Source organism: Hyperolius riggenbachi, chromosome 3 (assembly GCF_040937935.1).
Source record: "Hyperolius riggenbachi isolate aHypRig1 chromosome 3, aHypRig1.pri, whole genome shotgun sequence".
Taxonomy (NCBI): domain Eukaryota; kingdom Metazoa; phylum Chordata; class Amphibia; order Anura; family Hyperoliidae; genus Hyperolius; species Hyperolius riggenbachi.
The window spans coordinates 138,603,059-138,815,788 of record NC_090648.1 but is presented as its reverse complement, the minus strand read 5'-3'; the positions used below and the strand labels follow the sequence as shown (position 1 = coordinate 138,815,788).

Sequence of the window (212,730 nt, the reverse complement as noted above, 5' to 3'; positions counted from 1 at the left end):
TAAACGCTGGGACAATGGCCTCAATTCTGGTAGCGGTGTGTGAGGTAAATTTTTTTTGTAGGTAAAATACCTCATGAGGTATTTTCTTCTTTAATGTGTAAATCTGGATGGTGACTATTTAGAGAAGACTTAACAACTACAAATCAAAACAAACCTTCTGTCAATTTTTTTTTGAAAAAGTGATCATTAAAAACTTTACGATACTCCTTCGTACTTCATTATAGGTTTCTGCTGATAGTCCTTCACAACACTATTTATTTTTAAATCTTTCGCTAAAGATCAGTTTATTGCTGATACTTACATCTGCGGTTTGGTCATTTTGAGCTGGTTAAGAATATCCTTTTGGACCCGGGGATTTGCAGTGGCTGTAAGCGCCATCATTGGTACGGAAGGAAACTTCTGACGCAGAACATTCAACCGCTTGTAGTCTGGACGGAAGTCATGACCCCACTAGAATGGAGAGATTAGATGCATATGGGAACTCATAAGTGGTAAAGGTACCCTGCACTGACAAAGACCAAGAAAGGAAGTAAAGATTCAAGATTTAGAATTAGGACAAGATTTAATACCTGGCTGACACAGTGAGCCTCATCAATGACAAATCGTGCCAACAGTTTACGTTCATACAGATTTTCTATAGCAGTAATAAGTCTGTTGCTTGCACAAATCTGTAAGAAAATAGAAATCAAAAATGTATAAACCAAAGTAAATAAGAAAGACAACAAAACCTTTTCACTAAAGCAAACCATAGGTAATCGTTCCTTGACTTCTTATATGACAAAATAGGTCTGACCTGTCATAATGGAATCTAAGGGTTGTCTTTTGTATATAACAGAGGTCCCGCTGCAATGAGCCATGTAAAAACATTTATATTAGGAACACTTATGTAAGAAAAGGAGTCAGATGGCTATCCAGCAACTCGCACCATGCTAGAAGACATTGGGATGGTTAATGTTTCCCTTTCATACAAGAAACTTATCTATGCTGGCAGGAGCTTTGCATTTGCAAAGTTTGATAAGGTTTGGGGGACAAGATCTAGGGAGCCCTCTGTAAATATCTGCATAGCCTTATATGTAGTCTGAGCACTGGTTCAAGTCACAGCTAGTCTAATGAGCAAAAATATTAATTCAAATGAAATGAAACTGAAGACAAAAATGTCAGTTGAAGGAAAACTGAATACGTTAGCCCTAAGGGCCTATTTCCACTAGTTCTGCATCAGTTTTCCGGGATCCAGATTTCTGGATGTGGCTATTAGGGTCCTTTTACACGTTCCTTATATACTCGCATATAAGCTGACCCGTGTATAAGCCGAGGCGCCCACTTTTCCCTCAGAAACCAAGAAGAAGTGATTGACTTGTGTATAAGCCCTTTCCCCAGTATAGCCCTCTCCACAGTAGCTAGATGTACCCCCAGGACAAGTCAGCCCCCCTCCCCATAGCCAGATGTGCCAAGGATGATACAGCTGTGTCTCAAGACGCCACTAGATGGTGTCATAGGTATGAGACACAGCAATTGCCACACAGGATGAATCCCTGATCATTGCACTGACACGTTGCTGTCCCACTCCACTCCACAACCCAGGGGACACAGGAAGTCTTGAGCAGAGCACTATGCAGACCATGTTGCAGGGGATGGGAGAATGGGCAGAGCAGACTGCCAGCAGGCAAGAGCAGGATCACTAGTGTGCGATTCTTACACTCCTCTGCCAGTAACAAAACCCACTCCACCATCTGTTCTGCTTCACTGACTCGCATATGAGCCCAAGGGGTAACTTTTCAGCACATTTTTTGTGCTGAAAATTTTGGCTTATATGCGAGTTTATAAGGTAATCAGTTTCTCTCAGTTATAACTGAAAGGACAACTAATTTTCAAATAATGTCCATGTTTTTATTTGGCTCAGTTCCCACTATACGCATTTTAACTGAAAGCCTTTTCACAATGCAATGCTAAGGGAAATGAAAACGCATGTTTTTCAGCGTATCGTGTAAAATAGGCCTAAGGGTCCTTCCACACTGCATGTGCTTTGATCTGATTTTAGAAGCACATGCACTTTCTGGTGCCCTGTACAGTGGTGCAATCCCTTTTTAACTGTGATCTACTGGTAGATCCCACACTGCACAGCTGAGTGTTCTACATGTCGAACGTCTCTTGGATGAGCTTAGTGCAATATGCTGTCCTGTAGTTTTGCACAGCAATGTAGAGGATTTTCTGAGTAGCTTGCAATTTGAAATTTTCTGAGCAGCTTGTAATCTCCATTTAAAAAAATATTTGGGGGCGGCTTTTATTATCACATCGGGTATCGTAATTGCATCCACCATTCACACCCGTCATTGCGACAAAACCTGCACTCAAGAACAAATTAAAATTACAATCTCTGTGCACCGGAATTGCAATTTCCAGTGTGGAAGGATCCTAATAGTTTTGCAAATATAAGCAATAAAATACATCCTCCTAATTTCTACTCAACATGGGAGCAACCGCTGGTTTATTATCTATATATAATAGAGTAAGTGCCTCAACCTTCAAGCAAGAAGAAGAAGTAGCGCCCTGCCCCCAGGGCTGGTCCAAGCAAGAAGAAGAAGTAGTGTCATATCAAACCAAGGGCGAAGAGGGATCATTTGCATATTCAGTAGCAGTGCATTGTGGGTAACCACAAATGTTCACTTATAGCCGAATTATTGCAGATTTGCTTCTGTTTTAAGAAGGAAAATTACACCAAGCTTTGCTTTTTATAGTAGGAGGGCTTTTTGGTCTCTTTTATCCTCCTATACATTCTTAGTAGTTTGGGTCACCCTGAGCTGCTTGGTTACTCTGTTGTACTGGTCCAAGCCCTATCTCATACAACCTTATCAATCTCTGCTATGTACTGATGAGGACCAAAGGTCTGAAATAGGCCGTCACATGTGGGTTTGATATGACTGTGTAAAACTTAAAGCTATAGGCTTGCTTGACTTACCAAGGGTGAAAAGGAATAATTTGCACATTTAGTAGCGGTGCATTGTGGGTAATCACAAATGTTCATTTATAGCTGAATTATTGGATATTTTCTTCTGTTTTAAGAAGGCAAATTACACCAAGCTTTGATTTTTTTAGTAGAAGGTCTTTTTGGTCCCTTTTATCCACCTATACATTCTTAGTAGTTTGGGTCACCCTGAGCTGCTTGGTTACTCTGTTGTACTGGTCCAAGCCCTATCTCATACAGCTATATCAATCCTTGCCATGTACAGATGAGGACCAAAAGTCTGAAACAGGCTGTCGCATGTGGGTTTGATATGGCTGTGTAAAATTTAAAGCTATAGGCTTGCTATACACCAGTGGTTCTGGATGCTTGCTTAGCTTACTAAGGGTGAAAAGGAATTATTTGCATATTTAGTAGCAGTGCATTGTGGGTAACCACAAATGTTCACTTATAGCTGAATTGTTGCATATTTCCTTCTGTTTTAGGAAGGCAAATTACACCAAGCTTTGCTTTTTTTAGTAGGTCTTTTTGGTCCCTTTTATCCCCCTATACATTCCGAGTTTGGGTCACCCTGAGCTGCTTGGTTACTCTGTTGTACTGGTCCAAGCCCTATCTCATACAGCCGTATCAATCCCTGCCATGTACTGATGAGGACCAAAAGTCTGAAACAGGCTGTCTACATGTGAGTTTGATATGACTGTGTAACATTTAAACCTATATGCTTGCTATAGACCAGCGGCTCTGGATGCTTGCTTGGCTTATCAAGGGGGAAAAGGGGTCATTTGCATATTTAGTAGTAGTGCATTGTGGGTAACCACAAATGTTCACTTATAGCTGAATTATTGCAAATTTCCTTCTGTTTTAAAACGGCAAATTACACCAATACAGTGTGCGGCATTGCAGGAAGTGACGACAGTGGAACGCACGATGGAACACGGAAGAGGTGAGTCATCCTCGCCCGCTGCCTCTTACGAATAGTGGCGGCTGCTACAGTGCTTAAGCAGGAGGGGGAGCGCACATGGGGGACCCAGGTGAGGGGGGGGTTCCTGCTGAGCTTAAGCTAGAGGGGGAGTGCACATGGGGGACCCAGGTGAGGGGGGGTTCCTGCTGAGCTTAAGCTGGAGGTAGAGCACACATGGGGGACCCAGTTGAGGGGGGGTCCAACCCCCATCCCGCCGCTGTGCCCAATACCCTCTTCCTGCCCTCTACCCTCTTATTCGGCATATGCTACGCCGCGGGTCGGCTAGTTAATTATATAACTACATAGCCTATATACATTCTCCAGAAAATGGACGTTTAACTCTCACTGCTGTCCTAGGTTCTTTTTGTAAATGCATACCCTAGATTAGCTGTAATGTAGAAAGTCATGATGTTTGTTTCTTGACTGTTCTGTTTTTTCTTCATTTTTTTGTTTAATGTTTTAGTCCTCTATTGGTTTATCACTACTTGTATTCTGTATATAGTCATTTGAGTGGGCACTCCTCGGTCAGTTGGGTGCTTGATAAGGTGGCATAGGCAATGTCACCAAGTATTCAGAGTCCAAGCAGTATCAGCACACCAGTTTAGCAGTTAAAAACAGCACGCTTTATTGTGCTTCCACAGTACACATGGTACAAACCGACAATTGTTTTGGGGGCCAAAATGGCTCCCCCTTTGATGCGTCGCCCCATCAGATGCTGACATCCACGGCAGAGAGGGCGGAGGGGTGAACTACGGAACATTGGCAGGACTCAGGAGCATTCGGCACCGCCTGTAACGGCTAACAGGCGGTGCAGCGATTTGAAACGGCCACGAACAATTACCCGATTTCAGCAATACAGCGTTCAAAGGGGCAGCAGCAGCGGGTAAGAACGATTCCACGCCTAACATGGAAAGCAATGTAGTATGGCTAGCTCTCACACATAACGGTGATGAGCAGTATTAATGAGCTTTATGGTATGTTTACATGTTTATGCTAATCATGATGTTCCTTCTCTGGTCATTGCTGGGGGCGGGGTATTGGTGATTTTTCATTGTATATATGTCTGTTCACTTGATATTACATGCAGCCACACACCTTGATAAAGGGGACCCTGTTTGGCCTCCCCAAAAAATTGTCGGTTTGTATCATGTGTACCGTGGAAGCACAATAAAGCGTGCTGTTTTGAATTGCTAAACTGGTGTGCTGATACTGCTTGGACTGACTGTATTCTGTAGTAAGAATGTTTTGTTTCCCTTTGGGTATGTTACTACAATGTTTGTGATACTTCGACTGTATGACATTATACTTTTGACAAACATCTTTATAAACTAAATAAATACTTCTGATAGAAGACTGAGACCATCGACGTCCTTGTATTAAAAAAACAAAACCTGATCTACCTACTTCTGCAAACACATTTTCTTTTACCTAAACAACAAACGTGTACCTTTTCTGGGGTTACATACAGCAGCTTTATAATGGGATCTTTTTTGGAAAGCTGGAGGTAGATGCTGGAAGCTTCTGCATCAGTTTTATTTCCGGTAAGATAGGTAGCAGGAATCTAAGTAAAGAGAAAGTCAATTGCATGTACAGTACACAATATACCGGTAACAGTCTACATAGGACAATACAGAGAAAGTCTGACGGGGACTTACATCCAAAGACGTCAGCTTTTGCACTTGATCCACTATCAAGGAACGAAGGGGGGAGATAACAATGGTAACTCCTGGAGAGGTGCAGCCTGGGAGCTGGTAACAAAGACTCTTGCCACCGCCTGGGAGAGAACACATGCACACTTTTAGGCTGAGATGGCCATCTCAGAACCAAATGTCGCATCCCTTGTGTTTATGTTCTATCTTAGCACTAGATCAGGGATGCAAATAGCTCTGCTTCATATACAGTTGGCCACTAGGAAGAATCTGCATATGTGTGTGTATGAAATAGTCATCAACACATCACATGGCAAGCCTATTAAAGGGTAAGGCCTCGTTCACATCTGCTGCGCTGAAAAACGTGTGAAAGTGTGTGGTAAAAAAAAGCATGTGCATTTCTGTGCGTTGCACTGCGCTTCTTTAAAACACGTTTTGCTTACTGTAGCAGCAGCAGTCAATAAAACTTTGTTTTTGTATGTAAATTTATTTTTTTCTTCAATTAGGGGTAAAAAACGCATACGCTTCTATGCGCTTGTACGTGCTTCTGTGTGCTAAAAAAGCGCACCCATTCACTTGCATTGATGTGCGCTTTACAGCTCAGCGCACAGAAATGCATGCAACACTACGATTTTGTAATGCTGCTCAGCGCAGCGCATAGATGAGAACCAGCTACATTTAGTTACAGGGGAAAATAATACCTCGCTGATCGCACAGGGCAGTGCGCTGTGAAAAGCGCACAGAAACGGCCCTGATGTGAACAAGGCCTAAATGTTTCAGTGACTCTGTTGTAAATTAAATTACGCAATGTAGTATAAAAAAAAATGTTTGGGTTTTTTTTTTTACTAAATGGTCCCGCATCCATAATAAGAGAATACAAAAGAAGAAGAGTTGGACTTGGGACTTGTAAGGGGAGAAACTATGTGAATGATACATATTTGCAATCTTTTTTTATGTCAATTAAAATTTAGCAGTGGCACCTTTATTTTTGATTCTGGAGAACCCCTTTAACAGATTTAACGTGTTCACGTAAAGATCAGTAGACAAAGAATATGTTGGCTGTTAAGTGGCTGAATGGTATAATGTACTGTTAGGTTGAGATTCTCTCACACAGATAGAGAATGCCTTGCCTGTTGGCATGAGAATAAAGCAGTCTTCCCCACACAGGGAAGCATTGATAGCTTCCAGCTGGTTGGTACGGAAACGATGCAGCCCAAATTTTTTGTGGAAAATCTTCATCATCTCTTTAGAGTAACTGAAGTTGAATCCTCGGAAACGTTCATGAGCAGGGTTGTTTATCGGCTGCTTTAGCAGTGCATCTACAAAAGACACAAAACAAATTCATGAAAAAGCACCTTGCCAAATAGAGGCCGGTTTCACACGTTTGCGGTGCAATCCTCCTTTCATATCAGACAGTGTAGACAGGGTAATATGCATAGGTCCACCCCGCTCAGTGACGTACTCCCTACTCCCTACTGGACAGGAAATACTTCACCGGGATTCCCGTTGGTCCGGGCATGCATGGCATGTCACGCTACGCCGTTTACATTTACTGCGTCACCATAGACTTTCTTGACTGCATAATCCGTGTGGTAGGCAGGGATCATGCAGTAATGTATGGATGACTTTGAGTCGGGATTGAGGCAACTTGACTACTTCCAGCACAGCGCAATGCATTGCATAGTTGCTTTTTCTCCCCCCCTTTTTTAGTAAATATTTCTTTTTTTTAAATGAAATTTGCCTTTGTTTTGTAATTTTGTCCCCCCCCCCCCCCGTCAGCCAATTACAGCGATCAGCTGTGAGCGAATCGCTCCTGTGTCCCCCAGGGGGGCTATCCCCAGTACAGCGCTGGCTCAGATAGCAGCACTGTACAGTGTTATTAGACGGCGGTTTCGCCATCTAAGTCTGCTGTTGGGAGACTGTTGGCGGAGCTCTGTCATCCAAGCAGAGATGCGTGCGCATCGGTGCGATCTCCTGAAAAACACGCCCTAGGACTGCACGCCGATCGGCGTTAGGCAGTCCTGGGGCTGCCGCCACTTCCACTCCAATTGGCGTGGAGCGGTTCTTAAAAGGTTAACCTTCCTGGCGGTAAGCCCGAACTGAGTTCGGGCTATGCCGCCGGAAGGCACCGCTCAGGCCCCGCTGGGCCGATTTGCATAATTTTTTTTTTTGCTGCACGCAGCTAGCACTTTGCTAGCTGCGTGCAGTGCCCGATCGCCGCCGCTACCCGCCGATCCGCCGCAATTCCTCTCGCCGCGGCCGCCCCCCCCCCCCCAGACCCCGTGCGCTGCCTGGCCAATCAGTGCCAGGCAGCGCTATGGGGCAGATCGGAGTCCCCTCTGACGTCACGACGTCGATGACGTCGGTGACGTCATCCCGCCCGTCGCCATGGCGACGGGGGAAGCCCTCCAGGAGATCCCGTTCTTTGAACGGGATCTCCGGATCTCCGATCGCCGGCGGCGATCGGAGGGGCTGGGGGGATGCCGCTGAGCAGCGGCTATCATGTAGCGAGACTTTGGCCTCTTGCACACTGCAAGCAATTCAGATTTAGATTCCGCTTTTTAATCAGTTTTTACCTCCGATTCAGATTCAGATTTGCAGTGTGCAAGGAGCAAACTGCAAATCTGAATCTGAATCGGAAGTAAAAACAGATTAAAAAGCGGAATCTGAATCTGAATTGCTTGCAGTGTGCAAGAGGCCTTTGTCTCGCTACATGAAAAAAAAAAAAAAAATTTAAAAAAAAAGATTTGCTGCCCCCTGGCGATTTTTTTGCAAACCGCCAGGAGGGTTAAAGGACAACTGAAGCGAGAAGAAAATGGAGGCTGCCATGTTTATTTCCTTTAAAAAAATATAGCAAACCTAGTGTTGCGCCAACTAATATAGGCAGCTGAATCTGGATAGGGGGTTCCCAAAATCCCCTAAAAAAACTTCAACTAAACTATATAACAATAATCCAGACAGCGCTCAGATAAAAATCTAAAGTTTTATTAATAATAGTTTGATCAGTATGAATGTCACAAAAATGTATACTCATCTAGTGGGTCACAAATATGGTGCACATATATGTTATTCTACTGCAGTAGAAAATTAGGCCTAATAGAAATCTAAAATTGATTGCGAATTGTGCAAATCTAAAAAATATATAAAAAGACACTTTTTGGGAACTTTTTAGAAAAATTGTCCCGACTTTTTGGGCGTAGTACTGCTTTAGCTTGAAGATTAAGACCTGGTATCAAAGCTGCTCTGGTGAGTATATTATTGCAACTGTCCTTGGGCATACATCCATAAGGGAAAGTGATCCTGACCCTTTTAAAAAAAATACCAGTTGCCTGGCAGCCCTGCTGGTCTATTTGGCTACAGTAGTGTCTATATAGCACCAGAAACAAGCATGCAGCTACCGGTAATTTTGCCAGATTTGACAATGTCAGAAACCTCTAATCTGCATAGGCTTGTTCAGGGTATATGGCTAAAAGTATTAGAGGCAGAGGATCAGTAACTGGTATTGCTTCAAAGGAAATAAATATGTCAGCCTCCATATGCCTCTCGTTTCAGGGGTAACTTAAAGGGCACTTAAAGTTTTGCAGTTTGAGACATTTGTATGTAGAGAAGCAGATTATTTTATACAGATCTCCAGCACAACTTTACAGAGTTAACCTCCCTGGCGGTAAGCCCGAGCTGAGCTCGGGCTATGCCGCGCAGGGGGAGATCTCAGCCCCCGGTGGGGCGATTTTCGTTCTATAAATTGCTGTGCGCGCAGCCAGCACTTTGCTAGCCGCGTGCACAGCTTGATCGCCGCCGCTCTGCGGCGATCGGCCGCACGCAGCGGCTGAAGAGGGCCCCCCCCCCGCCAGAGCCCTGCCCGGATCAATGAGTTCCGGGCAGCGCTATGGGCTGGATCGGGTGTGCCTGACGTCAGGACGTCGGCTGACGTCCATGACGTCATCCCGATCGTCGCCATGGCGACAGGAGAAGCCAAACAGGGGAACGCGTTATATACGCGTTCCCCTGTTTGCTATAGATGCCGGCGACGATCTGACTAGAGGGCCACATGCGCCCTCTAGTGGTGTTTCATGTAGCTACCACTCTGGTAGCTTTACATGAAACATTAAAAAACAAATTAAAAAAAATTGGAATTCTGCAATTTTTGCAGAAAAAATTAACCGCCAAGGAGGTTAAGCCAAAACAGAACAAAACCGCCCATTGTTGTGTAGCTTAACCTTGTGCTGCCAAACACTCTGACCAATTGAGGATTGGCCTCTACAAGGCCTCAGTATCTGGCACTAAAGCCCCATACACACCAGCTTGTACAGCAGCCCCAATCGCTGCCCAGCCAACTCGGCCGAGCTACGGCCTATACCTTTGTCTTCGCACGTACGTCACGTGTGCATTGTTGTTGGCTCATTTAGGTGAAAAAAATGACTATCCAGCGGTTTCTAGCTAGAAACTAGCAGTTGTGTATAAGAATTCTTTAAAGCAAAGTGTGCTAAAAAATAGCTCTGTGATGCCCCCACTTTCAGGTATAACACTAGGCATCTGCCTGGTTTTCCTATGCCTAAAGACAGCTCTGTGGAACCCACACACGCTCAATCAGATTTGAGGTCTGTCTGTGGAATTTGGAGCAAAAGAAAATGATTCATTGACTATGCCACCTCTTCCCATTGCTCTGTTGCAGGCCCATTGTATGCACTTTCAGTGGTGGATAGGGGTCAGCTTAGGAATTCTAACTGGTCTGCAGCCTCATACTGGTCTGCACTGCAATTTCCTGTGTGTTATCAAACCTTTCTTTTAAAACAAGCATTACATGTTTCAGCAATATGTACTTCAGTAGAGCTTCTGTGGAAATTAACCAGACAGACTAATCTTTAGTCCCTACGAACACTAGTGAGCTTTGGGTGCCTATGATCCTGCCTCCGGTTAATTAGTACCATTGCCAGGAAACAAGACATATGGTTCTTGTTCTGAAGATACTCTTGTGTGGCCATCTGTCAGATCCTTATTGCTTGCCCATTTTTTTTTAAAGCATATCACCTTCTAGGACTGACTATTCACTTGCTGCTCAAAGTTCCCCTGGTCTTTAATACTTTTAAAATTGTTTCATCCGACCCCTCCAGCACCCCCTGTGGCCCGGTTCTGGCAACAATTATGAGCAGGGAGAAAGTGCCAATTCTTCCTCCACTCTGCGCGTCCTTAACTCTTCCCCCTCCACTAGCCGCTATAGTTCCGTATTTGTTTCACTGCACACAGCGAGCAAGGTAGCTGCGTTTTGTGTGGGCTTGTGTTGAGGTCGAAAGGATATCCAGCTTTAATTATCGCACCTCCCCTGCGCGCTGTGTGCAGTGCATGACATACGTAACTAAAGCGCCAGGTGGAGAGGGGTGGAATTATTTGACGTTCTGCCTTTGTCAAAATTACAACTGAGAAGAACGGGGTCCACAGGGGGTACTTGAGGGGGGAGGATGGTGTTGTGACCTAGTCATTGCACCAATAGTAAAACATTATTAAAAGTTTAAGGGGAGGGGGAACTGGGTCAGGGGTACTCAAATATATTCCATCCCTTGACAACCACCATGTAACAATATAATCAATGTTCCACCACCTCTGAGAAGCCTAACTACTCACTCCAGGCTACATCCACTGCTTATATTCCTTCAGGGGGTCTCCCTCTTCTCCTTTCATGTTCTAGTGTGAGTGCATACACTTTAGAACACTGCCTAGGAAACAATGGAAATCAGTGTATCTTGGAAAGGGGAGGCAAAGTCACATGGGGTTGGGGTCAAGACCACCACAGCAAATCAGCTTGGCACTGATTGAACTGGACACAGGAGCCAATGGAGAGGAAAAAAATCATTTGTATCAAGCAAGTATGAGGTTATAACCCCACCCCCCCACCACACGCACTTGCAACATACCTATAGGCATCCAATCATTTGCCAACAAAGGCATAATTAGGATGAGTATAGGTACGCTTTAATCTAGTTGTTGGCGATATTTAATTTTCAAAATTTAACAACTTAGTCCAAACTCAGTTACAAGAGGTGCACACTCTGCAACTTAGTCCAAACCAAGATCAATATTCTACAAGAGGTAAACACTTTTCTCAACAATTCCATATACTTTCATTACTGATCTTAGACCAGTCATAAAATTCTATAAAAAAAAATAAATAAATCAAGGCATGAGTGTACACGCTGTGCTCAAAAAAACGACTCAAAATTAGGCTGTTATGCACAATAGTGATTAAAAAATGCACAGTGGTGGTAAGCACTTCAAAATGCACAATTTACAACGGGAACAAAGGGAAGAAAAATTATACCAGTATATGCTGTATTTAGGTTACTATCAGTATAAATACATAATAAAAGCATATACCGTGCATACTAGAGGAGAATGGCCCATAAATTCAATGTAAAATTAGTAGAGCAAATATGCTGCATAATTAATTTGGGCCCCATTTTAAGCAAGAGTAATTATATGTATGCTAACAATGTAAAGGCTGACGAGATTACATAAAAAACAAACAAAAAACCCACCAATGAGTAACCTATCTATGGAAGGCATGGATTTGTCTAAGTGTCACTAATATACTACTGCATAAGCTCTGTCAAAGTGCAGCCAACATTCATTTAAAAGTGTTTTGCAGTACTCACCTGATGACCCTATAGAATGATTTGGGTTGGGAGGGATTTTTGGGGAAACTAAAGTTGAGCTGTTGAAGCTGAACTTTGTAACAGGTGGTGCTTCCCGTATTGTGGAATATGGTGATGGTGAAACCTTAGTAACAGGTGGTGCTTCACGTATTGTAGGATACGGTGATAGAACACTTTTGCCAGCAGGTGGTGCCAAAGGGCTGTCCATACATTGGATATCATCAAAGTCCTCAATATCGAAATTATCTATGTCAAAATCCAGGTCATCATCAACTTCTATTTTTGGGGGAGGAGAAGATGGCCGAACACAGGTACTGGACGTTACTGGCTTCTCATTATGTGGTGTACTGAAACTATTTACAATGAAAACAGAATCCTGGAGGCTTGACGAGTCTTTTAATGTTGAATTAATGGTCAGTGTTGAATTAACTGATGGACAAGAGAAGTTATTTGCAGTAAGTGGCTTAAATTTAAACACACTTCCAGATACTCTATGAGAAGTAGTGTCTGTGACTGGTGTATATCCAGGATGGTGTATGGAATCCACAACAGAAGAAGGTCCTTGTGTAGCTGAAGAATTGCACAACTTGTCTCCTGATAAAAGTTGTTTCCTGAGAAATCAAATAAAATGATGTTGGAGTATAAAGTATGGAACAGCTATATAAAATATCAGACCGCTACACAAAGGCTAACCCCTTAACTAACATGCTGCTCTTAGGCCTCATTCACATTGGGTGCGTTCAGAAACGTATTTAAATGCATGCGCTGATGCAGATTTTATAATATGTTTAAGGCCCCCTGCACACTGCAAATCCAATTTGCGATTCTGATTTTCCCTGGATGCTATCAAAAGAAAACAGCAGAAAAAACGCAGCATGCAGTAACTATTAAATCACATGTAAAATCGCATCAGAATTGCATGTAGTGTGCAAGAGGCCTCAGTGCACTTTTTTTCAGTGGATCCACGCATTTACATGCGCTTGTGTTGCTTATTTGATGTAGCAGTTGTCAAAGATTTGTTTTCATTTGAATTTTTTTTTAAATTAGGGGTAAAAAAAAACCCTGCATCTCCAAACATACTCCATACATTCACTTGCATTACTATGCGTTTCACTGCACAATGCACAGAAATGCCTGCAACACTATGACTGTCAAACGGACAGTAACAAAGCTGTACCTAGCAAAGTGCACAGCAACGTCCCTAGTGTAAACGAGGCCTTAATAGTTTTGACAACTGTAATAAAACCCTTTTGAACCCAGCCGCAACTCGTCACAAGGGGCAATGTAAGTCTATGGAGACTTACTATGGTGACAATGCAATTTTGCTACTTCCGTCACATAATGCGGTGTGACGGAAGTGGCAAAATCAACGTAAGGTTACCGCAAACTCTGCAGTGCATTACCGCATGATCAGTGCCTACCGCATGGATTATGCAGCAATTCAAGTCTATGGCAACGCGGTAAGTGTAAATGCTCAATTGCGAGGAACATTCAGTGATGTACCTCCTGTCCAGCAAGGAGTATGTCATTAAAGTGGGAGGCGGTGCTATGCATATTACCCCGCCTGCATAATCTGCTGCAGGGTAATGTGCACACAGACAAGGTGCAGTGCAACTGTCCTGCCCTGCGCACACCTGACGCAAGACAATCGCATTGCATAATATGTAAAACTAGCCTAAAGGCAACGTTGCAGTTACATTAAAGCTGTTACCACTGCTTCCTGTTCCTGGACTCACTTAGAAGTCTGTGTCCTGCCCTCCCACCTCAAATAGCTGTCACAGCATACATGCAGAAATCTTTGTGTACTGGAATGTGGTTACATTTTTTAAAGGGCAACTAGCATGAGAAATGGAAACATTTAAAATGCTTACTTATAAATGTACATTCCTCGAGAGTAAAATGGTTTAAATTACTTTTTTCCCCCAGGTTTCTGCCGCTTACTGTAGGCAAAGAAAATCGGACAGATCTGTCAAATTTTGGAATGGTCTCTCTCCTCATGGGGGATTCTCATTTATTTCTTTTTATTTTTATTTTACAAAAGCACTCACTAAATTGTCTTGAGGATCCAAAACAAAGTCTCTGAAACGGTGGATTCAGCGCCCGGCTCTCCTATCTGGTTACATTTTAAATGCATTGACTGTTGCTGATGTGCAAGATCCACGACTGAATGATACCGGTGTATGGTTACCAGCAGCATTGTGTGCCGACCACTGACTCTTTGTGTTAACCAATTCTAAAAACCCTGAAATTCAGCCTGTAGCTCTTTCATCCCTCAATAGTATTACTGCCTTATCACCATACTGTTTGGGGGTCACTAGTTAACCCCCTTGGCGTTATGATTCTTTCCAGATTTTAGGGTCTAAAAGCGTTGCAATTTTTTGCACCCTTTGAGACCCTAAATCCTGGAAAAAAAAATCATGCTGCCAGGGAGATCTGCAGCAGTTCCAGAAATCACTCACCTCCCTGGCGCCTGCGCTGCAGTTTTCCCTTCATCCTCCAGGTGGCGCTGCGACTCAAAAGTGAAATTTCCGGCTGTTGTCATGACAACAGTGGGCGATCTCACCAGCAAGAAGTAGAGCACCGAAGGAGAGGAAGAAGAATGCCAGCCGACGTCGGGATCCCCGGGAGGTATGTAGAAACCCTCCCGCTGCACACATTGCTCTGCATACAGCCTCCAGCAGCCACCCCCGAGTAGAGGTCGGGATTACTGCTCTTAGCTGCGGTTTTGTGCCCCGACCCTAGCTCGGGATTACCGCCAAGGAGGTTAATGAACAAATACCATGGCTAGCCATTAAGCACTGTTATATGGGCCTTGACAAACTCACACATTTTCCAAAGCAATCAAAGTATATCCATGTTTGTCATTTGCGGCATATACGATTATCATGCACCATCCATGATCCTATCTCTGATGCCACTCTAAAGATCTAGTGTATAGCTTATCCTTCACAAACCTCAATGACAAAGAGAGAAAAAAGAGACAATTATACAGTAGAATCTCATTATAGAAAACCTCTGGATATAGTGGACTCAGTCCGCAGGTCCCAGCAAATGCATCTGTATAAATATACAATGTATGACCAATTCTGATATAGTATACTAGGAAAGTAGCTTACTGTATCTGGTTTGATACCAAGTCAATTTTGGCAAGGTTGTCCATCTGTATGCCGGGAGACTCTCTCCACCCGGTTGAAAGGGAAGGCCATTTGCTATGGTGGCAAGGGGGATCCGAGGAGACATAAGATCTGAATCCCAAACCTTCAGGTTGTGTGACATAAGTCAGCTAAGATCTTTGAGCGGTTTTGGGAAATTGGCAGACTAGATGGCATCTCTGGGAATAGCCATAGTAAGCCATGAGTGTTACAAGATAAATGGACTAGCTGAGCGATAATGGCTGCTCTGCAGAAGTGTACTACTGAGGATTCTCTAGGCCCCATCAAAAAATGCTGTGCACTCATTCACTTAGTAAAATGTCAGCCCCAATGAATTGAACAAAAATCTAGAATGACAGTAGATACATTGAGAAAAGATATTTATGTTTGCATTTGAATGATAAAAAGGCCATCTGCAAACAAGAGAACTTTGTGGTGGACTCTCAACCCTTTGGAATTAGGGATCATATGGAAGGAAATAGCCATGGAATGGCTGGAATGAATAGTAGTGGGGAGTGGGGGATTTGGAGTCAATCCCAGTACATGACTGTAGAAAAATTAAAACAGGTCAGATGACAGATCTAGATAGTGGAATGTGGCATTGAGATTAGAGTGTAGGGCCTTTATGTAGTGAATACAATTATTCTGTTGCAGTATATGTAGTATGTGAATTATACTGCTAATACTGCCACGAGCCTGTCTACCTGGCACAATGTGGATTTGGGCTCGATGTATAATAGCAGATAGGAGCAAATTCCAAATGTGGTCTTACTTTGATAGCTTTGGTAAAATGGCAAGTGTGCTTTAGGTAAGCGATACATACCTTATATCCCTTTGCTTCAGCAGATCTTTTCCACATGATAGCAGATGCATTTCAGACAAGGGAATCTTATCCACAAGATTACAGATCTCCATCATCACAGACCACAGCTGAGGCGATGCATTACTTTCCACTGTAAAGGAGTAAGAAACAAGATAAGCTTCATCATCTGTTACAGGCTACCGTTCTAAGACCCAGTTCACACTTGTGTTGGAGTGGCAAATGGTGATCACCGATTGATCAAATCCGTTTTCACTCCGTTTCCATTACGCTGCTTCCGTTCCGTTTCCCCAACCCCAAAGTGTATTTTACTATTTAGAGTGGCCGGTTTCCTCACTAGTGTGAAGAAACGTTCCGTTTCCTCATTGCCCCCAATGCAGAGCTTCAGCTTCCGTTTCACTGGGCTCAGCAGTCTGGAAAAATTGGTGCTGCAGGGAACTTGTGATCCGTTCAGAGGAACGCACGCAACGGATCCGTTTAAACGGACGGATGTGAACAGTTCCATAGGTTAACACTGTATCTGTTTGCATCTGTTCTGTTAGTACAGTATCCACTCCGTTCTGCGAACGGACCGTTTTTTAACGCAAGTGTGAACCGGGCCTAACACTGCACTTTTAACTCACCGTATATACCATTACATTCAAAATCACAATACAAATGCTTTTTCTGGAACTTTGGCTCTTATGGAGAGCATCTCATTCCTGGCTTGTAGGACTTGCACCCAACGACAAGGGGCACAGATTAAAGTAGGCATACACTATTACTAATATTCAAATGATTAGATATTAGATTCAATAAAAATATTAAATTCTAACAAATATAAGCAAATCTAAAGCAAAAAAACAAAAGTATTGTTGAAATAAAGAATCTTTTAAAAAAAAAAAAAAAAAAGTATATGATATGATGAAGTGTATGTGTAGTATGGATAATGAATAGTACATTAGTAGAGAAGTAGAGTCTCATATTTTTATTTTCAGTTATACAGTTTTTTCTTTTTGGTCAGGAGGTCCACGCATGCATAGAAGACCATGACTGACACGACTGAGCCAGTTACCGGGCTGATTGTGGCTGAACAGCAGACTGCGGGAGGACGGGGAGGGACTTGTGCTTGTTGGGGCTGGAGGAAGCCCCAGGGTAAGTATCAAATCTTTGGCTTAATCCGTCTCTGGTACACTTTAAGGGGCCAGCGGCTACTGGTACGCATGTGATTAAACAGAAGTGAGGAAAACCGATTACCTAAATCTGCACACAAACTAAAAGTAAGGCTGACAAACATCCTAACCATTCCCCACTTTCTTTTTTAAGCCTTTGAATACAGTAAGTTTTGTGTAGCACTCCATGTTAAAAAAGATCCTTGGCAAGGTAGCGTTTCGATTTCTACCAGCAAATGTCTCCTTGAAATAAGTAATGGCCAGTCTCTTACCCTGTGAAGAGGATGTGCGCTGATCTCGCCGGGGCTCTGCAGCACTCTTCTCTGTCTCAGAGGAAACTTTCCTAAATGAACTAAAAAGAGAGCAATAACAACAACACAAGTCAGAAATCATTATGTATTAGGGGCAACAGTAATTAAACTAATTCTGTGAAAAAGAGCACAGTATGTGTGGTCTCAAAAGTGAAGGTTTCAATGTTTTAATATCCCAGCAAACAGAGAATAAAAGCTAAAACCAGATGGGCAGCATGGTGGCATAGTGGTTAGCGCTCTCGCCTTGCTGGGTTCCCGATTACTCTGTTCAAATCCCAGCCAGGTCAACATCTGCAAGGAGTTTGTATGTTCTCCCCGTGTCTGCGTTGGTTTCCTCCGGACACTCCAATTTCCTCCCACATCCCCAAAAAAACATACCGATAAGTTAATTGGCTTCCCCTAAATTAGCCCTAGACTATGATACACTATACCATACACACAGACGTATGACTATGGTAGGTACTAGATTGTGAGCCCCTCTGAGGGACAGTTAGTGACAAGACTATGGCTTCAATTCATCAAAGGGTGTTCGATAACAAAACCCCAGTCCTTAAAATACCGCATTCGGTATTTTACACTTCACTGTGCTAATTCATCAATATTTTCCCATGTGTGGTAGAGGTTCGTTAAGTTAACGAACTACTAGGCTTCAATTCATCAAAGGCTGTTCGATAACAGCAGAGTGGTGCAGAGCAGCTTGGAATGTCCGTGTGTTGTTACAAGCTGATAACAATAGAAGGCATCCAGACATCCCTTTACATGTAAAGGTGTTATAGTTACTGTTATTTATACTGCCTCTGCTGCTCTGAATCTGTCCATCAGTCTTTCTTAACATTTTATTTATTTGCCACAACGTAGATGAACTTCCTGGAGACATTACAAATGCCATGCTTGGCGATTTCACCACCAGCATCTTTGCATTATCAAACAGGGCCTGAAAGGGTTACACCACCGAAGGGAATCTGGGGATATATTTTGACCCGTTCTCTCTGCTCACTGCTTGGGGGGTCTGAAAGCTTGTGTGGAGAAGCCTGTGTGACCTATCAGCGGCACTTGCAGGAGAACAGGGGCTGTTTCTATTGGCTGCCTGCTCCTGCTAATCATGAAAACATTCACACAGAAGGCTTTCGAAGCCTGTAACGACAGGGGAGAGCTTGAGATAAACACCGAATGTGTTAGCGAATGTGGGAACCTTGATGAATTAACATTTGTTGAGCACATGTCGGTAATTTATCTCATTGCTGTGTCATTTCAGCTTCTCATTCGGTAACAGCTTTGATGAATTAACATTTTCTAAAGTGCTTCGTTAAGTCAGCTGTTTTCAGCATTACCGAATGCGGTAATGCTTGATGAATTGAAGCCTATGTATACTGTGTACAGCGCTGAGTACAGGTAGTCCTCGACTTACGAATGCCCGACTTACGAACGACATGGATTCTCTGTTTCGATGGGGACAAGTCCAAATTTTTTTTTTTTTCCAAATTGGATTTGTAGTTTTTAAGAAAATCGATAAAAAAAAAATCTAAGAAAAAATGGCTTTTAAACTTGTATAAACAGGTACAAAGGGCAAAGGTGACACAGATGGGGACACTGGAGGCACAGGGGGGCACACAGGAGGTACAGGGGACAGAGATGGCACAATATTCCGACTTAAGAACAGATTCAGGTTAAGAACGAAGCTACAGTCCCTATCTCGTTAGTTAACCGGGGACTACCTATAATATGTCAGCGCTATATAAATAAATAATGTTAAAAATATATTAGAAAGGAGAACATTTTGTTTTATCCTCTCCCTTGTCTGAACCTGTATCCAAAGAGAATATCCGCTGCTTACCAAATGCCTCTGAGCACCGGTGGTGAGGACAGGCTACTATCTGTAGGAGATGGGGGTATACAGTCAATGTCACATTCATCGTCTGGATGTATTTCTTCAGGCAAGGTCTCTGACTTGAGGTCTGCACCACACAACACTACACTGGATTGGCTGGAATGTTCTGGAAGAAGCAAAACAAAAGCTAAAAGAGAAACCGTAACCAAGGATTAAACTTCATGCCAATCAGTAGCTGACACCGCCTTTCCCATGAGAAATATTTACAGTTTCTCAAAGGAATCATCAGGGGGCTCACACTGTGGGAGCCTTGTTGCATTGTGGGAAATAAAAGCTGTTTCCAATTGCCAAAAAATGCATCATCTCCTTCCATAGACATCACCTGCCAGCAGTAAAGATGTCATCATGTGATAAAAGTCAGAATGTAAATCAGGGAGAGGAAAGATTTTACAATGGGCAAACATTGACTAAATCATTTATAAATAATTAACCACTTTTTTCATTACGTTATTTTCGCTGCAGTTCCTCTTTAAAGAGAATCTGTATTGTTAAAATCACACAAAAGTAAACATACCAGTGTGTTAGGGGACATCTCCTATTCCCCTCTGTCACAATTTCACCGCTCCCCGCCGCATTAAAAGTGGTTAAAAACAGTTTTAAAAAGTTTGTTTATAAACAAACAAAATGGCCACCAAAACAGGAAGTAGGTTGATGTACAGTATGTCCACACATAGAAAATACATCCATACACAAGCAGGCTGTATACAACCTTCCTTTTGAATCTCAAGAGATCATTTGTGTGTTTCTTTCCCCCTGCATCTCTCATGCACTGAAGTTTCAGGCTGCTCTTTTCTTCCTGCAAACAGCTTTGCCCTTGTCTGTAATTCCTCACTATGTGAAAGCCCAGCCAGCTCAGAGGACGATTTATCCAGCTTGTAAAAGATATGAGAGAAGAGAGAAGCTGCTCTAATCTAAATAACACACAGGCAGTGTGCATAGAGGGGCCTGGAAGGGGGCGTTCAGAGCAGAACCACAACACTGAAGAACTTGGCAGCCTTCCAGACACAGGCTGACAAGTCTGACAAGAGAGAGATAAGTTGATTTATTACAGAGACTGTGATAGTACAAAGTGCTGCAGTAAGCCAGAACACATTAGAATAGCTTTTGGAACTTGTAGGATGATAAAAAACAGGATGCAATTTTTGTTACGGAGTCTCTTTAAAGAGACTGTAACAAACGTGTCAGCCTTATTTCTCCTATCCTATAAGTTCCTATACCTGTTCTATTGTGGTCTGTGTTACTGCAGCCTTTCCTAGTTGCACAGTGGCTGTATTATCTCTGTTATCTAATCTAATCTTCTTTCCTCTGTCAGCTTTGTTGGGCTCAGGCACTCATGCAAGAATGTGCTGCTCTGCTTGTGATAGGCAGAAGCTATACAAACCCTCTCCACGCCCCCTGCAGGCTCCGTATGAGTCACAGACTGAGCATCTCTCAGCCTATCACATGCTGGTTAGCAGCCATGTTTTTTGTTTGTAAACACTGCCTAAAACTGGCAATTACAAGCCAGGATTGCAGCAGGGAGTGACAGAAACAGCACAGAAGGGCCCAGAAGAACATAATGAATAGAATGGAATGCTTTTTATTGTAAGAATTTTAGAGTACAGATTCTCTTTAAAGGGAACCAGAGACGAACGATCTCTGAAAAATGAAAAAAGATGTTATACATACCTGGGGCTTCCTTCAGCCCCATAAGCCTGGATCGTTCCCACGCCACCGTCCTCCGCTGCCTCTATCGCTGGTACCGGGTCCCGTCACTTCCGATGGACGCGACCAGTTGTACGCATGCACAGGGGCTCCCCCCGGCTTTGTACGCATGCGCCTGCGCAGTACGGAGGGAGCGCACTGCACTTGCGTCAACTGGCCGAAAAGACAGGACCCGGTACCGGCGGACAGAGGCAGCGAAGGACGGCGGCGTGTGAGCAATCCAGGCTTATGGAGCTGGAGGAAGCCCCAGGTATGTATAAAACTGGTAAGTGGTTTGTCTCTTGGTCTCTTTAAGTACAGAAAACCTTTTTTTCAGGGATTTGTTTCATATCATTTAAACTGCTGGAGAAAGCATGGAACATAGCAATTCACAGCTATGGAAATAGTTACTGAATATGATCTAATGCAAATATACACAACTTGACTCGTGTTTGATATTCTGGAGTTATGAAATTTTAAATGAGTTATAAAAATCAGATGTACAATGCACTGTAAAGGGAAATGCATGAGCGTGGGTCAAAGAACAGCAAGGTGCAAATAGTCACTGACTGACTTCAAGACATGCAAATGAGCTAAGGCATATCAACCAGATATTACTTACAAGACACCTGAAGTGACAGGGATATGAAGGTTTCAATATTTATATCTTTTTAAACAATGCCAGTGTTCTCCACAGAAACTGGAGCACCCGGCAAAAAGAGCCTGAGGAGATAGAACACTGTAACACTTGACCCTCTATTCTGATAAACCCTACCAACAACTGTACAGAACTGGAGCTAGCCAAGCTGAATATAATGAGATTAGACTGTGTAGGCCTCCTCACTACAAAGAAGTTGGTAAGACTGCCCAGTCAGATCCCAAAGGCAGCCACCATAAAAATCCAAGAAATAGAGTACAGTACTTTTTAAAGCATCATACACATGTTAGAGGACTGATGCCTGACAGAGATCAGTACCTCAATCCCTCTTGCAACAGTGCAGGGCTAAGACTGTACTGATGCATTCTGTTCTGAAGGGGGGGGGGGGGGGGGCACGGACAACAGCCCTGCTGATTTAATTAGCTACAGTAGTATCTGAATAACACCAGAAACATGCATACAGCTAATCTTGTCTGATAAAGACAGCAACACCTGATATGCTGCATGCTTGTTCAGGGTCTATGATTAAAAGTATTAGAGGTAGAGGATCAGCAGGATTGCCAAGTAACTTATTACTTAAAGGAGTTATCAGGGCATAAAGAGTAAAGTGAGTGGTACTTACCGGGGGCTTCCTCCAGCCCCAAGCTCCCAGGACCTCCCTCGCCGCAGCTCTGGCTTCAGCCGTTCACCGGATCTCCGACCCGGTCCCCTGCGATGACGTCAGAGCGACCTGGAGGTCGCTCTGTACTGCGCCATCGGCGCTGTCAATCACCGCCACGTGGGCCGGAGCGGACTGCACAGGCGCAGAACTACTGCGCCTGCGCAGTCCGCTCCGGCCCACGTGGCGGTGATTGACAGCGCCGATCGCGCAGGCTAAGTACAGAGCGACTTCCAGGTTGCTCTGACGTCATCGCCGGGGACTGGGTCGGAGATCCGGCGAACGGCTGAAGCCAGAGCTGCGGCGAGGGAGGTCCTGGGAGCTTGGGGCTGGAGGAAGCCCCCGGTAAGTACCACTCACTTTACTCTTTATGCCCTGATAACTCCTTTAAGAGTAATATACCATATACCACTATCTTCAGTTGTCCTTTAAGTCTGTAATCTGATCCTGAATTTCCTCACTTTTTATGGAACTGACCTGCGTTCATCAAGTCTTTTGTAGAAACTGGACCTAGAAGCATGTCAGACTTTTTTTCGGTTTCCGAGTGATTTGTGACACAGTCCTTTATTTTCTCTTGATCTAGAGACAATACTTCAGGAGTCAAAGGAATTGGAGATGTCCCATTAAGGCTCTTACTGCATTTCTGTGGGGTTTTCCCCAGCTTTTTAATCTGACTCTTAGGAGACATAGATGTGTCAAAATCATCCATATCGTCCCATGCGTCCAGGCTGGGAACAGAACTGACCGAGACATTGCAGTCCCCTTTCTTTGGGAGAGGGTCCTGCTTTTCCTGCTTGGTCTCCACACTTTTGCCAGCAGAACTTTGCTGAACAGTTTTTGCAGAAGACCCGAGACGAAAAGGATTTGTGGGTTTTGAACAAACAGATCTAAACAATGGATTGGTTGTATCATTTTCTTTGGGTTTAACTGGTACTGTGGAGTTCTTTGTTTGGAGCTCCTCATATACAACGTTCACACTTTTATCCTTTAGTGCCACTTGCTGCTTCGCAAAACTAAAGTTTGATACTGCTGAGCCATCTTGAGCGCTTTTCTTTCTGAAGGTGAACACACTGCAAAAAGTGAAAGGAGAACAGAGTATAAGACTGGATAAGCACATAGACAATGCTGAAAAATGATATATGGATACAGCACTAGAAAGTTTAGAAAAAAAAAACATATTTCTAGTAATAAGCCCTCCATGATGGCAGTTCACTGTTCTAAACTAAACATGTTGAAAACTAAATGTACAGTAAGAATTGCAGTGCTGGCCATATAGCAGACAATGGGCAGGCAGCACAGTGTAAGTGGTTCTATTTCCAAATCCTGAAATTATTTGCAAGGAGTTTGCCTGCGTTTTACTAGATTTTCTATGGGAACTTTGGGTTTCTGCTACAGTAAGCTAGAACACTTGGTTCCTTCCCAAAATTTGGTCATGTAAAGTGCCTGTAATCAATAATCACTGTTATCAGTGAGATGACGGTGGTCATTAAAGTGAACCAGAGACGAAGCACCCTTGTGTATTTTACCATAGAAATCAGTGGGAACATTAGAGAAAACATTTACCATGCTCTCTGTTCCATCCTCACTGCTAAAAGTGTCTGTTATCTAGCTGAGATAAGAATCCCGGACTGAGCATTGATTCTGGCTTTGCTATAATGTCTCAGCTATAATGATTCCTGAGCAAAGCCAGCAGGGGGCAGGCTTGAACTTGAAGACAGCAAAGAACACAGTCTCAGCTATAATTATTCTGTAGCAAAGCCAGACCGACTGCTTAGTCGGGATTCTTATCTTAGAGGTGATAACAGGCAAATTAAACAGAGAACAATGTAACAAAGAGCAGATTAGGTGTTTACTGTCATGTTCCCACTGATTTATAAGGTAAAATGCATGAGGTTGCTTCATCTCTGGTTCTCTTTAAAGTGACTCCGAGCCTAGGCTCAGGTTCAAAACAAGATCTTAGGCCCAGTGCACACCGAGCGGTTTTTTTGGAGCGATCCGCCGGCCGCATCCGCCTATAAAAACGCTTGGCTAATGTATTGCAATGGGATGGTGCACACCAGCGGTTTGAGGTTTTTGCCAAGCCGCAAACGCGCCTCCTGCTGCGCGTTTGCGGTTTCCGGAAGCGTTTCGTCCTCAATGTAAAGTATAGGAAAAATGCAAACCTCTCTGAAAAACGCTACTTCAGAGCGGTTTGCCAGGCATTTTTGTTACAGAAGCTGTTCAGTAACAGCTTTTACTGTAACAATATGTGTAATCTGCTACACAAAAACGCACCCAAAACCGCTAGGTATGTTTAGAAAACCTCTCTAAACATACCTAGAATTGCTCTTAAATCAGCTCCCAAAACCGCTAGCGTATTGCGGATCTGCTAGCGGTTTTGGTGTGCACTGGGCCTTACTCTGAAGAAAGTGAAGCCTCGGGATCCTATTGAAGCTTCCTTCACTTGTCTAAAGCGCCCTGGTGCAGAGCGTGGCCCCCCTCCACATCGGGGCAAACACAGCCACGCATTAACAGTAGCATGCGGTTCTGGCTCACTACGCATTCATGGGCGGGCTCGATCAGCTATTGCACGACCATGAATAAGGAAGAGAAGCTGCGTGACCCCGATCTGATTAGTGACAATGGCTTATCGCTAATCTCCCGTGGGGAGGAGGGGGGGCGCTCAGCGACGGGGGACATTACAATACAGAGGGAAGCCTCACAAGGATCTTCAGGCTTCCCTCTCTTTAGTTACATATCTAATTTTGTGTACCCGTACACATACACACAAAGTAAAATTACACCTACATACTTTAAAATACATAAACAAATAAACCCCCCATTACTTAACCCTTACCAATCCTCCCTCCCCATAGTTACCAAAATCAAAAAAATCAAAACACATGTAAAAGGAGAAAAAGGAAAAAAAAAAAGTTACCTTAGGGACTCAACTTTTTAATATGTATGTCATGATTGTATATTAATGTTATTTTTCAAACAAGGGATTGTAATTACTGATAAAGTATAAAGAAACACAAAATGCTAAAATACACCTTTATTTCTAAATAAAATATTGTAATTATACACTGTACTAGGGACATCATTTAAACATTGTAATAACAGAAACAAATGGGCAAATATAATGTGTGGGGTTTAGCAACAGTAGCACATTTTATTTTAAAACTATAATGGATGAAAACTGAGAAATAATTATTTTTTTATTATTCCCATTAAAATGCAAATAAAATAATTCTTAGCAAACAGTACCACCCAAAGAAAGCCCAATGTGTGGCAAAAAAAAAATGTATAGATCATTTAGGTGTAATAAGTAGTGATAAAATTATTGGCAAATGAATGGGCAAGCCACTGAAATGTACAAATTGCTCTGGTCCATAATGGGAACACAACCTTTAGTGGTGAAGCGGTTAAAATTTCCACACAAAATAAGTAACATTTAAACATTCTGCCAACTAAGCAGTGGACGAATATGGAATTCAGGATTCAATTTGTTCAATCCAGGAGCCAATAAGAAATTTAAGAGCCAATGCCATTAAAATTAATGTTACATTTAAGACAAAAGGACACATCTTAAAAGGCTCTAGCTGTCATTTTGAAGGAATCAAATACAATGTTAAGATTTATGCATGGCGATGGGATTTAATATTTTGTACGGTTTGCAGTTTGTGTCGGTATTTAAGGTGCCGATACATCGAGCGATGATGTATGGGCAGATCAACCAAGATAGAGATCTCTCTCTCTGATTGAAGAGAGATCTGCTGGCTGCCCATACACCGCACATTTACATTGGGGGAACAGCGTCCGGGGGTCAATCACGATTGTTGCGATATCACACGCTGTTATCGCCGCACACCAGATTTACCATATTAAATTTTATAGCATGCTCGATTAATATATCATCGACCGGGCATACTTGTTGCTGCCCCGATTTTCATCCAATTTGATATAATTATTGAGGGCCCGTTTCCACTATCGCAAATCTGCATGCGTTTCCTGCATGCAGATTCGCACAGCCAATACAAATGGATGGGCCTGTTTCCACTTGTCAGTTTTGCTGTGCGTTTTTCTGTGCAGGATTTTTCTGCACGGCAGAGCCCTCAGAATTCGCCTGCGTGTGGAATGCAGGCGAATCGCACACAATGTATTTAATAGGGAAATCGCATGCGTTTTCCCCATGCGGTTCTTGCCGCAAATTCGCATAGGTATCAATGTAAATTCACACAGGCAGTGACATGGTTAAAATCGCATATATCCTCACCTATGCGAATTCGCGGCAAAAAATGCATGGGGAAATCGCACCCGCATGCGATTTCATCAGCGGTGGAATCCAGGCGATTCCGCACCGCAATAGTGGAAACGGGCCCGGAATGGGATGGTCGATCAGGCGGCAACATCACTAGATGTATGGCCAGCTTTAGGTTTTCCTGTTTGTTATCTTCCCAACCAACCTGGGCATCCAAAACAAAGAAGAGTACTAATGAGGCTGCTCACTCTCACCTGGGCTTGGACTTTTGAAGAGAAAGCTTATTTGTAACATTCTTTGAAGAAAACAGCTCCAGCTGCTTCTGGAGGTTGTTCTGGGGTAAGGTAGTCATGCTGTGATGGCGAAAAACACAAATTCTGTCAGAAAAAGGGTACAGCTATCTTTAGCTGTGTGGTGCTTTCACAATGATCATGCACAGACAATCTTTAATACAATACTTCCTACACAAGCATCATAACAAATGCTCATATTTAGGAGTACATTTGAATTCGGCGCTGGTAGACTTGGGCGCAGGATCCAGCTGTTATATGGCTGATCCTGCTTCTGCACAAGTCCGGCCCGAATTAATTACTATTCCTCCTCCAGGCCGCCATGGATAGTGGGGGAATGAAATAATTCGGCTTCCAGCTATTGCTGGAAGCCGAATTATTATGATTTTTAAGCAACCTCGGCTCCGTCTTCTGATGGCGCCGACGTTACTCACTGAGCGCCGCTATAGACTGATTCCCATTATAGTCTATGGCGGCGCTGGCTGCGCCCAAATCTAGCAGCGCTGAAAAGCACTGCTCCACATATTTAGTGTCATATAAACAATAAACAGTAACAAATATTGTAAACACACACAATAGTCTTTTTGGGCTCGTTCACACTTGAGCGGAAATTGCACGATTCCCGCTCACCGCTAGCAGTTTTTAAACACCACTAGCCTGTTTTAGCCTATGGCAGTGTTCTCACTGCTGCGATTGCGGGCATTTTGCGGTTAGCGTTAATGGGATTGGCTTACAGTGATGACAGGGTCAGGAGCCAATGAAAACTGCTCCTAACCGGCTCACAGAGCTCTGCGTTCATAGAGACAGCAGAGCAAGTGTATTGCGGCAGGGAGAGAACGGCACGACCGCCGGGGCTGCGTGGCGACAATTATTGAAATCTATGTCCTGTCAGATTCGTACTGCCACATGCAGGGCGTAGATTTCAACTGCGTCCTGTCCAGAAACGGTTAAAGTGTATAAGAGGCGACATGTGACATGAGGAGATAAAAGTGTATGTAAAGTGCAAAACATATTAATAACCAGATTGTTTTATTTGCTTTATTTTGCTGCCTGAAAGAGTTAATTTCTAGGTATGGAAGCAACAGCTTCTGTCTTGTGGCCCCTTGTCGGGAATATAGTAAACATCACATCCTGAAGATAAATATACAGTAGAGAAAATGTTCAATCTGACTGCCATTCAATTCTTTTGCTGCTCCCGCCACCTAACATCTCTATATGCAAAAATGGTCGCTGGAAATTTGAGTGCTGCCATAGGCTGTATTGTGAATTAGGGTGTTCAGTCAGTAATTTGGGTGCCATCAAAAGACAGAGCACAAATTATGATAAAAACAGCGTAACTCAGCCACCAGCAATAGCTGGAAGACAAATTACATCTTTCCCCAGGGTCAATGGTCCCCTAGAGTGGGAATAGTAATTAACGCCGCTGAGAGTTTTGCAGGAGAAGGGTGAGCTGTTTTTTGGCTTTACTCTGCGCCCAAATTAACCCATGCCTTAATTACACGTATGTGTATTCCAGACCTTGGAGAAATGTCACAAGGATTTTTTTTGCTGGGACATTTATCTAACTGTTTTAAGCAGATCTGAACTTAAAATAAACTAGTAAGATCAACAATCATATCTGTAGTTCTACTCATAAACAGCACTTTTCGAAGAATCCCACAGCCTGAATTGTGTTTAAAATCTAAAAATAAAAAAAAACACCTGATAGCATGTCATGCAGCAAGATGTGGAGGTGGCAGAAAGGGATGAAGGAACACCTGATAGCATGTCATGCAGCAAGATGTGGAGGTGGCAGAAAGGGATGAAGGAACACCTGATGGCATGTCAGGCAGCAAGATGTGGAGGTGGCAGACAGGGATGAAGGAACACCTGATGGCATGTCATGCAACAATATGTGGAGGTGGCAGACAGGGACGAAGGAACACCTGATGGCATGTCAGGCAGCAAGATGTGGAGGTGGCAGACAGGGATGAAGGAACACCTGATGGTATGTCAGGCAGCAAGATGTGGAGGTGGCAGACAGGGATGAAGGAACACCTGATGGTATGTCATGCAGAAAGATGTGGAGGTGGCAGAAAGGGATGAAGGAACACCTGATGGCATGTCATCAGGCAGCAAGATGTGGAGGTGGCAGACAGGGATGAAGGAACACCTGATGGCATGTCATGCAACAAGATGTGGAGGTGGCAGACAGGGATGAAGGAACACCTGATGGTATGTCAGGCAGCAAGATGTGGAGGTGGCAGACAGGGATGAAGGAACACCTGATGGTATGTCATGCAGAAAGATGTGGAGGTGGCAGACAGGGATGAAGGAACACCTGATAGCATTTCAGGCAGCAAGATGTGGAGGTGGCAGACAGAGGAGCAGGGACACCTGATGGCATGCCAGGCAAAAATATATGAAGGTGGCAGACCGGGGAGCAGGAACACCTGATGGCATGTCAGCCAGCAATATATGAAAGTGGCAGACGGGAGCAGGAACACCTGATGGCATGCCAGGCAGCAATATATAAAGGTGGCAGACCGGGGAGCAGGAACACCTGATGGCATGCCAGGCAACAATATATGAAGGTGGCAGACAGGGGAGCAGGAACACCTGATGGCATGCCAGGCAGCAATATATGAAGGTGGCAGACAGAAGAGCAGGGACACCTGATGGCATGCCAGGCAGCAATATATGAAGGTGGCAGACAGGGGAGCAGAAACCCCTGATGGCATGTCAGCCAGCAATATATGAAGGTGGCAGACAGTGGAGCAGGAACACCTGATGGCATGCCAGGCAGCAATATATGAAGGTGGCAGACAGAGGAGCAGGGACACCTGATGGCATGCCAGGCAGCAAGATGTGGAGGTGGCAGACAGGGATGAAGGAACACCTGATGGCATGTCAGGCAACAAGATGTGGAGGTGACAGACAGGGATGAAGGAACACCTGATGGCATGCCAGGCAACAATATATGAAGGTGGCAGACAGGGGAGCAGGAACACCTGATGGCATGCCAAGCAGCAATACATGAAGGTGGCAGACAGGGAAGCAGGGACACCTGATGGCATGTCAGGCAACAATATATGAAGGTGGCAGACGGGAGCAGGAACACCTGATGGCATGCCAGGCAGCAATATATGAAGGTAGCAGACAGAAGAGCAGGGACACCTGATGGCATGCCAGGCAGCAATATATGAAGGTGGCAGACAGGGGAGCAGGAACACCTGATGGCATGCCAGGCAGCAATATATGAAGGTGGCAGATGGGAGCAGGAACACCTGATGGCATGTCATGCAACAAGATGTGGAGGTGACAGACAGGGATGAAGGAACACCTGATGGTATGTCAGGCAGCAAGATGTGGAGGTGGCAGACAGGGATGAAGGAACACCTGATGGTATGTCATGCAGAAAGATGTGGAGGTGGCAGACAGGGATGAAGGAACACCTGATCGCATGTCATGCAGCATGATGTAGAGGTGGCAGACATGGATGAAGGAACACCTGATAGCATTTCAGGCAGCAAGATGTGGAGGTGGCAGACAGAGGAGCAGGGACACCTGATGGCATGCCAGGCAAAAATATATGAAGGTGGCAGACAGGGGAGCAGGAACACCTGATGGCATGTCAGCCAGCAATATATGAAAGTGGCAGACGGGAGCAGGAACACCTGATGGCATGCCAGGCAGCAATATATAAAGGTGGCAGACAGAGGAGCAGGGACACCTGATGGCATGCCAGGCAGCAATATATGAAGGTGGCAGACCGGGGAGCAGTAAGGAACACCTGATGGCATGCCAGGCAACAATATATGAAGGTGGCAGACAGGGGAGCAGGAACACCTGATGGCATGCCAGGCAGCAATATATGAAGGTGGCAGACAGAAGAGCAGGGACACCTGATGGCATGCCAGGCAGCAATATATGAAGGTGGCAGACAGGGGAGCAGAAACACCTGATGGCATGTCAGCCAGCAATATATGAAGGTGGCAGACAGTGGAGCAGGAACACCTGATGGCATGCCAGGCAGCAATATATGAAGGTGGCAGACAGAGGAGCAGGGACACCTGATGGCATGCCAGGCAGCAAGATGTGGAGGTGGCAGACAGGGATGAAGGAACACCTGATGGCATGTCAGGCAACAAGATGTGGAGGTGACAGACAGGGATGAAGGAACACCTGATGGCATGTCAGGCAGCAATATATGAAGGTGGCAGACAGGGTAGCAGGAACACCTGATGGCATGCCAGGCAGCAATACATGAAGGTGGCAGACAGGGAAGCAGGGACACCTGATGGCATGTCAGGCAACAATATATGAAGGTGGCAGACGGGAGCAGGAACACCTGATGGCATGCCAGGCAGCAATATATGAAGGTGGCAGACAGAAGAGCAGGGACACCTGATGGCATGCCAGGCAGCAATATATGAAGGTGGCAGACAGGGGAGCAGGAACACCTGATGGCATGCCAGGCAGCAATATATGAAGGTGGCAGACGGGAGCAGGAACACCTGATGGCATGCCAGGCAGCAATATATGAAGGTGGCAGACAGGGGAGCAGGAACACCTGATGGCATGCCAGGCAGCAATATATGAAGGTGGCAGACAGGGGAGCAGGAACACCTGATGGCATGCCAGGCAGCAATATATGAAGGTGGCAGACAGTGGAGGAGGAACACCTGATGGCATGCCAGGCAGCAATATATGAAGGTGGCAGACAGGGAAACAGGAACACCTGATGGCATGCCAGGCAGCAATATATGAAGGTGGCAGACAGTGGAGCAGGAACACCTGATGGCATGCCAGGCAGCAATATATGAAGGTGGCAGACAGGGGAGCAGGAACACCTGATGGCATGTCAGCCAGCAATATATGAAGGTGGCAGACAGTGGAGCAGGAACACCTGATGGCATGTCAGGCAGCAAGATGTGGAGGTGACAGACAGGGAAGTAGGGACACCTGATGGCATGCCAGGCAACAAGATGTGGAGGTGACAGACAGAGGAGCAGTGACACCTGATGGCATGTCAGCCAGCAAGATGTGGAGGTGGCAGACAGAGGAGCAGTGACACCTGATGGCATGTCAGCCAGCAAGATGTGGAGGTGGCAGACAGAGGAGCAGTGACACCTGATGGCATGTCAGGCAGCAATATATGAAGGTAGCAGACAGGGGAGCAGGAACATCTGATGGCATGTCAGCCAGCAATATATGAAGGTGGCAGACAGGGGAGCAGGAACACCTGATGGCATGCCAGGCAACAATATATGAAGGTGGCAGACAGGGGAGCAGGAACACCTGATGGCATGTCAGCCAGCAATATATAAAGGTGACAGACAGGGGAGCAGGAACACCTGATGGCATGTCAGGCAGAAATATATGAAGGTGGCAGACAGTGGAGCAGGAACACCTGATGGCATGCCAGGCAGCAATATATGAAGGTGGCAGACAGGGGAGCAGGAACACCTGATGGCATGTCAGGCAGCAAGATGTGGAGGTGACAGACAGGGAAGTAGGGACACCTGAAGCATGTCAGCCAGCAATATATGGATGTGGCAGACTGGGGAGCAGGGATACCTGGTGGCATGTCAGGCAGCAAGATATGGAAGTTATAAGGAGGTGGCAGACTAAAGAGCAGGGAGACCTGGTGGCATTCCAGGGTACAGTGAAGGCTGAAGCCTAAGCAGCAGAGGCGCAGCAGGGTTATAAGGTGCTACGGCAATGGAGTCCAGGTTTATCATTATCACCCGTCCATTGCTGTTGTGATGGTAATTATACAACTATGGCTGATTTACATAGTAATAGTTAGTAAACTGCTCCCAGCTCAGTCCCCAGGAGCCTCTCAAGCTCCTGCACTAGTGAAAAGTGCTCCATGAAGGGAGGGGGTGTATATATTTTGCACTGGAGCTCAAGGCAGGCTGTAATAAAACAAGGAGACTGCAGTTTGTAAGTGCAGATAGTAGTGCGAGTGTCCTGCCTGTACAATATAACCCTCCGCACTGGTGTATTCGGGATACCTGACTTCTGACGCTCCCCTTCATATCCCGCAGCCACAAATCCTGCACTTCTTCGCGCCGATTCCAGTCACACACCGCATGACGTCATTACAGTGCGACGCAGGCGACTGACAACAGGTCCTGGATACGGCGCCTGTCGATGACGTCATAAGGCGCCAGCTAACAGACAGTACTGTAGTCGAAATGTCTAGTAGGCAATGCAGTTTTCATCATCATGACCGGGTGGGATCCAAAATGAATGCAGACGGTGTCTTGTTATAACACTACTTTTACATTGACATCCCACTCTAGTTAACCAGCGAAATGTTATTGCCTCAGTAGAACGGTTTGAATGTATATATTTGCAGTAGCAATGTGAAAGAATTATTAATATCAGAAATTGTCCTAGAAATGACCCAGCATGCCCTGGTAAATTCTCTGTTGCAAAGGAGCAACTCTTGTCTTCCCATTGGAGGTACAGGACAAGCACTTGCACATTTGGCGGACTACCAGGTTAAATACACCTTATGCTGGGTACACACGTTACGTTTTTTTTGTGCGACTCCGACCCGATAATTTTTGCAGCACGATTCCGCACTCAATTCTGCGCAGGATTCTCTTATCTTCATTCGTTTTTCTTATCTTTTTCCATTCACCGCTATGAGAAATCGAGCGCGGAAAACGGAAAATTGAATACTTACCTACCGGTAATTTTCCTTTCCATATGTGTCAATGGCAGCACAGTAGGGTTTAGCCCCGCCTCCTTAACCCCATTAGGACCTTAACTATAAATCACTCCCTACCACTCCGCCCCCTAGTCTTTTTTTTGTCCTCGCCATTACCTCATCTTAGGACCAAGTGTAATGCTGCACCACTACTCCTACCTATACACCTCTGCCATACAGGTTCAGGCTCTCCTGTATGAAGGCCAATCTGAGCTAAACGTAAGGATTGGCACCCTGCTGGTCACAGGAGAACATATGGCCTTCATCTGAGCAATGCTCATACGTATGCCCTTACCTGCGGGCGCATGGCCAGGATGCCCTGTGTGGCTAAACGCCGCCGAAGACAGCGTCAGGTAGGCACTAATCCTATGTACTCCGGCAACTTCCGGTTTCCGCGTATGGGAGTTTCCTGTGGACGCCTGGTCGGGTCGGCGTGCGCTCCGGAGTGCGTTCCAGCAGGGAGCGCGCGCCGGCCAATGACATCCGACTTTCGGCCGCCTCCTATTGGTTGAAGGGGCGGCTACGTGAGGAAGTGGGTGTCCCCACAAGGAGGAACATTCTTATATATATACTCCATACGAACACACGCAGGGCTGTCACGCGGACACTGCACGGAGACTCCTCACATGTTATACTTACCATGGATGATCGTAAGAGTACTATTCTTTTTATCTATTAATATGTGCTGGTGTATATATTATTGAACTGAAGACACTGTATGGCATCATTTTCTTACAGACTTGGAGTACACAAGCCAGACGCTGGGCAATGACCATATTCCTGTAGAGGATCATGTTCAGGTGGTTAGGTAGGAGTATGTACATAGTATATACAGTCAGGTAAGGGTATTTCTGTTTCAGGAAAAGAGCTAATCTGACTGACATCTGTCTTTCAGATCATGGGAACAAGAGGCAAGATGGTCAAGAGGTCCTAGTGAAGGACCAAGAAGGGGGGAATACTACTATCCCTATAGAAGATATTCACCCCCTAGATACAGCTCACGCCCGAGGGAACGCTCCAGATCCAGGTCTATGTCTAGAAGACGTGAATACAGCAGATCACCTGAGAGACGGCAATCACAACAGCCACACACAACAAGAAAGAAATGCTGGGCATGCGGCAAAAACGTTGCTCCAGGAAAATTAGTTTGCCAGGATTGCTTTATGGAAATGCCAAAACAGACGGACCAACCTAAAGATATTTCAAAAATGATCAAGGAGGCAGTGCAGGAAAGTATGACTGAATATATTGCCAACCTGCCTATGGCAGACACGCCACACAATATAGAGAACCCGGGTGCTGTACAAACATCGGATACGGAACCGGACATGCAGGATGTTGGATTCAATTTTAATCTGGTTCAGCCTTTCATAAGCTCAATAAGAGAAGCATTAGAATGGCAGGAAGATCAGACGCAAGAAGAACCGGGGCCTAGTCAAAGGCAATACTTCACGCATTTAAAAAAGTCAACAAAGCCTTTTCCCCTAATTAAAGCTATAGCGGACTTATTCCCGGAGGAATGGAAAAAAGTAGATAAAAAAGTGTCAGTATCAAATAAATTCAACAAATTGTACCCGATGGAGGAGGGCAGATTAACTTCACTTGACGAATTACCAAAAGTAGATGCCTCGGTGATAGGTTTGGCAAAGCATGTAACATTGCCAAAAGAGGATTCGGTGGGATTTAAAGATCCCCTGGAAAAGAAGATGGATGCCGAGTTAAAGAAAAGTTACCTTTCATCCGGAGCAGCATGTAGACCGGCTGTTGCCCTTACTTCAGTGTCAGAGGCAATGAAGTAATGGATACTTAATGTAGAAGAAGCAGTCAAAGCCAACACAGAAACAGACGCAATAATTGCTGCGCTAGATGACTTAAAACTGACAGCAGACTTTATTGGGGAAGCCTCTGTAGACATAATAAGATGCTCGGCCAGGTCAATGCTTCACTCGGTAGTTACCAAGCGGGCTTTATGGTTAAAGAACTGGTCAGCGGATCCCTCTTCTAAACAACAGTGGTGTCAAATACCATATGACGGCAAAACTTTATTCGGAGAAGAGATGGACACGGCAATCCGCAGAGTGACAGGAGGGAAGTCTGGCATGATCCCGCAGGACCGTAAAAATAAAAAAAAACAAATTTTTTCCAGAGGAGCTCTTTCCAGCAAACCCGCTACAGGGGGGCGGCCTATAGACCCGGCAGAGAATATAGAAAAACGTGGCAAAGCTCTCAGACAACACTTCAGAATTTGAATAGGCAGAGAAAAACCCAACAACCGACCAAAAGCCAGAAGAGTTTTTGATGGTTACTCTGTCCAGACACAACCAGTGGGAGGAAGACTGCAATCCTTCAGCAAAGTCTGGACGGAAGAGATCAACGATCACTGGGTAACACAAACTGTATCAAAAGGTCATCGATGGAAATTTCTCAAGAAACCACCAGGCATTCTCAACGTCACAAAAATACCGAGGTCGCATCAGAAACAGCAAATTCTAATGCAGTACATACAGGAACTGTTAGACAAAAATGCAATCGAAGTAGTACCGGAGGAAGAGAGAGAAAGCGGAGTTTACTCCCCACTATTTTTTGTAAAGAAAAAAACAGGAGATTTACGCCCAGTGATGGATCTCAGGATCCTAAACTCATACATAGACCTAAAACGGTTCAAGATGGAAACATTGCAGACGATTACCCAAGTAGTCATGATACAGGATCAAGCAATTTCAGTAGACCTGCAGGATGCTTACCTGCATATCCTAATACATACAAAATTCAGGAAGTATCTACGGTTTACGGTAGGAAAGAGACACTTTCAGTTCCGATCATTACCCTTCGGAATCTGCACGGCACCTCGCACCTTCACAAAGGTGTTGGTAGCTCTGATAGAACGTCTAAGGCTGAAAGGACTCAGGTTGTACCATTATTTGGACGATCTTTTGCTATTACATCAGGAGAGCGAGTGCATTTTGGCACACAAACAGATACTCCTGGAAGAGCTACAGATCTTTGGATGGAAGGTGAATGTTCCCAAGAGCCAGTTAACTCCATCCAAGCATTTCCTATTTCTAGGGGCAGAATTCCACACGGATCGCAACCAGATAGGGCTCCCAATAGACAAGCAAATCAAGATACAGAGCTTGTCAAGGAACATGATATGTGCAACATCTTTAACAGCGAGACAATGCCTCAGCTTTCTGGGAACTTTGACTTCAACCATCCCAATGGTCAAATGGGCACAGTGGCACTGTCGACAGTGGCAGAAAGGCCTTCTACATCAGTGGAAAAACAAGCGCTTAAACCAGCAAATACTTATTACCCCGACTATGAGAAACAGTGTTTTTTGGTGGACAGACAGGGAAAATCTCAGCAATTCTATGCCTATACAAATCCTGTCACAGATCACGATTACCACAGATGCCAGCCAGAGAGGATGGGGAGCGATGATGAACTCCCAGGCCATTCAAGACAGATGGTCCCCCCAACAGAAACACACATCCTCAAATATAATAGAGATCAGGGCAGCGAAGATGGCATTGGACAGGTTCAAACATCAGTTGAAACACAAAAATGTAGTCTTACGCATGGACAATTCCACGGCAGTGTCTTATATCAGGCGACGGGGGTACGAGATCAACCACACTACTTCAGGAGGTGACACCAATCTTCCAATTAGCAGAACAAACTTTCAACGCACTCACAGCAGTATATGTCCCTGGCCCGGAGAATCTGAAAGCAGACTTTCTCAGCAGACACGACATCAACAACAACGAGTGGTGTCTAAACAAGCAAATCTTTCAACAGATATGCCAACAACTGGGACACCCTCAATTGGATTTAATGGCAACCCCGAGCAATACGCAGTGCAAAAACTTTGTTTCAAGGAGGTACACACCAAAAGCCCTATCAACGGACGCCCTGCTGACAGAATGGACTTTCGACCTGGCATATGCATTCCCACCTACTCCACTAATTCACAAGCTGTTAATGAGGCTAGCCAAAGAGAAAGTAACTATAATAGCCATAATCCCATACTGGCCAAGGAGACCATGGTTTCCGTTGTTATGGCAAATGAAGCTTCATCAACCATTAATACTTCCTACAATTCCGGACCTGCTGACGCAAGGCCCGATTTGTCACCCGAACCCGTCCAGCTTGAAACTAGCGGCCTGGAAATTGAAAGGCGGAAACTGGAACGCTTAGGCTTTTCAGGTGAAGTCATAAATACAATGCTAAAGGCTAGGAGACCATCCACAAACAACCAATATCAAAGAGTTTGGACTAAATTTATGGATTTTTCAAAAGAACACAAATTTAATCCACTAGACCCGGAAATCACGCAACTCTTACAATTCCTACAAACAGGAATGGATAAAGGCTTGGGCTACCATTCCTTAAAGTGTCAAATATCAGCAATATCGGCACTGACAGACAAAAGATGGGCGCTAAATCCAGTTGTGATACAATTCATAAAGGGAGTGATGAAAGAAAGGCCACCACGCAAAACACTTTTTCCCAAATGGGATTTACCGTTGGTGCTAAAGAACCTATCAACTGCACCTTACGCACCGTCTAAAGACTGTTCATTAGTAGACTTGACACATAAAGCAGTATTCTTAGTGGCAATGTCGTCCGCAAGAAGAGTGTCAGAGATACAAGCGCTAGGATACCAAGAACCGTTCTTAACTTTTTTTCCGGATAGAATAGTGCTGAGACCAATCCAGCATTTTGTCCCCAAAGTCTCTTCACTTTTCCACTTTAATCCGGAATGGACATTGCCAACCCTTATGGGGGAACAGGATCTTGTTCCTCATCCCCTAGATGTAGGAGATGTCCTTAAGAACTATTTAATAAAAACGGAAGAGATAAGACAAACGGAGAGACTCTTTGTTGTCCCATCAGGCTACAGAAGGGGGCAGCCTGCCTCCTCAAGGACGATAGCCAACTGGATTGTCACAGTAATTCAGAAAGCCTACAAAGCCAATAAAATGACTCCTCCACAGCAGATCTCAGCACACTCAACAAGGGGTGTGGCGGCATCATGGGCCGCATACAACAAAGTATCAGCAGAAAAGGTGTGCCAGGCGGCCAGTTGGTCGTCTGTCAACACTTTTATGAAGCACTATAAAGTTGACCCTGCGGTGAATTCAACCAGACAGTTTGGTCAAAAAGTTTTGAATATTCATGTAGAGAGTGTATGAATAAATTTTGTTCAGCATTACACCTCATCCCTCCCTGTGTATTATTTGCTAGTTAACTCCCTACTATGCTGCCATTGACACATATGGAAAACGGAAAATTGAATACTTACCTACCGGTAATTTTCCTTTCCAGATGTGTCCATGGCAGCACAACGCTCCCACCCTAGATTCGGTAATGCCGAGTTAAAAGACTAGGGGGCGGAGTGGTAGGGAGTGATTTATAGTTAAGGTCCTAATGGGGTTAAGGAGGCGGGGCTAAACCCTACTGTGCTGCCATGGACACATCTGGAAAGGAAAATTACCGGTAGGTAAGTATTCAATTTTCCGTTTTCCTGATGCATCCATGGCAGCACTTATGCGTAGTTGCCCCGCCCACCTACCCCATTGGACAGGTAACTAGATAAATTCACGTCCCACCCCCATACACCTGTCTAGTATCTTTTCGACCTCACCGAGCAAAGGGGTGGGTCTCCCATGCTGCCATGGATGCATCAGGAAAGGAAAATTACCGGTAGGTAAGTATTCAATTTTCCGATTTCCTTATGCCTCCATGGCAGCACTTATGGGAACTAACTAGAAAATAGAGACATGAAATAAGTACAAGGGGGGGCACTTTGCAGGTGCAGAAAAAACAAATTAAAGTTTAATGAGATCAACATATCTCAACATATGTAAACAAAATCAGATATTCAACTTGAGACCACAGACAATACTGATTTACCAAACTGTACAGTCAGCTGGGTCTACCTTATAATGTTGCATAAACGTATGAATTGTATGCCAATTGGCCGCTTGGCAGATCTTATCCGCCGATACATTGGCATAGGCCGCCCAAGAGGCTGCCACTGACCTTGTGGAGTGCGCCCCCAGCTGGACTGGGGGTACCATGTTAGCCGCCTTATAGGCGGTTTGAATTGTCTTGACTATCCAGCTTGCAATAGTCCTGGAGGAAGCTGACTCTCCCTTCCTATAGCCTGCTGGTACTATAAAGAGCGTGTCAGCCTTCCTGAATGGCTGGGTTATTTCTAAGTATTGTTTTAAAGTTCTTCCGACATCCAAACGTATGTGGTTCATTAGTATCACTCTCCTGGAATGTGGGTAATGCCCAATCCTGGTTAAAGTGGTATACTGACGCTACTTTGGGTATGAAGTGTAGCATTGGTCTAATCACCACTCTGTCCGGAAAAAAAGTCAGAAACGGTTCTTTTGTACCGATTGCCTGGAGTTCCGACACACGCCTTGCCGAAGAGATTGCTGTAAGAAATACGGCCTTCATAGTTAGATTCCAGACTGTACAAGATTGTATAGGTTCAAAGGGGGGCCCTGTAAGGAAATCAAGCACTACTGGCAAATCCCATTTCGGAAATATGTTCTTCCTGGGTGGTCTCATCTTCATTACCCCCTTCAGAAATTGTGTGACTAGTGGGTCCGTAGCCCATCTGATACCTGTCAGTGCAGATAGGGCCGTAACCTGCACCTTCAGTGCAGAATAACTAAGCTGCTTGTCCACTCCAGTTTGTAAGAATTCCAGAATCTGACTCGGAAGGGGTTGTTCAGCATTGACGCCATGTTCAATAGAAAACTGCAGGAATTTTTGCCAAATATTGTGATATGTCCTGTTAGTCGTAGATTTTTAAGTAACGTCTCGATTACTTTCTCCGAGCAACCTGAATTTCTTAACTTCCTCCCTTCAATCGCCAGGCCATCAAATTTAACTTGTGTGGGTTCTGATGTAGGATCGGCCCCTGGGATAGCATATCCGGTGTTATCAGTATTGGCCATGGTGGCTCCATCTTCAGACTCCGAAGGAGAGGGAACCATGGTCTGTGTGGCCAGAATAGTATTATCGCTATTAACGTTACATCCTCCTGTGATAACTTCCTGAGGGTTCTGTTGATCATTGGTGTGGGAGGAAAAACATATCCTAGATGGAAATTCCATGTTGTATTCAGAGCGTCTATTGCCTCCGCTCTCGGGTCCCATAGGTGAGAGTAGAATCTCCCGCACTTCGAATTCTTGTAGGTGGCCATTAGGTCCACTTCTGGTGTGCCCCATTTTTGACAGATAGTCTGGAAGATGCTCATGTGTAGAGACCACTCGTTGTTGGTTACCCTGTTTCGGCTCAAGTAGTCCGCTTTGGTATTCTACAACCCAGGTATGTAAACAGCTCTCAGACTGTGGAAGCTTGTCTCCGCTAGAAGCATAATCTGTGCCGTCTCCTGCAGAAGTCTCCGGCTCCTTGTACCCCCTTGCCTGTTGACGTAAGCCACTGCAGTTTTGTTGTCCATCTTCAGGAGTATCGCACTGCCTTTTAAAAGAGGTAGGAAGTGAGATAGAGCTTGATAGGCTGCCCTCAACTCCAGAATATTGGCCGGTAAGTATGAGGTTGAGTGATTCCAGACCCCCTGAGCAGAATGTTCTAGAAGGTGGGCTCCCCATCCCCACCGACTGGCATCCGTAGTCACTATTAGAGGGGTCCTCTGTTGTATGTCGTGGGGTCTGGATAAGTGGGATCTTACCGTCCACCAGTGTAAACTGTCCTTCATTTGTGTGGTCATCTGAATTATTTGCTGCATACTGACTCTATTCCATTGGGACAAGAATCCCCACTGGAACATCCTGGAATGCCACTGAGACCAGCGTATCATTGGGATAGTTGAGGTTAGGGTTCCCATCAGACTCAGACATTGTCTTGCCTGTAGAGTGTCCCGCTGGATGGTACACTGTACCCTGTCTATTACCACCTGTTTTTTCTCCCCCGGGAGAGTAACAATGTTCTGGGTTGTGAGTAGTCTTGCCCCCAAGAAGACCATATCTTGTACTGGTTGAAGACAACTCTTTCTCCAACTTATCCGCCAGCCGAATTGTTGCAGGGTTGTTAGTAGCGTCTCCCTCTGGGCTAGGATAGTCTCTCTGTCCTGTGCGAGAAGAATTATGTCGTCCAAGTAGTGGTGTAGGCGTAAGCCTTTTAGACGTAGTAGAGCGATAATCTGCACGAGAATCTTGGTAAAAGTTCTTGGTGCGGTGCTGATACCAAAGGGGAGACATCTGAATTGGAGGTGTGCATGCCCGACCGCAAATCTTAGGTATTTTTGGAATTCGGGATGTATCGGTACATGCAAATATGCATCCTCCAGGTCTGCTGATAACATCCAGTCCCCCTGTCTTGTGGCTAGCAGAATGGACTGTAGGGATTCCATTTTGAAGTGGTGTAGATTTATATGCTTGTTTAGGATCCTGAGATCTAACACTGGCCTTAGTTCCCCTGATTTCTTTGTGACAAAGAAGAGTGGGGAATACACTCCTTTGTTCCTCTGTGTCTGTGGAACTGTCACTATCGCTTGTTTTAGCGTTAACTCCTGTATATATTGGTTCAGAATGTCTCTCTTTACATGTGAATTGGGAATTCGTGTAGGAACAAATAAGTTGAGCGGTGGTTGCGCCTTGAAGCTCCAGCGGTGTCCTTCCGTTATTGTCTTCACCACCCAAGGATTTTGAACATGTTCCGCCCAGACGGATCCAAAACTTTGGAGTCTGCAGCCTACCGGACCCCTCTGGACGGATACACCATCAAAATCCCTTACTGGTTGTAGCAGAACTGGAGGCGGTCTTCTGTTTGTTCATCTTCGCCAGGCTGGCCTGGCCTCCCTGCCAATTACGGTGGTAGTCCTTTCCTGGCCTATAGGCTCTGGAATTGCGGAACCTTGTTTGCTGGGAACGTCCCTGCTGACTAAAGGTCCTCTTCTGCCTCCGATCCTGTGGGATTAATCCGGATTTCCCACCTGTGACTCGGGATATTGCGGTGTCTAATTTCTCTCCGAACAGGTTCTTTCCATCAAAGGGGATTTTACACCAGTTGTGTTTTGAATTAGGGTCTGCTGCCCAGGATCTTAACCAAAGGGCTCTCCTGGCCGTTACTGCATGTAGTAGTGTTCTAGCAATGGAGCGGATAATATCAACTGACGCTTCTCCGACGAAGTCAGATGTTAGCTTAAATTCTTGCAGAGATCTAATTAGGGATTCTTTGTCTGTATCAGATGTAATGGCGGTTTCTAGGTTCTCGGCCCAGGCTCGTATCGCCCGACTGACTGAGGTTAGGGCCACTGCAGGTCTCATGGCTCCTCCAATCACGGCATATATCTTCTTTAGATCCGAGTCTATCTTTCTTTCAATTGGTTCCTTGAAGGAGATAGCGTCCTCTATGGGTAGCGTGACGTGCTTTGCTAGTCGCATAACAGCAGCATCCACTGCGGGTACATTATCAAAACTGCTACATTTTTCCTCCGGTAGCGGGTAAAGCTTAGAAAACTTATTATTAAAATTTGACTTCTTCTCCAACCTGCTCCATTCCTCCTGGATGATCTCGGAGATCTCCTCCATAAACGGGAACGTAGCTGACGATTTCTTGAGGTGCTTGAAATAGGTTATCTTTTGCTTCGTGTCCCTCTGTGGTTCCTCCTCTTGGTCGTCCCACTCAATGGCCGGTTTTACTGCGCCAATGTAAGGTTCTACCAGACTGAAGTCGAAGCCCCCCTCTACCTCATCTGTCTCTGGCACTTCCTCCTGTGACGTAGATGGTAAGGGGTCAACCTGTGTTAACTCCGATCTGTTGGCGATATACTCCGCCATTGAGTCTTGTACAGCTTTTCGGATAAGTTTGGACACCTCTACCGGCTGTTGTTGTTCCACCGACATCTGTGAGAAACATGACTGGCATACAAGTTTGTCTGGTAACGGCTTTTTACCACAGGCCCAGCAGGTCTTAGAGGAGTGTCTGTGGTGGCGATGTTCCCTATGATAGTCCTTTGGCGATCTGCTCCTAGACCGGTAGTAGTATCTATGATAATAATCTCTCCTTGGTGAGCGTGATCTCTCAGAATAATGAGGCTGTGGATTTCTATAGTCCTTATATTCATAATAACTTCTATAATCCGTCCGGGCATGATAATCTTTAAAAGGCTGCCCTCCTTCATGATAACTGTGATCCTGTTCAGTGGGCATCACAGGGTCTTCAGGTCTTCCGGGGCTGTCAGGAGACATAGTAGTGTCTCTTTAATGCCTTGCACTCTTTTAAACAGCAATACATAATACTCACCTGGTGCACCATACCTTACACGTTGAAGCTGGTCTATGGGCTGTGCGTCCTGATCCATGCTTTCCCCTTTAAGGAGTTTTTGCTGACAGTGTCTGAGGAGGAAGCTAAAAGAAAACCAAATGTACCCATAGTGAGCAGGGATGAATTGGCCAGAACACTAACGTAGTATATATAACAATCAATCGGCCACCCCCCGAAGTGCCTCCCCTCTGCCCCCACAGCCCACACCTACCAGCGAAACACGGCTGGATAAGATAGAGTCCGACGTCCAGATCCCCACAGAGCGCAGGACCTGCTGCATGGACGCCGAAGAGCCGCGCTTGAAATCGCCGCCGCTAGTATGTGGGCGTGGCGGCAGGGATGACGCTTCCTACTATGACCACTTCCGGTTGCCGGAGCGCAACCGGAAGTGATGACACACCGAGTGCTTTCTAGCCTAACCTCCTCAGCCGGCGCCACCGCGTCAGAAGTCCCCCCGCAACTCCCCCAGGAGCGGCGAGAGAAACATACACCATCTGCCAGGTATGCCTACCGGGCCATAGAAATTTAAGGATCCGCACGTAAGAGGCATTTAGCCATCAGATATATAAGAGGGATATGCCGCACAGGGGATATTTAATCCCCAAAACTGACAGCCCCACAGCATTCCTAACCCCCCCCCCCCAAGACCAGCAGAACGGGGGCTACCACAGGGCTACCTTTAGTAGTCACAGGGTCCGCATCAGGAGAGGCTGAACCTGATGGATAACCACACTTAGTGGCCGGCATATGCACCTGAAGTCTTCCCTGTCCGAGGTGAGGACGAAAAACATAGACAGGTGTATGGGGGTGGGACGTGAATTTATCTAGTTACCTGTCCAATGGGGTAGGTGGGCGGGGCAACTACCCATAAGTGCTGCCATGGAGGCATAAGGAAACAATCGTGAGCAATATCGGACATGATGGATTTTATCTATCTGATCCATCTATCGCACGGAAAAACGTACCGTGTGTATTAGGGATCATATGCAATTCTCGTTTTCTCCTAGGAGATACTTTTTCATCTATTTAAAACAACTTTTCATCCATTTGCAAATAAAAAAGTACCAAAAAGTAGGTGAACAGGTACAATCAAATCTATTTTGAGCTTTTTCTTGCTTTCTGGTGGCATAAAAGGCATTTTATTGATAAGTTTAAAAATATCACCTAGGAGAAAACTCAGGTGAAAAAGTGAACTGCATATGGCCCTAGGGCTGCATAGCCATGATTGAAAATCCTCTGGTACAGGATTCAGGGCTCCTTAAAAATTGCATCTGTCACTGAATAGAAGCAACCAATCACTTTCTGTGACGTGTCCTGCAAAACTTTCTGCTCACACTTGAGCCAATCATAAAGCCACTCTTCAAAATGCAGCAAGTCATGGTAAGCCACTGTATCTTTAATGCGAATGGCTCCAAGGGTGGGGCTTAGCTCTTCACTCTCCTTAGTATTGCAGCGAGTAGGCCTGCTCAGATCTGCACTACAAGTGAAAGTAGTCTGTACTGCGCTCCACACGCTACCAGGAGCTTCATTGCTAATAAGGGAAGAGATACCCGGGAGTGCGTTCAATCCTGCGGGATGACTGTGACAATACCTTTATCGGTGATTGCAAAGTAGAAGTGGTAATGCTGCATCCTCTTTTGTTTACATTCACATTATTCCTCACTTTTCCCAGGCTGCTTATTTGTACAGTACTGTATACAGTGGCGGTGCCATTCTTCTTGTCTTACAAATGTTGTCATGCATTAACACACTTGCAACTAGCCTGAAGTGAGCAGCCGACCATGGGTTTCACATTGACATGATGCATGCATCACCCACTTTTTACTATATCCAGACTCAGCGTTAGGTAGGGGACAACTGGGCTCTCAGTGTCCCTGTCTTTTCTTTCATTAAAAGATTTATTATATCCGGGTTTAGTATACCATGCGTTGCTCCCATAGACTTACACGTTGGTTCTGTCGTGTCCTTTGGAGTGCGGTAAAAGTCCACCACTACCACTTACATGTTTTAAAAATGTTATCACATTTTATTCTTTTGGCACCTCTGTTCACTAGTGTATTGTACAAGTCCACCCCAGGTGGAGATGTAAAAACCCTTTTTCTTCATCCTATCTACAGTGAGCGACTTCTTATACCTGAATGGGAACAGGTCTAATCTTCCCACCTGCATTTACAGTAGTTGCCTGTGCGGTAACCCTGGTTTGTGAGCATTACTATACTTACTCTAACACCCTCCCGACATACCCAATACATACTACACTATTCTGGACTCTAGTTGTCCCTGTCTTTTCTTTCATTAAAAGATTTATTATATCCGGGTTTACTATACCAGGCGTTGCTCCCATAGACTTATAATGGAGATTGTCCGGAACCTAGATAGGTAGTTTACTATAGCTGAATGTCTACTACTGTATACCGAGTTTATTATAACGAGATTATATTGTATCATACTTTTCTGTTTTCTGCTCACCTCATCTTAAGCAAATGTTCATGACCTGCATGTTTGCATGGTGCACCTCTCCAATACATTTTACTATCTGGTCCTATGTGGAATCAGTCGTGAGGAGTTGCACATATATAGGGCGTGCAAGTTGTTAAGAATCACAACTTAGCTTATGCTGAATACAAATTTGCTTTTTAAACCAGAAGATATTTTCAGTTATTCATCTTTACGTGATCAAGAAGGAACACTCATGATGCAGCTCGGAGTGAACTGGAAGACCATTGGAAGCCTCACTGTGGGAGTGTGTTGGTCTCCTCCAGTGGCGGCGCTTGGGGGGTGCTTGGGGGTGCTCAAGCACCCCCTAAATTTGTCCAAGCACCCCCAAAGCACCCCTGGCGTGAACTGACTTCAGGCGTCTAAGAGACGCCGAGTCAGTTCACAGCAGCAGGCAGGGCTACGGTAAGATGGCTGCCCGAAGCCCTGCTCTGCAGACTTGGAGTCTGCAGTGCAGGGCTTCGGGTGGCCATTTTCCCGTAGCCCTGCTCGCCGGATGCAGGCTGCTGCAAGAAGGAAGAGGATCGTGGGAGCTGAGCTGCACGCCACAAGGAGGTCGGAACAGGAGGTCTTCTGACTAGGTGAGTAAATGGGTTTTTCTTTTCTTTTTCAGGTGGTGCTGCTGATTGGGGTCAGATCTGATAAGGATTGTGCATATTGGGGTCAGATCTGATAAGGATTGTGCATATTGGGGTCATATCTGATAACGTGAGTAATTGGGTTTTTCTTTTCTTTTTCAGGTGGTGCTGCTGATTGGGGTCAGATCTGATAAGGATTGTGCATATTGGGGTCAGATCTGATAAGGATTGTGCATATTGGGGTCATATCTGATAACGGTTGTGCATATTGAGGTCAAATCTGATAACGGTTGTGCATATTGGGGTCATATCTGATAACGATTGTGCATATTGGGGTCATATCTGATAACGATTGTGCATATTGGGGTCATATCTGATAACGATTGTGCATATTGGGGTCATTGAACGTGTTTTTTGTTCAAATCTGCTCACATTATGTGTATTTTCTTGAGAAAACCTGCACAATTATGTGAATTTTCTGGGGAAAGGGTCACCAAAACTTGGGCCCTCTGTCTTTGCGTTGCACTTTTAAAGGGAACCCGAATTGAGAATAATATTGAGTCTGCCATATTTATCTCCTTTTAAGTAATACCAGCTGCCTGGCTGCCGTGTTGGTCCTCTGCCTCTAATTCTTTCAACCATAGACCCTGAACAAGCATGCAGCAGGTCAGGGGTTTCTGACAATATTGTCAGAACTGACAAGATTAGCTGCATGCTTGTTTCTGGTGTCATTTCAGTTCACTACTGCAGCCAATAGATCAGCAGGGCTGCCAGGCAACTAGAATTGTTTAAAAGGAAATAAATATGGCAGCCACCATATCACTCTCACCCTGGGTTCACTTTAAATTACAGTTAGCCCTGCCCTCATACGGTCATGGCTCCGCACGCCGCTGGTTGTAGCCACATCCATTTTTTGCCGCGCCGCGCTTCGCACCCCACAGGTCGTCCCCCGGAAATTGGTCAAGCACCTGCATAGCACCCCCTAAAAAAAATTCCTGGAGCCGCCACTGGTCTCCTCCTACAGACACATTTTAATCTATTGGCCAGAATTCTGTTCTAAGCTGAGGATATGACAGAGTATTCAGGGACAGCATCATATACCCCTGACATACTATTATTACATAGTGGATGCACTATTACTTTTTCACCCCAAAAATACACATTGATGCCACTGTGTGGATTTTCTTTAGATCGTCATCTAACAAAAGTTTGACTTTATTGCAAGCAATTTAATTTGAAGAAGTTTAGTAAATATTTTAAAGCAGAACTTAAAACGGGGGAAAAGACAAAAATAGACTTTATTCAGCCAAAGGTAATATAAAAGGTATTTTTCCACTTTCTTTAACCACTTGAGGACCCACCCTTTACCCCCCCTTAAGGACCAGCGCTGTTTGTTTGGATCTGTGCTGGGTGGGCTCTGCAGCCCCCAGCACAGATCCGCGGCCACACAGAGCGATCAGATCGCCCCCTTTTTTCCCCCCTATGGGGATGATGTGCAGGGGGGGTCTGATCGCTCCTACTTGCAGGCATTTTGCGGGGGGGGCACCTCAAAGCCCCCCCCCGCGGCGACATTCTCCCCCCTCCCTCTCCTACCTGCTCCCCCGGGAGATCTGGGCTGCACAGGACGCTATCCGTCCTGTGCAGCCAGTGACAGGCTGTCTTCTGTCACATGGCGGCGATCCCCGGCCGCTGATTGGCCGGGGATCGCCGATCTGCCTTACGGCGCTGCTGCGCAGCAGCGCCGTACAAATGTAAACAAAGCGGATTATTTCCGCTTGTGTTTACATTTAGCTTGCGAGCCGCCATCGGCGGCCCGCAGGCTATTCACGGAGCCCCCCGCCGTGATTTGACAGGAAGCAGCCGCTCGCACGAGCGGCTGCTTCCTGATTAATCAGCCTGCAGCTGGCGACGCAGTACTGCGTCGCTGGTCCTGCAGCTGCCACTTTGCCGACGCACGGTATAAGCGTGCGGTCGGCAAGTGGTTAATACCTGTGTTAAACATGAAAGATTGCAATGTTTTGTGTTGTGTTGTTTCGTTTAGGCCTTGTTCACATCTAAAATCAAAATCACTGACGCCATAATTTTGCAATTTTTTGCGGAATTTTTTCTAGCGCCTCCCAGCGCTTACCTGCAATTTTTTATAAAACACTTTTCTAAGAGCTTTTGCAGAGCGATTCTGTTTTTTCACCTCCTGAAGTCAGTCAGGAAGTGAACTCTTTGACCCGGAAAAGAATAAATACAATGTACTGTATTTATTCTTAAAAGCACTGGGGAAACGCTATACCAAGCGCTTTTTCAAGCGTTTTGCGATTTCCCTATACCTGCCATTATAGGCAAATCGCCCCGAAAATGGCACAGGCAGCGCTTTGGTGAGCGGATCGGAATCAAACCGCTCAGATGTGAACACTCTCATAGGGAATCATTGCACAATCGATTTTAGGGCGATTTTCAAAATCGACAGCGCTTAAAAAAATCCCAAAAACACACTGAGTGTGAACAAGCCCCAAGAGATGATCCAATCTTTGGCTAATAATTACAGCTGCAAGCGGAGCTGCGCCTTCCAGAGGGCTATCCCATTCCATTAAAAGCAGTGATCTGCAAACTTGGCTTACAAGTCCCACAATGCATTTGCCTTTATGAATCATGACTGTGGCCGTCAGCCTCCTGCAATGCATTGTGGGACTTGTAGTTCCTTAACAGCTGGAGAGCAAAGTTTGCAGATCACTGCATTAAAGCAAACTTATAGTCTTCAGTACAGCCTTATCAATTCATACCATGCGAAAAAGAGGAGCAGGAAGTCTGAAACAGGCTGTATGCATGTTGGCTTGGTGTGGCTCTGTAAAATGTATAAGCTATAGGCTTGCTATACCACCAGTGACTCTGGATGTGCAGCCTGACATTCAGGGGCATAAAGAGATGATTTGCATATCAAGAGTGATGCATCATGGGAAACCCCACTCAACTCACTTACAGCTGAATTATTGCAAATACCTTCTGTTTTAAAAAGGCAAATTTATATTCACTTTAATTCCCAATATAAGAACATTCATGGTGTCGCCTGACTGGTTGATCCTGCTCACAAATCAGGATCTAAAGCATGTGGTGAGATGAATACTGCATGAGTGGGCATCAGAATAAAGCTTTGTGTACAACTGCAGATTCAATTTACATTATTACTCAAGTTATGTATGTTTGTAACTAGAATTCTACATTGCGGATCAGTTGAGCCTTCGTTTTTACATTTTTCACATTTTGACATGGCCAGTTATTTCTTACCTTCACTTTGATGTCCTTTGGGAGATGTCTTTTGAATAACTTGAGCCTGGTAGTAAATACATCTTAGGGCTGGTGCACACTACGGCCTCTTGCACACTGCAAGCAAATCAGATTCAGATTCAGATTTTTAATCTGTTTTTACATCCGATTCCGATTCAGATTTTTAATCTTAACTGCATGCTGCGTTTTTTGATCCGTTTTTCTGTTGAATGTATTCAAGGAAAATCGGAAACGGAATCGGAATCGGAAACGGAATCGGAATCGGAAAACGGATTTGCAGTGTGCAGGGAGCCTACAAGAGCTTTTTAAACGCTAGAGATTTTACAAGCTCTTGCTAATGCAATGCTATGGGGGATTTTTACAAAATCACAGCGCTCCAGTGTGAACACACACATATAGAATAACATTAGCAGGAGCTTTTAAAATCACTCAGTGCTTAGAAAAGCTCTTGTAGTGCGAACAAGCCCTTAACCTTTCAGTCAGACAGCTAAGCAGGGCTGGGGAGTCGGTTCAAAAGTTATCCGACTCTAACTTCGATTCCTCAGTTTCTGAAACCACAGACTCCGACTCCAGGTACCCAAAATTGCTCCGACTCGGACTCCACGACTTGGACTCCCCAGTCCTGCATCTAAGATCAGGCAAGTGGACAGGCAAGTACTGTATATGTGAATATTAGCATAGGTTGAACACAATGCACAGGCTTCTGCATTCTGTGTATAATGTGCAATCACTGGAGAATTATTCAACATTTCATCGAATTGGCCATTAAATAAGAATAACATTTTGTATTTCATAGCTACTCATTTTTTTAATCAGAAGCAACACTTTTGAATATTCATTACATTTTTTTTTTTACAATTCAGCATTCTAATGCCTGAGAATCAGCTGGAGAGATAACTAGAGAGCTGGAAGGTTTGACTGACAGATCTAAACATAATAGCTTATTTTTGTCAACAAAGCAGAGATGCCTTCTAGTACAGAGTGATAGCAGAACGCTAAGTTTTAAACTACATGTATTTGTTGGTTAGAAAACCAAACACTTGCCTTCCTGGGAAAGCTTCCTAGATCATCTTCTGTATTTTGCTGGTGTCCTTTTGGATGTATGAGTGTCTGATCCTTGTCCAATGTCATCCACTCCACTGCTATGGGAATGGTATATGGGTAGCAGACCTCTCAATCAAAGCTGCTTCTCTGAATCTTTACTTGGAAGGTGTGTATTTGATTCTCTCCCCACAGACACGTTTATTTTAAGTATAGCTGAGGTGAGGGAGGGGACAAGTGCTATTTTACATACCTGGTGAGTCTTCTAGCCACCCATAGCGTTACAGGCCCCACGGTTTCCTTCCTGTCCACTGTGCCCTTTAGAATAATCGCCAGTAGTGAGCTACTTCACTCCCATGCCAGGAGCATTATGAATGCTCCAGGCTATGGGGGCGCAATCAAGGAGGTGCTTGGCCATGCATTAACAAGGAGGGACCTGTAAGACTACGGGGGGGGGGGGGGGGGGCTGGTAGAAGCATTGCCAGGACAAATTATTCAGGGCCTCACATTCTTAACAACGATCCCCAAATCTATCTGCAGGACTTAAAGAGACACTAAAGTGAAAAAAAATATGATATAATGAATTGGTTGTGTAGTACAACTAAGAAATAAAGCATTAGGAGCAGAGACATAAGTCTAATATTTGTTTCCAGTACAGGAAGAGTTAAGGAATTCCAGTTGTTATCTATGCAAATAGCCATTGAGCTCTGTGACTTTGAAAGTTGCAGAGAGCTCTGATTTCTGATTAGGTTATCTCAGCTGTATGGGCTGGTGCACACCGAGCGGGTTTTTCTGCGTTTTTGCAGCTGCTTGCGGCTACGCTTGGTCAATGTATCTCAATGGGGTGGTTCACACCAGAGCGGGAGGTGTTTTGCTCAAACACATACACCCGGGGTGAGGCATTTTTTGGATTGCGGTGGCGTTTCTGCCTCCAATGTAAAGTATAGGACAAGCGCAAACCGCTCTGAAAAACGCAGTTCAGAGCGGTTTTGCAGGTGTTTTTGTTACAGAAGCTGTTCAGTAACATCTTTACTGTAACAATATCTGAAATCTACTACACCAAAAACGCTTCCCAAAACCGCAAAATGCTAGGTGAAACGCTACAAATAAGAAAAAGCGTTTCAAAATCTGCTAGCATTTTGCGGATCTACTAGCGGGTTTTGGTGTGCACCAGGCCTATGTGTTTTTCTTTTGCAGAGAACAGTTCAGGACAGGTCAAAAGTTCATAGCCTTTTCTGTAAAAACTTTTAGGGCCTGTAGAATGCTGAGTAATGTGTAAACCTCAAACATTAGAGAATGATGCAATGTTATAAGAAAAAAAAAAAAGCTGTATAACTGAAAATAAAAATATGAGAATATTTTTTTTTTTGCTACCAATGTTCTAGTAATTATCCGTTCTACACAACCAATTCATGATATTATAATTTTTTTTTTCGCTTCAGTGTCTTTTTAACAACCCTGCTTATATGTCTCTGCATGCAGAAAGAAGCAGAAATTCTTCTGCATGCAAAGTCTGATCTATGATCACAAGTTTTGGGGATGCAGAATGAGATGTACGGTGTCACATCACCAGACACTGATTATAGGCCAGGCTCAGTGCGTGGACGTGTCATTGCTGCAGATGGGGAGGCTGGAGACTGCAGGATGCACATGAGTTACAAGGGAAGTATGCTGTCTCTTTTTTAGCATGCAGGAACCATTTAACGCCAGTGATTTGCAGGGCACCATTGGAGTACACTTTCTGATTATAATGCCCCCCACCATCATAGTGGCCTGCTATATCCGCAAGATGGAAAAAGACAGTAGTGAACACCTAACTGAGGTTTTCACTACTGTAAGAGGCTTCCCACGTCCTCCTTGAGACCATCAATCCAGTGCTAAGCAGCGATGAGCAACGGATGAAATCCGAATGACTTGTAGTCACGTGATGCGGCTTGGAACGCAGCATGGGAGACGCCAAGGGATGGATGAAAGAAGACGGATGCTGGGTAAGTTTAACCCCCTCGCCCACCCGCTCAGCTGCATTAATTAGGAGGATGAAATCCGAATGAAAGTCATTTAGATTTAATCCGAATTCAATCCGCAGAGCATCACTAGATGAGACCCTCTGGAATTTTGTAGCCATACTTCCATTCGTAAACAAGCATGGCCACACTGTGCAGGATTCTTTGGTCTGTGCAGTAGCATGGAGCTGCTCGGCCTCTGCTTTTTCTGCCGGCAACTGCGCAGGTGCAAAATGTCCTGTGCAGTGCAGCCACACTTGATCATAGATGGGAGAATGGCTGCGAACACTTCTTCAACTGGCCCTTGTTGAGGAGTATTGGGGTTTCCAGAACTGTATCAGCGGAGGTGAGGAGGATGGGGCAATCCTCTGGATTATCAAGAGGCTACCCTCGACTGAGGAAAGTAACTAAATGGGGCACTATTTTTCCTTAAAGAGCAACTAAAGTGAGAGCGGTATGGAGGCTGCCATATTTATTTCCTTTTGAAGACTACCAGTTGCCTGGCAGCCCTGCTATTTGGTTGCAATGGTGCCTGAATAACACCAGAAACGAGCATACAGCTAATCTACTCAGATCTGACAATGTCAGAAACGCCTGATCTGCTACATGCATGTTCAGGGTCTATCCCTAAAAGTATTAGCAGCAGACGATCAGCAGGGTAGCCAGGCAACTGGTATTGCTTATAAGGAAATAAATATGGCAGTCTCCATATAACTCTCATTTCAGTTGTCCTTTAAAAGGTACACTTGTAAGTTTTCATTACTGTGTTTGTCCATCTTTCTGTCTTGGAGAAGGGAGAACTACTGCACTTCTTTTTCTGGTGGTAAGGGCAACATTTTGGAACTCAACACAAATTTATACTCAAAACTAAGACCGGCTTTACACCTGGCCAGTACGTTTGCGGTGCGATCCTCCACCCCTCTTGCATCGTACAAAAGGTCAATCATAGACCATGCGGCAAAGTGCGCCATCAGGGTCATATGCGTAGCGCCGCCCCCCTGCATGCTCCTCGCCCAGTGACGTATTCCCCGCTGGACAGGAAGTACATCACTAGAATTCTATGGTTTTCCTGTCGTATTCCCATCCTTACGTGCATGCGTGCCGCACCTCCGCTGCCAACATGTGTAAAATCTCTGCGTTGCCCATTGACTTTCATTACTTCCGCCTCCAATGTGTCGCTGTAGGAGTCCGACTGTAACGAGCTGTTGGTTTTGCGGTGGCGCAGCAGCCAATAGGGCACTTCCTGGCGCATTGCGACAGGGTAAGTGTGCTGGGTCCCATTACCTTGCATTGCCATTGTGTTACTCTGCGATAAAACAGGGTAACACAATGTGGAATTCCAATGCAAGTGTAAAAGGGGCCTTAAAAATTCAGAGAGAGGAAATGATAAAATATCTCCCCGGCAGAGTCTCGAAGAACACAAACCTGACAGAGGCTCCCCACTCAGTGCAGAAGAAAAGCTTTCTGTCATAGTTTCACTTTAAAGAATCCTCTGCAGTAGGTGAAAGGGCCACGTGAGGCTTTTGGTGCAGTGTTTGAGGAGCACAGAATCAGAAGTCACTCAGATTTGCAGACCTCAGTAGGACATCTGGCTGGGTGCTTTCTATGGTAAAATGAAATTACGCCTTACTGCAAGCTATTATGCAAATAAAGCTATTTCTGTTCCACAATCTGTCTGCTATCTCGGTCTACTATAATTTTTCGGGAATGTTTTGGCTTCTTTCAGTATCATATTCAGATTCACTCTGTACACAATTTCTGCTCTGCTCAGGAAGAGCTGTATTTCATCCGCTTTATCTTATGACAGAACTCTGAGGCCCCTTTCACACTGGTATGTTCTCATTGCATTGTGTTAATCTATTTTACCACAGGGTGACGCTAAAGCAATACAAACTTATGGAACATTTCAAACCTTCCGCAATGCACCGGAAGTGTTGCATTTGACGCAAAAGCAACATCGCGTTACCATCGCGGCGACCGGAATTCATGTAAGTCTATGGCAACGCAGATATTTAAAAAATTTCCACAGTGCGTGGAAGCATATTTTTTCAATACACTTACGTGCAATTTGTTCTTTGGCCACAGGAAGTGAGTAATAGAGAGAGCTTCACTTCTTGCTTGGCTCACAGCCAGAAATGAAATTACCGCGTATTGTGTCTTAACCTTGACAAAGGGATAGCACACCACAATGCACTGTCCTAGCACATCCATCCATTCATTCACCCAGTTTTCCATCCTGACTAACCAAACACTCACAACATTTTACTGTTTACAAAATTCTTCAACATCATTTGTCAACGAATTCATCCCATGAGAAACGATCCAATGAACATTTTTTTCTGTGATAAGTGATGTTTAGCAACCTTAACAATATTTATATGGCACCAAATATTCTTCTTGCAGTAAGTTTCACTTAAAATTCCCATTGTTATGACCTTGTGAATCATTCTACCAGTGTCTCTGTAGAGTATATTAGAAGGAAAGAGGCACCCCCAAAAATAGTTATAGATAGTTAATAAAAAAAAAAAATTACTTACCTAATAATAAACAAGTTTTTATGGAACACTCAACAGAAAACGGGTCACGGGTCTCTGCTCGCTTCCTCAGATCAATCAATACACAGTGTCTTTGAAAAACTGTTCTTAAGCTTGGAGTGCCCGTAGCACACCTTTTTTTAAAAATAAACTATCTACAACCATTTTTTGAGGAGCGCCTCTTCTCTCCCAATATATTCCCCCCCCCCTCCCATTTTCTTGGGAAGGGTTTATGTACTTTCAGTTCTATGGAACTCTTAGTAAGTTTTTGCTGAGCACGACCCTCCTGACTGCAAGAAGACTAAAGAACCTGAGTGAGGATGTGAGGATGTGCTCTTCTCACTTGAATCCATTCTGTGGTTGCTAGTACTGCAACAAACATTTGTGAGTATTACCTCCACCCATTACCTTACTTGGTGTTATTCATTACTACACTATACAAGGCTCCTGGAGGCTCTGTCAGTTACGTGTGGTCCGGTATTAGTTATGGAGAGAATCCAAAGACATAACAACAAAAGTTGTTTAGGTGATACCTTTAATGATTAACTGTACAAGATTCCTTTGCAAGCTTTCGAAACTTTAAGTTTCTTCTTCAGGCATGTTTCAGAACTGGATCAGAACCATCGATTCTATTTCTAATCCATCAGATGGTTCTGATCCAGTTCTGAAACATGCCCGAAGAAGAAACTTAAAGTTTCGAATGCTTGCAAAGGAATCTTGTACAGTTAGTCATTAAAGGTATCACCTAAACAACTTTTGTTGTTATGTCTTTGGAGGCTCTGTGTCTTTCTGTTTCTCTGGAGGGCTCTTCAGAGGGATCTTCAGTCTTCTCCAGATGTCTTCTGGCTCTGTAGAGTGATTTTGTTTCACATTCAAGACTATTTTAGGAACTGTATTGCAGAGATAACATCTGAGTATAAGTTCCTTATCTATCTGATGTTATATACAACTCTGTACAGTAGCAAGTCACTAGCTCCTCCACCAGCCTCTTCCTGCTTCATGGACTTCAAGAGTTGTGGGCTGCAGTCTTCTCAGACAGTCCTGTCTGTGCCCCGCCCTCCTGTAGTCTGAACACCAATGATGAGCCAAGAAGAAGCCACACCACAGAGTATGCAGTTAATGACTTCTGCTAGATTGCTTCAGATCATGTGATTACATTTTTAAAACAGGATTTTTAGCACAATACGGTAACATTGGAACACTCAGTTTACTAAGCAGCTGGATGTTATATTTAGATCTTTGCCTTCGGTTTGGCACTGAAGGACCACTGTTGTCTACTTTATGTGTTTCTGCTAGCATTCACACTAACCATCTGTCCTCTCTTCCTGCCGCCATGTCTTTTGGGTCCCTCTGCTGCTGCTGTCTTCAGCCTCACTCTGGGTCCCACTCTGCATTGCAAATATTCAGCTTCACTGCAGCAAAGTACGGCAGTGGAGAGCAGAATCTAGAGAACCACTGTATAGCAACAGCAGCAGAGAGACCAAGAAGACACAGAGGCAGGAGCTGGAGGGCAAAGGACAAAATAAGCCCAATGGCTTGAACCAGGACACATACAGCAATTCTCCAGATTTAGTGATGCATACTCTGCACTAGAAGGGCCCCAGATATTGCAACCCAGAGGATCCAACCATGTGGACAGAGGAAGATGCCTCTAAATCTGCAGTGCATTACATTGGACAGCAGCAGTTGCAGGGAGGGTGTGTGTGTGCGTGCGTGCGTGCGTGCGAGGTAACTGCCAGGTAACAATGATATGTATGCAATAAATTGCAAAATAAACCATGTTTACATGAGAGCACACATACAAAATCAGTGCAAACTTATGTACATAGCAATTCATAGTTTTTGATTTGATCAACTTTTTGTGCAACATTGAAGAATAGCAAGTTTCTTCAAAGGGTTGTAAGAATATAAGGGCCTGGACACACTACCTGGCTTCTATCTGCTTCCATGGTGATTTCAGCAACACATCCATGTTACAGACTGATACGAATTTCTGAAAAACGCACAGAAGCAAACAGAAGTGAGTGTGCGTTCAGGACCCTTAGGGTGCTTTTCCACTTGGAGGCGCGATCACTAATGTAATGTTTGCAATCACGCAACCTGCTATTTTGTGCAGCCATCGTAATCAACACAATCTCACCAAAAATCATGCAGGCTAGCTATTGCAATTTGGGCAAAAAAAGAATTGTGTTAATGGAAAAGGAGCACCACAATTTACATGTAAAACATGGTGCTTTTGCATCCGCAAAACGCTAACGATCCACTTTTTGAGCGGATCTCAGCAAATGGAAAAAAGCCGTAAGGGGTGAATGCTGACACAAGGTATAAGTAACCCAACTGAGTCCTCTGTGGTGTGTGATTCCTACCATTTTCCCATTCTTTTCCTTGATTTGACAGACACTGCCAACAGGCTTTGTCGGTGGTAACCCTGAGATAAAAGATTTATTAGCGAGAGGTAATCAGGAAACACTTTTTATAGTACAAAAAATAAAGAAACCAAAATGTAGCTGCAAATAATTTTTTTTTAAACCATCTGTGGACTCCTGCATAACGCATTCCTGTGACCAGTCCTGGAATTCTCCTCTAACCAGCTACAGTACCAATATCAAACATGTGCCAATTGCTGCATGTCCCTGACTTGCCACCATACCCGTAATCCTACTAGTCACTCTATGACACCTCTCCAATAAAGCACTGGAAATGTTGCCTGTTATAGCAGCTATGGTAACAGCCCGATACATCAGGCTGCTGGACTTCTTATTTGTGCAATCCTATCTTTGTTTTGTCACTTCCAAGGACACTTACTACTGCTTAACGTTAGCAGGATGAAGCTGGAGTAGTGCCCAGAATTGGCAAACTTGTAGCAATCTGCTGGACCTGTGCCATGCCAGTCTAAGGCAACAGAGACTGGCCATTTTATGGGACTGGTTACTTTCTGAACAGCTTCCCATCATACATCATAAGTGGGCCCTCTTATCTGCTTTCTGCATGACAAATCTGTGACTATTGTGCATCAACCCCTTCTGTTCTCTAGTGCTTTACTAAAACTTCTCTGTAAAAGACACAGAGAAGCATGAACCCCTCCAGTAAAACGTGGTGGTGAGGGGTGACCGCTGGTTTAGTGGTGATCTGCCACACATACACATACTGCATTGATCTCCTTAGATGTACAGTCAATAGGAGGCAGCAGGAATAATGAACGTCTTGCCAGCACAGCCTGTGATGATGCAATAAGAGAGTGCACATATTGAGAGGTATCTCAGTCTCCACCCTGGTCACAACTATAAGGGGGTGCCTTTGGGGACAATTAGGTGTAGGGGCAGTGTGGGACCTTATGGGTGCTTGGGATGGATGGAGACACAGACATCTCTGCCCCTACATAGGGACCCCCTGCATAATGGGATCCGGCGAGAGGCTTGGGGGGCTGTACAATATGATACAGGCAGGAAGAGTGCAACAAAAATTCAGGTGGGAAGTTTGGGTTCCAAGCGGAGTGAAGCTTCATAAAGACCCTCTTCATCCAGCACTCCTGAAGAGTCTAATAGATACTGTGTGACCTGCAAGAGAAGACATTATTTTAATTGTATGTGCGTAGTTACATACTGTATTCTGATTTAAAAAAAATCAAAATTGTATCGAAGCTTGAGATATTTACACACTTTAGATTTTCATCACCCAAAATAACTGTTCGTGACTGTTTCAGGTGGAATTCAAAAATGTGTGCAGTTATCTCCTGATATCATTAACCTCCCATCCAATGATTCAGAAGGATAGATCACTGCTGACTGCAGGGCTGTGGAGTCTTTACAAAAATCATCCAACTCCTCAGTTTATGAAACCTCCTACTCCAGGTACCCACATTTGCTACAACTCTACTCCGACCCCTTAGTATAATACTTACCAGGGCTGTGGAGCTGGTATAAAAATCAGCCGACTCAGACTCCTCAAGTTAATGAAACCTACGACTCCAGGTACCCAAAATTGCTCCAACTCCTCGACTCCACAGCCCTGATTTACTTCCTTCTCCACAGAACAGAACATGCTGCTTAGCTGGGGGCCAAGCTGTGGATCTGTACAGCACTGGATACGATCACTGACAATTGTTTTAGTTGGCAATCATTTAAAGTATGTTTGTTGGTTGTGTGAATGATAACCCTTTGACTGCCACAGATGAGATGAATCTCAAAGTAGTCAAAGGGTTAAAACAAGCCTATAGTGTTATCATTGGTCACAAGCTTGTTTTAAACTTACTCGGCCAGCTTTTTCTATTATGTTTGGCTAAAATCAATGCAGTGTAAATACAGTAGCTATGCTTATGGTAATTGTCATTTTTTTCTCTATCCAAATTCAGATACTGCGACTCTACAAGCCATAAACGTAGATGTGTGTATGATCTGTAAGTAGTTAAATAAAGCCAAGTGTTGCCTTACCTTAGGCTGGTGCTCTATCTTGTAGGATGTCTGCTGAAATTGCCTAATCTCTCGAATTATATGTGAGATCTAAAAAAGGGAATCAAGCAGAAGTGTTATCTTATGGTCAGTATGTTCAGTATATAACATACAAAAGAGGATCTACACCAGGGGTCTCAAACTCAATTTACCTGGGGGCCGCAGGAGGGAAAGTCAGGATGAGGCTGGGCCGCATAAGGAATTTCACAATCGCAGCGCATCGCCGCCTCTGCCCGCCCCCTCACTCTTTCTTCACAGAGTGGGGCGGGGAGAGGCGGCGATCCGTGCGGCGATTGATGTCAGGAGGGGCAGATCTAAAGCTGAAAGATCTGCCCCTTCCAGGAAATGCCGGCGGATTGCCCCCCGGGCGATTTGGGGGCTCTGCAGCCCTCATTTAGCGGCGGGGATGCGGCAGATTACTTGGGAGCACTGAAGCGAACTATAAGGAAGCTTTTGCCAGCGAGGGCCACAAAATATTGTAATGGGCCGCGAGTTTGAGACCCCTGATCTACACACTCTGATATGACTTCTCTGGTGTTTTATTTTCTTGAATGAGTAGCTTCTACTATGATATCACTGAAGGCTTAGGGACCTATCAAGTGTCACAAGAGGCTTGGAAGCCAACAACATGCCATAGGCGGTGATTGTAATGTTAAAAAAAAGGTTGAATGGTTAAAGCAAAGTCACGCAGGAATCTAAGTGGCCACTGCTATGTGGCAAGAGGCTGTGCCACAAAAAGGGTATGTCAGAGAAGCCTGAATTACCAGAACTGCCATGTCTTAAGTGGTTTGGTCACCACCACTGCCATATTATATGAGCCACTGCAGTGTCACAGGAGCCTGCGCAATGTCACAGAAGCCCATAACTGGCTAAGTGTAATAATCTGCTCTGCTGTCTGCACAGGCAGACAGCTTTTTGACCATTTTTTTAGGTCTGAGTGCTGCAGGTCTCTGGAAAAGAGACCTGTCTTCCTTCTGCGAGTTTCAGAGCTGCTGTTCTGGTGAGGAATTTGCATCCACTTGTCATGCAAATTGCTTAGCTGCTTCCTTTGATGGCTTGCAGAATAAATACCATTTACTCTCAGAATTCCCTGCTGGTCATGAAGGTTTGTTCCTGCTAACTTTCCTGGAGTTTCAGCCCCTCTGCTGATTGTTGGCGAAGATTTTAGTGTAGTTAATTATTGGGGAGTGCATCTTGCACTCTCTATAGTGCAGTCATGCTTTGTGTTATTTGTACTGTTTATTCCTGTGCTGTTTTTGTCTGGCCCCTGCGATTGTACTGTCGCCTGCGGCGGTTGGCAGTAAATCGTTTTGTCCCGTTCCTAGATCGCATTCGCCCTGGCGGTAGTGGCGGTGGATCTCCTTTGTCTGTCTTGGAGTACAACCTTAGCTGCGGTTGCTACTGGTTACTCCTTTAGTCTGTTTTGTCCAGCACGAACGCTTGCTGTTGTCCGGTGGGAGGCAACCGATTAGCAAGCGTTCGTGTTGTCTGTCGTCTTTGTTAGGTTCATTTGTTAGTCAGCGTTGGAGTGTTTTGTCTCTGTTGCGCTTCTCGTGCGGAGACCGCGCCATTAATGTGTTTTGTCGCTGTCGAGCTCCTTGTGCGGCGACCGCGTTTAGCTAGTGCGTTTGTTATTTTCCTTGGCGTTCTGATGGTTATGGTTTGCTGTGTTTTTCTTACTACACCTATGCTCTGTCTTTACTCAGTCTTGTGTCGCTATTAGCAATCGCCATTCGTGCGATTGCTTTCCCACTTGGTCTTCGCTGGTGTGTGTTCACCGTCGCCGGGTGGCGACTAGATTGGTGGACATACATACATTCTGTCTCTGTGCTCACTCTCTTACACTAGGGGCTATCTTGCCCTGTATTGCTTCCCCTCGTACAATTCCTATCTGGCATCTGTGGCAGTGCAGAGGGTTTATTCCTCTGCACTCCACAGCTCCATATGCCGGTGGGAATTCCCCTCTACAGGTGCATTGCACTAAAGCTGGGTTCTGTTATTCAGACGTTTATGGATGATTTCCGCAGTGTCAGTGCACATCTTGTGCGCTGACCACGGAGAAAATTCCACAATCGTTACACTAAGTATTTTAAACAAGATAATTTTCTCCTAGGAGAAAAAAAAGCAACCCTTGTTCAATTCATGTTTTCTCCTAGGAGATAATTTTTAATCTTATGTTTAAAATAACTGTTCAGCACTCTGCAGTTAAAAAAAAGTACCAAAAAGTAGGAAAAAAGTACAGCTTTCTGGTAGCTTAAAAGGCATTTTATTGATGAGGTGTGAAAATACCACCTAAGGGAAATCGTAGGAGAAACAGTGAATTGAATAAGAGCGAGGACATTCTAATATCAGGAGGTCTAAAGAATAAAATCCTACTACTGTATTTTCTGAATGTACTTGTAGATCTCACCATTCTCATCTTTGAAAAGTTGACCAGTCCATCCTCTGTGTAATTGGGGGTACCTTCTTCTATAAAGGCCAGATCTGTCAGGTACATGCCCAGGTAAGGAACACAGGGAGGGTCACAGCTGGAGACATAACAGAACAGAAACACATCACATCTCCACAAAGGAGTAATAGTAGTAGCAGTAGAGTGTTGTACTGTGTTAGCCATCAGTAACAGCAATTATTGGTCAACTTAAAAAAATATAAGAGTAAGATTTCAGTTATTCGGCCTTCATCAGACTTGAATCCTGTATGCTGACAAGTTGTTAAAGCACACAGCTATACACATGCAACATCAAAAGGAGATACGTGGATTTTTTTGGGGGGACATAAATACATGTCATTTCAATACCTTAATTGAAACAACACATCCAAATAGGTTCTTAAGAGGATGTTAGCTCTGTGCCAGGCAGAGTGTCAGTTATGTGAGGATTGAGTAAAGGAAGGGTCTTATCTATTTGTTATAAATCAGCTAACATATGTGAAAACCCTATTTGGATATACGGTATGTAACAAAATTGTCCACTGAGGCCTAGTTCCCTAAAACAAAGATCCTGGTTAACTTAATTGCCCAAGTATGGACCTGGGGATGCTACAGTCAGGATATAGTGGCAGGTTGTGGTGGATTAACAATGGAGACTGCAAATGGTTTTAAATTGAAGATTTTGTTATTAGATGATGATGGATTTAATTGAGGGACCTTCATCCTACTATGGGGTACACACAATAGACTGGTTTGACACAGGGGACAATGTCTTTTATTGCTGTTTTGTTTTCATTAGAGGACTTTTTCAAAAAGTTTTATCTTTTGTTTTTCTCTTTTTTTTAATTTCTAATCCCTTGGAGAAGGGGTTCTACTGCACCACTGGACTAATTCTCCTCCGAGGAAGTGGATATCTGGGGGCAACCTTAATAGTAAGGGGTGCTTTGGATTTATCCACACATTTCCCACCATTCTTTTACACCCAACACGTCATGGGTACAGACAATGGAAGAATGAGTGGGGTGGGATTGTCAGCCCCCCATTCCTGCTAGATTCCACCAAACATTAACAATAATGCAGAGGGCCTCTGGGAAAGGATGCAGTCAGACAATAGTCACTGCAGAATGGCAAGGATTAAAGTGTAATTTTATTTTAGAACAAAAGTGTTTATAGCAAGTCTTCACTATGCAAGTCATATGAAACGACACAGTTTATAATGCATATTAGTTAGATTCAATGTTTATATGCTTTTCAGTTTTTTGACTTTCCTCAAACATGAGTAATGTATTATCCTAGAAGCAGAAAAACAACTTACTTCTTCAAGGCCTCTCTTAGGTTCTTAAATCTTCCTTCTGAAGAAACCAACTTCTGAAGCCGATCAATTAAGGCCTTGGTCTAAGAAGAAACAAAGCATTACAGTAGAGCTAAATTGTAAATACAGTAGAATCCCTTTATGGTAAACTCCAAGAGACCTGTCCATGTAGTTTACTACATTTGAAGTTTACTATATTAGAAGTTTACTATATCAGGATTCGTCATACATTGTATATTCATGTATGCGCATAGCTGGGACCTGGTGACTGAGTTTACTATAGTCTGAGGTTTACTATATCAGTTTGCTATAGCGAAATTCTACTGTAATTGTGCAAACAGCATCTCAAAGACAAAAAAAAGCAACAATTTGCCTTCCTAAAGTGTACCAGAGATCAAAAGGACTAAAGAATTGATACTTACCCGGGGCTTCCTCCAGCCCCATAAGCTGGTCTGAGTCCCATGCCGTCCTCCCATGGTCTGTCGTTCAGCCGCGATTAGCCCCGGTAACTGGCTCAGTCAGGTCCAGTCTGGGTCTTCTGCGCATGCATGGACCTCCTGGGGCAATGCTACTTTTGTCCCCACACTGGGTGCCTCCTGCTTATCTACCCCTCTCTACAGAGCAGATTGCTTGGCAGTACATAAGCACAACAATTGGTTCAAACACTTTCACCTCAAATGGAAACGATTAGGAATAATCCAGTTATGTTAGGTGTGTAGGTAGGTTGGGGAACACACCAACAGCATGCAGCCAGTGGAATCTGAACATCTGCATAACCCTGCACACTCGTTCCTCATCATTTATAATTAAATTATAAATAAAGGCAATGAGTTAGAACAGCAGGTAGGCCTGAAGTATTTTAAAAGCTTAACTTTATGTTTAGAAATAAGTATAATCCTCTTCAACCCTTAGAGTGACCATGTATCAACAGGGATTTAGAGGCTGACACATTTATTTCCTTTTAAACTACACCTGAATTGATCGGCTTTGGGAACACACATCCCCATTCGCTGATCACGAACCGGCGGGAAGTCGACAGAGGTGAACAAGTGCACACCCTCGTGTCCAGCGAGGTACATAAACACAGATGCATAGTTAAGCCCTTGGTCCGCAAATGAAGTTTCCGGAGCATAGATATGTGTAGCAAGGGTTTGGAAACGGTTAAGCTATGTACGCACTTTTGATTTTTCCAAGCTGAAACAATGTTATTTGATGGTTTCGGCCAAACACAGTGCTCGGCCAAGAGCCTGTCTGTACAGTGATTGTTCCAAAACTGCTACCCAAAACACCTTTCAAAGATCCTTTCAGAAGACAGCCATTGACAATCTGTATGTAGCTTTAGTTAGTACCTGTTTAGAAACTTTAATCCAGGTCCTCTTGAGCCGAAATATTGCACTGCGATTAAGAGATGATGTGATCTCTAAAACAGCATTGTAATTGTGTAGACAGCGACAGATATCAGCCACCGCCACCCACTTTTCAATGGTACACGCACGCACCGCTGGATCTTCATTGTGCAGGATCTCCGTTGCAATTAGGTTACTCATCTGAAACATACATATGATTAAGAAAACATTAATATCTCAGTGTAAATTGTATTTATTTATATCTATTTCAACCACTACATCATAAGCCTTAACAAGGCAGACAGCACACGTATATTTTATGGCACTGACACAAAGTACATAACAGCTTTGTGCAAACAGTGCAACTCGTGTTATGTACTGTATTTTTCAGACTAAAAGACGCACTACTCCCTCAAAAGTGAGGAGAAAAAGACCCTACATCTTATAGTCCGAATACAGGGAGTCCCCGACTTACGATTACCCGTCGATACGAACCGCCGACCCACTGCAATGTCGGGGACTCCCTGTACTGTCCCCAGTGTCCTGCTCTGCTCCCCATTTGGAATGTAATTAGTGGCGGCAGCTGCAGGTATTACTCACCCCATCTTGGGAGCCCACAGTGATCAGCTGCTGTCTCCCTCCGTGTCCTCCTCCATGTCCCCGTCAGCTGCTGTCCCCCTCCATGTCCTTCACCATGTCTGCCTCAGCTGCTGTCCTCCTCCATGTCCCCGTCAGCTGCTGTCCCCCTCCATGTCCTTCACCATGTCTGCCTCAGCTGCTGTCCCCCCCCATGTCCCCGTCAGCTGCTGTCCCCCTCCATGTCCTTCACCATGTCTGCGTCAGCTGCTGTCCCCCTCCATGTCCCCGTCAGCTGCTGTCCCCCTCCATGTCCCCGTCAGCTGCTGTCCCCATCCGTGTCCCCTTCAGCTGCTGTCTCCCTCAATGTCCTCCTCCATGTCCCTGTCTGCTGCTGTCCCCCTCTGTGTCTTCGTAAGCTGCTGTCCACTCCGTGTCCTCCATGTTCCCATCAGCTGCTGTCCCACTCTGTGTCCTCCTCCATGTCCCCATCAGCTGCTGTCCCCCTCTGTGTCCCCATCAGCTGCTGTCCTCCTTCATGTCCCTGTCAGCTGCTGTCCCCTCCGAGTCCTTCTCCATGTCCTCATATGTGGGGGTCTGTATGTGAGTAGCGGACCCCTTTGGGTGACCTATCGTAATGCCTATATAACAGTATATGTGTAGTAATGTACAGATTTTAATTTAAGTCCCCTCTAGATAAAGAAAATCTAAGGAAGATCTGATATGGCATTTCTACTCTCCACCACAAGATGGCAATAGAATTCTAAGAATCATGATAAGAATATGTGTCCCTAAGGCTTGGGGCTTTGTATTATGATATTGATTTAATGTTGTAATATTCATTATTTGTTTTGTAATATAATAGTGAATTGATAGATTTTTGTATGTATATGTAATATTTGATAAGCACTGATGTATAGACAGGTGTATCAGTATAGAGAAACATGGAGAATGGACCTTTGAAACGCAAGCTGACGTGCTGTGATGCGACTGGAACGCATTGCCCTACGCCATATTGTGACGTAAACTTACGGTCGCATAGTATCATTCATTCATTTGCATGCGTTGTTTTAGTCGCATGCGATGACGCAACCTTAACCAATGACGCGGCAAGTTGGCCGCGTTTCCAGGACGCAACCCCGCCCAGCCCTTCAGCAATAGGACCATACCATCGGCGCAAACAGATGGCGCCGTTTGGTATGAGTCAAGTACGTGCCCACGTACTTTGAATATAGGGTTCCTGCCCATGTCACCTGATCTGTATTTAAACAGCGAGGCTCATAACCTCCATCAGCCTCGATTGAAGCAGACTAGGGTCTGCGACCGCGTAAGGCAACACCCCCCACATCTGGTGTATCTATTCCTCATTAAGTAACTCAGGCAGTTTACTCATGCACTGTATATATATATATATATTTTTTATTTTTTTTTGTTGTAGCACTTATATGCACAGTGGCAGGAGTTCTGATCGCAGGATCCTGTCCACTCACATTGGATGTATATTGTTGAATTGTTGGTGCTGCTGGTGGATTGTGGACTGCAGGGCATACCCTGTCTTTTTGGGGTGTGGACTACATCTCGCGGTCCCCCAGTTGTACATGTGTTTGCACATTTTTGGATTTTACAGGTATTTTTTCATGTGTTTGTGGCAATCCCTATTTTTTTATATATTATTAATTGACTATTTATTAGACACTGTATTTTTAATGTTTTTTTTCAACCACATTTTTTGCACCTTATGTTTATGGATTTATAGGAATCCCTATATATTTTTCAATACATCACTGATTGATTATCAGACACTGAACACTCATAGGGCTTGATTCACAAAGCGGTGCTAACTGTTAGCACACCTGTGAAAACCCCCTTAGCACGTCTAAACCAGCTTTTCGCGCATAAAACTTTACGCGCGCACTGCACAGAGCGCAGGGCGCTCCGTGCGAAGTGCCCATTAAAGCCTATGGGACTTAGCACGCATAAAACTTTGCGCGCGTAAAACTTTGCGAGCGCAAAGTTAGCGCGCGATCTGATTGAGAAATCCGGTGCTAACCTACTTAGCACCCTGGTTAGCACGTCTAAAGACTTTAGACGTGCTAAGTAGGTTAGCACCGCTTTGTGAATCAAGCCCATAGTGGCTTTCAGTCCCACTTTTTTGCACCTTATGTCTATTGCCTGATTTACGGTCAATAATTGTTATTATCAATACATAAGACAGGTGATCCACTTATTGTGAGATATATGGGGGGGGGGGGGGGGGGTTATAATTTTTTATGGTTTTAATTATGTGTAACTTGTTGTTTAAATAAATTGATATTTTTGATGACACATACATATGTATCTATTTATTCATATGTATTACCAGGTTCATTTCATTAGAGGGCTCTTTTTCTTTATTGTGATGATATTTTGGCATAGCCCTGCAGTTGTGAAGCTGTGATTGTTATTTTTTGCTCAATAGTATGTAAAGCTTCTCCATGTCCCCGTCAGCTGCAGTCCCCAGTGTCCTGCTCCGTTCCCCCTCTGTAAATGTAATTAGCGGCTGCAGCCGCAGGTATCACTCACCTCATCCTGGGAGCCCGTGGTGATCAGCTGCTTTATTCGCTCACTCCTTCCCCCTAGTGCCAGTCGGGTGTGTAATGACATGACCAGGAAAGCACTAGGGCAGGGATCCCCAAACGTTTTGGGTCGAGGGCCATGTCAACATACTTCAGACTGCTGGGGGGGCAGAGTATACATAAAATGATGTAGAAGTCTTTGCAGGCCAGACAGTGAAGCATACCCAGGAGACAACCTGCAGTTCCAATTGGACAGCAGTGTCACCTAATGTGGAATTTGATTGGAAAACAGCAAATTACTGCTTTCTGGCTTCCATGTGGATGGGTGGTGCCAGCACTGCTATTCTATATGCAGACCACCAATATTTAAAGATGTAGCTGACCGCATCTATAAGTAATACATTGTGTGTGGGGGCCGGTAAAGATGCCTTAGGGGGGCGCATTTAGCCCGCGGGCCTTAGTTTGAGGACCACTGCACTAGGGGGAAGGAGTAAGCGAGCGAAGCAGCTAATCTCTCCAGGACCAGGATGAGGTGATATCCGCACTGCTGCCGCTAATTACATTTACAGACGGGGAGCGGAGCAGGACACCGGGACATGCGGAGGACACCGATGGCGGAAGCAGCTGAACCATAGATGAGCCAGGTTTTATAGTCCGGAGTATCTTATAGTCCAAAAAATACAGGTACATGGATAGCAAATAAGGGGAAGATTAAGTTGAAAATACTGAAGGAGAAGGTCCAGTCATCAGTCCATGACCTGAAGTACAAGTACAACTGGAGTCTACTGCCAGAGAACACTCCAAAGCCCAAGAAGAAACCACTGAAAGCTGAAAATGTACCCCCTCTTTCTCTATAAGTAAGGTTTTGCAGTGACCTAGTAAAAATCCTGACTTGAACATCATTTTACCATTCTTCACCGATATGCCAATGAAAGCCTATGGGTGCTTTCATACAGCATGTGGTGCGGTGTTGTGGAAGTCACTGATCTACCACGAACGCATATATACGTTGCTGCGTGACCTCCACGACGACCTGCGGCAATGTGTGGCGGACCGGAAGTCATGGTGACGCAGGGATTTAAAAAATGGTGGGAGTGAGGTGCACAAGTATATTTTTTACAATACGCTTCTGTGCACTTCCGTATCTCTGAAACAGGAAGTGACTGCAAGCAAGCATCACTTCCTGATTGGCTGTTAGCCAATCAGGAAGTGGATTAGAAGGGGATTACCGCATAATGTGGTCATCCCCGAAGGACTGTTTATTTATTGACACAATCTCTAGCCTATACCAAACACTGCCATTTTTAGTGGACGGATCCTGAATTTAGTTGTGCATTATATAAAACACTGTCAGACTTTTCCCAGATTTGCACAATTCCCTACAAGAAGTAATGATAGATTCAGGCTTATGGTGCTGACTCAGCCCAGCCCCCAGTGGCTCACATGGTTGAAGTGCTTGCTTGTGTTCATGATATAGGGGGTTCTCTCATTCTTGTCTGTCTTCATCCATCCTTGACCAAAAAATTCCCTATATAGAAAAAAGTAGATAATGTGACATTGATACAAATGCAGTAAACTCTCAATAGGCACATATAGAAGTTGCGTACAGCAGTCAATCAGACTTTTTCATTTACCAAACAAGGGTTCATGTCCTATTCACCATTCCCCTGGTTTTCACCAAGTAGATATTTTCAAATTGTATTAATAAAATACCTTTACAGCTCCCACCAAGCAAATTACTTAAAATAGGTTTGATATTACTTTTTTTTTTTTACTTTTTTAATTGCTAAATAAAAAAAATGATTTACCGCAGGTTTACGCAACAGCAATGCAAGGCACTGGTGCCTAGCACACTTTCCGCGTCGCCCCAGAAGTGCCCGATCGGCCACCACAAACTCAACAGCGCGTTACCATCGGACTTCCGAGCAGACGCAGTGGAGGCAGAAGTAATGTAGGTCAATGGGCGATTTAGAAATGTTACACATGTTGGCAGCGGTGGTGCGATGCACATGCGCAGGATGACTGGAATACAACGGGAAAACCCTGGAATCCCAGTGACGTACTTAGTGTACAATAGAGCTTATTTCACTGGGCGAGGGGCTGGCACTATGCATATGACCCTGTCAGCACACTCTGCTGCTGGGTCATAAGAATGACGTATTGTGCATTGCAATGCAATGGGGCGGAGCATCACACCACAAACGCACTGGCCAGGTGTAAAACCGGTCTAAGATCCGATGGTTTATAGCACATGTATAGGTTACATTCACAAGTCATATAAACGTAACTTCAGACAGCTGTTTTGACGTGACAATGAATAGCCATGCTATGGAGACCCAAAGCTACCAGGATATTTTGTGGTGAGATAAAAAAAACCTATTGTTTTCTACTGAGAATGTAGAGCAGAGTACATTATTATGTGCAAAAATCATAAGTATTTGTGGGTTATCACTTCCACATGTGCAAGAAGCAAAACCCCTAAAGCATCACAGTGGGTGCTTATAATGCTTCTGCTCTGGGTTTTCATAACCCCACTCTGTATTGCTACATTCACCTAACATATAAAAGCCCTCTCCAATCTATACCATGTACCGGTGATAAAGCCCAAAAGGAACTTGAGGCAGGTTAGATTATATTACTTTGTGCCATTAAAAGTAAGAGATGAACAATAAAATAGAGTTTCTAAATGCACACCTTGCTTACTTGGGCACACATAAGTTACTTTTATGGATCCGCTTCCTAAATGATGCATGATGGGTATTCCTTTCTGCACACACATTTGTGAATATTATCTGTTTTAGGGGAACCATACTGTTATTTTCAGAACTTTCTCAACAAGGAGCTTTAAGGTTTCTTTAAAGGAATACTTAAGGCATCAAAAAAAAATGACTTCTACTCACCCGGGGCTCTCCTCAGCCCCCTGCAGCTGAACGGTGCCCTCGCCGTGTCCCTCCGATGCGCCTGGACTCGCCGGTGGGCACTTCCAGTCTGGCCGTCACCGGCCGACAGGCTGGGAACGCAGCTTATTAGCTGCGTTCCCGGCCGCAATAGCATTATAGACGGCGCTATTGCGGCCGGGAACGCGGCTAATCAGCCGCGTTCCCAGCCTGTCGGCCGGTGACGGCCGAACCGGAAGTGCCCGCCGGCGAGTCCAGGCGCATCGGAGGGACACGGCGAGGGCACCGTTCAGCTGCAGGGGGCTGAGGAGAGCTCCAGGTGAGTAGTAGTCATTTTTTTTTGATGACTTAAGTATTCCTTTAAGTCCACTACAAAAACCCTGGTAATTGTGGTAGTCCATAATTGAACTGAATACCCTGTGTAACAATTCAGACTGTATTCTCCTACGGGCAGGGCACTCTGTCTCTCTTACGGTATATTGGTATCAATTTGTAATGTTCTACCCATACAGTATTAGAAGCTTATATTTAAAGGACAACTGACGCAAGAGGGATATGGAGGCGGCTATATTTATTTCCTTTTAAAGAGAACCCGAGGTGGGATTTACTTATGTTAGTGGGGCACAGCGGCTGGTTGTGCACACTAACACCAGCCTCTGTTGCCCCATGGTGTGCCTCCAGGACCCCCCTGCGCGCCTCTATCCCCTCCGCAGTGCTGGCGACACACAGCGTGTCGCCAGCACAATGTTTACCTATGCCTGTCTGTTAGCGCCGCTCCCCCGCCTCCTCCGTATCACGCTACCCGCCCGTGTCCCTTCCCTCCCGCTGATTGGAGGGAAGGGACGCGGGCGGGTAGTGCCGATACAGAGGAGGCGGGGAAGCGGCGCTGACAGACACCACATAGGTAAACATTGTGCTGGCGACACGCAGCGTGTCGCTAGCACTGCGGAGGGGATAGCGGCGCGCAGGGGGGTCCTGGAGGCACACCATGGGGCAACAGAGGCTGGTGTTAGTGTGCACAACCAGCCTCTGTGCCCCACTAACATAAGTAAATCCCACCTCGGGTTCTCTTTAAGCAATACCAGTTTCCTGGCTATCCTGCTGATCCTCTGACTGTAATACTTTTAGCCATAGACCCTGAACAAGCATGCAGCAGATCAGGTGTTTCTGACATTATTGTCAGATCTGACAAGATTAGCTGCATGCTTGTTTCTGGTGTTATTCAGAAACCACTGCAGCCAAATAGTCAGCAGCGCTGCCAGGCAACTGGTATTGCTTAAAAGGAAATAAATGTGGCAGCCTTCAAATTTCTATCATTACAGTTGTCCTTTAACTTATTTTAGGCTTTTAAACAGTCCCATATATAAGAAGTGACAAACGTTACTGACGGAATCATTGAGGTCCCTTTTACACCTACTGTAAGGGCTGCAGTGATCGCGCAGCAGGGGAGCCTGACGCCGCATCACTGCACTGCAGAAATCCGTATCCCTATGACCCGGCACCACGGTGCATAGCAGTGACCCCTGCTCTGTGACGTCACTGGGATTCTTGTCGGTCCATGCATGCGAGCCACGTCTCACAGTGCTTCCATAATTCACACTTGCTGCATTGCCCATTGACTTGCATTGCTGCATAATCTGTGCGGTAGGTATGGATCATGCGACAAAGCGCTGCAGACTTTGTGTTGGGAATTCAGTGATTTGGATACTCCCAGTGCACCACGTCGCATCGCGTGAAGTGTGCTAGTCTCCACAGACTTGCATGGCCCTTGCGGTGGAGAAGCGTAACAAGGGGTGACGCAGCACGCTATTATTAAAGGAACCCTGAGCAGTAGATAAAATTGAAATCAGTATTTACCTGGGGCTTCCTCCAGCCCACCGTAGGCCGTGAGGTCCCCCGGCGTCCTCCTGGCTCCTCTCCCAGGCCCGCTGGCGACTTCATTACCGGCGACACCCGGGCCAAATGTCAGCCCAAACTTCCTGAACGGTGACACTTCGCGTCATCACGCTGGCCACTACGTGTCATCATGCCGACCGGCGTGACAATAGTGCGCATGCGCGTTTTACTAACTCTGAACCGCGCAGGACTGTCACACCGGCCAGCGTGATGATGCGGAGCATCAACATTCAGGAAGTGTTGGGCCAACACTCGTCCCGAGTGTCGCCGGTAATGAAGTCGCCAGCGGGACTGGGAGAGGAGCCAGGAGGACACTGGGGGACCTAGCGGCCTACATTGGGCTGGACGAAGCCCCAGGTAAGTACTGATTTCATTTGTATCTACTGCTCAGGGTCCTTTAAAGGGGCCTGAAAGTCCATAAGGTCAAGGAAGACTAAATCATTACAATCTATGTTAATTGGGGAACTGAACTTCTTCTATCTATCCTGCTATGTCCTAATCGGAATTGCGATGTTAATCATTAGATATAACCGTAAAAATGGCAATCGTCCACATCAGTTATAAAGTGTACCTGTAAAGCGCACTAAATACTGGGATAACAGAGAGCCCATGAGGTGTGATGAGAAGAGAGACTTACTCATATGGAATTTTCCTGAAGATCAGGTGGTCCAGCAGTGTCAGCTGTTCTGCAGTCTCCAGAGCAGAGATAGTCTCAAATGGCTCCACAGGAGTTTCCGTAGCCTGCACATCACAAACAATAAACACCACTGAATTTTTTTTAACACAAATGACATCACTTTGTGACAAAGGCACACAGGTAGATACAACCAGTGGCATAGCTAAGGAGCTGTGGACCCCAATGCAGGTTTTACAATGCCCCCCCCCCCCCCCCGCCCCCCAAGCACTCTATACATAACAATTGATACGGTGCACCAAAACCTGCCAATGGCAACTACAGTGTCAGAGGTGCAAGAAGGGGATGGGAAATAGTTTGTTAATGATTACCACTATTCCAAGTATTTATAGAAGTGATTATTATGAGCACAGGACCAATAGAGAGCTAATACTGCAGTTGAGGGAGGGCCCTTCGGGGCCCCTCTGGCCCAAGGGCCCCGATGCGGTCGCTACCTCTGCAACCCCTATTGCTACGCCCCTGTATACAACTATATAGGCAATAAGGAGTTGGGAGAAAGGTTTTGTATACAGTATGCTAGATGGGAGTGAGTAACTTTGGCTCAGCCTCAAAATACATTTCGGTGCAGCATGCTTAAAATGCTCAGTATTGGTTGGTTTGGGTGCTAGCACTGCTATTGGCAGGTGTCAGAAGGCAAAGATTTGCAATATGTAGGAAGACAGAAAATGGTGGCAATAGTTAATAGTGGTCTGTGACAGTTTTATATTAAATACAGCATTATCCTTTAGAGAGACTTATGAATCAATGGGCCTGATTCACAAACTGCCAGTAAATTTGCCATACGCAGGCAGCATAAGTAGCGTACTGTGCGTTACCATGGCAAGGAGCGCATTACCTGCACTAATTGCATAATTCAGGCATGTCCAAAGTCTGGCTTGGGGGCCACTGTGCCAGTAGCAGTTAGAGCCACAGCTGCTACTAACTGCACTTGGTTATATGGGTTATTTCCCATGGAATTGTTTTGGCAAAATGTCATAGCCATAGTGTATCTAACTGCAATCAGCAAAAATTGTGTTTAATTTTGCTAGTTTGGCCCCCTATCACTCTCAAGTACCAAATGTTGTCATCCCTGAGCAGGTCAGTCTCATAACGGTGACAACACTTTCATTCACAAGGGACAAAATTATACAGCACCAGTACTTACCATATGTTCTATTTCTTCCAGGGTCACTTGGCTGTCTCCAGGATCCTCTTGTGTCAATGTGCTGTTTATATAACATGACATTTATTACTGTTATCAGCCTAAACCATATAAAGAAAACATATTACATTTTGTTTTTAAATACAATTATAATTAGCCCCAATTTTATCTGGAATAAGAGATACCGGTAGTCCCTGTATAGCAAATAGTCCCACACATGCACCCATGTTATGCCAGCAACCAGGTGAAGCCTGCAGCAGGGTGCGCATGCACAGAAGCGCGAGACTGGCCAGAGTACCAGGGTGGGGCCGCTGGGAGAGATTTTCAAGAGAATGGAGCAGCTGGCAGCCAGAGAGGCTGGAGGAATCCCCAGGTTAGTATAAATGCACAATACACCCCATCTCAGGTACCCTTTAATTACTGTGTTTTAACATGATTACAGAGTTTATGGTAAGTATACAGTGTGGGGTATAGTACTGTTCTTTAGCTAGGACTAATTTTAACATTGACTCTCAAGCAACCAGAAACTACACTTATCCAGCATCAGCCAATCCCTGTTGGTGCCGGATAATGGGGGTTTTACTGTACTACTATTGCATGAAGTTCTGCATTGGTAATAAACAGTACAATCTTTCCAGGTGAACATACAGCTAAACAGTACAGTTTGCTCTTGTTGATTGCCAAAGATGAAGGGCAATTCCCCAGGTAGTCAACAATCAAGCTACATAATTATTATTACGTAGAGGTTACATAACTTGATATCTTATACCTAGAACAATGAGAAACATAAATTAACAACGTTATAACTCAACATGTGGATATTTGTTCTTATTTATTGTCCAGCAATGCGTAATATGTTAGCCCTTTATATATAAAATTCATAATGTTATGTGTTTGCTGTATGTTTGCAAAAACTTTCAATAAAAAAAAAAAATAAATAAAAAAAGTTTTTTTTTTTTAATTTTATAGTATGATTGGTATCTATTGTGCACAAGCTGACCACAGGCATAAGATGACAAGACTGGGCAATGTTTTCATATCTTCCCTACTTCATGCATCTTCTCCCTAAATTCCTTAAACACATACAGTATGCTTGGGTGAACCAAGCGTGCATGTTTGGTGAACTTGCTGGTCAAAAGGCAAAACTACAGAATTGCTGTGGCCACTCAGATGTATGATCAGCTGGCATACATATAATTAAGTTGCTGGGAGATTTGGGTGCAGGATAAAGGCAAAAAAAAAATGTCCCTCTCTGCTCCTGCACAAGTCCCAGCGGCGTTAATTACTATTCCTCCTTCAGGTCGCCGTGTATAGTGGGGAATGATGTAATCAGCTTCCAGCTATTGCTGGCGGAGGAATTACAGCGTTGTTATAATTTGTGCTCCGTCTTGTGACGGCGCCCAAATTACATACTTAGCGCAGCTATAACCGTAATTCCTATTAAGGCCTATTGTGCCGCCGGCTGCGCCCAAGACTCTGACGCTGTTCTTACAGTGCTCCGGTCAGCTGGCTGTTATATTTAGGATACATAGTATTTGCAATGAGTCTTGGGTAAATGTCTCACCGGATGATGTTGGCTGCAGCCTTTCTCTCCTGGGCCAGCAGCTCCGGGTTATGGATGACTTCTTCCAGGAAACTTATCACTTTACTCTTTAGCTGAATGTTTGTTTCAAAGTCCTGTAACAGAAATACAACACGGCACACAGGTCTGTCAGGTTTTCAATTATCAGAAATTGATAGAGATTTATTAATTGAATAAAACATAATTAATGTCCATTAAAAATATAACCTTATAGGATTGCATGGTTTATTATAGATATTAGCAAGGGTATCCTGATTTATATTATATATGCATGCATGTTTGATTTATCATATGGCTTGTAAGAAATATATTTCTTTATACTGTTTTATATCAAATGTAATTCTGACTCAAAAAGAAAAGCAAAGAGTTTATTTTCCTCTAAGTTCAGACTGCTGAAAAAATGCTGATCCAGGTATACGTGACTATTCTTAATCTTTAGGCAAATCTAAAAAGTTTACTTTGTCTTGGACAATACTGTAGCCAAGTGTCCTTGTTTACAGTCCAAGGGGCAGCAGGCTGGATAGTCACAGCTTGGAGTAAGAAGGTGAAGATTTTGATATGGAATTTCTTATGATCTTATTATTAGGGACTCTATATATGTATGTCATGATATATAGCATGTCATATATAGTAGTGAAATAAGCATTATATCATATTATTTTATATAGTTAAATGCATAGTATTAAGAAATATACTTAATACCAAATGTAGAATATAATTCTAAGATCTCCTACAGAGCTGCAATGTTCTAGTTATGATCATTAACTCTTTGGCCAGACACTAAAGAAACTCAAGAGCTGTAGTTACTGGGAAAATATTTTTGGATTATAAATGCTTGTTCTAAAATAGAGTCATAATTTATAGTTGACCAGTTTTATGTGTTAAGGGATTAAGGAATTATGACCATTTCTCCAATTTGATGAAATACTAACAAATATTTGGATTATTAACAAAGATTTCGATTATTATGGCTCTGTAAAAATTAACAAGCTGACACGTCATTGCATTCCAGCTGTTCTGGAGGTGTGTTTAGCTTCTAAGGGCAACAATGGTTAATTTGCATATATTCAGCAGTGATGCACTGGGAGACACCTCAAGCTAACTCCAACCTGAATTATTGCAAATACTTTCTGTTTTAAGAAAGCAAACTTTTGTTTTCCTTAGTATTTTAGTAAGGGATCCTAGACTCTCACGCCCTACCAGCCTTGAGGCCACTCCCAGATCGGGTTAGCAGTGCAGGCCTGGCAAGATTCCTGATTCCATATTATTGGTAATTATACATTTTATTATATCAAAGCCAACTAAGTTAGGAGCTTGGATTTTCAGTGATTCTATACCTAGTATAGAATACCCTGAACATGTGACCTTCCTGGGATTGCAACTAGGAATATCCGTGTTTGATTTGGGTTCATTTTTCTCTACATTTTTTATTCATGTATGTTTTTGTTCCTCCAAGCTTATAACTTGATAGTGGAATAAAGATTGGTTGATATACTGTAAAAGTTTCATTTACAGATCAGGTCATAATTGCATAATTTCATATCTTTTTCTTTGATTTAAAATCAGATTCTTTTTATAAAAATAAGTGTTTTATAAATTGACGGTCTTAGACCAGCTAGATCTGTTTCATATTTTTCCCTTGTAAAATTGTGCTTTACAATCAAACCTTGCAAACAAGATAATACAGTATGTATGACATCTAATGGTTGCACAGCCTATTGTGATTGATTTTATTGGTTAATATCTGTGGTCAACTTTTCTCTGAAGTGTAAAGTCAGCTTATACCGAGAAGTACCTTGTGGTTATTAACCTCCTTGGCGGTAACCCCGAACATAGTTCGGGGTAAGCAGCGCAGGAGGTTTTCTCCGGCCCTGCTGGGCCGATTTGTTTAATTTTTTTGCACATTGCTAGCTGCGTCAGCACACCGATCGCCGCCGCCCCGCGCTCAATCGCCGCTATCCGTCACGCCGCGCGGCCCCACCAGACCCCGTGAGCTGCCTGGCCAATCAGTGCCAGGCAGCGCTGAGGGGTGGATCGGGACTCCCAATGACGTCCCGACGTCGGTGACGTCATCCCGCCCTGTCGCCATGGCGACGGGGGAAGCCCTCCAGGAAATCCCGTTCTTTGAACGGGATTTCCTGATCGAAGCGGGCGGGGGGTTGCCGCTGAGCAGCGGCTATCATGTAGCGAGCCCTGGGCTCGCTACATGATATAAGAAAAAAAAAAAACTGCTGCGCTGCCTCCTGGCGGAATTTTTTATACCGCCAGGGGGGTTAATATGGTTGGTGGTTATTGTTTAATTCGTATCATTTGATTTGTAATCATTCTGACAACTTTTATATATTTAATAAATTATTTTAAAAGTAAAGAGTTGTCCTGACTTTTGACTCTTTGTACCAGTAGCTTGAGAAACTCACTATAAGAACGTACGGTTGGGCGTTTAATATAATAAGCCTCCTCCCATTATTTTTGTAGGAGGCCTTGGCTTTTGATTTTATACATTCGATTATAGTTTTATGACCGTATCGTATAAATGTCTGACAGGTCTTAACAACTGCTACATGTAAAATGATCACAGCTCTCACAATATCCCATAGTACTTAGTAAGCAGTAGCAGTCATTTTTTAATGAAGAAATATGGCAAATATGGACACCCTGCTTCTGCTTTTGTATTTGTAATGCAAAGCAAACTCGTTACCTGCAATATCATTCAGTGTTAGGCCAGTAAGAGGTCTAGTGAATAAGATTAATGAATAAGTTATTGACAAAATGCGGTCATTGGCTTTAATTCAATTCACTTTTTCTCACAAGTTTTCTCCTAGTTGATATTTTGACATCACATCAATAAAATGTCTTTCAATCCACTAGCAAGCAAGATTAATTTTAACAGTACTTTTCCGCCTTGTTTTTGGTACTTTTTCAATTGCAGAGTGCTAAAGTTATTTAAACAGAAGATTAAAAAATATCTCCTAGGAGAAAACAGGAGAAAAAGTAAATTGAATAAAGGCCACAACATTGCCTTACTAAAGATGCATACACACAGCCAATTACTGACCACTTTTACCACTTCTATGTAGTATGACTGACCGTCCAACTGACTTTGAATAATATGAACAGATTGTATAGAAAAGCTCTCATACTATTTGGAAGTGGTAAAATTGTCCAATCAAAATTGGATGCGTGTACCAAGCTTAAATTCAGAAGGGGGTAAGGGTGGATTTCGGCATAAATGAATTCAAAAGAAATGTCTTTCTGTGGATATGATCATCTGTTCCCCATAGATCTACAACCTGTCCTAGGAGAACCTTAGAAAACTGTACCTTGTGTGTAGATATACCTCTCACACTAACTATTATCCCTCATTTCAATGGATGTTGTTTTTTTTTTTTAATGCCTGGAAAAGGGCTTAGGGTGTTTGTATGGGTTTACCCAGGCTTTAGTTTTTAATATGGATTGCGCAGTGTGTAGCACCTTTTAATCATATAAACCAAGAGGTTTATTGTATGTAAAATGTTGTAAATATGCATTAACAGTAGGTGGTGTTTGGCTACTTCTGCCCACGCTTCTCATATGCATATTGCTTTCCAGATGCTGGATGCCACCACTGACTTGACTGCCTTCAAATGTGATGCCCTACAGCTGCAATTGTAGATTTATTGTCATAAATGGACTTTATGGGGCGTAAAATCACAGTTTCAATGCTGGGAATCTGTCCACCTAAAGTAGGCCATATGCCCACTGCTGGACATAAAAGTTGAAATCACCAGGCTAAAAGTCACAACTGAACAATCTAAAGAGGAAATTAACCGAAAGATAGTAGTGTGTGTGTGTGTGTGTGGGGGGGGGGGGGTTAATTCAAGACATTGCAAATTGAGACATTTTAAAAAATAGAAGATAGATCAAGAAATTATTGATATTTGCCAAGAAATGTGTTCATCTTGCTTGATCCACCCTGAGCCTACAGGTCATCATCTTTACTGCTGTCAGAAAATAATAATAATAATAAGAAACAGCATTAACTGCCAATATATATACTGTATATATATCTATGCACAGAGGGAGATGCTGCTTGCTTGGCAGTTGAAAACAGCTGTTATTTCTCACAATGCTGTGAGGTTCACAGACAGGAAACTGTCAAGGCCATGGCCCTGACATCACACTATAGGAGGGGTTTCACCACAATGTTAGACATACAGATGTCCCTGATGATCTGTTTGAGATATTTGAGTAAAGATTTCTTGTGGGAAGGGGGGTATCGGCTACTGACTGGGATGAAATTCAATCCTGGGTTAAAGTTGTTTCCTCCAAACTATAACATTATAACAATCACTATTAGCCCAACTGTGTTATGATTGTTTCATATGAAGAAGACTTGGTTGTATAGATAGAGGCCTTGAACAGTCCCTATTGAAGTGCATACTACGCTCCACTGAGAACACAGCAATAGTCATGGAAGCTGCAGGAGATACCTGAGCGTGTTTGGACACCCAGTGTCTCAGGACATTCAGCACTCGGTTTGTGGCTGCTCTTCTGATAACAAACTCCTTGTCTCCATTCCTCTGATCTGAGGGAAACCCTGCAACACACACAAACCATTGTCACATAACACTGGAAATGGGAAGGTGAGGAATGAGGCTGGAGGAGGAAAGAAGAACTTACAGATCATACAAGTTTTGAAATATAATTTCAATTCAAGAACTGCAAAAAAATTTTCTGCTTGTAACATTTGAAAAAATCTGACCAATGTACCCACACACCTATGTTCAAATTTTCCCCAATTATGAAAAAAATGATTGAAAAAAAATTGCTTGGGTCTTTACATCAAGTAATTGATCACACACCATTCAATTTCATTAAAAATTGATCAGAAAAATCTAACACTCCTGATCTTCTTTTATTGAATAAAAATGGGAAATTCAACAACAAATTCGACAACCAATAGTTTTTATCAAATTGCTGTAAAATTGGATAATTTTATTGTATGGTGTGTGGCCACCTTAAGCTTTCATTCCAGGGTAATAAAGTGCGAGGCGGCCGGCATGTGACGTCAGCCGCGTCATACGCGGAAGGAGCAGCCCGACACTGCCGAGTGTCGCCCGGGCTGCGGCCTGTCAGCCATTCCGGAGCGGGGAGAAGGAGAGGAGCCAGGACGCCGGCGTGGGACCTCCCGACCAGCACTGGGCTGGAGAAAGCCCCTGGTGAGTACAACTTTCTTTTTTTGGGTTAGCTCGGAGTCCCTTTAAAGGGATACTGTAGGAGGGTCGGGGGAAAATGAGTTGAAGTTACCCGGGGCTTCTAATGGTCCCCCGCAGACATCCTGTGCCCGCGCAGCCACTCACCGATGCTCCGGCCCCGCCTCCAGTTCACTTCTGGAATTTCTGACTTTAAAGTCAGAAAACCACTGCGCCTGCATTGCCGTGTCCTCGCTCCCGCTGATGGCACCAGGAGCATACTGCGCAGACCAAAGACCATACTGGACTTGTGCAATACACTCCTGGTGACATCAGCGGGAGCGAGGATGCAGCTGCGCAGGGGCAGTGGTTTTCAGACTTTAAAGTCTGAAATTCCAGAAGTGAACCGGGTGCGGGGCCGGAGCATCGGTGAGTGGCTGCGTGGGTACAGGATGTCTGCGGGGGGCCATTAGAAGCCCTGGGTAAGTTCAACTCATTTTCCCCCGACCCCCCTACAGTATCCCTTTAAGTCTGTTTACCTATGTTTAGTGTTGGCTTTTGAATTCAGGTTATTGAAATACAGAAACCTCAAATTCACCCGTCACCAAACTTCAGCACCCAGACATGTGGACAGGGTCAGGTGGAGGTCATTTATTTGCTCTTCACGTTGTATTTCATGTGAAGCACAAATAAGCAAGCTTCCTCTGACCCTCTTCACATCTGGGTGCTGAAGTGTGGTGACGGGAGAATTCGGGTTTCCAATTTTCAATAACAATAATTTGAACACCAACACTACCTATATTTGTGTAAATGGGTTTCTAGAGAAAGTGAAGGGTAGTGCTACAGAGGAGTCACTATCATAAGTAACCATTACCATTCTGTACTACAGCCTTGACAAAGGGGACCCCTCGGGGCCCCGAAACGGTTTGTTGGTTTTCTGGAATGATTGTGTCACATTTTTGAATAAATAAGACTTGGTACATATGAGTGTGCGGACCTTCTGGAATTTCTTGACTATCATAAGGTAACTCACTATTCAAAGCGCTTTTCATGCTACAATGCATTGGTTAGTTTTCTTGCCCTGCAGTGCTGAGGTCCTGGATACCTGCGTTGCCAAGGTACTTGGGTAATGGGTAATACTTGGGTTGCTGTGGTATTGCGCCCTACACTATTTGCGTAACTCACGTTACCCAAGTAATGCAGATCACACATGAATTCTGTTGCATGTGAAATGGGCCTTAATGTTACAAGCCATTGCTGATCCTGGTGATATGATGCAGGCCGTGACTCCTAAAAACTAATCCTATTTTTTGTTAGTGCACATAAAAAGAGTATCAAATCCAGAATGCAAACTTTTTGTTGTTGTTGTTGAAGCTATGAGTGCACTAAGATGACTACAATCATTTATTTATGATAAAGGCAGGGCAAAAGTTTGCTTGTATCACTGAAAGTGCGAAGGGTTTATGCAGTATTGGCATTTGCTTTTTTATTAGTCCCTGTACTGTATGATGAAAAAGTGCTGCGATAAAGTATACCAACTACTCTTGTTATTACTTTACAATGTGGGAACAAAGTGAATGGGTAATTTAAAGAGAATCTGTACTCTAAAATTCTTACAGTAAAAAGCATACCATTTCTATTCATTATGTTCCCCTTGGCCCCTCTGTGCTGTTTCTGCCACTCCCTGCTGCAATCCTGGCCTGTAATTGCCAGTTTTAGGCAGTGTTTACAAACAAAAGACATGGCTGCTAACCAGAGTGTGATAGGCTGAGAGGAGAGCTTGGAGAGGGTGTGTAAAGCTTCTGCCTATCACAAGCAGTGCTGCACATTCCAGCCTGAGCCCAACAGAGCCGACAGAGGAAAGAAGATAGGATTTATTACAGAGACAGTGCAACTAGAAAAGGCTGCAGTAAGCCAGACCACATTAGAACAGGTATAGGAACTTATAGGATAGAAGAAATAAGGCTCAAAATTTTGTTACAGAGTCTGTACACACCTGAAGTGAGAGGGATGTGGAGGCCGACATATTTATTTGTTTTTAAAGTGGTCTACAGGACAGAAGGAAAGCATAAGGAAAGGCACCCTGTATATGTATTTAAGAGAGTTGGCCTGTTTAGTTCCCCCTTATCTGTGACTAATCTCAACTGTAATTTGATCTCTCAGCTGTGTCCGTTGGCTGCCTCGACAGAGAAGCTAATTTGTAACCCTACGTCTGCTTCCATGAAAGCAGAAAGTAGACACACTGCCAATTTATTTCAGGATTTGTATTAGCTGTAACAAATAATTGTTTTTCTTTAATTGTCATTATGTTGTTGCATATCTTTTAAAGCAGAAAGGAAGTTCTGAGTTCAGGCCCGCTTTATAATAATAATGCCGTTTACCTGGCTGTTCTGATGAGTCTCTGTGTCTAATATTCTTAGCCAGAGACCCTAAACAAGAATGCAGATCAGATATTTCCGACTGAATTCTGACTGGATTATCAGGTGATGATGCGTATTTCAGTGTGGCCCAGACACTACTGCAGCAAGATGCCAGGCTACTGGTATTGTGTCAAAGGAAACAAATATGGCAGCCTCCCTATCCCTCTCAGTTTAGGTGTCCTTTATACGTGAATTCCATGAAACGACCCTCTTTTGCTCCTACCTGCTGTTGCTAAAGACATGCGTCTATATGTTTCCTTGGTTGGAGTACCCTCATTAGCTCCGGCAGTTGCTATGGCGAAGGCAGAAGCTGCAGATAGGTTGCTGCGGCTACTGTCGTGCTCCCGACAAGATGTCATCACAATGCCATTATTGTATGAGAAGAGAGTAAAATCTGTAACAGGGTTTTAAAAATAAAGAAGATAAAGATTTCCAGCCACCACATCATGCACTGACAGGTTTATGAAAAATAAGCAGTTTGAAGCCCAACTAAATCCTTGCAGCACGTTGGCTGGCAGTGTTCCCTCCCCTTTATCTATTAACAGTACAGCATGTCTCACCTGCTAAATCATGATCTACAGTATATCATAAAAAAGCTTGTATTTCTAGGTAGGAGCCGGGTGGAAGTCACTTAGCAGCACAGCAGTCTGCTGCCCTGACAACGGCTTATTCCCTGCTTTTTCTGGGTCCTGCATGTCACTGCTTGCTGACTTGAGTAAGGATGTGTGCCAATCCTAATACAATCATCCAATTTAATATTCAAGCCTTGCAATGGTACCCAATATACATTACCAGGGTGTCTCCACACAGCCCCAATTCCACCATCAAGCAATTAATCATTGAGCCTGGTTTCAGACTGTATATTGGCGTCAGCGATGCAGTGCGTTGTGCCCGTTGCACCGCCAAAAATAGGCCTTAAAGAGGAACTCCAGTGAAAATAATGTAATAAAAAGTGCTTCATTTTTACAATAATTATGTATAAATGATTTTGTCAGTGTTTGCCCATTGCAAAATCTTTTAAATCCCTGATTTACATTCTGACATTTATCACATGGCGACATTTTTACTACTGGCAGGTGATGTAGCTGCTGCTTGCTTTTTTGGCAGTTGGAAACAACTGTAATCAGCAGTTATTTTCCACAATGCAATAAGGTTCACAGAGAGGAAACTGCCAGGACCATGGTCCTCACAGTTTCCTGTGGGAGGGGTTTCACCACAATATCAGCCATACAGAGCCCCCGATGATCCGTTTGTGAAAAGGAATAGATTTCTCATGTAAATGGGGGTATCAGCTACTGATTGGGATGAAGTTCAATTCTTGGTCATGGTTTCTCTTTAAGGGAACACCACATTAGTACACGGTGTTCCCTGTCTGACAATCTTCCAAGCAACACTTCCTGCTTGGAAGATTGCCAGACAGGGAACACCCTGTACTAATGCAGTGTTCTCTGAAGGTCACCTCCTGCTTTGGGTATGTGGAAGTGCACAGAAGCGTATTGTAAAAATAAGCTTGTGCGCCGCGATACCAGCTATTTATAAAACCCTGTGTCGCCATAGAGGTCGCCTCAGGAGCCGCACAGCAACGTAGTTCTGCACTAGTATTAGATAGGGCACTTCCGGCTCAGCGTACTGCAACGTGGGAAGTATGAACTTCCCCATAGAGTTTCATTAGGTTGCGGTAGCAGTGCGGCATTGTACTGCACCACACCAGTGTGAAGGGGCCCTTAAATTGTACCCGAGGTGGTGCAGAAATGGAGGCAGATAGGACACAGAGGTATGTTCCCTGGTCCATGACATGCCTCAGTGTCCCCTATGCCGGTAATCTTAACATGCTCTATCTACACATGTTTAGATTAACATTATTTCTGGAAATGGAACCTGTTTGCTTACCAGCAGAGTTGCGGCCTCGTTGAGAGATTGGGGTTGTTGGTGACCGGGTTGGGGAGTTGTCAGCTTCAGCCTCATCACTTTGGGTTTGTTCATTGTCCGATTCTGTTCGGCAAGAAGCCTCTGAATCTGTGAAAAAGAAGATACATTACTACTGAATAGCTTAGTGGCTTGGATGTGTGCCTTTGGCCCCTTTCACACTGCGCAGTTTTCATTGCCTTGCATTACAGTGCGGTAACACTAAGGCATTGAAAGTCTATTTTAATGCCTTAGTGTTGGGTGGCAGCAATGCGGCAGAAGTGACGTTTTCTGCCGCACACCAACGTGAGGGAAACAGCGCGTTGGAGTCCAGCTTGCGCGGCAGCGTACGGTGGACCAGAAATCATGTAAGTCTATGGTGACCCAAACGTTTTTTAAAAGTGTTCGCGTTGCGGCACACATGCGTGAAAGCATATTTTTTAAATAAACTTCCTCGCAATTTGTATTTCCGCCACAGGAAGTGAGCACTAGAGCAGTGTTTCCCAACCGGTGTTCCGCGGCACACTAGTGTGCCGCGGGATGTTGCCTGGTGTGCCGTGCGGGGATCCCCAACCTGTGGTCCGCGGGACTGTCCTCTTCCTCCCCCCTCCCGCCCGTCCCTGCGGCCGCCGCTGCTTTTATTACCTTAGCAGCGGCCGCTCTCCCCTCTCCGGCGCGTGTATTTATTTAAGCAGCGTATCTCCCGGCTGCTCTGTGTGATGCGCAGGAAGCAGGGCTCGGTTACCATAGTAACGGCGATACATATCGCCGTTACAGGAAGCCGCTGCTCTGCTTCCTGCCGCATCACACAGAGCAGCCGGGAGATACGCTGCTTGAATAAATACACGCGCCGGAGAGGGGAGAGCGGCCGCTGTTAAGGTAAAAACAGCGGCGGGGACGGGCGGGGGGCACCACCTACCCATACTGGCTATACCGGGGCACTATACTAGCTATACTGGGGCGCTATCCTCGGGCACTATACTGGCTATACTGGGGCACTATTCTGGCTATACTGGGGCACTATACTGGCTATACTGGGGCACTATACTGGGGCACTATACTAGCTATACTGGGGCACTATACTGGCTATCCTGGGGCACTATACTGGCTATCCTGGGGCACTATACTGGGGCACTATACTAGCTATCCTGGGGCACTATACTGGGGCGTTATCCTGGGGCACTATACTGGCTATACTGGGGCACTATTCTGGCTATACTGGGGCACTATTCTGGCTATACTGGGGCACTATACTGGCTATCCTGGGGCACTATACTGGGGCACTATACTGGCTATACTGGGGCACTATTCTGGGGCACTATAGTAGCTATACTGGGGCGCTATACTGGGGCACTATACTGGCTATACTGGGGCACTATCCTGGCTATACTGAGGCAACTAAACTCCCTATACTGGGGCAACTATGCTAGCTATGCAGCCGCACCCCATCCCCCCCCCCCCCCATAGCCTGCTGCGCACGGCACTGTCCACTAGGTCACGCAAACACCCCCCCCTCCCCCCCCCCCGCTGTTCCCCGGAGAAAAATTTGGTCAGAAAGTGTTCCCCGGGCCGGAAAAGGTTGGGAACCACTGCACTAGAGAACCTAACTTCCTGCTTGGCTTACAGCCAGAAAGCAGATTACCGCTTTTTAATGCAGAAATCCTCGAAGGCCTTTTTTTTTAGCACTGCGGTGTGATGCAATCATCCAATTGCATTGCACCAACAACGCAGGTCGGCAGTGTGAAACCGGTCTTAAAGCGGACCCAAACCAAACATTTTTTTAATTGAAAATATTTAGTTGCACCACTCTGACACATACAAAGATAAATAAACACTCCTTCAAGCCTATGAGCATTTCAGTGCATGCTTTTTACCTTTCTCTTTCCATAACTAGGGTTATACAGGTGGCAGCCATTACTTCTGAGCTTAGTAGGAGGTTTTAGATCATCATGGGTGTTTGTCAACAGCTACCCTCCCTCACATGGGCATCGTCTATGTGAAATCTCACACAAGCTGAGATCACCTCCCCTGTGACATCGTCAGTAGCAGCCTGTGTTTTGTTTTTGTTTTTTAGTCTGCCGGATTTTATCCTGGCAATGTGAAAGGAAGGGAGGGGTTCCTCCAATAAATGTAAAATATTTTATATTTGTCATCATGTAGCTGAAAAAAGGCTGCTATTTATTATTATAAGTTAGAAAATAGATTTTATTTCTGAAATCTTGTATTTTTAATTTGGGTCCACTTTAAAGGGAACCAGAGAGGATGAAGAAAAGCTCTTATACATACCTGGGGCTTCTTCCAGCCCCATACGCCTGGATCGCTCCCACGCCGCTGTCCTCCGCTGCATGGAACCACCGATACCGGGTCCCATCATTACCGCCAGTCGGCCAGCCGGCCGCGGCCAATTCTCCGCATCACACGGGGCTCCCTCCATACAGGTACGCGTGTGGCTGCTTACTGCGCAGCCGCATGCGTACGGGTATGGAGGGAGCCCCTGTGATGCGGACAATTGGCCGCGTCCGCTGGAAGTGACGGGCCCGGTACCGGCGGATCCAGGAAGCGGAGGATGGCGGCGTGGGAGCGATCCAGGCTTATGGGGCTGGAAGAAGCCCCAGGTATGTATAAAATCTTTTTTCTATTTTACGAAAGCATTCCTCTCTGGTTCCCTTTAAGCTTTGTAAACATTTGGGATGATTGAACTTTTGTGATCAGTTCAGGTGACATTATCCCATTTCACCAATCAGCACATAGACAAGCTGCGTATCTCTCTGCCGAGAGGGGAGGATGAACATGATGATTATAAAACTGGTTGTCCAAATAGTATCTAACTCTTTGGATCATCGGGGCCACCTATACATATGGTAGGTATTACCCGAGATGATCATGAATGATCACACGGTTTGTCAAAAAGACATACCGCAAGTAAAATACTACACAAACATAACTATATTATAAAAGGATCATCCACAAATATGGTAGTGTGTTTCTACAGGGCCCTAATGCTTTAGGTACACACCATGCCATGACTTTTCAGATCGATGGGTCAAACTGATAATTTCTGACATGTCTTATCTGCTCCCAATCTGCTCACTACTGCACAAAATTGATCTAGTTATCCATGGGGAGCAGATCGGGTATGTGAAAATTATCGCTTCAACTTGTCGATTTGATGGGAAATTGCATGCTGTATACATAGCATTGTTTATTTATTTAGTTGTTGAAGGACTTTGTAAGAACTATAACCAGTTGCTCTACGTATAAGTATAGACTATAATCTCTATCCACCTGTAAAGTCTTTTATATGCCACAAGTTGCTTGGTCATAAGTGATGCCACATTTTGCCATATGGAGTTCTGTTGATGGTGACAGATCCAATATTGTATGGTACTGACAGTGCATTGATATGCAATAAGCATAGCTCTTTTTCTCAAGCTTAATCCAATATCGTGCATAAAAATGTTTAATGTCCAATAAAGTGACCATCTTCCAGAGGTGTTGTCAGGACATTTTATTCAAGGCTGATGTCCCAAACGTTTTCTACTCTAAATGGTACACCACCAGTAGAATTTTATCCATTGTACATCATGTATAGCAACAGGTAAAATTTGACTTTTCCAATTAGGCACTTGTACCACATATATCAAACATTCAAAGTCATGCTGTAAATTATTTGTACCTTTCTCTTACCCTTATTTTGCCTTTGTGTTGCTGGCTCCTCATCCTTCTCTGCAGGTGGCTCCTCCCCCTCTCCCACTTTGCTGGGGAAGCTTCCTGACACATAAAGTTTATTGATATCCAGAGTGGTTTTGCTATATGGGGGAGGAGCTGAGCAGGCACTTGAGTATCCATTTGGAGAGCAGCCCAGGGCAGCAAGGTCCAGTGCTTTTCCACCAGTGATAATGGGGATGTTGAGTGACAGTTTGCGTCTGCGGCTGGGTGATGAGGACTTGGTGATAGACAGCGGTGGTGGAGATGAGAACTTTCTTGTAGCTCTGGGAGATTTGGGGGGTTCACCATACAGAAGCTTATTATTTTGATTACTTGCAAACAGAAGTTCTAAAGACCTACAGAAGTGGGAAAAGCACAAAGTATTGTGTCATTTTGTATGCAAATAGAGAAACAATAGAGAATTATGAAGCCAGAACTGTGTGGGATGTCTTCTGCTGTCACCTTCCTAACATAGTCATCTGTAAAACCATGACTTCTAATCTACCTCTTCTCTAAGACACTCTAACCATAACCATGCCCCAATCAGTCTGTTTTCTCTGTGGGATGGAGATGCCATAGTGCTATAAAACTCTCACTAACTAGATTCTATTACATGTGTGTGATTGAAGACACTATCAAAAAAAAGTGTTTGTGATGTCAAATTAATAGTATGACTCTTATGTCAAGTTAAAGCAGACCTCCGGGTGAAGATAAAAGTTACACTATCAGCACATGTAGCAGAAGTTGTAGCAGAGTAGCAGGAAAACGTGTAAAAACTGACCACTTGTGCCATAAAATGCAGGTTTTGTTGGTTAGCCACGCCTCTTTTCTGGAAAACCACCATGGCAGTTTTCTTAGGGTTACACTATAGTCTGACCCAATCCCGACCCGTTCAGAATCTGTCACTTGTATATCTGATTTTTAACTCTTTTAGGCAGAGAAAGAAAAAAAAAAAGGAACTCAGCATAATTGTTTGAGTGGTTGGCACTGTACATACACATGGCTATCTCATCCTGTCACACATCACCTCGTGTATCCTTTCAGTAACTTATATACATACCTGGCTGGGATGGCACTGACTGGTTTCCTGTAGATAGCAATAAGCTTGTCTAGCACAATATCGGCGCAAGTGAAGACCCGGTAAGAGTGTAAGAATGTGTTGAGGAAGTCGATGCTTAAAAAGCGCAGATCGGTGAGCCGTTCCAGCAATCGTTCCACACTTGCGTAGCGTATCTGCAGGACCTTGCATGAGTTCATCGTCTTACTGAACCGAATGTCAATGTCATCACAGTATAAACTGCTGTCTGACCTGTGGAAACATGATCACAGGAGATGACGTTTTATTGCATATATCACTAGAGAATAAGGTGACATCAAGTGAGACTACCTGGAAAAACAAAAGTAGATGAGGAAAGGTAATTTGCCACTTTTGTCATTTTTAAAATCAGATTGCCACTTTCATAAAAAGTTATAGGGCGATCAGATTTTCTCTGGTGCTGTGATTGCTATGCTGGAAGTCATCTTAGCGAGTACATATGTTTCGTCCACTAGTAATTTGGGCGCAGTTAATGGGGAATATAACAAATATATTCCCCTACTGATTACCTTATGTACTCCTTTGGCCCTGTAATTTGGGGTCCTGCTATGTCTCTAAATTATGTGGCCAAAGAGTATAACAGGTAATCAGTAGGGGAATATGGAAGATATGTACACAATTCAGGTTGCACCGCAATAGCCATAATCAACATTAAGGTGCCCAAATAAGGCGCAGTGCAGCGCCGACACAAAAAACACCTGACTGGACCTGCTGATCTGCAATTTCATTCTCTTGAATGGGGTAACAATCACTAGCCGGGATAGCCACTTCTCACCTGGAAGCACTGACAGTACATGGCCAACTGAGGCAGCAAACCACAGCTTTTTAAGCCGGTAATATACAGCAAACTGGCAGACGGGTTCAAAAAAAATCCACATTGTAGCTTGTGGCACTTTCAAAGTGGCATAGGCTATTTGACAGTCTATAAAGTAGTGATCAGAGGGTGATTGTCACTTTATAAATATGGTGATTGTGGATTCTGATCATAGATATCTGTTGAGATTGGCAACCCTATAAAAGTAGTAATCAGGTGATTTTCTTAGCTGATGGAAATTTTTATAAATCTAACAATAAAAAAGCAATATTTGGGCAGAAATAACAATACTTTTTTCTAAGTTTGAATCAGGTTGATACTATTGATTGGCTAACTTAGAAATAAATAAAAAGTAAGCTTTTGGCAAACAAGCCTTCTTCTGACTTTTTGAGGAAAAAAAAAAAATTATTTTTTTGTATTTATTAGACAGCCCTAAAGACAGCAGCAACAAATACAAACAGTCTTTACGGGCTTAGACTCATTCATTTAAAGGACAACTGAAGTGAGAAGATTATTGAGGCAGCCATATTTATATCCTTTTAAACAATACCAGTTGCCTGGCAGCCCTGCTGATCTGTTTGACTGCAGTAGTGTCTGCATAACACTAGAAACAAGCATGCAGCTAATCTTGTCAGATCTGCTGCATGCTTGTTCAGGGTCTACGGCTAAAAGTATTAGAGGCAGAGGATCAGTAGGACTGCCCGGCAACTGGTATTGCTTCAAAGTAAATAATTATGGCAGCCTCCATATCCCTCTCACTTCAGTTGTCCTTTATTTTAACTTCAACAGAGAAATACATACCAATAAGTTAAAACAATCAGGAATGTGATAGAACCAACATGGAAATAAAGATGTGGATTTAAAAAAATTGACTTGTGCCAACTTGACCTATCGCTGGATTGCCAATGTTTTGTTTTTTATTCTGCTACCCTTGAGTCAGTACTTTTTTTAGGTTTAGGATGTTACTGGGACTTTTTTTTTCATACAGAGAGATAGTTTTCTTTTTAATGATGTTTGATTTTATTCTTATAAACATAACAAAAAAATGTATGTTTACATGCTATAAAAATAGAAAAAACAAAAACCATTTTTGATCAAATCTAGGGGTAAGTACTAATTGTTGCATGTCAGCTTTGGCTTTGTGGCTGGATAGTGTAATGGTTAAGGGCTCTGCCTCTGACACAGGCGACCAGGGTTCGAATCTCAGCTCTGCCTGTTCAGTAAGCCAGTACCTATTCAGTAGGAGACCTTTGGCAAGTCTCCCTAACACTGCTACTGCCTATAGAGTTCGTCCTAGTGGCTGCAGCTCTGACGCTTTGAGTCCGCCAGGAGAAAAGCGCAATATAAATGTTATTTGTCACTTAGAAGTTTTATCTACTGCAACTTTACTTCTTAACATCAGAGGGAGCAGTTCACAAACATTATCTGATTCAAGTTGCACACTGGGCCCTAACTGAACTCTTTCCCACTGTAATCACCATTGCAAACGCACTACGATGTGCAACTTTTAACAAACAAGATTTTCCATGCATCGTGGTGCTATTTTACAATCGATCGTTGATATGCATGGCGTGATAACCATTCTCCAATGTTTTTTTGTTTTGTTACAAAGGGAAACCACAAAGAAAACTGCATAGTATTGAATTTGATATATGATTTCCTAGCACTCCCAATGGCTCAATGCAAATGCAGAAAACAATGTACTATGTTTGTGTAAAAATTGCATAGGGTCGAGTTGCCGCAGTGGGAATAGGGAGCCACAGTTATATTGATAATCACAGTGCCCTGCGATTGGTGAAGTGTGGGAAAATCGGATCTGAATTGATTTAGGTTAATATTTAATATATACACACACATGCACAGACACACACACGTACTAAGAAATATAAAAATAATGAATAACATGATACCACATCAACAGTTGTCCATTCTTCCCTTGCTAACTTACTTGATCATTTGGGGTACGGTGACTTTGGAGTTCTCTTCGAATGCATTCATCATCAGTCCATTACAGCGGATGTTATCCACACACTGCAAAGCAGAATCAGTGCCATAGTCAGAGTGAGCTGCGGTAAAACACGGGTTGATTACTAAGGCCTAGTACACACAAGCCATTCACTTCTGATCTTACAAACAATCCAATCAAATGATTGGACTGTCCAAGCGGAAGTGAATTATTCTGCAGACTGATCAGAACAACCAATAAGCAATCATTTGATTGGTTGTTGAGTGGATAGATGGGCTGGTAGATATCGACTGATGACTGATCGTGCATGTTGAGTTGTATTGTATATTTGATGTGTATGTGCAATCATGTGACAGGAACAGGAACCCATAAGAACTAGCTCGGGAACAAGAGATTGGATGGAAGGGACATCACATGTGTACATTGATGTGTCTTTTCCGTTCAGTCAATCACTTGCCTGGAAGCTTTGCAGTGGGTCTGCTCAGGAGTATGTGGGTCTCAGTGGGTCTGCTCAGTAGTATGAGCCCTTAGCTCGGAGAACAGTGCAAAACAGCGGAGAAAATAAATGATCCAGGAAGTCTGGACTGGATTTTTTAAATACTGTCTGCTATTCTGAGGCAAAAGGTTGCACACCTGGATCATATCAGAAAAGTGATAACTGCTGGGTTAGTGATACAGTCCGCCTCACTGCTGTTGCATGCCTGCACCAACATTCTGAATTTATTACAGGAATTTGTCACTATGGGCGCACACAGATGACTGCAGCTACACAATCGCTACTCTACTTACTGTTCAGCAGCCCAACAACTTTCAGAACAAACCAGGGAAGCATTGCAAATTTTAGCCAAATAATAACAAGCAATTTTAAACAAATGCAGCCTAGATATACACAATCATTGAATGTATTTAGTCCTCTCCAGCTAATAAAGGTGATGTCAGTGTTAATAAAAAGGAGGCTGAAGGTACCCTTGCTATAAATATTAAGTGTGTGCAGATTCAATTAAAATGTTACTGTTAATGTACATGAACACACCTGCAGACCAAATGCTTTACAGCCTAAAACCCAAGTCCAGACCAAAAACAAAACTTCAAATGTGAAATGTACATCACTATTAAGTGTATTTTTGTATTTGCAAAGTTCGGTTTCATTGAGGTCTCCCTATGGTCGAAACTGTGGCCAGAGCCCAAACTGCAGACTACAGATATCTGTCATTACCAGCCATTGGATTTACTACAAAGATGTCAGATTTTATGCTGTTACACTGCAAAGCATGATGGGTGCTAAGCATCTAAACAGCAGTGGATAGGCCCTTATGAGCCAGAGCTCAGTAATTCTGCTCAGAGACTAGTGTTGACAGTGCATCCAGTCATTCCTTCTAGATGGCATCATTTCATTTAAAGTGAACCTGAAGTGAAAGGAATATGGAAGCTGTCATCTTCATTCCCTTAAAAAAACAATGGCAGTTGCCTGGCTGTCATGCTGGCTTTGTTTTTGATGGAGTAGAGTGTGCGTGCAGATAGGCACCCAGTATAACAACTCTTTACTGAAGAAAAAAATGCAGATCAGATATAATTCATACACCTCCATCAGGTAATGCAGCTTACTTAAAACAGAGAGGAACACAGAATAAATACAGGAAAACACAATACCATAGAGCTCGTCACATCATTCTACAGACAGTGACATCTTGTGGTTGCTTTACTATGCTGCAATTTAAAGTCATACTGTTGATACTACCAACAGTTTTTGAGTCACACATCTGCAACAAGCATGCAGCCAATGGAGTCAGACCAGAGTCACAGCATCTGGGCCAGTTACTTAAGTATTAGAGACAGAGCATCAGCACAGACATCAGACCACTGGGAATGTTTATTACAGAATGGAGATGGCAGCCTCCATGTTAATCTCACTTCAGGTTCCCCTTTAAGAACTGTAGAACTGTGATCACAGATATGAGGCTGCTTTATTACAACTGAAATTTGCAGTTGAGTAGGGACATGTCAAAAGGTAAAAAGGAAAAGGGAATAAAGATATAAAACTTTCCCGGACTTGGGTTTTAATATCCCTGATCATTTGGTGTAGAAGGTAAGTTATTATTTCTAACACTTCACACATTGACTGACAGATGTACATGGGGTGGACTATGAAAGAAATACATTGACAACACAGATAGGCACGGACTATGGCAGGGCTACAGACACTGATGAATAGACATACCTGGGTACATGAATATAGGCTTTTCAGGAGTATGAAAGCTACACCCACCTAAAGATCCACCTACTTTCAAAGGAAAGATCATCCATTAGTGAGCCAGATTTTCATTAGAGTGGGGAGGGCGTAGTGTGATGATAGGTGCAGTTTACCACAAACTTGTGCAGAGCCCAGTGAAGCTGGCCCCGCTACAGTCAGTACTAAGAAAAATTCCATCGTGTTTGGTTAGTGCCTTGTGACCATTTGTGCTGCAAAAAAATAGCATTTGTGCCATGTTCATTTTGCAGATAATAGCATTTTTTTCCAGAGGTTGACATCACCAAGCCCCCTACGGCAGCTTACAGACATGAAACCAGTATGATTGGCTAGTGCCGCATTTGTGTCCATTTGTGCCACAGAAATCACTGTTCTATTTCTTTTAGTTTTGTAGTTATTTATAGTTCACCCCAATCCCAGATGAACCTTTGACCATTATAAAAATCTAAAAGATCTCCAAAACTAAAAAGGGATTAAACAATGATTCTTGCGGCACAAACGTGGCACTAACCAACCTTACCTGTGTTACATGTCAGTCAGCTGTTGGGGAAGGAGGGGTTCTGGGTAATGTCATCATCTAGAAAAAAAAAATAATTGCAATTATCTTAAAAACAATAGCAACACACATCCTAATTTTTGCAGCACAAATGGGCACAAATGTAGCGGTAACCAAACACGATGGAATTTTCATTTGCACTGATTGTAGGGTGGGCAACTTCACGGACCTCTTGTGCAGACCTAATGTCACTGCTTTCAAACTGGAAGGGCATGTGTTGACGTCAAAACATGCTGTCTATGCAAATTTCCTTATAGGAGGTGCCAGAGCTGTTGGTTGTAATGTGATTTATGCCAATATAAGGTTTTCTGATTGCAGGATTTTTTTTTATATAGCATGAATATTAATTCCTGATAAATGCTCACTCACACATCTGGATCCTAGTATAATTTTATATTTTTCTAGTTTGTCTTACACTGTGTACTCTCATTTTACTGCGAGGAAATAGTCCATGGAGTGCGCTACTGACTACGATACCTCATGCGGTTTCCAGTGCATTGTGCCTTTATATTTGCTTTTGAGTGCAGGCAGGGGTCCCCTGAAACCTTATTAACAAGCGTACAAGAAAAAAGTCTAATTTTCATTAGTCCCATTGGAACATAAACATCCAGGATCCACTGTACTCTTGCAGAAGCAGTCCTGTAATATATTGTAATGTCCAAACGCACAAAGCTCAATGTAAATGCTTTAGAATCCCATATAGCTTTTACCTACTATAATTGTCATGGTAATGCCAGCCACACACAGGGGAATCTCCACCTGTCTTAGCTGAATGTCTGATTTGGTATATGGAAACCTATAAAGAAATAAGGCTCGGTTCACATTGGACTAAAAAAAATCAGTTTAGCGGACAGTAACAGAACTGACCCCAATGGGGGTGAACGGATCCTATGTAAATCAATAGGATCCGTTCAACTTGCTCTGTTCGAATGGATCCAATCGGTCTGTTTCACCAAATGGACCACAATTTGGGTCTGCAAGCGATTTTTCTGGATCGACGGGTCACGGATGTGTTGTACTGACCGCATGCTAACAGAACAAAGGGTCACAGATGGCAAACTGATGCCTTTAAAATTTGATCCGTTCCTGGGATCCGTTTTTACACATTTCAGTTTTCCATCCGTGCCAGTGTGAACTGGGTCTAAATTAACAGCAAAGCATGCAAGATTAAACAGCCTAGCTGTACAATTTTTTAAAGTGTACCTGAGACGGGGGGATATCAAAACTTTATACATACCTGGGGCTTCCTCCAGCCCCCACCAGCCAGATTGATCCCACGCTGCCGTCCTCTGCTGCTTGTAGCTAGTGTTGGGCGAACATCTAGATGTTCGGGTTCGGGTCGAACAGGCCGAACATGGCCGCGATGTTCGGGTATTCGAGCCGAACTCCGAACATAATGGAAGTCAATGGGGACCCGAACTTTCATGCTTTGTAAAGCCTCCTTACATGCTACATACCCCAAATTTACAGGGTATGTGCACCTTGGGAGTGGGTACAAGAGGAAAAAAAATTAGCAAAAAGAGCTTATAGTTTTTGAGAAAATCGATTTTAAAGTTTCAAAGGGAAAACTGTCTTTTAAATGCGGGAAATGTCTGTTTTCTTTGCACAGGTAACATGCTTTTTGTCGGCATGCAGTCATAAATGTAATACAGATAAGAGGTTCCAGGAAAAGGGACCGGTAACGCTAACCCAGCAACAGCACACGTGATGGAACAGGAGGAGGGCGGCGCAGGAGGAGAAGGCCACGCTTTGAGACACAACAACCCAGGCCTTGCATGAGGACAAGAAGCGTGCGGATAGCAATTTGCATTTTGTCGCCATGCAGTCACAAATGTAATACAGATGAGAGGTTAAATAAACAATAAACAGTAATTGGTGTTGTCCAGAATGCGCACAATGCGTGGGTCGCGTTCAATGCAGTCCTAGGCCGAAGAGGTCATAGCCTAGGGTCACAAAAACCTGTTTATTTGGGCTATTTCAATGGTGGCGAGTCTGACGTACATAAACCACAGCAATGGCCGTTAGCAACGTCTGAATCTCACGAAATGTCTCATGCAGGTAGAAGACATATTGTTACACTTGGGCTCCAAAGATGGGTTCCCTACATCTCTGCAAACCAGAGTTACAGGGCTCCAAATTTGGTAAAATCCCCCATAGGCTTTCATTGGGCCTCCTATTTACAGTTCCAAAATCTCACATCTTTTCAAAGGGCAATTGCTCAGCAGTGGCAAATTTTCTAGCATTGTAGGGACCCTTAGGGGGAACATGACTGGTGAGTTTCGGGCCCCTAGGCCAAAGAGGTCATAGCCTAGGGTCACAAAAACCTGTTTATTTGGGCAATTTCAATGGTAGTTATGCTGACGTACATAAATCTCAGCCATGGCCGTTAGCAACGTCTGAATTTCACGAAATGTCTCATGCAGGTAGAAGACATATTGTTAGACTTGGATTCCAAAGATGGGGTCCCTACATCTCTGCAAACCAGAGTTACAGGGGTCCAAAATTGGTAAAATCCCCCAAAGGCTTTCATTGCCTCCCTATTTCACTTTCCAAAATCTCACATCTTTTCAAAGGGCAATTGCTCAGCAGTGGCAAATTTTCTAGCATTGTAGGGACCCTTAGGGGGAACATGACTGGTGAGTTTCGGGCCCCTAGGCCAAAGAGGTCATAGCCTAGGGTCACAAAAACCTGTTTATTTGGGCAATTTCAATGGTAGTTATGCTGACGTACATAAATCTCAGCCATGGCCGTTAGCAACGTCTGAATTTCACGAAATGTCTCATGCAGGTAGAAGACATATTGTTAGACTTGGATTCCAAAGATGGGGTCCCTACATCTCTGCAAACCAGAGTTACAGGGGTCCAAAATTGGTAAAATCCCCCATAGGCTTTCATTGCCTCCCTATTTCACTTTCCAAAATCTCACATCTTTTCAAAGGGCAATTTCTCAGCAGTGGCAAATTTTCTAGCATTGTAGGGACCCTTAGGGGGAACATGACTGGTGAGTTTCGGGCCCCTAGGCCAAAGAGGTCATAGCCTAGGGTCACAAAAACCTGTTTATTTGGGCTATTTCAATGGTGGCGAGTCTGACGTACATAAATCGCAGCAATGGCCGTTAGCAACGTCTGAATCTCACGAAATGTCTCATGCAGGTAGAAGACATATTGTTAGACTTGGATTCCAAAGATGGGGTCCCTACATCTCTGCAAACCAGAGTTGCAGGGGTCCAAAATTGGTAAAATCCCCCATAGACTTTCATTGGGCCTACTATTTACCGTTCCAAAATCTCACACCATTTCAAAGGGCAATGGCTCAGCAGTGGCAAAACTCACCAGTCATGATCCCCCCTACAATGCTAGAAAATTTGGTACTGCTGAGCCATTGCCCTTTGAAAAGATGTGAGATTTTGGAAAGTGAAATAGGGAGGCAATGAAAGCCTATGGGGGATTTTACCAATTTTGCACCCCTGTAACTCTGGTTTGCAGAGATGTAGGGACCCCATCTTTGGAATCCAAGTCTAACAATATGTCTTCTACCTGCATGAGACATTTCGTGAAATTCAGACGTTGCTAACGGCCATGGCTGAGATTTATGTACGTCAGCATCACTACCATTGAAATAGCCCAAATAAACAGGTTTTTGTGACCCTAGGCTATGACCTCTTTGGCCTAGGGGCCCGAAACTCACCAGTCATGTTCCCCCTAAGGGTCCCTACAATGCTAGAAAATTTGCCACTGCTGAGCAATTGCCCTTTGAAAAGATGTGAGATTTTGGAAAGTGAAATAGGGAGGCAATGAAAGCCTATGGGGGATTTTACCAATTTTGGACCCCTGCAACTCTGGTTTGCAGAGATGTAGGGACCCCATCTTTGGAATCCAAGTCTAACAATATGTCTTCTACCTGCATGAGACATTTCGTGAAATTCAGACGTTGCTTACGGCCATGGCTGAGATTTATGTACGTCAGCATAACTACCATTGAAATTGCCCAAATAAACAGGTTTTTGTGACCCTAGGCTATGACCTCTTTGGCCTAGGGGCCCGAAACTCACCAGTCATGTTCCCCCTAAGGGTCCCTACAATGCTAGAAAATTTGCCACTGCTGAGCAATTGCCCTTTGAAAAGATGTGAGATTTTGGAAATGTAAATAGGAGGCCCAATGAAAGCCTATGGCGGATTTTATCAAATTTGGAGCCCTGTAACTCTGGTTTGCAGAGATGTAGGGAACCCATCTTTGGAGCCCAAGTCTAACAATATGTCTTCTACCTGCATGAGACATTTCGTGAGATTCAGACGTTGCTAACGGCCATTGCTGCGATTTATGTACGTCAGACTCGCCACCATTGAAATTGCCCAAATAAACAGGTTTTTGTGACCCTAGGCTATGACCTCTTCGGCCTAGGACTGCATTGAACGCGACCCACGCATTGTGCGCATTCTGGACAACGCCAATTACTGTTTATTGTTTATTTAACCTCTCATCTGTATTACATTTATGACTGCATGGCGACAAAATGCAAATTGCTATCCGCACGCTTCTTGTCCTCATGCAAGGCCTGGGTTGTTGTGTCTCAAAGCATGGCCTTCTCCTCCTGCGCCGCCCTCCTCCTGTTCCATCACGTGTGCTGCTGCTGGGTTAGCGTTACCGGTCCCTTTTCCTGGAACCTCTTATCTGTATTACATTTATGACTGCATGCCGACAAAAAGCATGTTACCTGTGCAAAGAAAACAGACATTTCCCGCATTTAAAAGACAGTTTTCCCTTTGAAACGTTAAAATCAATTTTCTCAAAAACTATAAGCTCTTTTTGCTAAAAAATTTTTTCCTCTTGTACCCACTCCCAAGGTGCACATACCCTGTAAATTTGGGGTATGTAGCATGTAAGGAGGCTTTACAAAGCACGAAAGTTCGGGTCCCCATTGACTTCCATTATGTTCGGAGTTCGGCTCGAACACCCGAACATCGCGACCATGTTCGGCCCGAACCCGAACATCTAGATGTTCGCCCAACACTACACGTGACCTGTTCGGCCAATCACAGCGCTAGCCGAACGTTCGGGGAACGTTCGGCCATGCGCTCTTAGTTCGGCCATATGGCCGAACAGTTTGGCCGAACACCATCAGATGTTCGGTCGAACTCGAACATCACCCGAACAGGGTGATGTTCTGCAGAACCCGAACAGTGGTGAACACTGTTCGCCCAACACTACTTGTAGCCTCTGTAACTGGCCTAGTAATTCGTCCAGTCGGGGCCAGTCAGCGGGGCCAGTGTGCGCTCCCCCGTTTTGCCCCCGTGGCTGAGAACATTCAGCACTTGCACAGTACTACTGTACAGGCGCAATACGCTCCCGGCTACGGAAGCGTGATGGGGGAGTGAGCACAGCCAGCCTGCGCAGTATGCCCCGGACCGGAGGACTTTCCGGGGCAATTTGCAGAGGCTGCAAGCAGCAGAGGAGGAGGGCGGCGTGGGAGTGATCTGGCCGGAGGGGTCTGGAGGAAGCCCCTGGTTTGTATACAGTTTTGATATCCCCCGTCTCAGGTTACCTTTACATTTCTTTTCAATTCAAGAATTACAAGACATTTTTCTAATTGTTAGTAACATTTCAAAAATCGGACCAATGTGTTATACACAAGTGTTACATTTTTCACCAATTATAAAAAAAAAAAAAAAAAAAAAAAAAAGACTGAAAACACTAAAAAAATACTTGGGTCTATAAATCAAGATTGACAATCTACTTGAAATCATTCAATTGTTATAAAAATTATTCAGGAAAATCAACCATTCCTGGTCTTCTTTTAATGAAAAACCCCCAGGAAGTCAGATTTCTTGACGTAATAAAAAAAAAAAAAATAACTTTCAAATGTCTTTATAACCAATCATTTTTATTGAACTGTTGTGAAAATTGGATCATTTTATTTTACCATGTGCGGCCTTAATAGTGATGAGCTTTGTACCTTTACCCACTTGTCACCATTGTCACATGACGCGGGACTACAATAATAGCTTCTGAGTGTTACTACAGGATCACAGCTGCATAGTGTCACCTAGATCGCATGTTTCACATACAGGCCTACAAGGCCACCCGGTGCAGACAAAACATTTCACATAGATATTTCCATAGAAAGATATTTTTTTCTAGGATTCAAATTTAACATAGGCAACCATGAGACTCATAAACTACACCTCATGCATGCATGTTGTGAAATATAATATACTGATCTTCATTTTTGATGTAAAAAATAACTACAAGCTAATTTACAAATAATTTGGCCTGAATTGCTATTGTTTTCCATGCTGGAGGTCACTGCAGAACTTAAAGAGGAATCAAACTAAGACCATATTGCGCCCACAGTATTCTAAATAGAAAATACAAGAATGCTCTCTAGGTACTCCTCCACCACTATCTATAAATAATTGTGAGCCGTCTTGGACCACATTCGTACCAGGATGGAGCGTGGACATGCAAACCTATGCGACAAGCCCCTGTCAAATGGGTTCAGAGGGTCCCGGCCCTAGAAGGACGAGCCTGCGAGGAACAGGGGATACTTCAGGACTACCCAGAGGCTACCCTCTTCCAAGGTTGGGTATCTAACTTTTTAAAAAATTTGCCTTCAGGTACACTTTAGGCCGGTTCCACACTGCAGATTGGCGGTAGCGGTCCCGTCCGACTAGACCACCAAAAACAGGCCTCTGGTGATTACCGCCTTAGTATGTGGTAATCCCCGTCTGGCTGTCGGCCAAGCAGGAAGCGGTGCTCACTTCCTGTGGTCGAAGCAATCACATGCGGGTAAACGTGTTGCTAAAATATGCTGCGGTGCATGTGCAACACATAAAACTTGCAGTGGGCATTTTAAAATACACGTGTCGCCATAGACTTACATGATTTCCAGTCCACCGCACTTCCCCACAAGTCACCGCATTGAACTGTAGGTATACGCTCGTGTTAGATAGAGTACTTCTGCCGCACCGCACTGTGGGCAATGTGAACTACCCCATAGACTTACATTGCCATAGCGGTAGGCTGCAGTAAAATGCCACACCGTGACAGTGCGAAAGGGCCCTTAAGTGATTCTGAAAAAAACAATCTGGTTAAGAATAGGCTTCAGTTCGATGGCAAGGATTCCAAACTTTTTCAGCTTGTGCGCTTTTTTGAAAATTACAACTTGATAATGATCTACCAGGTAGAATCTACCTACAGATGCAAGCCACAACTGCAGTACATGCACAGCAGCAGTCCATGAGTGATTACCACAAACCGTCAGTCACTTAGATACATATTATAGACTCCTCCTCAGTAAGCCAAACAGAACAGTGCTTGCACAAACAGAGTCACAATATCATGCTTAAAATGTCATATTCAGAATCTGGCAAAATTGTAATCGGCAGTAGCACATACTGGGCTTGATTGACTAATAAAAATAGCATGCCGTATCAGAGTTAACACACCTTATTAGAGTTAACACGCCTTATCAAAGTTAGCATGCCTTATCTGAGTTAACACACCTTATTAGAGTTAACATGCCTTATCAGAGTAGCATAGCGAGTGCTACGGACTTATGCCTGCTAATTGGCAACAACAAGAGCTCCACTCGTCCTGCCCTGAGCTCCTGAGGTCCAATCACTTTAAGGACATTATCCCCGCACTTTGATTGGCCCAATAGGCTGCCTGTCACTTGACAGGAAACTTGACAGGCAGCCTATTGTGCCAATCAAAGTGCAGGGATCTTTTAACCACCCTGGCGTTCTATTAAGATCGCCAGGGTGGCGGCACAGCACTATTTTTTGTTTGATTTTTTTTTATTCATGTAGCTAGCCTAGCGCTAGCTACATGATTCCCCCCTCCCTGTGGCGTCCCACCCACCCCTCCAATCGCCGCCGGCGCATATGCCCATTCGGAAATCCCGTTCTGAAAGTGCTAGCTGCGTGTTTTTTAAAAAAATGATGAAAATCGGCCCAGCGGGGCCTGAGCGGCGCCCTCCGGCGGTAATGGACGAGCTGAGCTCGTCATTACCGCCATGGAGGTTAACGTGATTGGACACGCAGGGGCTCAGGGCAGGACGAGTGGAGCTCTCGACATTGCCAATTAGCAGGCATACGTACGTAGCGCTCGCTATGCTACTCTGATACTCTGATAGGGTGTGTTAACTCTGATATGGCATGTTAACTCTGATAAGGCATGCTACTTAGTGAATCAAGCCCACTGTTTCTAAATGTATGGCTCGCCACCTTGCAACATCATTATCCTCTACTCTGCTGTGCGAAACTTCGGGACAGCATATCACACTAAACTCATCCAAGTCAAAGAGATAGAGTATGACACATATGTCACTTAGGCGGGCAGTGAGGGATCTACCCAGAAGTCCTTTGGGATCTACCTGGTTTATCACAATCTACCCAATGGGCACCGCTAGATTACACCCTCACTTAGGTCATGTCAGATAACAGGGAGAGTTCCTGAAGGAATTAAGAGTTAGCAGTTATTGGCAGGAAAAGAAATTCAGCAGGGCTGTGGGTGCGTCCATGCAATCCATTCGTTTATAATTCGCTAATCTTTCATCAACCCTCACTATGGTCTGTTATGACCCAAGCAAGGGTTGTTGATTTGGCCTCCTAACAGCAGAAAGTCTTTAATATATCCAGGCTAGGACTCCAGGATCATTTGTTTTCTAATGATGAGAACTTTTGTAAAAAAAATAAAAACCACAAGCTAATTCAAATGTTTACGCTATTCTTGTATGAAATAATAATCCAAGATGAAAAACAGCGTTTTTATTAAAATCTATAACTAACAAACACTGCAACACAAAACAATTTACAATGGAATGGTATTAAAAAATAACCTTATTATAGTCTATAGCCAGTTAGAACGTGTGTAGTTACAAATGCTACCATCTAGATGCATTAAATTGCAACCGGAAGCTGCTCGTTGTCTGGCCAATGAGAGTAACAGCCAACCGTGTGAAAAAGGCCTCAGAATACAGCAAACAACTATAACCAACTACACCGATTTCCAATAATAACTAGTAGAATGCTTTTATATGGTTGCCATTCGGAATAAGGGTGAAATCGTGTTTCTCTTTTAAAACTAATTGGCTAATGCTTTTTAAGGTTTTTTTTTTTTTAAGTTTCTACTTAATAATCTGATGTTTTTGAGGAATGCAGGATAATATTTATTTATTCTTTGGATGGACTTTTTCAGTTGAACAACAGGAAGTAAAGTTTCAGACATCACCAGTACTATCCTTAGACTCACTATGTAACAGGAAATGACGTTTCAGACATCCACCGTACTATCCTTACACTTACTAAGTAACAGGAAATAACGTTTCAAACATCCCTCATACTATCCTTACACTATGTAACAGGAAGTAACGTTTCAGACATCCCTCGTAGTATCCTTACACTTACTATGTAACAGTAATGTTTTAGCCATCCCCCGTACTATCCTTAGACTTACTATGAAACAGGAAATAAAGTTTCAGACATCCACCGTACTATCCTTACACTTACTATGTAACAGGAAGTAACATTTCAGACATCCCTCGTACTATCCTTAGACTTACTATGTAACAGGAAGTAACATTTTAGCCATCACCCGTACTATCCTTAGACTTACTGCATTGAACCTTCAAGTTACAGTATATGGGGAATGAGACCACACAATAAAATTATTACTAAAGATGTGGTCTTTTCTCAACTCTGGGACTGGTCACGGAAGGCAGAAACTTCCACTTAGTAATTCTTGTCAAGTACTTTCTGTTCTGACTGGTGTCACTGTGCTCATATATAGCTGTCCTAGTTGGGGCTGCTTTTAGTCTCAGCACATATGGACATAAACTTTAGTAATGACAATGATATGACAGTGTTTGTACCATGAAGACGTAATGATGTCATGATGACTATGGAGACAAGTTGATGTCAATGTGATGACAGGTTTGTGACCTGGCTGATGTCACTGGTCCATGCTGCTTTCTCCTGTCTGGAGGATGCCATCAGGATGACGACAAAAGGAGGACAGTCTTTGGGTTCCACTGAGATCTTGAAGTCCAGGTGATCTACTTCTTGTCTGTCTGTGAAGGGAGTCACAAGGCGACATTAGAGAACCATACTACGCATGCTGAGTAATGGTAGAGTGAGATAGTAATAATACAGTAGGGCATAGTATATTAGTAATGATTTTTTAGAGGAAGGAATTACACGTAGAATACTAAGAGTTTGATATATATACTAACTGTCATCATCCTCTTGATCTTCTAATAAAGTGCAGTCCATTAAGGAGATCACCCCATTCTATAAGGAAGAAAGAAAGCAGACTGTTCAGAGACATTTCTGGATGAAAAGTCTGTCACAGCGATTAGAGCTGTGGATGGAGAAAGCATTTAGACACAAAAGACATATACAGTGCTTAAAGTGTACCTGAGTTTAAACAACAACAAAAAAATAATATATTCCTGGAGCTTCCTCCAGCCCCCTTTGGCCTGATTGCTCCCTTGGCGCCGTCCTGGGTACTTCCATAAGAGCTCCTGGTAAATTCAGCCAGTTGGCGCAAGCGCAGTGTGGCCGTGTGCGCTCCCCGTCATGCTCCCGCAGCCAGTAGAGTTCCGTGCCTGTGCAGTAAGCCTAGACTCCCTAAGTTACAGGGAGCCCATACGGAGAACCCAGAAGGTGGAGTATGGCGCTGAGGGAGCGATCAGGCCGAGCTGAGGGGGATGGAGGAAGCCCCAGGTATGTATGAATTCTTTATTTTGTTTCATCTCAGGTTCTTTTTAAACTGATCTGACAATTAACAGACCTTACAAATTTGACGCATGAACAGAATTCACACGCATCCCTTTGGAACCACAGAGTAATTGTTCCAGTGACTTGGCTGATTCGCTTGGCAATGAAACAACAACTGCAAGTGTGAAATTCCCTGCAATGCTATAGTTATGCAAGTCAGAACTTACCGGTACTAGTTAGAGCAAAGGTGTCAAACGCAAGGCTCCGAGGCCAAAATTTTGCCCTCCACACGATGTTATCAATTCATCCCTCCACACCATTTTATCAATTCATCCCTCCACACCATTTTATCAATTCATCCCTCCACACCATTTTATCAATTCATCCCTCCACACCATTTTATGTGGCCCTCAAGAGCTTAAAATCTGCATGATTGTAAGCAGTAAAAATGAAGAAATGAATCCTAGCTGTATACTTGTGTTTGTACCGGTAGTTTTTTGACATTTCCATGGAGATGGCAGCAGGCCATTCCTGATATACTGTATGTACTGTACACGCATGTAATTTTCCGGCTTGTGATCATGTGTACCAACCATTTCATTTTTTAAAATGAATTTTCTAGTAGATTGGCAATATATTTAAGAGACAGTGCCCATCTTTGCATTTTTTTGTTTTAGTTTTATCTCTAAATAAATGCACCCTCCTGATCTCCCATTAGGCCTGAAAGTTAAATCGAATTTAAATTGAAATCGTGATCACCAAGATCACAATTTCGGAATCGTCAAAGCGGCAATTATCGCAATCACGTCATTTTCACATGGGGGAAGTTTGAAGAAGTGTGCTTGGCAAAACTCCAGGTTCCTGTATGTCACATGACATACAGGAAGTATTCCGTGCATTAGAAGCTATGTCCAGAACTGATGCAGCTTGGGGGATAGAGGAGGCACAGAGAGACGCAGAGAGAAAGAGTGGGCACAGAGACACAAAGGGGGCAAGAGAGAGACCCAGAGGAGGCACAAAGAGAGACAGAGGAGGGAACAACTAGGCAAAGAGGGGGAACAAAGCTTGATTGGAAGGAAACCGTGCATCGAATCGAAATCGCAATTTCAGACAGAAATCGCTCCATTCAATTTTTTCCCAAAATCGTTCAGGCCTATCTCCCATTATGCGTTTAAAAGCATGGCGTTTTGCCATCTCCATCCATACTGCCGAAAGCTGCAAGCAAGCATTCTTTTTAAGCAAGTTAGCTGTTTGGAGCTGACACCCTCTTCACTCCCATTCACAAGTTTGCCTCAGGCAGCAAAAAGTCTAGAACAGGCCCTGGGGATAGGAGTGCAAAATTTACACTGGGGCACAAGGCTCTGTAGCTGCGCCGATGCCCTGGTGGTAAGGTGCTAAAGGGACTGGCTTTCTTTCAGCAATTGTGAAGTTACACTGGCTTTATCACATCTGCGCACACGATCCTGCAGAATGAGAGTCATAAAGAGCATATACAGTATATGCTGTTGTTGCTGATGGAATGGCAGTTTTATCACTTCCACCATGAAGTGGTGGAACTAATTGATTTAGGCCCTCCTCTGGAGGTGGCTTCATAGGTCTTTGATTGCAGCACTCTACTCATATCTAGAAGCCTGTGTTTACTTCCAACAGCCAGACAGGGGCTGCCACAATAAGGCACAAGTACTGCTCCTTCTGTGTCAGCCATGCCTTCTCTTAACTACTGGTGATGGCAAACCTCAGATGGGGAGGAAGGAAGGACTTAGCAGTTGAGTCATAGATGGATTCTCGTCTGACTATAGGAACTAATTGAGGCTAAGAAGAGCCCCATTAGTGTCAGTAGCCAGTATTTCTGCATACTATGCCTGGGTGAACTTAAAAATCATTTGGTAAGATTTTCCTGAAGATGTTAATAGTATAGAAATAATATTTATGTACTCCTTCAGCAGACAACCATAGGGTATACAGCAGGGTATATGCTGAATATAAGTCCACACTTACCTTAGTAAGGTGCAGCTTCCCTCCAGAGCTGCGAGTGCAGATGAGAAGGTGTTTAGAGAACAAGAAGCACTGACGTTCTCCTTCCTTTCTCAGAGAAAGGGATCCTAAACGCCCTCGCGTTGCCCTGCTCTTCTCTGACATGGGCACTTGGATCAGGCACCCTAAAATTAAAAATAAATTAATTGGAATTAAATATGTATATACTGAGCCTACAAGTATTTTAAACTTTCAAACCAAAAACTTAAAGCAAAATTGCCAAAAATGGCCATTGCACGTCTTTTTGTAATTACTGTATATCGCTGAGGATAAGCTGACTTATGGGTACCAAAAAAATGACATGTGTGCCGTCCCTCATGCAGAGCTGGCGTCAGGGACAGCATAGCTACCTGTCCTTGCTCCAGCTTGCATCGTCATCTCCCCAGCAACTTCTAAACTGCGGTCACATGACAGTGAGCAGGGAGCTCTAGCGGACAGTTCAGAAGCTGCCAGGAAGACGCAAGGACCAGAGCCGGACTGAGTGAGCAGTTCAGCCTCCCATCTGAAAGAGGCATTAGCATAATATCCCCCAGTGCAAGTTCTATGCAAAAGGTACTGCCAGTTTGATGGGATGAAGCTTGACCTGTTTCAACTGATTATAGCAGACAGACCCTCCCTATTAGCATTTCCATCAAGGGATTCACTACCTCTTTTGCACAACAGAATCAGATAAGGATATGCAATACTATGGGCTTGATTCACAAAAGAGTGCTAAGCAAGGCTGCTTTGCACGTGATATCATGTGCGTAAAGCTTTACGCACGCAAGCTAATGACTTCACGTGAAGTCAATAGTTTGCGCGTGTAAAGTTTTGCGCACATTACATCGCGTGCAAACCAGCTTAGCATACACTCTCAAAGCGGACTTATCGCACTTATGCCAAAATGCCGTACGCACGGTAAAAGTTAACGGGTGAGCGCTAAAACTTTGCATGTGCAACACGCGCGCAAAATGGCTTGCACGCACATTTGCATGTGCAAAGCTTTTAGGCGTGATAACTCAGTTATCACTGTTTTGTGAATAAAGCCCCATTTGCTAACATGCTTTCAATCTATAGAGATGACCTGGAGAGAATTTTTTCTTCAATAAAAGTGGAATTTCATTCAAGACTGGTAAAAGTCTTGGTAAGTGGTGGCTGAATTGGAGCAGATAGCAAAGCACTGCCAAAGAGGACCTACCTTGCCGTACAAAGGTCTGACTGGTATCCAACAATATCTCACATCCTTCCACAATCATCCTCTCAATGGCCAGGTTCTTGCGGATATTTTCTGTTTCGCTGACCTCATCGTGCATTATTCTAAGGAAAATCACAGTTTATTAGCTGATGAGTTTACTCATCTACATTGATAAAATGCTCCTCTGATATACAAGCAGAAATTACTGCTCCCATAGGTTTGTACCCAAAGCATCGAAAAGGTCAAAAAGTAAATACTTACCTAAGGAGAGGGAAGCCTCTGGATTCTATAGACGCCATCCACTGGTCCTCCATCGTCAAGCATGGACCCCCTGAAGATTACAGTCGATGGCTTGCCAGTAATCAAATCAGGACCGCACTCCTCTTCAGGCATCAGTGTGGCCATACTGCACTTTTGCAAGTATGGGCGCCTGCACAGTAAGCCTGAACCACTCCTGCGCTAACAGCTCTCTGCTACTGGGCAGGCTTGGCCGTGTTCACGTGGGCGTATCGCAGCTGCGCTCGTGCCAGAATAGGAGTGTAATCCCGATGTTAAGGAGGAGTGGCAGGGGACAGGAGGACAGCAAGGGAAGCTTCTGGAGTATCCAAAGGCTTCTCTCTCCTTAGACAGGTTTTTACTTTTTTAACTCTGGTTCTCTTTAAAGGAAACCAGAGACAATTACACATAAAAGATTTATACATACCTGGGGCTTCCTCCAGCCCCATGCCCAGGATTGCTCCCAAGCAACCATCCTCAGCCTTCTGTATCGCCGGTACCGGGTCTTGTAACTTCCCCCAGTCATGGCCAATCTGCATAAGAGAAGTGCGCCCTCTATGTATCCCTCCGGCCGCTGCTGGAGAGATACGTAAAGAGCGCACTTCTCTTACGCAAGACTGGCCACGACTGGAGGAAGTTACGGGAACCGGTACCGGCGATACAGAAGGCTGAGGACGGTGGCTGCTGGAGAGATACGTAAAGTGCGCACTTCTCTTACTTCCGACTGGCCGCGACTGGAGGAAGTTACGGGACCCGGTACCGGCAATAGAGATGGCTGAGGACGCCGCCTTTGGAGCGATCCGTGAGGATGGGGCTGGAGGAAGCCCCAGGTATGTATAAAACTTTTATATGTAATGGGCTCTGGTACACTTTAAGCCCAAGTCTAAGGGAATACAAAACGTAAAATATGAAATGTATATCCGATGTTGTCAACACTGTTCAGTTAGATAAGTAAATATATAAGCGTAATTATATAGTAGAAAATATATTCTTGAGGTCCCTTTCATAGCAGAGCACACGAGCATTTCCATTGCGTTGCATTTGTTGGGAAATAAAAGGTGTACTTTAGAATATCCCATTCAATACAAATCTACTCCTCGGCAGTTTGTGTTACCGATCCTCCGGGATACTGTGGGGTAATCAATAATATTTGTTTACTTTGTACAGCACCACGGAATTTGTTGGCGCTTTATGAATCAATAATAACAGTAATAAAAAGATAATAATAATCATCTCACCTGGAGAGCTCCTCCAGCTTGGATTTGGCATATTCTAGGCTGTTGCGCTCCACATGTTCGTGAGGCGTATGGGCAAGGAGCTCATGCAGAGTTAAGATATAACGAGGGATCTAAGAAAACAAGATTCTGTTACACATCTATCAACAACAGCTAATAAACTGGTACGGTAGTGTTGCAGTCTAGCACATATCCATAAAATAGCCATTTTTCAATTTCCTCCAACGTGTACCAGTTTCATACCAGTTTCATACATATTGTATTCAGGATCGGGCCACACAAGGGCAGATGTTGGCACAGCTATTTGTATATCAACATTGCAGGATGTCATACATTTTTAGTAATGACAGGCTGCTATTGGCTTTCAACGTAGCCATTAGCTAATGTGGTGTATCCTAAAATAAGATAAAGGACCACTCCAGCGGAAAAAAAAAAAAGTGAGCAGTTAAAATCTGACAGAACCGACAGGTTTTGGACTAGTCCTTTTCCTCATGGGGGATTCTTTGTTTTCAGAAGCATTTCCTGAAGGGCAGTTAAGTTTAACTGCCAAAATGGTGTGCAAATGAGTACGGAGGCTGGCTGGTATCTTACTGTTTTAAATGCTTTTGATAACAAAAAAAACCAAGAATCCCCCATGTCGGTTTTGTCAGATTTTAACTGCTTACTTTTTTCGCCGGATTGGTCCTTTAAAAGACTTCTGACCTTTCCAGATTGCTGTAATAGTGTAAAATTAGTCAATTACTATTAGATGGCTGTAGACTAACTGGCCTTAATAAATAATTTCGTCTTTAATCATCATGGATTATTGAGTGGTTCCCTGACCTTTCCACCTTCTAGAAAAATGGAAGAAAAATGGAAATGTAGAGCTCTAATAATAAGAAAAGAATAATAGAAAAAAAAGCTGAAATTAATTTAGGTACGTGAGAGAAATGTAAAAGCTGTTTAGGTTAATATGGCTATAATCTGAGCAGGCCAAGAAAGGGTTACCATACCAAGCAAAGTATTTAGAAAGTGTTCTAATAGGTCAACAAGAGGGCAGTGTAGATGGTGGGCGGAGTTTAATAATATGTGGTGGGTTTCCTGTGCTTTTAGTTGACTGTCAAATTATATATCTACTGTTTAGTGAAAAGAGCATTTTGACAAATACTGGTTTTCCAGTACAGGAAGCGTTAGAAAACTTAAGTTGTTATCTATGCAAAAGAGTTTCTCTGAGCTATTCGACCAATCTTGGTGACATACAGTCCTGTTTTCTGAAGCACTTAAACAAAAACAGTGAGAGACAGCTTTAGCTAAGGTTTTACTGCAGGGAAGTTCAAAGGGTCATTATTTCTGCTTTGTTTCATAGCTTAAAAGACAGAGTGTGGTTTTAAACTGCAACAGTATGATGCAATGTTATAGAAAAAAAGCTATATAACTGAAAATAAATATATGAGACTCTTTTATTTGCTACTAATGTTCTATTAATTCTCTGTACTACACATACAATTCATTATATCATAAGTATTTCTTTGCTGCAGGTTTGCTTTAACATTGCTGTAATTTGCTAAATGCTTCCATGAAAATACGTGAAAATACATGCGAAGCAGCTCATCTCAGCGCTGCTTCAGCGCTGCTTATGAGTGGCGATATAGCTGTAATGCTAGAGCTCTGCAGCCCGGCAACAGCCGAACCCCAAATTATGTGTCACTCCAGGTTGCTACAACTTCAGGGGGATTTCGGCTCACCCTGCGCCCAACTGACTGGTTCGCCACTGTATGGGCACAACACCTTTTTTTTTTAAATAAACAATGTGGATGGCTTGTCTGCTAGGCACTGATATACCTGGCAATCAATAAGCATACATGCATGTGAGGTCCTATTCAAGTAGTCCACCTTTCCCCATATACTGCACCAACATCACAGGCAGGGATCAGTGAATAATGGCGCACAGCGCCTATGCATAAAAATGGCGCCGCATTAAAAAGATACGCTTATCGCTATTTATCGTTAGTACTGCATAATAATGGCGCACAGGGAACAAAGAAGAAAAACGGCACACACTAACGTTATTTATCAATAGTGGCACACACTAACGTTATTTATCAATAGTGGCACACACTAACGTTATTTATCAATAGTGGCACACACTAACGTTATTTATCAATAGTGGCACACACTAACGTTATTTATCAATAGTGGCACACACTAACGTTATTTATCAATAGCCCTCTACATAAGCCAAACTGCAGACGTTATTTAACTGCAAAATGGTGAATGGATTTAATGTAACACTGTCAAGGTTAGGGTTAGTCACCACCGGGGGGGGGGGGGGTCTTAGGGTTAGGCACCACCAGGGGGGTCTTAGGGTTAGGCACCACCAGGGGGGTCTAGGGTTAGGCACCACCAAGGGGGTGGTTAGGGTTAGGTACAGGGAGGGTTCTGTGTGAGAGTAGGGTTAGGTATAGTTACAGTACACTATACACCACCAGGGAGGTTGTTAGGGTTAGGCACCACCAGGGGGGTGGTTAGGGTTAGGCATCACCAGGGGGGTCTTAGGGTTAGGCACCACCAGGGGTGTGCTTAAGGTTAGGCACCTCCAGGGGGGGTGGTTAGGGTTAGGCACCACCGGGGGGGGGGGTTAGGGGTTAGGGATAGGTGCAGAGAGGGTTCTGTGTGTTAACGCTAAATAACAATAAGTCTTTAACGTTAAATAGCGATAAGCGGAAAACGGATTAGCGGCAACACTGTGCGCCATTATTCACAGGCGCCATTTTCAGATGGATGCCACAGGCAAGCCAGAATGTAAGTGACTCCTGCCCAGGCCCGGATTTATGTCACAGGAGCCTATAGGCACAGATGTCCTGGCACCCTAGACACCCTCCATGAACCTACAAACCTCCGCTGAACTGCACCACAGGTGTGCTGGCTGACCCAGCTGTCACTTCTCCCTTACTTCCTTTGCCCCGTCATAGGTAGCTACAGGTGCCCCTTAGTAGTAGCCAGAGGTACTCTTAGTATTAAGTTGCCCCAAACTGAAGGGAGATCTCGTCAGTGGAATGCCGAGAGCTGAGTGGGTAACCTCTCATTTACTCTCTGCTCAGGACTCTGCAAAAAGAAGGAAGTAGGGAGGCAGGTGGGGAGGGAAGTGAGACGCATTTCCATCATAATGTGCCTACAGTGCCTTATGGTAAATCTGGCCCTATTCCTGCCTGGTGATCATGAGCCATTACTAAGCCAAAGGATTGCCTTTGGTGATTATAAAGCTTAGCATAGCATTGGGATCCTTAGAATTTTTATAACGTTTGCAGTGTGCCCATCTAAAGCCTGCAGTATAGCGAGGTTTGAAATGCAAACCTGAAACATAGGATAGGTGAGAAAGGTCTCCAGAGTTCGCTCCTCACAGTCCGGTTTGGCTTCATAATGTTTCAGAAGTTTGTCAAAGTCTCGGTTCTGTTTGCAGTGTGCCAAAATCTGCAAGCTGTATTGATGGTTCCGCACAAACTCTTGGTAAATGTTCAGCATTGGCAGAAGGATGTCAAACAGGTCGGCTGTGAGAGTGAGGTACAAACGTATGATCAGATATTCTAGGAATGATAGTGACAGAAAATGACAACACAGAGGCAAAATCATGTAACAGAGAAAGACAATTCCTTACCCAACACCAGTGTGGGCCAACTGGATATTCGCGCCTTCAGACCCTGATAAAAGATCTGATGCAAAAACATGATGGTCTCACTGTAAAACAAAAAGTGCAATGAATACACATGATGTTCACAAAGTTCAGGGGCGTTTTTAGGCATAGGCAGTACAGGCCACTGCCTGGAGTGCCATTGGTCCTGGGGGGGCACCATGCCCCTGAGCTAAGCCCTTACCCTGAGCTAAGCCCCACCTCCTGGATGAAGCCACGCCCCCATGTGTTTGTACCTCCTGTCACTTTGTGCCTCCTTCTGTCACCTTCAGTCTCCATGTGCCACCTCTACCCCCCCATGTGTCTTTCGGCCCCCCCCCTGTGCCTCTTTTTGTCTCTCTTTGTGCCTCCTTCAGTCCCCTTGTGCTACCTCTGCCCCCCTGTGCTTCCAGAGATAGATTAAATTTAAATGGTGCCCTAGGCAAGCTACGACTTTGGGCCCACACTTGATGGCCACCTAGCTTTTTGGGGTAGATTTGTTGGGGGTTAGCATAAACCCTAGACACTCTCCAGCTCCTAGGCACCTTCCTAAGGGCCTTGTGAATGATTTGGCTCTGTGTGCGTCTCTCTGTCCCTCCCTCTGTCCCACTGTGCCTCCTTCTGTCCCCCTTCATGCCTCCCTCTGTCCCTTTGTCCCCCTATCTGTTCCCGACCCACCTCCTGCACTCCCCAAGTCCAGTGTGTAAAGGCAGAGTATAATGCAGCAGAAGCTGTGCTCCCTCTAACCTCCCCTCGGGAGTCGTAGGGGGGGGGGGGGGGGGGCAGATGACACAGGACTACTTGCTTGGAGTGACAAAAAGGCTAGAAACGCCACTGATGAAGTTGGAATGTACAAGACACCAAGGCAAGTTCAAGTATTTTACCTGTTCAGAAAAATGCTGCTAACATCATCATGGGTGATTGGGGGCTTCTTGGAACTCGCCGCCATGCGGAGAGGCCTCAGGAAGTTGTTGACCAGTATATGGAGCTGCTGAACATACTCCGCCTCTGCTTCCAGCATGCTGAACACTACCTGGTTTCTCTTGCGCATGCTGTCTGCATGAGGAGACCTGGAATAATCCTGGATTATACTCTTCCATTTCCGCCGGCACAGCCAGCCGCGTAGGAAGCTCTGCACCTATCATGGGATAAATAGATAACAGCTTACCCTTTATATTGTGCCTTTAATGTCTGTTTTATCTCATTTTTAAAGATTTTTGCTGACTTCACTTTATCTCTTGACTTAAAAATATTCAATGGCCATATCCACAATGTTGTGTTAATTTGCTAATTTGCTGCCTAACTAAGTAACAGCTATTTGAAAATTGTACATACAGTAAATGAATTCATGATTGGGCATTACCAAGACAGTGAAGATCAGACTTGTAGTTTACTGTTTCACCTTCAGGTGGTGTCTGGAGCTTGGATCTCTGTGAACATATCTCTTTCCACCTGCATGTGTATCCCATTAGCCCGGGGATTAAAGGAATACTATAAAGTTTAAGTTTTTTAAGTTTTTTTTCTGAAGCCCTTTAGGAGTTAGGAAAGACTTGGTGATTGCAGATAATGTCAGTAAAAGAAAAAAAAACATCTGTCACCTTATCAGATCTTGCATGGTGTTAGGACAGTGCAGGGGTGATGGGTGACGGGTTTATCTATTCAGCGTCTATTCAGTATAGGCTGTAACAGCCTCTCTTCCTCTCTGCACAGAAGAACCCGCTCTGCTGCCGACACAGCATGGATTGTTCATTTATGTCCAGCCAGGAATGGATTGTGTATGTCCAGCAAGGCTAGTGCAGAGAGGAAGAGAGGCTGTTACAACCTACACTGAATAGACGCTGAATAGATAAACCCGTCACGACGGATGTGTTTTTTTTTTCTTTTACTATCATTATCTGCAATTACCAAGTTTCTCCTAACTCCTAAAGGGGTTCAGAAAAAAACTTAAACTTTGATATTGTTCCTTTAATTACAGCGGGTTGCAAAAGTGTTCGGCCCCCTTGAAGTTTTCCACATTTTGTTATATTACTGCTACAAACATGAATCAATTTTATTGGAATTCCACATGAAAGACCAACACAAAGTGGTGTACACATGAGAAGTGGAATGAAAATCATACATGATTCCAAACATTTTTTACAAATAAATAACTGCAAAGTGGTGTGTGCATAATTATTCGGCCCCCTTTGATCTGAGTGCAGTCAGTTGCCTATAGACATTGCCTGATGAGTGCTAATGACTAAATAGAGTGCACCTGTGTGTAATCTAATGACAGTACAAATACAGCTGCTCTGTGAGGGCCTCAGAGGTTGTCTAAGAGAATATTGGGAGCAACAACACCGTGAAGTCCAAAGAACACACAAGACAGGTCAGGGATCAAGTTATTGAGAAATTTAAAGCAGGCTTAGGCTACAAAAAGATTTCCAAAGCCTTGAACATCCCACGGAGCACTGTTCAAGCGACCATTCAGAAATGGAAGGAGTATGGCACAATTGTACACCTACCAAGACAAGGCCATCCACCTAAACTCACAGGTCGAACAAGGAGAGCGCTGATTAGAAATGCAGTCAAGAGGCCCATGGTGACTCTAGACGAGCTGCAGAGATCTACAACTCAGGTGGGGGAATCTGTCCATAAGACAACTATTAGTCATGCACTGTACAAAGTTGGCCTTTATGGAAGAGTGGCAAGAAGAAAGGCATTGTTAACAGAAAGCATAAGAAGTCCCGTTTGCAGTTTGCCACAAGCCATGTGGGGGACACAGCAACCATGTGGAAGAAGGTGCTCTGGTCAGATGAGACCAAAATGGAACTTTTTGGCCAAAATGCAAAATGCTATGTGTGGCAGAAAACTAACACTGCACATCACTGAACACACCATCCCCACTGTCAAATATGGTGGTGGCAGCATCATGCTCGGGGGAGGGGGGGGCATCTCTTCAGCAGGGACACGGAAGCTGGTCAGAGTTGATGGGAAGATGGATGGAGCCAAATGCAGGGCAAACTTGGAAGAAAACCTCTTGGAGACTGCAAAAGACTTGAGACTGGGGCGGAGGTTCACCTTCCAGCAGGACAATGATCCTAAACATAAAGCCAGTGCAACAATGGAATGGTTTAAAACAAAACATATCCATGTGTTAAAATGGCCCAGTCAAAGTCCAGATCTAAATCCAATCGAGAATCTGTGGCAAGATCTGAAAACTGCTGTTCACAAACGCTGTCCATCTAATCTGACTGAGCTGGAGCTGTTTTGCAAAGAAGAATGGGCAAGGATTTCAGTCTCTAGATGTGCAAAGCTGGTAGAGACATACCCTAAAAGACTGGCAGCTGTAATTGCAGCAAAAGGTGGTTCTACAAAGTATTAACTCAGGGGGCCGAATAATTACGCACACCCCACTTTGCAGTTATTTATTTGTAAAAAATGTTTGGAATCCTGTATGATTTTCATTCCACTTCTCACGTGTACACCACTTTGTATTGGTCTTTCACATGGAATTCCAATAAAATTGATGCATGTTTGTGGCAGTAATGTGACAAAATGTGGAAAACTTCAAGGGGGCCGAATACTTTTCCAACCCACTGTATGCAACATGAGTGGATTGCCTACATAAGAGCTGCTGCTTGTCGCAATCCTTTGCCTGAATATTAAAGCGGAATATAACCCTGCATTTAAACTTTGCTCTAAAACATTATTTACAGCATATTATATGCAACCAGCATATTTTTTTTTTTTTTACTAAACCAGCATTGGAAGGGTTAAACACAGAGGTTTAAAGTTCCGTGGAGAGATATGCAGAAGTTCAGATAGATACATTTAACTACATAGAATGTAACAAGTGATAAATGTTACACACTCTTTGGCTGTCCTCCAGCTCCTTCTCAGTCAGTAAACAAAATGTATCTATGTCAGCTTCGGATGCATCTGCAGTTCTGTCCAGGAACTTTAAAGCTCTGTGTGACCCTTCCAATGCTGGTCTAGTAAAAAAAAAATGCTGGTTGCATATAATATACTGTAAATAATGTTTTAGAGCAAAGTTGAAATGCAAGGTTATATTCCGCTTTAAGTTGAATATTCACACTGCATGCTCCTGAGTTCTGTACAACCTGCTCCTGAACCTCCAACTTGCTACTGTTACCTTGTTTACTGGCTCTGACCTTTTGCACTTCACCCTGATCTTGCTATCTTTGACAAAATCTCACCAGAGGAGCTGGTGGGTACTATTAGAACACAGTAAGTGATTAATTTGGCTGAAGCTCAACAGAGGAGCTGGTAAGTACTATTAGAAGCACACCTCACCAGTGACAAGGGCTCACTGGTGAGTGGGAAGGTCGGACAGGCTAGGATCAATAACAGGCGGGCAGGTACAGTACAGAATCGGCAGGCAAGAGAGTAGTAAGATATCAGGCAGGGTTCAGCAACAGAGTCCGATGGGCAAAAGTACAGAAACAATTAGCAAGAGCAGAGTCAGCGGATAGCCAGAGTCATACACAGAATATCAATATACAGTAATAATAATCCTAGCCTTGTGTGAAATCCCTGGTTTCCTCCCAGATCAAAGCACACCGGATACTATCTAAGGTCTGAGCGCTAACACGTGAGTATTCGCAACAGCAGACAAGTTGCGAGTGAACAGTCAGCTGACGCGCCTCCTCCCCGCATAAAGGTCCTGTCTTCGCGCGCGCCCGTGCAATACGGCAACCCTATGTGCAAAAGACAAACCCATCCTTGGCGTACTAGATGCCAGAGGCACGGGCGCAGTCCCTGAACAGGAAGGCAAGGCGGCTGTGGTGACACCCTTCGTGCCCGCAGCCGCCATTCCTGCAGATGTTACAGTCCCCCCCCCGCCCCGAGTTTGCTTTTGGTAGCGAACTCGCCGATCAATCTTGATTGCCAAGGATACAGCCTCATTCAAGGACTTAGGCTCAGGATGACCTAACATCAAATCGGCTACAGCAGCATCAGACAACCCCGTCAGGAAACAATCCAGCAGCGCATACTGCCCCAATCTGGCTGATACTGCCCACCTTCTAAATTCAGCTGCGTAAGCAGGGCCGGTCTTAGGTTTCACAGCGCAACCTGATTTTTGTGCCCCCCTTCATCCTCTTCCCACGTGCATATACACACACACGCACGCACGCACATACACACAGGCCCATATGCAATTCCCCTTTTCTCCTGAGATATATCCTAGGACAGTGGTTCCCAACCTTTTTGACGTTGTGACACATCATGCCAAATGCTCAGATCTCTGTGACACGTCACGTATGTATAATAGAAAAAATACTATTAACCACGAATGGATGGAAAGAACGCATTATCCTGAATACACTTAAAAATGAAGGCTAGAACCTTTCAGGAATATTAATAAAAACAATCAGTGGGACAGTTAGCCACCTCCTCCCCATTTAGAATGATAGCACAGCACTGACAATTTGCACCACGCGTTATAACCGCAGTGTGCCCCCCCAAAAACACTCTCAGACTCAGTATAGGTAGGTAGCCAGGTATAGGTGCCCCTAGTATAAGATTTCATGTGTAGGTGCCCTCAATATAGGTTGCCAAGCATAGGTGCCCCCAGTATAGGAAGTCAGGTGAAGGTCTCCATCCCCCCCATAGGTAGCCAGGCATAGGTGCCTCCAGTATAGGTAGCCAGGTGTTGGAGCCCTCAGTAAAGGTAGCCAGCTATAGGTACCCTCAGTATAGGAAATCAGGTGTAGGTGCCATCAGTATAGGCAACCAGCTATAGGCGCCCCCTTGGAAGCTGGCGCCCTGAGCGACCGCTCTGGTCGCTCATATCAAAGGTCGGCTATGTGCGTAAGTCTCGACAGGGCTATGGCCTTGTCTGAGAGTCTTAAGTTTCCTCTCAGATGTTGTAGCCAAATCGGGATCGTCATATATAACTGCCATCGCTTTAAAGAAATCCTGCACAAAGGCCAACGCCTCACTACCCTCAGGGAGACTGTAGGCCCAAGATTGGGAATCCCCTGTTAAGAAGGTCTTTAAAAAAGTGACCTTCTGACTCTCTGCACCTGAGGATACTGGCCGTAACTCAAAATATGATAAGCACCGGTGCTTGAAGTTTTGAAAATCAGAGCGATGCCCCGAGAATCTTTCTGGAGGGGGCATCCTGGGCTCAATAACTAGAGGGGAGGACACTTGTGCATTGGGACCTTTAAGACGGTTAACTGTCTCAGCCAGTTGGTCAATCTGGGTTTGCTGTATGTTAACCGTCTTGATGAGATCGTTAACGGTTGTGGTCAAAAGTTCAACCCGATTGCACAGTGTCTCCATAATCTTTTGGTCTGTTGTTCTGTAACGATTGGTGTAGCAACACAGACATCTGATTATGTGTGATCTGCAGAATCACCAATAATACAGACGCTATACCTGATTATGTGGTGATCTGCAGTATCACCAATAATACAAGTATAGCTGACAGAATACAAGTATGTAGTGCTTGGTGCAACAGTAACTGAATAGTTTAGCTAGACCTCACCAGAGGAGCTGGTGGGTACTGTCGGAACACAGTAACTTAATAGTTTGACAAAACCTCACCAGAGGAGCTGGTGGGTACTATTAGAACACAGTAAGTGATTAATTTGGCTGAAGCTCACCAGAGGAGCTGGTGGGTACTATTAGAAGCACACCTCACCAGTGACAAGGGCTCACTGGTGAGTAGAAAGGTCGGATAGGCTAGGATCAGTAACAGGCGGGCAGGTACAGTACAGAATCGGCAGGCAAGAGAGAAGTAAGATATCAGGCAGGGTTCAGCTGACGCGCCTCCTCCCCGCATAAAGGTCCTGTCTCCGCACGCGCCCGCGCGATACGGCAACCCTATGTGCAAAAGACAAACCCATCCTCGGCATACTAGACGCCAGAGGCACGGGCGAACTCCCTGAACAGGAAGGCAAGGCGGCTGTGGAGACACCCTGCGTGCCCGCAGCCGCCATTCCTGCAGATGTTACAGTTATATTTGTGATCTTTTTAAGATTATTATTGTCTCCACCTTATTTCACTCTTGTCTGGTGTTTGGTCTTTAGTAGTTGTTTGTGGAACATGGAATACAGAACACGAAATTCAAATAAGCTCCTTTAGGCAAGTTGCTGCTACCTAATGCTGATGGCTGTAGTGAACTAGTATCAAAGTGAGGGGGCCGCAGGGCAGCCATCAGGGGGGGACAACTGACACTACAGTGAGGGGCCAAGGTCTTCTGGGGGCCCTGGGCCCCCCAAAGCGCTGGAAGGGCTGCATGTGGCTGCAGGCCTGTAGCTCACTAACCAGCACACTGCGATCCAGCACTGAGAGAAGAGTGACATCATCGCTAGAATGTGGGAAGCAGATGAGTGAGCCTGCTACAGCTGACTTTCTATACTGGGCCACCACCTATACCTGGCTACCTATACTTGGGCTGGAACCACCTATACCTAGCTACCTATACTGGGGCTGGAACCACCTATACCTGGCTACCTATACTGGGGCATCACCTATACTTGGCTACCTTTACTGAGGGCACCACCTGTACCTGGCTATCTATACTGGGGCACCACCTATACTTGGCTACTTATACTGGGGAGCCTATAGCTTGCTACCTATACTGGGGGCACCTGTACCTGGCTAACCTATAGTGGTCCACCACCCATAACAGGCTATGTATACTGGGGGCAACTATACCAGGCTACCTATACCAGAGCACCACCTATAGTTGAATACCTATACTGGAGCACCTGTATCTTGCTGGCCTATACTGGGGCACCAGCTATACCAGGCTACTTATACTGGGGGCATCTACACCAGGCTACCTATACTGGGGCACCACCTATAGCTGGCTACTTATACTGGGGGAACCTATACCTGGCTGCCTATTCTGGGGGCACCTATACCTGGCTAGTGGCTACCTATACTGGGGGCACCTATAACTGGTTGGGGAAGGGGGATGAGCGGGGACAGAAGGGGACAAGAGGTAACACATGGGGATAAAAGAGGCACAGAGGTGAAAAAAAGAGGCACAGGGAGAAAGAAGATGAGATGGAAACATGAGGTCACACAGAGGGACACAAAAGAGGCACAAACTGAGGTGAGACAGAGGGGGACAAAAGAGGCACAGGAAGGAAAGAGGGGGTCAAAAGAGAACGGTTAAAGGATAAGAACAGACCTACAAGTCCCTATCTCATTTGTTAACCGGGGACTACCTGTATTTTGCTAGTATTTGGCTCCACCCACAACATGCCATGGTCATGCCCACTTTTTGCCGCATCACGATGTGCATGCTGCTTTCTTCTATGTTGGAGCCATGAACATTTTTCGCCGCAGCGCACTTCGCGCACGGACACAGGGGTGGGGTGGCTACTGAGCAGGCACAGCAACCAGTGGGTGGGCCCGGGGGAGGGTGCCAGGCCTGATGATGTGTGAGGGGCCCCAAAATTTCTGATGGCAGCCCAGGAGGGGGGAACCTGCATGCTTACAATTTCACTCTGCTTGCTACCATCTCCTATAGCCAGGGGGTGGACCTAATAAAGCTCTGAGTAAGGGTCATGCTGTTATTTTTTTCTTCTTTCCATGGAGCTAACCATGTTCAGCCACCTGGGAAGCTTACTGTGCTGTGGTACCTGAGCAAATACATCTATAATCTCACTCTCAGAGCACTTTTTCTTAGTTTTTTACTTTGGTTTAGTGGATGTTATGAGCTTCCTGACATTGGCATCAGGGGAGCCATCCGCACTGCTACTCTACTAGTCATAACACAGTTCATCAGTGCAGTAAGCTGTGGTTCACACCAGTAACGTATGAGCAGGATAACTTGCTGCAATTTTTCGGAATCAAATCAAAGTGTAATGAGTGCAGCCGCGGTGGGCTGCGTTGCCACCGCGTCTGCCTCGGGGCCTCTGTCCGTCCCTCCGGCATCTAAGACGCCGGGGATGGAACTACCTGTTGCCTGTAAGGTCGCCGTCTCAGACAGGACCTTTATTCTGGGAGAGAGCTCGTCAGCTGACCGGCTGGTCAGCTGACAGCGGAGGAGACTCACGGCGCCCCGGATTGGCTGCTGCTGGGGGCATGCCGGTGAGGTCTCCTCTGCTTCTTAAGCCTTCGGGCTTTACTCTGGCGCTGTCTGTTGTCATGAACGCTTGTGTGTCAGCGCTCAGACCTTTAGATTAGATCCCAGGTGTGATGCCAAGGATTTCACACCTAGATTAGGTTAATCTTGTCTTGCTCTGTTATTTGTTAGATTGGATCACAGGTGTGATGCCAAGGATTTCACACCTAGATTAGGTTAATCTTGTCTTGCTCTGTTATTTGTTAGATTAGATCCCAGGTGTGATGCCAAGGATTTCAAACCTAGATTAGGATTGCTGTGTTATTCCTCTGTTATACTTTAGACCAGTTCCGGGGGGTTGAGACCAAGGACCTCACCCCCAAGCTTGGGATTGCTGTGTTATTCCTCTGTTATACTTTAGACCAGTTCCGGGGGGTTGAGACCAAGGACCTCACCCCCAAGCTTGGGATTGCTGTGTTATTCCTCTGTTATACTTTAGACCAGTTCCGGGGGGTTGAAACCAAGGACCTCACCCCCAAGCTTAGGATTGCTGTGTTATTCCTCTGTTATAATTTAGACCAGTTCCGGGGGGTTGAGACCAAGGACCTCACCCCCAAGTTTAGGATTGTTGTCTCATTACTCAGTTATACTTTAGAGCAGTTCCAGGGAGTTGAGACCAAGGACCTCACCTCCAAGCTTAGGATATTGCTACTCTGTTACTGCTATTTGTTTAGACTAGTTCCCGGGTGTTTACGTTAAGGATTTCACACCCAGACTAGGTGATTGCTTCTGTATCGATCTCCTGTGTATGACTCTTAGCTATTACTCTGACCCTGATCCTGCCTTCTGATCCTGTACTTTCGCCTATCTGCCTACCTGTTGCTGAATTCTGCCTGTTTACCGACTATTCTCTTGTCTCACGATTCTCTGCTGATACTTGCCTCTCTGTTGCCGAACCTTGCCTGCCTGACCATTCTACCCATCAGTGGGCCCTCAACATTGGTGAGGTGTTGCTACGCCAGCCCCTCTGGTGTAGCAGTTCGCCTAGGCTGCAGTGCGGTCTGAAACCGTCCGCTCCTTGTGAGATTCAGTCTCAGTTTCGGTATCCCCAGCTTGCTGGGGTTTGTACTTTATTATACGGTCGGCCTGTGAGTCGTTGGTACCTCGCCAGCGGCTGTGGCGAGGTCTTTCCGTTATTGTTTCAGCTAGTGCCAGCCTGCTTCTCTGTAGGGGCCTAGTCTGCTATTAGGTGAACGTCTGTTATTATCTGTCTGTTTGGTTCTGTCTCTCGCCAGCACCCCTGGCAGAGACCAACTATACTACCTCCATATTCTCTGTCTGTACCCTTCCCAGCCGTCCTGGGGAACCTTGTGTCTCATCTGTCCTGTTTGTATCCTGAGTGTTCCTTACCGACTCCTTTGGTAAGGTCCTGTAAAACCATTGGAGTTGCGGTTGCACTTAACACACACACTCGCTGCTCTCGGTCTTGCTATACTGGCATTATTGGTGATTCTGCGGATCACACATAATCGGGTATAGCGTCTGCATTGTTGGTGATTCCGCAGATCACCAATAATCAGACATCTGAGTTGTGGTACTAACCGTCACACAAAGGTAGCTGATAACACTAAACATATGTCCGAAGGTCTCACAATGTCACGTGATTCATTTCAGAACTTTATATTTGACTGGATACGGTTACCTTCTTTATCTTTTTAATATCGGTGTCTTCATTTTGAGTATTGCTTGGTGTCAATTGGATACGTTCATTATCCTTCAGTAATGATGCAATCTGCAAAACATAACTAGGAATTAGTGACTTTCATAAAACATTATAGGGTGATTTACATTTTCCCTTAGTGAATCAGTTTGGCTGAAATAGATGTAGAGTAGAGTCCCAGATAATTACGAGCAGTTCAAACACAAAAAAATGAAGACATTTGGTACTCTCAGCCTCACCAGGCTCCAGCAATGGTTATTCACATTCAAGAACACTGCGCTGTAACCAACTCTTCTGGCACAGAAAATGCTGATGGTTTTTGCTGGAGGTGCTTGGAGGCAAACAGTTTATAGGTCTTACAATGTTGGCGCTTGAAGTGTAAAGCTGTGTGCAAAATAGATGAAATGGTTGTTTGTGTTTGTCTGAGCCCAAAATGTGGTATTTCCCAACATGGATGGCCCCTGTCCAGTGACCTGAGAGCAGGACAGTTTCTAGGCTAAAGTGCACCCAGGGCGAGGGTGTAAAAATTGCGCCCCCACAGGTCACAAGTAGATCTGCCTACTTACTGGTGACCAGCTGCTCATCCAGGAGGAAGCAGAGACCAGAAACACACACCGGTGAAGAGAGCTAGGAAAGCAGAGTCCTCCTTGGGCGCCGCCCACTGACAGCCTGAGTACCGCCACAGGACATCAGGTGTCATCACGCCGTGATGACGTGATGATGACTTGGCTTCTGACGCAGGCAGCCTAGGAGGAGTCAAGGAAGGTGAGCGCGCTGATAATCATCTTCTTCCATTTGGCTGCACCGCGCGTCACCAGCTCCCTAGTGGTTATGTCCTTCTGCCTGCGCCCCCCTTTATCTGCTTGCCAGTCTGCGCCCAGGGCGGTCGCCCTGCCCGCACTGCCCAAGAAACAGCCCTGCCTGAGAGCTACTGGTACTGGGGCTGCAGGAACTTCCTTTAGAGAACCTCCAGTAGGACACCACCCACCTACTTATAAAAGAACAGCTTGCTTTAGCAGCGCAGATTGATGAATCAAGCCCTAAGGCCCAAATACAATTCACTTTTTCACTTGAAGTTTTCTCCTAGGAGATCATTTTTCATCTTTGATTTATAATAATTTTTTAGCACTTTGCAATGGAAAAAGTACCAAAAAGTAGGTGAAAAAGCACCATCAAAACTATTTTGATTGTTTGTTTACTTACTGGTGGTTTAAAAAGCATTTTATTGACAAGTTTTAAAATATCACCCAGGAGAAAACTCAGGTGAAAAAGTGAATTGCATATGGGCCTAGTAGGCTATAATAGGGATATTAGATTGTGAGCTCTTTTGATGGACAGTTAATGACATGAACTATAGGGGGAGGGAGACACCGAGAGCCCACTGTGGTGCAGTATGTACTGAAAGTTAGATGTAGGTGTGTGAATGTAGAGTAATACTCACAAGTCTGGGTTACCTTCCAGGTAACCACTGTATAGGCAGGTGGGGAGATTAAGCCTGTCCCCACTAAGGATTAAGAAGTCGCTCTCTGTAGATAGGAAAAAAGGGGCCAATTCCCCTCCACCAGGGGTAGACACAATATTGTAAACAATGTTACAGAGGCGCCAGAAGTATAAAACGAAATAAAATGTTTAAAAGACAGGGAGGTTGTTGGTGGACTTACCTCCCTGATGCAGACACAAGAAAATGTCGGATTTTCGACAGAAAAAAACTTTTTATTTACATACTCCAATTAAACTGCAACGCGTTTCGTGGGTCTTACCCACTTCATCAGGCTATAGGTAGGAGCAAATAAACACTTGTGAACAGCTTCAGTCAGCTTAGCGCCTCTGTTCACAAGTGTTTGCTGTCACTTACAGTAGGTAGTAGAAATTTGACAGAAGTGACAGGTTTTGGACTAGCCCATCTCTTCATAGGGGATTCTCAGGGAATAATTTATTTTGAAAAGCACTTAGTGAATGGCAGTTGCTCTGTCCAACTGCCAAAAAACTATGTAGGGAGCTGGGAAGCTGGCCAGCATCATTGTTTAAATCCTTTTTAGGGAATATCTTTATAAAGAATAAAAGCCTTGCTGAGAATCCCCTATGAACAGGGCCGGATTTGTACTCTTTGCCGCCCAAGGCCACTGTCACCAGCCGTCCCCCTTCAATATAGGTAGCGAGATGACCCCTCCCCCTTCCCTCTAGTATACAGGTAGATAGCCAGATGACACCCCCCCAGTATAGGTAGCTAGATTACTCCTCCCCCTTTCCCTCCAGTATAGGTAGCCAGATGACTCCTCCCCCTTAGTAAAGGTAACCTAATGACCCCCCCCCCCAGTATAGGTAGCTAGATTACTCCTCCTCCTTTCCCTCTAGTATAAGCAGCCAGATGACTCCTTTAATCCCTCCCCCCCCCCTTCAGTACAGGTATCCAGCTCACCTTCACACCGCAGCAGCCACCAGTGTCACTCATTTCTCCACTCGTCTCCAGTGCAGAAGCTTCCTCTTCCTTTCTGTCTCCAATGCTGCCGATGTCTGGGCACAATGCAAACATGCACAGAGAGCAAGGAGGCTGCTACACAGGCGGCTAGCAGCAGAATACTGTGGTCAGTCGCTTGCCTGATCTCCCTGCATTGCAGGATTGGCAAGCTGGCAAATGCTGCACCGGTTTAGCCTATACGTTGGTGCCTTTGCTCTTGTGGTGCCCTAGGCCATGGCCTAGGTGGCCTTGGCCTAAATCCGGCCCTGCCTATGAAGAGATGGACTAGTCCAAAGCCTATCGTTTCTGTCAGATTTCTACTACCTACTGTAAGTGACAGCAACTAAGGAGAAAAGTCATTTATGGCTCATTTTACTCTGGAAAAAAACATACCGTATTTTGCGCTGTATAAGACGCCCTGGAATATAAGACGCACCTAGGTTTAGAGTGCAAAAACAAGAAAAAATACTAAACCTGGTGCGTCCATATTCCAGGAGTGCCTTGTACAACATGTTATCTCTCAAATGGTATCCTACAGTGTCCCCATGTGTCCTCATGTCTCCCCCATGTGTCCTCCTGTGTCCCCATGTCTCCCATATGTCCTTCTGTATCCTCCTAGTCTCCCCCATGTGTCCGCATGTCTGCCCCATGTGTCCTCATGTACCCCCATGTGTCCTGTCTCCCCCAGTGTCCTTCTGTCACCCCCACCATGTCTCCTCCGTTCTCTTATGTGTCCCCCATGCATCCTCCTGTCCCCACCCTATGGTCCTCCTGTCACCCCCATACGTACTCCTGTCTCTCCCTCCATGTCTCCTCCTGTTTCCCCCATGATCCTCCTGTCCCCTCCTCCATATCTCCCCCATTGTCCTTCTGTCAGCCCATGTGTCCTCCTGTCACCCCCACCATGTCTCCTGCTGTCTCTCCCATGGTCCTTATGTCTCCTGCTGTCCCTTCTGTCTCCCCCCATTGTCCTCCTGTCACCCCCAACATGTCTCCTGCTGTCTCCCCCATGGTCCTCATGTCTTCTGCTGTCCCTTCTGTCTCCCCCCATTGTTATCCTGTCACCCCCACCATGTCTCCTGCTGTCTCCCTCATGGTCCTCATGTCTCCTCCTGTCCCTTCTGTCACTTTCATGTCACCCCTATGATCCACTTGTCACCCCACTATGTCTTCTCCTTTATCTCCCCATGGTCTTTCTGTCCCCTGCATGTGTCAGCGGCTCCCCCCTCCCCCTCCCCTTGTGTTGTGTGGCCCCCCCGGGGTGTTTATCGGCAGCTGCTTACCTCATCCATCATGCCCATGTGGACTGCAGACCTCCGGCTTCTGTGTCCGGCTTCCTCTAGTGCCGGCTGCTAATGAAACGTCATGCGTCGGAGGCATGCGGAAAGCCGCGGACACATGCGAGGAACAAGAGGACCATGGCGAGGACAGAAGAGACAGGAGGAGGACGCACACAGGCAGGGAATCCCCGACGTGGCGGTGGTTCCTATTGGTGGGTGGTCGGAAGTTGGGGATTCCCTGCCTTTGCCGTATAAGACGCAGGGACTTTTTCTCCCCATTTTTTGGGGAGAAAAAGTGCGTCTTATATGGCGGAAAATACAGTACTTCTTATTTGTCTATGTTTATACATATTTTAAATCTTTCAATTTTTACCATAGTGCACCTTTAAGGAATAACAACAGAGTACTCATTTAGACTACCGTATGTGGAACTACAAAGGTACAAAGATTTTTTTTTTGTAGAAAAAACAAAAATCCCTCTACGGTAAGCATTGCCTTGTTGGAGTACGAGGTGTTAGCTCCAGTTTAGATTTCACTGAAGATGGTCATATAGTGTGCAACCTCTGTATGCTGCTCTGTTGGAATAAATGGCTCTCTAGAAGTAAGGCCTGCTAAACACAAACCAACCCACTAACATCCTTCTAGTCAATTCCTCCAATCAATTTCCAGATTGATGGGCACCCAGTTGTGAACAGGAAAAAAACACATAGATGATAGATCCAGCACATCCTGGTATTTCCCTGTGCCAAATACCAGAAACTTTACTGTATATTTGTTTATAGCGGACCTGAACTCAGAACTTCCTCTCTGCTCTAAAAGATAAGCAACAGCATAAAAACCTTTAAAGAAAATACATTTCTTTGTTACAGCCCACAGAACTCCAGCGATACATTTGCAGTGTGTCTACTTTCTGCTTTCATGAAAGCAGACAAAAGGGTTAACATCCCATGTTTACAAATTAGCTGAGGCTGCCGAGGCTTGCTGGGATCCCTGTGCTGACACAGCTGAGAAATCAAATTACAAAGTGATTACTTGCAGCTGAGGGGAAATTAGACAGGCTCTCCACTCTAAACACAAACAGAGTGGATTACTCTGTGTTTTCCTTGGGTCCCGTGCATGAGTACAGGTCCATTTGAAGTTAGTAGTTATGAAAGCATATGTAGTCTACAAGAACAAAATGTGATTACTTGAATGGCTGCCCCCTCTCTAAATGTGGACTGAATGAATGAATGTCTGCTTTGCATATGTGCAGCAACTGATGACTTGTACAAAACTTTTTTACTTTTAGATGTCAATGTTGTTCTTTACAGCACTTTGTGCATATTTTTAGACAGCCACAAAGAAGGTTCTTAACCGAGCAGCTTGTCCTTCTAATAATAAACAGAAACATATTGGTAGATCCTCGGCTCCCCAGAATCATTAAGAGAAGACACAACTCTCTGGGATGTGAAAGGTTAATGGAGATATTTCCTATGAAAAGCACAACTCTTAGATTCATAAATATTCAGATTCTCAGCTTTTAATATCAAATAATTCTCATTACCACATCAAAGTGTCAGCAGCTGTGACACAGACATCACATCCCAATGACACCACGTCCTACTCCCATTTATCTCCGCACAAAGCATTCACTGCAGTAGCACCACACACAAAAGAGACTTAACTGCACTTCAATTGTGTTCAGGGTACATCAATTGTAAGTGAATGTTACAGGTGACTGTTCAGGGTGTGCAGGCAGAGAAGGAGCTCACGCTGATATGAGAACCTTCAGAGGATCAAGTGCAAACAAATAGGAGCACACAATGATTTCTTTATATGGCATAATGAACTTTACACAAATATCTTAAAGTGAACCTGAACCAAGTAAAATATTTAACATACTGGTAAACACATGACGTGCCTGCAAATGAATATTACATACTTACCTCGCCGTCAGTTCCTCTCAGAAGCTCACCATTTTTTCTAACAATGATTCCTTCCAGTTCTGACAACATTTTGTCAGAACTGACATATATAACTTGCTGCCAGTTATTTATCAGTTACTGTCAGTTATAACTGAAAGGATAACTTATATGCAAGGTAATGTCCATGTTTCCCTATGGCTCAAGAAGGCGATATTACAGTTTAACAGTGTACTGACCCGGAAGCTGTTATAGAGTCATTGTCACTTTTAAAATGGAAGACAGAGAATTCCATTGATCACAGTGGACAAACAGGATGCAGGAGAGGAGAAAGAGATTGATGAGTAGACTACATGGGAGGTAAGTAACAGGTTTGCTTTAAAGGGAATCTGACATTAAAGCAGACCCCCTCCCTGAAACTCACCAGCTCCTAAGAGCACTGTGGCTCCCAGGATCCCAGGCCTGCTGCATGAAAAGACTACCTCTGATTGTGTGATCTCTACATAACCTGAGTATCAGTCAGCTGGAGCCCTGCTGCTTTCTTGCATCAAGTGTCACACAGCCAGTGAGCGGCTCCTGATGAGATATAATTATCTGACCAGGGATGCTGAGAAACTAGAAATCTGTACAGCAGGTGAATTTAGGGAAGACATTTATTAGTTTGTGTGATCACATGTTGCTATAGCATAAGATCATGACTAGCAAATAAGAGACTTACATATCTATCACCTGACCAAACTGATCACATGCTTCTCCTTGAGTTCTGATAGACATGACCATCGTTTACAGACAGTAATATTTGCAGCCAATATCTCATATTACAGACTGCTCCTCCACCGTATCTCACCTCAGCTTTAAGACGCTCGACTTCCACTTCTCCATCTTCAATCTGTTGCCTCAGCTGCTTTGCCACTTTCTTCTCTGTTTCCACAATTTGCAGTAAATGCAGATACTTCTGCATGAGGGCTTCATGCTCAGTCACCAGGGTCTTGTAGCTGAAACAGGAAAATCAACATAGTATAGTACATCTGATGTGTATTAAGATGGCCATGGCAGAAAGATGGAGGACACTATTGCCAATTATCTGTGAAAATCAGAATTTCCCAGCTGTTATGCCAACCTTTGGCCAGAACTGCTAATAATTCTCTTATCAGGAACAATCATTCAGACGCGTTGTGAATCACCTGCATAATTCTGCCAAGTCTGTGAAGCGGCAAGTTGTAAAGCCAGGAAGCTGGTGTTTTCACAGGTGGGTCAACAAAGACATCTTTCATAACTTCTTACACAACATGTTTGTTTTAAAGTTATATCACACAGGAATAGTAAAAATGTACACAAGCATTGTTCCAAGCAGAGGCGGCCTTGGGGGGGGTTTGGAAACAAGTGGGGCGATCATCCCCGGGCCCCGAACCTGAAGGGGGCCCCGCAGTCATGCCCACTGCGCTTGCATTGAGAGACCCAGTCTTCCTGGTCGGCTCATGCTCAGGTGCTGACCTAACACGCGCCCTTGAATGCATGCCCATGGAAGAGAGCGCCCTGCGCATTAATGTAATGATTTACGTCATGCGCATAGCACTCCTGACCATGGGCATGCAAAATACCACCGACCCAGAGCCAACCACTGCGAGTCAGCGACAATCAACCTCTCACAGGACTCAGTAGCATCATATTTTGGAATTTGCTAAACAGGTAAAGAATCTACAATACAACCAACAGAATCAGAGTTGGCCAGCAAAGTCAGGCCAACAGACACAACCCATATCACCCTGTCCCCTGGTGGTAGGGCAGAAAAGGCATGGGAAGCTCCCCATTCAGCCTAGCACCCATCCCCAGCCAGTCTGGTACACAACCCTAGCTCCCCAGCCAGTCTGTATCTATTCCAAGCTCCCCAGTTAGCCTCTACAGGTGGACAAGCCCGTGTGCATTGTGGTACATTAGATGGCCTACACTTTTGGCTCTAGGCCCCGCGTATGACACTCGCCCCAGGCCTAACATACTCTAAGGCCAGAGAGTCCAAAGAAATCCCGCTACACCAGATGGTGGGATGTATCAAAACGACCTTTATTTGTAATCCAACAATGTTGCAATAAAAGCTCACGCGCATCGGAGCAACGGCTCCTTAATCATACCTCTGGTTCCAAGGAACTCAGATGTCTACACTTAGCAATCAAAATGATCTTCACACAGACTTAAAGGACAAGTGAAGTGAGAGGTATGTGGAGGCTGCCATATTTATGTCATTTTATGCAATAAAAGCTGCCTGTCTATCCTGCTGATCATCTCCCTCTAAGGCACTGTTCAGACTGGTGTTAAAAAACGGTCCATTACGCAAACAGATATGAATGGATCCAATGTTAAACTATCGTTCACATCATTCCATTCAAACGGATCCATTCCGCACAATCCGCTGAAGGGAGGGAAAGTTTCCTACTGAACCAATTTTTATGGACCACTGAGCCCAGTGGAATGGAAACGGAAGCTGAAGCGCTGCATTGGGGACCATGAGAAGAAGTGGACCATTCTTAGGGGCAAAATCCACTTTGGGAGAGGGGGTCTAGGGGGGATGTGGGGGAACGGAATTGCAGCAGAAGGGAAACAGAGTGAGAAAAGATGGAGAAAAGAGAATAAAGAAATAAATGACAAAAGAAAAGACCTAAGGACAGAAACACAGAGAAAAAGTGGAACAAACAAAGAAAGGGAAAAGAAAAAATAGCCAATGAGAGTGAAAAATACCTAGTGGGGACGGCGGGTAGCCCAACGCAAACCTCATATCATTTTCTGGACAATCATGAGGCACCTTTATTAGTGACAGCTTTGACCAAACACCCCCTACAGTGAGTAACATCAACTCAAGTACCCCTTGACACATATATGTTTGTAGAGAGTACTCCATAATTGTGCATGATGAACACTTTTTAAAGGAAACCAGAGACCAATAAAAAAAAGTTTTATACATACCTGGGGCTTCCTCCAGCCCCATGCGCATGTAAGTTCTGCCAGTCTGCGCAAATGCCGGAGAGATACGTAGAACGCACTTCTCTTGCATCAGACTGGCTGTGACTGGCAGAACTTACGGGAACTGGTACCGGAGCTGCAGAAGGCTGAGGACGGCGGCGTCAGAGTGATCCGTGCCCATGGGGATGGAGGAAGCCCCAGGTATGTATAAAACTTGTTTTTATTTGTCTCTGGTACACTTTAAACATCCCTTGATGCTTTTAACCTCCCTGGCGTTCTATTAAAATCGCCAGGGAGGCTGCGGGAGGGTTTTTTTCTTATAAAAAAAAAACTATTTCATGCAGCCAACTGAAAGTTGGCTGCATGAAAGCCCACTAGAGGGCGCTCCGGAGGCGTTCTTTCGATCGCCTCCGGCGCCCAGAACAAACAAGGAAGGCTGCAATGAGCAGCCTTCCTTGTTTTGCTTATATCGTCGCCATAGCGACGAGCGGAGTGACGTCATGGACGTCAGCCGACGTCCTGACGTCAGCCGCCTCCAATCCAGCCCTTAGCGCTGGCCGGAACTATATGTTCCGGCTACGCAGGGCTCGGGCGGCTGGGGGGACCCTCTTTCGCCGCTGCTCGTGGTGGATCGCCGCAGAGCGGCGGCGATCAGGCAGCACACGCGGCTGGTAAAGTGCCGGCTGCGTGTGCTGCTTTTTATTTCATAAAAATCGGCCCAGCAGGGCCTGAGCGGCGACCTCCGGCGGTAATGGACGGGTATACTCGTCCATACCGTCAAGGAGGTGTACTATAAATGGTTATTTAGGTTTGTTTATATAATATTTATCATTTTGAATCTAAAAACTTACTATAATGTATCCACTAGAACAATTCCAAGTATCCCTGATCTTACCTAAAGTACCCCCTTGGGTATGCGTACCATGTGTTGAGAACACAGGTTTTATAGCTAGGGGATGAGCTAAGATTTAGCATGTATGGATGGGAAGATATGTGTGTTTCTTATAATTAGTATCCACGCAAATACAAGATAAAATGTGGGGCCTATGTGTAACAAAGCAACAGATCACTGCTTTATAGTGTACTCTTTATAGATTGCAAAATAAAAAATCAGCCTATTTATTAAAAAGGCTCAGAGACGAGTTGAAGTATAGCTCTGATACTTACCTGCGGCTTCCTCCCGCCCCATAAACACGTCTAAGTCTCCCGCCGTCCTCCCGCCGTCTGCCGTTCAGCCGTGGTGATCTCTGTTACCAGCCTCAGTCGATGCCAGTCAGGGTCTACTGCGCATGCGCAGACCTCCCGCATATGCACAGTAGACCCAAACCGACGTCACTGAGGCTGATAACGGAGCTCACCGCAGCTGAATGGCAGACCGCGGGAGGACGGCGTGAGACTTAGACGTGTTTATGGGGCAGGAGGAAGCCCCGGGTAAGTATCAGAGCTATACTTCAACTCGTCTCTGAGCCTCTTTAAAGGTTTATGTTGTGTTGCAGTGTTTAACATCGCTGTCATGCATCGCTCCTCTCCTCTCCAGGGGGTAGGCTTATCAATATCCAAGTCTACCATAGATAGAAGACTGCATAAGGGCTTGTTTCCACTGTTGCGACGCGATTTCGGCCGCATTCCGACGCTTGTAAAAACGCATGCGGATGCGTTTCCACATGCGTTTTTACCCGCGATTTCGCCTGCGATTTCGCATGGCAGGGTGCCATGCGAAATTAACCATGACACTGCCAGGGCTAAATAAAATTAAAAAAAAGGTGCGAAATCGCACGCGAAATCGCGGGTAAAAACGCATGTAACAAACGCATGCGTTTTTACTATTAAATACATTAGCGGCGATTCGCACGGATTCCCGACGCAGGCGAAATCGTTGGCTCTTTTGTGCGTTTTTTTCACGCTGAAAAAAACGCACCTCAACAACGCTACAGTGGAAACAGGCCCATCCACTTGTATTACATGTGCGGATCTGCATGCGTTGGACGCATGCAGATTCGCGATAGTGGGAACGAGCCCTAAAAGTAAATACAGAAGGTGCACTGCAAGGTGCAAGCCACTCATAAGCCTCTAGAATAGAAAGGCTAGATTGGACTTTGCTGCAGAACATCTAAAAAAAGAGCCAGCACAGTTGAGAAAAACCATCTTTGTACGGATGAAACCAAGACCAACCTCTATCAGAATGATGGCAAGAAAAAAGTATGAAGAAGATGTGGGGCAGCTTATTATCCACATCAACTTTTAAACATGGTGGAGGCAGTGTGCTGGCTTGGGCATGCATGGCTGCCAGTAGCACTGGGACACCAGTGTTTATTGATGATATGACACAGAACAGAAGCAGCCAAATCAATTCTGAGGTGTTCAGAGACTGCTGTCTGCTCAAATCCAGCTAAATGCAAGCAAATTGATTGGGTGGTGTTTCATGATAGAGAGCCAAAGCTACCTAAGAGTTTCTTGAAGCAAATAAGTGGGAAATTCTTGAATGGCCAAGTCAGTCACCTGATCTTAAAGAGACACTGAAGCGAAAAAAAAATATGATATAGTGAATTGGTTGTGTACTATGAATAATTACTAGAAGATTAGCAGCAAAGAAAATATTCTCATATTTTTTATTTTCAGGTATATAGTGTTTTTTCTATCATTGTATCATTCTATAATATGTGCAGATTACACAACACTCAGCATTCAAAATGATTCTTTCAGAGCAGTCTGTGAACTAATGACCTCTCCTCTGGCAGATAAAAAGTAAATAGTTCAATAACAGTTGAGAAAATAAAAGTCAGATAACAGCCCTCTCCACCACTTTGAAAGTCGTAGAGCTTAATGGCTTGTATGCATAGAGATAACAACTGGAGTTTCTTAACTCTTCCTGTACTGGAAACAATTAGACTGATGTATCTGATCTTAATGTTTTATTTCTTAGCTGTACTACACATACAGGGCTGGTGCACACCAAAAACCGCTAGCAGATCCGCAAAATGCTAGCAGATTTTGAAACGCTTTTTCTTATTTTTCTGCAGCGTTTCAGCTAGCGTTTTGCGGTTTTGTGTAGCGGTTTTGGTATAGTAGATTTCATGTATTGTTACAGTAAAGCTGTTACTGAACAGCTACTGTAACAAAAAACGCCTGGCAAACCGCTCTGAAGTGCCGTTTTTCAGAGCGGTTTGCGGTTTTCCTATACTTAACATTGAGGCAGAAACGCATCCGCAATCCAAAATCTGCAGCAGCCCGGGAGTATGCGTTTCTGCAAAACGCCTCCCGCTCTGGTGTGCACCAGCCCATTGAAATACATTACCCTAGCGGATCCGCACCCGCAAGCAGATCGCAAACCGCAGCGGAAACGCTCCGGTGTGCACTAGGCCTCTAATCATAATATCATAATTTTTTTTTTCGCTTCAGTGTCTCTTTAACCCAATTGAGCATGCATTTCACTTGTTGAAGACTAAACTTTGGACAGAAAGGCCAACAAACACTGAATGCCACTGCAGTATGGGCCTGGCAGAGCATTGAAAAGGAGGAAACCCAGCATCTGGTGATGTCCATGAGTTCAAGACTTCAGGCTGTCATTGGCAGAAAAGGGTTTTCAACCAAGTATTAGACATGAACATTTTATTTCCAGTTATTTAATCTTTCCAATGACTTTTGAGCCCCTAAAATGAAGGGATAATGTTTTATTGAAAAAATGATTTTGTTGCCTCACATTTTCATGCTATCGTTTTGTTCAGCCCACTGAATTAAAGCTGAAAGTTTGCACTTCAACTGCATCTGACCTGTTATATTTAAAATGTATTGTGGTAACATACAGAACCGAAATTAGAAAAAAGTTGTCTCTGTCCAAATATGTATGGACCTAACTGTATGTACAATGCAGTAATAGTCTGAGGAAAGTATGTAGGTACAAGTGCAATGTATAAATATTGTGGGAAAAGTAAGTTGACACATGAACTACGTATGAATAGTGTGAATAAAGTATACAGTCACGTGTACAATACATGAATTGTATGAGTAAAATATACAGGTACAAGTACTGTACAATACATGAATAGTATGGGGGAAATATGCAGGTACAAGTACTGTACAATACATGAATAGTATGGGGGAAATATGCAGGTACAAGTACTGTACAATACATGAATAGTGTGGGGGAAATATGCAGGTACAAGTACTGTACAATACATGAATAGTATGGGGGAAATATGCAGGTACAAGTACTGTACAATACATGAATGGTATGGGGGAAATATGCAGGTACAAGTACTGTACAATACATGAATAGTATGGGGGAAATATGCAGGTACAAGTACTGTACAATACATGAATAGTATTGGGGAAATATGCAGGTACAAGTACTGTACAATACATGAATAGTGTGGGGGAAATATGCAGGTACAAGTACTGTACAATACATGAATAGTATGGGGGAAATATGCAGGTACAAGTACTGTACAATACATGAATAGTATGGGGGGAATATGCAGGTACAAGTACTGTACAATACATGAATACTATGGGGGAAATATGCAGGTAAAAGTACTGTACATTACATGAATAGTATGGGGGAAATATACAGGTACAAGTACTGTACAATACATGAATAGTATGGGGGAAATATGCAGGTACAAGTTCTGTACAATACATGAATAGTGTGGAGAAAATATATAGGTACAAGTACTGTACAATACATGAATAGTATGGGGGAAATAAGCAGGCACAAGTACTGTACAATGCTTGAATAGTATGGGTGAAATATGCAGGTACAAGTACTGTACAATACATGAATAGTGTGGGTGAAATATGCAGGTACAAGTACTGTACAATACATGAATAGTGTGGGGAAAATATATAGGTGCAAGTACTGTACAATGCTTGAATAGTATGGGGGAAATATGCAGGTACAAGTACTGTACAATACATGAATAGTGTGGGGGAAATATGCAGGTACAAGTACTGTACAATACATGAATAGTATGGGGAGATATGCAGGTACAAGTACTGTACAATTCAGGAATTGTATGGGTGAAATATGCAGGTACAAGTACTGTACAATACATGAATAGTATGGGGAAAATATGCAGGCACAAGTACACTACATGAATAGTATGGAGGAAATATGCAGGCACAAGTACACTACATGAATAGTATGGAGGAAATATGCAGGTACAAGTACAATACATGAATAGTATGGGGGAAATATGCAGGCACAAGTACACTACATGAATAGTATGGAGGAAATATGCAGGCACAAGTACACTACATGAATAGTATGGAGGAAATATGCAGGCACAAGTACAATACATGAATAGTGTGGGGAAAATATATAGGTGCAAGTACTGTACAATGCTTGAATAGTATGGGGGAAATATGCAGGTACAAGTACTGTACAATACATGAATAGTGTGCAGTGTTCTCCCCAGAATTTTTTTCCAGCCGGGTGGGATGAAATAGTAGCCGGGTGGCATGAAAAAGCAGCCGGGTGGGGCGAGATGAAAATGCAGGGCAACTCTGCTTACAGCATAGGAGGTGGTGAGGAGGTGATCCGATGACAGCCGGGTGGTCACCAAATCTAGCCGGGTGGAGCACCCGGCTAAAAGAGTCTGGGGAGAACACTGAGTGTGGGGGAAATATGCAGGTACAAGTACTGTACAATACATGAATAGTATGGGGAAATATGCAGGTACAAGTACTGTACAATTCAGGAATTGTATGGGTGAAATATGCAGGTACAAGTACTGTACAATACATGAATAGTATGGGGAAAATATGCAGGCACAAGTACACTACATGAATAGTATGGAGGAAATATGCAGGCACAAGTACACTACATGAATAGTATGAAGGAAATATGCAGGCACAAGTACAATACATGAATAGTATGGGGGAAATATGCAGGCACAAGTACAATACATGAATAGTATGGAGGAAATATGCAGGCACAAGTACACTACATGAATAGTATGGGGGAAATATGCAGGCACAAGTACACTACATGAATAGTATGGAGGAAATATGCAGGCGCAAGTACACTACATGAATAGTATGGAGGAAATATGCAGGCGCAAGTACAATACATGAATAGTATGGGGGAAATATGCAGGCGCAAGTACACTACATGAATAGTATGGGGGAAATATGCAGGCACAAGTACAATACATGAATAGTATGGAGGGAAATATGCAGGCACAAATACACTACATGAATAGTATGGAGGAAATATGCAGGCACAAGTACAATACATGAATAGTATGGGGGAAATATCCAGGCACAAGTACAATACATGAATAGTATGGGGGGAAATATGCAGGCACAAATACACTACATGAATAGTATGGAGGAAATTTGCAGGCACAAGTACACTACATGAATAGTATGGAGGAAATATGCAGGCGCAAGTACAATACATGAATAGTATGGGGGAAATATCCAGGCACAAGTACAATACATGAATAGTATGGAGGAAATATGCAGGCGCAAGTGCACTACATGAATAGTATGGAGGAAATATGCAGGCACAAATACACTACATGAATAGTATGGAGGAAATATGCAGGCACAAGTACAATACATGAATAGTATGGGGGAAATATCCAGGCACAAGTACACTACATGAATAGTATGGGGGAAATATGCAGGCGCAAGTACAATACATGAATAGTATGGGGGAAATATCCAGGCACAAGTACACTACATGAATAGTATGGGGGAAATATCCAGGCACAAGTACACTACATGAATAGTATGGGGGAAATATGCAGGCACAAGTACACTACATGAATAGTATGGGGGAAATATGCCGGCGCAAGTACAATACATGAATAGTATGGGGGAAATATGCAGGCGCAAGTACAATACATGAATAGTATGGGGGAAATATCCAGGCACAAGTACACTACATGAATAGTATGGAGGAAATATGCAGGCACAAGTACACTACATGATTAGTATTGAGGAAATATGCAGGCACAAGTACAATACATGAATAGTATGGAGGAAATATGCAGGCGCAAGTACAATACATGAATTGTATGGGGGAAATATCCAGGCACAAGTACAATACATGAATAGTATGGAGGAAATATGCAGGCACAAGTACACTACATGAATAGTATGGGGGAAATATGCAGGCGCAAGTGCACTACATGAATAGTATGGGGGAAATATGCAGGCACAAGTACAATACATGAATAGTATGGAGGAAATATGCAGGCGCAAGTGCACTACATGAATAGTATGGAGGAAATATGCAGGCACAAGTACAATACATGAATAGTATGGGGGAAATATGCAGGCACAAGTACAATACATGAATAGTATGGGGGAAATATGCAGGCACAAGAACAATACATGAATAGTATGGGGGAAATATGCAGGCACAAGTACACTACATGAATAGTATGAGGGAAATATGCAGGCACAAGTACACTACATGAATAGTATGGAGGAAATATGCAGGCGCAAGTACACTACATGAATAGTATGGAGGAAATATGCAGGCGCAAGTACATTACATGAATAGTATGGAGGAAATATGCAGGCGCAAGTGCACTACATGAATAGTATGGAGGAAATATGCAGGCACAAATACACTACATGAATAGTATGGAGGAAATATGCAGGCACAAGTACAATACATGAATAGTATGGGGGAAATATCCAGGCACAAGTACACTACATGAATAGTATGGGGGAAATATGCAGGCGCAAGTACAATACATGAATAGTATGGGGGAAATATCCAGGCACAAGTACACTACATGAATAGTATGGGGGAAATATCCAGGCACAAGTACACTACATGAATAGTATGGGGGAAATATGCAGGCACAAGTACAATACATGAATAGTATGGGGGAAATATCCAGGCACAAGTACACTACATGAATAGTATGGGGGAAATATGCCGGCGCAAGTACAATACATGAATAGTATGGGGGAAATATGCAGGCGCAAGTGCAATACATGAATAGTATGGGGGAAATATCCAGGCACAAGTACACTACATGAATAGTATGGAGGAAATATGCAGGCACAAGTACACTACATGATTAGTATGGAGGAAATATGCAGGCACAAGTACAATACATGAATAGTATGGAGGAAATATGCAGGCGCAAGTACAATACATGAATTGTATGGAGGAAATATGCAGGCACAAGTACACTACATGAATAGTATGGGGGAAATATCCAGGCACAAGTACAATACATGAATAGTATGGAGGAAATATGCAGGCACAAGTACACTACATGAATAGTATGGGGGAAATATGCAGGCGCAAGTGCACTACATGAATAGTATGGGGGAAATATGCAGGCACAAGTACAATACATGAATAGTATGGGGGAAATATGCAGGCACAAGTACAATACATGAATAGTATGGGGGAAATATGCAGGCACAAGAACAATACATGAATAGTATGGGGGAAATATGCAGGCACAAGTACACTACATGAATAGTATGAGGGAAATATGCAGGCACAAGTACACTACATGAATAGTATGGAGGAAATATGCAGGCGCAAGTACACTACATGAATAGTATGGAGGAAATATGCAGGCGCAAGTACAATACATGAATAGTATGGGGGAAATATGCAGGCGCAAGTACACTACATGAATAGTATGGGGGAAATATGCAGGCGCAAGTACAATACATGAATAGTATGGGGGAAATATCCAGGCACAAGTACAATACATGAATAGTATGGGGAAAATTTGCACAGCTAGACTTGAAAGGGTTAAGCTTGGTGTAGAGCACGCATACATTTTCTTGTGATTGAGCATATTTGCATTCTGTCCTTTGGAGGCAGGTGGTGGATGGTTTGCTCTATGAGTGGGCTGTCTGTGCCTGTCCTCCCCCCCCCTTCTGGAGTGATGTGTGTGAGCCAGCCCTGAGCCCCACAGTTCGGGGTGACCCATGCGTCACTCCTTTCCCATGCAGTGCCCCGAGTCGATGCGCAGCAGCAGAACGCAATGGACGTTCAGGTAAGTGCCTGTTTTTAAATTTTTGGGAGATGGGTGCGGATGCCCCCCCCAGCGCCGGCCACGCTTGGGGGGGTCGTCTGCGCTACCCAGCCTCCACCTCCGGGGTGTTGCTGTGGTCCCTAGGCAGTGAGAGAGCCTGGGGCCCCGCAGCCCCCCCGGTTGTATGGGGGCAATGGGAAGCCTCCCCGAGGCGCTCCTGGATAGTGCTGTATAGCATGAACTAATTCCCGCAGGGCAACCGCTTCGCGGTATTGGTTTTTGACCCTGCAAAGTTTGGCATGCGAAAGCAGATGCATTTCTGCGTGAGCATGTCTCATGGTAAGCCATTTTAGCCAGATTTGCACAGCTAGACTTGAAAGGGTTAAGCTTGGTGTAGAGCACGCATACATTTTCTTGTGATTGAGCATATTTGCATTCTGTCCTTTGGAGGCAGGTGGTGGATGGTTTGCTCTATGAGTGGGCTGTCTGTGCCTGTCCTCCCCCCCCCTTCTGGAGTGATGTGTGTGAGCCAGCCCTGAGCCCCACAGCTCGGGGTGACCCATGCGTCACTCCTCTCCCATGCAGTGCCCCGAGTCGATGCGCAGCAGCAGAACGCAATGGACGTTCAGGTAAGTGCCTGTTTTTAAATTTTTGGGAGATGGGTGCGGATGCCCCCCCCCCCCCCGGCGCCGGCCACGCTTGGGGGGGTCGTCTGCGCTACCCAGCCTCCACCTTCGGGGTGTTGCTGTGGTCCCTAGGCAGTGAGAGAGCCTGGGGCCCCGCAGCCCCCCCGGTTGTATGGGGGCAATGGGAAGCCTCCCCGAGGCGCTCCTGGATAGTGCTGTATAGCATGAACTAATTCCCGCAGGGCAACCGCTTCGCGGTATTGGTTTTTGACCCTGCAAAGTTTGGCATGCGAAAGCAGATGCATTTCTGCGTGAGCATGTCTCATGGTAAGCCATTTTAGCCAGATTTGCACAGCTAGACTTGAAAGGGTTAAGCTTGGTGTAGAGCACGCATACATTTTCTTGTGATTGAGCATATTTGCATTCTGTCCTTTGGAGGCAGGTGGTGGATGGTTTGCTCTATGAGTGGGCTGTCTGTGCCTGTCCACCCCCCCCTTCTGGAGTGATGTGTGTGAGCCAGCCCTGAGCCCCACAGCTCGGGGTGACCCATGCGTCACTCCTTTCCCATGCAGTGCCCCGAGTCGATGCGCAGCAGCAGAACGCAATGGACGTTCAGGTAAGTGCCTGTTTTATAAATTTTTGGGAGATGGGTGCGGATGCCCCCCCCCCCCGGCCACGCTTGGGGGGGTCGTCTGCGCTACCCAGCCTCCACCTCCGGGGTGTTGCTGTGGTCCCTAGGCAGTGAGAGAGCCTGGGGCCCCGCAGCCCCCCCGGTTGTATGGGGGCAATGGGAAGCCTCCCCGAGGCGCTCCTGGATAGTGCTGTATAGCATGAACTAATTCCCGCAGGGCAACCGCTTCGCGGTATTGGTTTTTGACCCTGCAAAGTTTGGCATGCGAAAGCAGATGCATTTCTGCGTGAGCATGTCTCATGGTAAGCCATTTTAGCCAGATTTGCACAGCTAGACTTGAAAGGGTTAAGCTTGGTGTAGAGCACGCATACATTTTTCTTGTGATTGAGCACAATACATGAATAGTATGGGAGGAAATATGCAGGCACAAGTACACTACATGAATAGTATGGAGGAAATATGCAGGCACAAGTACACTACATGAATAGTATGGAGGAAATATGGAGGCGCAAGTACAATACATGAATAGTATGGGGGAAATATGCAGGCGCAAGTACAATACATGAATAGTATGGGGGAAATATCCAGGCACAAGTACACTACATGAATAGTATGGGGGAAATATGCAGGCGCAAGTACAATACATGAATAGTATGGGGGAAATATCCAAGCACAAGTACAATACATGAATAGTATGGGGGAAATATCCAGGCACAAGTACACTACATGAATAGTATGGGGGAAATATGCAGGCGCAAGTACAATACATGAATAGTATGGGGGAAATATCCAGGCACAAGTACAATACATGAATAGTATGGAGGAAATATGCAGGCACAAGTACACTACATGAATAGTATGGAGGAAATATGCAGGCGCAAGTACAATACATGAATAGTATGGGGGAAATATGCAGGCGCAAGTACAATACATGAATAGTATGGGGGAAAAATGCAGGCAAAATTACACTACATGAATAGTATGGGGGAAATATGCAGGCACAAGTACACTACATGAATAGTATGGAGGAAATATGCAGGCGCAAGTGCACTACATGAATAGTATGGGGGAAATATGCAGGCACAAGTACAATACATGAATAGTATGGAGGAAATATGCAGGCGCAAGTACACTACATGAATAGTATGGAGGAAATATGCAGGCACAAGTACAATACATGAATAGTATGGGGGAAATATGCAGGCACAAGTACAATACATGAATAGTATGGGGGAAATATGCAGGCACAAGTACACTACATGAATAGTATGGAGGAAATATGCAGGCACAAGTACAATACATGAATAGTATGGGGGAAATATGCAGGCGCAAGTGCACTACATGAATAGTATGGAGGAAATATGCAGGCGCAAGTACACTACATGAATAGTATGGAGGAAATATGCAGGCGCAAGTACAATACATGAATAGTATGGGGGAAATATGCAGGCACAAGAACAATACATGAATAGTATGGGGGAAATATGCAGGCACAAGTACAATACATGAATAGTATGGGGGAAATATGCAGGCACAAGAACAATACATGAATAGTATGGGGGAAATATGCAGGCACAAGTACAATACATGAATAGTATGGGGGAAATATGCAGGCACAAGTACAATACATGAATAGTATGGGGGAAATATGCAGGCACAAGTACAATACATGAATAGTATGGAGGAAATATGCAGGCACAAGTACACTACATGAATAGTATGGGGGAAATATGCAGGCACAAGTACAATACATGAATAGTATGGAGGAAATATGCAGGCGCAAGTACACTACATGAATAGTATGGAGGAAATATGCAGGCACAAGTACAATACATGAATAGTATGGGGGAAATATGCAGACACAAGTACAATACATGAATAGTATGGGGGAAATATGCAGGCGCAAGTACACTACATGAATAGTATGGAGGAAATATGCAGGCGCAAGTACACTACATGAATAGTATGGAGGAAATATGCAGGCACAAGTACAATACATGAATAGTATGGGGGAAATATGCAGGCGCAAGTACACTACATGAATAGTATGGAGGAAATATGCAGGCACAAGTACAATACATGAATAGTATGGGGGAAATATGCAGGCACAAGTACAATACATGAATAGTATGGGGGAAATATGCAGGCGCAAGTACACTACATGAATAGTATGGAGGAAATATGCAGGCACAAGTACAATACATGAATAGTATGGGGGAAATATGCAGGCACAAGTACACTACATGAATAGTATGGAGGAAATATGCAGGCACAAGTACAATACATGAATAGTATGGGGGAAATATGCAGGCACAAGTACAATACATGAATAGTATGGAGGAAATATGCAGGCACAAGTGCACTACATGAATAGTATGGCATATTTCCTTAAACGTTCAGCCTGAAGCATGAAGACATTTAACGTTTTCCAGGTATTAGCCTGTAAAATGCAGAACAGTTAAGTAATCACACAATGGTCCTGATTATGAATACATGATATATGCTTCTATACACAAGCCCAGAGATCAAAGATTGAGCGCTGCATGCATAATGAACATTGAGCTCTCAAGCTTTGATTGCATTCTCTCTACGAAAGTACAGCTCAAACACAGGCACAAATGCTGCAATGCTTAGATTCTGTTGTATTCACAGCTCCTTATGGAGCAACTCTACCCCTGATAATGTTAGAAGCTACAGCTGTTTACTAATGTGCCATTGTTGTATACAATATGCTAGTTATTAATAACCTGAGCCAGAAACGCAAATAAAAAGCCTGCAGATGATCATTACAGGGTCATGCGTATGAAACTATCAAAGATTTGCCACTTATCTGAAAACAACCCTTGCACTGGACAATTGGACTAGCAATTGTGAGTAATCCAACAATATTTTCTGTTATTCTCGTTTGTGGGGACCATTATCCTTATAGGGAACCCAAGGTGAGAGGGATACGGAGGTTGACATGTTTATTTTTTTATTTTTTTTTAATAATACACATTGCCTGGCTGTCCTGCTGATCGTCTGCCTCTAATACTTTAAGCCATAGACCCTGAACAAGCAGATAAGATGTCTATGACAAATCTGACAATATTAGCTGCATGCTTGTTTCAGGTGTGTGATTCAGACACTACTGCAGCCAAAGAGACCAACAGGGCTGCCAGGCAACTGGTAATTTTTAAAGGGAAATAAATATGGTAGCTTCCATAGGTCTCACACCTCTGGTTCCTTTTAAGCCAGTCAATATGTTTTAGGCCAGGATGAGCTACCTGCAAGGGGGCACTGAATAATCTTTGCTGGGAGGCCCAGGCGAATGTTGTTACACCGGATTCCTTGCTAATACCAAACCACAAATCCCCCTCTATAGCATTACGTCAAATTAGATGTTTAACCTTCAACCCCACTCTAACATCATCCCCTTCCTGGGGCCTGTCCCTAACAACTACGTTTACCCTTCCCCTATACTCTAAACCAATGCTCCCCTTCTGTTCTATACAGTGCTGGCCATTTTGACTGAAATACTGGGGGTCAAAGTAAGGGATCGTTTAAAGGAAACCTCTGAAGTACAAATAAAAATGAGATCTACTTACCCAGAGCTTCATCCAGCCCCTGACAGCCGATATGTCGCTTGCCACAGCTCCGGAGTCCCGGGATGACCTCCATTTTAGATGCCAACTTCGCCAGGTCAGCATCTACTGCGCCCGCACGAGCGTGTCGCTCTGAGCCTGCTTAGAACGCTCCAGGCTACGTGAACGTGAGCAGTGCAGTAGATGCTGACCTGGCTGCAATGAGGAACATACCAGCTGCCAGGGGCTGGAGGAAGCTCCGGGTAAGAAGATCTAATTTTTTTTGTAGCTCGGATGCTTCTTTTAAGGATTTAGGACTAATATACAGAAAACTGATGCGCTAGGCTAATGGGATAGGGTGCCCAAGGCTAGGTTTAGATTGAATAATAGCATCTCCCTTGCCATCCAGATGTACTATTCAGTGTATTGGCAATGCATTTGTTGCTTCACTATTGCATTGTACATGGTTTAGCCTGCAAGACAGCTGTCAGTAATCTGACACCCCTACTTTCTTGTACCACTGTGTATACCCAGCTCTAGTAAAGAGCTTTTAAAGAGGAACTGCAGTGAAAACAATGTAATGAAAAAATTGCTTAATTTTTACAATAATTATTTATAAATGATTTAGTCAGGGTTTGCCCATTGTAAAATCTTTCCTCTCCCTCATTTACATTCTGACATTTATCACATGGCGACATTTTTACTGTTGGCAGCCTGGCAGGTGATGTCCGTGGAAAGAGATGATGCATTTTTGGCCATTGGAAACAGCTGTTATTTCCCACAATGCAACAAGACTCCCACAGTATGATGTCAGCACCCTGGTCCTGACATCACATTGTGGGAGGGGTTTCACCACAAACTCAGCCATACAGAGCCCCCCGATGATCCGTTTGAGAAAAGGAAAAGATTTCTTATGGGAAAGAGGGTATCAGCTACCGATTGGGATGAGGTTCAATTCTTGGTTACAGTTTCTCCTTAAGTAATCAGTGCCTTGCTGTCCTTCTCTCCTCTTGTGAACAACTGTTCACAAGAGAAGAGAAGAGCATGCGCCTACTTTCCCACTCCAGCTGGTCCGCCCTGCTGTATATTGGGGCCAGGTATACTCCTCTTTGATTGTTAGTGTACAGCAGATGCGTTGCCGTTCCTTTCCAACAAGATGCAGAATCTGTGTGTCATAGGAGATGGTGACATGGCACATTCAATGTAAACCTAGCCTTAGGCATCCTAGGCTGCTAGGGGAGGGAGACACATGTATTTTATTCAGACATGCCTCAGGCCTGAGATACTCATTCTACCTAATAAGACACAAGGGGCTTGATTCACAAAAGAGTGCTAACTGTCAGCACGGCCGTTTTCGCGCGAATTTTCACATTGCGCGCGCTCGCTAATTTTCGTGCGAAACGGTAACGTTTTCGTGCGCAAACGCGAATTTCCGTGCGAAAACGATAGCGATTCAGCGCGAAAATTCGCATTTGCGCGCGAAAATGTTATCGTTTTGTGCAAAAATTCACGAGTGCGTGCAATGCGAAAATTTGCGCAAAAACGGCCGTGCTAACAGTTAGCACTCTTTTGTGAATCAAGCCCAAGGTGTTGGGGCCACCTGTATATGTATGCCGCTGCACTGCGCTGTACACTGGCTGTCATAGTGAGGTGCGGGTCAAGGCTTTGCACAAGCAGGGGGCCGCGGGCATGTGTGTATGCACGCGGGGGACACGGCTGTGCATGTGATGTGGCTTTGTGTGCAGTGGGTCGCGGGCATCGGTTCCCTACCACTGTCATTCAACAGGTTATAGGACTAGTAATATATATAGAATTGATTTAAATATGGCCCCTGCTGTGTCCCCCTGCACTCAATGTTCATATAATGCGGTGACCTATATAACATATATTTGATTGCGCTTACACTCAATGTTCAATTATCATTGATGCGAAGACCTACTGTATGAATGATTAAACTTTGAGCGCAAGCGCAGGGAGTGTACTTGAATGCAATATATATGATGTAGGTCACCTCATTATATATTGAATATATAATACTAATATGGTGACCTATACTGAATATAGAATGTGGGGGGTGCTATCCAGAAATTTTTGGGTGTTATTATTGATCATCTGCTAGTTATTTTAGGTACATGTACTCAATCACTTTCAATCATGAGCTCATATGGTTTACTATAATTTATACAAAAAACCCCCCAAAAAACTGGAGAGGTGTCCTAACCTGTAGCAAGCAATTAGGCCTAGTGCACACCTGAGCGGTTCGGCTGCGGTTTGCGATCCGCTTGCGGCTGCGGATACGCTTGGGTAATGTATTTCAATGGGCTGGTGCACACCAGAGCGGGAGGTGTTTTGCAGAAACGCATACTCCCGGGCTGCTGCAGATTTTGGATTGCGGAGGCGTTTCTGCTTCATGTTAAGTATAGGAAAAACGCAAACCGCTCTGAAAAACGGTATTTCAGAGCGCTTTGCCAGGCGTTTTTTGTTACAGTAGCTGTTCAGTAACAGCTTTACTGTAACAATACATGAAATCTACTACACCATAAACTCTTCACAAAACTGCAAAATGCTAGCTGAAACGCTACAGAAAAATAAGAAAAAGCGTTTCAAAATCTGCTAGCATTTTGCAGATCTGCTAGCGGTTTTAATTTCAATAATTTTTATTGACACTTTTCTTTTAAACATGGGTTGGCAGTTACAGTTACATATATCATCCAAATGATGTTTTAACGGTTTGTGCACCAGGCCTTACAATGTATCTTTTTTAGTCTGATCTTGTTTGCAGGTGGTTACTGCACTTTATATATCCCCAGTGCATGAACGCACTAGCACTGCTTAACTCGGTAAGCTGATTTTACATCCAGTCCAGTAAAACCTGGGTTATCCAATCTGCCAACGTAAGCGGCTGGCTGGAGGGGTGAAAACAGGAGTGGCACATGAGGAGATGCCTTCGGCATTGCTAATTCTTTTAGTGGCTTATGAGACAATCTTTTTCCCTGTCAGCCAAGTAATCTGCTCTGATGGAGCACCTGTTACAAGAGCACAGCCCAGCTTCACACTGTAGGATGGTAGTTTTTGCTGCAATGGACATTTGTGAGGAGTCTTAAAACTGAACTTCTGGCTCGTTGTTTTGTTTTTATATGAAAAACACACACATATTCCCAGGATTCCAGTTCTGCATAACAATATAGAAAGTGTAATGCAGGCAGTGCCGGATTTCTGGAAAGGCCACTTGGGTGGCTGCAGCCCAGGGGAGCACCTGAACATGAAAAAGGGGTTGCTACATAAGAGGAGGGGAAAATGGGAAGCAACGCATGAAAAATGGAAACTAATACTCAAGAGAGCTGTTCAAGAAAGAAAGGGGCTGCTGTACATGGATGTTACACATGGAAGACAGAGCTGCCCATTGAATAGGAGGGACGCTGCCCCACATGAAAGGGGAGCCAAAATAAATTTGGCCTAGGGGCACAAAAACTATCATTACGGCCATGAATGCTAGAACCTCTTATCAGAAGTATTTCTGTCAGCCAGGACTCAGGAGACTGCTCTTTTTTTCATTCCCATTAGGAAGCTGAGGTCTGGTCTCCTACAGGTAAAGGTAGAATTTAAAGTTGCCCATTAACAATCCAATTTACTGAATGACTGTGATCGGAAACAATCGTTCATCGAACCACCAACAGAGAAAAATCCGGTCATAATAAAATAATTAAACAATGAATAAAACACTGCGCTTAATATAGTGTGTTCAGAGTGTTCATCCGGTGGTGCGCTTGTCTTCTAAATTACAAACAAATTATTAAATCAAAGCGCACAAGTGCAAGCCGATAACACTACTGCTATCAGTTCACAATAATTGCAAAACAAGGTATCCTTTGGGCAAGTTTCTGTGAGTCCATCCGACAGGGATGTCTTGCTTAGCTGAGTCACCTCCACCACACCCAGAAGATGGAGAACTCACAGTTATGATGTGACCCTCTACTAGATTGGGTCATCAGCTCTTGCGTGGCAATCAAGGCTTCCAACTGCCTCTAATGGACTCTTCAGCCACTTTATCTTCCCAATTGTGGTGCTATCCTGGTTTACCACCATTCACCTCAAATTACAAGCCAAAAAAGCTCACATAGTGTAAAACCGTCCCCTGACGAGTCACAGGAAGTGATGAAACCGGTAGGGCCGGAAGTGCAGATGTGGAACGCAAGGGAGCCAGCGTGGAGCGGCGTCTCTGGTAGAATGGTGGGACACGGCACACCAGAAGCCAGCCAGATGGCCCAAGATTGGTGTAGAGCCAGTTAAAACTCTGCGCTACTTGACAAGTCATTGACATGTGAGTGTTCCATTGAAATTTTAAATAAACTTGTGACACGGTTTTACAGTATGGGAGCTTTTTTGGTTTGTAATTTGAGGTGAATGGTGAACCAGGATAGCACTACAATTGGGAAGATAAAGTGGCTGGAGAGTCCATTAGAGGCAGGGGGAGGCCTTGATTGCCCCGCAAGCGCCGACGACCAAATCTAGTAGAGGGTCACATCATAACAGTGAGTGCTCCATCTTCTGGGTGTGGCGGAGGTGACTCAGCTAAGCAAGACATCCCTGTCCGATGGATTAACAGAAACTTGCCCAAAGGATACCTTGTTTTGCAATCAATGTGAACTGATATCAGTAGTGTTATCGGCTTGCACTTGTGCGCTTTGATTTAAGAATAAAAGAATTGTTCCACAATTCAGATCGATAGAACGATTGATAAAGAGATTGTTCGTTTGTCACAGCATCTTTTCTTTCTCATGGAAGTTACACACTCAATCCAATGTTCACCTCATGGGATATAGTACTATAAACTCAGTGCTCAAGTCCCAGCAAATGCGCCTGAATATACAATGTATGACCAATTCTGATACAGTAAACTTCTTTTACTGGTCCCTTGGAGTTTACTTACCTGGGGCCTCTTCCAGCCCCTACAAGTCATGTGTGTCCCTCGACACAGCTGCAGTCTTCTCACGTCTCTCACTGGCAGCCTCTGAAGATCGCTGATGATTTAGCGTCTTCTATGTATGTGACTTTCTACATCTGCACACGATTCTCAAATTGCATCTACCTGTGTATGTGACTTTCTACATCTGCACACGATTCTCAAATTGCATCTACCTGTGTATGTGACTTTCTACATCTGCACACGATTCTCAAATTGCATCTACCTGTGTATGTGACTTTCTACATCTGCACACGATTCTCAAATTGCATCTACCTGTGTATGTGACTTTCTACATCTGCACACGATTCTCAAATTGCATCTACCTGTGTATGTGACTTTCTACATCTGCACACGATTCTCAAATTGCATCTACCTGTGTATGTGACTTAATTATTTTTTCTGATCTGCCCTTACTCTAATATCTAAATTGCTTGCATTTACCTGTATCCCCCCCCCCCCCCCCCCCCCCAAGCTATTGTTATCTTACTGTCTGCTTGATTCACACCTCTTTATCCACCCAGCTCTAAGTATTTGCATAGTCCACCCCCATGCTGGTCAACTTCCTGTCCAGCTCACAGCTGATTGTAGTGGAGGCTAATGGTCTCTAGACCAATCTTATTCAAACATTAGGGCTGTGTGGATGTTCATAAGGATGCTGTGTAATCGGCTTTGACGATTGTCGGCTCGCATTTTAAGGATCGCTTTAAGGATCTTACTAATTGAATTTACCAGAATTCACCAGCAATCCAGCAGCATTAAGCAGTCACTAAGGTATTTGCATTATTTACAACTTTAAACACTGCCAAACATCTCGGCCTACACAAACCATCTCTCCCTACTCTCAAACTCCATGACTCCTCCACCTTTCTGCACACCTCTTCCTCCACTATCTACATATCACAATATGCTCTTCCTCCACCTGCTCCTTCACCACCTAGTCCTCAATAAGGTCACCTTATGTAACTCTACCCTCCCATTTTACCCTCCAACCCCACGCAACTCCCATACCACTTCATCACTGACTCCATGCACACCCCACTCTAAACATGTCTCCACCCCCCTCACAGTTCCTTCCCGCACCCACACTCACTCCCTCTCCTCCCTCATTCCCATCCAGACCTCTCACAAGCACACCACCCCTCTCTCCTGCGCCCTCTGGAATGCTAGATCAGTCCGCAACAAACTCACTGAAATCCATGACCTTTTCCTCTCCAACTCCCTCACCCTCCTTGCCCTCACAGAGACATGGCTCACCCCCTCTGACTCTGCTGCAGCAGCGGCCCTCTCCTATGGGGGACTTCACCTCAGTCACACCCCCAGACCAGAAAACAGGTCTGGGGGAGGGGTGGGTCTGCTCCTCTCCCCGTCCTGCACTTTCCGTGTCCTCACGCCACCCCCTTCTTTAAACTTTACATCCTTTGAGACACATGTTATCCGCCTCTACCATCCCCTTCCAGCAGTCATCGCAGTCCTTTACCGCCCCCCATCCACCTCCATTAAACAATTCCTGGACAACCTGGCCTCTTGGCTCCCACACATCCTCTCCTCTGACCTCCCCACAATCATACTTGGGGACTTCAACATACCCATGGACAGTCCTTACTCCCCTGAAGCCTCTCAACTGCTCTCCCTCACTACTTCCCTTGGCCTCTCCCAACACACCAATTCCCCCACCCACCGCGCTGGCCACACTCTCGACCTGATTCTCTCAAAATCAGCCACCCTCCCCAACCTGGACATCACACCCTTCCCCCTCTCCGACCATCACCTTCTCACTTTCTCCATCTCCCCATCATCCTCCCCCAACCCTCCTCCACCCTCAGGTCGTTGGCAGAGAGATTTGCATAACCTAGACCCAACTGCACTAGCCAACCCCCTCCACTCCCTCTCATCCACCCTCCCTAACGTTACCTGCCCAAACCAAGCTGTGGCCAAATACAACCAGGCCCTTTCAGCAGCCCTAGACATTGCTGCACCCCCCACATTCCGCCCCAGCCGTCCCATCAACCCCCAGCCCTGGCACAATGCACACACTCGCAACCTCCAAAAACAGACACGCACCTACGAACGCAAATGGAGGAAATCCCGCAGCAACTCCGACTTCTTGGCGTACAAGGCCAACCTGCAGCTGTTCTATACCGCATTAACTGATGCTAAACAAAAATACTTTGCTGCCTTGATCGGATCCCAAGCCTCCAACCCTCGGCGCCTCTTCGCCACCTTCAACTCCCTCCTTAACCCCACCACTCCTCCCCCCACCTCCGCCCTCTCAGCCACTGATCTGTCCACCCACTTTACCGACAAAATAGCCAGCATCCGACGGGAAATCTCATGCCTCCACTCCACCACCTCTTCCTCCCCCACCAATACCTATTCCCCACCCCACCCTCCACTCACTGCCTTTACTCCTATCACAGAGGACCAAGTCAGCCGTCTCCTAGCCACTTCTCCTGCCACCTCCAGCCCCCTAGACCCTGTGCCATCCAAATCCCTCCGTCCTCACTTCCCTGTTCTGGCTCCTGTCCTCACCACTCTGTTTAACCTCTCCCTCTCTACGGGTACCTTCCCCTCTGACTTCAAACAGGCCACTGTACTTCCCCTACTTAAAAAACCCTCACTAGACCCCTCACTTCCATCCAGCTACCGTCCTATCTCCTTACTCCCTTTTGCATCTAAACTCCTAGAGCGTTTAGTCCACCAACGCATGACCCATTACCTTGACTCCAACTCCTTATTTGATCCCCTACAATCAGGATTTCGGCCAGGTCACTCCACCGAGACTGCCCTCACCAAGGTCGTCAATGACCTCACGCTTGCCAAGGCCGAAGGAAAATACACTATCCTTCTCCTCCTAGACCTCTCATCTGCATTCGACACTGTTGATCACTCCCTGCTACTCCAGTCACTGCAATCTGTGGGTATCCAAGACCGTGCCCTAGCATGGTTTTCCTCCTACCTCTCAAATCGCTCCTTCAAGACCTCCTTCAATGGTTCCTCCTCAACCTCCTTCTCACTTTCAGTTGGGGTCCCCCAAGGCTCTGTTCTTGGTCCCCTGCTGTTTTCCATTTACACCGCCTCCATAGGAAAACTCATCTCCTCTCTGGGTTTCAACTATCACCTATATGCAGATGACACCCAGATTTACCTCCATACCACTGACCTCTCCACCACCACCATGGAGAAGGTATCCTCTGGTCTCTCAGCTATTTCATCGTGGATGTCTGCCAGGTTCCTAAAATTAAACCTGGATAAGACTGAGCTCCTAATCTTCCCGCCCCGTGCTGCTTCACCCCCCACTGACCTCTATGTCACTGTCAATGGCACAATCATTCATCCAACCACACAAGCCCGCTGCCTGGGTGTCACCCTAGACTCGGCCCTCTCCTTCACCTCCCACATCCAAACCGTAGCTAGAGCCTGCTATTTCCACTTACGCAACATCTCCAAGATCCGGCCTTTCCTGACCCCAGACACTACCAAACTCCTTGTCCATGCCCTCATCATCTCCCGCCTGGACTACTGCAACTCCCTCTTGTCAGGCCTTCCTCAAAACCGCATCGCCCCCCTAAAATCCATCATGAACGCAGCAGCCAGACTCATCTACTCCTCCCACCGCTCTGTCTCCACAACTCCCCTACGCAAATCCCTTCATTGGCTTCCAATTCACTTCAGAATCAACTTTAAAATCCTATGTTTGGCATACAAATCCTTACACAAGTCCTGCCCAACCTACATCTCTGACCTGGTCAGCAGATATACACCTGGCCGCCCACTTCGCTCCTCCAACGACCTCCTCTTAACCACCCCACGCATCTCGCACTCCCATGCCAGACTGCAGGACTTCACTAGAGCTGCCCCTATCCTGTGGAACTCTCTCCCGCTGCCCATCAGGCTTGCTCCCACCTTCAACACCTTCAAAAAAGCACTCAAAACTCACTTCTTCAAGGAGGCCTACATCAACTCGACACTACCCTAATCCTTTCTGCCAATAACTTCTTGATGCACCCCCTCCTTTTGTGTCACCAGCCCCTCCCTCTAGATTGTAAGCCTTTGGCAGGGCCCTCTTCCCTTGTGTATCATACTTGACTGTGTGCACTTTACCCAGAATTTGGAACTGGTAATTTTTTACCACTACCATTCCAGTTTATGATCTGGCATTGTACTATTATCTGCATTGTGTTGTGTATCTTATTGCTATTACCTGTATTGTTGTATCTATGGTCCGTTACCTGTATTGTTCTGTCAACCCTGTTATCATTGTCTGTAAGCCTATTTATTGTACAGCGCTGCGTAATATGTTGGCGCTATATAAATCTAATAAATAATAATAATAATAATAATATGCACTGCAGGCTTGCATCCGCGCCACATGCTAGGGCGCCTGCATCATCGGGAGTGTAAGACGCCTGCAGAACACTCCCAATGATGGTGTGTGCGCAGTGGCGTAGCTAAGGAGCTGTGGGCCCCGATGCAAGTTTTACATGGGCCCCCCCCCCCCCCCCCCAAGCACTCTATACATAACAATGGATACGGTGCACCAAAACCTGCCAATGGCAACCACAGTGTCTGAGGTGCAAGAAAAGGATGGGGAACAGTGTGTTATTGATTACCACTATTCAATGTATCTATAGAAATGATTATTATGAGCACAGGACCAATAGAAAGCTAATACTGCAGTTGAGGGAGGGCCCTTCGGGGCCCCTCTGGCCCAAGGGCCCCGATGCGGTCGCTACCGCTGCAACCCCTATCGCTACGCCCCTGTGTGTGCGCATAAACGTGCATGTGCAGTAGACACCGACCAAATGGGGAGCCATCGGTGATCTTCAGAGGCTGCCAGTGGGAGACGGGAGAAAACCGGACCTGCAACGAGGGACATACATGACTTGTAGGGGCTGGAAAAAGCCCCCGGTAAGTATAGTTTTATTTCCTCACCTTGCTTGACCTTTAAAGGGATTCTACTGTACCTAAACCCTCATACACACGTACAAGGACTGTAGCCCCACAAGGATTGGGACTAGATCCCTCAGATAAGGCCGAGTCTCTACAGATGCATCACTTGCCTGCAGACTAGCGACGCATTCTGCTGCTATGGAGGAAGAAGCAGGGCCAATGGCACAGGGCATGAGTGGAGTAGGAGAACAATCCCCTTGGCTGTGCTTGAGTAAGACGTTCTACCAGACAGATCACTCGCTGATGCATCCAGGGGGACTGGGGGCCACTGTAAATATGCTAGATTCTTTAACCATTCAATCTGTGAACAAGGCTTTAATGATTCTGGAAACAGAACCAACCAACTACTGAAAGATGGAAAAGTAAATTTTGCAAAGAAATTATGTGCAGCCTCCACTCAAAACCCCTAAGTTACATAATTATTATAACTGAGGAGGTCAAGGCTCAACTACTCAAATTAGATAAGAAAAATAACATTTATATTGCAACCAGCAGCCTTGCCCAAATACTCCTTACTGTTTTATGTACTGGCTTGAGCTGGAATCTGAACCCTGGTCATAGGCTCGAAACCCTTCATCAAAATCAACAACCTTAACCAGTACGTTATCCAGCTGCTCTAACCCCAACCTGAATGCACACTGAAAGAGGAAGCTGAGAATGATGGCCAATTCAACTCTCAATTTAAATGTATTTAAAACAAAATATTGGAATATACCAACAAGGTGAGAAGATCAAAATGTAAAAAGTGTAAGAACATACAGTACTTTAAGATTGCGTGGAAGGAAAGAGGATGTATAAACTGAATACTTCGCCTTATGGTGTCCATACATGGTACAATAAAAATGTTCGATTATCCCGTTTATTTGATCTAAATGATCAAATTGAATGAAAGTTGAAAATATTTTTTTTTTCGATCAAGAAATTTGAACGATTATCCCGTTTTTTCGAGGAAAAACAGATTGGACATGCTGGAAAAAAAACTTTATAGTCCATCTAACGGAATAATCGAATAAATTATCTAATCGAAAAACAATGAAAAATTGTACCATGTATGGCCACCTTTAGGCTAAACACACACCGTACAATCTTGGTTTGTACACATTTACCAAATCTATGTAGTATAAAGGCCAACAGATTGAAAATACTTTGTAAGAATTAGTTGGATAAGCTCTCATACTACATGAAAGTGGTAAGATTGAACAACCAAGATTGTATGGTGTGTGTTGAGCCTAATGGTGGCCACACATGTTACACTTTTTTTGTTTGGTTGTACCCCAATTTGATTAAAACGATCGATTGTTTAAAAAAATGGAGAGAAATTGTGATGATTTGCTCAGCTGCCTGTGCAGGCAGGCAGCCCTTTGACCATTGTGTAGGTTTGCATGCTGCAGGACTCTGGAAAGAAGCTTCTGTCAGTTTTGCAGCTTGTGCTTGCAGAGGAATTTGCATACGTTGTCATGCAAATTGCCTGACCACATTCATTGGAGGCGTGTATTATAAGTACTATGTCTTTCCAACAATGCTTCGCTGGTCATTTCCTTTCCATGGTCTGTTCCTGATGGACACTGCTGGAGTGTCAGCCATTGCTATCTAGTATAGTTAATTCCTGGGGGTTGCTTTAGGCTCCCCTTCTAGCCCAGTCAGGTTGTATTATCTGTATTGCCTGTTCTGTCTTGTCTTGCCTGTTGCCATTGTCCTGCCCCTATGGTGGTCGACAGGAAATGGTTCTGATCTCTGTTCTTGGAGTATAGCTGGTGCAGCGGTTGCTACCAGCTATCTCTTCTGTTCTGTTTCCTGGGATCGCGCTAGCTACTTTTCGCTAGCGCTGGGGATCCTTCTGTTCTGTCTCCTGGGATCGCGCTAGCTACTTTTCGCTAGCGCTGGGGATCCTTCTGTTCTGTCTTCTGGGATCGCGCTAGCTACTTTTCGCTAGCGCTGGGGATCCTTCTGTTCTGCTACTCTGTACCTGGATCACGCTAGCCACTTTTCGCTAGTGCTGTGGATCCTATCTCTCGTTTGTCCCTGTTTTCGTGTGTCTGTCTTGTCCACTACGCTTGCTGCAGGCTCGGTGAAGTAACCGTTAAGCAAGCGCTCGCGTCCTCTGTTTCATGTTTGTCTGTTAATGGTTAGTTAGGCGTGCTTGTCTCTATTGTGCTTATCACGTGGAGATCGCGCATAACCGCTTGCACTGTTGCGAATGAGTGCGGTGTTCGCGGTTAGCTAGCGTTTGTTATTTTCCGTATCTCCTTATTGTATTTGCTGTGCCTTTGCTACCCTCGTATTCTATTCTGATCTGCCTTGTGTCACGTCTGGCGATCGCACCTCTCGCGATCGCGTTCCTATTTCGTATCTGCTGTTGTGTGTGCGCGGTCGCGGGTGGCGACTGGATTGGCGCACACACATACAACCTGTCCCTTTGCTCAATCTCATTCGCAATCGCCTCTCTTGCGATTGCGTTCTGCGCTTCGTACAATTCCTGTCTGGCACTTGTGGAGGTACAGAGGATTGGTTCCTCTGCACTCCCCAGCGCCATCTGCCGACAGGAATTTCCCTCTACAGGTGCGTAGCACCTTTTGCTGGGTGCCTGCAAATATACGCTTGTGGAGGATTTCCGCCGTGTCAGCGCACGCGTTGTGCGCTGATCACGGAGAAAGTTCCACAATCGTTACAGAAATGTTTTCATTTTCAATCGATACATTCGACATGGTACAATAAAAAACATTTGATTATCCTGTTTATTCGATCTAATTGATCGAATCGAATGAAAGTTGAAAATATTTTTTTTTCGATCAAGAGAGTGACCATACATGGTTCAATTTTTCATTTTTTTTCGATTCGATAATTTAGTTTGATTATTCCGTTAGATCGAATATACAGATTTTTCCAACATGTCCGATCTGATTTTTATCGAAAAAACAGGATAATCGTTCGAATTTCTTGATCGAAAAAAAAAAATATTTTCAACTTTCATTCGATTCGATCATTTAGATCGAATAAATGGGATAATCGAACGTTTTTATTGTACCGTGTATGGCCACCATAAAACTGATCTGAAAAGTTGGAAAAATCAGATCAATTTAGTTAGAAATTGAATGGTGTGTGCCGGGTTGTATGAAAGTCATTCAACCAAATACATTTTAAGTTTACATTCAAGAATAATGGAACTTTATTTGTCAAAGTGACACATTAGATAGAATGTATTTCTTCACTGTAATAAATATAGTGTTGTTGTTTAAAATAAATGAGGAATAGACTTGTTAATGTAAGATACATTTTCTAAGGTTGGTTGTGTTGTGTTGCTTTATACATAGCAGTGATGACACAGAGCACCCATACACATGATATAAATGAAAATGTATACATTTTTTTCATTATAAATGAAATTGTGTATATTATTACATCTAATTTACAATCTTATGCATATAATTACATCTAATTTATAACTTGTTTTCGTTCGTTTTTGTCCTGATTGTGTCAAAATCGAACATACGTGTGTGGTACATTGGTTACAAGAGTCAAATTTTTCATTTGAATCGAAAAAATTATCAATATTGTCAAATAGAAAAAAAAAAAAGAAAATAAATTGTTCATCCAACTTGGCACAACATAGCTCACATTCCCCTTTTCAACTAAACCCCAGCCCTGGTGATCATGAACTGTTCAGAATACCGGTAAGGGATTTTGAATATGCTTCCTGACTCTGGTGTAACCAAATCAGCCTTCCCCATCTGCACACAGTTAAGTGCACTACAAACTTGAATCAGTCGCGGTCTCAGCGAATGCGCTGGCAGACACCATACAGACTCTCAGCTGGGAATCTCTATGATGTGACAGTAATCATCTAACAAAGCAATGTTGTCTAAATGGTAATATGTGATAGAAATATCTCTTCCCCCCGACTTTGCTACAAGGAGTTCTGCAACTATTTAGCCACAGAAATAATAACATTTTAAACAAATCTAGTGTAGGCAACTGTATCCCTTGCTTCTGTTTCAGTGCAGTGCGGGTTTTCTTTTGTACATGGCTAACAAGCATAAATATCATCCCCATCCTACGTTTTATGTGGAGCCTTAGAGCCGGTTCATATGGACGCTTGGCACGATTTCCGCTAAGCATCGGGGACTCGTCGGCTAAACGTTCCCAGTCAAGTGAATGAGAACATTTAGCATCACGTGGTTACCGCCGTTTACCGTAGATTGCGCAAATGCGGCATTCAGATCCCAATTTACCGCGTCATTTCAGGTGACCGAAGAAGCCGGGGTCGATCCACCGCCGCATCTTCATCTCCCTTTGCAGGGACGAAAACCACCGTTCGTGACGGGACGGCGACAGTTGCCGCAGGAAGCCTGGCGCCACCTCCCGAACGTGACGACGTAGAACGGAAGGCCGAAGGATGCCGTGAAGCGTCCATGTGAAGGGGGCTATACAAGTTTACGGAGCTGTAGGCAAGATTGTGCTTAGCAAGGAGTGCGTGTCTGTCTCACTCCGGCCAGTAGAGGCCACCATTTTCAGCGAGTGAGTAGAATATACTCCTATGTCAGTGGTTCCCAACCTTTTTAAAGTCGTGCCACATCACGGAAAATGCTCAGTTCTCCGCGACACATCACATATGTACAATAGAAAAATACTAATAATAACCACGAAATGGATGAAAGAGTGCATTATCCTGAATACACTTAAAAATGAAGCCTAGAACCTTTCAGGTATATTAATAAACACAATCAGTGGGACAGTTAGTAATGAGAACACCACTATTTCTGTATACGTGGCTTAACTTTTGACAAACAGACCCGGCCATAATTCCACCTCTATATTAATGAGCCAGGATCTAGTTTCTGATTTAACAGAGGTAGCTCCTAATCAGTGGACTCTACTGCCACTGGCACAGCAATTACTGCTGCTATTGGCACCATGGTAACTGTTGCTGCTGGCATAGTGATTGCTGCTGCTACTGGCATAAAGTTAACTGCTGCTGCTGCTGGCACAGTGATTGCTGCTGCTACTGGTACAATGGTAACTGCTGCTGCTGGTAAAGTGATACTGCTGCTAGTACTGGCACAAAGGTAACTGCTGCTGCTGCTGGCACAGTGACATTGCTGCTACTGGCACAATGGTAACTGCTGCTATTGGCACAAAGGTAACTGCTGCTGCTGGCACATAGATTACTGCTGCTACTGGCACAAAGGTAACTGCTGCTACTGGCACAATGGTAACTGCTGTTACTGGCACAATGGTAACTGCTGCTGCTGGCATAGTGATACTGCTGCTACTGGCACAATGGTAACTGCTGTTACTGGCACAATTGTAACTGCTGCTACTGGCACAAATGTAACTGCTGCTGCTGGCACAGAGATTGCTGCTGCTGATCAGATTTCTTATCATTTTTCTGATTGGATATCGATCAAAAAAGGTTTAAAAGGACATAGAAAGGGAAACATTTCTTTTATCAATATAGCCAGAAATAGGCAATATTTTCCAGCCTGTCCTATCTGCTTTCAATCAAGATTTAGATTGCCTTTGAGCTGGAATCGATCGCTGGCAATCAGTATTGGCAATATCACACCCAGTTTCCATATTCGGAAACCCGGCTAATGTCCTACACAGCCATTCAGCACCGTTAGCATGAGATACAATAATACAATACAATAACATTTCTATAGCGCTTTTCTCCCATAGGACTCAAGATAGAGTCACTAAGTCAACTTGCGTTCCACGTTGCGCTTCATGGGACTCCGTGGCTTGGTGCTGAATGACTGTGCACAGCGCTAGCCAGGTTTCCGAATATAGAAATCTGGATGCGAACAACAATCAGTAGGCTGTACAATTTTTTGCCCGAGCCAATCTTTTTTTCAATTGAAAGTATAATCTAAAATAAGAATTGCAAGGTGTGTACTCGCCATTATACCTGAATAGCTGAATCATAATGCTAAACCTCAACAATAACAAACTCATTCTACAGCATTAAGAATGATACACATAATTCCTGAATTGTTACTTCCATAGTTCTATACTGAAAGTCCACATAATTCATCCCTATCTGTCTTTCTTCCTCAACTGTCCTAGATTCAGGTCTTACATACAGTGATATATAAATAAATGTAATATTAAATTAATACAGAGCATTAGCATTTGATGTCCAACTTCTAAATGATTACAGTGCTAATATTGTAATCAGGCCCGGATTTACCTCACAGAAGCCTCTAGGCACAGATGTCATGGCGCCTTAGACTTCGCCCCTTCATGAACCTACAAACCCCGCCGAACCGCACTGCAAGTGTGCTGTCTGGCCCAGCTGTCACTTCTGCCTTATTTCTCCTGCTACAGGTGTCTCTTAGTATTACTTAGCCAGAAGTACCCTCAATATTAGGTAGCTAGAGGTGCCCCCAAGTATCAGGTAGCTAGAGGAACCTCAGTATTAAGTAGCTAGCCGTGCCCCTGACTAAAGGGAGATCTCGTCAGTGGAATGCTGAGAGCCGGGTGAGTAACATCTCATTTATACCCTCAGCAGGACTCTGCATAGGGTAGGAGGCAGGGAGGTACTTGGGGAGAAGAGTGAGCCGCCTCTCCATCATTAGGCGACTGTAGACACGTGCCTACAGTGCCTTATGATAAATCCGGCCCTGAAATTATAATGCAGAATTTTCTGATATGCAATGACTTCGAGCAACCAGTGTTAACATCTATGTGCATGAAAACATGCACTCCTCGTATTAACCCCTCATGGCTTACATGACCAGGAATGTGTGCAACACATGTAATTTCTTTCGTAAATATTTTTTGCAGAAGTTGGGTCCTCCCTATCTTCTCTGAAAGCTGTGAGGTAGGCACCAGAGGTGGAACTAATGGGAGAGCAGGCTCTGCAGCTGCACAAGGGCCCAGGACTGTGAGGGCCAAACTCCTTCCCTTGATACAGGACCTCCCCCTTCAGATCAGGGGTTGTGGTGGCCGCACTTGTTACATTCACTGACTGAAGGAATTACCGGGCTGAATAGCAGAGGATTCAGGCGGCGCAGGAGGACAGCGAGGGAGCAATCAGCCTGAAGGGAGCAATCAGCCTGAAGGTATGTATCATTGTTTTATATCCCCCTTCTCGGTACACTTTAAAGGTGGCCACACACCATACAATTAAAAGATCACATTTTTCACCAATTCAATCATTTCGACCAGTTGTCCCAAAAAAAAAAATCGAGAGCTTTTCTTTGTTTTCAATTGATAAATCTGATCGAATTTCCCATTTTTTTTTCGAGTTTTGGAGATTGGATATATTGGAAATTTCAGACTAACTTTATCAAGAATTGTATTGTGTGTGATGGATTGTCAATTACTTGATGTACAGCTGCAATAAATTTTTTCTGAGCTTTCAATTATTTTATTCATAATTGGCGAAACATTGAACATAGGTGTGTGGTACATTGGTCAGATTTTTGAATTGTTACAATCAGTTAGAAAAATTGATTGCTATTCTTGAATTGAACAGTTATTTAAAAAATTGTATGGTGTGTGGCCCCCTTAAGGCCCCTTGCACACTGGCCATGTTGCATCGCTCCGCGGTACTCTCCCCCGCCACAGTTAAAGGGACTCCGAGCACCTCTCATGGGCATGCCTTTCAGGCATGCCCGCCGCAAATTCCAGTGACGTACTTTCTGCCAGCAGGGAGTACGTCACTAACCAGGGGGTGGGCCTATGCATATGACCCTGTCACCTCATTTCTGCAGTGCGATGCGCATTGCACAAAACAAGTGTAAAACCAGCCTAAAAAGTATTTGACTGATAAACCGTGAAAATATCTCCTGAGAGAAAACCCAGGAGAAAAGTTAATTTAATAAGGGTCTATGGGCCTGATCCAATTCTCTTTTTCTCCTCAGTTTTCTCCTAGGAGATACTTTTTCATCTTCTGTTTAAACTAACTTTTCAGCTCCAAAAAGTGGGAGAAAACGTACTGTCAAATATTATTGAGTATTTTCTTGTTTGCTGGTGGCTTATAAGGAATCTTATTGATAAGATGTGGAAATGTTACCCAGGAGAAGATTTAGAAGAAAAAATGAATTGGACCAAGCCGTATGACTGCTTTGTGGATCAGGAAACCATCAGTACTGTATTCAGAACTCCCTGACTGCAAAATAATTTATAGACCTCAATAGGATCTGATAAATAGTATTGGATAAAACAAATGCACATACATTGATGAAGGCAAGAAGTAATGCTTTGTAATGGCTTGGGTCTGAGCACTAAGACTGCCTTTGAGCCTTACATTGGAGAGCAAGGGGTCTCTATAATGAGCTCGCCAAGGGCCCTGTCATCTGTACTTACATCACTGCTCCCAGGAGCGAATGTTTCGTCAGAGCGCATCTCTGTGACCCTCCGATGCTACCTTCTGATTAACCACCAGAGGGTATATTAAGCAGCAGTACTGCAGTTTGTGGCAAAGTGGTGAAACCCGAAATACAAATACCTCCCCAGGGAAAAGGGGGGAGGGGAGGTGGCTCTCTGACATCTTATTGCCTAGTGTGCACAACCAGCTAATTCAACAAATAATAAACAATACCGCATGCTCTAAAGAGGTTTAAAAGCAAACAAAAAAGTGCTGGTTATTAGGATGAAACTAAATAATGAGCTTACAGGGTAAATTCACAGTATGTTTGGAAACTTTATATTACGGTTCTGATCCAGTTCTGTATAATGCCTGCAGAAGAAACGTAACGTTTGGAAAGCTCGCAATAAACCATGTATAGTTAGCCATTAAAGGTATCACCGGAATCAACGTTTGTTGGTTTGATGTCTGTATTTTTATTATTATTTAGTATTTATAGAGCGTCATCATCTTATGCAGCGCTGTACAGAGAATATAGTCTTGTCACTAACTGTCCCTCAGAGGGGCTCACAATCTAGTCCCTACCACAGGCACATCACATGTCTATGTATGTATTGTGTAGTGCATGTATTGTAGTCTAGGGCCAATTTATCAGGAATCCAATTAACTTATCTGTATGTTTTTGGGGTGTGGGAGAAAATCGGAGTGCCCGGAGGAAACCCACGTAAACACGGTGAGAACATACGAACTCCTTGCAGATGTTGACCTGGCTGGGATTCGAACCAGGGACCTAGTGCTGCAAGGCGAGGGCGCTAACCACTATGCCACCATGCTGCCCACTACGCCAACGTGCTGCCCAAAATGTTGTGTTTTGATTAATTTTGCAATGTTTTTGGGATGCTAATGCGCATTATAGCATGGAAAGTACAGTCACCTTTATTATGAGATGTGAGCACACCATGCACACCCGCATGCCTTGTACTGTATCGCTGCACACTGTACCTGGCCCGCGAGATCGCTGCTATCCACTCATCGCAGTCCTTGGAGTCCTCTGTCCGCAGCTCTAGCGGCTTCTGATTCTCATGGTTAAAGTTGATAATGAAACAAAACTACAAGAAAACACACATTAAAGCTCGTTAATAAAATGCACATTGCCACATTGCCATTAACTATGTTATATAATATAATGTAAACATATCTATGCAATTTATAGTAAATATCTTATGAGTGTTAAGGTACCCATACATCTAACGATCAACCAATAGACAGATCTCTCTCTGATCAAATCCTATCGGAGAGAGATCTGTTGGAAGACATAAACCGCAGGCTGATTCCCTTTTGGCAATCGGCCTTGTGACATCACATTGTCACCTTTGGTCCTTGTCCCCCCTAATGTACATGTAACCTGCCCCCTCCCCCCCCCCCCCCCCCCCCAGTGCCACTGCATTCATATTTTAACCGTCCAGTGTCCGCCGATGTGTCTGCACTCCTCTTCCGCATCCATGCCCCATGTGTTTGCCAGAGTACTGCACAAAAGGCGCATGTGTGATGTCACACATGCGCCCCCACGTGCAATATGCTGGCAATCACATGGGGCACGAATCTGGAAGAGGAGTGCAACACAGTCGCGGATACCAGACAGATAAAGTATTAATGAAGTGGCACATGGAGGGGGAGGATACATGTACATTAGGGGGGACAGCCAGGGGCTTTCCATTTGCCGTTCGCAATTATCGCACGCATTTACCATCGCGTACCTGATTGAGGATGTCAGCCCGAGATTTTCCAGCATGTCCGATCCAAACATTGACCAATTTCAGCCCAAAATTGGTCGCATCGTCGATCAGGCATGCTTTTGGTGGCACCGATTTTCATCAGATTAGATATAATTATTAAATTGGGTGGTCAATCTATAGATGTATAGCCACCTTTAGTGTTGTTATACCGAAGTCTGGTTAACATCTTAAAATGAGCTTCTGATTATTGAGAAAATACACCTGCATGATTGATTATAGCCGTGATTTAAAATTGCTGTCACTCATAAGCAAAGCACCTGGCTAAAACAGTGGGGACATTTTAGAAGCACTGGGCCAGATTTATCAAAGCATTACCGACAGTTTTTTCTTCTAAAACTGTTCTAACCAGCAGAAGAACAGTTCTGCATGATAGTAAGAAGCTTCCCAAAGCCTAGGTAATAGCGGCAGTTTAGGGTGGATTTCTAGAGCTACACTACAGTTAAGAAAAGTGCAAATCCATTCCTTCACTGCTGCAGATTAAGAAGTGCTCATTAGCAGTTCTAAATATAGTGCGGGCAAGATGTGATTTGTGAAGGGCTCCTCCCCCCTCACTCAGAGCTTGCTGACAGCAGGTGTATTGGTTACCTCAGCAACAGCAATTCCCCTCACACACAGCACTGCCTGAGAGACCTTCCTAGCTCCTTCCATTCCTTACAGTTTAAGAAGGAATCTGCACTATCTAGTGATTTCTTAGGGTGCCTGAGACAGTTCTGCACGGATTTCTAAAAACCTCCTAATATTTTGTCTCAGACACTCTTGATAAATCTGGCCCACAGAGTAATATTTTTTGCTGTATATACTGTACTTGGCGTGACATGCCAGTATTTTAAAATGGAGATAAAATAAATAATGCACATATATTTTGTTGTCGACCAGCACCTTATTATTTAAGCACAAATATGCATACTGCACTTTCCAACCTATAATGTTTGTGCTTAGATGATTATGTTCTTAGATGATTTGTTCTTAGATGTCTTCTGGCATTAGCTGTGCCAAGTAGCCTCACTGTGGTAGTTACTGTACTATACCTACCTACCTACCAACTGTGCTATATCTGCCAGAGACTGTACTATAGGACATCTCATTATTGACTCTGTCCACGGGAGCACATAGCCTTACATGCCTGATCTCTGCATATGATTGTACCATAAAACATATATAAGTGCTCTACCAATTACTATACCACAGGACCTCTTATAGCTGCCCTCTGACAATGACTTAACCATATCATCTCGTAAAACACAGTTCACACTTGACATGAGCATTGTGTTGCAATTTACTGCAATGCTCATGTCTCCGGTGTATAATCTGTTGCAGTGTCCGCTGACGTTCTGGATAGGAGCTGTGCCTTTCACAGAATGAATGGCAACAGAACTTGCTGACTGGAAAAATGAGGGAAACAAGTCTTTGGTCTTTTCTGTAACACACAAAATGGAACAAATGTATGCGAACTGTTAAAATGAAAGGGGGAAAGTGGATATACTGTAGTCTGAAACCAGCCTTATATTTGTCCTTTACCAATTACTGCATCACACAGCCTCTATAGCTGTCTTCCACAAATGACTCAACTATGGTAGGAATTAAATTGTGAGCTCCTGTGAGGGGCATTTAGTCCAATAACTAAAGACTCTGTGAAAAATACTGAATAATAATTTAACACATCAGATTCCGACTTCACCTTCAAATTACAGTATATAATAATCCTAAGTACAGTATGTTTTACCACACGCTGAAATGTTATTGGATCTTTTTTTTTTTTTTTTTTTTTCAAATAAATACTTGAACAAACACAATATTTTTTGCTTCATTTCTTTGTTTTATTCATCTACTTTGAGGCTTTTTTTGAAAATCAGATGATGTTTAGATCAAAATCATATAAAAATACAGAAAATGTTAAGAGGTTCACAAACTTTCAAGTAGCACTGTATTTCAGTCCACCATCCTAAGAACACTGAATAACAACAGTATACAGCACGTGTTGTAAGAGAAAAGCCATCGCTATCTGTAACAAACTTGTCTACTGCTTGCTAATGACCACAAGGTTAAGTTAGAAGGTTATTGAAAAAATGTTCTATGGAAAGATGAGACAAAAACAAAACTTTTAGCAAGAAAACCCCAAGAAACGCAATAAGTATTGTGATAGGCAAACCCTACATACCGGGCCAAAAATTTGAACCCCTTACTGAAACATTCTGGGGAAGTATTGCGGTTTGGGCCTGCTTCACTGCCTCTAGATGAGGAGTGTCCAAACTTTTTAGGCTAAGGGCCATGTCGCCATTCTTGAAAGTCATAGGGGGCAAAACTAGTGAAAATAAACACAATTTTGCAGATTGCTGTTAGGTGCACTCAGAGGCGGCCTTAGAGTATGTGAGGCCTGGGGCGAGTGTCATATGCAGGGCCTAGAGCCATAAGTGTAGGCCATCTACCATACCACCATGCTCGTGGACTTGTGCACTTCCAATGCAATACGCCTTATTATTGTTTAAAAACAATAAAGTTTGTTAAAGGGCCAGGCCACTAAGCTAACTAATAAACTGGAGATGGGTACTAAGCTGGCTGGGGAGCTAGGGATGGGTACTAGGCTAGCTGGTGCACTACGGATGGGTACCAGGCTGGCTGAGGAGCTAAGGTTAGGTAGAAGCTGGCTGGGGAGCTTGGGATATATACAGGCTGGCTGGGGAGCTAGGGGTGTGTACCAGACTGGCTGGGGATGGGTGCGAGGCTGAATAGGGAGCTGGGGAACTCCCCATGCCTTTTCTGCATGACCACCAGGGGACAGGGTGATATGTCTTGTGTCTGTTGGCCTGACTTTGCTGGCTGACTCTGATTCGGTTGGTGGTATTGTAGAGTCTTTATCTGTTTAGCAAATTTCAAAATATGATGCTCCTGAGTCCTGTGAGAGGTTGATTGTCATAGACTCACAGTGGTCCGCACTGGGTCGGTGGTATTTTGCGCGCCCATGGACGGGAGTGCTATGCGCATGATGTAAATCATGATGTCAATGCGCAGGGCACTTTCGTCCGTGGGCACGCAATCAAGGATGGGGAAGAATGAGGCTCTCAGTGCAAGCGCAGTGGGCATGACTGCGGGGCCCCCTTCTGGTGCGCTTGCCTCCCCCCCCCCCCCCAAGGCCACCTCTGGGTGCACTATGTCTGTGACATTTTGTCAAATAAAACATTTCCATTAGACATAACCCAAATACCGTGTGCATTTAGCACAGTGGCAGCTACAAATCGGTGGCTGTTACTGCTGCTGGCATAGTGGTGGCTGCTGATAAGTGGCTGCTACTGCTACAGTGGTGGCTGATTACCTACAGGCAATCACAGGGGGAGGTGGAGTGGTGACACAATGTGGCCCCTGCATGCGGCAGATTTCTTCCCTGGGTGTTTACATTTAGCCTGCGAGCCGCGATCGGAGCTCCCCGCCATGAACTGACAGGAAACGTTTCAATGTAAATCCACTTGCAACCAGCCGCCGCCAATCGGTGTTAGCTGGTCGTTAAGTGGTTGAACAGCCAAGAAACAGTGAGAGACAACTTGAGAGAAGGTTTTACTGCAGGAAAGTTCAAGGGGTCATTATTTCTGCTTTGATTTATAGCTTAAAAGACAGTGTGGTTTTAAAACTGCAAATATGACAGAATGAATATTATAAAAATAAAGCTATATAAACTGAAAATAAAAATATAAGACTGTTTTCTTTGCTACTAATGTTCTATTCATTATCCGTACTACACATGCAAGTCATTATATCATACTTTTTTTTGCTTCAGGTTTGCTTTAGGTTGGAAGCCTGTTGTTAAACTACTCCCTTTCAGAATTCTCTGCAGATGTATACCAACTCTGTGCAGAAAATGAAGACTTCTTCAGCGAGATAGCAGGAAACCTCACAGCATGGGGCCATCTCAGTTATCCGCTGCATAGAACCTCATCAGAAACATATATGCCATGGATGATAAACCAAGACAGTGATAAAAGTAGTAGAGCTGAGCTGAGAGGAGTATCAGGGGCACCATAAATAGGCCACAGAGCCCCTACTGAAAAGCATACTGTGTGTGACCTAGTAAACCACCACCAGTAAACCATCATAGAGTCAACATTGAATACCTAGATTTCACAATGCTTTTCCCGAAGTAGACTGGCATGCTTAGAAGTAGACTGGCATGCTTAGAAAAATCCTTCAAAAACCTGGTCCAACTTACCACTCCTAAGCTAATGATGACACCCACCAGTGGTGTAGCTAAGGAGCTATGAGCCCCGGTGCAAGTTTTACATCCCCCCCCCCCCCACACACTTGATACTGTGCTCTAAATCCTGCCAAGGACAACAGTGTCAGAGGTGCATGAAGGCTAATTCAAAGCATTTGTGATCATTACAACCACAGGACCAATAAAGAGCTAATAGTGCAGTTGAGGGTGCAACCCCTATTGCTACGCCCGTCATCCAACTATATTTATTATTCAAACCTGCCGTGACAGAACCTACTCCACAAATAATTGCATGCTTAGCTTAGCTTCAGGAGTGGTTGAATGATAGCTGGGTGAAACTAAATACTGACAAAACTGAGGTTAATCCACGGAAGCCCACTAACATCCCTTAAGGTGTCCATACACTTACCGATATTCCCGCCGATAATCGTCGCGCAAACGTTGACCGAACGATCGATTTCCATATGAAATCGATTGTTCCCGTCGATTCCCGTCGTTCCTGTCCGTGCGGAAGATTTCGCTCGATTGCCGGCGGGTGGGAGTGCGTTGATAGCGGCGTTCGAATTGCCCAATGACCGACGCAATACAGCGGCAATACATTACCTGTTCCACCGGCGCGAGTCCCCTGGTCACCACTGCTCCGTCTCCGCGCTGGGCTCGGAGTCCGTGTGATAAATGAGGCCTGGGGACGGCTGCATGGGGACCCATGCAGCCGTCCCCAGGCCTCATTTATCACATTATCTAGGTGAGCCTCGCCATTCCTCACTCATGCTACTATATCTTATTCTACCTATCTTTTTTATCCTTTATTTCTAATTGTGCTATTACATCCTGCATCCTTCATCAATCTTTCACTGAATTTAATTCCTCTTACATTTTTCATTGGTAGCACATACAATTGTCCTTGTTGTTCACTATTACATTGTAGCACTATGCACCTTATTTGTTGTTAAGCCATTGCTCCTATTTAATATGCACTTTATGACTCCTGTTTGGTTTTTGATTGATGGATTTTAATTGTTAGCACTTATTTTGATGTAGCATCAGTCAGGCATTATTATTGATACAGCGTTGTGTTCTATATATTTACGCATATATAGGCGCGCTCCTCCCTACACATTGTGTGATTTAAAATTCAAATTTATTTAAATTAAATATCCATTTCTTTACCATATATTGATATTACTCTGATCTTCAGCTCACGTGATGTTTTGAGAGGGGTGAACTATCTAAACGCATCTTAATATTTTTGCTGTACATCTTATTGTTTGCGAGGCCACTTGTTTTATTGTCATTATTGGGGGCCTTATATAGGCCTGGATACGGCTTGCCTTGTTTTAAATGTTTTTAACCCATTTTTTTTGGCTTTAATAAAGATATATTTACTTCTTGATACCTTGGCCCAATTAGTGCTCATTTTTATTTTATATATAGCGGGGTTGCTTTTCTCTTGTTTCTAAATGTCTTATGTTGGGTCTGTGACCTTTTCCCCCTAATTTTATACATAACAAGCAATATTTATTGCTGAATTATGCGTGCTCGCTTTTTCTTCTGTTTTAAATATGGCTTACAGCTTATGAGAACCCCAAAATGAAAATCCCAGACCACTAGAATATTGTAAAAATGTTCCAATCAGCTCTAATCAGCTAATGAATCCAAAACACCTGCAAAGGGTTCCTATTTCATATATTAGTTTCACCTTTTAAGTTGAAGTACTGAAATAAATGCCCTTTGTGCACGATCTTCAAATGTTTCGAGTTTTACCTGTAGATAAATGCACCATGTACGCATTTAGAGAGTTTAGCCTGCCGAATTCCCCCTTATCTCTGACTATAATCACCACTGCAATTTGATCACTTCAGCTGTGTCAGCTCAGGACTCTCCTCTGAAACAGCAGAGTTGCTAATTTGTAAACACATGATGTTAACCCTGCTTCCATGAAAGCAGGAAGTCAAAACAGTTCAGGTTTATTGCAGGTTGTGTATCAGCTGTAACAAAGAAATGTTTTTCTTTAAAGGTTATTATGCTGTTGCTTATCTTTTTGAGCAGAGAGGAAGTTCTGAGTTCAGGTCCACTTTAAAGCTGTTTGGTAAAGAGGGATGCGCCAAATTCTCTCCAAACCGATGTACAGGAGAGATTAACGTTTGCTGCAGTTTTTGCGTTTCGTTTGCCATTTTTAAATTTTTTGCCAAACATTTCCACATCTTTGTGTGATCTTCCATTTTCACTGTGTAATTGCAATTGCAAATGGAAATCACAAGAAAATCACACTGTATAATTTGGTATGCAGTTTTGATTTTCTTGCACTTCCCATTGACTTTAAAGAGGAACTCCAGTGAAAATAATGTAATAAAAAAGTGCTTCATTTTTACAATAATTATGTATAAATGATTTAGTCAGTGTTTGCCCATTGTAAAATATTTTAAATCCCAGATTTACATTCAGACATTTATTACATGGTGACATTTTTACTGTGGGCAGGTGATGTATTTGCTGCATGTTTTTTTGGCAGTTGGAAACAGCTGTAAACGGCTATTTACCACAATGCAGCAAGGTTCACAGACATGAAACTGCCAAGAGTACGTACTCAGAATTTCTTTGTAGGAGGGGTTTCACCACAATATCAGCCATACAGCGCCCCCTGATGGTCTGTTTGTGAAAAGGAATAGATTTCTCATGTAAAAGGGGGTATCGGCTACTGATTGGGATAAAGTTCAATTCTTGGTCGGAGTTTCTCTTTAATTCAAACGTAACACAAATGCAACTATGTTTGCTAAACAATTGAATGGTGTTAATGGAAAAGGAGCTATGTGATTTCAGTTATCTTGCTGCAGCGAGCTGAAAATCAGATCAAAGTAAGTTCACTGGAAAAGGGCCTTTACGCCACAGGAGTGCTGCCACAGAATTGTATGCTAACTGCAGCACATGGGTTGCTCCTCCTACTTCCTGTTACAGTATATTCTATAGACATACTGTATAAGAGCAGACTCTGTGTCAGCACACCTCTAGCTTTGGCGGGATTTGTGCACTGCCAGTCAGCATTGTGCAGTGGTTCAGTATTGTTTGGGCTTCTTTATCACAGCAAATATGAAGGGAAAATACATATGGCTGATTTTAGTCAGTCATTTTAACTTACATTAATTTTAAAACCAACCATGGTTTCCTCGAACCTCAAATAGTGCTATATCTTTGCTGGTCTCCAGCAGGTATACAATAAAGTAGAAGGCAGTCCATGGGCTTCAAACTTGCTTTAGTTGTGTCCCCATCACATGGACAGACAACCTCCTTTCCCTGAGACTAAAGTGTACTACTGGGGGTGGGGGAGGGAAATATGGTTCATCCCCCCCCCCCCTCCCATAAATACTTTGTGTGGTACCATGCTTAAAAAAAACAAAAAAAAAAACTGCCCCTCCACTCGTTACAAGCTAATGACATCACTGGCACTCGCCATACTCATGTATATGTGGCAGCTGGGGAATGACAAGAAAAGGTGTGTTATAATTATAACCAAAACTATTTTGGTACATATTTCTTCTGTAGCATACAGCAGATACTGCTGTATAAATATCTCTCCATCTTCTCCCTAGTTGTATGCTTTTCCACATTGCAGTCACATCTGTTCACACTCAAAGATTAAGTAACGAGCTGCCCACACTATTCTTGCCTTCAGCACAATGTTCCTATCCTGTTTACCAGAACTTCTTGCCGTGCATACCTGGCCTGTCCACATGGCAGGAAAGAATTCTTTCAACTGACAAATGACACATTAGAGTCGTCTCAAAAGAATACGCTTGCATGCATTGCTATATCGCTTTGTAAAGGATTAGCTTTAACGTGAAAGCATAGTACTGCTCAGAGACTATTCAAAGCACCGCGCTATCTTTCAGTCATATACTTCAAGGTAAAATAGAGAGAAACGGTAGCAGCAGTTAATTGATTTGTGCATCCATTTAAAAATAAATTTTATATATATATATATATATATATATATATATATATATATATATATATCCCTTTGCAGGGGTCTCAAACTCAATTTACCTGGGGGGCCGCAGGGGGCAAAGTCAGGATGAGGCTGGGCCGCATAAGGAATTTCACAATTGCGGCGCATCGCCGCCTCTGCCTGCCCCTCTCACTCTTCCTTCACAGAGAGGGGCGGGGAGAGGTGGCGATCCGTGCGGCGATTGACGTCAGGAGGGACAGAGCTGAAGCTGAAAGCTCTGCCCCTTCCAGGAAATGCCGGCGGTTTGCCCCCCGGGCGATTTGGGGGCTCTGCAGCCCTCGTTTAGCGGCGGGGATGCGGCGGAGCACTGAAGCGAACTATAAGGAAGCTTTTGCCGGTGAGGGCCACAAAATATTGTATCGAGGGCCGCAAATGGCCCGCGGGCCGCGAGTTTGAGACCCCTGCTTTATAGTAAGCATGGCTGTGGAGTTGGTACAAGTATCATCCGACTCTGACTCCCCAAGTTAATGAAACCACCAACTCCAGGTACTCAAAATTGCTCCAACTCCTACTACTCAACTCCACAGCCTTTACAGTAAGGTACCTAGCCACGTAGCTTACTATATGAGACGTTTGCTTTATCAGAATTCATTATATATTCTATATTTATATAGGCACGTGATCAGGACCTGGGGACAGAGTTTGCTATAACCAGTGATTTACTATAGCGAGATTCTACTGTATATATCTGGCCAAGTGGTTTACTATATGAGAGTTGGTCATACATTGTGTATTTATGCAGACACATTTGCTGGGACCTGAAGACAGAGTTTACTATAGCCAGAGGTTTATTATATCAGAGCTTACTATAACACCATTCTACTGTATTGATAACTAACCCACAATGCACCAGCAAATATTACAATATATACCTTTGTACCAGTACCTTTGCACTGCTTCCTACAATTCCTGTCAATACCCCCCATTCTTTTTTCCTCCTTTGTATGATTCTAAATAAACTTGATTGGGCACGGCTTTTACCATAAATTTTCGGTTGATAAAATGATCAATTGTTAGTTAGGCGAGGGTCAAATGTTTCCATTCAATTTGACGCCTTTATAGAGTCGAAGTGTATGGTCAGCTTTACACTAGGTTCGGGGTGTGCAATCCGCTGTGACCTGTAACGATTGCAGAATTATTTCCGTGGTCAGCGCACAGGACGTGCGCTGACACTGCGGAAAACCTCCACAAGCGTATAATTTGATAGAACACAGCTATGGTGCTATGCACCTGTAGAGAGAAATTCCCAACGGCAGATGGAGCTGTGGAGTGCAGACGAACACAGCCTCTGCACCGCCACAGATTACAGATGGGAATTGTACGAGTAGAAGCAATGCAGGGCAAGATCGCCCTTAAAGAGAGTCTGAAGCGAGAATAAATCTCGCTTCAGACGTGGGCCCCTGCTAAACCGCCGCTATCCCGCGGCTTAACGGGGGTCCCTGATCCCCCAAATCCCCTCGTTTCAGCGGGGGGAGCGCTTCCTGGTTGGGGCAGGGCTAACCGCCGCAGCCCTGCCCCACGCGCATCTGTCAGCGCGTATCTCCGCCTCTCCCCCGCCCCTCTCAGTCTTCCTTCACTGAGAGGGGCGGGGAGAGGCGGCGATGCGCCGCTGATAGACGCGACTGGAGGCAGGGCTGCAGCCGTTAGCCCTGCCTCCAGGAGCGACCAAGTCTGCGACCAAGTGTCGCAGTGGGGGGTTTGGGGGTGAAGGGACCCCCGTTTAGCGGCGCTATAGCGGCGGTTTAGCAGGGGCACACGTGCCCCTGCTAACTATGAGCTCTGAAGCGAGATTTATTCTCGCTTCAGAGTCTCTTTAAAGAGAGAGAACACTGAGACAGAATGTATGTGTGTCCACCAATCTAGTCGCCACCCAGCGACGGTGAACACACAACAACGGAAACGAAGTGGGAATGCAATCGCAAGAGTAGCGATTGCCAATAGTGACACAAGACCGAACTAGACAGAGCACAAGTGTAGAGAAAAAGCTCAGAGACAGACTGTATGTGTGTCCACCAATCTAGTCGCCACCCAGCGACGGTGAACACACAACAATGGAAACGAAGTGGGAACGCAATCGCAAGAGTGACGATTGCAAAAAGTGACACAAGACCGAATCAAAGAGCACAGAGACAGAATGTATGTGTGTCCACCAATCTAGTCGCCACCCAGCGATGGTGAACACACAACAACAGAACCGAAGTGGGAACGCAATCGCAAAAGTGGGGATTGGCAAAAGTTACACAAGACCGAATCAGACAGAGCACAAATGCAGCAAGAAAGACGTAGCACATAACAACGATTAAAACATCAAGGAAAATAACAACTGCTAGCTAAACGCGAACACCGCACTCATTCTCAACAGCGAACGCGTTTAAGACACGATCACTGCGCGTTAGGTGTCCAGTGATAAGCGTGCCACCCTAACTAACCAATGAAACACAAACACGAAATAGAGAACGTGAACGCTTGCTAAACGGTTACCTCACCGAGCCTACAGCAAGCGTTCGTACCAGACAAGACAGACAGATGGGGCTACCAGTAGCAACCGCTGCTCAGGCTAGCACCCCTAAGGTAATATACAGAAGGAACCACCGCTGCTACTGCTAGAGCGGATGTGATCCAGACAGACAAACAGATGGGGCTACCAGTAGCAACCGCTGCTCTGGTTAGCATCCCTAAGGCAGAATACAGAAGGAAGCACTGCCACTACCACTAGGGCGAATGCAATCCAGACAGATGGAGCAGCCAGTAGCAACCGCAGCTCTGGCCTACACTCCCAGACAGAGAGAACGATTTCCTGTCGACCGCCGCTGGCGACCAGACAATCGCAGCAGAGAGACAGAACAAGGCAATACAAATAATACAACCTGACGGCACTAGAAGGGATGCCTAGTGCACTCCCAAGGAATACTCTAAGATAGTCTTTAGCAAACAATAGCAAGGCTGACACTCCAGGGGAGTTTAGCAGGAACAAACCATCATGACCAGTCAGGAATTCTGGGAGCAAAAGGTATTTATACTGTAAGCCATCAAAGGGAGCAGCTAAGCAATTTGCATGACAAGTATATGCAAATTCCTCACCAGCAGAGCAACTCTGAAACTTGCAAAGACCTAAAGAATGGACAAACAGCTGTCTGCCCGTGAATTACATGAACATTCCATTTGTATTCAAAAGTCTGTTGGTGACCATTACAACGGACATAGCTTGCTATCTATGGCATGTCCTACTTCTGTCCGGTGTCCATCACTGCTTGACTCGGGACATGTCAGAACATTTCTGAACAAATCCTATACTTCACAAAGGATCCATCAAATTATCCATTTGTCTTCTGCGTCCCATTCCAGGAAATAGTACTTTCCTCTCTCTAGTGTGGACCTAGCCTTAGCCTGTTCACCTATATAATCTCTACCCAATCCAACTGTTTATTTTCAGTTGTGTGATTATGACAGAGTTGATAGCTGGTGCCTAACTTGCTTAGAGGTACAGTAATACAGCAGAATGCGTTGTCTTGGCCAACCACTATTATCACACAGAGGAAGGTGTCCTGCCCCTTTCCCCAAGAGGGTACTTGAACTATCATATCAACTTGTGATTAAACCCAAGTGCTTTGATGAATGTCTACAGAGTACACAGAAAGCTAATGGTGACCCAGAACCACTAGGGGAGTATAGAGGGCTAAAAGTGACCAGAAAGCCCTCTTACTAAAAAAGCCTGGCTAAATATAGTTTTGTCTTCTTAATACAGAAGGTATTTGCAATAATTCAGCCTTGAGTGAGCAGGTGTAATTTCCCATGATGCATCACTTCCCAATATACAAATCATATCTTTAGGCCCCTGAATGAAAGGCTGCATACCCAGAACCGCTGGTGTCTATATCTATATGTTATTACTGCACAAATTAAACCATACATCAGTTGCACATGAAACCACTGAAATGAATAAAACATGAATGTCACAGAAAAACATAACTCAATGAATACACTATTTACTGAACTGAACAGAACGGGGACACACACTCCTTCACTGAACCCTTCAAACTGACTCACCTCTTTGGGGTTCAATCGAACACAGGTTAAGAACCACTGCTCTATGGGATAGGGCTTGGGCCAGAACTACAGAATACCCAGAGCCCCTTATAGACTACTAGGAGTTCTGGTTCACCATGAGTTTGCTGGGCAATCTGTACCTCTGGGTGTTTCAAGTCCCTCACAGTGCCATATTAGTCCATAGCATGCACTGATGAGGATCAACCAATCCGAAACAGTCTGTATGCATGTTGGATTATTGTGGCTCTGTACAATTAACAAACTGACACATCATTGCATTCCCATGGTTCTGGAGGTGTTTAGCTATCAGGGACCACAAAGGGATGATTTGCATAGTCAGCAGTGATGCACTTAAAGAGAAAATGTGCCCCATACGGGGTACTTACCTTGAGAGGGGAAAGCCTCTGGATCCTAATGAGGCTTCCCCCGTTCTCCTGTGTAGCCCCGATCAAGCACTGGCCTCCCAGAAGAATTCACAGAAAACCTTGTCGGTGAATGTGCGGAAGCGTAGTAACGCCTACAGCATGTGGCGATATTAACCTTTAGGATCCAGCGCAGGCGCAGGACCATCTTCCCCCTCGGGTTCCGGCAGAAATAGCAGAGCACGATTGGGTCCACTCTACTGAGCAAGCACGAGGGAGCCAGCACTGGATCGGTGCTGCACAGGATGAAGCATAAGCCTCATTAGGATCCAGAGGCAATCCCCTTCTACCCCCCATAGCACTTTTCTTTATTACAGGTTCTCTTTAAAGGCACTGGAGCCCAGATCTTCTTTCCTCTTATTGTTATTTTTTGCATTTTGGGATTTTAAAACATAGACATAAAAGTACATTGTAGCTTCCCCACTGTACTGTTGTGTTTATGTCAGTATTCAAATGTACTATATGCTGCATTTGTTTTGTGTTTTTCCATTATAGTAAGCACATAAATACTGAATTAAAGGAAATCTAAAGTGAGTAGAATATGGAGGCTGCCACCTCCATTTTATATTTATAAACAATGCCAGTTGCCTGGCTGTCATGCTGAGCAATTTAGTTGTGTCTGAGTCACACCCCTGCAACAAGCATGCAGCCAGTGCAGTCAGACCAGTCAGAGCATCTGATCTGCATGCTCATTCTGGGCCAGTAACTGTTAGTATTAGAGGCCGAGCATCGGCACAGAAGTCAGGCAACTGGCATTGTTTATTAGAGAATGAAGATGACAGCCTCCATATAACTCTCACATTAGGTTCCCTTAAAAATGTCCTACAAGGCAATGGCCATGTGGCTCTATTTTGTTTACATCTCGCCCACAGAAATGTGACCATAAATGAAAATACAAACGTAATTACACACAAAAACAATACGCAATAGGAAGGAAATGCATATAAAAAGCTACATGCAAAATCATTGTGTTTTATACAGTATACAGCAAGTGCTGCAAAGTTTGTAAAGACTGGGGAAGTCTGTGCTGTAGTACGTGGCTCCAGACCCTATACTTATTTCACAATAAACATTTTATTAAGAAGCTTCTACATAGACTAAAACATGCCCTGCCACTCAGCGCCCACATAGGAACAAGAGATGAACTTGAATCCCCAATGGTTGATGTTACCCCTGTTTTATGTATAGCCTGTAATCCAAATCTACTAATGCAGGGCTTTCCAACCCTGTCCTCAAGTACCACCAACAGTGCACGTTTTGCAGAAAACCACTAACATCCGCAGGTGAGGTAATTAATGTCTCTGCAGAGCTGATTAACTGCCCTTGTGGATTTCCACAAAACATGCACTGTTGGTGGGCCTTGAGGACAGGGTTGAAAAGCCCTGTCCTAAAGTACAATATTGTGTTTCCATATTGCTGGGAATACACAATGAGTTTTTCTGGCGGTTTTACTGGCCGATCGATTTTCCGATTTTTTTTTCTGATCAATTTCCATTGTCTTCTATAAGAAAATCCATCAGAAAAACGATCGAAATCAGATTGTATCTATCTGCCAACAAAAACTCATGGTGTATTCCCAGCATAAAAAGCAAAGTTCTCTGTACTTCTCACATAAGGAGCCTGGACATCACAAAATCAAGTCACGGAACCTGCAGTTTTCACCAGAAGTGAGGTGAAAAGCTTAGTAAAACAGCTTACAACTAAGTTTACAACTACTGTATGTCTGACGGTGTGGGCCCACGCATGCACAGAAGCCTTACTGGTGGCCAGCAGGACACCGGGGAGCACCAGAGCTGCAGCAAGGGACCCAGAAGACTTCTAGGGTCTGTAAGAAGCCCTAGGTAAGTAAAAATAGATTTAAATGGTCACCTCGTATGCCTTTTAACCATTTTAGCTGAATAGACGTGACTGTCACGTCCATTCGGCTGCTGCTGGGCTGCAGCGCGCTCCCGCTTGTTTCCATTTACTGATCTAAGTCCCCGGCAGAAAGACCGACGGCTTCATTGAGAAGCCGTGATCTTTCTGGAGAAATTTTTTTTCCCATCCTCCCAATACTTCCTGGAAGTGCATTCACTTCCAGGACTAAAAAAAGAAAAAAAAATTGACTGTGGCCATCTTGTGGCCAAATAGTAAAACTACATCCACATACATTTAACACAAGAAACACACATTATTACATTAAAAAATTAACTGTTTACCTATCACACTAAAAATTACACAAATAAAATTCACCCAATTAAAAAAAGACACATAAATAGTTACCTAAGGGTCTGAACTTTTTTTTCATATGCATGTGAAGAGGGTGTATTACTAATATTTTTTTGATTATAAGCTTGTCAATAGTGATGGACGCAGCACTGAAAAAATGCACCTTTTTTTTTTCCAAATAAAATATTGGCACCATACATTGTGATAGGGACATCATTTAAATGGTATAATAACCGGGAAATGGGCAAATAAATTACATAGGTTTTAATTATGGTAGCATGTATTATTTTAAAGTGTAACTTTCGGGCATAAAATCAATTCTTTATTTTTATCTGGTAAACAAGTAATAAGGATGCTAATAAGGCAATCCAAAAGTTAAAATCTCTATTACTTTTCTTGTTTATAAATGATCATTCCCCAGTTTGCCTGACTCTTATTTGGTACGTTGCCACACAAAGCAGTTGCAGGGCATGCTGGGTTGTCCTTTTTTGCTTCTATACATTAGTTAAAGCCAATGGGTACTGTTTAAAAAATAAAAAAAAGTCAGAAACTCACCTAAGGAGAGGGAAGGCTCGGTTCTAATGAGCCTTCCCTCTCCTCTCCCGATGCCCTCGGTGCTGCGCTGGCTCCCCCGTTCGCGTCCGCCGCAGGGACTTCGGAAGTCTTCGGGAGCACTCGGGCTTCCGAAGACGGGCTGCTCCATACTACGTACGTGCGAGTGCGTCATAGAAGGCGCTCGCGCATGCGTACTATGTAGCAGCCCCGTCCTCGGGAGCCCGAGTGCTCCCGAAGGCTTCCGAAACATCCCTTCGGCTGCGGAAGTGGCAGTATTTGACCGAACTGGTCAAATACTGCCACGGGGGATTCTGCGCGGGACCGGGAGAGGAGAGGGAAGGCTCATTAGGACCGAGCCTTCCCTCTCCTTAGGTGAGTATCTGACTTTTTTATTTTTTTAAACGGTAAACATTTACTTTAAAGAGACTCCGTAACAAAAATTGCATCCTGTTTTTTATTATCCTACAAGTTCCAAAAGCTATTCTAATGTGTTCTAGCTTACTGCAGCACTTTCTACTATAACAGTCTATGTAATAAATCAATGTATCTTTCCCCTATCAGACTTGTCGGCCTGTTTCTGGAAGGCTGCCAAGTTCTTCAGTGTTGTGGTTCTGCTATGAACTCCCCCTTCCAGGCCCCTCTCTGCACACTGCCTGTGTATTATTTAGATTAGAGCAGCTTCTCTCTTCTCTCTTATCTTTTACAAGCTGGATAAATCTTCCTCTGAGTTGGCTGGGCTTTCACATACTGAGGAATTACAGACAAGGGCAAAGCTGTTTGCAGGAAGAAAAGAGCAGCCTGAAACTTCAGTGCATGAGAGCAGAAGGGGGAAAGAAACACACAAATGATCTCTTGAGATTTAAAAGGAAGGGTGTATACAGCCTGCTTGTGTATGGATGTATTTTCTATGTGTGGACATACTGTACATCAACCTACTTCTTGTTTTGGTGGCCATTTTGTTTGTTTACAAACAAACTTTTTAAAACTGTTTTTAACCACTTTTAATGCGGCGAGGAGCGGCGAAATTGTGACAGAGGGTAATAGGAGATGTCCCCTAACGCACTGGTATGTTTACTTTTGTGCGGTTTTAACAATACAGATTCTCTTTAAGTCTGAGAGGAAATAAAGAAGCAAAAAAGACAACCCAGCATGCACTGCAACTTCCTTTGTGCGGCAACGTCCCAAATAAGAGTCAGGTAAACTGGGGAATGATCATTTATAAACAAGACAAGTAATAGAGATTTTAACTTTTGGATTGCCTGGTTAGCATCCTTATTACTTGGTTACCAGATAAAAATAAAAAATTGATTTTTGATTTTATGCCCAACAGTTACACTTTAAAGCTATAATGGCGAAAACTGAGAAATAATGAATTTTTAATTTTTTTTTTACTCTTCCTGTTAAAATGCATTTAGAAAAAAATAATTCTGTACCACCCAAAGAAAGCCTAATTGGTGGCGGAAAAAACAAGATATAGATCAATTAATTGTGATAATTAGTGATAAAGTTATTGGTGAATGAATGGGTGGTGAAAATTGCTCGGATGCATAACGTGAAAAACGACTGAGGGCTGAAATGGTTAAAGGATACCTTAGCTCTAAATCCTGGCTAGTACCTGATCAGCAAGGAATTCAAGACTTCCTAGCACTGCAGGATGGCCCCTTGAGCACATCCTTAGTGGCTGCAGCACCTGGGCGCTTTGAGTCCAACAGGAGAAAAGCGCTATACAAATCTTCATATTATTATTTCATCTATTTAAAAAGGAATGCCTTATGTGCGTATGGGGATTTGTGCATGGTCTTACCGCACCTCCCATACCCCGGCGTCACCCTCCATTCTCCTTCAATGTACCCTGTTCGGCTCTCTCTGATCGGTGACCTCCGACCCGGACATACTACGCTGCCCATGCCATGTCCGCTGTCTTGCGACCTGCGCTCACATCATATGTAGTCGCCAGAGATTTCGGTCGTAAAGCGTTTAAGCGGACATACTTGACATGCGCAGTGTAGTATTTCTGGGTTGGAGGTCACCGACCATCAGCAGAGACAGAACAAGACGAATTGTGAACTCTTGAGCGGGGTACACATGTAAAATAAATATCATTGCAAACCGAGGAATCAATCTGCCACATAGGTTTGGCAGGAAGGTTTTAACAATCGATCTTTCAAACTATGGTGTACACACACAAACGATTATTTGTATTATCAGTGTTGATCGTGTTGATTATTTGTTTTCCAAAGACTTTTATCTCATGTGCGTATGCAACTTTAGTGTCTTGAAGTTAAGATATGTACCCACGTCACGATTTTGCAATCGATTTATCCCACTACTGACGTTTTTTGCACGACGAGCGATCATTTCTGCGACATTGGTAAGTGTGTAGGCAAAAAACAACTGTCATGGCTGATCGGCTCCCACGCAAGCTGTCACAATCGTTTGAACTCTCGTTCATGCCCGTCGTATGCCGTTGCGTATTCCCACGGATAGGAAGATGGATTGCGGAATGCTCAACCACAGGGCCGCGTTACTGAGCGTTTCCTGATCCATCTAGTATGGGGCTTTACAGTATAAGGAGTGAGACACTTGTAACGCACTAGTGTGAAAGTGGCTTACAGCTGTACTACACATACAATTCATAAAAGTCTGAAGACATGTCCTACCTATCTGCAAACAGATCTGGATTTAGAAAAAAATGCAAGTGAATAGGCACTACCCAGGCTGCTGAGATTAGGTTTATACAAAGCTACTTAATTGTTCTTTATTGATCATGGATTCCAAGTGACCTGCAGGACAAATTAATTGCAGCAAACCCGGCAATCAATTACAGCAGAGTAGTGGTGACTGATGGTAATGCAGTTGTGTGATCAAGAATTATGATGTAGAATAGGCCTTGCTTTTAGGGTTGATTTACTGGAAGCATTGACAGCAGTACACCATATATAACTTCCTTTTCATTAGTGCATACATGGAAAAACAGCACAGGGAAACTTGGATGCAGAGAAAAGCCTAAAACGGCTCTAGCTAATCTTTTTTCTCTAATCTATTTCTCTACTGATTTCCTAATTTCAAGACAAACAAAATTCTGATGAACAAATAAACACACAGCTGCAGATCACAAATAAACATTTGATTGTGTTTTAAAACTTGGCTAAAATATAGTAATGGAGATTTTGCTGAAATTATTCTCCTTATACTGTACATGGATCTGATAACAGAGGTTCCTGTTGTAAAGCAGTTATAGTTCCAGGTCAGTCATCTAAAGGTGCCCATTAACTGTACAATTTTTACTACAGATTCAATCTTTCAATACAATTTTTATGCTCAAATCATACAGAAAACTGTGCTGTGTGTGGCGCAAATCAATGTGAAAGGATTATTTGGTTGATTGGAAAAGAAACACATATTGATCCGAACTTTATATTTTATGATCAAATTAGAATATAAAACCTTTTTAAATTGTTCAGTTATTGGGAAGAATCGATAACTGCCTTCCTATTAGTTATCATTCTTCAAATCACGTTGCAAGATTTTTTCCGGCGTTTTGCAGGAGTGATTTTTCCGCGATTTCATGCGCAAAAATCACTGAACACTGTGGCGATTTTGCCGCAATCGCATTTAGCGCTTCTATAGCACTGCAACGCAATCGCTGGGAAATCGGCTGAAAATGGTGAAGCCAAATCGCGCAAGTAAGAACGGGCCCATAGGGTTTCATTACGATGCGCTTTTAAAAAAGCGCTAGCGTTTGAGCGTTTTGCCGAAATCACTGCAAAACGCTCTAGTGTGAATGGGGCCTTAAAATCTGACAAAACCAACAGGTTTTGTTCAAGCCCATCTCTCATGGGGGATTCTCAGGCCTCATTCACAGTGGGACTTTGCGGAGCTGCATTATCAACTCTTATAACGCAGCTTACTGCACTGCAATGCTAATCCTGTGGGACGTTCACAGTGCGAAGTTAGCGCCGTATTGTAACATGTAGTGTTACGATAACACACTGCTTGCAGTGTGTTACCTCTAAATGCACACCTTACTAGGTACAGGAAAGCATACTTTTCATTGCCTGTTTGAGTTACTGTACCTACTGTATACGACGGTAAGCAGCGTTAATGTGCGTTACCACTTTTATTTTGCGTTGTCCTGCGCTGAAGTGAGCTTAGTAACTGCACAATAGTGCAGTTAGAAGATGGAACAATCTAGCTGAGCTGACCAGAGGGGTGGACAATAAGGGCAGCTCAAGTTGCAGAAACGAATGCCTCCTACTGCTAAATGGATTAGTCTGAGTCGAGTCAGAAAGGTAAATCTTCCGACATGACTCTAAAGGCTATAGATGGATAATGGCATTGTTAAAAATCCTTTTGATCTGCCACAATACATGTTATTAACATTGCTCCACACACAAATAATTATATGAAAGTGACAAAAAAGAAGATATTAGCCATAGTGCCCCTTTAACTGAAAGATTTTTCATAATGCACCGCTATGGAGAAGAAATAAATGCATAACAAGTGATTAATGGCCTGTTTCCACTACATGCGGATTCTGGATGCAGAAAAAACTAACTCCAATGAATGCCTATGGGCCTGTTTCCACTAAATGTGATTTTTATGATGCAGCTTTCCCATAGGCATTCATTGGAGTCTGTTTTCTGCACCCAGAATCCGCGAGTAGTGGAAGCAGGCCCTAAGTGTAAAAGGACCCTATAGTATAAATGGGGCCTTAGACTTGGCAACTGCCATTCAGGAAATGTTTTTTAAAACAAAGAAAACCCTGAGAATTCCCCATGAGGAGATGGACTAGTACAAAACCTGTTGGTTCTGTCAGATTTTAACTGCTTTCTCTTTTCACTGTAGTGGTCCTTTAAAAAACAAAAACAAAACCCCCTCCATTTTTGTGAGCGCAGTTTTTCTGAATGCTGTCATACTGAACACTGCTTATCATATTCCTATAATTAATTGACCTAGCTTTAAATGTAAACATATACTTTATACAGGTGCTTTAAAGAGAACCGGAGATGGGTTTTAAGAATGCTATTAGGACACAGAGGCTGGTTGTGCAGAACCAGCCTCTACGTAACTCTCTGACAGCAGTGCAAGAGAAGTGCACTCTCCACGTATCTCTCTGGCAGCAGTGCAAGAGAAGTGCACCCTCCACGTATCTCTCTGGCAGCAGTGCAAGAGAAGTGCACCCTCCACGTATCTCTCTGGCAGCAGTGCAAGAGAAGTGCACCCTCCACGTATCTCTCTGGCAGCAGTGCAAGAGAAGTGCACTCTCCACGTATCACTCTGGCAGCCACTGGAGAGATACGTAGAGGGCGCACTTCTCTTGTGCACACTGGCCGCGACTGGCCAAAGTTACGGGACCCGGTACCGGCGATACTTAAGACTGAGGACGGCGGCATGGGAGCGATTTGTGCGCATGGGGCTGGAGGAAGCTCCAGATATGTATAAAACTTTTAGTTTATATCGTACCTGGTTTCCTTTAAGCTCCTTTCACACTGCACGTGTTGCATTATGTCGCAATGAACACTATAATAGTATCGCAACGTGTTGTAATTATATCTCTATGCTACATTCATATCGGGGCATCAGCAGTGCAGTGCAATGTTGGAATAACGTGCACCATGCTGTGTGTTTACTGGACAACGTGCACGTTTACAGTGGTAGTGAAGCATACTTCAAGTGGACCTGAACTCTTGCACAGGACAGAAGGAAAACGGAGAAATGCAGCCTGTAGAAGGAAAACATAGAGACATGCTCCCTGTATCTATTTAGAGAGTTTAGCCTGTCTAATTCCCCCTCATCTGTGACTAATCACAACTGTAGTTTGATCTTTCAGCTGAGTCAGCTGGCTGCCTCCGCAGAGCAGCTAATTTGTAAGCACAGGATATTAACCCTATGTCTGCTTCCATGAAAGCAGGAAGTAAACACACTGCAGATGTATTGACGGATCTGTATCAGCTGTAACAAAGAAATGTTTTTCTTTAAAGATGTTATTATGCTATTGCTTATATTTTATAGCCGAGAGGAAGTTCTGTGTTCAGGTCCACTTTATTGCATAGTTCACAGTATCCTTTGTATCACACTGCTGATGCACAATGTAACTTTTCATCAGCACTGGGTAGAAGGTATCACCGACTAAACCTTAAATTCACATTGTGGCAGTTCATATGAATATAACTCAGTATCGATGGAAAAGTTCACCCGTAATAGATTTATGTAACAGATGTGCATTTTATGTTCTGCTATTTGATTTTATTTTTAACTACTGAATCTGGTGAATTTATTTAATACTGTACTCAGGTTATTCATTACCTATTAAACTTTATACAACTGCACTACTATTCTCAGCGCTGTTCATCCCCATATATATATCCTACCACAGTGATCTGCAAACTTGGCTCTCCAGCTGTTAAAGGGAACCAGAGAGAAGCACCCTCATATATTTTACCATATATTTCAGTGGGAACATTAGAGAAAACACCTACCCTGCTTTCTGTTTCATTATTTACTGTTCAGGTTGCTTCTTACCAGCCCTGATAAAATCCCCGACTGAGCATTCAGTCTGGCTTTGTTCAGGAATCTTTATAGCTGAGTCTGTCTTCTGTGCTGTCTTTTAAAGCCAAAGCCTGCCCCCTTGTGGCTCTGCTCAGGAATCATTATAGCTGAGTCATTATAGCAAAGCCAGACTGAATGCTCAGTCGGGGATTTTATCTAGGCTGCTAAGAAGCAATCTGAACAGTAAATAATGAAACAGAGAGCAGGGTAGGTGTTTTCTCTAATGTTCCCACTGATATATATGGTAAAATACATGAGGATGCTTCGTCTCTGGTTCACTTTAAGGAACTACAAGTCCCACAATGCATTTGCCTTTATGAGTCATGACTATGGCTGTCAGACCACTGCAATGCATTGTGGGACTTGTAGTTCCTTAACAGCTGGAGAGCCAAATTTGCAGATTGCTGGATCCTAACAGGGCATGCTTTTTTTACCATTAACTTTGAAATGAATTGTTCCTGGCATAGACCATTGTCACTGAACCCCAAAACATTATAAACTTTTTAACAACTACTTGTATCTAGGCCATTTTCTCACATAAATAAACCTCTGTGCACAGTACGTGAAATTCAAGATCTTTCCTATCCCCAGCCTTTCCTAGTGGATTCACTAATTGACAGATTCACACCCATTGATATTTGCTCTTCTGCAGTTACTTCAGATGGATTCAGATATAAATGCATGTCAATTCATCATGATAGTTTCAAGTAATAACATAAAAGTGTATACTATGTAAAACTGAGCATTTACTGTTTTAAAAACTAGAAATGTACACTAGTTGGTGAAGCGAGACGGATATGAAGGCTACCATATTTATTTCCTTTTAAAGTGATCTTTAACTGACAAAAAAGCAAGAGTTTCACTTGCCTGGGGCTTCGCCCAGACGCCTGCAGCTGTCCTGTGCCTGCGACGTGCCAAACCGATCATCTGTTCCCCCGCCGCGTCTTACTTTTGTTTCTGCCGAGTGGTCAGTTGGCAGTCCACTGCGTTTGCGCGGCCCTTGCCATGCATATGCTTTTAAGCATTCACGTCAGCAAACGCGTCCTGTGCAGGCGAAGTAAGCGAGAACCTCTTACTGCACCTGCGCAGGAAGAGTTCACTAATGTGAATGCGTACGAGGATGCACGAGGCAATGGCTACGCGGGTGCAGTGGACCGCCGTCTGATCAGTCGGCAGAAAGAAAAGTAAGACGCGGCGGGGGAACGGAGGACCGGTTTGGCACGCCACAGGCACAGGACAGCTGCGGGGGACTGGTTGAAGCCCCAAGTGAGTGAATTTTTTTTTAGTTAAGGATCACTTTAAGCAATACCAGTTGCCCGGCTATCCTGCTGATCCTCTGCCTCTAATACTTTTTGCCATAGACCCTGAACAAGCATGCAGCAGATCAGGTATTTCTGATATTTTTGACAAATCTGGCAAGATTAGCTGCATGCATGTTTCTGGTGTGATTCAGACACTACTGCAGCCAAACAGACCAGCAGGGCTGGCAGGTAACTGGTATCGCTTAAAAATAAATAATATGGCAGCCTCCATATACCTCTCACTTCCGTTGACTTTTAACTACTTTGGCCTCCTGGACGTACTGGCTACGCCCAGGAGGCCATGAGCGCGTCCGCGTGCTCCCGCGGCCGATCGCGCGTTCCCGGCCGCGGATCGTTAGCCCACGAATCAGTGAATCGGGCTATGGTGCCCGATCACTGATTCCTCTCCCCCGCAGAAAAAGCGACAGCTTCTCTCAGAAGCTCCGCTTTTTCTGGCTGTTGCGTCCCCCATGCGTCCCTCTAAGCGTATGTTACCCTTAGAGTGACGTCATGTAAACAAACTCATGGCCGCCATCTTGTGGCCAAAAAGTAAAACTACAACTAAAAGTAAAAAAAAATAAAACTCAACACACATTTACATTATAAATGTACTGTTTACATCCCACCCTCCCAAAAAATACCCAAATAAAATGTTTAATATATAAAAAAAAAACATTACAATAACAAAAAAAAAATGTAAATATTTACCTAAGGGTCTAAACTTTTTAAATATCAATGTAAAGATTAAATATTTCTATATATTTTTTTATTTTAAACTTGTAAATAGTGATAGATGCAAAACGGAAAAAATGCACCTTTATTTCCAAATAAAATATTGTCGCCATACATTGTGATAGGGACATAATTTTAACGGTGTAATAACCGGGACATATGGGCAAATACAATACGTGAGTTTTAATTATGGAGGCATGTATTATTTTAAAACTATAATGGCTGAAAACTGAGAAATAATGATTTTTTTCCGTTGTTTTCTTATTCTTCCTGTTAAAATGCATTTACAGTAAAGTGGCTCTAATGTACCACCCAAAGAAAGCCTAATTGGTGGCGGAAAAAAACAAGATATAGATCAGTTCATTGTGATAAGTAGTGATAAAGTTATAGGCTAATGAATGGGAGGTGAACATTGCTCGGATGCATAAAGTGAAAATGACTGAAGGCTGAAGTGGTTAAAAGGGTATCACATATAGACATATACTGTAACCACAAATAAGCAGCTTGCACGGTTAAACTGATTTGCACCAATTGCCTTTATTTAAAAGCGTTCTGCATATCTAGGGTTCTCTGCCCAAGGCCTGGTAACCTCCTGTCAAGGATTAGAATTCAGGAAAGAAGCAGTCAGTTTGCTGTTGTAAGCTATACAGTATATTATTTATTGGCTGCCACCTAAGGGAAATTAGCCTGGACACACACAGCTCAGGTCATGCAGTCCTGCTCTAAACTTACAGCTCCTGCTATCTCTAACTGCTGTTCATCTAACCCTAGGAATGCTGTGTAAACATTTTGCCTACCCATCCATGATTCTCAACTAAAAACACCTGCTTATTCAGATCTCCAGATACCACCACAAGGCCACACATGGAAGTACTGTGCATACACCTGTCTATGGTGGGGCATTATGCACTTACTTCAACCAGGTGTGCAAACAAAGCATACTCTTACCAGTCCTCACACTACATAGTGATCTAATTCTCCATCTAATCCATGAAGCTTGCCTAAATTTCCACTTGCTTTTCATTCTGAACTTATCTATCCTCTGGCAGCAATATACACCTGTACCACCCCCATACATCTACTGCTATATACACTGGTGTCATCACTTATACTAAGCACACCTTCCTGCTGGAGTTATGTGTCTCTCCCACCCACAGTGCATAGGACACACTCATTCTCAGAAGAACTGAAACACTTGTGCCTACCATCCTATACTTACCCCTAAACAACCTGACAGGTGTACCTGTCTGTCCAGCTCCTAAGTGTCACCATTGTTGCTGTATATACCTGTATGATTCCTTCCTAGCCTGTCTATTCATGTAGATAGCTCCCTGCGCCAATGTTTCAGCCTAGGTGTTGAGCCAGCCTACATGCATAAGCAAAAGAGGTTAGGTTAGTGTTAAGCATTGGAAGGGTGAGGTTAGTGTAAGGTAATAGGAGGGCTAGGTTTGTGTTAGGCACTAGGAGGGGGGTTAGTGTTAGGCACTGGGGGGGGGGGGGGGGAATAAGTGTTAGGCATTAAGGAGAGGTGGGATAGTGTTAGGTAATGCAAGGGTAGGGTAGGTTACTGTTGGGCCCTAGGAGAGGGTTAGTGTTAGGCACTAAGGAGGGAGATTAGTGTTAGGCAGTAAGAGTGAGGGTTAGTGTTAGGCACTAGGAGGGGGGTTAATGTTAGGCACTGGGGGGGGGGATTAGGGGTTTAGTGTTAGGTAGAGTGGGGGTTAGTGTTAGGCATTTAGGCGTGGGGGTTCATGTTAGGCACTAGGAGGGGGTTAGTGTTAGGCACTGGGGGGGGGGGATTAGGGGATTAGTGTTAGGCAGTAAGAGTGGGGGTTAGTGTTAGGCATTAGGAGTGGGGGTTAGTGTTAGGCATTAGGAATGGGGGTTTGTGTTAGGCACTAGAAGGGGGTTAGTGTAAGGCACTAGGACGGAGGTTAGTGTTAGGCACTGGGAGGGGGGGGGGGGGGATAAGTGTTGGGCATTAAGGAGGGGGGGTGGATAGTGTTAGGCAATACAAGGGTAGGTTACTGTTGGGCATTAGGAGGGGGGGTTAGTGTTAGGCATTAGGAGTGGGGGTTCATGTTAGGCACTAGAAGGGGGTTAGTATTAGGCACTAGGAGGGGGGGTTAGTGCTAGGCACTGGGAGGGGGGGGGAATAGGTGTTAGGCATTAGGGGGGGGGTGGATAGTGTTAGGCAATACAAGGGTAGGTTACTGTTGGGCATTAGGAGGGGAGTTAGTGTTAGGCACTAAGGGGGGGATTAGTGTTAGGCAGTAAGAGTGGGGGTTAGTGTTAGGCATTAGGAGTGGGGGTTAGTGTTAGGCATTAGGAGTGGGGGTTAGTGTTAGGCATCAGGAATGGGGGTTTGTGTTAGACACTAGTAGGTGGTTAGTATTAGGCACTAGGAGGGGGGTTAGTGTTAGGCACTGGGAGGGGGGGGGGGATAAGTGTTAGGCATTAAGGGGGGGGGGTGGATAGTGTTAGGCAATACAAGGGTAGGGGATCAGTGTTAGGCAGTAAGAGTGGGGGTTAGTCTTAGGCATTAGGAGTGGGGGTTAGTGATAGGCACTAGGAAGGGGGTTAGTGTTAGGCACTAAGAAGGGGTTAGTGTTAGGCACTGGGGGGGGGGATTAGTGTTAGGTATTAGGAGTGTGGGTTAGTGATAGGCACAAGGAGGGGGGTTAGTGTTAGGCTCTAGTATTGGGGTTAGTGTTAGGCACTAGTGGATTGGGGGGTAGGGGGGTTAGTGTGAGAGTATGAGACAGGTAAGTAAGTGTAATAGATGTTTGTTCGAATATGTAGGAAAATTCGCTGGACAGAAGATATCAGGGGTATGTAGGTTAGTTCAACGATGTAGGCTATTTGGTTGTAGCCCCCCCAGTCCCAGCACTGTACACCTGCAGCATCCCACGCATACTGAGTGCTCCTGCCTCCACTGGCCACTGCGTATGACAGTGCAGCTCTCAGGGCCCTGCGCACCTGTCCCCAGGCATCCCCCCCCCCCCCCAGCAGATTGGGGTATATACCTGTCTGTCCGGGCCCCCCTTGGCCCCCCGCTCGCAGCTGCATCCCTCCAGCAAGTAGAGCGCACACGGGCGGCCGCTGGATTCGCTCTCGAAGCAGAAGAGCAGGTTGTGCAGCAGCGAGAAGCTCCGGCTGTGCCAGCGGCTGTTGTCCGAGCTGCGCTTGCTGAGGATCCCCTTGCGGGTCCCGTCCTTCCTGGCCAGCAGCCCCAGGTATATGGCATGAGCCTCGTTCAGCCGGAGCCGCTGCATCTTGTGGCCCGGGCAAGGAGCCCCGCCCACGCTCCCGGTGCCCCCCTCTCTCCTCCTGGCGTCCGGTACTCCCGAAGATCCCGGGTACACCCTCCCCCGTTGTACGATAATTGCACTCCTCCCACCTGTACGTCCCCCTCCGAGCACTCGCTCCTCCCCCCCTCCCCTGTCCCGGTGATCTCCGGCGAGCGCGGAGGTAGAGGAGTCACGTGACGCGGCTCGGGCAGCGGCGATTCAGCACCACGGACAGAGCCCAGCCCACGGCGATGGGGAGAGAGGAGCCCCCAGATAGGAGGGGGAGGAGGGGGTTCAGGTGGGATGTACAGTATTAGGGCTAGGTTAGGGGGACAGCTGGGGAGTCACAGTCTGCGCCAATCATCGGGGGTCCTGGGATGCTTTGTAGCACCTTTTTACAACCTGCTATGAAGCTCTTCTAGCCATCCATCCCTGAGCCATCTCAAGCATGCACAATGTGTGCAGTGTACGTAGATCTATAATAGATCTGGTAAATGAAGGCAGAAAACCGCTGTTCTGTACTGTACATATATATATGCACGTAAAACTTCATTCTAAAATGCCATGATTGCACTACATTTGGTTACATAGGAACATTCATGTACAATGTTGCACTGCACAATTATTATTATTATTGCTTTATAAAGCACCAACATATTCCATGGCGCTGTACAGAGAACAAACATAGTAATACAGCCAATGATATGCACCAACTATAGATATATAATTACATAATTCAGAATTGGTAGACGTCATAGTAATTACAGTGATAAATGTAACATGATAAATACATTGAATAGCAAATTCCTAGACACAAAAGGGTGAGAGAGCCCTGCCCTTGCGAGCTTGCAATATAGAGGAATGTACACACCGTGCAATTTCCCGTTAGACTATGGTGCCCATACATGGTACAGTTTTTTATTTTTAGATTAGATCATTTCGTTCGATTATTCTGTTAGATTGAATATAAAGATTTTTCCAAAATGTCCGATCAGATTTTTATTGACAAAATGGGATAATCGTTTGTTTTTCTTGATCAGAAAATATATATATATATTTTTGACTTCATTCAATTCGATCGTTTTGGTTGAAGAAACAGGAAAATCAAACGTTTTTATTGTACCATGTATGAGCACCGTTAGAGGTAGAATCGATAATTTCCAATGGTCTGTTTTGATTTCCGATCGTTTATTTCTGATCGATTTTGTAAGGAAGTGAGCAGAAAATCAATTATTATTTGGTATTTATATACAGCTCTGTACAGAGTATAATGTCTTGTCACTTAATTGTCCCTCAGAGGGGCTCACAATCTAATCCCTACCATAGTCATATGTCCATGTATGTATCGTAGTCTAGGGGCAATTTAGGGGGAAGCCAATTAACTTATCTGTATGCTTTTGGGATGTGAGAAGAAACCGGCATGCCCGGAGGAAACCCACACAGACACAGGTTGAACATACAAACTCCATGCATATAGTGCATATATGTGCCACCATGTTGCAGTGATCAGAAAATCGATTGGAAATAAGTTTGGACCTGTCTGAAATGATCAATTTTCCCTATCGATCTCGCAGGAAATTGCATGGTGTGTACCAGGCATAACAGACAATGGAGAAAGTGCAGCAGTACTAATTGGAGCATGAATTAGATGCAGCCACATTTTGCAGTTCAACTAGATAACCACATGTAGCCTTATCAGGGTATAGTGCTAACCTATGGAGTAGGTTTATAATAAAATTTGGATTGTGTGTTGCTCTCACTGGACCCCTTATGGGCTCGTTTCCACTATTGCGGTGCGGAATCGCCTGGATTCCACCGCTGATGAAATCGCATGCGGATGCAATTCCCCATGCGTTTTTGCCGCGAATTCGCATAGGTGAGGGTATATGCGATTTTAACCACGTCACTGCCTGTGTGAATTTACATTGGTACCTATGCGAATTCGCGGCAAAAAACGCATGGGGAAACCGCATGCGATTTCCCTATTAAATACATTGCATGCGATTCGCATGCATTCCACTCGCAGGCGAATTCTGCGGCTCTTTTGTGCGTTTTTTCACCGCTGAAAAAAACGCACCTCAACAACGCTACAGTGGAAACAGGCCCATCCACTTGCATTACATGTGCATTGGACGCATGCGGATTCACGATAGTGGAAACGAGACCTCACACATGTCTAGTAAACTGGATGGTCAAGTTAGTCAATTTTGCAGGCTTCGGTGTGTACTGTTATTTTGGAATGCTACAACAAAGATACGTTTCCTTTCACGCCAGGTAGGCTGATTTGGGACAGATTTGTCAGGTAATGCTTACTCTATTAGGGCTGGTGCACACCGAGCGGCTTTTTGGGCGTTTTCAGATCCGCTTGCGGCTGCGGATCTGCTTGGTCAATGTATCTCAATGGGGTGGTGCACACCAGAGCGGCAGGCGTTTTGCAGAAACGAAAAATGCCTGGGTGAGGCATTTTTTGGATTTCGGATGCATTTCTGCCTCAATGTTAAGTATAGGAAAAACGCAAACCGCTCTGAAAAACGGCACTTCAGAGCGGTTTTGCAGGCGTTTTTGTTACAGAAGCTGTTCAGTAACAGCTTTACTGTAACAATATATGAAATCTACTATACTGAAAACCGCAGCAGCAATCCGCAAAACGCTAGCAAAACGCCTCATAAAAATAAAAAAAAGCGTTTAAAAATCTGCTAGCGTTTTGCGGATCTGCTAGCGGGTTTTGGTGTGCACCAGCCCTTATTGAATGTTCTAGGGTGGCGTCACGGTGCTGTTATAGAGCAGTTTACTGGGAAGTGATGTAGTTTGTGCTTGTGTTGGGTGTGCATGCTGCAGCCTCACTTCCCTGGCTGATGAATTCTAGAGTACAGAGATTGGTGCAATGATCAGACTGAGAGACACAGCTATTTATAGAGTCTTGTCGCCTACACACTTCTAGCAAACGTCTCCCAGCATCCTCAGCATAGAGAGGAGAGGGTGGGGGCAACTTGTGGGAGGAAGGAGGACAGAGGCTTCTGGAGACACAAAGAAATTTTGTCTGTGTGGGTATAGATTATGTGTATCAGCATCCTAACATATACTGTATAGGGGATAGGCACCTCCATAGATATTGTGTGTAGACCCATGTGTATTGGGGCTGATCTACTACAGCAGACTGAGCAGAGATGCACAGTGAGGGTGAATAGTGTTTGTGTTCCGTGGTTGATACAGTAGTGCTGACTGGCTGAGTTTGTGTCCCTGCGCGTCACTGTTTCCACGCGCCACTGTTTCCACTGGAAAACACTGACCTTCTTAGTGGCTGAACTCTAAGATGCACTGTGCTGCATGGGACCTGCTAACATGCTGATAGATCATCTGCAAGACACAACATTTACATGTTGAAACTTCTGTAAATACAACTACAGTATATCTAAGTTTACTATGTCAGAAATTGTCATACTCAAGCACACAATGGCCCACTTTTGAGCTACCATCAAGAAAGAAAATGCATTGAATAATTTTGCCAGAACTTTTCCACCTACTTTTGGTATTTTTTTTTTCAATTGCAGTGTTAACATTTTTATTTTAAACAGAAGATTAAAAATTATCTCCCAGGAGAAAACTTAGGTGAAAAGTGATACTTTTTCTCCTGAGTTTTCTCCCAGGAGATACGTTTTCATCTTCTGTTTAGAATAACTTTTTGGCACTTTGCAAGTACAAAAAAATTAAAAAATAAAAAGTAGGTGGAAAAGTGCTATAAAAACATGTTTAAGCATTGTCAGGTTTGCTGGTGATGTGAAGGGCGTTTTATTGAAACGTTTGAAAATATTTTTACACCTTGTCAATAAAGTGCATTTTTAAACCACCAGCAAACATGAAAGAACTCAAAATAATTTTAATAGTATTTTTTCACTTCCTTTTGGGTACTTTTTTAATTGTAAAATGCTGAAAAGTTATTTAAAAGAGAAGATGAAAATGATCTCCTAGGAGATAACGCATGACCGGGCAGGACCCATACGGGACGAACCTTACCATCTACTTAAAATAAAGCTGTGACACCCAATTGGAGTTTAAAGGCCACAGCTTTAATACAGATTTTAGATAATACAATATAACACGACAGTAACATTGACATGCATTAAGCAATAAGAAGAAAACCGTGTAAACCGCGCTCAGACAGGTCCCGTGACAATGCCTTTCCTCTTCAATAAAACATTCCTGTCACTGGACCTCGCCATTGACGACATTGGTAAAACATTCCTGTCACTGGACCTCGCCACTGACCACATGGGTAAACATTCCTGTCACTGGACCTCGCCATTGACGACATTGGTAAAACATTCCTGTCACTGGACCTCGCCAGTGACGACATGGGTAAACATTCCTGTCACTGGACCTCGCCAGTGATGACATGAGTAAACATTCCTGTCACTGGACCTCGCCAGTGACGACATGGGTAAACATTCCTGTCACTGGACCTCGCCACTGACGACATGGGTAAACATTCCTGTCACTGGACCTCGCCACTGACCACATGGGTAAACATTCCTGTCACTGGACCTCGCCACTGACCACATGGGTAAACATTCCTGTCACTGGACCTCGCCACTGACCACATGGGTAAACATTCCTGTCACTGGACCTCGCCACTGACCACATGGGTAAAACATTCCTGTTACTGGACCTCGCCATTGACGACATGGGTAAACATTCCTGTCACTGGACCTCGCCACTGACGACATTGGTAAAACATTCCTGTCACTGGACCTCGCCACTGACGACATTGGTAAAACATTCCTGTCACTGGACCTCGCCAGTGACGACATGGGTAAACATTCCTGTCACTGGACCTCGCCACTGACGACATGGGTAAACATTCCTGTCACTGGACCTCGCCAGTGACGACATGGGTAAACATTCCTGTCACTGGACCTCGCCACTGACGACATGGTGCCATTAGCCAGTTTGCTGTATCCTAGTCAGGTAGAAAGAGGGAACTTTTCCTGCTCCTGCCTTATATCTGACTGGGGGGGGGGGGATGCCTCAGGCACTCCACCTTTAATTCACACCTGGAGCCCAATTGTGTTTGATCATTCTGTCCCAGGGTCCGCCCAGTCATGCCCTTCTCGTTCCAGCCTTGCCTGACCTCTCAGGTTACTGGAGAAAAAGTTAATTGCATATGGGCCCATGTATCTTAATTCAATTAATAACAAAAGTTTGCTTTCCTAAAACAGAAAGAATTTGCGATAATTCAGGTTGGAGTGAGCTCGAGATGTCTCCCAGGCACCACTGCTGAATATATGCAAATTAACCATTGTACCCTTAGAAGCTAAACACACCTCCAGAACCGCTGGAATGCAATGATGTGTCAGCTTGTTAATATGTACAGAGCCATAATAATCCAACATGCATACAGGCTGTTTCGGATTGTTTGATCCTCATCAGTGCATGGCGTGGATTAATTTGGCTCTATGGAGTAGGGCTTGTAAATCCGAAAGGCACAGACTAACCAGCAAGCTCATGGTGACCCAGAACTCAATGGGGTGTGTAAGGGACTACAATGGTCCTAAAAGCCCCCCTGGGGGCCTGGGGGCTTTTAGGACCATTGTAGTCCCTTACACACCCCAATGAATTCTGGGTCACCATGAGCTTGCTGGTTAGTCTGTGCCTCTTCAATTAATAACGGGAGTCATTTTTTTCTTTTCAATGCTTCAGCAAGCGAGCACAGAAAGCATCTAAGCTAGATTAAAAAAAACCACAGTGCTCAATATGCAGGGATTTGCTTGCAATAATCACGCAACAGCTTGCACAGGAAGCATAGGGCTCACCAGTTAATGTAGGAACGGGACTAATAGTGTTCTCCTCTGTCCACAATTCTATGCAACCTGGATGATACTGTAGCATTGCAGCCATGCACAAGCAAGTCACAGATGACAGGCAATTCCCTCAGTAATCAGGCAGCAGCTTGCACAGGAAGTATAGATCTCACCAGTTAATGCAGGTACAGAGTACTTATAGTGTGTTCCTCTGTCCACATTTATGTGTAGCCTGGATAATACTGCAGCATTGCAGCCATGCACAAGCAAGTCACAAATGACAGGCAATTCCCTCAGTAATCAGGCAGCAGCTTGCACAGGAAGCATAGGTCTCACCAATAGATGCAGCTTGCAGTCTTTAGCTCATGCACCCACCAGTGCTTTTGAGGTAATCCATGGGGGTGCAGAGTAGTATTCAGATAGCGAGCTGGCTAAAAATTGCTGCCAGCCTGCCCACCCACCACAGCTCATGGGCAGGCGAGGAAGGGGTGCATCTTTGGCTTCAATGGGCAAGCATTGAGTGTGAACTGGGCATTCCCATTGCAGCTGATACCTCCTCTTCCTGTTTCTCTGTCGACAAGCTGCTTTTGCTGGCTGATAACCGCAGGTGGTGCAGCTATAAACTGATTGTTGAAGGCTGGGCACATTGGGTGGCACCTAACAGTAAGGTAATACCATAAAATTCACCCCTTAGAATCACTTCAGGTACACTTTAAAAGTAATGTGTTAGGAGCCGGAGAAAAAGGAGAAAAAGTGCAAGAATGAGAGTGACTTTGGCAAGGGCCAAAAGGCGATGGCTAGAAAAAGGGGTTGAGCACAAGTGTCAAACTCAAGGTCCGCTGGCCGATTCTGAGCCAATTTCACCATTATATGTGGCCCACAAGATCGTCAAATGCTCATGATTGTCTCAAGTAAGGACTATACTAATTTAAAACGCACATTGCACTTAAACTGCATCTCCCACCATGATCTTGGATTTGGTGACCCGCAAAAGGACTTCCTCCTGAAGAAGAGATAAGTTTATGTAGAAGGCAACACGATTAGAAGGAGGCACTCCAAAGGCGTATAAACAGTTGTTTATTCCACAGGTGACTAACACAACATGTTTCGGGGTTTCCCCCTTTCTCAAGTGTACAATCACCCTCCACAGTACAACAACTTATGAAGCATAGTGCACCACACCCACAACGGAAACCCCACCCGTTTGGTCAGCTGACCAGTGAGGCAAAAACATTAACCCCCTCAGGGACACATTTTATTGGGCACTACACACCAAGGTGTCTACCCAATAACAGTAACACACCTAAGAAACATAAGCGTAAGCAACATTTAGCATTCAAAATATATGAAATGCAGAAGCAGATATACAGCCAGTTAATTACTCAATTCAGTGACTCACTGCCCCAGGGATACAAGGTTCCCTCTCTCCACACCACCCACCATTCGATGACATGGCATCAGTACCTAGGGGAGAAAACAGAGCAAAAAGCCATATATTAGTGACAATTCATAAAAAGCATTTTAAGCTAATCATGTCATTTAACCCTCTCGGGGCGATGGAATCCAATTTCCTCATCCATCTAGCTTCTCTCTGAAGTAAAACTCTGTCCCTATCTCCCCCTCTGCTGAGTGGTGGAACATGATCCAATACCACCCACCTCAACTGCGACACCCCATGTCCCAGGGCATGAAAATGTTTGCCCACTGGGGTGTGAGTGCTAGGTTTGGTGGCATTGAATCCTCAGATAGAGCCTCTATGCTCCTGAATCCTGGACCTGACATCTCTGGTCGTCTTGCCCACATACATCAGACCACAGGGACACTTCAGTGCATAAACGACAAATTTGCTGTCACATGTGTACATAGATCGAATCTGGATCTTTTCACCTGTATGTGGGTGACTCACGTACTCGCCCTTCATAATGGCTCCACAGCAATTGCAATTCATGCACGGGAATGTCCCCCTCTTACTCGTTAGTTTACTCATTTCCACATACCGTGTAGAAAGGTCCACCCTGCTGACCATATTCTTTATGGTCCTACCTCTTTTGTATGAATACAAAGGAGGCTCTTTAAACAATTCCCCATATGTTGGATCCTGCTGAAGAACTGGCCAATATTTGTTAATCACACCTCTCACAAGACCAGACTGCTTGCAAAAAGTTTGCACAAAGGGTATCTTCCCAAGTTGTCTTTCTTTTTTCGATTCACTCCCCAATAACTCAGATCTCTCGATCCCCTCTACTTCTATTCTAGCTCTTGCCAGGGTGGTGGGATCATACCCCTTACACGCAAATTTGTCAGTGAGCATACCTGCTGCCCTACGAAATCCTTCTTCTGTGGAGGCTATCCTTCTAGCTCTCATCAGTTGACCTTTAGGGATGGCTTTAATTACGTTCCTATTATGGAAACTGTCCACTCTCAACAGGTTATTCCTATCTGTTGGTTTCGTATACAGATCGGTTTGCAAACCCTCTGGAGTGACTGAAATTGCCACATCCAGATAGTGGATAACCCTATCCGAGTGTTCCATAGTAAACTTAATGGTCGGATGTGCCAAATTGGCCTCATCTACCATCAGTTGAAGCTCATCTAACTCCCCCTGCCAAAGAATCAAGACATCGTCCACAAACCTAAAATATCTTAGCATCTTATCACAATACTTAGTATTCTTAATAAACATTTTCTGTTCAAGTTTATGCATAAATAGGTTTGCAAATGAAGGGGCTACCGGTGACCCCATGCTCGTGCCTTGTGTCTGCAAGTAATAGTCATTTTCAAACTTGAAATAGTTATTTCTGAGAACCATCTCCAGGCAATCAAGCAGGAAATACACCTGATGATGCGACAGTGCCGTCTCTAGAAGAAACTCCTCAATGTACCCCATTCCTTCCTCATGCGGAATAGAGGTAAACAGGCTCTGCACATCTAATGTGGCTAAGATCAAACCCTCACCCCTCACTGGGACTCCTGACAAATTCTGGAGTAAGTCTGTGGTGTCTTTCAAGCAAGTAGGGATATTCTTCACTAATTCCTGTAAGAATGAATCCACATATTTAGAAAGGGGGTACAGTGTTGATCCAATGGCCGATACAATCGGACGTCCTGGAGGTTTTTGTTGGACTCTTGTGTATTTTCGGGAGTAGATATAATAACGGTACCTGGGGATGTGTTACCTCCAAGTACTCTGCTGTCTTTTTATCTATCATGCCCTGCAAAAGAGCTTCATTAATCAAACGGTCAACCTTGGATTTAATCACCCAGGTGGGGTCACTCCTACATTTCTCATAGTGGCTCTCTACCTGTAGCTGTCTATAGGCTTCCTCAACATATTGCTGTCTGTCCATAACCACAGTGGCACCCCCTTTATCAGCTTTGATCACCAAGATTGTATCATTCTGTTTAAGAGATATTAGTGCCTTTCTTTCATCATAAGTCAGGTTATGGCTAACTGTGTGCTTCAAGCCAAGCCACCCTTTCTTTACTTCAGAATACACCAGTTTCTTGAACGTTTGCAAAGCCGGGGTCATCAGGTCTGGTAACCAAGTGCTTTTTCTCCGTAGCACTGATGCCCCCGACACTGCAGTGGTGTCCTTGAAACACATTTTCAATTGAAGATTCCTTATAAATTTATCAAACTCTATTTCCCAATCAAAAAACTCCTGATCAAATACAGGCACAAATCCCAGCCCTTTCTCCAGTACTGAGCTTTCAGCAACCGTTAATGTATGACTGGAAATATTCACCACAAGGGAGCTTACCTCTGCCCCTTTGTTGTCCTGTTCCTGTGGGGGTACTGATCCCTTGGTAACGGTGCCCGTGGATTGCGACGAGGATGAGTTGGGTTTGCATCCTTTCCCACCCCTCCTCTGCCGCTTATCCCTCCTGTGTCTGTGGGGGCTCGGTCGTCCTGAAAACCCTGATGTTGTTGCTCGGCTCCCTCAGACGCCGAGCTACTGTATCCGCCTGTGCTCCCTCCGCTTCCTGCGGACGGAACTCCGCTTTGCACGGGCCTCTTTCCTCCTGGTTTCCTCCACTGACGCTGCTTCCGATGACGCGGTCTCCGCTCACCCGCGCCACCTCCTGTCGCACTTCCTGCTCCTCCAATACTCTCCTGGGGTCTCTGGGGTCCACGCTGACTGCGTCGCTCCGCTTTCCAGGTATACACCCGATTCAGGCGGTAATCCTCTGCGTCGCGTGCAATTTTCCCCTGTTTCCTCTGCAGGATGACACTCCGTGCTTCCTCCAAGACCTCGTCCTGGTCCTGGCAGAGCTCATCAAACTCCTCCTTGGGCAGCACACCTTTGATTTTATTCTCCAAGTCGGTAATCTGTTTGCTCAAAAGGCTTAATCTGACGTGCAGCCTTTCCACAGTGAGTACCATAACATCCAAGCTGCCTTTATTAAGGATTTCAAAAAACCTTGTCACAAAGGTAGGATCATCCCTCAGCAAGGTGGACCTCAGGCTGATCCGGTAACCTCTCGGTATACGTTTATTCTTGATATAGTCCACCAGGAAGGATTGATGTAGAGTATAACTTAGATACTGTTTTTTCAGCTCAAAGAGCTCTTTCTGGGCTCCTGTTTCCAGGGCTCCAGTCCCAGTATCAAACGATGTGCATTCCACCTGACTCAATATCCGGGTGATGTCCTCATCATTATAGGCAAAGGTCACTGCAAAGTTGAGCGGATCAACTGGCTGAATATCAATGTTGTCTCCAATAACTGTACTGTTATCCATTGAGACTGTGGAGGGTGATTGTACACTTGAGAAAGGGGGAAACCCCGAAACATGTTGTGTTAGTCACCTGTGGAATAAACAACTGTTTATACGCCTTTGGAGTGCCTCCTTCTAATCGTGTTGGATTGACTGTATAGTGGAGGTGGTGACCCACTGAAGGATTGAGCACCGGCGGGCCAGGCTGTCAGTCCTGGATGAGTGACTGCTTTAGCATCTGCTTGTCTTTATGTAGAAGGCAGCCAATGTATAGAAAGATGAGAAAGCTAATATATGTATTTTGTGTTATGAGGCAGCGTCAGTGGTGAAAGAGTAGAGTATAGGTTGGCATTTTTACATCAAACATGGAGCCAAGTACGTTATATTCCTTTCAAGAAAAACATCAAATTCTCAAAGCATTAAAAAGCAAAGAGCAATTGCTGCAATAAATGTTTTCTAAAGCTATAGCCAGAAATGCCACAGCAGTGAAATGTATCTTGGCTGAAGAAATCGTCCGAACTTTTAAGAAAACCTGCATAAAAAAAGTGCCCCTTGGGGGTTACTTAACTTGAAGGGGGGAAGCCTCTGAAATCTGAAAAGGCGTCCTCATTCACGCTTGAACTGCCAGGTGGGAAATTATTGTACTGCGCATGCAGGAGCGTGAACGAGGACGCATACGGCCACAGGCGCAGTGGCCATCAACAGGCCTAGTCACTGCGGAGGACTGGAGGATCGTTTTGTCCTGGCGCGGGCACAAGATGTCTGCGGGGGGCTGGTGGGAGCCCCAGGTAAGTGAAACTCTTTTTTTCAGGTTTTTCTTAGGTTCCCTTTAAGTTTATTTTTGATTTTCCCCTTATGTGAGTGAGTTTGAGACCCCTGGGTTAGAGGATCTCCAGCATGGCAGGTCGTGTGGGGTGTTCCTGGTATGCAATGGTCAGTACCTAGCCCATGAAGGACAGTGAAGAACCAGTGAAAAGGTCATAGATTTCAAAGAGCTATTCCATCTGGACTGATCCCACAGGAGTGTTAGGCCACATACAGACATCAGACCATAGTCTTTGGAAAATGAAAGATCACAGACCAATCTTACCACCCTTCCTGTAGTATAAGAGCCATACTCTACACAGTCTTTTCTATGGAGCTGAACTCCACATCAGGAAAAAATCTTGGCAAGATGCTGCACACACAGATGCTGTACAGACACAAAAGATCAGTATCTGCAAAAGATCTGTTCCTGCCAAAAATCCATTCCTGCAAATTGCAATGATAGTCTATGAGATCTGCAGATCATCATACACACATGATTTAACTGACATTCATCTGCAGATCTGCAGATCTGAAAATCCATCCTGGTGGATCTGATCTGCAGATGAATGTCAGTTAAATCATGTGTGTATGATGATCTGCAGATCTCATAGACTATCATTGCAATTTGCAGGAATGGATTTTTGGCAGGAACAGATCTTTTGCAGATACTGATCTTTTGTGTCTGTACAGCATCTGTGTGTGCAGCATCTTGCAATGATTTTTTTCTGATGTGGAGTTCAGCTCCATAGAAAAGACTGTGTAGAGTATGGCTCTTATACTACAGGAAGGGTGGTAAGATTGGTCTGTGATCTTTCATTTTCCAAAGACTATGGTCTGATGTCTGTATGTGGCCTTACTGTAGAACAAATTAGTGAAGGTCCTAATGCTAGCCACAAGAAAGGTGTCAGAACACACATGGCATAATAGGCGTGGAACACACTTGACTGCCAGTTTTCTGTGTGCGGTTTTCTGCATCTGTTCTCTGAGCATCATGTGTGTTTGTATGTGGGAAAATACGCGTAAAGTTCCACTACAAAGTAAAATGTACTGCCGCTATTGTCCTCCGGCTGTGTTTTAACATGGGCAGCGCCTAATTTTCCCTCTTACAAAGCAAATCCCCAGCCCACCTGCTCTATTAAGGGCCCGTTTACACTATACGCGTTGCTATGCGGAAACCACTCCACATCGCAACGCAAGGAAACTGCAACCAAGTCACGTCAACAAAGTAGTTGCCATTGACGCGAATTTACCTACACGATCTGGCACGATGCGTCGCGGAGGAAATTATGGATAGCATGCTGCAGTCCCCATAGCCGCTGACGGGAAGCCACATGACACCGCATCTGGTTGTACAGATGGCAACCGGAAGTACCTGCGGGGGGATGCGAGACGATGCTGCGCTCGCTTCACAACCTTTACGCTAGTGGAAACCGGCCCTAAAATAGGTGAAACCCTGCATCTGGTTCAGTCTATGAAGGCTTGTGAGGGAGAGGCTATGGCATTTTGTTTCATTTTTATTAAAATGTTTAAAAAAACAAAAGCACTGAAGTGAAATGTGGTGCTGAAGACAGCTCCATCGCAATAGGAATCATCAAGCAGCTCATCTAAAGTCACTTAATTTGATTAGTTTGACATTCTAGGTAAGGTTAAAGTGCACCTGAACTGAGGTATGAAGGCTAACAAATTAAATTTTGTTTTAAATAAAACCAGTTGCCTGGCATCCTGCTGATCTCTCTGGCTGCAGTAGTGTCTGAATCACACACAGTCTTTTAAGACTTTATTCAAAATCACCTGATCGGCATGCTTGTTCAGGGTTTGTGGCTAAAAGTATTACAGGTATGGGCTCGGCAGGACTGCCAGGCAATCTGCGTTGTTTAAAAGGAAATAAATATGCCAGCCTCCATATCTATCTTAGTTTAGGTGTGCTTTAATTTTGCAGTGGCATGGGGTTTGTTAAAATAACATATCAGTTGTTAACTTTTGTGCAATGCAGGGGAAATAGAAGACATCTAAGCAAAAAGCCTTTAATCTATTGCAATTTAGTGAGGCCCTAAATCTTGAAATGACACTTGCACTGAGGGGGATATGGAGGCTGCCATATTGATTTCCATTTAAACAATACCAGTTGCCTGGCAGTCTCGCTGATTTCTTTGGCTGCAGTAGTTTCTGGATACACATCTGAAACAAGCATGTGGCTAATCTAGGCAGACTTACGTTAGTGCATTTGAGTTGCATGCTTGTTCAGAAGCCACGGTTTAAAGTATTAGAGGCAGAAGATCAGCAGGACAACCAGGCAACTGGTATAGTTTAAGGCTGCTTACACACCAAGACGTTACAGGCGCACGTTAGTGCAGCCTGTAACGCTCCCCCAACGCACAGCAATGTAACACAAGTGGGCTGTTCACACAGCCCACGTTGCGTTACATGTAACGCTGCACGTTGTCTGGAAAGTGCAGCATGCTACGGCGTTGGAGCGGCTATAGCCGCGTTAGACTGTTTGCACATGCGCAGTGGGGGCGGAGAGGAGGCGGGGAGAGCCAGCTACAGTAGCCGCGCACATGGCTACTTAATATTCACTGCACTGGCGGGCGCTGATTGGCCGGCGGGACCACGTGATGCGGAGTGTCTCGCTCCGCATCACGTGGTCCCGCTGGCCAATTAGCGCCACTCTGGGAGACATTATAGGACTCGAGCCGCCTAACGCGGCTCACTCTACCGTCGGCTCTTGCAGCACCATACGTTGTGTTAGGTGCACGTTATGCGACCTTAACGTGGCACCTAATGCAACGTCTTGGTGTGCAAGAAGCCTAAGAGGAAATAAATATGGCAGCCTTCAGTTCAGGCGCCCTTAAAGCTCTATGTTCCTTTACAAGCAAAGAATATTTGGAAAATTGGTAACATTATTATTAACACTGGTGTTAGTGGTAATTTAGTTATATCTTCTTTTACATATTATGTACCACTACGGCATATCAGATGCAAATAAAAATGTTTTAAACTATTTTTTTTTCAGTTTCAATATATTTTAAAGCAAACCTGAACTGAAAAGTAAAAGTCAAAATAAATATGCACAGGTCATACTTACCTCCTGTGTAGTCTACTCCTCAATCTCTTTCTCCTCTCCTGCGTCCTGTGTTTCCTCTGTGATCAATGGAATTCTCCGTCCTCCATTTTGAAAATGGCCATTACCCCATAACAGCTTCCTGGTCAGCACACTGGTAATTTGTAGCAGGGCCGGGACAAGGTCCACCACCAACAGAGGCTGAGCTGCCCAAGTGCGCCCCCCCCCCCAATGGGCCACAACTATGTCACTGACATGGATTCATGTCCAGTCCCTCCCTGTTATTCTTCCTCTTTATGGGGTGGTGTATATAGTGAGCTTCGCCATAGGACTGAATTTGGCATGCATACAGTAATCAACAGTAGTAGAGCTCAAACAGACAAACGTTAACACCCCCCTTTGCCTGTAGTGAGTGCTATTTGTGTAATGTAGTCCAGTTATTGGAGCTCTGCAGATCAATGCAGATAAATCATTCAGGTATAAGTTTTGTTTGAAAGCGCTGCCATGTCTCCCACTGTGCAGTAGTAGAGATTACTTGGAAGTCTTTCTGTTGCTATGGGTTTTTAGGTTGCCAGGTATAGGTGCCCCCAGTATAGGTGGCCAGGCACAGGTATAGGGGCCTACTGTATAGGAAGCCAGGAATAGGTTCCCCCAATATAGGAAGCCAGGTATAAGTGCCCCCAGATTTCATTCAGACACTACATATTCTCATGCATCTTCAAAACATACCAATAAGTCAACTGGTTTCCCCCTTAACAATCCTATAGTGAAAATATTAGTCTATAACTATGGTAGGGACTGCACTATGAGCTACTCTGGGGACAGTCAGTGACATGACTATGTACTCTGTAAAGTGCTGCAGAGGATGTCAGTGCTATATAAATACACAATAATAATATGGTAGGACATTAGACTATGACTATGGTAGGATTAGATTGTGAGCTCCTCTGAGGACAGTCAGTGACATGACCAGGGGCGTCTCTAGCCATTTTGTCACTCCAGGCGAGAAAACCTGTGGCGCCCCCCCCCCGCGGCAATGATTAACCAGAAAATAATCATAACGCAGCAATGATTTACTTAAAATAATCGTAATGCGGCAATCTTTCACCAAAAAATAATCATAATGCAGCAATGATTCGCCATAAAATAATCGTAATGTGGCCAGCATTCACCAGAAAATAATCGTAATGCGGCAGCGTTCACCAGAAAATTATCGTAATGTGGCCAGCGTTCACCAGAAAATAAATCATAATGTGGCCAGCGTTCCCCAGGAAATAATCATAATGTGGCCAGCGTTCACCAGGAAATAATCATAATGCGGCAACGTTTTCCAGAAAATAATCGTAATGTGGCCAGCGTTCACCAGGAAATAATCATAATGCCGCAGCGTTCAATAGGAAATAATCATAATGTGGCCAGCGTTCACCAGAAAATAATCGTGATGTGGACAGCGTTCACCAGAAAATAATTGTAATGTGGACAGCGTTCCCCAGGAAATAAATCATAATGTGGCCAGCGTTCCCCAGGAAATAATCATAATGTGGCCAGCGTTCACCAGGAAATAATCGTAATGTGGCCAGCGTTCCCCAGAAAATAATCGTATGTGGCCAGCGTTCCCCAGGAAATAATCGTAATGTTGCCAGCGCTCCCCAGGAAATAATCTTAATGTGGCAGCGTTCCCCAGAAAATAATCGTATGTGGCCAGCGTTCCCCAGGAAATAATCGTAATGTTGCCAGCGCTCCCCAGGAAATAATCTTAATGTGGCAGCGTTCCCCAGAAAATAATCGTATGTGGCCAGCGTTCCCCAGGAAATAATCGTAATGCTGCCAGCGTTCCCCAGGAAATAATCGTAATGTGGCCAGCGTTCCCCAGAAAATTATCCTAATGCGGGCAGTGTTTCACTAAACCTGTAAAAAGAAAAGTATTTACTCACCTGCAGAAGACTCCTCTCCCTGGGCGCAGATCCCCCCGACCGACGATCTATCTGCAGCGGCGGCGAGCACGTGTGACAGGCGGGGGGCGGAGTTAGGG

At 44.4% G+C, this 212,730-nt stretch overlaps 2 protein-coding genes across 4 annotated transcripts; both read right to left on the bottom strand.

Moving 5' to 3' along the window:
- Positions 1–282: 282 nt before the first annotated feature.
- LOC137563033 (recQ-like DNA helicase BLM) lies at positions 283–33,158 on the bottom strand. The gene is made up of 12 exons (XM_068274971.1): positions 33,067–33,158; positions 27,032–27,130; positions 23,015–23,607; positions 19,485–19,644; positions 17,612–17,691; positions 16,192–16,321; positions 12,217–12,827; positions 6,700–6,888; positions 5,576–5,694; positions 5,368–5,481; positions 570–668; positions 283–450 (listed from the first exon to the last, which is right to left on the bottom strand). The coding sequence occupies exons 2-12, from the start codon at positions 27,127–27,129 to the stop codon at positions 298–300; spliced, it is 2,346 nt and encodes a 781-aa protein (XP_068131072.1). The 5' UTR covers position 27,130; positions 33,067–33,158; the 3' UTR covers positions 283–297.
- A 25,274-nt stretch (positions 33,159–58,432) lies between these two features.
- Positions 58,433–196,383, bottom strand: RASGRF1 (Ras protein specific guanine nucleotide releasing factor 1). Of its 3 annotated transcripts, XM_068274967.1 has the most exons (27): positions 196,052–196,383; positions 168,208–168,314; positions 133,088–133,235; positions 126,584–126,673; positions 116,735–116,988; positions 115,839–115,918; positions 115,538–115,731; positions 112,208–112,317; positions 110,697–110,815; positions 109,484–109,644; positions 106,999–107,056; positions 106,709–106,836; positions 93,947–94,029; positions 91,149–91,397; positions 90,068–90,444; positions 86,366–86,491; positions 84,699–84,869; positions 81,354–81,460; positions 76,867–76,979; positions 75,306–75,366; positions 74,105–74,208; positions 70,118–70,202; positions 65,547–65,744; positions 64,201–64,280; positions 62,868–62,985; positions 60,440–60,508; positions 58,433–59,566 (listed from the first exon to the last, which is right to left on the bottom strand). In XM_068274967.1, the coding sequence occupies exons 1-27, from the start codon at positions 196,298–196,300 to the stop codon at positions 59,474–59,476; spliced, it is 3,732 nt and encodes a 1,243-aa protein (XP_068131068.1). In that variant the 5' UTR covers positions 196,301–196,383; the 3' UTR covers positions 58,433–59,473. The 3 variants fall into 3 exon arrangements, with proteins under 3 accessions (XP_068131068.1, XP_068131069.1, XP_068131070.1); XM_068274968.1 differs by lacking the exons at positions 106,999–107,056; positions 109,484–109,644; positions 110,697–110,815; ... (6 more) ...; positions 168,208–168,314; positions 196,052–196,383 and having other exon boundaries at positions 106,639–106,728; XM_068274969.1 differs by lacking the exons at positions 106,709–106,836; positions 106,999–107,056; positions 109,484–109,644; ... (7 more) ...; positions 168,208–168,314; positions 196,052–196,383 and adding an exon at positions 96,183–96,202.
- Between the last annotated feature and the right edge of the window lie 16,347 nt (positions 196,384–212,730).

What these genes read in the sequence shown, in the direction of transcription:
- LOC137563033 (XM_068274971.1), bottom strand. Translation starts at nt 27,129, where the DNA reads ATGACTACCTTACCCCAGAACAACCTCCAGAAGCAGCTGGAGCTGTTT. An exon ending in AAAAGCTGACGTCTTTGGAT is followed by an intron (nt 5,482 to 5,575) that starts GTAAGTCCCCGT and finishes CTCTTTACTTAG; the next exon opens with ATTCCTGCTACCTATCTTAC. An exon ending in TGTATGTAACCCCAGAAAAG is followed by an intron (nt 669 to 5,367) that starts GTACACGTTTGT and finishes ATTTTCTTACAG; the next exon opens with ATTTGTGCAAGCAACAGACT.
- RASGRF1 (XM_068274967.1), bottom strand. Translation starts at nt 196,300, where the DNA reads ATGCAGCGGCTCCGGCTGAACGAGGCTCATGCCATATACCTGGGGCTG. An exon ending in GCAGCGATCTCGCGGGCCAG is followed by an intron (nt 133,236 to 168,207) that starts GTACAGTGTGCA and finishes TTCCTGTTTCAG; the next exon opens with CTACAAGACCCTGGTGACTG. An exon ending in CATGTCTTTAGCAACAGCAG is followed by an intron (nt 81,461 to 84,698) that starts GTAGGAGCAAAA and finishes TGTGTGTTGCAG; the next exon opens with GGTTTCCCTCAGATCAGAGG.